A 239,601-nucleotide genomic window follows, 5' to 3' on the forward strand; every position below is an offset into this window, starting at 1 on the left:
CAAAAATAAGTAAACGTTAAAAAAGAAAGAAAGAAAGAAAAAACCTTGTTAAATAAATAAATAAATGAAACTGAGGCAGGACTCCAGTGGCTGCTGTTGCCCATCAGCTATGCTGGAGCTGCTGACACCACTGCTGTACTTCGTATGTGGAGCAGGCAGGGTCCAGAGACTCTCTAGACTACCTCCGTCTCTTCACCTGTGGCAACTGTACAGCCTGAATGAGGAAATGAACCTGAAGATGCTTCATATGCATTAAAACACACAAGGCCTGGTGGAGCCCTCCTCTGCCCTTGAGCAGGTCTTGCTGGAACAGGCAGATGAGACTTGCATCCCAAAGACTAATGCACAAGCCACTCTGAGCCTAGGAGAGGGGAAACCTGGCTGGCCCTCTGTGCAGCTCTCTCGACCAGAGACTTCTTTATTGGGAGGTTATTTTAAATTACTTATTTATTTGAGAGAGGGAGAGAGAGAATCTTAAGCAGGCTCCACACTTAGCACAGAGACTGACAGGGGTCTCCATCTCACAATTATGAGATCATGACCTGAATAGAAATCAAGAGTGGGACACTTAACCAACTGAGCCACCCACGCACCCTGGGAGGTTGTTTTAAAATCATTGGGTGGGGATTGCTTAGTCCCTGGGACTGTGAGGGGAGTAGGGAAGGTTCATGCTCTAAGGAGGGGATTAGCCACCTTCCCCTTCCAGCCAGAATGGAAGCGGAGCAAGGAAGAATGGACTAGGAGCAAGGAAGTGTAACTAGGTTTCTGGTGCTACCTGAGGAGTCCTGCTTAGTAAGAAGAAGGAGGGTTGAGATTGAGGCTGATAACCAGAGACCCACAGGGGCAGGGCACATAGCAGAAGCCTGAGCAGGCTCCAGGGACAGGATAAGGCATGGAAGGAATGGCGGGGAGGGAACGCAGGGCTGGGTCCTCTGGGGAGAGAAGAAAGGGCTAGTTCCATGGAAAGCTTTTTCTCTCCTAGGAGAGAAATGGGTCATCTCCGGTAAGTGTGGCAGAGGGATTGGGATTAAAGCCTGGGGTACAGGGAGGCAGGGGGTGAACTTGGAACTGAGGAAGAGTGTAAAAATTGGGGGGCATAGGAGGCTTCAGAATGTGGTGGGTAGGCTGCCCAGCCTGGCTTATCAGGGCTGTGTGGTGGCTATCTCAAAGGAGATTGAATGCCCCCTCGTGGCAGCCTGTGACCTGTCTGCCAGCCTCTGTTTCCTATAAGCCTCATGGGGAAACCCATGCTTTGGGGTCTCCTAATCATGGGGTGAACAGGTAACAGGAACAGGAAAGTGATGAAATCTGTGAGCACCTGATCTAGGAAGGCTCCCTGAAGGAAGAAGTTCCTAGAGGATGAGTAGAAATTGAAGCAACAGAGGATAATGATTTCTAGTGTAGACTCGACCCGGATGTACTGGATCCTCCACTTACTAGCTGTGCCTCGCTTTTCTCAACTGTCAAATGGGGATAATTAGTACTTCTCTCATAGGATTGTGTGAGCGATAAATGAATTTACACATGTAAAGGGCTACACCTGAGCCTGGCACAAAGACGCAGTCTGTAAACGTGAGCTGTTACTAGCTGACCAGCAGAGTATGGGGAGGCATCAGAGGTAGAAGAGGCAGCTGGGCCATTGTGCTGTATATTAAAAGCGTTGCTAAAGGACCTCGAATCCCAGACCCACGAGTTTAATGGAATGTTTGTTGGTGGCGAAGCCCATGAGATGGGGACGTTCTGCGGTGTGAGCCAGACCTCAAGTCCACTCGCATATACATGCCCACACCCACCAGGCGCCCCCAGACACAAGGGCACCAGACCCACACCTATGCATGAGCGCGCGCGCGCGCACACGCACACACACACACACACACACACACACACACGCAAATTCGCTCACACTCACAAATGCACACTTCCGGCCACAGACCCACATGCTCCCTCCTCCTCCCCCAACCTGTCTCAGAAATAAGACTGCACCCAGCCTGGGGAGGTGTTCATACTCCTGCAGACCCCCGAGACCCTCCCAGCCTCAGCACCAGACAGCCAGAAATGTGTCTGTTCCCCCTGTCCAGGCCTGGAGGGTTCTCTGGCCAAGCCTTATTCTTGCCCTACTCCTTCCCCAAACCCTCAAGCTTAGAACCGGTCGATCCTCTAATCGCTTCATTCTCATTTATCACCAGTAGATTTGAGAAGAGATTCATCTGGTTATGGGACTCACAGCCGGAACGGGGGAGGTGGCGCGCGAAAAAGGCGGGGTGGGGGGGGGTACTCGCACTAATGTGGGGGCCGGGGGAGGGGCTAGATCCCCCCAGGTGGGTATCCGCCCACACCCGGGAGGAGAGAGTGCTCAGGCCCTGGGATGGGAACAGTCCGAGTGCCTGGGGCGTGGGGGGGGGCGTGACCTTGCGACAGAAGCGGGGGAGGGGGGTCAAGGTGGAGCTCCAGGGCTCCGCGCTGGGGAAGGAGAGGGCTGGAGGCCCGCGTTCAGCTGGTGTTCAGAGGCCGGGGCGGGGCTCGCCCCCCGAAAGGAGCAGACAAAGGGGCGGCCTCCCCGGAGCCCGGCGCCGCCCGGAGCCGGGGCTCGGCACAAAGCGGGGGGCGGGTGGGGCCGAGCCCGCCCCACGCGCCCGCGCGCCCCGGACTGCTGATCCGCACGACTGGGAGCGACGTTTCCTGCGCCTAATCCCAACAAGCATGAAAACGGCTCGGGCCGGCCCGCCAGCAGGCCCTTTGTCCCGGCTCCTCGCGGGACAGCTGCAGCCGGGGTCCCTCCCCCCCTTTGTGTCTCCTCCCCGCGCCCCACTCCGCCCTCCCCACCTCAGCTGCCCGGACGGCCGTGAGCCTTCCAGGGCTTTCGCCTCGGGCACTTGGGCGCACAAAGGGGGGCAGCGCCCCTAATCTGGGGGAGGGGAGGATTAACCCCGGGGTCTGCAGGGAGGGGCGGGGCCGTGGGGGGCAGAGCAAAAAGGGGCTGCGGGGCGTGCCCCCCGCTTGGAGCGCAGGGGTGTGCAAGTGGGAACACAGGTGTGGGACCGGACCTGTGGGTGCGAGGGAGCAGGCTGGCTCTGCATGCTTCTTAGACTCCCCTAGCCAGCCCCTAGCAGTCAGTATTCAGACTGCTCGCAGGGCAAGAAACTCCCTTGATGCTCCCCTGGGCTGTCCTGGGACCTCTTCTCTTCACTCTCCTCCTGGGATCTCTTCCTCTCTGTGACTTCACTCCCCCCTCTCCCCCATCCTTGGGACTCCTTCCCCAACCTCTGTCTCCAGCTGGGCCTCTGCCTCCCACCCCACCTGCATATTCAGCTACTTACGGGATAGCTCCACCCAGATGCCCCATAGCACTTTAAACTTCCTTGTGTCCAAAACTGAGCCCATCTTCTTCCTACCCATAAACCTGCTCACTCCACTCAGTCATCTGGGGCCCTCCTAGTCAGTCAAGCTGACTGTCACCAAGTGCTGTGCTTGGTTTCCTAAGCAATTTTCCAGGCCACTTCTAGTCAGGCTCCCTCCCTTCCATTCACCACACAGCTCTGGAGTGGGCTTCTATAAGACTCCTCCAACTTAAGACCTTTCGGAGACTCTCCAGTGACTTGACTTACTTAGCTTGGCTTGCAAGGCCTTCTCAGGTTCCTGCATGCCTGCTGGCCTGATCTTTCCCCAGGGTCTGGTGTTCTGCAAATCTAGTCCGCAAAGACCTTCCTCAAGAGCCTTGATGGAGATTTTTCCCTCTCAAGAAAGGGAATGAAATTGCTGGCTTAGCCTTGTTGCTCACAAGAACCATCCTTCAGTGCCCCGAAGTCCAGGGCACTACAGGGCAGTGGATGAGTCAGGGAAGCCAGGCTCTTCAAAGATGATGTATGCTGCTGGCCCAGCCTTACCCACACTGTGCCTGCCACATGGAGGACAACAGAGTTCCTTCCAAGCTGATGAGGTCCTGCTCTTCCTTGGGTTCTCTCTGGCCACTGCAGCTACAGAGGCCACTTCAGATGCTTGGATCCCCAGAGATGCTGGACATCCTCATCTCTGTCCCAGATCCCTCAGGATGGATCATATCCCTGGTAGACCTAGAACGCCACAGTCTGCAAGCATATCTGTGTCACTCTGCTCCTGTCACCATCGTCACCAGACACCTCCTCCCAGGCCCAGCCAGGAGCCTCCAAGGTACTCTTCATGTCCTCATCTTAGTCACAGACAGGAAATTCCTGCATTGAACATTACTGTCTACCATGTGCCAGACTCTCTGCTAGGCACCGGGGACCCGGATGAATCAGAGACAGTCCGAGCCTGCAGGGATTTCACAGTCTGTATCCAGGGAGACAGACTCAGATACGAGGAATCTAGAGTGCAGTGTGGTAAGTGCCAATAGACGTCTGTACACAGTGCTATGGAAGCACTTTCCAGAACATGGTCAATAGACAGGAAGTAAAAGATTACCATGATCGCTCCCTAGGTGGCTCAGTCGGTTAAGCATTTGACTTTGGCTCAGGTCATGATCTCACAGCACGTGTGTTCGGGCTCTGTGCTGACAGCTTGGAGCTTGGAATCTGCTTCAGATTCTCTATCTGCTCCTCCCCCACTCACATTCTGTCTCTGTCTCTCAAAAATAAATAAACATTAAAAAAAAAAAAAAGATTACCATGATCAAAGGGGCTTGGGAAACCCTGGGTTTAACCATGTTAACTGGACTTCTTTACTGCAAGACTCCTCTGGGTCTTTACTGTGCCAGTATGTGTTGTTAGTTCCTGAGAGGAGAACACCGTATGAAAAGGGATTCTCAAACTTGTTTGAGTATGCAACCCTTTTCTCATGGATCATATTATATAGATTGAGTGTTCCAGAGATCATATTTGGGAAGCACATTGCCATGGGAACCTAGAGAATGGAGAGACTAATTCTGTGTCTGATGTGGAAAGAGGAATGAGGGAGGTAAGCGGGGGGGGGGGGGGTCAAGAAAGAGTTCACAGAGGAGCTGGTGTCAATTTGGAGGATGAGTAAAAGTAGGTGAGGAAAAGAGCATCCTAGGAAAAGGGAAGGGGCCTTGCCCTGGGGAGGCAGGAGCCCAGGGCCTCTGAGGGTTCAGAAGCATGGCATTGTACGAGAGACAGAGGAGTCTTTTGGAGGCAGCAACTGCAACATGGGAAGGGGCTTTATCTGTGCAACTGTTATGAATGTTCACTCTCATCAGCTTGGCCTGAGACATCATATCACTTCCTGGGATGCCAGGCAGTATAATAAGGTCAATAAAATATCCCACTTGTCTGTAGGCCAGACATACCTCTGTCTTCAGGTGCACCCAGGACCTTCACAGTTTGGGTGCATAAGGGGTTGTAAGGGATGCAGACTGGGAACCCCAGAAGCCAGTCCTCTTTAAAGAGGAGTTCTGTACCAGGGTCGCTGGGCTTCATCATAGGAGCCTAGCAGACTCCTTCAAAAGGCCCTCCTTTGTGTTACTTGAATTTGGTTCTGCAGGAACCCAACACAGGCTCCCTCCAGAACATGCAGGTGTCTACAGATGGATATGTGTGTGTCCAGACTCCTGGGAAGAAGCCCAGAGCTTCTTTTCTCTGGTTGTTCTGGCAGCGTTCAATGCCATGCTCTCCCCAATTTTATTCTTACTGTCCCCCTGCAGCCAGTGCCTCCTCTGACCATTAACCCCATGGTTTCCACCTCACTTCTCTACTGCAGCCCAAATCATTTCCCTAACAGCTACAAGAGAAAGAAGCAGCTGGAGGAGGAGAAGGGAGAGGAGGGGAAGGGGGAGGAGGAGAGCATGCCCCTAGTGCCCTTACTTTGTGCCAGTGCAGGCACTCTTCTTGGCACTTTACATGTGTTAACTCATCTAATGCTCACAATAACCACAGGAGAAAGATACTATTACCATCCCCATTTTGTGAATGAAGAAATTGAGGCCGAGGGGTGTTGAGCAACTTTCCTAAATTCACACAGTTGGTAGGAGGCAGAGACAGAATTCAAACCCAGACAGTGTGGCTGTAGGATCAGTGCCCTCACCCCCTCAAACTCCACACTGCCCCACCTCCATCCCCCACCTACCTCTGTGAATATCTTCATTTCATCCCTCACATATCCCCACCCTAGTCTCCACACCCAAATGCCATTATTATTCTGTCCTGAGCACATTATTCCTACCCCACTTACTCCATGCCCAGTTTCATTCCATTCATCACCAGCACCCCATCAACCTTCCCATTTCTATTCCCTTTCTCTTCCCTGTACTCCTTAGGAAACTGGCTTTACAGTCTGTTCTCAAGTTCATTAGCCCTGTGACCAAGAGATAAATTCACTTAATCTTTTGGAGACTTAGTTTCCACATCTGTTAGAAGGGGGAAAAGAAAGCAAGTTTCATCTACTTTACAGAATTATTGTTAAGTATTAAATAATGCTCTTGAGAGAGCTTTATAAATTGCAAAATATTTTACAGACCAATATGCTGTTTTTTTGTTAATTTGCCTTGATATTATTTTTCACCCTTTCTGGAAGCAAATGTTTTATTTCAGTAGTTGACCATTTGTTTTCTTTTTTAGTTTTACTTATTAAAAATTTTTAATGTTTATATATATATTTAATTTTTTTAAATATTTTGTTATTTAAAATTTTTTTTACATTTTATTTATTTTTGATAGAGAGAGACAGAGCACAAGTGGGGGAGGGGCAGAGAGAGAGGGAGACATAGAATCCGAAGCAGGCTCCAGGCTCTGAGCTGTCAGCACAGAACCTGATGCGGGGCTTGAACTCACACACTGTGAGATCATGACCTGAGCCAAAGTCGGAGAGTTAACTGATTGAGCCATCTAAGACCTCCCTGCCCCCTGCCCCGTTTTCTTTTTTTAAATGTTTATTTATTTTGAGAAAAAGAGAGAGCACAGGAGAGGCAGAGAGAGAGAGAGGGAGAGAGAGAATCCCAAGCAGGCTCCATGCTGTCAGCACAGAGTCCAAAGTGAGGCTTGATCCCACCACTGTGAGATCATGACCTGAGCTGAAATCCAGATTTGGACCCTTAACTGACTGAGCCACTCAGGCACCCCAGTTGACCATTCGTTTTCTAAACAGTGACATTTTTGTACTGTTTTGAAATTAATTTTAATGTAGGCTACTGAAATGGTAGTCTTTATTGTTTGTGATTAATATTTTTTTTAAAGAAAAGGCTGCTTTTATTCACAAGGTTGGGAATACTTTCTACAGGAGGTTCCACTTTTAGTATTCCTAAAAATAGAATGATTGTGAATGAAGGTGCTATAGAACTGGATGGAAAGGAGGTGAGATGGGAATGGGGAATGAGGACAGGGCAGTGGATGGGAATAGAGATAAAGAGCAGAGAAGGGTTATGGGTGAGAAAAGACTGGCCAACATGTTTCAGGCCATGTGCCATTTCTCTGTTATCCCATTTTGCAGGTGAATAAACAAAAGTTACTTTAGGTGGGTTCCTTTTCTGGCAGGACTGACATACCACTCCACATTCTCACATCCTCCCTCTAACCCAGACCAGGAAAAAACAAGGTGACAGACTCCTTACCTGAGAAACAGGCTCATCTGTACTCAGTAAGGGTTCTTTAAGTTAGGGAGTATCCTCACCAATCCACCTGGGGCTAAGTTCTGTGAAACTGAGCAAGAGGAAAGGGGGGGAACTGCAACTGAAACAGAAGGGGGAGGGAGACGTGAAAGCTGATGTCTCCCTCATGGTACAGCTTTACAGTTAATGCTCTAGATATTTGAAACTTTTCTTCAACTCATTTATTTTATTTTTTTAAATAATCTCTACACCCAACATGAGGCTCAAACTAAGAGTCCATCCAAGAGATCAAGATTCAATTGCTCTTCTGACTGAGCCAGTCAGTCACCCCTAGAGTTAATGCTCTAAATGACTGTTTCCTGCTTCTTATGGGAAAATGGCGGGAAGGGAAGGTGCTACTTATCCTGCTTCCTGTGCCCAGAGTGCCTGGAAACCTCATACAGCCTCCCAGGACTCACAGACCACCTTACCCTTGAATTCCTTCCTATCCCCAAACTCACAGCTAGGAACAGACTCTTTTATTGATTTACTGTCCCCTCCCCCTCAACTCACCTCAGGAGCAATCATCACCTTCATCTCCATAATGAACTTCTTCATTTTTTTTTTAGTGCTAATTCATTCTTGAGAGAGAAAGAGAGGGGGACACAGAATCCAAAGCAGGCTCTAGGCTCTGAGCTGTCAGGACAGAGCCCAACGCGGGGCTTGAACCCACAAACTGCGAGATCATGACATGACCCGAAGTTGGACACTTAACCAACTGAGCCACCCAGGTGATCCTCCATAATGAAACTTCTTTTATATGAGACACTCAGATACTCCCCTGATTCTTTTTAAAATTTTTAAATATTTCTTAAAATTTTATTTGAGAGAGAAAGAGAGCAAGTAGGGGAGAGGGGCAGAGGAAGAGAGAGAGAATCTTAAGCAGGCTTCATGCTCAACACAGGGGCCAATGCGGGGCTCGATGTGGGGCTCAGTGTAGGGCTCAATGTGGGCTCCATCCCATGACACTGGGATCATGACCTGAGCTGAAATCAAGAGTTGGACACTCAACTAACTGAGCCACGCAGGCACCCATCCCCTAATTATTAATAAGATCTAGTTTGTGTGTGTGGGCATGCATGCATGCATATGCATTTTGGGGATGGTGAATCAGTGTATGCACTCATCTAACAGATGAGAAGACTGAGGTGGGGAGAGGAGAAGGCAGATTTTCTATGGCTCATTTGGAAATGACAGATTACCTTATTGAGACTTCCTTATTGAGACTTCTAGTACCTTGCCTCTTCATGATATTTAAGATTTTTCAAACCACTTCCAGTTCTGCTATTTGGCTATAGAGCAGGTGCAGTGTACCCCAGGTGCAGTGTACCCCATTTTTCAGTGGTGGAGCTATAGCCAAGGACAAGCAGTGTTAACTGACTTTGTGACCTAATGAGTTCCTCACTGGTGAGGTGGGAATGGTTATGGTCCGTTCGGCCTTATAAACTCTTCCCACAGAAGCATAACTACCCTCAGGAGTTCCTTACATTCTCTAAAGGGCGATCAGAATTCTGTAGTTTAGGGATGCCTGGGTGGCTCAGTTGGTTGAGCCTCCGATTTTGGCTCAGGTTGTGATCTGGTGGCTTGTGAGTTTGAGCCCCAAGACAGTCTCTCTACCGACAGCTTAGAGCCTGGAGCCTGCTTCGGATTCTGTGTCTCTCTCTTTCTCTGCCCCTCCCCCGCTCATGTTCTCTCTCGCTCTCTCTCAAAACCATTAAAAAATTTTGTAGTTTATAGAACCCTTTCCCTCTATTTTCCCATTGTTTTCCCACGACTACACAGAGAAGTAGGCATTATGCTTTTTTATAGAAGAGGAAATACTCTGAGAGGTTAAGTGATTTGCGTAAAATCGGACACCTTGCGTTGAAGCAAGGACCCTGCTCATTCAACTAATTACTCAAGCGCAGGTCTTGGTTGAATCCCACACAACAGCAGGGCAGGACTTACAGGAAAGGCTTGCGCATGCGTGCAGGGAGGGTTGCCAGCTCAGTGGGAGTGCCTTTGGCATTTGGATAATTCTTTGAGTGCACTGTTCTAGGCAATGCAGTGTCACACTTTAGCATCCCCGTCCCCAGAAATGAAATATGAATACGACTGCCTATACAATGATCGAGACGACAAAGACATCTGTCTCATATTTTTAAAAGCCTCCTAAAAGTGTGGTATTCCCCTTCCACCCCACCCCATCCGACCCCCACCCCTACCCCAGCCACTTAAAACCGCTTAGACACAGGACTAGTGTCTCAGTTTTGGACCTCTCCCGTGGGCTTGCTCAGCAAGAAAGTGTCAAGAGTTACTGAGGCTTGAGTCCCAACCAGCCTCAGAAGCCTAAGGAGGCTGTTCCTTTAAGGAGGCTGGTTCCCAGGACTAGGGTGGAGGTAGTGGAGATTGGGGGGTGGGGGGGGGTGGGATGGGGTGGTAGGAGGAGGGGAGGGAAAGGACCCCACCCCCAGTCCCTGCAGGCCTTACCTAATCGCCACACTCTGCATTATTACCCGCCTATCGCAGCGTGCTTTTAAATAAAATATGCAAAGATTTCCCTCTCAAATTATCTCCCCAGGCGAGCTAGCTCAACTCCAGCTTGTTAATGGAAAAAATGCAAATAGGGCCTCCCACCTCTCTCCTCCAACCCTTAGGCTCTGGACAGCTAATGTAATTTCCTTCTTTTTGGGAATTTCTGTTTCCATTGAAACCATTTTTTAGGGGGGCAGGAGGGTTTTTCCCAGGTGCCATCCAAAGAGAGAGTCTAGAAGGGAGAGAACAGGTCAGGTAGAAGTTTGAGGAAGTCACTCTGCTAGGGAGCCAGGCTCTTTCGAAGCCTCATTTTTTTCATCTGAGGTCTCAATTAGTCCCTCCTAAGGCTGCTCTGAGGCTGAAGGGCTGCAAAAGGCTGGGGCCTAGGGTAGGTGCAACTTTCCTGTTTAAACCTGCTTTGCGTGCTGGATACAGAGATGGAGAAAATAGATAGGGCTTCTGCCCTCATGAAGCTCACAGTCTAGCAGGAAAAAGCAAAAAGCAAAAACCAAACCAAAGCAACAACAAAAAACAACCAAACAACCAAAAACAAACAAACCCAGATCATTTAAAATTTTAAAAGCCGTTATAATACACCTTAATCAAGCAACCAAAATCGGTATCATCATAGTGAGGCAAATGACCTCCACCTCCTGGTACGAAGCCTGGAGGACACACTGTCATCTAGGTAGCATTCCTGCCAAAAGATGCGAACCTGAGGGATGCAGAACCAGGAGCGAAACCATCAGACAAACCCCAACTCAGGCTAGGAAACATCGACATCATGAAAGAGAATTAACTTCCGGATTAAATGCAGTGCATGATTCTGGATCAGATACTAGATAGGAAAAAAATTCTGTGAAGGACAGCATTGGGGCATTTGGCAAAATGTGAATATGGATTGTATTATACATATTTTATCCTGTGTATCTTAAATTTCTTGAATATGATCAGTGTATTATGGTTACATAGAAGAGTCTCCTTGTTTGGGTGAAATAAATGTGGAAATGTATAGGAATGGAAGATCATGGTTTTCACAAATTAGTCTCAGATGGCTCAGAGAACAAATGTGGCAAAATGCTAAAACTTGGTGAATTGGGTGAGAATTTTAGTGTTGCTCGTTGAATTACTCTTGCAATTTTTAGGTAGGTTTGAAAATTTTCAAAATAAAAGGTTGAAAAAAGAAAATTATAATAGGTTTAAAAAAAATATGATGATGATACCATAACTTTGATTTTTAAAATCCTTATCTTTTTTTTTTTTAATTTTTTTTTCAACGTTTATTTATTTTTGGGACAGAGAGAGACAGAGCATGAACGGGGGAGGGGCAGAGAGAGAGGGAGACACAGAATCGGAAACAGGCTCCAGGCTCCGAGCCATCAGCCCAGAGCCCGACGCGGGGCTCGAACTCACGGACCGCGAGATCGTGACCTGGCTGAAGTCGGACGCTTAACCGACTGCGCCACCCAGGCGCCCCTAAAATCCTTATCTTTTATTCACTTAAAAAAATTAAAAAAAAATTTTAATGTTTATTTATTTTTGAGAGAGACAGAAACAGAATGCGAGTGGGTTAGAGGCAGAGAGAGAGGGAAACACAATCCCAAGCAGGCTCCAGGCTCTGAGCTGTCAGCACAGAGCCCGATGTGGGGCTTGAACTCACAAGCTGTGAGATCATGACCTGATCCGAAGTCAGACGCTCAAATGACTGAGCCACCCAGACGCCCCTAAATCCTTATCTTTTAGAAGACACTTGCTAAATCATTTTCAGATGAAATGAAATAATCTATATTACTTGCTTAAAAATAATTACAGGAGGAGGGAAGTAGTTGGGAGCTCAGGGGAAACCAGACGATGTGAATTGATAACTGAAGTTGTGTGGTGAGCATATCCTCTTTTGTTTTTCTTACATTTGAAATTTCTATCATAAAAATATATTGTTGGGGCACCTGGGTGGCTCAGTCGCTTAAGCATCTGACTTCAGCTTGGGTCATGATTTCGTGTTTCATGAGTTCAAGCCCCGCATCGGGCTCTGTGCTGACAGCTCGGAGCCTGGAGCCTGCTTTGGATTCTGGGTCTCCCCTTCTCTCTGCCCCTCCCCTGCTTGTGCTCTCTCTCTGTCCCTCAAACAATGAATAAATGTTAAAACCACACTCAGATACCACCTCACGCCAGTCAGAGTGGCTAAAGTGAACAAATCAGCAGACTATAGATGCTGACGAGGATGTGGAGAAACGGGAACCCTCTTGCACTGTTGGTGGGAATGCAAACTGGTGCAGCCGCTCTGGAAAACAGTGTGGAGGTTCCTCAAAAAATTAAAAATAGATCTACCCTATAACCCAGCAATAGCACTGCTAGGAATTTACCCAAGGGATACAGGAGGCACTTGTACCCCCATGTTTATAGCAGCACTTTCAACAATAGTCAAATTATGGAAAGAGCCTAAATGTCCATCAACTGATGAATGGATAAAAAAATTGTGGTTTATATACACAATGGAATACTACGTGGCAATGAGAAAGAATGAAATATGGCCTTTTGTAGCAACGTGGATGGAATTGGAGAGTGTTATGCTAAGTGAAATAAGTCATACAGAGAAAGACAGATACCATATGTTTTCACTCTTATGTGGATCCTGAGAAACTTAACAGAAGACCATGGGGGAGGGGAAGGAAAAAAAAAAAGAAAGGTTAGAGAGGGAGGGAGCCAAAACATAAGAGACTCTTAAAACCTGAGAACAAACTGAGGGTTGATGGGGGGTGGGAGGGAGGGGAGTGTGGGGGATGGGTATTGAGGTGGGCACCTGTTGGGATGAGCACTGAGTGTTGTATGGAAACCAATTTGACAATAAATTTCATATTTTAAAAAAATGAATAAATGTTAAAAAAAACGTATTGTTGGGGTGCCTGGGTGGCTCAGTCAGTTAAGTATCCAACTCTTGATTTTGGCTCAGGTCATGATCTCAAAGTTCAAGGGTTCAAGCCCCACATCGGGCTCTGCTTGGGATTCTGTCTCCCTCTCTCTCTGTCCTTCCCCTACTTGCTCTCTATTTCTCAAAATAAATAAAAATAAACATAAAAAAGTCTTAAAAATGTTTAATGTTTATTTTTGAGAGAAAGACAGAATGTGAGTAGGGGAGGGGCAGAGAGAGAGGGACACACAGAATCTGAAGCAGGCTCCAGGTTCTGAGCTGTCAGCCCAGAGCCTGAGGCAGGGATCAAACTTGTGAACTGCAAGATCATGACCTGAGTCGAAGTTGGACGCTTAACTGACTGAGCCACCCAGGCGCTCCTGTATTGTTTTTAAGAAAAGCAATTACAAGAAATATGATGAGTGTCAGTAGAGAAGTACAGCTCTAGTAGGGGGACACAATCCAATCAATGGATTTGGAGCACGCTTTTTAGAAGGGGGAGTGGTTAAGCAGATTTTGAGGGCAGCCAACATAAGCAGGGGCAAGGTAGGAAAGAGCTGTCCAGGGCACTGGTACAAAAGGTAGAAGAGTGAGACCCAGTGTGGTGGGGTTTGTAGGATGTGAGGATAAGGCAAAGAGGAGGAGAAGCCAGGTGGAGAGAGGAGACAGATGAAGCTAGAGAGAACCAGGCATGCCAAGTATGGGCTTGGGTATTTATCCTGAGGGCAGTAGAGAGCTTTAAGCAGGGAAGTGACAAGATGGGATTTGAAGCCAAGAAAGACCACTCCAGTGCTTTGTGGGCTGATGAGAAAGGTGTGAGGCTGGAGACAGTTGGAAGTTGCTGTCCCGTAAGTTGGATCTGAATCACTTCCCTCCACCAAGACTTCCTGATCTTCCCAATTAAGGGATGAAGCTTGGGTGCCAGGTTTCAAACATGAAACCAACCTATCCCCGAAGCCCAGATGACTGTCTCCCATTACCAGTTCCCTTTGCCTCCACCATCACAGGGAAGCAGTATGGCTGATGGTTACGAGTTCAGACTCTGGAACCAGGCTGCCTGGATTCAAATTCCACTTCTGTCCTTTACTAGCTGATAACCTTGGGAAAATTTCTTTACCTCAACTTCCTCGTGTGTGAAGTAGGGATAATAATAATATTACTTAGTCATGGGGAAGTTGTGAGGATTAAATGCACTGATGTGTGTCAATTACTTAGAAGAGTTCCTGTCCTGCAGTGAAGACTCACTAAGCCCTCTGTACCCAGGACTGTCCCAGGAGGATGCCAATGCATGGAAAGGGAAGAGAAAACAGGTTCTTTGTCCTCAAAGATCTCAGCTTTACTGGACAGATGGAACACAGATCGAAAAGCAGTATCAAATCACTGTACTATTGCTTTATTTACAATATTTTATACAGCTGGAAATGACCGAGGTCCATCAGTATGGGAATGGCTAAAGAAATTGTTACATCCAGTAATGGGAAAATTCCCATTTTATCACATTAGGTGAAATGCCAGAGGCAAAACTGCAAATGTCATGTGACTTTAGGCATATTTTAGAAAGAGCAGAGAGGAAAAAAAATCGAACCACACTGACATATTTACAGTGATCACCTCTAGATGGTGCTATTTGGGTGTGGTTGAATTTTTAAAAAAGACGTTTCCAAAATATCTAATAATATGCATGAATTACTTTTATAATGGGAACATTTCAACTTTATTTTGTCAAAAAATTCCTTTTGGTTACAAATGAATAATGGTGAACATCATTAGCTGTCAGGAAAATGCAAATCAAACCACAGTGAGATGTCACTTCACACCCACCAAGCATGGCTATAACCAAAACAACAGATAATAGCAAGTGTTGGTGAGGAGTGGAGAAATGGGACCCTTTGTGACCTGCTGCAGGGGATGTAATATGATGCAGCTGCTTGGAAAACAATCTGGCAATTCCTCAAAAGGTTCAAATGGAGTTACTGTAATTCCACAACCAACTAATTTCACTCTTAGTACATATATTCCCAAGAGAATTGAAAACATACAGTCTCTGTCTGTCTGTCTCTCTCTCTCTCTCTCTCTCTCTCTCTCTCTCTCACACACACACACACACACACACACACACACACACAACATGTACAGGAATGTTCACAGCAGCATTTCCCATAATAGTCCAGAGTGGAAACAACCTTTAAAAAAAATCTGACTGAATAAATTTAAAGATCTAATTGGCTTTATTTAATGATTCATGAATTGGGCAGCATCTCATCTCAGCAGATAGAAAGGAGCTCCAAGGAGCTGTACAAAATGGAAAATTTTATAGGCAGAAGGAGGTGGGGTAAGAAGAAATTCTAGCTGAAACTGAAGTTAGGTTAGGTATTAAGTCTTGGTTGCTAATGCAGGCTTAGCACCAGTGATGCCATTTTGAGCTTACTGTTTCTTTTTTAACAAACCCAAGTATCCTTCAACAGATGAATGGATAAACAAAATGTGGTATAACTATACAATGGAATATTACCTAGCAATAAAAAGAACTAAAGCGCTGATACATTTTTATTTATTATAGTTATATTACATTATATGTTACATTATATCATATCATATCATATCATATCATATCATATCATATCATAATGCCATCAACTACAAAGTTGTAAACTAAGGTTGTGGGATTATCCATAGCTGGTGGTGACTCCATAATTATTGTGTAAGAGGGGTTTCAGGTAGCATTGTGGTGGAAGGCAGTGAATCTTGGAATTGCATTTCCATAGCACTTTATATACTAAGAAAATAATGTTGTCAATACCAAAGATGAGGAGGAGATTATGGTGAAAGAAGAGTAGCTAAAGATATCAGGAATGACTCTCTTTTCTCTAATACAATGACTCTTAGCATGTTGGTGTATTTCCTTTCAGATTGTTTCCCCAATCACATTTTCTACATCATAGCAACGATAATGTGTAAGTATGATAAATCCCAATTTTGTTTACTCAACTTTGCAGTAATCATTTTCCATGCTGTTACACTATTTGACCATCATTTTTTTTAATTTTTTAAAAAAATGTTTATTTTATTTTTTTTAATTTTCTTTTTTCAACGTTTTTTATTTTTGGGACAGAGAGAGACAGAGCATGAACGGGGGAGGGGCAGAGAGAGAGGGAGACACAGAATCGGAAACAGGCTCCAGGCTCCGAGCCATCAGCCCAGAGCCCGACGCGGGGCTCGAACTCACCGACCGCGAGATCGTGACCTGGCTGAAGTCGGACGCTTAACCGACTGCGCCACCCAGGCGCCCCTGTTTGTTTATTTTTGAGAGAGGGAGAGAGAGTGTGCATGCGGGGGAAGGGCAGAGAGAGGGAGACAGAGGATCCTGAAGCAGGCTCGATGCTGACAGTGGAGAGCCTTATGTGGGGCATGAACTCACAGAACTGTGAGATCAAGACCTGAGCTGAAGTCGGAGGCTTAACCAACTGAGCCACCCAGGTGCCCCTATGACCGTTATTTTTAATAATTTTATAATGTTACATAGAACAAACCACAACATACTTAACTCATACCCTATTGTTAATTAAGATGCTTCCAATTTTTTTACTATAATGAATAATGCTATAATTAACATCTTTGTTCATATTTTCCCTCATAATTCAAACTAACAGTTAGGATTCCTAGAACAAAAGGTCTTTATTGCTCTTGAGAAATGAAGACATCTTTGCAAATTTAATAAATTCAAAACCACTCATTATTAGATATAATTGTATATGTAACTAACAAAATATACTCTATATTGGTATATATAATGCAGTTAACAATATGTTATTAGAACTGTTATTTTAATTTTCCTCCTTTTCTCTTCCTTCCTTCCTAATTTCTGAGGAGGTTGAGTATCACTCTCTTTTTTTTTAACAGTATCCCAGTAAAGCTTTCATGCAGCACCTATTCTGTGGTAAGTGGCTCTTTCCCCTGAGTCTGTTGGAAGGAGATTGAAGTACAGTGCTATAACAAGGTTGTGAGGGCTTGGTGAGGGCTTGAGGCAGGTCCATGGGGGTGGGGAAGGAGGTGATGGGGATGAATTCAAGAGACTTTAGGCCAATCTAATATCCTTTATGAGGTATGTCAGTTGGATGTAGGGCAAAGGAGAGGGGAGATAACTGACTCAGACTTGACAAGCCTAAGAATTTGGTAATAACATGAGAAAGAACCCAGAAAAGGAGCAGGGGCAGTTCAGTCTGGGGCATATCAAGTTTGAGATACCCAAGGACGTCCAAGTGGGGGCTGGTGTAGCAGATACTGTGGTATGTCACCCAGATCCCTCTTTCAAGTCCAAAGCACTCATTCCCCCATCCTGGAAGTGTTGGTGACTGAGGGCTCTCAACTGAGTCCCAGTCTGTATTTGTACCTGTCCTCAGCTGATGAGGCCCAAGGTCACACTGCCTTTCTAGGCAATCAACATCAATGACTAACCAAAGTGGAGATATAAAGGTCAGGCCCCCTTGCTCAAAGCAGGACAAATATGAAGGCTGTCCAGATTCCCAAGCTCATTACGGGATTGGTGGTGGCTTTTGTTTTGACCATTCAGTTCCTTCATCTGCCCAATTATACTTCCTCTCCTCCCCCATTGATGCTGATACCGAGAGTACTCCCCCCAAAACTTCCTGCCTACAGATCTCCATTTTGGAGTCTGTTTTCAGGGAACCAATTCTACACAGTTGGAAATACATATTTGGGCTTGGGAGGAAAGTTTGTTTGTGTGAGAGAGATTTGGGGACCATTTGTCATAGGAAAGATGGTGGACATGGGGCTGTGGGGCGAGATAATGGAAGATGAGGGGCCCCATGAGTCTTAGGGAATGAAGGCTTACACAGAGGGGCTGGGAAAAGGAAGAATAGATAGACAAGAGAACAGAGGCACAACAATGTAAGGTGAAAACTGGTGTTTTCAGGAAGGGCAGCCAGTCAGGGCCTCTCGGAGTTTGACAGAGTCCAGGCTACTTTTATTTATTTGAGTATATAGGTGCACTAAACATGTCTAATACCAAAACAATGTGCTTTAAATGTAGTATAATTTAGATGCTTCCATTAATAAATTCATTATTTTAATTGTAGTATAAAAATATAACATCTGTGTATAATCTCATTGGAAATAAAATTTTAAATACAAAATTCAGGCTCCTCATGCATATTAAGCCTGGGCCAAAAGTCTCTTGTGGCTACTGATTGTGCCACATTCCTCTGCACTAAGCCCTGCAGTCAACAGAGGCTGGCTTGGTCAGAAATTAGAAAACAAAAACAGAAAATAGCACATGTTTATGAGGATGTGGAGAAATTGTACTCTTTGTGCATTGCTGGTTAGAATGTAAAATGGTGAAGATGCTGTGGAAAACGGTATGACAATTCCTAAAAAATTAAACGTAAAATTACTATATGATCCAAAAATTTCATTTCTGGGTAAATGCCCAAAAGAACTGAAAGCAAGGATTCAAACATGTTCATAGCAATATTATTTTTTAAATTTCTTTTAATGTTTATTTATTTATTTTGAGGGAGTGGGGAAGGATATAGAGAGCAAGAGACAGAATTCCAGGCAGGCTCTTTGCTGTCAGTGCAGAGCCTGATGTAGGGCTCGATCTCACAGTTCATGAGACCTGAGCTGAAATCAAGAGTCCGATGCTTAACCAACTGAGCCACCCAGGCGCCCCATAGCAACATTATTCACAGCTGCCAAAGGTGGAAGCAACTCAAGTGTCATCAATGATGAATTGATAAGCAAAATGTGATACATACATATAATGGAATATTAATCAACCTTAAAAAGGAAGGAAATCCTGACACATGCTGTAGCATGGATGAACCTTGAGGACATCATGCTAGGTGAGAAAAGCCAGTCAACAAAGAACAAAAGCTGAATGATTCCCCTTATATAAAGTACTTAGGATAATCAAATTCAGAGGCAGAACGTAGAATGATGGTTGCCAGAGACTGGGGGAGAGAGAGAAATGGGGAGTTATTATTTAATGAGTATAGGGTTTTATTTTGCAAGATGAAAAGAGAGTTCTAGAGATGGATGGTGGTGATGGTTGCACAACAGAGGGAATGTACTTAATGCCACAGAACTGTACCCTTAAAAATAGTTACGATGGTAAATTTTTTGTTATGTATATTTTACCATACACGCAAAAGTGAACAAACAAACAAAAGTGATTGCCATGAGCTCCATTCTTGTGCATCTGTCGCTGACCACTGCCAGGGGTTCATCGGAGCCAAATGACCTCATGCAATCCATAATCAGCAGCATCACAAGCAAGTGGCATAAGTTACGACCATCAGAGCTTAGGAGTGAAACTAACTCTGTAGGTGATGCGCTTTACAAGTCATCATTGAAAAATGAATTACTTGTGGTTGGTGACCAATAAAATAATGATCTTATACCCACTGCAAAAAAAATCTACAAGCAAAAATGCGGACAGCTTAAATCAGGTGTTGCAGGTGTGTGGACAGGGGCAAAGCCCAGGGGAGAAAGCAACCCCATTCCTTCTCAGGACTCTCTTTATCCCTCTTTACAACCTGTTTCCTGGGGGTCTTTTGTGTAAATGGAGTGAGAGCCAGCACAGAGCAAGCCTCTGGCTCTTTATTAAAGTTGTGTGTGTGTGTGTGTGTGTGTGTGTGTGTGTGTGTGTGTGTGTAAGGAGAGAGACCTGTGCTGAAAAATGAACGTGTCCTTTTTCCAATTTTCCCACAGCTCCCACCTCCCAGCCCTTCTCGTCTGTGCAGGTGGACCCCGGGGTTGTCATTAAATCTCCGTCTCTGACACCTCTGCAGCTTCCATGCCTGGGGCACCTCTGCATCCCCTCTCCCTGCCCCTCCCCCCTCAGCTTCAGTTGCAAACCACCCCCCCACCACATCCCCAAAGCTGCCCCCTCCAGCCCCAGTGCCCCACCCTAGTGCCAGCCCTCAGAAGCAGCCCTTTACAAAGTAACTCCCCAGCTCCCTCCAACCTTGGCACTGAACCCCAAGATAACAGCAGGATGAGAGAGAGGAAGAAAAAAGAGAAGAAATACAGAGAACATAACCCAGCCTAGAAAGGTTGAGTTTAGGGAGGAGAATGAACCTGTCAGTCCAGCTATTTTATTTGTTTGTTTGTTTGTTTGTTTATTTATTTATTTAATGTTTCTTTTTTTAATGTTTATTTATTTTAGAGAGAGAGAAACAGAAAGAGAGGGAGACACAATCCGAAGCAGGTTCCAGGCTCTGAGCTGTCAGCACAGAGCCTGATGCTGGGCTCAAACTCACGAATTGTGAGATCATGACCTGAGCCGAAGTTGGATGCTTAACCTACCGAGCCACCTGGGCACCCAGTCCAGCTATTTTATACTCATCTAGTCACCTAGCTGTCTGCCCCCTGCCTGTCTCTCTCTCCAACTTCTCTCTCTTTCTGTTTTCCTTTGATCTATTAGTTGTCATTCACTCATTCATCTATGCATTCATTCATTCTTCATCTACTGATCAAGCCCCAAAGAGAATGACAAAACAATTTACATATATGAAAAATTTCCAAGCTGCACTTTTGGAAATGTTTACTTTCACACAGTTCTTGCACTCTTGCTTCCACTCTCTGCCCAAGGATGGTTTACCTACCCACTTCTTTTTTTTTTTTTAATTTTAAAAATTTATTTATTTATTCTGAGAGAGACAGAGACCATGTGAGTAGGGGAGGGATAGAGAGAGAGGGAGAGAATCCCAAGCAGACTCCGTGCTGCCAGCGCAGAGCCTGATGTGGGACTCAAACCCACAAAACCATGAGTCAGACTGAGCCAGCCAGGCGCCCCTGTACCTACCCACTTCTCTTTCTCTCTCTCTGAACCCTTCCTCCACCCAGCCCCACCTGTGCCGGCCCTACCTTCTCACCAGCACCCAAATTCCCTTACCCTTGGCCTTCTGCAGCATCTGCCTGACTAATACCCACTGCAGGCTGGCCTGCTGAGGGTTGTGATAGGGGGATCGCAGGGCCTTTCTGCCCTTGAGGGGCATTCAGTGATGCTGCCTCTCTTATCCCCACCTCATCCCACATGCTCAGACTTGTTCCAGCCCTACCTATTCTGCTTCTGCTTCAACCAGGGCCAAGCTACTGACTCCACTTAGCTGTGGATATGAACCCCCTCAACCTGCCCCTCCACCCCCAACTCAAATGATCTCTGCTCTCCCATCTTTCTCTCTCAATTCTGATTTCGCCTTCTGGGAAAGGCCAACAACTACTTTGCTTTCATTATTATTGTTATTATTATAATTGAGGTATAATTGACATATAGTATTATATTGGTTACAAGAGTACAGCGTAATAACTCGGTATTTGTATATACTGCAAAATTATGACCATAATAAGACTAGTTACTATCTGTCAGCATACATAAATTACAGATTTTTTTCTTGTGATGAGAACTGTTAAGACTTACTCTCTTAGTAATTTCAAATATGCAATATGGTATTGTTAACTATAGTCACCATGTTGTACATTACATTTCCATTACTTGTTTATTTTATAACTAGAAGTTTGTACCATTTGTTCCCTTTCATCCAGTTTTCTTTTTAAGTGTTTATTTATTTATTTTGAGAGAGAGAGAAAGAGTGTGTGCAAGGAGCAGAGAGAGAGGGTGAGAGAGAGAATTCCAAGCAGGCTCCACACTGTCAGCACAGAGCTGAATGCAGGGCTCAATCTCACAAATTGTAAGATCATGACCTGAGCTGAAATTCATCAAGAGTTGGATGCTTTTAACCGACTGAGCCACTAAGTCATCCCTGTGTTCCCCTTTATCCATTTCACCTCTACTCCATTCCTCCACTCCTCTGGCAACCACCAGTCCATTCCTGTATTTGTGAGCTTGGTTTTGTTTTTGTTTTGTTTGTGTGTGTGTTTTGTTTTTTAGATTCCACATATAAGTGAAGTCACATGGTATTTGTCTTTCTCCATCTGACTCATTTTACTTAGTATAATGTCCTCAAGGTCAATCCCTGCTATCGCAAATAGTGAGGCCCATTCTTTTTTGTGGCTGAGTAGTATTTCATTGTGTGTGTGTGTGTGTGTGTGTGTGTGTGTGTGTGTGTGTGTGTGTGTATACCACAACATCTTTATCCATTTGTCAATCAAAGGACACTTAGGTTATTTCCATGTTTTGGCTACGGTAAATGATGCTGCAATGAACATGGAGGAGTATACATCTTTTTGAATTAGGTTTTTGTTTTCTTTAGATAAAATACCCCAAAGTGGAATTGCTGGATCATACGGCAACTCTATTTTTAATTGTTTGAGGAAAATTCATGATGTTTTCCATAGTGACTGCACCAATTTACTTTCCTGACAACAGTACACAAGTGTTCCCTTTTTCCCTATCCTCACCTACACTTACTGTTTCTTGTTTTGATGATAGTCATTGTCAATAGCCATTATCACCAACAGGTGTGAAGTGATATGTCATTGTGGATGACTGTGAGTTTGAACCCTGCCTTTTTTAGCCTTTGTGGAACATCTTTTCTTTCCTACGTCTTCTTGCTCTTCTGCCTTCACTGTTTCCTTCCCTTAGCCCACAAATACCTAACTCCAACCCCTTGTCCCACTATCACCAGCCCAGTCTCCTCTCTGCAAAGCCCCACTTCAGAAGGAGAACCTCCTATCTCCTCTATTTTCCCCCTTTTACTCTTTAGTTCACTACAATTAGTCTTCTGTTTCCCACTGCCCCATGAAACACTCTCAGAGGGTAGTCAATAGCCTCCATGCTTCACATTTAATGGTATCCATTCCATTCTTATTTCACTTGCCCACATACAATATTTGGTATGATACACTTGATTCCCTTTCTTCAAACTTTTTTCTCTGTTGTCTTCTGAGACATAATTGTCTTCATGTTATTGTCAAACCTTTGTTATAATTTCTTCATAGAATTTCAGCATTTCTATTTGAGATGTCAGACTGAGCTAGAATTTTGATCCAAATACATAGAAATGAGAGATAGAAAGTTCTAGGTTTTTTCCTTCCAATTAAAAAAAAAGTGTATCTGAGCTTGAAAGCAACGAAGGGAAAATTCCAAATGTCAAAACAACACTATGGATTTCTTTAGTGTGAGTGGGAGCTAAGGCCATGTAGCCCATGATGGGGTTGAGATCTAAACTTTGGGGCTGGGCTTTTAAATTTTTTTTTTTTTCAACGTTTATTTATTTTTGGGACAGAGAGAGACAGAGCATGAACGGGGGAGGGGCAGAGAGAGAGGGAGACACAGAATCAGAAACAGGCTCCAGGCTCTGAGCCATCAGCCCAGAGCCCGACGCGGGGCTCGAACTCCCGGACCGCGAGATCGTGACCTGGCTGAAGTCGGACGCTTAACCGACTGCGCCACCCAGGCGCCCCAAGGGGGGGGCTGGGCTTTTAATACTAGATGCCAGCTGGAGTTAAGACTACAGGATAAAATTAGGCTCCTAGCATAAAGATGGAGGTAGGAAAGGGCTGTATTGTCTGTTAATTTAGATCTATGGAACTCTTCCCTGGTTCATTTCCTGGAGAATACGGACAGAAGTGGAAATAGGCCACTTAGTCTAGACCAGAAGTGCTTATGTCAACCCTGAGAAATCTGACCCTCTGGCCTGATCAATATGTGAGTAGAAGGCTGTGATTCTGCACTACCTTTCTTTTTATGCACTACCTTTCTATTTATGATATAGAAATCTCAACCTCAAAGCAGCCCCCACCTAAGATAAAAATTGATCCTGAGCCAGCAAATTGCGTTGGCCAGAGGCAATCCACAATCTACTGCACAACCCAGGGCACTGATAGAATCCTATGAATGAAAATTTCCCAGAAGATATGTTCACAAATAAAAATTACAAAACAAATAAGGAAATCAAATAGCAGAAGAGATAACCTGCAAAGAATAGATGATAATCTAGTGGAGTATAAAATGGCCAAGGAGAGAAAGAAAATAACAAGGTACATAAGGCATAAATAAGGTACCATTAAAAATTACTAGGTGAATTTGAAATACAATTCTTTAAAAAATTTTTTAATGTTTATTTTTGAGAGAGAGAGAGAGAGAGAGCGCACAAGCCAAGGAGGGGCAGAGAGAGAGAGGGAGACACAGAATCCGAAGCAGACTCCAGGCTCTGAGCTGTCAGCACAGAGTGCGATGTGGGGCTTGAAATCCAGGACTGTGAGATCATGACCTGAGCTGAAGTCTGACACCTAACTGACTGAGCTACCCAGGCACCCCGAAATACAATTCTAAACATAAAAATTGTAGTCTTTGAAAAAAATAATTCAGTGGAGGGGGTGCCTGGCTTACTCAGTTGGTAGAGCATGTGACTCTTGATCTCTGGGTTGTGAGTTTGAACCCCACGCTGGGCACAGAGCTTACTTAAAAAATTTAAAAATTAAAAAAATAATTCAGTGGATGAGTTAAACAGTTAATTAGACATAACTGAAGAGAAATTTGTTGAATTTTAATATATAGATCATTGGAAATAACCTGGGATCTATTACAACATAAAGATCTGGGGGGAGGGACACCTGCATGGCTCAGTTGGTTAAGCAGCCAGCTGTTGATTTTGGCTCAGGTCATGATCTTATGGTTTGTGAGATCGAGCCCCATGTTGGGCTCTGTGCTGATATCGTGGAGCCTGCTTGAGATTCTCTCTCTCTGCCCCTCCCCTGCTCCTGCTCTCTCCCTCTCCCTCAAAATAAATAAACTAAAAAAAAAAAAAAGATCCGGGGGGAAAAACGCAGACTCAAATAGTGGTATTGTAAGCTTCAAAATACATCTCATAGGAATTCCAGAAGGAGAGAGCTGTGAGAATGAGGGAAAGACAATATTAGGAGAGATATTGGATAATAATTCTCTAGAACTGATGAACGATATGAATTCTCAGATTGAAAATAAACATAGTGTCCCAAACAGCATAAATTAATATAGAGTCACAGCTTGTACATAACAGTGAAACTACAGAACATTAAGGAAAAATAGAAAATCTTAAAAACTACCTAAAAGAGAAGATATATTACATAAAAAGGAATTGCAATCAGACCAGTAGTCTCTATTGAGACTTCTCAGTAGCAACAATAGATGCTAGAAGGCAATAGAATAATATCATCAAAGTATGAGAAAAAAATAACTATCTAGAGTTCTATACCTGACTGACTTATCACAGAAAGTTGATGGCAAAACAAATTGATTTCAGTCACATAAAGGCAAAAACAGTTTTTGCTAAAAGGATTATTAAAGGTTGTATATCACTAAGAAAGACATTAAATCCAGAGGAGGTGTAGGATGTAAGAGACAGTAATGTTCTAAATGTTAAAATGTTTCTAAATGCTAAAAAAAAGATTCCATTTCCTGTACAGATTTCTCCTTCTCTATTCACCCCTTAAATATTGTTGTTACCTTGAATTCTGTCCTTTTTTTTTTTTGACTCTACTTGGGCAATTATATCTACACAAATGCTTTCAACTATCATCTATTAACAGATGCTTCAGAAGATTCTATTTCTGTTCTTGACTTTGAGCCCGTATATGCAACGGATGGGCATCTCCATTTAAATGTTCCAAAGACTCCTTCAATGCATCATGCTCAAACTAAATTCACCACCTTCTCCAAACCTGTTCCTCCTCCAGTTCCCCTCTCACAATGAATGTCACTAGTACCTACTCAGTCTCCCCAAATCCAGTTGTTTACTGACTTCTAAAATGTTTCTTTAATCATGTCTTCTCCAAGTCATTGCCTTGATTCAGGCCACCATCATCCCTAGCTTTGACTGTAAAGGCAAGGAAACTTTTACTTGTAAGCCTTGACTTAAACAAGGCGAAACAACTGGCACGGTGCCTGTCAGATAGTGACAGACTTAATAAGTGACAGGTTTGTTTTTTTTTTTAATTAGTTGATCATGAACACTTTATAATGTAGGTTCTACTCTTATCCTTATTGTAGAATTCAGACAACTGATGTTCATGGAAACTAATGTCACCCACAGTGATTGAAGACCTCAAGCTCTTAACTACTGTGTACTTACCACATGATGTTTTAATCATGGACAGAAGTGTCTATTTTCCTCAAAATACCAGGAGCTGCCCAAGTTCAGGGGCTGGACTGGATTTGTTTCTGCACTGTTAATAGATACTTGCTGAATTGAATCTGATTGAGAGCTTTGAGGATGAAGTTGGCACTGGATGGATACCCACAAGGACTAATGGCAGAGTTAGTGAAGAGATTAGCAAGGAGAGGGTGTTTGTGAGCAAAAGGTAACTTTGGAAGCTAATGGAAAGAGGGGCTTGATGTGTGGGGCACCTGAAGGACACTGCCTGGGAGTTTGGGCCTCTGGTCCTATAGCTGTACTTCCTTGGTGGTTCTTTTGGCTTTCTTTGAGGGGAGCAAGGTAGAGGTGCAGGGGAGCGACACTAGAATCGAAGGGGTCACATTGTGAGTATCTACACTCTCGACCTGTGGATGGATGAGAGAGAAATTTATGGCTCCTCTCTCAGGGAGAAAAAAATGCCTGCTTCAAAGCTAGGTATACAATGTAAGTTTCTTAGTTTTGACAAATAGGCCTTGGCAATATAACATGTTAGCAATGGGGAAGTTGAGTGAGGTGTGTACAGGAATTCTCTGTAGCATCTTTGTAACATGTGTGTAAATCTAAAGTCATTTAAAAATAAAAAGTTTATTTATTTATTTGTTTATTTATTTTAATATTTATTTTTTGAGAGAGACAGAGACAGAGCGTGAGCGGGAGAGGGTCAGAGAGAGAGAGAGACACAGAATCCAAAGCAGGCTCCAGGCTCCAAGCTGTCAGCACAGAGCCCAACACGGTGCTCAAACCCACAAGCTGTGAGATCATGACCTGAGCCAAAGTCAGACGCCCAACTGACTGAGCCACCCAGGGGCCCCTATAAAAAGTTTATTAAAAACCGAGAATGCCGGGGCGCCTGGGTGGCGCAGTCGGTTAAGCGTCCGACTTCAGCCAGGTCACGATCTCGCGGTCCGTGAGTTCGAGCCCCGCATCAGGCTCTGGGCTGATGGCTCGGAGCCTGGAGCCTGTTTCCGATTCTGTGTCTCCCTCTCTCTCTGCCCCTCCCCCGTTCATGGTCTGTCTCTCTCTGTCCCAAAAATAAATAAAAACGTTGAAAAAAAAAAAACCGAGAATGCCTTCCTGTGAACAGAGAAAGGAAAGCTTCTCTTGTCCTTGGACAAGCTACTTTGCTGCTCTGAACTTCAGTTTGTTCATTTGTACAACGGAGAAATACACTTTTGCGGTATACCTGCTGGAGATACGATGATAATGAAATGAGTGAAAGACCAGGAAGGAGGTCAGGATCCAGCAGAGCCATGAGATTGAGGACCAGGCACTAGGTCCATCAAGGAAGCAAGCTCAAGCCCTAGGCAGAGGCCATGGTGGCATCAGGTTCAGTTCATCCCAATACACCAGATACTGAGGTGGGATAATTCGAGGCCCCTGCCTTGAGAGATAAGGCAGTGGTCCGCTTGATGGAACAGGGGCAGGCAGACACTAACTCTTTCTTAGAGATGATGTCCCAAAGCCCTGGGCTATGGATGGCATATCTCTGATTCATCCTGTCCTCCTGGATCCCTGGGAGAGATGAACAGTTCAGAGGAGGTTGAGAGGGCCAGGACCCTGTAAGAATAGTAGCCCAGGTTCTGGCCCAGGGGACAGGTCCTCCACCCCCATCAATGGAGTAGGAGGCAGGTAGCAGCTTGTGGCCAGAGGAACAAAGTGGCAACTTTGAGCTGGGGGCAATGAGTGAAGCTGGGCTCTGTCAGGTAGAGGCTGAGCATTTCTGCACTCTTGGGCCCTCCTTTGCATTAATTACCCACTGACATGGTTTGTGCGCCGCTCTCCCTTTGCGCTATTTTAATTAACAGAGATCTCCTCCGAGCAAACCAGCTGCTGTGTAAGTTGTCAAACTGTCAGCACACATAGGATGGGTGTCATGGGGGCATTAAATGTGGAAACTACCAATGGGCTCCCCATCTCCTTGGTGTATTTGAACCTCCCTTGAAACCTACTCCCTGGGCAGGAGAATGCCAAGACCGACAATTGGCTTTGGGTTCAGATAGACTTAGGAGGTCTGACTGTGACTCTGCCATGAATTTGCTGTGAGACTTTGGACAAATAACCCAACTATTCTGGATCTTATTTTCCTCATCTGCAAAATGGGAATCATAATACTTATCTTGTCACAAGGATTGTGGTAGATTATCTAGTGCCCGTAGTGCCCAATAAATATGATATGTTATGAAATTGGTTCTCCTGGTCATATAGAGTTCCCTCTCTGTCCCTTTGTAAGTTCATTATGCTCAGAGAGGAAACTTTAACTGAAACATACGTGGGAGAAATCTCATAGTTCTCAATATTGACTTTTATTTTTCTATGTATTGCCATTCTGTGCTCAGTGAACCCTCTTTCTCAGTAGTTTTGCCTCCCATCAAGTAGTTAGGACCCTACAGTCCTCTTCCCTCATTTTCTTTTTCCTAGCAGGTCCATGGGTGGAATGGGAATTCTCCTTGAGGGTCTTAAAGTTTACATACAGGTACTCTCGCTTAATAAATGAACAGATGAATGAAAGGGTGGATGGAGTCGGGAGGGTTTTAAGGTGGAGCCAATGGTGGAGTTGAGCCCTGAAGGACAAGTTATTTAGGAAAAGGGAGGGAGTGAAGGTAGGGAAGTGTTCTAGACAGAGATAATACCATGTTCAAATTCCTAAAGGCAAAAGATAGCATCCTGTATTTGAGGATCTTAAAAGGGCTTAGCCAAATAGAAAAGGCATGTAGAGGGCAAGGGGGTAGGTGTGAGAGGTGAGGCTACAGGAGAAGGTGAGAGTGGGATCTGAACATAGGCCTTGTTAAGACTTCTTTCAGTGTTTGGATTTTTATCGTATAGGCAATGAGAGGCCAATGAGGGATATTATGTAGTAGAATGATATAATCATATTTGTATTTTAAAAGGATAACTCAGATGAGGTGTACATAGTAAGTTAAGAAAGGCAAGAATGGATCCAGGGAATCTAGTTAGGAGGGTGTTGTTTGAATCAAGATTAAAGCTGAAAGCTTCACTTGGCGAAAAGAGAAGTAGACTTCTCTTCCTTTAGAGATCTTTAGGGGGTAGAAGTTACAGAATTAATATTGATTGGACATGGAAAGTTGAAGAATAAGACAGAGGAGGAAGAAGCCAATGAGAAGTGGCCAGAGAGGTGAGAGGAAGATGAAAGAGTCAAAACTTGCCAAGAGAGAAGACAACCGGGGGAGAGAGTCCCAAGGAAGGACTGGTCAATAACATCCAAGGCTGCCAAAAGCTTCCAACTATAGTGACTGGGAAGTCAGTTCAAAAGACATGGCTGGTACCCTTGGTGGGCAGCTGTGTGTGGGTGGAGTGGGGGTGGGTGGAGTATAGAAGATATTGTAGTGATTTGGGAAATGCAGGGCCATAAGAAGAGGATAGAGTGAGAGGACACAACTTTTCAAAGAAAACTGGCAATGAATTGAGGGAGACAGAATGGCAGATAGAAGGAAATGTTTTATAGAAGAATAACTTGTTTTTAAGATGGGAGGGATATGAGCATATTTAAATGCAAGGGGAAGGATCTAGTGGAGAACAAGAGACTGAAGATATAGGAGGTAGGGAATAGGTGATGGAGAAAGGTTCTAGAAAAGATGGGAGGGGTGGGATGCAGAGCATCAGTGAGCAGTTAGTTGTGGACCTGTCGTAAGAATGAGAACAAATTTGAGGAGGTTTCTATTGGGGAATGTTCAGGAAGCTAAAAGTGTCTGCTTCTGATGGTCTCTAAACTATGTATGTTCTCTGTAAAGAAAGGGGCGAAATTATGTGCTGAGAGTGAAGCCAGGAGGTGGTGGAAATGTGGGTTTGACAAGAGGGATTAAAGCAGCTGTTTAAGGAAAGGCTGGGAACTAGTTGGAGGTTTGTGAAAAGGCCTATGTGCCAGGCTGAGGCCCTGATGAAACAAACATGTACCACTTCCTGGATAGAGTTCCTCCTTTCTCTCACTCCATTTTTTCATCACCCAAGTGGAGGTCCATCTGCATGCACACTGCTCACCTGCTGGGGATGCAGTAGTGAAACCAGGAGAGAAGAGGCTTGGGGCAACTGAGTTTGTGCAGACATCCTATGAGATGTATCTGATGACTGTGGCATTGGTATGGGGGACGGGGGCTCTCCAAGGACAGGAACTGTGGCTCTGAGGATCCCCAGCTTCTGCCCAGAAGTATCGGAGTTGGGACCCTTGGGCATCTAAAAAGAGGCAGACAAAGAGAGAGAGGGAAGAGTTCTGTTCTTCCAAACCTTCTCTCTCTCTCTCTCTCTCTCTCTCTCTCTCTCTGCTTCCCTGCCTTGGCACAAGACAGATAGATTCATCATCTCTGATGATACAAATGTCTTGGCACAAATCTACAGGTTGGCAAAATCACGTCCTCCCTGGCTCATTGATGTCGAGTCAACTCTCCTCAGGCTGGAAGACTTTCAGCTTAATTTTGTGCAGCCATGTGGTCCTCTGTGAGTGTGTGTGCACAAATTTACCTGCACGTATGTGAGCCTAAATGGGAGTACATGAGTGTCTTTTTCAGTGAAAGTGTGCTTATGAACTTGGACATGTGTAGATTTATATGGTAATGTAGTAGACTGTGCGTGTGTTTTAACCCATACATATTTGTGTAGGTCTACAGAGGAGTGTGTGAGTGTGTCTTAGTGGACTCGTGGGCCAGTGTGAAGAGATAGGCACCATTCAAACAATGTGAGCTTGTGTGTGAATCTGTGTGTGCAAGGTTGATGTATGAAAGCCTCTGCATTTGGGGCTTATGTGTAGGTGTATTTGTATGAACCTGTTTATCAAAAATTATAGTAACAATACCTAATACAGTAAAGCCTTGGATTGTGAGTAACTTGTTCTGTGAGTGTTCTGCAAGATGAGCAAACGTTTCTGATAAATTTCAACTTGATAAACGAGCGTTGTCTTGCAATATGAGTAATATATGACGTCGAATGTCACATGATCACAACTAAGCCAATGGTTCTTGAAATTCACTTTGATATATGAGTGCTTTGGATTACAAGCATGTTTCTGGAACAAATTATGCTCGCAAACCAAGGTTTTTCTGTATTTGTGTTATTCATATTTTACAGAGCATTTAGATATATGCTTTTCATTTCATTATGCTTTTCACAACCTTGTGAAGAACATAAGATGGAATATTCTATAAAAGTTGTGCTTAAATTAACAATGTGTTCTATGTGTCCAGTGTGTTGGAAAGGGTATATTGAGTCTGAGGATGGGAATGAGAGTATGTGTGGTTAATCTCAGTGTCAGCATACCCACATCTGCCCATGTGAAAGGGCAAAGGGGTCCCCTTTGTCAGCACAGGTAGAGCCTGAGTCGGTCTGGGCTCTCTGACTGCACACAGGACAGGGACAGGGGATGCTCAGAGGGAGCCTAGACATAATGAGCTCTTAGTCACCCCTTCACTCTTCTGTATCTTCAATTTGCATCTTCATTGTCTCCTAATCTACTGGCTCCTTCTTTTGCCTATAAACTTGCTTAGGTCTTCTCCCTTCCAAAATGGGCTTACCTCAAACCATCATTCAAATATTCTCCTTCCATTCACTTCCAAAATTCTTGGAAGAATAGTTGTGATCAGTGGATATACTTCCTTCCCTTCCATTATCTTTCAAAACACTGCAGTCTGGCTTCTGCCCCACCACTCTTGATAGAGCTACCAATAAATATGAATGCCAATCCCAGTGGCCTTTCTCACCACCCATCTAAAACATTTGACACTGTGGACCTTGCCTTTCTTCTGAGACCATCTCCTCCTCCCTTGTGTTGTGATGACACTCTATGCTTGGGGAGGCTGAGTGGCTCAGTGGGTTAAGCATCTGACTCTTGAACTCAAGGTTGTGAGTTCAGGTCCTGTGTTGGGCTCCATGTTGCATGTGAAACTACTTTTAAGGAAAAGTGAAAAACAACACTCTATGTTCATCTTCTTTCCTCCTTTGTGATACTTCATGCTTGGTCCTTTGCTTCTCTTTCTCCACTCCCCCTTTATTTATTTTACTTTATGTATGTATGTATGTATATAGGCTCCATGCCCATCATGGGGCTTGGACCCACAACCCTGAGATCGAGAGTTGCATGTTCTACCAACTGACCCATCCAGGTGCCCCTCCACCCACCCTTTAAATGCTAGGGTGGGGAAACTTGGTGGCTCAGTCGGTTGAACTGCCAACTCTTGATTTCAGCTCAGGTCATGATCTCGAGATCATGATCTCACAGTTGTGAGATTGAGCTCCGTGTCAGGCTCTGTGCTAGGCATGGAGCCTGCTTGCAATTCTCTCTCTTCCTCCCCGTCTCTCCCCTGCTTGTGCACATGCTCTCACTCTCTGTCTCTAAAATAAAAAAATTAAAATTAAAATTAAAATTAAATTAAAAACAGGGGCACCTGGGTGGCTTAGTCGGTTAAGCATCCGACTTCGGCTCAGGTCATGATCTCATGGTTCATGAGTTCGAGCCCTGTGTCGGGCTCTGTGCTGACAGCTCGCGGAGCCTGGAGCCTGCTTCGGAATCTGTGACTCCCCCTCTCTCTCTGTCCCCTCCCCAGCTCATGCTCTGTGTCTGTCTCTCAAAAAATAAATAAATGTTAAAATGTTTTTAAAAATTTAAATTAAAAACAATAAATGCTGGAGTGGACTCCAATGTGCTTTTCCTATCTATAAATCTCATCTCTATCCAAGTCATGTTCTTCCAACTCCCTGGTCTCTGTCTCCCGCCTGGATATCTCTCACTTGGAATCTGGAAACATCTGTCCCATTCCTATTCAATGTCCACCCCCAACCCTTCGACCCTTCTCACGTTCACTTTGTTGAGCACATTCATGTTAGGTACATTCACATTGTTGTGTAGCTGTTACTACCCTCCAGCTCCAGAATTCTTCACTTTGCAGACACACCTCTGTGCCCATGAAATAACTCCTGTTCCCCTCTCCTCACAGCCTCTGACAGCCACCATTCTACATTCTGTCTGTACGGACTTGACTACTCTAGGACCTCATATGAGTAGAATCATGCAGTATTTGTCCTTTCTTGACTTGTTTATTTCATTTATCCTTATGTCCTCAAGGTTCATTCATGTTGTAACATGTGTCAAAGTTTCCTTCCTTTTTAGGGCTGTATGCTTATACCACATGCAGTTTACATCTTATATCCTTACTTAACCTGCATAATTATGTACAGTAGAGATTACTGTCCCCATTTTTCAGATGAGGAAACAGACTTAGAAAAAGAGTGGCTTGTGGCTTGTCCTAAAGGCAGAACCAGGGCTAGAGCCCAGGTCCCATCCTGTTTCTCTCCTTGCTCCTTACTTCATTATAAGCCCCCCAGGCACAGGTCTTATGCTCATCTGTGACTGAGATTCACCTATGATTGAGATTATCAGATAGATAATGGTGGGAGATCCACTCCATGTCCTGTCAGCACGCAACTCACCATAAGCTAGTTAGTCATAGGAGATACAGACTGAGACAGGGACCCAGGCTCCACATGAGCTTCCAGGGACAGGTTAGGGAGAGCCCTTGGTTATAGGTGAGGAGGGGCTTGTTAGGCAATCTTTGGCTCTGGGAGAGGCAGTAAGACCTGACTCTGACCTTAGGGATGGGACCCTTGGATGGAGGTGGGATGAGAGGTTGGGGGGGGGGGTAGGTAGGTTATTCCCATGAAATAACAGGGAAAGAAGGTTTTGTAGGATTTGGGCAGAAGTTTCTCTATGCATTTGCCAGACAGACTAGCCAGATGCCCAATTGCATTACCGTGATGCAAACTGTTCCAGATGGAACATCAAGGGTGGGAGTGAGTGGGAGAAGGGAAACACAGAGAGCAGAGCGCCTTTGCTGAAGCTGGCCGTTATGTGCAGGCATGTGTGAGGGTGTGTTCAGGTATGCACTGTGTGTTAGAAAGTATGATGCCACGTACAGAATCACACCCGAGTCTGGGGCGGGCTGGGGGGGTGGGGAGTCTCATGCCATCTTGGTCACTGCACAAAGACTCTCTGTGTCCACCCCCATCCCCAACCCAGGCATAAAGAGGACAGATCACATCACATCAGAGTCTGCCATGGCCAGGCTCATGGCATCCTTCAGCTTGTCTTGCCCTGGTGGAGGCCGTCACAGAAGCCCCCTGGATGTTGCCTGGTCCTCATTAATGGCATTACTGAGCTCATTAAACTGATCTTTCTCTTCTCCTTAGTCTCTTAGCTCTGAGCTGTCGCCTAAGTCCTCCCAGACCAGGGCTGGGTTAACCCTTGGTGGCTCCAGCAGAGAAGATCCTGTAGAGGTTGCTCTTGGTCCCATGACACAGATTCAGAAAGACCAACCAGAGCTCTCTTTGGGGCTGGATTAGTTTGCTAGGGCTACCATAGCAAAGTACAACAAAGTGGCTTCAAGAGCAGAATTTGTTGCACAGACCTGGAGGCCAGAAGTCTGAGATCAGGATGTCTACAGGGTTGATTCCTTCTGAGGGATGTGAAGAAGAGTCTGTTCCAGGCCTTTCTCCCAACTTCTGGTGGATTGTTAGCCATCTTTGGTATTTCTTGACTTGTACAAATATCACCCCCATCTATACCTTCATCTTCACAGGGGGATGTCGATGTGTGTGTCTGTGTTTGAATTTCCCCCTTTTATGAGGACAGTAGTCATATCAGATTAGGACCCACCTTAATGACCTCATTTAAACTGGATTACTTCTGTAAAGACCTTACCTCAGATAAGGTCACATTACCAGGTACTGGGGGCTAGGATTCTAACATGTCTTTTTTGGAGAATGGAATCCAACCCATCCAATCTGTAACAGGGGACACAATCTTTTGTGCTTCACAATCCCCCTCTGACAACCATGTCTCATTGAGAAACACCTAACCTTTGCATCCAGAATGGCATAGACTGATGCTCAGAAATAACTTTCTAATAGGACATGGTGATAAATGTGTCTATGGGCAGGGGGGAGAGAAGAGAAGAGAGAGGGGCAGGAAGAGAAGACAGAAGAGGAAGTAGAGAAGAAGAGGGAATGAAGGAGAAAAATAATAACCAAACTCACTTTCGGGACAATGCTAATAAGAAATGAAGCCATGGCCAAGTCTCTCTAAAGACTTGGGTTAAATATCTCTCCTGGACCCAAACCAAAGCCTTGGGCAGGAACTATGATTTATACTAAAGAACCTTCCACACAAAATGCATAGTGAAAGAAGTCATACGTAAAAGAGGACTTACCATATAATTTCATTTATATGACAGTGAAGACAAGACAAAATGAATCTATTGTGATAGAAGTTAGAAGTGATTACCTTTGGGAGGTATTGATCTGGAGGGGCATAGAGGGGTTTCTGGGGTACATGGATCTAGGTGGTGGTGTACACATATGTGACATCACAGAGCTTTATATTTTAGGTGACCTCACTTGACTGTAAGTAAATTATTCCATAGACGAATAAAATAAGCTCATTCCTTATGTTTCTCCTCACCACTGATCACCCTAGGCCACTCTGTTCAGTTCTCAGGCTGTTTCCATGCTCTTTGTGTTTATGTACTCACAAGCATGAAATAATATCGATAAATATGTAGCATGATGTCCAGCACATAATAGGTACTCACAAAATGCAAATTCATATCATGCTCCAATGCATACCATGGAGGCGGAGAAGAGGCAATGTCCAGAGCAGATCTGGGCTCTCTCTTCATCTCCAATCCACAGAGCACGATGCTGGGCGCTGGGAGTAGAAGGGTGTTCAGGCCTTGGTGGAAGACTAGTAAAAAATAATATCCCTTATCCCCAGGAACAGAACACAGCCCAGCAGAAACCCCAAATCATAATTAAAAGATGCCCTGCAACTCTCTTGGCAGCATAAATTTTGAAGATGAAAGTAAATGATTAAAATAATTAAACACTTCAAGCTGACAAGCTGGAGCAGAATCTTGCCAGCGGACGTTTGTCAGTAATTAGCTAATTAATCCTGGCGCAGATTATAAGCCATAACAAACCAGTCAGGCTGAACAGAGCCGGCTGCTCAGAATTAGACTTTTAAAAAAGAGAAGAACTGGTGGGGGGAGGAAAGGGCGGATAAGAAGGAAGGAGGAAAAAATAAGAAAAAGATATAGTGTTTGTGGCCACTTGGCCTTCTCCTGGCAGATGGTGTGAGCCCAGCGTGTCAGGGACTTCCTGGGTCTAGCCAGAGACCCAGCATGTGCTCAGACTTCAGGCAGAATGGACACTGGGGAGGAGGAGAGGGCATGCTCTTGCTAGAAGGAACAGTGGGGAGGAGTCCAGGCGGGGGGTGATGTCCACGTCAGGTGCATACAGCATTATTCCATTTGTTAGTCCATTCAGCAAGGGACCCCCACAGTGACAAAGGTCCCATTTCTGTGGAAAGGAATTATAAGATCCAAGTAGTGGATCAGGGCCCAGCCAAGCAGTCTGGGATCAGGACAGGCAGCAGGTTAGTGCTGTCCAACATAAATATAATGCAAACTACAAATGTAATTAAATAAAGTAAAAAGGAACAGATGGAATTAATTTTAATGTATTTTATTTAACCCAGTAGCATATTCAAAAGGCTATCTTTTCAGCATATAATTCATATAAAAACATTTTTCCCATGATAATTCATATAAAAAGATTTTTCCCATGAGATATTTTACATTCTTAATTTTTTTCTACTGTCTTTAAATTCTGATATGTGTTTTATACTTAAACAGCTCATATCGATTCAGACTAGCCACATATCAAGCTCCAGACAGAAAAGAAGTGGGGAATTGGGATCCTGAGCCCTGGGACAGGAAGAACACCCTTCTACTCCCAGGGTTACAGGTCTGTAGCAGGGTGGAGGCAGACCACAGTGACATGACCTCCTTATTATCTTTCTCTTCTTGGCCATTCTCCCACCTAGCTGCTCCTGCTGGCTATTTCCAGCCAAATCCATCTCTGCTTCAAGGGTCTCCAAGATGAAGGGTCTGGGTAGGACAGGGAACAATGCAGAGGGATTGGATTTCTGCCCTAGTACACACACACAGGTTAGGTAGTGCTGCTCTTACACACAGAGTTGTGCCAGGCAATCTGGGAATGTGTGTGTGTGTGTGTGTGTGTGTGTGTGTGCACCTGTGTATTTCCAAGGCACTCCAGGACAGAAATAGTGACCCTGAGAGAGTTCCTTGCAGCTGCAGTCCTCAGGGAAAGCTCAGGTTCCTTCATAATAATCACACCAGTCAGGGAACACAAGATGGTATATTTCACTCCAATGGAATGTTCCATAAAGACTCAGACAGAATCTGTTTCTTGGAAAATAATCAGGATCTCTTCTTTTGCCATTTTTATTCTATTTTGGTAAAATACATGTAACATAAAATTTACAATTTTAACCATTTTGAGTGTACAGTTCAGTGGCATGGAGTTCATTCACATTGTTGTACAACCATTACTACCATCCATCTCCATAACTTTTTCATCTTGTAAAACTGAAACTCTGTATTCATTAAACAATAACTTCCCATTTGTCCCTCCCCCAACCTCCTGCCAACCACCATTCCACTTTTTGTCTCTGAATGTGACTAATTTAGGCACTTCATATGAGTGGCATCAGACAGTATTTGTCTTTCTATGGCTGGCTTATTTCACTAAGCGTGTCTTCAAGATTCATCCAGGTTGTAGCATGTCAGAATTTCCTCTTTTAAGGCTGAATAATATTCAGGTATACAACACATTTTACTAATCACATTTTAGCTATTGTGAACAATGCTGCTGGTCAGGATATTTTTGAGGTCAAGACCAACTATTTCTGGCCAGAGACCAGTCCCTTTTCCACCACCACCCTGGCCTAAGCTCTCTGCGGATATAAACTGAAGCTCTCAGAACCCACATCAAAGCTCTGGTGAGAGGGAAGGAGTGAAAGGGCATGGCCTCTGGACCAGTGGCATACACTTGTTGGTGCAGCCACTGCCCCCTCTGCCTGGAGGAGACATCTAGAGAGAGGAGAAGAGGCAAGAGGGAGGAGGTAGACCTGGAGGACTGTGGCCACAGCTCAGATTGCAGGCAATGGAAGCTACTTTGACTCCTAAACTCAATATCAAAGAAACAAAACACTTCTCCCCTGCCCCAAACCTCATCCTTGTTTGGCCATGCCTGTGTCTCTTGCCTGGAAGGAGGAGGAAAGCTCTTTTGTTGTACACTGAAAGATCCACATTTTACTATGCATCTTGGCCACTAGCTCTGTGCGCACAGTGGAATAAAGTAGCATTGCTTAGGGGAGGTGCACAGAGAATCCTGTAGTGGCTCAGGGCCCAAGGCTCAGGGCCATCTTGTTAGCTGGGTTGGTCAGGGAAGGCCCCAAGGAGGAGATAAGCTTGAGCTGTACCTTGGAGATGAGGAGGAATCAGAGAGCAGAGAGAAGGAAGGAGGGAACTTTGGTAGGGGAATTTAACATAGACTGGCTCATTCACAGAGCTCTTTAGAGCTTACAAAGTATGTTCACATGTGTAACCTCATTTCATCCTCATTGGGCTGTAGGATCCCAGAGGTACTGTCTCATTTGAGAGGCAATATAGCATGGTAATTAAGAGTGAAGTCTTTGGATTTCTGGTTAAGTGTGGCAGATGGAAGACATGCATTTATATCTGCTCCCTCAACAAGCCTCACTAAAATAAAAGTAAAGGAATATAAAAGAGGCAATGGTGGACCACAGATGTCAACACATTTTTGGAAGATTAGCAAGTGGATGGAAGAGTTGGCAGAGCTGGGATAGCTGCATAGCAGGTGCTACCACAAAGGATGCCAAAGAGGAGTCATCCAATTGAAGACCCAGGGCCAGGGAAAGAACAGATATCAGAGGTAGCAATTACAGCAGAAGATGGGAGTGAGGCATCATACTAGGAACATGAGAATGGGAACAAGGGAACATAAGAAACAGACCCCTTCCTCATTACATACAGATACCTGACTACATCTTCCATAACCTGGCAGGGACTGGATGCTTTTTCTGTTTAAAAAGTGAACCAGAGGGGCGCCTGGATGGATTAGTCAGTTGAACTTCTGACTCTTGATGTTGGCTCAGGTCATGATCCTAGGGTTGTGGGATCCAGCCCTGCATCAGGCTCCATGCTGTGAGATCATGACCTGAGCTGAAATCAAGAGTTGGATGCTTAAGTGGCTGAGTCACCCAGTGCCTTGCATGTGGAAAATAGCATTCAGAAGATTCTTTTTACATTCTGTTGAAAAGTTTAGGGAGAACTCATAAGGATGTGGAAAACTAAGAAAATGGGAGAAAGGAGATAAAACAAGGCTGTTAATACAAAGGAAGATTTAAAAAATTGTACAGGAAAAGTAATACAACTTTAGCGTCAGCAGTGAACCATGTGTGCAAAATCAATAAGGCAAACTCTGAATATTGATTTAACCAAAAATTGTGATATAATTATATTAGAAGGATGCAAGAGGGAGAGGTATAAGGTTGGAGTGCTACAGGATTGAATTATCTTTCATAATATATTACTAGATTAAAAACTAACATAAAAGCATATTATTTAGATATTCAGAGGTAGTAGTACTAGCTGACTTTTAAAAATCATGTACATGTATTGATTTGCCTTCAAAAAAGAAATGTACAGTGGTATATTATTCAGCCTTAATAAAAAAGGAAATTCTGACATATGCTACAACATGGATGAAATTTGAGGACATTATGCTAAGTGAAATAAGCCAGTTACAAAAAAGACTATGTGATTCCATTTATATGAAGTACCTAGATTAGTCAAATTCAGAGACAGAAAGTAGAATGGTGGTTGGCAGGGGCTGGGGGACAGGGAGAATATTTAGTGGGTACAGAGTTGCAGTGTTGGAAAATGAAAAGAGTTCTACAGATGGTTATATATATATCCATCTATAATGGTTAAAATGGTAAATTTTATGTTATGTATATTTTACCACAATTACAGTTTTGTAATTAAAAATGAAAAGAATACAGCCTACCATCCAGATTTCCAGAAGATTAAATGTAGGATTAGAATGTAAGGATTAAATGTAAACTCCCAGAGGGCAGGAAGTTTGGTCTGTCTGCTTACTGCCATAGCCCTGGAGCCTAATACAGTAGTCACTCAGCCAACAAATACAGTTGACTACTGAACAACACAGGTTTAGACTGCACAGGTTCACTTATGTGGATTTTTAAAATATAATGCAGTATTATAAATGTATTTTCTTCATGCTTTTATTCATAGTTTCTTTAAATTGCTTTTTTCTGTAAGAATACAGTATATAATACACATAACATACAAAAATATGTGTTGATGGCTTGTTCATACTGTCAGTAAGGCTTCTGGTCAACAGTAGGCTATTGGTAGTTAATTCTTTTGGGAGTCAAATTTATGTGTGGGTTTTTGATTGTGCAAGAGGTCAGCATCCTTAATACCCTGTTGTTCAAGGGTTAACTGTATAGTGAACACTCAGTAAATGCTATCTATTATTATTCTTTGTATTTGTCTTCAGGACATATCCTTTTGTGCTGAACAGCAGCATTGCTTTCCATGCAAGTACAATTATGTGCATACATGCACGCAGGTATGCAGGTAAACCTCAGGGCATATTCCTTCAACAAGTACTTGCTGTATGAATTAAGAATAACTCCACAAGTAAGCATTAGTATCCTATATTTCAGATGAAAAATGGGCCATATAGCCCATAATGGGATAATTCTCATTTCCAGTCTTGGTCTTCAGACTCTGAGTCTGGTGTTTGTCCCGCATCAACCGGAGTTGAGGAGTTATAGAAGCACATTGCTGAGAAATCACCTAAATTTAATGACAATGACAAATGTGAGGAGGATTCGTGCAGGGGAGGAGTGGGTGATGACTGGAAATGTGAATATTTGTCAGATGGTGGGGAGAGCCTTGGGTGTCAAGTGCAAGGGTCTGGAAATTATTCAAAAGTGATGTAGATCCAGTGAAAGTCCCAGATGAAAGAGACCTTTGAGGAAGCATCATTTGGCAGCAGTTGGCAGAGCGTACTGGAGTGGGAGGCCAGGGTATGAAGGCCTCTTAGGAGGCTGCCACAATAAAATGATAATGTTCTAAATTGGCACGGTGGAGGTTGTGGAAAGAATAATGAAAAATCAATGAAGTTTATAAGTCTCTAGTCAGACTCATCAGGAAAAATGGAAAGATACAAATTACCAATATTAATATAAGGAGGCAGAAGGGGTTTATTGCTACAGATCCTACAAAAATCAAAAGGTTAATCAGGTGATGCTATGAACAAATTTTCACCAATAAAAATTGGATAAAAATATAATTTCCTCAAATTATTTGAGAATAAATAGATAACCTGAATAGCCCTGAGTCTGTTAAAGCCACTCAGTATAGAGGTTCCTCAAAAAATTAAAAATAGAACTACCTTGCTATCCCCAGCAATTGCACTACTAGGTATTTTTCCAAAGGGTACAAAAATGCTGATTTGAAGGAGCACACACCCCCTAATATTTATAGCAGCACTATCAACAATAACCAAATTATGGAAAGAGCCCAAATGTCCATTGACTGATGCATGGATAAAGAAGATGTGGTAAATATATACAATGGAATATTATTTGGCAATCAAAAAGAATGAAATCTTGCCATTTGCAACAATGTGGATAGAATGTGGAATTTAAGAAACAAAATATGGAATTTAAGAAACAAAACAGATGCACATAGGAGAAGGGAAGGAAAAATAAGATAAAAACAGAGAGGGAGGCAAACCATGGAGATTCATAAAAACACAACAAACTGAAGATTGCTGGAGGGGAGCTGGGTGGGGGGAGGGGCTAAATGGATGATGGGCATTAAGGAGGGCACTTGTTGGGATGAGCACTGGGTGTTATATGCAAGTGACGAATCACTAAATTCGCCTGAAACCAATACACACTATATGTTAACTAACTTGGATTTAAATTTGAAAAAAGGAAGAAAAAGAAAATTATATGTGAAAAAAAAAAGAAGAAAGAAATCACATCTTACTTTGAGGTGAAGGGGGATGTGCCTATAACTTTCCACTATTCATTGCAACAAGTCTTGGCATTCACTGCCACCATACAGCCCACCTCACTCATCCAGCTCAACCAAACACTAGCTTAGGCTGGTTTAAAGTAGGTTTCCATTTCTTATAATCAGAAGAATCTTGAATAGTCCAGGATCTTAAAGACAGCTCTTTCAGCGTAACACAGTCTGTGACATCTGTCCATGGTTCTGACTTTGTGCCTCTAGTGGCTGCTACAGCCAGGAGTCGCGGCTGCTGAACTCATCCTCAACACCAGGCACCCCAAACCCTGTTGCTTCTATCCATGGTTCTGACCAAAATTCTCTCATTTACCACTATAGCCTGAGGGTTAATATGAGTTTATAACTCTAAGTCACACTCTCCAAATTTGGGGGTTTAAGAAGATGCTCCCCTCTGGCTGTAGCATAGAGACCTTCAGTGGTCCCACAGTGGCCAACTAAGGCAAGGGGGAGGCCAAGCTCTTGTGAAAGAAGACCAGCCACTAGCAGGTAAGTCCACACCCCTGGGACAAGTTCAAGGCAGGAAATCAAGGCTACAACCAAGTGGGAAGAGCTCCAGCCTTGGAGGGACAGGAGAGAAAACTAGTGAAGGAAGCCTGCCATGTGGACTAGGTACAATTGGGGGTAATGGGAGAGGTCATTGCCTGACAGGCACAAGAGTGCTCAGGGCACCCCTATATACCATGTAACAAGCTTGGGCTAGAACCTCTAAGCCCAGATGAAATTTGGGGAATCTGATGAATCTGAGCCTACCTTCCCTTGCTGGAATTTGGCAATTCGTTCCCCCAAAGGCAACCCAATACTATGGGCCGAGCTTCCTTAGAGACAGAACTTCTCCAGGTCACAGAAAACACTGAGGTTCTTGCTGTGACTTGCACATGACACTCAAAAGATGAAAAGAAAGAGAGAACTGGGATTAACTAGAGAAGGCTTACCAGAATGGGTGCCTCTTGAGGAGAATGGAGAATCAATTCCAAGTAATTACTATGTGCCAGGGACTGCAAAGTACTTTTATATACACTTCCTTATTTAATCCAAACAATCCAGTGAGAAAAGTTATTTTTAATGCCATACTGTATTATTCAGGGTTCTCCAGAGAAACAGAACCAATAGGATATATATTTAGACATATATATGTGTATATGTATATATATATATATACATATATATATATATATATATGGAAATTTATTATAGGAATTGGCTCACATTGTTATGGAGGCTGAGAAGTCCCACGACATACCATCTACAAGCTGGAGAACCAAAAAAGCGGGTGGTATAATTCAGCCTGAGTCTGAAGGCCTGAGAACCAGAAGCTCTGATGTCTGCAGGCAGGGAAGAGGGATATCTCAGCTCAAGAAGAGAAAAAGAGAACTCACCCTTCCTCAGCCATTGTGTTCTATTTGGGCCCATCAACAGATTGGATGATGCTTGCCTATGTGGGTGAGGGTGGATCTTCTTTACTCAGTCTACTGATTTAAATCCTAATCTCTTCCAGAAACACCTTTACAGACACACGAATAAATAACGTTTTACCAGCTAACTGGGCATCTCTTAGCCTAGTTGAGTTGATATGTAAAATCAACCATCACACATACACATGGAGAACTGGGGCCCAGAGGGGCAAATGACTTGCCCAAGGTCACATTGTCAATATGTGGCACAGCCCTTGCTTTTTCCATGGAGTGTTATAAGCTCCAAGTTAAACCCTGCACCCACTCACTACACTGACCCCTCCAAGCAGGCAGTGCCTTTTATAAAGGCCACATGTCCTTCTACCAGCTGCACCTAGCATGGCTGAATTATGTGAGTACCAGCCATGCCCTCCTCTGAGCACCATTTGGGTCTAGGAGTTGGAGAATGACTTGAGACTTCAGGTGGCAGAAAGGGGAGGAAACCTCTGTGGAGGGAGAGGCTGGTAGGGATGACAGTGGGATAGGACTGACTCCCTGCTGGTCCCAGAACGATTCTCACCTGCCAATCGATGGCTAGAGACTCACACAAGTGCTAATCAGCTCCATTGACACACACAGGCTGGGGCTACAATCCATTTTCACATGGGATGGCAGATCGATTCCTCATTCTCTACAGTCCTCAACCAGCCTCATCAGGCCATTTGTCCTTGAGGGGCTGAGAAGCTAGTTAACTCTGCACCTCTGGCCTCCTGCAAACCTTAGCCTTCTATATATTCTCCCCAGATTACAATCTTGCTCCCCAAACCATTGTCAGCCAGAGCAATACAGTGGAATTCTGGCTGGGAGTCCAATAAGCCTAGGTTCCAGTCTCAGATCAACAGCTAACGGTGTGACCTTGGACAAGTCACTTCACCTCATCTAAACTCAATTTTCTTAGCTGGGTAATGGGGACAAAAATTTCAGCTCTGCAGGATCTCTGTGAACATCTAGTGAATGCAAAGTTGGGGAACACTGCAAAGTGTAGCTAATACAAAGGATGGACGGCTGCTTCTAGAAGAATAGGTTCTTTCTCCAAGCCTGGCCCTTAGGTTCTTTCTCCAAGCCTGGTTCTTTCTCTTCACCTTAGGCCCTGTCTGTGAGGTCGGACAATTCTGGGAGGGAGTTCTGGTGACATAGGCCTAGGAGAGGTTTTCTCCTGTCTTGGGTTATGTTAAATAGCCAGAAACAGTTCCTGGAGCCCTCTTTCTCCCAACATGATCAGATCTTCTGGGGGACCTCTGGGTTTTGGAAAATGAGCTTAGAAACAGTGGAAACCAGGCAAGCAGGGGCTGGGCTCAGGCAAGCCACCAGGGAAAAGGGTGTTTCTAGGGCTCCAGGTAAATTTCTAGGTTTATCTTCTACATTCAAATATTAAATCCCACCAATGTTGACAAATATTTTTTCAGTAATCATCAGTTTTATTTAATTTCAGGAAAGAGGACAATTTTCTAGAGATGCCTTTCACATTCTTCCCATGCATATTTTCTTCCAGAGGAGGATGCCTCTGTATCCCTCAATCCTATCTACTGGTCATGGAGATTAGGTGGGAGTAGGAAAGGAATGTATGTCTACTCCCTAGGCCAATCAGATTTTTTCTTACTTTGCATGTATTGGGAGATAGCCATTATCGTGTATGTGGAAACAGAGAAAGCTGGTTTCCTTAGAGAAGAGTGGAGCAGATATGCAGAAAAATGTAGAGGCAAGAAATCATGAGGCCCCATGAGAGAACAATGTGGGGAGTTGTTGTCTGATGATTTTCTAGTTCTGTAGCATATCGACTTTACTTGCTGGAATGAGGTTCAGCGAGTTTCCCCTATGCCCTTCCAATATAAGCAACCATTTATTAAGTTGGCTTGGGTGCATTTCTGTTTCTTGCTGCCAAACAGCTCTCTACCTAGAGCGAACCTTGTGTGCAACTGTTGCTTTAACTTTTTTTTTTAACCACTTAGTGTAAATATTGACATATTAGGTGGGACAATTACCAAATACAGAAGCTGTTTGGTCACGGAGAGGGTTTTTCAAAGTTCTTCTGAATTAGTATCTGCTCATACTAATGGAAAAATGGAAATAATAGCAGTATTATTAATCATTAATTGAAACATTTAAACATATTAATCAAACAAATTAAATCTATAAGACCTAATATATCCTATGAGCTGTTATATACTCTTGTCATATATTAATTATCTCATTTAATTCTTACATCATCCTTATGAGGCAGATACTATTATTTTCTCTGTCTTACAGATTGGAAAATTGAGGCATAGAGAAGTTAAATAACCTGCCTAAGGTTATGCAGTTGGTAAGTGGTAAAGATGGGATTTGAACCCAATCCACTTGGTGCCATGATCCGTGTACTTAACGATCATCTCATACTCGGTACAAATTAATAACATCCTAGGTTTGGGATGACTCTGCATCAATTGCTCTCATCTCATCTGGGTCCATTTCCTTGAATGAGGCCAGGAAGCTGAGCAGATCTAACCTGTCACTAAGAATAAATAGCCCTATCAGCCACCTCTTGAGCTAGAACAGTGGACAGAACTTGAGCCCAGGGTAGTGGGAAGGAGTTCTGGCCACTGCCTGTCCTCCCTGGGCTTTGCATGTACATCTGAACCCCCCCAGACCTGCCAGCCTGTTGAGCTCTCCATGGAGATTCCTGGTGAGAGATGCTAGTCCAATAACATGGAAAGCTTCTTGGCAAATGCCTCAGACAGAGGGGTGCCCAGTCCAGGCCCTGCAGCTCCTGACTGTGCTCTTGGTTTTTCCTCTTCTAGAGCATTCAAAGAAATGTTCTCACATCCATGCCCTCCTTATCACACTTTGTCCTGACTGCATGACAACCCACTGGATGGCTCTAACATCCCCCTCATTGGTCTGCTGGCCCCAAATTTCTCTCCCTCCAATTCCTCCTCCTCACAACCGCTACAGCAACTTTTCTAAAATGTGTGTCTGACCTTGTTATACTCTTGCTTTAGCAACTGTGGGTCCCTTGAAGATATTACCATTAGGGGAAACTGAGTAAAGGATATTCTGGTACTCTCAGTACTACCTTGCAACTTTTCTGTAAATCTAGAATTATTCTAAAATGAGAAGTTTATTTTAAAAAGTCATGGCTCAGGGCAACTGAGTGGCTCAGTTGGTTAAGCATCCAATTTTGGCTCAGGTCATAATCTCACATGAGATCGAGACCCACATCGGGCTCTGTGCTGACAGCTCGGAGTCTGGAGCCTGCTTCAGATTCTGTGTCTCCTTCTCTCTCTGCCCCTCCCTCCCTCTCTCAAAAATAAATAAACATTATAAAATAAAATAAAGTAAAATAAAATAAAATAAAATAAAAAGTCGTGGCTCACCACACCCCTTACCCTGATATTTAAGATCTTCTGGCAAACCCCTGCCCCCCACAGCCTTCCCACCATTTCTTAAGGATGACATTCTTTTGGAAACCTCAATACCATTACACTGTCTGGAATGTTCTTCTTCACACCCTTAACTTTCCACCCTGTCAGTCTGATGAACTCCTAGCCAAGTGTTTTTATTTACCAAACTCTTGAGTAGTACTATGTGCTACTTATGGTTATAGTCTGAGTGTTGTACAAATACTAACTCACGTAATCCTTACAACAACCTCATAAAGGAAGTACTATCATAAGGGAAGTACTATTATTAATGCATTTTATAGATGGGAAAACTCAGACACAGAGAAGTTAAGTAACATGCCCCAAAACATGGAGTTGGTGTTCAAACCCAGGCATTCTAGATCCAGACTTCATGCTCTTGACCAGTATACTTTATTGCCTTTTCAGCTTTCAGAGTTCAGCTCAAGTCACCTCCTCTGGAATCTTTCCTTGACTTCTTTCCAACAAAGTTACTCTTTCTCCACTCTCATATCCTGTAGCCCTTAACATGCTCATTCATTTGTCCACTCACTTCTTCATTCAATATTCATTGAAACATATTTATTGAGCACTCACGATGGTCTAATATTCTTCTAAGCACTGGGAATATATCCATATACGACAGTCTGTATAATCCTATATTGGAATTCTTTTTGATCTTTCCCACTCCCTGTGGACTTCTTCTCCAAGATGTTGATCTTTGTAACTCCTTGAGCATCTTGCACAGTACCTGGCATGCAGTTTGTCCTCAGTAAATGTATTTTTCAGGAATAAATTAATAGTTATCAAGAATGGTGATGACAGTAATGATAATGTCAACCATTCGGATAAATCTGGTGTGCAATTGCGACAGTGTGGGCCAGGGGCCAAGCACAGTGTCACAAATGAGCCCCAGGCCAGGAGGCTCCTGAGGAGATGACAAGTACCTTCTGCATGTATACCAAGCCGTTGTTGTCACTATGATTATTTCAGCCATTAGTGTTGGTGTTATGCTACAGCGTGGCAGGTGCCAGCAGCAAACTGGCCTGCTAAACTTCCTCATGGCAGGAGAAGCATCAGGGAAGCAAATGCTCTTAGAGAATAAGCAGCCAGGAGGACCAGGTTCAGGATGGGCTTTCAGCCCAGAGTCTTAGCAATGCAAACATCAGTTTTGGGTGGCTGGGGGTCAGGGCACATTCTCATCTTACTTGAGTCTTCACAGTCCCAAGCCCTAGATCTATTAGGAAGTAGGTGTGTAGAGGAGGGGTGCTATGGAGCAGAAAGCATCAGATTAAAAGGCCCTAAGTAAGAGGGCTCATCAACTTTCATTGTATCATGGGTGGGTGTTGGGGTAGTTAGTGGTGAGCTCCACATGAAGGTTGGATTTGGGGTGAGAATGGGTCCAAGGGAGGAGTGTCTGGGTGGCTCAGTCGGTTGAGCGTCCGACTTCAGCTCAGGTCATGATCTCGCGCTCTGTGAGTTCAAGCCCTGTGTCGGGCCCTGTGCTGACAGCTCAGAGCCTGGAGCCTGCTTCGGATTCTGTGTCTCCCTCTCTCTCTGCCCCTACCCCACTCATGCTCTGTCTCTCTCACTCTCAAAAATGAATAAATGTTAAAAAAAAAAAAAAAAGAATGGGGGCAAGGGACAGGTAAGGCAGGGCTTAACATGGTCCTAATTCCTTACAGTTCCAAGTCCTGGAAAGAGGCTCACTGAGCTTCCTGGTTCTGTAGAATCTCCTTGGGGATCAGAAGTTCAATGGCACACATAATGTTTGTGCAGAGTCCTCGAAAGTCCTCTATAACTTTTCTTATGGGATCCCAGAATCACTGCATTGAATATTATAGGCGTCTTGGGCCACTGGGATTCTCTAAATGACATTAGATCCATTCCTGTGCCTCTGGGCAAGAGTTTGAAACAATTATAGGTGGTGAATAACAACTGTTTACCAGTGATGTGCATGGTGCTGTCAGATTCAGATGGTACAAGGCAGCAGCAGGTCTCTGATTGTGGACCACTTAAAATCTACTGAGGCTGTGTCAGCTTCTGTGGGACCTACAGGAAGAGTTGTGTTTTGGGCCATCAGCAGGTGTGACCATCCTGGTCCCTGGGGGTAATGAGAGGGGAGCAGGAAAGTGTCATTTGTCTGACAGTCTCTGAGATGCTGCATCCTGCTGCTGAAAACCCCAGCCAGCCCTGATGTTTGTGTTTTAGACCAATCACACACCCCAGGGATGATAGGGGACAACTGGGGCATTTTCCAGGGAGAAGTTTTCCTTTTCAGGTGGAGAAACTAAGGCCCGGAGTGTGAGACCCTGTCACAGTGTTTGCCGATCTCTAGGTCCCTGATTTTCAATTTAGCCTCTTCCTCAGGACTGGCTTCATTCCAAAGTCTTCTAACTGAAAGCCAGACTTCTTTTTTCCCAGGTCTGTAGTCAGGAAGCAGGAGAGGAAATTTGAAATTTAGAAGGTCCTTATATGTCTTGGCTCTTTTCCTCTGCTCTGCTTCTATTACCTCAGGGTGTCTTGGGCCAGGGAGGGTATTGCCTTTCAGGGTATTCATTCCCAATCTGCACAGTTCACCCATTTGTATTTTAACCTTCCTCTGTGTACCCCAAATACACCCTCATCCACCCCTGGCCTTTTCCCCTGCCCTCTCCGGTTGAGGCTTTGATGGGCAGATTTCCCCCCCTTTTCTCTTTGGTTTGGTGCCTTGTGTTCCATCTGGCCTGGCTCCCCTCTGGCCCAATCTCTTCTGTAATGAACTTATGGTGCAGTGCTGGTACATCCACCTCCCACAGTGGTGATGGCTCTGATGGACAGTTCATACTGGGCATTGCTTAGCCCTTTGCATAACTGCCAAACAGCTCTGGGATTGAACAGCTGCTCTTGAAGATGGTGAATAAATAACAACAATAATATCATTTATGAAATGAAATGCTTACTGCACACTAGGCTCTAGGATAAGCACTTGGATCTCATTTCATCTTCACAACAACTCTATGAGGTAAGTACTATCATGTTCATTGCCCATTTTCTAGAAAATGAGACAGACTCAAAAAAGTTGAGCATCTTCGTCAAGGCCTCCTGGCTCCTGAGTGGTAGAGCCAGGATTCAAACTCAGGCTTGTTTTATTTCAAAATACAAGCTCTTAACCATCATGTTGCACTGCCTATCCAAGTTGGAGGAATGGGGTTTTCTGGAACATGATAAACATCATTGGCAAGCACAGAGACCATTTTCTAGACATTTAAGAAATATGTGTTTGGAAGGAATCTTCCTGAACTGATGCAGAAAATGCTACATAGAAATGTGATGAGGAAAGATGAAAATCCAGACTAAAATAAAAGTAGATACCATGAAGGCCAACGATATGATATAGAAAGATACTTTGTAGAAAAATAAGAGGCTGGTAATACACATACAAAAATATTAAAGATGATTTAGAAATGCTGCTTATGACTTCAGGTGTCTGATACCCAATAGAAAAGGATGACAAAAAAGTGAACTTGAAATATTTACCCAGTCGGGGTGGATAACCTCAGAGGTACCACCAAGGCTGAGTAGAATGAGACATCTGACTTGCCTATAGAAGAGGGTGTTTTATACAAAGAGGGTCTAAGAAGACCCAAAACCTTGGGAGTATCAGGACCTGTTCCAGAGGGGCAGCTGGCATATGTCAGATGCAATCAAGAAAGCAAAGGTAGGGGCACCTGGGTGGCGCAGTCGGTTAAGCGTCCGACTTCAGCCAGGTCACGATCTCGCGGTCCATGAGTTCGAGCCCCGCGTCAGGCTCTGGGCTGATGGCTCAGAGCCTGGAGCCTGTTTCCGATTCTGTGTCTCCCTCTCTCTCTGCCCCTCCCCCGTTCATGCTCTGTCTCTCTCTGTCCCAAAAATAAATAAACGTTAAAAAAAAATTTAAAAAAAGAAAGCAAAGGTAGCATTGAGAGGTGAAGCCAAGAACAACTGATGAATGTAAGTGGTTGGCCATCGTGACTAGTCTATGAGGCAAAGGTAGAATCAAAGGTGAAGTTATCATCACTGATGGTTCAGTCAGAATGTGCCAACTGAATGCCTACGACTGGCAGAAGTAAATGAAACAGGAGACCTAGAATCTTGAGTCAGCGAATCGTCATTCAATTAACCATGGTTCCAGAAAATGGTGCCTTGCTAGCATGAGACTACTTCCTGTCAAATTGTGGACTGTTCTAAAAGTGTAATGCTAAGCCGAATAAGTCAGTCAGAAAAAGACAAATGCCATATGATTTCACTCATAAGTTTTGTTTCACTTTAAGAAACAAAAGAAATGAGCAAAGGGAAAAAAAGAGAGACAAACCAAGAAACAGACTCTTAGCTATAGAGAACAAACGGATGGTTACCAGAGGGGAGGTCAGTGGAGTGATGGGGGAAATAGGTGATAGGAATTAAGGAGTGCACTTGTGATAAGCGCTGGGTGATGTATGGAATTGTTGAATCACTATATTATGCATATGAAACTAATATAACTCTGTATGTTAACTATACTAGAATTTTTTTAAAAAGTGAGATAAAGAATGCTGTAAAAAATGTTGACTTTCATCTGGCAATGGAAGAAGCACCTTTTTCAAAGTAAATCCACTTACTGGAAGAAGTGTGGTACAAACCATATGACAATAAGATATACACTCATAATGGGTGTGAATTTTACAACATTCACATGTAAGATGTGGAACATTTTCCTACATTAGATAAACATTATTTAAGCACTGGCTTACTCTGGTTAACAAATTCTATTTCAGAAATGTTTTGGGGACTCTCCTTCTCCCTAAGGTTGCATAAAAGTTCTGGGTTCCTGAGAAGCAGAGTCTGAGACAGGGATTCTTGTTCAAGTGGTTTATTGGGGGAGTCATTTCTGGAGGAAGGGTGAGAGAAGCAGGATGAGACAGGGAGTAAAAAGTTGGCAAGGATGTGATTTCAGCTGATTTTGCAAGAAAGCTCTAGAGCATAAATTGGATCTCAGAATTAGTTCCCTACTGAAGCAAGAGACAGTCCTTTGTATCCCTGTGTCAATTAGTTATTACTCAGGTGGAGTGCTGCCTCCCACTTGAGGGATATGACAGTTCTCCAGAAGAAAGGGTAGCGTTTACAGAATGAATGCTTGTGTCCCCCCAAATTAATCTATTCAAACCCTACCCCCCCAAATCGATGGTATTTAGAGATGGGGTTTTGGAAATGTAATTAGGATTTAATTAGGTCATGAGGGTTTGGCCCTCAGGATGGAATGAGTGGCCTTATATGAATAGGAAGAGATATAAGATAAATAAGTCCTGGGGATATAATGTACAACATGGTGACTGTGGTTGATAATACCATATTGTATATTTGACAATTGCTAAGAGAGTAGATCTTAACACTTCTCATCACAAGAAAAAAATTATAATTTATGTGTGGTGATGGATGTTAACTAAACTTATTATGGCAATAATTTTACAATGTATACATATATCAAACCATTATGTTGTACACCTAAAACAAATGCAATGGTATGTGTCAATTATATCTCAAGTTTTAAAAAGGAAGAAAGCTCTTGTGCTCTCTCTCTCAGTGCGCATGCACTGAAGAAAGGCCATATGAGGACATAGTGAGAAGTCAGCCATCTGGAAGCCTGGAATAAAGCTTTTACTAGGAACTGAATCTCGCTGGTCCCTTGATCTTGGACTTTCTAATCAGCAGAATTGAGAGAAGATAAATTTCTGTTGTTTAAGCCATCCAGTCTATGGCATCTTTTTTTTTTTTTTTTGTGGTAGCCCAAGATGACAAATACAGCAGGTGTGAGTTGTTGTCAACCAACTTGACTGGGGTGTGTGTGCACTGATAGTTTCTCTGCAGTCCATCCCTTTTACCAATAATCTCCACTTAACTGCTGTCATTAAATTCACTCCATCTAGGCATGGCTGCTCCAGGATCATGACTGGTCATACTTTCGGAGAAAACTAACCCTGAGAAGGGTTAGTGGAGTGAACTTTGGCCTCTGTTGTTATATTTGGCTTATGACCTGTGACTCACACTCATCATCTTCCTCTGGCACAACCCATTTTAGATCTCTTTCCCCTTTGGAAAGTTGATCCTCTTTGGTGAGTTGATCCATACCTTCATTTCTTTTTTTCCCCAGATTTACTGAGATATGATCAACATATAGCATTGTGTAAGTTTAAGGTCTACAATGTGATTATTTGATATATATTTATACTCTTGTCTCTAAGGAGTAAGTTCTCCTGGTCACCAGACACTTTTCAGGCTACGGTGGCTATAACTGCACATTTATAATTCAACTGAGCATAGGTTTACCAAAAGATGCCCCAGTGGGTCATCTGAGTGCCAAACACATTCCTCTATGTCCTCATTATGTAGCAGTAGTCCTCTCTCCTTGTGATGGTTAGGATTTACTACCTCTGACAGACTGTGCAGTTTAGTTGTACTCTCTGGACTTGCTCAAACTTGATCCCAAATGTACCGCTTCTATTTTATGATGTATTACTGCTGACCTTATAACCTGGTGGGTTTGACAGAACCTAGCTCATAACGGGAAGTTCAAGTTACATCGTCATTTGATATCCTATGGTCAGACACTCAGTTTTTACCAAGATGGTATGCCCCTATTCTAGATTTCTAGAAGTCTGAGTTACAACTCTCCCATTGTGGATGACCAGATCCATATGGCATGTTCCTTTATCAAAGATCCCTCTAGTAGCATGCAGTCAGCTGGGTCAAATGGCCCATGTGGCAGGGATGCATATATTGTAGCCTAATGCTGTTTCAGAGTCCATTCAAAACTTCCATATGTCAATAGATGAGACCACCACTCAATATCTAAAACAAAAACTACAAAACTTAATTAACTGCTTACTTAAACATAGGCTGACCAGGCACAATTTCTCTAAGGGTGGACTGCTGATTTTAGAGTTTTGGAAAAGCATAGAATTCAGAGACTGGTGGATGTTCAGAAGTGTGGTTATTTGGGTGTAACTGTTCATTGGTTGGCATTCAGAAGTATGTTCATTGGAATGAATCCAATCTTGGCTCATTTTTGTCTTATTTTATTTTTTATTTTTACTTAATTTTTTTTTTATTTGAGAGAGGGAGAGAGAGAGCGAGCATGCAAGAGGGCACGGGGGAGAGGAGGCAGAGGGAGAGACAGAGACTCTCAAGCAGGCTCCATGCTCAGTATGGAGCCCAATGTAGGGCTTGATCTCACAAACTGTGAGATCATGACCTGAGCCGAAATCAAGAGTCAGATGCTCAACTGACTGAGCCACCCAGGCGCCCCAAAAATACAATCTTTAAAAAAAAATTTTAAGTGGGTATTTTGTAGATAGCATATAGTTGGGTCTTGCTTTTTTATCTAATCTGAAAATTTCTAGCTTTGAATTAGAATGTTTGGATCATTATATTTATTTGATAATTTATATCATTGGATTTAAATCTACCATCTTGCTATTTATTTTCTATTTATCCCATGTGTTTTTGTTTCTTTTTTCTTATCCTATTTTGTCTCCTTTATTCACTGAGTATTTTATGTTTTTTGTTGGCTTATTAACTATAACCCTGTGTTATTTTAGTGTTTGTTTCTGGTTTATTGCATACATCTTTTGCTTATTGTCTATACTTGTGTATAATATAAGAATCTTAGAGCAATACATTCCAGCTTCTTCCCTCCTGGCCTTGGTGCTTTTTTGCCCTACATTTTACTTCTAAATATGTTACAAACCCCATAATACATTGCTATTATTCTCCCTTTAAAACATTTCCTTTAAAGACATTTAAATCATAAGAAACAAAGCCTTTTTATTTGTCCACAAAGTTACCATTTCCAGAGCTCTTCATTCCTTTGTGTAGATCTAGGCTTTCCTCTGGTGTAATTTCATTTCCAGTTGAAGGACTTCCTTTGATATTTCTTGTAGTGCAGGTCTTCTAGTGATGGATTTTTTCAGCTTGTCTATGACTGAAAATGTCTTTGACATAGCCCATCCCAGTTCAACACAGGTGAAAGTCTTAGGAATTGCAGTGTTACAGCAGGTCTGGGACTGTGAATATTCCTTCTACTGCCGGCGTTGGTGGCCTCATTGTCATCTACCTGGTGAGTGTTCTCACTCCAGAACCCCTTGGAGACTGCTTTCTGGGATCACTTTTGGTACCAAATATTTTAGCTTGAATTCCTAGAAGCAGAGTCAGAATGAGGATTTTTTTTCAAGTCATTTATTGGGGGAACTGCTGTCAGGAGAAAGGGAGTAACAGAAGCAAGCTAGGGCTGGGGTAGAGGGGTGGGGAACCTAAAGCAAGAATGTGGTCTTGGCTGGAGACTGGCTTTAGACTGATCCATGGGGGAAACTCTGGAGAACAAATCATATCCCATTTTAAGTTATGAAAATTGACCTTTTATCCTTGTGTCCATCAGTCATTGGCTAGGGGGTGGGTATGTGTGCCTACCCTCCCAGGCAAGGATGCCTCCCATATGGTTGAGGGAAATTCTCTGAAGATAGGGACAGTTGTGAGTTGTTATCAACCAACATTTATAGCAGCTAGGGGGTAGCAACTACCATAGGTAGGTAAAAGGGGATATTGACAGGGCATCAACAGTATCAAATATACTAACATTCCTGAATATTTAGAAGTAGTCCTCTACTATCCCCTCTATCATTGTCCCCACTCTACTGTCTAAGCTCATAGGGTCTTCTGATTGTGGGCTTCCATGTCAAGCTTGGACTTGGGAGTCTTGCAAAACTGGTAGCTTCCCATATTATGGTCATGTTCTCTAGGTACACTGCAGTCATTCTTCTTTAAGATCCTGCCAGACTCCTCAGGGTTCACAAAGGAGCTAGATCTAGATATGGTTCCTTATACTCAGAGAACCAACCAAACCTGCATCTCCTTCCCATCTCAAGAGAAATACAAAGCAAATCTCTCTTCTAAATGTCCCTCTTGTAAATAGGGAAATTGAGGCTTAATAAATTTTGCACCAAGGTTGGAAGAGGTAGAGCTGGGACCAGAGTTAGGTGTTGATTTACAGGCCTCCCACTATATGAGGGTTCTGCAAACTATAGCCCATGGGCCAAATTCACCTCTCCTCTTCCCCCTCACCTTTTATTTTTGTGAATAAAGTTTTATTGGATTATAGCCATGTTTGCTCATTTATGTATTGGCTATGGCGGCTTTCACACTACAATACCATCATTGAGTACTTGTGACAGATACTATTTCACCTACATATTTGAAATTATTTACTGAAAAAGTTGGCTACATCATGCTGTTTCTGGAACCTCTACAGACACTTTCTCTAATTTTGAGACTCAGTTATTCTAAGGCTTTAAGTGAAGAAAGTTTCCTCCCTGATTCTTGGTGAGATAGCACAAGTTGGGTCTTGAAAATCTATTTTCTTCCATACCAACAAGAAGTTAGAGAATCTCTAGTGTGACTTAACCAGAGGAGATGTCCTGGGAGGAAGAATGAAGATACAACTTAAAATATCCTTGGAGCTTTTTGCGAGGAGGGGGTCCATTTTAAAAATTGGATTTTCAGGGGCACCTGGGTGGCGCAGTCGGTTAAGCGTCCGACTTCAGCCAGGTCACGATCTCGCGGTCCATGAGTTCGAGCCCCGCGTCAGGCTCTGGGCTGATGGCTCAGAGCCTGGAGCCTGCTTCTGATTCTGTGTCTCCCTCTCTCTCTGCCCCTCCCCCGTTCATGCTCTGTCTCTCTCTGTCTTAAAAATAAATAAACGTTGGAAAAAAAAATTGGATTTTCCAATTCAGAATGCTGCAGTTTTTGTGAATGAATGAATGAATATTGGTATGTGCAAAGGAAAAAAGGTCTGGAAGGATACAGACATCTAGTGGGTAGTTATCCCTGGTGGGAAGAGAGATATTTAACTCTTCATTTCTTGTGTGATTTGTGTATATAGTACAACTGTGTACTCTTTGCAGTTAAAAAACACACAAACACACAAAGAGAGAGGGGGTTGGGAGGGAGACTCCCCACAGTGGTGTTTAAGAAAAGAATCTTTCTAGGATGATGGATGCATCTGTGTTCTCAGCAGTACAGTTGACTTATGACCTCACTTGCCCCTGGCATCCATCTCATGATAGATGGGCTGCCCCTAACTCCTCAGGCTTTATATTCCTTCACAGGCAGAGAGCTGGAAGAAACATTCTGAAGAGAGTAAGGACTACAGATTTCTGCAGAAGCAAATGAATTGCACAGTTGTCTTGGAAATAGAATTGGAGTTGTTTTGTCATTTCTTGGGAAGCTAGTAGGGCTGGCATGAAGACCAAATTGTGAATGTCAGAAACTAATCATAAAATATTTCAGCTTTTCCCAGAATGACTTCAAGATATAAAGACATGGCCATTGTTCCATATTCAAAAGAAATGGATAATACATGAGCAGTGCAAAACATTCAAACAATACAGATGTGATTAAAATTAAAAGTGAAATTCCTCCCTTCAAGCCGCTGTTGCCAGAAGTAACAATTGCATGTAATTTGAAGTTGGAATATCTGTAAATAGATCTTTGATAATTACTCTTCATGCTTAGAGCTTTAACTCAACCATATTTTATTTTTGTAAAACACATAAATAGGGGTCTCGTCAAGTTCATTTTTCTGTAACCTGACTTTCACAGAAAGGAGTTTCTGGAGATATTTTACCGAGCGAAGGGAAAGAGCCATCGAGGGATGCATGCCATTTCAGCCCCCACACGTGCTCCGAGCTTTACATATAGCGCATGATCTCATTCCCAAGCGAGTTTTAAACTCAGTTTATAAATAAAGAAACTGGACGTTACATAAAGCAAGCAGCCCGTACACCAGATTTGCGTGAGACCCAGGCCAAAAGCGAACGCAGTAAGACGCCCAAAGCCTCGCCCACTTTACAACCTCTCGCGACAATTGGGCGTCATCCGAACGCGCCGGAGGCCCGGGCGGTCGCGCGGTTAGTGTCACGCGAAATCTTCGCTCGGCCGTGCTGTCTCACCGGTGAGGCCGGGAAGCCGGCGAGTCCCACGCTCTGTCCTCTCGGCCTCCCGCCACTATGGAGTACCTCATCGGTATCCAGGGCCCCGACTATGTCCTTGTCGCTTCCGACCAAGTGGCCGCTAGCAGCATTGTCCAGATGAAGGACGGTGAGAAGAAACAGGGGAGGCCCGGCCGGCCTGGGTTTGGGGGCAGTCGGACGGAGTTCGTAGGGGGTTGGGTGAGCACCAGGGAGGACTGGGAGGTGGAATCCCGCGTGCCCTGCTCTGCACTTGCTTAGTTTTTGGAACGAGGAGACGGGCAGACTGGCCTAGGGCCTTGGCATTCGCTCCTCCTAAGGCTCCTAGGTCAGTGCTCTGCTCTGGCCTTCGTTAGATGTTTGCTGGTTGAGTTGCCTGTGGGAATTCAGTTTTTATGTGTTCAAGCACCTGCCGGGCACCAGGGTCCCTAGACCCCCGAATCTTTGATAAAGTTTTCCTGTTGTCGCTACTAATGAGGTTAGTTTCCTGGTGGTATAAGGTGAGATCCTGGGGAGACTGAGACTGTGTGTGGGACTAGAAACTTGGCATTTCCCTCCCGCTGCCTGTTTCTTCCCATTTCTCAGCCCTGATCCTCCTTTTCCGGTTTTCCAGGGCACTGGCGGCCAAGTTTTCTTTGTATTTAAGTATTAAGTAGTTAGTGGAGTTCGGGGTTTGGAGCCTTTTGACTTAATTTGCTCTGTGACCTTGTACAAGTTATTTCGCAGTGCCCAGATTTCTTCATCTGTTCAGTCAGGTTAGTAATACCAACCTCACAAGCTTGTTGGGAGAATTGAGTGAAAAAGTTTGGTGCAAATGCTTAGTGCAATGACAAATAGGTAGTAGTGATAATACTAAGTACTTAAGTAATGATTTACATGAATTCATTTAAACTTTTAAGATAGACATTAGTATATCGTCATTTAACAGCTGTTTGTGCTGAGGCCTAGAGGTTAATTAACTTGCCTAAGGCCACAAGAGGCAGAACCCGGGTTCAAACCAGTGCAGTTTGACTCAGATCTTTTGCCCACAAGTATTGTACTATACTGTCTCCCCATAGTCGGTACTTAATTTTTGAAAGATTTGGGTTGTTGATCTGCTGAATCTAAGGGTGTCTTTTCATGACTGATCATAGACATGCTACTGTTGAAAGAGTATTATGCTTCGGCTCAGATGGCTTAATGTTTATTTGACAAATAGGTTTTGGGTACCTGTGTTGCCCATTACAGTGCTGGGTGTTGAAGGGATGTGAAGAAGAATAAAATGTGGCCTGTATCTTAAAAGAAGTTACAATTTAATAAGGGACTCAGATGTGTGTACAAATAATTCTAGTATAAGCTAGAAAGTTATGCTGTGTATATAAAAATGCAAACTTGTCCTGTAGTGCAGAGGACGAAGAAATTGTTTTTAGGTAGTTCAGAAGAAGAGATTCTTTCAGGTTGTGGAGATTAGGTAAAGCTTTGAAGGCAGGCTATAGTTAATCTTTGGTTTAAGGAAAGAAAAATGATTAAATCGGGAAGTATGTGCCCATCACTGCTTTTAGAGGTGACAGGCTTCTGATTGTCAGGCTGTCACCACTTGGGGAGATGGAAAAAACTCTGAGGGACTTTGCTTGAATTCTGTTCTTTTTGAAGAAGAGAGACCTACAAGTGACTTGTTAGACATCTATGGTATGAATTGGATTATTCCTCAAGTCAGATGACTTGAAATTCCATGATCAGTTTATAGAAGTTTTATTTGTAAATCATGCTTTCCAAAAGAGTCAGCTTGTTTTGAGAGTAAATCTGTCCATTATTTTGAATACTAAGACCTTTGATATACAGGTGATTTTAGTAGGAAGTATTGTCTAGGTAGAACAGTAATGAAGTCAGTACCTTTACAGGTATTCTGTATAATCCTCACAGGGGTCTAAGACATTAAGAAAATAAGAAAATAGGTACTACAAGATGATTTTGTATGATAAGGATAGGTAGTCAATATTAGGTTAGTTTTTAATGATTTCAGGAGTGAAGCCTGAGGGTATTCAGAAAAAAGAAAGGTCACTGTGGCATGGAGGAAAGATGAGTTTGAGTTAGTTCTTGAAAAATAGTTGGAAATAATTGCACTTAATTCTAATTTTCCTATAGTCTTTTCTAGGTATAAAATGTTTTATGATAGGAGCTTTGGAATTCTATGAGGACTTTTCCCTATCTTTCATGAAGGAACTTATGTAGAGTAAGCAAGAATGCTGAAAATGAGTAACCTTTTGGGACTTATTTTCTCCAAGTATAAAGTAAGAATGATACTTCCAATCAGTTATTTGTTTTTGTTTTTGTTTTTTTGGTTTGTCACTTTGTGATATTTTGATAGAAGATGTTTCCCAGAGATTGCTTGCTTATGAAAATGCCCCAAGTCTTCAGTTTGGTTATATGCCACATTTCATGTCTCTTGTCTCCTGGTCTGTATAGAATTACTTTTAAATTACTCAGAGCACTTCAGCCCACACAGAGTGCTTTTTTCCCCTGAATTCATAAAGCATGTGTAATCTGAACTACATTGTCTAATACTGAGTATAATAATATTGTGCATGTACAGTTTTCCCTACCTATGAGTTAGGTAGGGGTAAGTGATAGTATAACCATTTTGTACACTTGAAAACTAGGGCCCAAGTTCAGAGTGCTGAGCCCAGATTATAACCAGGGTCTACTGGGGCACCTGGCTGGCTCAGTTGGGGGAGCATGCGACTCTTGATCTCTGGGTCACGAGTCATGAATTCACGCCCCACGTTGGGCATGGAGCCTACTTAAAATAAACAAACAAACAAACAAATAAATAAATCAGTCAGTCAGTCAGTCATGAGTTCAAGCCCCATGTTGGGCATGGAGCCTACTTAAAATCAATCAATCAATCAATCAACCCAAGATTTTGGGTTCTAGTACAGTTGGCTTTTCTCAGTATTGTATACTGGTATTCTTCATTTTGTTGTCTCATTTGTTTCATGTATGTGGATCTTGTAAGTTCTTTGTCAAGGATTAGAAATTCCCTAGTGCTACATAGGCTGTTTCCTCAGGGAGCTATTAGCATCTATAACATCTCCCTTTGCTGTTCACTGGACACACAATAGATGCTTAAAAAACACTTTTGGCCTTATATTAAATTAAGTTCATTTAAAAGTTGAAAAGTTTACTGCCCAGAATTTTAGCATTTCTCCTAAATGTGACATTAATTCTTTGTAAACAAGCTTTTTTCTCTTTCCAAAATAAGAACACCTTTTTTTCTCATTGTGAAAATAATGCAAACTTATTAATGTTTTCTTATAAAAATGATGCAGGTTTAGTATAGGCATTTTATTTCATTTTTAGTATTTATTTTTTTATTTTTTATTTTTATTTTTTTAATATTTATTTATTTTTTAAGAGAGAGAGACAGAGTGTGAGCAGGGGAGGGGCAGAGAGAGACAGGGAGACCCAGAATCCAAAGCAGGCTCCAAGCTGTCAGCACAGAGCCTGACGTGGGGCTCGAACTCACAAACTGAGAGATCATGATCTGAGCCGCAGTTGGACACTTAACCTACTGAGCCACCCAGGCGCCCCAGTATAGGCATTTTAAGAAATGGTAACAAGCACGAAGAAAGAAATAAAAATTGTGCATACTCTTGCCACTGGCAAGAACCTAGATGCCAGTGGCATCTAATACTCTTCTGGTCTTTTTTCTTTGGAAAGGTAATATATCCATATATGTTTGTTTTTTGTTTTTATGACCAAGTTTGCAAACTAACAGTCTTTGAGTCTTCTGTAGCCTATAATAAATGAATAAAAGTGTTTGTATAGGAGTTTCAAGGCAGTTTGATACTATCTGCAGGTACAGTTTGTGTGATTTTTTTTTCAGTCTAAGAAGTCTTATGGTTCTACAACTCAAACATTTGTAAAATAACTTGACTGTAGCATTTTGTTCATTAAATCTCATTAAGGTATTTTGGCATTTCAGAAGCTTTCAAATAGCTTTCAAACCTGACTCCCAGGGAAGATTATTCAGCACTATTTGAAAAATGGAAAGTGAAAGTGAGAGTGGGATAGGGACATTTGGGCCTTTTCTGAAGCTACATGCCGAACATGGGGTTTTCTTCCTCAGGCACTAATTGCTATATGAGTATTTGTTTATCTGTGTAATCTGAATGGATGTGGTTCAACTAGGTAAGATTAGACTTTGGGGATTTTTGAGGTTATTTTTAAATAGCTTAGTGTTAAAATATTCATTAGTATTTTTGCTCTGGCAGTCATTTTAATTTTCTCTTTGCTTTGGAAATGGTGTTGATTTACTTTTTAAGGTGATTTATATTCTCAGTTGTTTTTTGTTCTTTCTCAAGAGGGCTCCTTAATTTTCATTGTAGCACTGGTTCTTCATCTGTGCTTTTGTGTGTGTATAAACAAAATAACTAACATTTGTATTTGTAGAGACATTGCAGGGCTTTGTAATCATGAACCTAAAGATAATGGCCATTGGCTTCGTTCCTTCAATTTCTTTGAAGGTTCTGTTTTTTTGCATTTCAAATGCCTTTAAATGTATTTAACTGTATTTTCAATGGTCGGCCTTCAAATATATTCTTCAACTGAGATTGACCTTAATAAAATACACCAATGGGTTTAACATGGAGAGTGAAAGAGAGTAATTAATATAGTTGCCCATTAAAGTCTTTTAAAAACAGAGCTGCCTGGGTGGCTCAGTCGGTTGCATGTCTGCTCTTGATTTTGGCTCATGATCTTGCAGTTCATGGTCCCGTGTCTGGCTCTGCTTGGGATTCTCTTTCTCCCTCTCTCTGCCTCTCCCCTGCTCACACGTACTTTTTCTATCAAAATAAATAAATAAACTTTAAAAATGTTTAAAGTCTTCTAAAAACAGTGATTAGCAAAATTATTCAGTATAGTGATTGATAAACTATATTTATGGCTTCCTGTGTGATAGCAGTAAATTTCTGATGAGGTAATTTTTAACACTATTTTTTTTCTTTGAGCAGATCATGACAAGATGTTTAAGATGAGTGAAAAAATCTTACTTCTGTGTGTTGGAGAGGCTGGAGACACTGTACAGTTTGCAGAATATATTCAGAAAAATGTGCAACTTTATAAGATGAGAAATGGTGGGTAATACTTGGAATGTAACTTTGGTTGATTTGTCTTTAAATCTGAACTAAAAACAAATACTCTCTACTGGCAATTCTACATATGAGCAGACCAATGTGGCCATATTTTTATTTGAATCTTCCTACTTTTAAAACCTTAACTAGACTCTCCTTCTGATCCTGAAGATTTTCTGTAAAAATCCTGGAGCAGAAAAGAGAACCATTATAACACTGATACTCGAGGGCCACCTTGGAGATGAACATGGTAGTATCAGTCTTTTTAAGTGTTAGGTATTTCAGAGGATGTTATTTGAGCTAAGGTATGGCTGAACCTCAAAGCTAAAAGACCTCAGTTGAACTTGGTTTTACTATTCTTTTTTTTAATGTGACAAGTTACTTATCCTCTCTGGGCCTTTATTTTCCTCATCTCTAAAATGGGATGATAATAATAATAATAATAATAATAATAATAATAATAATAAATAATATGTAAAATGCTTGTGAACTTAAAGCTCTGTGTAATTGTGGGAGATTTACCATCAAAAAGAGTTCTGCCTTGCCTTTCTGGTAGATTCGTGTCTAGGAAGATAATTAGGATTTTTGTGAGTTTCCTCTGGGACTAATGAGCTCTAATCCTTGTTAGAGGATTCCTCAGTAGGATTTCCTCATTAGGCAAAGCATTATTATGAAATAATACTGCCACTAGCCCTATTATCCAGGAAAGTTCATAGTGTCACTAGCAGGAAAGACCTTCAGTTACTTTACAGTTTAATACACTTAGACACAGCACTGGTATAATATGGAGCTGTGAAAGAACTTAATTTGAATATCATTGTATAAAATGGCTGCATATGACCCAATTATGTAGTTTTTTAGGTAGTAAATTTAGCATCATACATTCAGTTCCATGAATATTTTTGAGGGCCTCCTCTGTCTTAAGCACTCTGGCTAGTACCACAGAGAATTCAAAGATGAAAAAGGAACCTGAAGCACATGGCACTTAGGTTTAGGCAAGTTGAGAGTATTTCAAGAATTTTTTTTTTTCTAGTGGCTCTACTTTCTGCCTACATGGCAGGCGAGGGAAGCCAATAATGTCTCTCAAGTACGGTAGCTGCAGCAATATTTCATGATTGGAGGGGGAGGAAGAGTAAACCAGTTGAGAGAGTTGCTTGTTACATGGGTTTTGGAGTTGAAAGTCAGTGCAGAAAACAAAAGTCGTGTATGGTTAAAATTGCCTTTAAAATCTTAAATTACCTGTCAGATGTAGTTTTGTGTATATAACCCTGCACAGTAATTCTTAATGCATATTAAAGTTTGAGAACTGAGATAAAATAAGGGAAAGGAAGAAAAATCCATATATAAATAGGAATCAGACCTTTCTGCCTTTAAAATAACTGTAAAATCCTTAGTGGTGTTTAGGGGATTAGGTGGAGAATTGCAAAGTAATCCTGCTTGTTCAGAGTGCTCCCCTTATAATTTAATAGGTACTGATAGGCTTGTTGTGAGCATGAAATTCAATAACATATGAAAGCACGTAGCATAGACCTTGAAACATAATTGCTGTTCAATAAATATTTGTTAGAATTTCAATCTAAATCTTACCTGCTGTAACACTGGTGTTTGAATTGTTGTAGGGAATAATTTAACCACATGCTGTCTGTCTTTCCAAACTGGCATTTCCTGCATGGGGCTGCTCAGTTTTGGGTCATTCTTGGGTTTTGGCACTAGTCCCTTTTTATTGGGGGGTTAAGTTCCAAAGTGAGTGCATTATTAAACACATACCTGATGGCATTTCTCTGGGCTGTAGTTTTGTTGTCATTACGACTTTCTTTTTAGAGGTTTTATGCTTGAGATACTCTGTTTTTTAAAAATGTTGTAGATAGTGATGGAAATGTGTTTTTCTGTGGCCTGTACTTTTGAAAATCATTTAATAAAGTTACTTACTTTTTTTTAAAAGAAAATCTTGTGAAATATGACTGAGGCAGTCCTAACTTCCAGCCTCTCTTTTCCCAATATCCTTTTTAAATAAACTTTAAAAATCAGCATCTTGAAACCTCGTTCTTTTCTTTCCTAATACTTGTGTATTTGTACCCCTCTCTATAGAGGAAACCACAGTCTATTGATGAATGATCAGCTTAAGCAAGGCTGTGCATTTGATCTCACCATAGAATAGTTGCCTTGGTTCTGTGTTGTGGCCAGGAATCACTGTCAGTACTAACCAGCTATTTCACAACTGTTGTGTGGGGAAACGGACAAGAAGTAGGATTATACTCTTCGTTCTGTGTACTTTACTCTGGGTGTACAGAGGGTGGAAGGATGTAAGAACAGGAGTAGTGGGATGATTTAGGGTGCTGTTATTTCTTCTGCTTATGACTGTTTATCTCTTGGACCAGGTTATGAATTGTCTCCCACAGCAGCAGCTAATTTCACACGCCGAAACCTGGCTGACTGTCTTCGGAGTCGGGTAAGCAGTATAGCAAGTAGGCTTACATGAGAGCAGAAAAATCTTCTGTGCTTCTTCTATATTCCTATTATATAGTAGTAATTTTGCCCTTTTTTGGACCTCCTGAGCCTTTCTCATTATTGGTACTTACTCACTCTTCAGGCTGTTTGGATTTGTTTTCTTTTTCTGCATATTCGCTAATTAAAGCCTGAGGGGAAAATACATTCACAGAGAATTTGGATGGGTCACACCAACATGAAGGCCTGAGATAGCCTTTAAAAATTTTCGTCAGTGTTTTCATAGCAAACCATGATTCTTAATTCCTACAGCTAAAAGTTCTTATGTGGTAGTGGAGGTGAGATCTTGAAAATAACAATGCACATTTCACCTTGAGATTATCTGTCTTTCTGTGATTATTCTTGCCATAGCACACAGAATTATTCATCTTCACTTACTTTGGCCTTGTTGCTATCTTATAGCTGTTTTGGTTCTAGCAACAGCATGTTAAAAGATGGCAACATTAAGTTAAGGATTGAATGTATTAAAGATTGTGTAGGATGTGCCAAGAAAGTTCATGTGATTGCTAAAGGTGTGTATTATTCCCTTCCCACGGGGACTAAGTAAATGGAGACTTATCATGTGACCTTACCCCCTGTGCCTGTGTACTCATCTATGAAATCAAGATAACTTCCTAACCCCACAGGAGTGCTAGGAAAATGAATGCTTGTAAATCATAATATTTAACATTCATATGACTTTTGCCTGAAGCATTTTGCTTAATAATTTAATCTACTCACTATTCCACTGAGATACATAGTAGTTAATTCTCTGTCACTGATACAGAATGAATGGCATAAAGTGGCAAAGGGACTAGTTACAGGTCACCCAGCAGGTCAGCAGAGCTATGCTAATGGTGCCATAATTACTTGACTGTTCTGCCTTACATCAGCTCCTTGGTTTTTTGGTAGTGTTTCTAGAACATCAGCACTATTCATGTTTTTATTATGGTTTTAGTTTCATTGGCACTTGCTTAAGCTGAGTTATGACAGGAGTCTAAACAATACAGGTGTTATTTTTTTTTTTTAAGTTACTTATTACAGGTCTTTAAAGGAGTTTATTTTCTAGTGCCTAATAACCCTGGATTGAGAACTTCTTAATAAATAGAGCCTCTTTGGGGCGCCTGGGTGGCGCAGTCGGTTAAGCGTCTGACTTCAGCCAGGTCACGATCTCGCGGTCCATGAGTTCCAGCCCCGCGTCAGGCTCTGGGCTGATGGCTCGGAGCCTGGAGCCTGTTTCCGATTCTGTGTCTCCCTCTCTCTTTGCCCCTTCCCCGTTCATGCTCTGTCTCTCTCTGTCCCAAAAATAAATAAAAACGTTGAAAAAATAAATAAATAGAGCCTCTTTTTCTCAGTGTTACCTTTGGCCTAGGGGCTTGTGCGATACAAGGATTGTGAGATTTGAAGAGAAGCTAGAGATACGATGGTGGGAAGGAGACAGATTTACCTACATTGTTTTGATCGGGGTAAAAGGTCATTGGCCTTTTCTTGCTCACTGCTCTGTGAGAGAGGAAAATGGGTCAGATACGAGCTTTCCCGCCACTCAGAAATTCCTGTGGTATATGGTAATACCACAGCATACTGTGGCTTGCTGTGTGAAATATTCCTGTGACTTGTCAGGCAGAACTGGGATAAGAATTCCAGCTTTGGGCACAATAAATACTTTGTCATAAGTATAGCAGACATTAAGTAAATTAAGCTCCTTTTAGAACTGAGATAAGAGTGGCAATGCGCTTCATGCAAATGCATTGGATCTGGTTAATCTCCTAGCAGACACATTTGATGTCTTAACAAATAAATATCCCTTGTAGACAGTGGTATAGGGCTCTAGTAAGTATTGACAGACTCTGCCTGTGGTTCTGAGTCCAGTCTCTGCTCACCACCCTTCTATCAAGTTAGGTTGTTCCAAAATACAAGTTTATGTTTTAGTCATTTTATTCTGGGGAGAAAGATGATATTTTTTTTAGTCTTCCTAATAAGTGCAAAGTCACTAGATTTAGTACATGTGTACACTCACACATGAGACTTATTTTGGGTCAGCCAGTTACCATGTGTATAACTTTGTGTCTGTAGCTCAGATTGTTTGATTTCTAAGTTGCTCCGTGTGTGTGTGTGTGTGTGTGTGTGTGTGTGTGTGTGTGTGTGTGTCTGGGGGTGGTATTTGGTTGGGAGGACATTTATTTATTGCAGAGTACATAATGAATTTTAAATAAACTTGTTCTTCAAGATGCAGGCAGGTTTAGCATTGTGGTTAAGCACCATCTCTGGAATTAGACTGCTTCAGTTTAAATCTGTGCTCACTGACTTACTACTAGCTGTGTCTTTGGACAGATTCTAAGCTTAATTTCTCTGTTTACAGATAATAGCACCTACTTCACAGAATTATTATAAAGATTAAATGAAGTAATCATGCAAAGCTGTTAGCACAGTGTGTGGCGCGTATGACTAATAAATCACTTGTTTCTATGCTGCTATTGCTGCTTGGTTGAAGAAGCAATTTAATAGGTATAAATTTCTTATGAGATTCTTTGTTGTGCTTTTTTAGTTGAACTGATTTGCTGGTAAAGAGGAGGATATAAAAAATTATTGATATGGATAGGAAAAATAGCAATAAACCAACATTGATCATTTAATATGTGTAGGGCTTTGGTCTAGATCAACACAGTCCAGTTTGGTAGCTACTAGTCATATATGGCAATTACAATTATAAATAATTAAATAAAATTTAAAATTTAGTTCCTAGGTGAGAGTTTCTTGGACTTTGAATGAGAAATAAACTTTTGTTTCTATAAAAAGAATTTGATTCCTCAGTCACAGTCGCCACTTTTTTTTTTTATGTTTTAATTCTTTTTTTATTTATTTATTTTTTTCTTTTTTTTTATATGAAGTTTATTGACAAATTGGTTTCCATACAACACCCAGTGCTCATCCCAAAAGGTGCCCTCCTCAATACCCATCACCCACCCGCCCCTCCCTCCCACCCCCCATCAACCCTCAGTTTGTTCTCAGTTTTTAACAGTCTCTTATGCTTTGGCTCTCTCCCACTCTAACGTCCTTTTTTTTTTTTTTTTTTCTCCTTCCCCTCCCCCATGGGTTCCTGTTAAGTTTCTCAGGATCCACATAAGAGTGAAACCATATGGTATCTGTCTTTCTCTGTATGGCTTATTTCACTTAGCATCACACTCTCCAGTTCCATCCACGTTGCTACAAAAGGCCATATTTCATTTTTTCTCATTGCCACGTAGTATTCCATTGTGTATATAAACCACAATTTCTTTATCCATTCATCAGTTGATGGACATTTAGGCTCTTTCCATAATTTGGCTATTGTTGAGAGTGCTGCTATGAACATTGGGGTACAAGTGCCCCTATGCATCAGTACTCCTGTATCCCTTGGGTAGATTCCTAGCAGTGCTATTGCTGGGTCATAGGGTAGGTCTATTTTTAATTTTCTGAGGAACCTCCACACTGCTTTCCAGAGCCAGTCGCCACTTTTCAAGTGCTCAATAGCCACATGTGGCTAGTGGCTACCATATTGGACATTGCCAATATAGAACATGTGCGTCATCATAGGAGGTTCTCTTGGACAGCGCTATTCTAGATATATACGTGACCTTATTTAATGCTTACTATGACACCATAAAGATGAATGTTATCCCCATTTTACTTACAAGGCTATTAAGACTGGTTAATTAAGAGTTTAAAGAGTCTGTTATGTGTCCAGGTATACCAAAGACACATATATAGCCTGTAAAATGCTGAGGTAAGATTCTAACTCCAAATACCATGCTCTTTCATACTGTCTCCCTTATTAGTTACTGCACTAACATATAAGTATGTTTGTACATTTGGGGAAGCATAAAATTTCCAGTTCTATTAAATGTGTCAGGATATCTGTATAGGATTATATAGATAACGTATAAATATGTGCCCATTGTAGGTGTTCAGTAAGTATTTGCTGAATAAATGTCATCCAGTTGATCCACAGATAACACTGAAAATGTTATTATACATTTATATACTGGAAGGGAATTGCATTAAAATATTTTTCATGAGGAGCGCCTGGGTAGTTCAGTTGATTAAGTGTCTGACTCTTGATTTCAGCTCAGGTCATGATCTCACACTTTGAGATCAAGCCCCATGTCAGGCTCTGTGCTGACCATGCAAATGCTGCTTAGGATTTTCTCTCCTTCTCTTTCTGCCCTTCCCCCTTCTCTCTCTCTCTCTCTCTCTCTCTCTAAAAAAAATAAATAATAAACTTTAAAAAATATTTTTATTGAATGGATATTACTTCACCATGTAAGAATTAAAGATGAGGTTAGCAGGAAAAGATGGAAAAAAAACTCCACACAGATGGGGAGAGGGGAATCTAGAGGATTCATTCTAGCTTTTTATTTAAATACATGTGTACATTTAAGTTGCTCTCCTCCATATACACCAGGGAGCAGGAAAAAGGCTTATTAGGTTTTTTGCTATGGGTTTGACTCCCCACTTTCAAATACTTAAGAGGCTTCTTTGAGCATAGGTTTTGGAATCACAGAGTTCTGATGTGTTCTCTGGTATGTACTAGTTTGTGTGATCTTGACTAAGTCCCTTATGTTTGCTGAGTCTCACTTTCATCTCTTTAGAAGGAAGGAACAATCAAATGTGGCAGATTACAAGAACTGAGTCTTCGCCATTAGTTTAATAAAATATATTTTGAATGAGTGAATGATATCTTCTGGAAAATAGTATTTAATAACTGACGTCTTCATTAAGAAAATGCTATTTGGAGGGGTGCCTGGGTAGTTCGGTTGGTTAAGCGTCCGACTTCAGCTCAGGTCATGATCTCACAGTGTGTGAGTTCGAGCCTCGCATTGGGCTCTGTGCTGATAGCTCAGAGCCTGGAGTCTGCTTCAGATTCTGTGTCTCCCTCTTTCTCTCTATAACACTCTGTGTGTGTGTGTGTCTCTCTCTCAAAAATAACATAAACATTAAAAAATAAAAGAAAATGCTATTTGGATTTTAATAGGATTATTTTGAAAATTTTGTAATGACTTTTAGGCATAGTTTGCACAATGCTTATTTAAATTCTCCTTATGATTTGATTAATGGGCTATAGAAGGGAGAGTGATAAGTAATGGGGCTATTTCTTGCTTGAAATGGCACATTTGGTGTAGCCTATTTGAATGCCCTAAAATTATCTGTTATTATCCACCCTGATCTCCATTTTACATATGGGGAGGCCTAGGTATGAACCAGCCAAATCTGATATCCTTGGGGAATGTGGAGTTTCATGGCAAGATTTAGAGTAGAATGCTGCCCTTCATGGTATGTAGTCTTCAGGGCTTTTCTACTGCTACTCACTGGCCAGAGTGTTTTCATAGAACCTTTCTGCCAAGTACTTGGTGAGCTTTTGGTAATTTATTTTTTTATAGGACTATACACCTAAAAAATGGAAATAATGAGTTGGGAAAATATCAGCCAGCCTGGTGTAGTGGTTTTCTTTTTTTTTTTTTTAATTTTTTTTTCAACGTTTATTTATTTTTGGGACAGAGAGAGACAGAGCATGAACGGGGGAGGAGCAGAGAGAGAGGGAGACACAGAATCGGAAACAGGCTCCAGGCTCTGAGCCATCAGCCCAGAGCCTGGCACGGGGCTCGAACTCCCGGACCGCGAGATCGTGACCTGGCTGAAGTGGGACGCTTAACCGACTGCGCCACCCAGGCGCCCCAGTGTAGTGGTTTCCAAACTATTTCTTGAAGTTGCCTTAGAAAAGTCACAAAGAAGAGCAGTATAGTGAAATGTTAGCTGTGTTTCATATAGGTCAACGTAACTTTCATCTATTTTATATATTGGGATTCCATGTACAATTTTATTTGAAAACAAACAAACAAAAAGGTTTCACTGTCCCCTTCCCACCAAAGTTTGAAAACCAGTGGTATAACTGAAAGAGCCCTGCCTCAGGAGGTTTAGCACTAGCTCTCTTGTGAGCTAGTTAAAATACCTTGGGAGAAAGAGGGAATTTGGATAATTTTGTATGGTTTCTTCTAGCCCCCAAATAGTGTAATTTAAAGATCTAATGTCAAGACCATAAGCAGACTTGAATTTATTTTTTCAGGGAAAGGTAAAGAGTATGTAGGAAAGAATTTCAGATATTAGTCATTTCTAAAAGTGACCGTGACTTGTCCCAGTACTTGGCCTCAATTTGAGTGTGTTTAGTCTGCTTTATAGTAGGCACGTATAGTGTGGTCTTGTCCTAGAAGAATCCTGTTGCTTTGAGCCTCTGTCTGACCACTAGAGTTATTGTCATCTTGCCTTTGGTGGCTGGCACAAAGATGTCATGTGTTTATTGGTATCAGTGAGGTCATGTGACCTGGAGAGCAGATGGCCTTGGTGAAACCTTGACTTTACAGGTCTTGTCCTGTAACACAACCAACCATTTGCTGCATATGATTAAAATGTCACTAACAAGGGTAATTTCGTATGCTTTTTGGCGAATGTGGTTAGCAGGATGTGACATGACACAGCACTACCTTCTTCCTCCAAGTGCCATCTCCCTGGAGGCCTTGCCTCCTCTGCTCACCCCTGTCTCACCATGCCCAGGCTTGCCTTCCAGCTCACCTGCTCCAGATGGGCGGCACAGTGGGAGGACACTGGCAAAGGCAGATGTGTTTATTTTCCGGAGACAAAATGTTTTACTGCTGCAGATGGCAGTGCCTTCAAGCAAATGGCAGCCTTTGACACCGCTGCCACACAGCCTGGGCATCTTGACAGACAGAGCTGGCTTACTTTTGGTGAGGGGGAAACTGAAAAAAAAAATCAAGATGTTCATCATGAAACTCATGGAATTTCGGTGCAAGCAGCAGTTCTTTTAGACCTGGAGAACAGTTCTTTCCCACCAGACCTCAGTCAGCTAGGCAGTTAACTGGATTTTCAAGATGAGCTGAGCCAAGAGTTATAGGTCTGTTAGTTATTTTGTTTCCTAGGCTGAATAGGACATACAGAAAAACTGAAAACATATGGCTACATTTAAAACAATTTTTTTTTTTTCAACGTTTATTTATTTTTGGGACAGAGAGAGACAGAGCATGAACGGGGGAGGGGCAGAGAGAGAGGGAGACACAGAATCGGAAACAGGCTCCAGGCTCTGAGCCATCAGCCCAGAGCCCGACGCGGGGCTCGAACCCACGGACCGCGAGATCGTGACCTGGCTGAAGTCGGACGCTTAACCGACTGCGCCACCCAGGCGCCCCAATATGGCTACATTTAGATGGATATTCAGTGGTACTGCAAAACACATGTGCATCCCAGCTCACATCTCACAGGAGTCTCTTAGGATTGGGCGTGGCTCATGTCTGCCCCATTTGAGATGCCACTGTTCTATTTTTAGTGGTCATATTGATTATCTAAAGGCCCAGGGACAGATACTTGAAGTTGAGATGCCTTAATTAATATGACATATATTTTGTGCATATAGTGTTTTTCTACCAAGAAGAATAAGAGTTCTGACAGCTGCACTTTGAAGCAGTTTGCTTATAGTCATTAGGGCTTGACTAAAGTCCATGAGAAAGACAAAGACTTGGATGTTGAATCATTAAACTTACTCATCTTCTAAGAAAAAATGGCTTAAGAATATCCTTTTTCGAAAATTACTGGCTTTATCAGGAATCCTTCCCACCCCTCCCACCCCCTTTTTTAATATGTGCTGTTTTTCCCAGCCCTAGTGCTGATAGAGTTAGGAGTTTGCAGGTGTAAAGTCCTCCCCTCTCCCCCTTCCCATCTCTCTCCAGGGGGTTGTATGTGAGAAGGTGTTGCTTTCTCACTCAGAGAGCATATATGTGCTACCCTGTTGGATGCCTGCTGTGAGCAGAGAGAACCCCTGTTCTGGTTGAATGGAATGAGCTTATTGGGTGGCTGGGATTGTGCAACCCCATAATGCCAATTTTTCACTGAGAGCATCTTTCCTACCCACAATGGGGTTGATGGTAACTGGTCTAAATTCATACTGTTTTGAAACTTATGTCCTGAAAATTATGTGGTTTCCTATTAAGGTTTGGTGTAAGCCAGGAGCAGCAAAGTACTGTGTCTGCTTAGTAAAAACATGCTTTTACTTTGAAAATGTTTACCATTAGAAGTGCGGGTTTACCCTGCCTTTTAGGATTGTTTTAAACCAGTGCCCTGACCTGTGTGAGCATTCCCTCACACTCACAGATACAAATACACATACACTCTGACATCTTGATGCCTCTTTTATTCCCCCCCCCCACACAGCCCCTAATGTCTTTATTTTAACTTATTTTTTTAATTTTAATTCCAGTATAGTTAACATACAGTGTTATATTAGTTTCAAGTGTACAACATAGTGATTCAACTTGATGCCTCTTTTTTGCCCTGGCCCACGATCATCCAGGGATATTAATTCAGGGGCTGATCCCAAAAACTCTGTGAGGTTTTCCTGTACTCTCCCCAATAACAGTCATCTAAAATGAAGGAGAGTGGGAAGGAAGTCTTTGAAGGGAGGAGTTGACTGTTCTGTTTCTCGACCTGGGAGCTAGTTACACATGTATTCATTTTATTCATTAAGCTGTATGTGTGTATTTTGTGTACCTTTATATATATGTGTTATTTTACCAAAAAAAGCTTAAGGAAATAAGAAGGGTAAAAGGGCAAGAAAGTATAACACATTTTTTTAAAAGCTGAAGAGAGTAAGTTCAGATTTATCATTGCTTTTGAGTGGGGACAGCAGAGTAAATAGGATTAATTAGATTGAAAAGAAGAAAGGAGGGGCGCCTGGGTGGCGCAGTCGGTTAAGCGTCCGACTTCAGCCAGGTCACGATCTCGCGGTCCGTGAGTTCGAGCCCCGCGTCAGGCTCCGGGCTGATGGCTCGGAGCCTGGAGCCTGTTTCCGATTCTGTGTCTCCCTCTCTCTCTGCCCCTCCCCCGTTCATGCTCTGTCTCTCTCTGTCCCAAAAATAAATAAACATTGAAAAAAAAAATTTAAAAAAAAAAAAAAGAAGAAAGGAAGGGAGAGGAAATAATCTCTGAATCTTTATAAAGTAACTTGCCAAAACTCTACGCTGCCTTTTTGATGCCTCCTAAAGTGTGCATTCTGTAGCTGAGAAGTTCCATAAGTGCTGATAGTCATTCAGCACATCTGCAGCCTGCATTGTCCTTGGGGCCAGGGAAACGGACGCAAAGCTCGGTGTGTGCCTTTAGATGGAGAACTTGCACTGCAGGGTGACAAGTGCCACAGTCGCCATACAGATAGGTGCTCTGGGAACAGAACCTAACCCGAGCCTGAAAGGACTGGCTGTCATTAAAGGCAAAGGTGAAGCCAAAAGGAAAACCAGAAGCACAAACCAAAAGACAAGTGTGAGAGAATGTGTTAAGTCAGGGGTTTTCTAATGATTTTTAGACTCTGAGCCTCCTACTCCTAATTTTTTACCTGTTTTAACTAGTGGAATACTATATACAAATTAGGGCTCTATTGATTGAAAAGATATATAAATAAATACCTTTATATAGTTTTTACTACATATGTACATATATTATAAAATCTGTAATCTAAATAGTTTGTTAAATATGGCTGAGGTTTTTAGGGGAATGGTAAAAGATTGAAACCAGAGAGTCCCTGTTATGAAGATTTTGATGAAAAAGCTTTATGCTAAAAGCACTGGGGCTCTCTGGAAGCTTGTTGGCTAAGAGAGGGTTAGCACAAACAGATGAGATTTGGTTAAACCATTGGCTCCTGTTTGTGGAAAGAAGAGAGAAGCAGGGAGACCAGTGAGGATCTTCCCTGTCAGTTGAAGAGATAAGAGTAACTTACATTGAACCTAGGCTGTTCTAATAGAAGGGCTCTGAAACACCATTTTCCCCAGGATTTCCTTAGTGTCCTGTATCTGGTGGCTGTGGACATCCAGAAACATACACAGTCGTATATAGTCCTAAATAGTCTTTTCCAACGGATTGGTTTATTAACTCAGGAAGGTGAATCACCTATGATGTTCAACATTCATAGATATTCATGGGCATGCTTAGCATGTCCACCTTAATATTTGCCTAGTAGTATACAAAGCCTGGCTTCTGCACTTAAATTTTTGAGAACTGACTTAAAGGTATATGGAATCTTCAGTTTTCCCTGCGAACTGCCAGCTCATGAAAAACAGTTCAAGTGGCCTTGTTGCAGATGTGGTGGCGTTGGTTTTCCCATTGCACAATCAGCAATTTTATTTTGATGTTATTTGGGAGAAAGCAGTATTTTTGATTAGCAAGTAAAATTAATGTAGAAAACAAATACTGTGTTAACTAGTTGGTATAATAAGGCATCTGTGCCATGCTGCATTTCAACTCATTAAATTTCTAAACTTCTAATTACGATAAGATTACAACTTTAATAGGAGAATGGTTCAAACTTGGGGTTAATAATGGCTTTAGGGAAGTAAAATGTACAGAAATATTGGAATTATTGAAGGGGAACTTTAAAATCTAGTTTTGCTAAAAATTGAAATATGCACAATATTTAACTTTTTTTGCTCCTAGAATTCAGATTCAGTTGACATTTATTGAGCACCTACTACTTACTAGGCTTTTTTAAAACAATGTTCATTTATTTATTTTGAGAGAGTGTACATGCACATGGGTAGGGGAAGGGGCAGAGAGAGAGGGAAAGAGGGAATCCTAAGCAGGCTCCGCACTGACAGCATGCAGCCCAACACGTTACCGGATCTCACAAACTGTGTGATCATGTCCTGAGCCAACATCAAGAGTCACGCTTAACCGACTGAGCTGTCCAGGTGCCCCACTAGGTCTTCTTTCAGGAACTTTAACACAGATGAGCACTTTTCATTCCTGACATCTGTTGGGTGAACAGTACTATCCCCATATTCAGATGGGGCACTTGGAGCTCCAGGGCCAAAGGACTGTCTTGGGTCTTCATTGCTTGGGATCTAAATTGAGTTTTTTACATCTGCTCTATCATCTTTCCCCTTATTGACAGCCTTCTTAACTCCTCTTTCTCCTACCTTTTATTCCACTAGTTATTCCTGTCATTTCTCCTTTCTAAATATATTTCATGTTGCATACCTCTCTCTCCATCCCTACTGCTTCTGCAGTGTCCTGTGACATGAAAAAGGCTTGGAGCAGCAGAGGAACAGGAGTGGTTTTCACTGGCTCCTCTTTGGTTTACAGGCTAAAGTTTGTATTCTTTTTTTTTTTATTATTTTTTTTAATTTTTTTTTTCAACGTTTATTTATGTTTGGGACAGAGAGAGACAGAGCATGAACGGGGGAGGGGCGGAGAGAGGGGGAGACAGAATCGGAAACAGGCTCCAGGCTCTGCGCCATCAGCCCAGAGCCCGATGCGGGGCTCGAACTCACGGACCGCGAGATCGTGACCTGGCTGAAGTCGGACGCTTAACCGACTGCGCCACCCAGGCGCCCCTAAAGTTTGTATTCTTTAGGAAGCCAGTGACAGTATCATTCCAGTTCCTCTGCTTCCTGCTGAAATGACCTAATTCATTAGGTATACATGTCCCATATTCACCAGTACCCAAATATTCCACATTCCTCCATGTTTCTTTACCTTCACATATGCTGTTTCCTCAATCTGGAATCCTCCTACTCATCTATCTTGTGAGCTCCTTCCAGACCTAGGCTTCCATCTTCATCACCTGGCATAAAGCTTCTCACACAGTAAATGCTGAGTAACTTTGGAGTTAAAGTAGGGACACCTGGGTGACTCAGTCCGTTAAGTGTCGATTTTGGCTCAGGCCACGATCTCGCAGTGTATGGGTTTGAGCGCCACATCGGGCTTGGGGCTCACAGTGCAGAGCCTGCTTGGGATTCTCTCTCTCTCTCCCTCCCTCAAAAATAAATAAATGAAACTTTAAAAATAAATAAATAAAGTCACATGTCAAATGCAAAAGTGAAGTTGGTTGGGGTATCTGCCCATTTCATAACTATCCTATGTGTCTAGTCTAGTTCTTGCAGGATTTGGTTGAAGCCTTTTATAAATTGTGTACATTTATACTTCAGGTATAATCACCATTGTTATTAGAAAGAGAGATTGATGGGTTTCCTTAAGAAGGACTGTATTGGAGAGGATTAAAACCAGAGTACAGATGTCCTATATTGTTTAGGTGCTAGGGATAGATATTCTTCTCCAGCCCTATCCATAGAGTCACAATCTTCTAGAGCTAGAAAAGTTACATAGGTTGTGAAGACTATTGGAAGTTGTTGAAATCTTAGAGGTTTTTTCTGAAGTGTTCAATATAGCAAACATTGCAATTCCAATATAGGTACAAAGTCCTTCTTCTTCCTCTTCTTCTTTTTTAAATTTTAATGTTTGTTTTATTTTTGAGAGACAGAGTGGGGGAGGGGCAGAGAGAGAGAAGGAGACAGAATCCAAAGCAGGCTCCAGGCTCTGAGCTGTCAGCACAGAGCCCGACGCAGGGCTCAAACCCATGAACTGAGAGATCATGACCTGAGCCGAAGTCGGACGCTCAATGAACTGGGCCACCCAGGTTCCCCTACCAAGTCCTTCTTTAATTAAAATGGCAAAAGTGACATTGAAATTTTAAAATTATACCATCAAACCATGCAAAGCAGGTAGCTAGTGAATTCTGTTGATTATTGGAAATAAACTTCTGATTCAGTGTTCAGAGTACCAATATAAGAAAATAATAAACTGATCCATTGTGTTTATTAATGAATTTGCAAAATTGGGCATTGGCAAAGCAGTTATGATATTGGTATGTGTTTGTCAGATAAACAGATACCAATACCATAAGTGCTATTTATTGAGTACTTACCACATGTTTTATATATTTGTAGATGGTTTAGAGGAGTCATATGGTCTGACATTGAATTTGCCCTTTTAAAACTTAAAGTATTATAGGTTATGTAAGATGTGATACATGAAATAGAGAACAATAGATACTGGTATGCAAAATAGTATAATCTGAAATATTTGAGTGTGAAACTGACATTTACATATTGAATTATATTTTCACACTAATTTCCATTTTGTGGAGGCAGCATGGTTTCCTAGAAAAACACACAATGGAATCAGAAGTCTAAATTCTGGTCCTGACACTAATTAGCCATGTGACTTAGGGGCACATCACTGTCCCTTCTTTGAACTTGAGTCCCCACATTTGTAAAAGGGATGTTAGACAAGCTAGTTGAACTTTTCTTCTAAGTCTATAAACTGTACTCTCAGTGCCAAAGATGGGATTTTAGGGAGCTTTGACAATCAACTGGGCTAAAAGAAATAGCATGCACTGTCCCTTCAAAGCCCAGTCTCTGTTTAGTGTATTTAGAAGTCTATTTATTAAAACACTGTCATCACTAAACAGACTCCTTTGTCCCATTGGTAGTTCTATATCTCCTTCCAGATTAATCCAGGAATGGAAGTATGCTTCACACACTGCTTAAAGTTCCAAGGTACAGCACAACGCGAAAGAAACCCCACCTCCAAAGCACCTCACTCCTATCGACATCGTCCTATTCAATTAGAGGTGGCAAAGGCTGGCCTGGCTCCAAAGGAAGACTGTCAATTCCTCTCTTTTTCTGTGTCCACGCTCGGCAGGATGCTTCCTCACGCCCACCTCTCTCCCCCTTGCTGTGACTTTGGTTTCCGCCAGATGTCACACCGCTGCTTGTCACCGCCCAGACTCTTCGTCGCTGATTTTGTTGTTTCAGTGTATTTATCACAACTGTTCTCTTTAGCTGTAAAATTTATGGAATTTCACACTCTTCGTAATCACTACAGTGTTTCTTTTTCATGAGAGAGAGAATATACAAGGAGTTGTATGCACAAGAGTTGGAGGGAGGGAAATATTCCACCTAACTTGAGGAAAGTTTGCCTGTGTGTACCATGCACACCCCCCACTCCCAAATGCACAAAGTGAAACAGCTCAGTTCTGCAGGGCTCAGGTACTTAGGAAGTCCATTTCAATCTCAGGGAGAAGTGTATAAGAGGTGTGGTTATTGGCTAATTTCCTTGCTTAAATTTTATCCCTTTTGACTATAAAAAAAAAAAAAGAGGGATGATTTGATTGGCTCTTTGTGAGACATCTTGATATTATTATCTGGTCAGATCTGTTAATGCGGTCAGATCATAAAAGTGACAGTGGTGGTGGTGATGATAATAACTAATCTGTATTACTATTATTAACAGGTATTTGCATTAAGCACTTTACATTTATTTATTTAAACCTTCTATAACCCTGTAATGATGGATGCTGTTATTATCCCTGTTGTATAGATGAAGAAATTTCAAAATGACTGAGAGCTTTCCACTTTATTTTTAAAGTTTATTTATTTATTTTGAGAGAGAGAGTGAGTGAGCATGAACAGGGGAGCAGCAGAGAGAGTGAGAGAGAATCCCAAGCAGGCCCCACGCTGCCAGCACAGAGCCTGACTTGAGGCTCTATCCCACAAATCATGATCATGACCTGGGCTGAAGTCTAGAGTCAGACGCTCCATGGGCTGAGCCACCCAGACACTCCTAAAGCTCTCCATTTTTTTTTTTCCTCCACTTTAAAATAAACTTATAGGGGCACCTGGGTGGCTCAGTCGGTTGAGTGTCTGACTGCAGCTCAGGTCATGATCTCACAGTCCGTGAGTTTGAGCCCCGCGTCAGGCTCTGTGCTGACAGCTCAGAGCCTGGAGCCTGCTTTGGATTCTGTGTCTCCCTTTCTCTCTGCCCCTCCCTTGTTCATGCTCTGTCTCTCTCTGTGTCAAAAATAAATAAAAACATTAAAAAAATTTTTTTAAATAAACTTATATCCGGGCATCTGGGTGGCTCAGTCAGTTAAGTGTCTGACTTTGGCTCAGGTCATGATCTCGTGGTTCATGGGTTCAAGCCCTGCATCAGGCTCTGCGCTGACAGTGTGGAGCCTGGAGCCTGCTTAGGATTCTGTGTCTTTCTTGTTCTCTGCCCCTCCCCTGCTCATATTCTCTCTCTCTCTCTCTCTCTCTCTCTCTCTCTCTGTCTCTGTCTCTGTCTCTCTCTCAGAAGTAAGTAAACATTAAAAAATAAAATAAGCTTGTATCACGTATTTTTAAGGGAAGAAAAGATACCACATTTGTGTGGTGGTGTTTTTTTTCCCACTTGTAAAAAGAGGCAAAATTTTGGTGGTACCTTTTTTTAGTTAAAAAAAATTTTTTTTATTAACATTTATTTATTTTTGAGAGAGAGAGACAGAGTGTGAGCTGGGGAGGGGTAGAGACAGAGGGAGACAGAATCAGAAGCAGGCTCCAGGCTCTGAGCTGTCAGCACAGAGCCAGATGTGGGTCTCGAACCCACAAACCATGAGATCATGACCCAAGCCGAAGTCTGATGCTTAAAAGACTAAGCCACCCAGGCGCCCCAGTGGTACCTTTTTTTAGAAGCTAAAATTCATTTTGAGTTCCCAGGATGGTTCACTTAAAATTTTTTCTTTGTCTATCAATTGAATACAACTTTAAAGTATTTTGGTGTTTGTACTGTAAACCGTTGATGGTGATCCTCAAGGCTATTATTGTGCAGGGAATGTCTCATCTAAATGTTTGGATCATTTATTGGTCATCTGGATGTTTAGGTTCAAAATGTATATAATATTCAATCCTATCCTTTGTTGTGAAGGATGCCAGTTCCTTGGGGACCTCATAACTTTGTTTTATTACCTAGATTTGCTATCTAAATAATTAGAATAGTGGAGACAACCAAAGACTAGATTATATCATGCATAGAACAAGGATTACTTTGTAAAGCATAGAGGTTTCCTGGCAAATCTGTCATGATTGATTAGTGTTCCCATTTCCCTGGAATAATTGACAGATCCTCACATGTAATGCTGCTCATAGGATAGAAGGGAACTGATGAAAAAGTAGCTAGAAAGTGAGACTTGGCACTCAAGTGGACATATCTGTAGTGGCAGAAACAACACGAAAGTACTTAATAAATTATTAAATGGTACTTACTCTTCAAGAGTGGATGTAGGGTTTGTTTTTGTTTTTGTTTTTTCAGGCTTCCAGAAAATCTATATATGTCTATGTCTCCAGGCCTGTGTCAGTCTCAAGATAGGTGAGGGTAGGTTGAATGCGAAGTGGATATGCTTGAAGTGAAGATGCTTATGAATGTCTTTGAGAGTGAATACAATCACTATCACCTTCTGACTTGGGGCTTCTGAAAGAGTCTGGGAAGGGGAGAGGAGGAAACTGTCATTTACTGCATTTCTGTGTGTCAGCCAGTGTGCTAGGCACTTTTTATTAACATCCTTCCATGTCCCTTTATGAAGACATTATGAGGACTTGTATTTCAGTGCTAGGAGTAGGTGGGCTTCTCCTGAGTACTTGCAGTGTCTATTTCATAGGCACTGTGAACTTCATAGATGATTGTGTGTCTCTAGTAGTAATTTTATTTATTTATTTATTTATTTATTTATGTATTAAAAAAATTTTTTTTAACGTTTTATTTATTTTTGAGACAGGGAGAGACAGAGCATGAACGGGGGAGGGTCAGAGAGAGGGAGACACAGAATCTGAAAGAGGCTCCAGGCTCTGAGCTGTCAGCACAGAGCCCGACGCAGGGCTCGAACTCACGGACCGCGAGATCATGACCTGAGCCGAAGTCGGATGCTCAACCGACTGAGCCACCCAGGCGCCCCTCCAGTAGTAATTTTAGTATTTATCGAGGCTTTACTGTGTTTTAGGCATTCTGCTTATTGTTCATATGCATTGTCTCTTTGAATCTTCACCGTATCCCTTTTGTGTAGGTATTAGCCCGTGTTTTCAATAAGAACACTAAAATTCAGAGAAGTTAAGTGACTAACTTTTCTAAAGCCACACATTGATAAGACAGGTTTTGAACTCAGGTCTAACTGTACAGTTTACCAGAGCTATTTCTTTCTTTTAAGTTTTTATTTAAATTCTGATTAGTTAACATATATGACAAAATTAGTTTCTACAAATTTTTGTACAATATACAAACATATATGACAAAATTAATTCTACAAAATTGGTAGAATTTAGTGATTCGTCACTTACATATAACACCCAGTGCTCATCCCAGCAACTACCCTCCTTAATACCCATCACCCGGGGTGCCTGGGTGGCGCAGTCGGTTAAGCGTCCGACTTCAGCCAGGTCACGATCTCGCGGTCCGTGAGTTCGAGCCCCGCGTCGGGCTCCGGGCTGATGGCTCAGAGCCTGGAGCCTGCTTCCGATTCTGTGTCTCCCTCTCTCTCTGCCCCTCCCCCATTCATGCTCTGTCTCTCTCTGTCCCAAAAATAAATAAACGTCGAAAAAAAAAAAAATTTAAAAAAAAAAAAAAATACCCATCACCCATTTAGCCCATCCCCCACCTACTCCCTCCATGAATCCTCAGTTTGTTCTCTATAGTTAAGAATCTCTTATGGTTTTCTTCCGTCTCTTTTTTTTCCTTCCCCTATGTTCATTTGTTTTGTTTCTTAAATTCCACATATGAGTGAAATCATATATTTGTCTTTCTCTGATTTATTTCACTTAGCATAATACATTCTAGCTCCATCCACGTGGTTGCAAACGACAAGATTTCATTCTTTTTGATGGCTGAGTAATATTCCATTTTATGTATGTGTATACACACACACACACCACATCCTCTTTATCCACTCATCAGTTCTTTTTTTTTTTTTTTTAATTTAATCTTTTTAGGTTTTTTTTTTAATGTTTATTTATTTTTGAGAGGGAGAGCAAGCAGGGGAGTGGGAGAGAGAAAGAGAATGAGAATCTGAAGCAGGCTTCAGGCTCTGAGCTGTCAGCACAGAGCCTGATGTGGGGCTCAAACCCACAAACTGTGAGATAATGACCTGAGCTGAAGTCAGATGCTTAACCAACTGAGCCACCCAGGCGCCCCATATCCATTCATCAGTTTGGACATTTGGGCTCTTTCCATAGTTTGGCTATTGTTGATAATGCTGCTATAAACACGCCCCTTTGAATCTGTATATTTTTGTATCCTTTGGGTAAATACCTAGTAGTGCAAATACTGGGTTGTGGCAATGTTCTGTTTTTTCGTTTTTTCTTTTTTCTTTAAATTAATGTTTATTTATTTTTGAAAGAGAGAGAGACAGAGCAAGAGTGGGGGAGGGGCAGAGAGAGAGGGAAACACAGAATCTGAAGCAGGCTCCAGGCTCTGACCTGTCAGCACAGAGCCCAACACGGGGCTCGAACCCATGAATCGTGAGATCATGACCTGAGCCAAAGTCAGACACTTAACCAACTGAACCACCCAGGCGCTCCAAGGGTAGTTCTGTTTTTAACTTTTGAGCAACCTCCATACTGTTTTCCAGAGTGGCTACACCAGTTTGTATTCCCACCAACATCGTAAGAGGGATCCCTTTTCTCCACATCCTGGCCAACATCTATTGTTTCCTATGTTAATTTTAGCCATTCTGATAGGAATGAGGTGGTATCTCCTTGTGATTTTGATTTGTATTTCCCTGATGATGAGTGATGTTGAGCATCTTTTCATGTGTCTGTTAGTCATCTGTATGTCGGAGAAGATATTTGCAAATGACATATCTGATAAAAGGTTAGTATCCAAAATCTATAAAGAATTTATCAAACTAAACACCCCCCAGAATAATCCAGTTAAGAAATGGGCAGAAGACACGAACAGACATTTTTCCAGACATTTCTTCCTAAAATACTTATTTGTGCTGTTGTTCTCCCCTGTGTTCAATTCTAGATGCATGACCTGTACCCTAAATTTTCCTTTACTTAGCAACCTATGTCTAAAGGGGGTTAGAGGGGTGCCTGGGTGGCTCGGTTGAGCGTCTGACTTTGGCTCAGGTCATGATCTCACAGTTCTTGAATTTAAGCCCCACATCAGGCTCACTGCAGTCAGTGTGGAGCCCACCTCAGATCCTCTGTCCCTCTCTCTCTACCCCTCCCCTGCTTGTGCTCTCTCAGAAATAAACATTGAGAAATATAATACAGGGGAATGGAAAGAAGGACCCAGGAGTCTAGTAAAAGGCAACAATATATGTGCATTCAGAGAGATGCTGCCAGTTGATTTAAACTTGAGTGAATTCTTGGAAGTAGGACCTATCGCTTTCTGACATTTGTTTAGTCATTTTCCTCATCTCCTTGTCATACTAGGCATTAGCCACATATAAATTAAAACATATAATGCCTTCTGGTATGATTACTACTCATTCAGCACATATTTATTGAGCATATACTATATGCTTGTATATCATTGAACAAACCAGACATAATCCTGCCTTCATGGAGCTTATAATTGGCATAAATATTTGAATAGGTAGGCTGTAGCTTACACATAAGTATTTTTCTAAGCATACTACCAGCAGTCACACGTGTGTATACTGTCAGAATAACACAAAATTGAGGGGCTTGGAATTTGTCTCATTTCAGGAATACAGTAAGGAATCAAGAATATGAGGGACAATAACAGTCAAGAAACTCATAACTATGGCTTTGTCACTTTGAATTGAATACTGTGATTCTTAGAGGCACAAGAGTGACAATAAATAAGACTTAATTTGAAATTTTAAAACACTAGTGTAAGGGGCATCTGGGTGGCTCAGTCGGTTAAGCTTCTGACTCTTGGTTTCGACTCAGGTCATGATCTCACAGTTCGTGGGTTTGAGCTTCGTGTTTGGCTCTGAGCTGACAGTGGAGGGCCTACTTGGGATTCTCTCTCCTTCTCTCTCTCTCTCTCTCTCTCTCTGCCTCTCCCTCTCTCCCTCTCTCCCTCCCCTCCCCACCCCCATTTGTTCTCTCTTTCTCTGTCTCTCTCAAAATAAATAAATAAACTTAAAAAAACAAAACAAAAAAAAGACTAGTGTAAGCCAGAGATCTTTGATGGAGTATTGTAGGAAGAATTTCAGAAACTGCAAGTTGTTACACAGATGTATTGATTTAATTAGTCTAGCTAACACCATTTATTTATGCTTAAGCATCTCACACTTGCAGAAGTTGGTAATTCGAAGTCACACAATAATTTGTGAGTTATCTTCTCTACCACGTGTTGTAGCTTCTGAATACCAACTTTGATGAGTGTGTGTATCAGATGCTTAAGCATGAATAAATGATATTATATAGACCAATTAAGCAATACCATTTGCTTTTGAAGTTCTGTTGACATAGTTTCATGTAAAATCTTTTGGTGGTGGCTTTTAAAATCACATTGTTTTAAACACAGTGTAATCTCATAGTATAGCAAGATCCTCATTAGAGACAGAACATATCTAGGTTCTATTGCTTAGACCTCTTTGGGTATCTGAGTGGATCCTTAATTTGCCATTACAACTTGATAACATTGTTCTGATTAACCATACAGTGGTTGTTTTAGCTAGTGAACGAAGAATTGTAGAGTTGTCCTCTTAGCAAAAGGGTGAATTTTTTTTTGTGATATATAAGAGACTATATTGTGAAATCTCTTAGGGGAGGAAAACCAGTGAGAATTCCCTTGCCATCTCTCTGTTTCTCTCCTCTCTCCCCCATTCTTCTCTCTGCTTCCTCTTTTTTTTTTTTTTTAATATTTTTATTTATTTTTGAGACAGAGAGAGACAGAGCATGAGCAGGGGAGGGGCAGAGAGAGAGGGAGACAAAGAATTTGAAGCAGGCTCCAGGCTCTGAGCTGTCAGCACAGAGGCCGACGTGGTGCTCGAACTCACGGACTGTGAGATCATGACCTGAGCTGAAGTCAGACGCTTAACCGACTGAGCCACCCACGCGCCCCTCTGCTTCCTCTTTGAGATTCTAATTCTAACCATAAGAACATGAAGGTATTCTGTGTCTGCCTGATTTTACAGTATGTTTTTCACACTTAAAAAATTTTTTACTAGAAAAAATCTATTAGATATATATACATATTTTATCTTTAGCTAATTTAAACAGTTTAGTTTTTGTTGTTTAAAGTGGCATGCTATTGAAAGAAGATTGGGGTATAGCTAATATGCTACGAAATGTAGGCAGCATCTTTTCTTCCAGAGTTTGGGATGCCTCACCTCTATTATTTTTTCTCACCATACTCCCCAGAAGATAGAAAAGGGAAGGATTAGTTGACCCAGTTGACCCAGTTTTACACATAAGGAAACAGAAACTCATAGGGGTTAAGTGTCTTGCCTAAGGTCAGACTTACTAAGAATGTAGTTGCAGAATGTGGCAGAGAGTTCCAGAGCCTGGCAGAGTGTAGCACACTACCCACTGGGAAATGTGGCAAGCACGTAATTATTTTCTCAGAAGACTTGACTACTGCTGGTCAGTTCTTACTCCTCTCAGACTATCCACCATCCACCCAAGGCAGAAACTTGTTTGCAGTTTAGGGCTACACTGTAATCTTTAGGAAATGTTACTTAGGACAACTGGCTTAGAATTCTAAGTTAGTATATAATATTTTCATGTGTTCTTCTAACATGAACTTCTTAGGGGCGCCTGGGTGGCGCAGTCGGTTAAGCGTCCGACTTCAGCCAGGTCACAATCTCGCGGTCCGTGAGTTCGAGCCCCGCGTCAGGCTCTGGACTGATGGCTCGGAGCCTGGAGCCTGTTTCCGATTCTGTGTCTCCCTCTCTCTCTGTCCCTCCCCCGTTCATGCTCTGTCTCTCTCTGTCCCAAAAATAAATAAAAAAACGTTGAAAAAAAAAATTAAAAAATAACATGAACTTCTTCAAGCTTCCCGGTGTCCATGTTAATCATTGTCCAAAGAATGTAAGGTGTCACTTTTAGGACCACTAGCTGTTATTACTTTATGCTTTATACACTCGCTTTATTACTTTAAAAGGGTGCATAAATGTATTCAGTTTCATTTAATGTGCATTTAATTGAATATGTAAATTTAAGGATGGGCACATAACCTGAGCAAGGCCTGCTCACTACCCACTGAGGCCAATGCAAGGTGGAAAACACATTTTCCGGAGAAAAAGGAAGCCATGTAAAATGGGAGTCTCACCACTGATGCCTAGGGCTGTGCACAGGCTGAATTTAACATGGTAAATGGCCCAGCTAGTGTAGAAAAAAATAACCTTCCATTTGGAGATGAAGATCAAGGCCGACTTACTAAAGGTTCTTTGTAGAAACTTGCATGTTTAGATTTGCCAGTAATACAAAGAAAGAACACCAGTTAATTACTTTTTGTTTGTTTCATTGATAAAAATTACTTTTTAGTTACCTTAGGAGAGCCTTCTTATATGAGAAAAAATGTTAGCGTTTCACCTAAATCTATAGTTCTTCCAGTGTTGCTATGTTTCCACAGTTCTTCTAGAGCATTTATGGACTTCATTATTACTGTCTGCATTAAAGTTTAGTGATTTGAGGGGCACCTGGCTGGCTTAGTCAGTAGAGCATGTAACTCTTTTTTTTTTTTAATTTTTTTAACATTTATTTTATTTTTGAGAGACAGACACAGTGAAAGAGGGAGATGGGCACAGAGAGAGGGAGATACAGAATCCGAAGCAGGCTCCGGGCTCTGAGCTGTCAGCACAGAGCCCGATGCGGGGCTCAAACTCATGAACAGTGAGATCATGAACCAAGCTCAAGTCGGCTGCTTAACCAACTGAGCCACCCAGGCGCCCCTAGAGCATGTAACTCTTGAGTTTGAGCCCCATGGTGGGTGTGGAGCCTACTTAAAATTTAAAAAATTTTTAAATGTTTAGTGGTTTGACTTAAATTTTTGGGACCTACTATCCTTTTGCACCCCAAGTTGTTTCTTTAATACTATGGCATATAGTCTACCATCTGAAATTTTGGTCCAGGTGCCCAGATGGAATCTGTTTATTTTGGAAGATGTGGTTGGAGCTGCCGCTTTCTTTAGTCTGTGGCCTGACACTCTCAGAACTGTGTTTTTTGGTTTCAGCAGTTAGAAAAGACGTAAGAACACCTATGTTTTGCTTTTGTAACAAGTTCTTGTCCACAGGCTTTACGAAGAAAGCAGCTTTTTTGAATACCGATAAGTGCTCCCAATGCCCTTACATTCAAACAAGCTAACTTCCCTTTACAAACTCTTACCACACTCTTAGGCCTTTAGATTTCTCTCAGTTTTTAGTTTCATCATGATTTACTTAGCTGCTGTTATTTTCTTATTCATCAGGAATTGGAATGATCCCATTTGTCATGGAAAGAGATGTTGGTGCTACTGCTTTGACCATGTCTTTCTTCTGCAGACCCCGTATCATGTCAACCTCCTCCTGGCTGGCTATGACGAGCATGAGGGTCCAGCGCTTTACTACATGGACTACCTGGCAGCCTTGGCCAAGGCCCCTTTTGCAGCCCATGGCTATGGTGCCTTCCTGACTCTTAGTATCCTGGATCGATACTACACTCCAAGTAAGTTCTAGCACTCTAGGTAGGGAATACAGTCCCGTCCTGAGCTGCCTTCTGGTTTTGTACACTACTCCTGGAGTTGGGTGGTCGGGGCTTGAATAGAGGATGGATCCTAGGAAGCACATCCAGGTACCTTCTGGAAGCTGCTCTCCCCTCCAGGTCAGTAGGGTTCTTGAAAAGCTAATAAAAGTCCTTCTTTTACCAGACAGAAGGAGATACTGCATATGTCCAGAGCTGGGTTTTGTTTTGTTTAAAAGGGTGCTACAGTAGTGAGTAAAATTAATTTTTCAGTTACAAAAGTTCCGTTTTTTAATTCATTTTGCCCAGCCTAGATGCTTATTAGCATCTCAGCTATAAAGAATGAGCAAATAAGCGAAGTGGTTTGCATGTTTGAGTTTGTGAGGATGAACAGGTCCCCAGAATGACAATGGAAGATTTCTTTGCTTAAACATCAAAGCTTTTGGGGCGCCTGGGTGGCGCAGTCGGTTAAGTGTCCGACTTCAGTCAGGTCACGATCTCGCGGTCCGTGAGTTCGAGCCCCACGTCAGGCTCTGGGCTGATGGCTCGGAGCCTGGAGCCTGTTTCCGATTCTGTGTCTCCCTCTCTCTCTGCCCCTCCCCTGTTCATGCTCTGTCTCTCTCTGTCCCAAAAATAAATAAACGTTGAAAAAAAAAAAATTAAAAAAAAAAAAAAAAAAACAACATCAAAGCTTTTAAGGCCACAAGCCTTGGCCCTTCGCTTGGTTCTTTATCAGCTGCTGGCTGCCCCTCCTGTGAGAAAGAGCTGGCTCTCTACTTGTCAGTAAACTGTTAGCTTGGCAAAGCTTCCAGCACAGGGATGCTTTTGTGCTACATCCTATCTTCTGACTCCAATCCCAACCTTGACTTTAGCCACTGTGAGCAATAGGTACTTGGGATTCTTCACTTTTCTAGGCTATAGATGCAGCCCAGATAGCCATTCCTCTCCTTAAATTCCATTCTTCCCTATCAGTACAGTAAAAATCTGGCTTCTTTACTCTGTTTTTTGGTGCTGCCCTCTCACTCAACCTTAGCCATGCCAGAGCTCCAGGCCACATCCTGAAAAGCATTAGCCTGGCCTCCTAATGACTGTTTCTTGATTTGGCATCTGTCAGTAATACAGCTGACTTGCCCACCAAAATCACCACTAACCACCCTTGAAGCCTAACTGCATAATATGTCATCCCAGTTTGCCATGCCTGTGGACAGTTCCTTTGGCTCCTGTTTTATGAGAGTCTCAGCCCTATCCCATGAATTCTCTTTCCATTGTTAAACTGAGACCCAGCTGGGAAAGTGAGGCTAAAACTCTGGCCTGTCCTCCCTTGCCCTGATTTGCAGCTGGCTAGGGCAGATGGAACCGATTTAAGCCCTAGTCTAAAAGGGTGGGGTGGGTAGGGGTGAGGGGGATGGGCGATAAAAAGAGGCAAGCCGCTGGACTTCTCTAGAGGCAGGCCCTGGCCATGGGAGGCAGAATTCCGTCATGCTTACCCTTCTCTGTAGCAAATCAATTTGCAATGGCTTGTGGCTGCTGGAGCACTGGGTCTGGGGCATCCTCCACTGCATATGGAATAAGTTTGTTGCAAGCTAGAAGGCTAGGTATTTTTTTGCCTTTTCCGTTTGTGTGGCATGCTGACCTGAAGAAATTTGAAACTTAAAAGTTGTGACAGAGAGTTGGACTTGATGGCAACTCCTTGAATACGTGGCCTCTGTGTTCTCTTTCAGCTATCTCTCGTGAGAGGGCAGTGGAGCTTCTTAGGAAATGTCTAGAGGAGGTGAGTAGTTCCCACAGGACCCTGAAAGGAATGTTTATCTCTGTTTGCCAATATTCATTCCTTGGTTGCAGTTTTTCCCTGATCTTTGCCAGAAGGTGTAATAAATACACACTAACCAGATGTGAAGTTGCTACCAGGGATAGAGTTTGGTGGGTAACAAACTCTCATGGGTTACCTCCCATCAATGTCAATTTTACAATTTAGTTATCTTTTTTTGGCTCATCCAACCTAGTGATTCTCAGAATTTGGCATGTATAAGAATCATCTTGGGAACTGTTTTTTTTATTGTTTTGTTTTTATTTTTGTTTTTAAGCAGATTCGTGACTACCCTACTCCCATTCCCACCACTGATTCTGATTCAGTTGTCCTGGTGTAGAGTCTGAGTATTTGATTAGCAGTCCCAGGTGATTTTGCTGCAGGCGGTAACTGGGTCATATTTTAAGAACTACTACCTTAGGGACGCTTCAGTTGGTTAAGTGTCCGACTTCAGCTCAGATCATGATCTCACAGTTCGTGGGTTCGAGCTCTGTGTTGGGCTCTGTCCTGACAGCTCAGAGCCTGGAGCCTGCTTTGGATTCTGTGTGTGTCTCTCTGTGCCCCTCCCCTGCTCCTGCTGTGTCTGTTTCTCTCTCTCTCAAAGATAAATAATAAAAATTTAAAAAAATAAAAGAACTATCTTAGACTTAATGCCTGCTGTATTTGTGTCACCTGGGGTTGCCATACCCCAGGTGTCTGCTTTCTTTTTAAAAAATTTTTTATTTTTAATGTTTATTTTTGAGACAGTGCCAAGTGGGGGAGGGGCAGAGAGAGAGGGAGACACAGAATCTGAAACAGGCTCCAGGCTCTGAGCTGTCAGTACAGAACCCGATGTGGGGCTCTAACCCACAAACCGTGAGATCATGACCTGAGCCGAAGTCAGACACTTAAGCAACTGAGCCACCCAGGTGCCCTGTGTCTGCTCTCTTAACAGTCCATTAGTCCTGGAGAGAAAGGCTTCCCTGAGAATTCAGGAGGCCATAGAAAGCAACTGGGAAGCTTTAAGCAGAAGAGGAGAGTAGCCTTTAGTTTATGAGGCCAGGAAAGTGGACCCCGCCCATTAATACTGCTGCTAAGAGTCTAAGGCTTCGGGTTATGTATGGAGGATGAGGAGGAAGAGAAAGCAGCTCCCTTAGGCTTTTAAATTTTTACTGTTCTTGTGGCCTAAGGATGAACTTGAATTTGTGGTCTAGGAGAGAGCAGGTGGGTGAGAGCAGGTGGGAGCACTGAGCATAATGTCAATTTGCCTCTTATACAACCCTGTCTTCTTCAGTCCACAGTGTCCCCCTTCTTCCTCATGTTTGCAAATCCCCTTTACAAAGCAGAAACTGAGGACAAACTCATGTACTTTGCATAGCCATCCAGCTAAGAGACCATATTAGTCCAGCAGTCCTAAGTGTTACAGGGGGTGTCAGGGAGAAGCCACTGGCATATCAAGGGCTTTGAGACTTCATTCACTATGGACCCTAAACACGATCATTTTAGAAACCCATATTTCTTGTCACCTTTTCTTGATTTTAGAGCTTGTTTTTGGATGTAGGAGTCATCAGCCAGAGGAGACTCTGGAAATGGAATGGGTTTTTGATGCCCAGTCCTCAGCTGTAAAGGAGATGGGAAATATCACAGGAGGGAGGACTTGGGCCTGGGGAGGTGGACATTTCTGGGATATGCTTCTAAGGGAGCAAGTAGAGAGCTTTGTGCCTTCCCTCTGGAGACTAAGTGAGGTATCCGGGAAGGGTGGCCACAGAAGCCAAGATTTCCTCCAGCCGTCTTCCTCTATAATCACCAGCCAGGTTAGTGGGGCTGTCTGCTTCCATGCACAATAGAGCACTGCTTGTTTGGAACAGCCTCTCAAGCAGAGAGTCTTAATGAGAGTGCGGAGGTGTTATTTTAATCACAGATCAGCTTGGACTGCAGGAGTTGGAAGTAGGGGTTGTTCCAAGAGCAGTTCTTCCAACACCCTTCCACCATTCCTGTGGCCACACACAGACACACACACAGACACACAGACACAGACACACACACACACACACACAGATGGAGTCACACAGTCAGTCCTTATAATGTCAGTGGGTGGGGCTATGGTGACTGGAGTAAATTCTTGGGACATAGGAATACATTGCTTTGGTCCAAAGCTTATTCCTAGAGCAATCACTCTTTGTAGGCTGATTACCTTGAGACATTTTTAGAAAGAAGTCTGTGTTTACCAAACTGATTGGTAGCAGACTGTGGGGAATAGAGCTTTGGATTTTCTTACTCTTTCATCAGCTGACTGACCAGAGACAAGCTCCCAGCTGCATCTCCCAGTCCTCCCTCACCACCTTCCAGCCTCCAGCTGCAGTTTGGGGTTTCTTCAGTGTCTGAGTACTGACTGCCCCAGTACAATATAAGCTCTACAAAAGCAAGGATTTTTTATCTGCTTGTATGCCCAGTGCCCTCGTAGAGAGCCTGGCCCATAGTTAGTGCTCAGTAAATACTTTTTGACTGATTTTCTTCATCTCTGTCTGCAGCTCCAGAAACGCTTCATCCTGAATCTGCCAACCTTCAGTGTTCGAATCATTGACAAAAATGGCATCCATGACCTGGACAACATTTCCTTCCCTAAACAGGGCTCCTAACCTCATGCCTTCCCTCCAACTTGCCAGGGAACTTTTTTTGATGGGCTCCTTCGTCTTTTTCTACTCTTTTGACGTGCATCCTTGATAGATGGTTAATTCAGAATAAAGCTGAATCTGGATACATTGAGCTGTCTGTTTTGAGTCTCCATTTACCTATCATCACTTCAGGACAGAAATGGAGAAAGGATTATCTGCATTGGACTTTTTGCTGGGACTGTCTTTCCTTCTGCCCCTTTCCCTTCATTAATGCTCTAATTGTCCTTTTAGCTGATAGCCCCGCATTCTGTTTCACTGCCTAGCTTCCGAAGTCTAGCTCTTTCATATATCTTGCTTGCTAATGTCTCATTTCCCTAAAGCAGTGGTTCTTTTTACCCCTAAGCTTAACGTTTTAAAAATTAGTTTGAGGGGCGACTGGGTGGCTCAGTTGGTTGAGCATCCGACTTCAACTCAGGTCATGATCTCACTGTTTGTGGGTTTGAGCCCCGCATTGGGCTATGTGCTGACTGCTCAGAGCCTGGAGCCTGTTTCAGATTCTATGTCTTCTCCGCTCACACTCTGTCTCTCTCTCTCAAAAATAAATAAACATTAAAAAATAAAAATTGGTTTGAATACATAATACGTACACTTAGTAAAAAATGCAAGTGATACAAAGACACAGTAAAAAATGTTTCTGCTGTCCCTATAATTTGATCACCTGCTTCCCTTCCCAGAGGAAACTTCAGATACTAATTTCTTACCTAGCCTTTAAGATAGAAGTTGTTCCTGTATAAAGCACGAACACACATGTATGCACGCGCACGCATACACACATAACCCCTCTTAAAAGTATTTGTAAATGGTCTGCATACTGCTTTTTAATTAATTAATTTTTTAACGTTTATTTATTTTTGAGACAGAGAGAGACAGAGCATGAACGGGGGAGGGACAGAGAGAGAGGGAGACACAGAATCGGAAGCAGGCTCCAGGCTCTGAGCCATCAGCCCAGAGCCCGACGTGGGGCTCGAACTCACAGACTGAGATTGTGACCTGAGCTGAAGTCGGACGCCTAACCGACTGAGCCACCCAGGCACCCCACTGCTTTTTAATTTAACATATACTAGATTGTTCTATATCAGTATACATATACCTATTTTATTCTTGTTGACAGTTGGGCAATGTTCTATTAAATTGATGTGCTGTAGTTAATTAACCAAATACCTGTATTACTTCCTAATCTAGCTTTTTGGGAATGAATAATGTAAATGTTTTTTGATTAGTGCCACTAAAATGATGGTTCTTAACTGGATGTATGTATCAGAATCATCCCGGGGAGTTTTCTTTTTTATACATGATTAGGCTGCACTCACTCCCAGATTCTAACTAAGCAGGTTTGGGGCCTAGACATAGGAATATTTTCAAAGCTTCCTAAGTAATTTGTGTCTTCAACCGTGATAGAGAATGGTTGGATGGAAGTTTCTTTAGAGCGTGGTCCTCAAGCTTAAGCATGAATCTCAATTCCCTGGAGGGCTTATTGATACACAGCTTGCTGGGTGTTATCCCTGTAGCTTCTACATGTTTGGGGTATGGCCTGAGATTCTGCATTCTAACATTTCCAATTGATGCTGCTGCTGCTGGTCCAGTTAACACACTTAGTCTTTTTTGTTTTTTTTTTAATGTCTCGTTTTACTTTTGAGAGAGAGAGACAGAGTGCGAGTGGGGCAGGGGCAGAGAGAGAGAGGGAGACACAGAATCCAAAGCAGTCTCCAGGCTCTGAGCTGTCAGCACAGAACCTGACACAGGGCTCGAACTCACAAACCGGGAGATCATGACCTGAGCCGGTGGGATGCTTAACCAACTGAGCCACCCAGGTACCCCTAAACCCCACTTGGTCTTAAACTAAGATGAGCCCTACTTTATCCAGTTCTGTGCTACTCTTAATACCATATACAGATAATTTTTTTGTTTATCTGAAGTAAAATACCATCTCTCTAAGATACTACCTACATTCAGAACCTTTGTACTAACTATTGTGTTAACATCAGATTAGAATGTCATATACTTTGTGAGACACCTGTGGTGGATGTTTAAACCATAAGAAGAAATTTAATCATTGGGTAAATGGGGGAGAAGAGATTCATATCACCACAGCTAGTTCAACCTCTACTACCACTATGAATATGCATAGGTTTTGGCTTTTGGCTGGATTTCTGGGTCTTTTTCTAAGGCATCTATTTTTAGAGCTCCACAGGTGATTCTGATGCTTGCCCCAGTTGAGTATCCGTACTAAAATTTAGGAGTCCTTCATGGTTTTCCCATCTGTGAAATGGTCAAAATTGTACCTATTCCATGGGGGATAGTTAGGAGGATTCCATGAGGTAATGTGAAGCGTTTTGAACAGGGCCTGGTATTCGGTAAGTATATAATCATTGTGATACTGCATCCACTGCTCACCAGGAATAAACTTGTTATTCTGCATCCATGCGTCACCAGGAATGAAATGGTTCTCTGTCTTTGAAGTGTCCCCAGGGCAAGCTGGGTAAGTCCACCAGCCTACCCTAACTCCCAGTCTCCTTTCTCCAATCCATATCTCTTTTCTGAGCCCCAGATCAACTTATTCCTAAGCATCTCACCTCCAGCATCAGATGCTCTACCGACTGAGCCAGCCAGGCACCCTGGCATCATTTATTTTTAAGAAACTTAATTTAGAATAAATTTGGTGTTATACAAAATTGCACAAGATAATGCAATGTTTCCTTATACCTCTCCCCTGGCTCCCCCTTAGGTTAACATCTTACATAGCCACTGTGCATTTGTCAAAAACTAAAACCAATATTGATTAGTACATTAGTATTAGCTCTGACTTTTATTCAGATTTTATCCATTTTCCCATGAATGTCCTTTTTCTGTTCTGGAATACAGTTCAGGATGCCACATTGCACTTAGCTAGGCACCATTTTTGGTGCCTTTTTCTCCTTCCTTCACATAGTCACTGAGTTGTAGCAGTTTTACTTCCTAAATCTCTTTTAGTAAAACTCCCAAGTATTCTGGTTTATCATTCACCTTCTTTCCTGAACTATTTTAACAGCCTCCTACTTCTCTACTTTTAATCTTTTTTCCTCTCTAGTTCTTTCTCTGTACTCTACAAATTTGACCATCCATACATCTTTTCACTTAAAACTTTGATGGTTTTCCACTGTTTCTAGAATAAAACCCAGTTCTTTAGTTTGACATGCGAGGCATTTCATAATCCTCTCCCATGCTAGCTCCCCAGTTTCTTTTCCCTCTTTCATACTTCATAAAGCCCGTGATCCAACTGAATTTCCATGGCCTCAACATACATTTATGACTTCACACCTGTATATGCCCACTGGAAGGGTAAGCATTGCTTCTTGAAATTTTTCTTACAGATAATGTATATGTGTGTGATTGAGTCATAATGCAATACGCTGTTTTCTCATCTGTTTTCTTCCACCAGAGTTAATTTTTTTAATGCCAGCTGTATCCCTCTAAATTGATTTCCTGGAGTTTGAAAAAATTCACTGATTGTTTAACACTCATGCCCGAACTGCTCAGAATGGTCTTCCGATTGGTTCCCATCTGCTTTCAGGTGATTAATACACAGAAAGCAATCTATTCCTTCGTGGGGTAGAGGAGATAGGTTGGAGAAGAGAACAGCTGGTTTGCCTCAGGGTAGGGAAGCTGAGCCCTGACTAGTAAAGAGTTTGGAGAAGCGGACAAGGAACCTCTGAGTGGTGGAGGAGGGTGCTGAGAGAGCTTGAGAAATGCTTGGCTTCCCAGCTCAGCAACAATGGCTGAGCCCGCTCTGCCTGAAGCCCAGAGTCCTTTCACTGTTCTTTGTCTGGGCCCTTTGCTCGACGCAGGCAAAAGTTCTCAGTATCCTAATTGTCTGCTGCTCACTTAGCTCCTCTGTGTGTTAGGAGGTTGTGTTTGACAGGAGAAAGGCCTGCTGCTCAGCCTCACTCACCTAACTTCATGAGGTTTGAAAGAGGGAAGGTGGTCAAAGGCTACTCATTCCTTCAGGAGCACCGTGATCCTTTAAGACAAATGAATATGGGGCACTTAGGGTGGCTCAGTTGGTTGAGCATCTGACTTTGGCTCAGGTCATGATCTCGCAGTTCACTGAGTTCAAGCCCCATATTGGGCTCACTGCTATCAGTGTGGAGCCCGCTTCGGATCTTCTGTCCTTCTGTCTCTCTGCCCCTCCCCCACTTGTGCTCTCTCAAAAATAAATAAAACATTTTTAAAAAGGTTTAAAGAAATGAATATGAACTCAAAACATTGATGCTTACCTAGTCTAAATACTCCATTTAATTCACAGCTACTTGCTTTGTGAGAAAGAAGTCATGTAATCTGTATATACTTTTTCTTTAATCATCATCTACTTTTCCTTAGGGGTAGACCCAGTTTGTCAGGGGATAAAACACAATTTATTTTGCTATGGAATCACCAACAAACAGAAGTTAACTGGGAAGAGTCAAATTCTGAGACCTCGTTAGAAGCTTCTTATGCCACTTATGTTCTCCACAGTATACTCCTGCCTCTGTACTGTTACCATCTTGACCATATACTGGAGGACAAGAGCCTTAGGGCCCGTAGGGCTGGAGAACCTACTTTTGTTTGACTCAGACCTGAGAGCACCTTTGCAGAGGGCATGTGGAGCAGTGGGAATGGAGGGGTGGAAGAGACAGACCTGTATGAGTCCCTCTTACTTGCTCTCTGACCTTGGTCAAGTTGCTCAGAGCTAGAATTTTATCTCTAAAATAGAACTTGGTGAGGACTACATGGTTAACTTAGGGAGAGTTGTCCAGCACTGAATGGTTGATGATAAACTGGTTCCCTCTATGTTCACCGTAGAGATATTTACAGCCTTTTATTGATTTATTACCACGTGCTGAGCATTGTTTAAGTGCTATATGTCTGTTATTTCATTTAATCCCCTCAACTTCCTGTAGTCTCAAACAGCTTTAGTGGTTGAGTATCTCTTGCCAGGCCCAGGGCTTTGGTTAAAGCAGAGCATTCCAGCCTTTCTTCCTCCTTTCATATGGGTGGGATGAAGCAGTGAACCTTCTTGGGAAAAGAAATCACATCTTTGGACCTTTCCCTAGGAGATGCTTCCTGGACTTCATGTTCCCTTAACTCCCAGCATCTTTGATGACACACCTGCAAAGAACTGGGGAAGAGCATTCCAGGCAAAGAGAACAGTGAGTGCAATGACCCTGAGGCACAAAACTAAGTGGTAATTGCAGCAACAAAAAGGAAATTAGTGTGGCTAGAGCAAAGGGAATGATGAAGAGAATAGTTGAAGGTTGGAGGTAGACAAAGTCCAGGTCATTGCAGGGCTTAGTATGAAGGTGTACCAGTAAAAATAGACCAGTTGAAAGTTACTTCAGTAGTCCTGAGGACGAGGGTAGTGGCAGAGGAGATAAAAGAGGATGGACCTTCTGATGCATTGGGTGTAGGGAAAGAAATAGGACTCCTCCATTTCCAGCTTGAGCAGCTGGGTGGGGAGTGGTACCATTTACTGAGAGGGAAACTGTGGAGGAGGTCAAGATTTGAGAACCTGGTCACGTGCTCCATTTTGGACATAAATTTGAGATGCCTGGTAGACAATCCAGTGGAGACATCAGACATCCTGATTCACCTGCAAGCCTTGAGTTCAGGCAGAAGTCCCCAGGGAACACCAACAGAGGTCAAGTAGAGAACGAGCCAGAGTTGGAACCATGGAAGTCGGAGAAAACCAGAATTTGGGAGGCACAGAGAAGAGTGTTTCAAAAAAGAGAAAGTGGTCAGCCTATCAAGTGCTGCTAAGTCCAGAGAAAAAGGCCTTTGGATTTGACATTGTGGCTGTTGATCACCTTGCTGAGTGGATTTCGATAGACTGGTGGGGGTAAAAGCCAGATTAAAGTGGGTTAAAGAGTGAATTGGGGGTGAGGAAGTGGAGGTAGAGGTATAGCAATCTTTCAAAAACTTTTAACTGCAAGGGAAATAAATGGGGCAGAGACCCTAGAACGTGAGTGCTTTGGGGAGTGATGTAGTAGATGATTGTGTAGATGGAGAGACTGATGGATACAGGAAAGAAAAGATGCCTAGCGAATGAAATCCTCAAAAAGAGCCGAATTAGCATCGGGGACACACACACACACACACACACACACACACACACAGACACAGGTAGTCATGAGCATTCATGCTGACACATACAGACCCACCACCAATGGTCATGGTAACATATCACACAGACCTAACAGCCAGACTGACACATTTACACACAGGCCCACGAAGTTACAAAAGTACATGTACGGCCCTGGGATTCACACACACACACACACACACACACACAGAAGTAACAGACGCTGACACAGCAAACAGACCCACTCTCTATACCCCCTCACACAGAGGTGCCCACAGCCCCTTCCAGTGATTCCTCCTTAGAGGCTCCTTGCTCTCTTGAGAGGCAATCCAGGCCTGGGCTGAAGAAGGACAGGGAGGTTTCATACCCAATGAATAGGTTTTATTAAGAATGAGAAAGGGGCGCCTGGGTGGCACAGTCAGTTAAGCGTCCGACTTCAGCCAGGTCACGATCTCGCGGTCCGTGAGTTCCAGCCCCGAGTCAGGCTCTGGGCTGATGGCTCAGAGCCTGGAGCCTGTTTCCGATTCTGTGTCTCCCTCTCTCTCTGCCCCTCCCCCGTTCATGCTCTGTCTCTCTCTGTCCCAAAAATAAATAAACGTTGAAAAAAAAAATTAAAAAAAAAAAAAAGAATGAGAAAGCCATCGGAGAGTCAAAGAGGTACATGGACTGCAGGGTCAAGAGAAACAACAGCAAGTACAAAATCCCCATGACAACCTCAGGGTCCCTGATACAATCTTTCTTCCTTCCCGGCCCACCCACAGCCCTTTGCCAGCAAAAACTCCCTCTCCATCCTGGTCCAGCCGGACGTCTGGGTGCGTAAGCAGAAAACAGTGAAATGAGTCCTCCACTCATTGGGATAAATAAGTTGCACTCGACATTTTTAAACTTTCAAATTTAATTACAACATACATAAATAAATAGGACAAACAGCAACAGGACTGTGAAGTGCAGCCTCGATTCAAGTTCTGTAATTTGTGCTTTATCTTTGCTCCTTGGGGTTTCCTCCTGCCCACTTCTTTCCAAGAGTGGGATGGTTCCAAGAAACCCACGGGGGCCCCCTGCCAGCACCCCTTTTCTGGGGGTAGGAGATTCTGGGATGAGGGCACCAACTCCTCAGCACCTCTGGTTTGTTAACAATTTCCCTCCTGCCATCAGTAAAAACAGCAAGGTTTTGGCCTCTAGGAGAATCCACCGCTGCCCAGGTGCCCTGAGGCACAGGGCTCAGCCACAAAACCAGGCTTCTCCATGCCAATTCCCTGTCCAAGCACTTCTCAGCAATCAAGGGTCAGAAAATTGCACCCATGAGACAGACATCTGGGCCCTTAACTTACCAACAAACCATCACAGAGAGGCCACCTCCCCTTCTCCCTCTCACCCATGGTCTCTGGATGAATGTTCTCTTTCTGGCCTGACTCAAGCTCCACCTTTTAATCCTTTCGGGCCCACCCCCAGGAACTAAGGCCTCATTTCAGGCCTTGGGAAACGCTCTGGGATGAGGCAGTGGAAGAAGCATTTATTTCCGGTGCTTGGCATCCTTCTCTGAAGCCTTGGTGTCACCATGCCCACTGCCCGCACCACTTAGAAACATCTTGTCCAGCCCCTTGAGTGACTCCAGCAAGTAGTTCTGGAAGGCAGAAAGGGCAGCACAGATGGCGGGCCCACCAAAGCCATGGGTGATAAGGCTAAAGTGTGTCAGGCAACTCTGTACTCCGGGCTCCAGGATGAGCGCTGGGCGGCTGTTGCCCAGTGGTGAGCGGTCCTGAGCCATCAAATCTGCAAACTCCTTGCAGATCTGCCTGGTGGAGGGAGGAAGCAGGGGTGGAGGTTAGAGGACAAAGGTCTGAGCTGAGAGAAGGACCTACTGTGTGCAGGGCAATTTTTATATATTTATGATTGCTGACACTGTCAATAGTCTGCAAGTGATGGTCATACCCATTTTACAGAAAAGGAAACTGGTTTGGAGACATTAACTGACTTGCCCAATGTCACACAGCTAGTAAATGGCATATGCCAATACCCTACAATCTCTGCCTGTGGATGTCCTGCCCACATTCACAGTCCAGCTCTACTACCTTATCCAGGAAGCTTTCCTTGATCCCTTCCCCACTCCCATCCCAAACACCCAGTGCTTCACAGAGCTTTTTCTTTGAAATAATTAGGGAACAATCCAGAATCTGCCTTGAAGAACTAAAATAATAGTTAGTGGTGAATATGAATTGAGGCCTAAATGCTGTGCCAAGAACACTGTATGCGTCATCTCACTTAATCCTCGCAACAGATACATACTGTTATTAACCATTCTCACCACGTAAGAAAACTGGTTTCAGATAGGTTTGGTGACCTGCCCAAGTGACTAAGCTGGGATTTGAGTCTAGCTGCAGTTCATGGCCACTATTCATTTCTTTGCATCCTGCATGTGGCTCAGGAAGGAGAACATAACTCCTGTCTCACCTCTGCATCACCATGGAAGCCAGTCAGCATTTTACACATGACCAGGCCCCAGAGTTGATGAGTTCATTGATGAATGAGCGAGGAGAGCCCTGTCCTGGATATGTTTCTCCAGCTACAATATGAACTCAAACGTCCCAGGAGACACAGCAGTTCCTTGAGTCTGTGACTCCATTTCTGCCTTAGAAGCCCTGAAGGAGGGAGAGTGGAGGTGGGGGACTGGATGTTGTTCTAAGCAGCAGGTGTGAGGGCAGGATACAGCCAGAAAGTCAGTTGCGGTGGGTGGGGTTTGGGCTGGCCAGATTGTAGAGTCCTCAAAGGAGTCTGGACTTAACCCTTCTTACCTCTTTCTGCCTCTTCTTGCAATGGGACCCTTCTAAAAATGAAATCTGAATGGAATGCCAGTTCATTAAATAGGCCCTAAGGCATCGCACAGAACCTAGTTTGAAAATCAATGCAGTAGCTGGCGGGGGCGGGGGGGGGGGCATTGAAGGTTCTCGGGCAGAGGAGCAGTGCACATGCAGGAAATCTGAGGGAATGGTTGGGCACTGGGATGAGGTCTAGGAGTGAGATTAGGAGACCAGAGTTGAGGTTGTAGCATGTGAGTGGTGGTGAGGGAGCCACCAAGGGGATTTGCAGAGGGGTCAGGTGTGAAGCAAGGACAAGAGAGGGTCAACTTGCAGCTCGGTATGTCTTGGTGCCCTGAGGGAAGTCACTGGAGCAAAAGGGCCTATGGGCAAGGCTCAGGCAGGGGAAGCAAGACCACCATGTTGGGACTGGGGCTGGTGATGCCATGGGGCAGTGTATGGACGTGTGGGATGCACACATGGGCCTATGTAAGCCTGTCTGTGACACCATTTTTGCTGATGCATAGAACCCAGAAATGTTCACGTGTCCACGTGTGTCCCTGTGGGGCCACTTGCACATCATGTGTACATGTGAGTGGTGTCCAGTGCACCCATGCTTGGTGTTTGTGTCTGCATTGCACCTACACGTGCCTATGCATGGCACCCATGACAGCCTGTGCATGGTGCCCCAAAGCACCCATGTGTGGCGCCCTCACTCACTTGGCGGCCAGCAGCATGCTCTTGCGGCTGTGCAGTTCCCCGGGGTCAGCGTGCTGTCGGCACAGGTACTCGGCAGCTGCCTTGGCTGGGAACTCAGTCTCACAGACGTAGCCAAAGTCTCGGGCCAGGTGCACGGCCTCTCCTGCGGGGAGGAGAGGCAGAGCAATGAGCTGTCACTACAGCCAGGTGTACCTCTGAGCCTGGAGCACAGCCTTGGACCTCAGACCTCCTGGCCAGGGGCTATTCTGCCCCATCCTGCTTCTACAGATACTTCCTATGGTTTCCCTCCCAGAGCAGCCTCAGACCTAATCCCGTTGCTCTTGGGGCCGCGGAGGATGGGCTCTGAGCTCAGGGGTGGCAGCTGAGGCCACCATGTATCCCAGAGCCTGGGCTCGAGATGATCGAGCCCAGAGTTGTCAACGTCCAGGGAAGGGACTCTTACCCCCTCATCCCTTTACCACCTCCAAACACTGGCCACGCCTCTCCTACCCCCACCTCACCCCCATGCACCTGCATGTATATGCATGCCCATGCACATAAAGACTATACACATGTATCACACACACCCCTTACTCATACATGACACACCCTCTTGTCTCAGGGACAGCCACACGCTGTCACACTGGGTGACATAGTTCCCCTCATGCTCACACTGACACCCATCCTCAGGCCTCACTCACCCTCCACCAGTGAAGTCAGAAGTGTCACATTGGCGGCCTTGCGACGGCCAGCTGGCAAATTGAGCCCAATCTTCTCTAGCCGTTCACGCAGGCAGCGGCCCCCATTCTTGGACTTGGCCCTTGACATGCACAGAGGAGAGAGACAAACAGACACTATGAAGACAAGAAAGAAGCGTATGTCTAAGTGATCCCAACAGGCCCTTTCTGCCTCCAACAGCCTGTGCCAAGTCTTGGGTCTGGCCCTGGGGATGTTCAGGGGCCTCTCTCAGCCTCTTCCCAATATCTTCCTAACTTCACTGGCTTTGCAGCCAAGATGGGGTGGGGGGTCTAGCACCCTGCTGTAAGAGCCACTCATATCTCTCCAATCCTCTCAACAGCAGGGATGGCCTGGGGCGGGGAAGGGTAGGCCAGAATCTTGGGGTCCTTTTTCCCCACTTCAGCATACAAGCTGAGCCATACACAGATACCCAGGGACACACAGACCCATGTGCAGAACATGCACACAGAGAGACATAGGGACACACAGTCACCCAGGGACACATATATAAACACACACAAATGAACACACACCCAGGGCAATAATGACACACACACATACCCACAGAGTCAGGCATATGCAGACACACGCAGACTTAGACACTCAGGGACACAGAAACACATGTTCACACCAAGCCAGGATCCCAGGGACATATGTACTGACAGTCATGGACTCATACAAGCCTCTCTGGGGTGCTCAAAGAGACCAAGAATAGAGATACGCCCACATGTGCACAAATGCAGCCTCCACACAGAGCTACAGACCTGTAAACACACATATGTCTACCTCCAGAAGCACGTGCAATCACACACAGAGCAGGACACACTCCAGCCAACACACCCCACTAGAAGTAACACAGGAAACCCACACTCATGAGAACATATACTTCTGGCTGTCCCCCATACACACACACACACACACACACACACACACACACACACACACAAACACACTGTCCTCAGACACATCAAAACTCCCAGCCCTGAAGCACAAATACTCTACCCAGGCACAAGGATGTGCACAGAGAGGGACAGACACCAAACTATGAAGACAGACCATGGACTTCAAAACACAAACACACCAGAGAGGTCCATGCTCCACAGGGAATGGGGCGTCCCTTCCTTGGGGCAGGGGATGAAGACGGCATTTTCTCTTCTCCAGACCCAGCCTTGTCCGTTCTGCCCAAAATGGTTAAGCCCTCCATCCCTTCTCTGTGACCAGGCATCTTTCCCCACCTCCACCCCCAAGCCCACAGACCTGTAGGAGCTGCTGGGGACCTGGGCCTGCCCTCCAGAACAGGCACAATTCCCCAAGGAGGCATAAATGGAGATGAGGCTGTGGCCTGGGGTGAGACTGGCCCCTCTGTGCTCCCCTAAGGAGGTGTGAAATGACCTCGGATTTGGGCAGGCAACTGTGGGCTGACTGTCCTACCTGCGAAGGACACCGCCCAGGAGGGAGGCATTGAGGCACTCGGGAGGTGAGAGTCGCCGCTGGACCTCCCCCACCGTCACCTTGTACTTGGACGTCGAGCTGAGCAGAGAGAGCCGGCCTGGCACGGAGCAGAAGACCTCACTGGGGTTCGTGATGCCACCAACCAGGCTGTCTTTGGCCAGTGAGAGGGCCGAGAGGCTGCTGGCTTTGGAGGGGATGGGAACTGCAGAACAGAAGCAAGAGCAAGGGAGAGAGAAACGCTGAGCCAGGGACCACAGGGCACCGGCTCTAGCCAGCTGTGCAGTGGGAGAGTGGAGGAAGCACTGATTGTGTGCTGGGCACCATGCCACATGCAGGCACACAGCTGAGTCTAAACATCGCAGCGCTTGAGGGCTATCCTACTGTCCCTGCTTCCCAAAAGAAGAGACTGGGGCACGCTGAGGTTAACGTGATTCACTCGAGTCCACTCAGCTAATGGGTGGTGGAAACTGAACCTGGAATTGCCTGGGTCCTGGACCTGCGTTCCTTTGCTGAGCGAGGCTGGTTCCTTATTAAAACTCAAAAAGCTTCTGCAGAGTCCTGGAGTCTGGGCAGGTGCAACCAAAGAGAAGGTTGGAAATACAGAGACAGGCTCCCTGAGTCACTGCAGCAGGGCCCAGCTAGGTCTGCACAAACGAAAGGAGTCCCCAGCTTCCCCTGCCTGCTTGTGATCCTCACATTCCACCCTCAGACCAGTGAAGGCCTGGAGACTTTGGACTCCCACATGCCAGGGGCAGGAAGGTTATGCCCCCATTAGGCCTCTGACCCTGTCCCCCTCCCTACCAAGTCACTATGGGATGCTCAAGGAGACAAGAATAAAGAGATACACTCCACAGCCCCTTTCCCAAAAACTATCTACTAATCTATGTAGGACAGAGAAGGGACTCTTTTCTCAAACCCACTTAGATGCTCTTGGCTCAGAAAGAAAGTTCTTCCCATGGTCTAACCTCCATGCTCTTGCTTAGTAGCCTCAAGTGGAAGAGAAAATAATCGAAGTACTTGCTTCCACTTGGGCTTCTCTTCCTCCAAAGAAGTGAGAGCCTTGGGAGAGACGGTGGTCCTTGTGTGTGGGTTTGGGGTGTGTGTGGATTAGTGGGAAGCCTGGGGCCAACAGTAAACTGAACACTCACTATGCTATGTGCTCACATGGATAACTTCACTGAATCCTCAGAACAATCCATGAGGAGGCTATGTTTACTATTCCCATTTTATAGATGAGGAGACTGGAGCCCAGAGAGGTGAAGCAGTATGCCTGAGATCACACAGCTGCTAGACTGAGAACCAGTAGCAAGACCTGGACTGTGGTCTCAAAGGCAGCACTCTTAGCCCTCAGCCGTTCAGCAAATATTTGCCGAGCACTGTGTGCCAGGGAACCCAGAGGTAAGCAAGGCTGACCAGTTCCCGGCCTGGCAGAGCCCCTCCAGCTTTTCTGTCTCTGGATGTGCATTCCCACCTTCCACCAGGCCCCCCAGCCAGAAGCCTCAGTGGTGCCCTCCACACTGCCCTCTCCCACCACATTCTGTCCGTCACTTTGCCCTGAGGCTCTCATTTTCCCACTGGGCCCTGGATGCAGTCACTTCTCCACAGGTGCACAGACGCTCCCTCGCTTCCTGCCCCAAATTTGGCACAGCTCTGTTCTGGTCTCCCTGCCCTGCTTCAGAGGGATCTTTCCGAAACACATTGACCTCCAGACTAAAACCCATCAGTGCCCATCACTTCCCTGTGAATCAAATGCCAGCGTCATAGGCAGAATGATGTCGCCTATCATGAATGCCAACTGTATACCAAGTGGACAGCTCTGTGAGATAGATACTATTACCCATCCCCATTCCAAACTGAAGAAACTAAGAGTTCAGGAGGTTCGAATAAATGGTACAGCAAGCAGGGAGCAGAAATGGGTCTTGAACTCTGATCACAGACTCCAAAGTTCACATCCTTAATCATAGTGCCTTCCATATAACACCCTCTTTGTGTTCTGGCTGCTGCCTGCCCCTCTTGCCTGGTTCCACAGTTGTCCTCTAGGCTCTTAACCCACACTGATCAACAGAAATATACTGTGAGCCACATATATAAATTCAAGTTTCCTAGTACCCATTTTAAAAAAAGTGAAAAGAGAGGTGCCTGGGTGGCTCAGTCAGTTAGGCTCTGACTTCAGCTCAGGTCATGATCTCACAGTTCGTGGGTTCGAGCCCCGTGTGGGCTCTGTGCTGACAGCTCAGAGCCTGGAGCTGCTTTGGATTCTGTGTCTCCTTCTCTCTTTGCCCCTCCCCCGCTCACACTCTTATCTCTAAAAAATGTTTTTAAGTAAAAAGAAAACATGTGAGGTCAATTTTAATATATTTTATTTTCCCCCATGTGTCAAAAATACTAGCACGGAAACACGTAATCACTATTTGAAAATTATCAATGAGCCATTTTACCTTCTTTCCTTGTACTTAGTCTTCAAAATTCAATGCGTGTTTTGCATTTATAGACCATCTTAATTTGGACTAGCCACATTTCAGGTGCCCAATAGCCACATGAGCCTGGTGGCTCCCACAGTGGACAGCGCAGCTCTAGACTTCAAAGAGGGAGCACAACAGGTAACAAGGAAGCAAGGTGTGGGGGACCGGGGGCGCCCTGTGGAAAGCCGCTACTTGGCTGAGGGTTACCCCTCAGGACACACCAACAGTGCCAGAACTCCGGGTTGGTTTGTTTGCTGATGAAACCAGGATTCTGGATTTCTATGTGGAATCTCTGGGCCTTTGGACCCTGATGACCAATTCAAAAATTTAAAAACCCAGCACAAGCTGCATGGAACACAGTGAAGTGCCACCTGGGATGGGGGACCATCAGCATGTGAGCTCTTTGAGCCCCACAGAACTGCTCACTGTCCATCCCCACCCCCACCCCCACCCCCACCCCCACCCCCACCCCCAGCAGGCCTCCTCCTTCCCAAGTGTCAGTGCGGGCACCATCCCCAGGGCATAGCTTCCTGGCCCCACGACCCCAGCCCCCTGTCTCCCTCCAGCCCTGACCTTACCACACTGAACCTTTGTGTCTGCTTCCACAGCTGTCTTCCCTCCCAGCCAGCAGTGCCTTGAGGGCAGGGTCTTGGCATAAATGGGCATCAGTGAATGTGGGATAAATGAGTGGAGCAAGGGCCCTTGAAACCTGAAATGGGAAAAAGAGTGATGGCCCACAGCCCAGATTGGGGGAGAGGGTGGGCGCTGGGAGAGCCTCATCCCTTTGTTAGTGATTGGTAGTAAAAGTGCCCTTCCTCCTGGGGTCCCCACTCAGGCACCAAAGAGGGGCCAAGAGATGAGGGAGAGGTGGAAAAGGGCGGAGGTTGGGGTGGTGGTGGTGGTGGTGGTGGATGTAGGGAGAATGAACAGCACACACTCTACCCCAGGCAAGTTCCCTGTCCCCAGAGCAGGACCAACTAGGGTGAGGCAAGTAAGGCACTCGCCTTGGGAGCAAAATTTAAGGGGGCACCAAAAACTCAGCAAGCGTGATAAACGGTACTTTAATCCAATCTTTTAAAAAATATGAATTAATGTAAAAAAGCCCTGGTGACAAAATATCAACATTTTAATTAGAAACAGGCTCTGATCCTGCCTCGCTGACCTTTTCCTAATCCCAGTCCCCTCTCAGAGTGCGGAGCAAAGATGTCCTAACTCAACAGACACATGGACACGGGACAGGCAACCAGAGCCATCCTCACCTCCCGCCCCAGTGTCTCCCAGGCCTGTGCACAGGCTCCCTCTTCACCTCTGTCCCTCTGCCTTGAGGGGACTTTTTGGGGGTGATGGAACTATCCTATATCGTATTGTGGTAGTTATATGAGTATATGTTTATATTTGTCGAAATTCAGAGAAATGTACACATAAGGTTACTTATACCTCAAGCTTGACTTAAAAAAAAAATTAATTAATAAGTTAAATTAATAAGTTAAAAATAAAAAGAAGGGCAGAATGACTATCCTCCCTCCCATGACCCCTAGCCAGAGGGAGTAGTCAGAAGGAACAGAAAATTCTCTCCTCCAGCAACCTCCTCCATCCCAACTTCTATTCAAACGAGGGGCTCCCTGAGGCCAGGCCCCATAAGACAGGAGGGAGACCGAGGCCCTGTGGGGCTGTTTGTGCATGTGCAAACAGGGACATGTGAGCATACGTGTGTCATAAATGACTCTACACAAACCATGATGCCTGTCACGGACAGAGCAAGGAGCAAGATTGTGCATGTGTGCACCTACTCACTGAAGGAGCGCTGATCCCCAGCTGTACACACAGACATAGTTTCTGCCCTCCTGAGTGTTGTAGGAATGTGGCAGCATGCATATGGATATCTGCGAGTGCTTTTGCTCCTGTTGATACAGTTAAACAGAGTGTATGCTGGATTTATGCAAATACAGGTGCTGCTAAGTGTAGGTGCATGACAGGTGGGCGTGTGTTTGTGTATGTGAATGACAGACTTTGCTGCTTCCCCCCACTTGTCCTCAGAGCTTCTTCCCTCAAAAATGGCAAGAAGGACAGAACCCAAGGTTAGGAAGGGGATGGCATGAGAAAGGGACAGTCATGGAGGTAAGAATTAAACTAGCACAGACTGCAAAGCAGGGACACGGGTGTTCGCCTCCCACACCGCAGTGACTCCCGAGGCTGAAGTGGTATATTCATGGTGTCCCACCCCACACCCACCCCCATCACACAAGCAGAAGCCATTTACACACACACACTCCTACTACAGACACAAGAGCACCTAGTTGTTCAACGTGTCAGACAAGACTCACACCTGTCTACACACTCCATCCACAGGTGGTAGATACTGTCTGACCACTGAATGTGGGGAGTGTGCAACAGATTCTCCCAGAAGGCTGGTTAAAATTTCAATTCCGTCTAGAAGAAAACATAGGAGAAAAATCTTTTTGCTGGGAAACGAGTTCCTGGATACAGCCCTAAAAAGCATGATCCATAAAAGAAAATAAAGTGGACTCAGTAAAATTAAAAATTTTTGCACCTCAAAAGACATTATTAAGGGAGCTTAATAACTGGGTGGCTCAGTTGGTTAAGTGTCCAACTTCAGCACAGGTCATGATCTCGCAGCTCGTGGGTTCAAGCCCCATGTCAGGCTCTGTGCTGACAGCTCAGAGCCTGGAGCCTGCTTTGGATTCTGTGTCTCTCTCTCTCTCTGCCCACCCCCAACTTGGACTCTGTTTCTCTCACTCAAAAATTAATAAAACATTTTTTAAAAATTAAAAAAAAGACACTATTAGGAAAATTAAAAGACAAGCCATTAACTTGAAGAAAATATTTGCAAATCACATATCTGATCAAGGATGACAATCCAAAATATGTAAAGAAGCCTTGTAACTCCATAATAAGATAAACAACCCAACTGGAAAATGGTCACAATATGTGAATAGATATCACTAAAAATGATACATAAATGGCTAGTAAGCACTGAAAAAGTGCTCAACATCATTAGTCATTAGGGAAATGCAAATTAAAACTATACTGAAGTACACTAGGATGGCTATTATAAATCAATCAGGTGTAGGTGAAGATGTGGAGAAACTGGAACCCTCCCACGTTGCTAGTGGAAATGTAGAACAGAAGAGCCCCCTTAGAAAATGGCATGCCAGTCTCTTAGAAAATGAAATACAAACTTACCATAACATCCGGCAATTTCATTCCTAGGAATTTACCTAAGAGGGATGAAAACATATGTCCACACAAAGACATGCATATGAATGATCACAGCAGCATTATTCATAGTAGCCAAAAAGTGGAAACAATCCAAGTGTCAACTGATGAATGGATACATGAAATGTGTTTCCTCGGTGCAATGGAGTACAGCTCAGCAACGCCAGAAGAAACCAACTACTCTCACCTGCTATGACACGGATGAACCTCAAAAACATTATGTTTAGTAAAAGAAGCTTGATGCACCGTTTGCATATTTATATATTCCTTTGATATAACATGTCCAGGATAGGCAAATTTATAGAAAGAAAGATCAGTGGTTGCCTAAGGCTTGAGGTGAGAATAAGAATTAACTACAGGGGCGCCTGGGTGGCGCAGTCGGTTAAGCGTCCGACTTCAGCCAGGTCACGATCTCGCGGTCCGTGAGTTCGAGCCCCGCGTCGGGCTCTGGGCTGATGGCTCAGAGCCTGGAGCCTGTTTCCGATTCTGTGTCTCCCTCTCTCTGCCCCTCCCCCGTTCATGCTCTGTCTCTCTCTCTGTCCCAAAAATAAATAAATGTTGAAAAAAAATTAAAAAAAAAAAAAAAAGAATTAACTACAAACGGGAATGAGGGAATTTTGGGGAGGGTGATGGAAATGTGTTAAGATGGATTGTGGGGCCACCTGGGTAGCTAAGTTTGTTGAGCCTCTGACTCTTGACTTGGGCTCAAGTCAAGATGATCTTACAGTTTGGATGGTGAGTTCAAGCCCCACATCAGGCTCCTTGCTGTCAGTGCAGAGTCCACTTCAGATCTTCTCTGTCCCCCTCTCTCTGCCCCTTCCCCACTAGCATTCTCTCTCTCTCTCTCTCTCTCTCTCTCTCTCTCAAAAATAAATGAACTTAAAAAAAAAGGCAGATTGTGATAATGGCTACACAAGTCCATAAATTTACTAAAAATCATCAAATTTTACTCTTAAATGGGTGAATTTTAGGTATGTAAGTTTTACTTCAACAAATCTGTTAAAAAATGCAAGTTCCAGGGCCACACTTCCACAGACTCTCACTCAATAGGTGTGGAGTGGTGCCCAGGAAATCTGCATTTAAAAGTTTTTTTTAATGTTTGTTTATTTTTGAGAGAGACAGACTGCCAGCGGGGGAGGGGCAGGGAGAGAGGGAGACACAGAATCTGAAACAGGCTGCAGGCTCCGAGCTGTCGGCACAGAGCCCCATGCGGGGGCTTGAACTCACAAACTGTGAGATCATGACCTGAGCCAAAGATGGATGCTTAACTGCTTAACCCACGGAGCCACCCAGCCGCCCCGGAAATCTGCATTTTTATTTTTATTTATTTATTTTTTTTTAAATTTTTTTTTTCAACGTTTATTTATTTTTGGGACAGAGAGAGACAGAGCATGAACGGGGGAGGGGCAGAGAGAGAGGGAGACACAGAATCGGAAACAGGCTCCGAGCCATCAGCCCAGAGCCCGACGCGGGGCTCGAACTCACGGACCGCGAGATCGTGACCTGGCTGAAGTCGGACGCTTAACCGACTGCGCCACCCAGGCGCCCCTGGAAATCTGCATTTTTAAATAAGCATCTCCAAGAGATTCTGATGTATGTGGCTCCTTAGCCCACACTTAGGGTACACTGGTCCCCATGGCAGTGGGGTGCAGCTGGAGAAAGGTAGACAGGAGGGGTATCGACACCCCTCCCAGCCCACTGGAGCCTCCTCATCTCCCCTGGGTGGCTGTTTCCTTCGGGCTAACCTTCACTCCCCTGTCCCATGTGGCCCTCAGCTACCATCCAAAGTCTGTCTGCATGGGCACTGGTTTTTCAGTCTCTTTCTGGGGCAGAGGCCTGGAAGGCGAGTGAGGCAGGAATGCAGAAGTGCCAGATCAGATCCTGTCTTTATGCAAAACTCGGATTTTTGTTTATCATGGATTTTTGGCAATACCTCTTATTTTAAATTATTGCATTGAGATATATTATTTATCTAAACCTTGCCTCAGAGGTGAGTAGTTCACTTACCTCACCCTAGGCCTGGCCCTGTAGAGATGCACTTGGAAGTCCAGACCCTCCCCCTCCCTTTCCTTCCCAAGAGCCAAGGAGAGCAGAGGAGAGGGTGGCTATTTACCTCAGCCCCTGCCCTGGAGACCCTGAGAGAGATTGGTCCACAGAGCCCACCCTCAACTAGGCAACCACCCACTCTCCTGGTGGGGAGGAGGTATTTATCTTAATTCTCATTTTAACCACTCCCCTCCAGCTGTGGCTGTAGAAACCCCGCAGATTTCAACCTTTTTAACCTGTCTGGCTTTTTCCACAGTGGAGGGCATTTGCACATGCTGTGCCTAGTGTGGTGAAAATATCGTAGCCCTTTGTACACCCTCTCTCCCAGTGCACTCAGACTTCAAAACCCATCGTTCATTCATTCAACAAACACGCATGCAACTAGGGAGACCCATCCTAACCTCTCCTGTAGGAAGCCCCCCAGCCTTAGACACTCAGTGCTCCTCCTCTAAGCTCCCAAGCCACCAGTAGAGATCCCCCTCACTACCTTTCTCCACTAGAGAATGTTCCCATCCAGGTCTGTCTCCCCCACCAGTCCCGCCTGCTTTCTGTGCCCCTAGGAAAGATTGCAAAACTGTAGGTGACAAACATGGGCAGAAAATGGAGGGCTCTTCGCTTCTCCTTGGGTCGGCCTCGGCTCCGTCTGCCACCCCCGGACCCACACCCTGGCTGCAAGGGGCAGCAGACCGGGAAGTGTGTGATGGGGGCGGAGGCTTCGCTTCCTTCCCCTCCAGGACAAGTGCCTAGAGTAGCGAAAGTTTTACAACCGGGGTCTGGGCTCTCGGGAGCTTCTAGGCTCCCCTCCCCGGCGATACCCTGTGGTTGAAGGCTGCTTCTGGGGTAGGGCTGGGGTTGCCTCCGTTTCGCACCCAGGATCTCAACTGCCCGCGACACAGCTGCCGCTCCCTCCAGGGCCGGGAGGAGCTGGAGGAATCTGATGCGTCAGCCAGCCAAGAATGACTTTCTGTAATTCCAGGGCCCAGGCAGGCCGGTGGGGCCCCCACCACCCGCGGCGGGTGTCAGAGGTCTTCAAGATATTACAGGGGCTCCCGATGTCATCGGTAGGGCCTGAGGGCGAAGAAGGGCGCAAATCCACGCCCCCCCCCCCACCCCGGAGTCCCGCAGCGACAGCGGAAGTCCCTGGCGAAAAGTGCCCGCTGCGCGCAGGGCTCTAAGCCCGGCCGCCTGCTTAGCCACAGGGGCTCCGCGCCGTCACCTGCCTAGGCAGCCGCTTAGGTCAGGACCTCCGGGACCAGCTCTGCCTCAGCTTTTGCAAAGCTCGAAAGCGCCGGCACTGACCCTCTCTCCTCCCCAAAGGCGCGGCGCGCGGGCCCAAGGCCAAGCTCGCGGCTACGGAACCGGGCCCTCCCCTCCGCAGGGGTCCCCGGCTCTCACCCCTCTCCCTATGCTGCAGCGCTCCCGGCCGTGTGACCCGTCGTCCGGAGTGGGGCGCTCAGGTCGCCGCACTCCACCTCGCTGCGCTCTCCCACCGACAGGCTGGCACTGCGGTGCGGCGGGTGTGCGCGCCCCGGCCCCGACGTCTGGCGCGGCACCAGCGCCCACATCTTCCCCGCGAGGCCCAGCGGGCAGCCCCTCTGGACAATCCGGCCGCACTCACTGCGGTCTTAGGACCGCCGTCGGGGATTCCGGCGCACACCAAGGACCCGCAATTTATGGCAGCTGATGTCCTTTGAGAGAAACCAACTCGGGGCAATTCCAGTTCCTCCTTGCAGCCAGTTTCCTTGACCTGCTTGTGGATTGGGGTTTAAGGTACTCAGAGCCCCAGCTGATCCTTCTACCCTTCCCCAGGGCAGAGGATCCCGAGTTCCTTCCCAAAACGCGGGGGGGGGGGGGGGGAGGCTGGCCTCCTCGAGGGAGTCAGTGTGCCTAGCCCCATCCCCCCAGGCTCTCCAGCCTGGGCAGAAGTCGGGAACTGGGGGCCCAGCGACAGGCTCTTCTTGCCAACTGCAGACCGAGCTCTTACTTCCGACGGGTTCCAAAAAGTCCACTAAACCAACGCAGCGCCTGCGACCTCAGCTCCTGCTCCAGGAAGCAGGGGTTCCCGGCGTCCTCTCCACCTAAGTTCCAGGAAGCCTGTCCCTTCATCTTCCCTCCCCCACCTCCCCACCCTCCATACTCTAGGTTGTCCAACTAACTCCCAGCCCCTGGTAACCCAGCCCCAACTCCTGGAAGTCCAGCCCCCAGCCCCCAATCCCACTCCAGCCCCCAACACGGGAGGGCAAACAAAGCCTGGGCTTGAATTCTTTCTTTTGAAAAACAACTGGAGCCAAATCCCACAGGAGCAGCACCTGCCCCAGGCACTGCAGGCTTCATAGAATTCCTCCCAGGACACCCACCCCAAATCTAAGGAGCCCACCCAAAGCCTGTACCCCTCTGACTCTCTGTCTCTTTCTCTCTCTTTCTCACCTTTTCCTGGCACATCCAGAACCCGGTCCCCCAAGCCGGAAAATCCACTGGAGCCATGTCTCAAACCCCTGACTTTTACCAGTGCAGAGACACAAACACCCACCAAAACACACAGGGAGTGATCCTCACATGCTTAGAGATCCTCAGCTCCAAAAACAAACAAACAAACAAACAAACAAACAAATTCCAGGACACAACAAAGACCTTGATACACACATAGAGACCCCCAAACACTCAGAAATATACACTAACCTAGTAGGCACACATCACACACTTAGCAACAGACACACTTACACACCAAGAAATACCAGAAAGACACCTAGGAAAGAAACATATAGACATGTACAGGACCCTGAACTCACATCCAGGAGCAGGCAGGCCTTGGCCCTCCTGCACTCAGGCTAACTGACGATATTCACACACCAACTCATATAACTCTAAATGTGTAAAGAGGCTCCTGAAAGAAGAGAAGACTCTTCAGGGAAACTCGAGTTTCTCCCACCCCCTAATTGACCCCAAGGCCCTGCTGGACAGGAAAGCTTGCCAGGCTAGGAAATGGTAAGACTCTGTAATGAGGAAATAATTTAATGAAATCCATGGGAATGGCATTCCCATTCCCACCTCTTAGGAAACAGGAAAGTAGTTTAACTTGTTCTGCAAATTAACTCCAGATCCAAAGTGCCCTCCCCTTCATAGGAAGAGGCCAAGCCCCTTTGTGGGGCATGGGTGGCCCAGGGAGCAGAGTGAGCAAGATAGGCCCAGCCTACCCCAGGCTGCAGGCTCTGGGGCCAACATGCCAACCTGCCCAGCTGCCCAGGCTCTGGCCAGAACCCCAGCCTTTGCTGCCCCCCTAATGGACTAGTAAGAGGGTCCGCTGGCCATTGAACCCAGCGACACATAGGAGGCAAACTCCACGGGGAAGGAAATGGGTCTCCACCCCGGGGGAATGGGGTGGGGGGCCCAGTTCTGCCCTGGCAGATGCATGCTGTTCCTTACCTTTCTTGATCACAGACTGGTCCAGAAGGCTCATTCCCGGCTCATCCATGGCCTGCAAATAGGAGAGGCAGTGGTAAGGGTGCTTGTGGACCTAGTCCCCTGTCACTTCCCAAGCTCCTGCAGTCCCTGGTCCTGGTCCTGTCTGCTCTGCCCTCTGCTCACCACCTACGCTTGGGGTGACCCGCAGGACCAGGACTGCCGTGCAGCTGGAGCCCTGGATACCTCGCCATGCCATGTGAAAGGGGAATTTTGAACCTTGGACAGGCAAATCCTCTGCTTCTCTCTGGGGGCACAGGCTGCCCCAGCGGGGGTTCAGATGCCCCACGCCGCCCAGCGGAGAGCTAGAGGAGTGGTCGGAACCCCTGCCCATTTACTCCACCGAGGGTTGCCGCCATCCCAGCACCGTGCAGTGAGTCGGTGCCAGGACGCCTTAATGGCCAGGCAGCATGTAACCCAGACGTGGGACTCATCCTCGGAGTGAGAAGTCGCAGGCTGAGAGAAAAGTCGGGCGCCCGCCTTCATCACCGTGCCTCCAGCCAAAGTCCTAAATCACCGCGGCCGGTCCTGGCCCATCCCGGACCGTTCGGGCCTCACCTGCAGGTCCTCTAGGCCGGGCGGCGCCGCCAGCCCTGGGAGGCCGAGGGGCGCGTCAGCCAGGCCGTGCGCCCCGTCGGCCAGGCCTTGCAGGAGCCGGGGCACGGCGGTGGCGTAGTCGCGGCGCGGGTCGAGGCCCAGAGCGCGGGCGGGCGGCGCCAGCAGGCCGGGCGGCTCTTCGTGGGCGCGGGCGGCGGCGCGGGGCGCGGCCCAGGCGGCCTGGGGAGGCTGCGGCTGTGCCAGGGGTGCCAGGCCGCCGTACGGGTCCCCGGCCAGGTGGGGAAAGGCGGCAGCGGCGTCGGGCGCCTGGCCGTAGGGCAGTGGCGGCTGCGGGTAGGGCGGCGGGAAGTAGGGCGGCTGGAAGTCAACGGCGGCGGCGGCCGGCGTGTGGCAGAGTGGCGGCGCCGGCCCGTAGGCCGCCTGGGGCAGGGACGACAGGCGGGCCCCGCCAGTCGCTGCGCCCAGCCCGTCGGGGCGCTCCTGGGGAAGGAGAGGGGCGCGTTAGGCGGCCCGCTGGCAGCTGAAAGGACCTCGGCCCTAGAGGACCCTCCTCAGCTCGCGGGGATCCGGCTGCCGTCCTGCCCGCGTCCGGGGGCCTGAGGTCTGTCCCAGGGTGGCCCGCGGGCGCCGGAGCCTCGGGCTGGGACAGCGGTCTCTCGCGCGCACCCGCACGGTCCGCCGCTGGCCGAATCCCTGTGGCCCCCTCCCTCCGAGGTTTCGTTGGAGGTGGAGGTCCGGCAGGTCCAGCACTCGAGGTCCCGGATCCCGGGCCCCGAGACTACTCACCATGGCGGGGTAAGTGTGCACCAGCATGGGGGTGGGCAGCGCGGGGCACGAGGCGTGGCGGCGGCGGAGCCCTCGCCCGACGGCGAGCGCTGCGGTAAGAGGCGCGGGGAGCCTGCACAGCCCGCGGGGGTCCCTTTGGGGCGGCGGGGTGCCACTCGGTCGAGAGCCGGGCGGGCGGGCGTCGGGTCCTCAGCTGTGGGCGCCCCCGGGCGGATCCATGGAGGCGGGACGTGGGCCGGACGGGCGCTGATCACACTTGGAAAAGTCGGTCAACGGGTGCCCAGCGCCCGCCCTTCTTCCTCTGAGCGCAGCCCGCTCCATGCACTCCAGTTATAGTGGCGGGGGCGCGCTGGGCCTCCGGGGCGCGCATTAAAGAGACACGCTGTGGCCGCTTTCTCCCTTCTCCCCAGCGACCGTTCAAGGGGAGGCGGGGCTTTGGGGCGACCCCATGGGGTGGGTAGCGGGGCGTGAATTCAATCCCCCCCCCACCTCCCGCTTGCTCTGAGACGCCTTCTGGGCTCAAATCCCAGCTGTGGTGAAACAGAGAAGGATTGGAAGCTAGGATGTAGGGGTTCTGGGTTTGAATTTCAGCTCTATCGCCTTTATTTGCTTCTGAGCAAATCGCTGCTCTTCCTGGGCCTCAGCTTCCTAGTCTGTAAAGTGGGTATCCGTCCTTTCGCTAACCACCTCACTGGACTATGGATGTGGCCATCGTCAATGTGGAAGAAATTTGTGGGCTGAAGACTCAAGCCCACTGGCTCATGTGCACCCCTGTGTCAGCGTGCATGCACGTGCGTGCGTGTGTGTGTGTGTATAGAGGACCATCACAATCTTTCTGAATGTTTCTGGATCAAAGACCCTCAAAGAGTGCCCTCTTCACTCAGCCTTCTGGTGGCTGATAACTCCCAGTGCCAAGCCAGGGTCTGAGGAACCTGGACACACAAACTGAGAGAGAGTTGTCCAGCGGGGTTCAGCATGAGTTCCACCTGAGAAGGGCTCCAGGTGTTTCTGAAGCCACTAGAGCCTGGGCTGATTGAATATGTGTGTAACTTCCCCACGTGATGGTGTGCAGCCATCACACTTAGGAGGGCAGGCTGTGTGGCAGGCACTGGCTGGCTCTCAAGACCATTTTGGTCTCTGCAGTCTCTCCACCTTTCTTCCTCCCCAAACCCAACCCTCTCCTCCTGAGAAGCAGGGGCAAGGATGAAAGAAAGGGAAATGAGAGGAATACTAAGAAGAATAGGAATTTTAAAAAGCAGAAAGATGGGTAAAAAAAAAAAAAAAAGCAAGAAGATGCTCAGGCCAAGGCATAGAGGAAATAACCACAGCAAGCCCTTATGACAGAGTGTGCTGTTACTTCGCCAAGTACCTGATGAATACCGAGTTGTATCAGTCTCACATTCTCTGGTGAGGAAGAAGAGGCACAGACAGGTGAACTGGACTTGCCCAAGGTCAAGCAGCCAGGTGAGTGGCAGCACCAGGGTGGCCTGCCTCCAGCCTCTCTATATAGTGCTGGAATTACTATCCTGTATTGCCTCCCTCTCAGGCACCTAAGAATTTAGTTCTCACTTGCACCTACCTGTGCTCTTGAACAAGTTCCTCTTCCTCTCTGACCTCAGTTCCTGTAACTTCAACAGCAGCGGCCACAAAGTAGGGGAGTGCAGAGAAGATTAGATGTTTTCTGAGGCCCCTTTCCAGTGAAGCAGATGATGAGAAAGGAAAGGTGAAAACATGGAGGTAGATTACAGAGCACAGGCAGATGGACCCGTGGAATGTGTGTGGAGGAGACTTGTACTATTCCAGGGGTACGTGGCAGGTGTAGTGCTCAGGTCTGGGTCATCTCAGCCTGGGGGGCTGTGAGGGAGGAGGCTGAAAGCAGCATCCCTAAGAACCTTCTGGAAGCTGGAACCACCAGCTAGGGTGGTGGGTGAAGCAGAGCTGGACGGCACTGCTACCTCCATGCCCAGGCCAGACCAGAGGACTGGGGTATGTTTGCGTGTGTCTGTATATGTGGGTGTGTGAATCTGTGATGAAAGGCCTTCTCCCCCACCCTCAAATTCAGCCAGAGGACATCAGAAGTGAGGCTCCAGGACAGGTGTATGTGGGTTAGTGCATGGCATGCAGGTTGGTGGACCCCTATGGGGGAGGTCCAGGAGCAGCAAGGCTGGTAATGCCCGTGCCCAGGTCTGGGGATCCTTCACTCTCTCCAGCAGACTTGGGAAAGCCAGGATGACAGGACAGGCTGCCTGTCCAGTGGCTTCCTTGGGTTTCTCACCCTACTTTGCTGTAGCTTAAGACACCCCCTTCTTGTCTCATTCTCTTCCTTTCTACTCTGACCACTCCCCAGCCTCCATTTCTATCTCATCATTCGCCCACATCCTTCATGTCAGTTATTCATTCTCAGTGTTGAGGCTTCCACATTTTCTTCCTGTCTACACTCTTCATGAGGGAGTGAGTGAGTTCCTTCTCAAGACTTTAGTGACTGTTAGTTGGCTGTTCTCTTTCAACTTTATCTCTAGTCTGTATCTCTTACTAGATAGACCCACAGATGCAATTTCCAGGTGGATATTTCTTCCAGACATCTTGTTGCAGCCATCTTAAACTTTCCAAGTCCTCGAGTGATCAACATCCCCTCCACCCCTGCTACCCACCCCATCAACATCATGATCAACATCCCCTCCACCCCTGCTACCCCCCCCAACCTGCTTCTTCTTCTGTGTTCTACAGCTCTGTACACGGCACCACCATCCTTCAAATTAAAAACAGTCATCCCAGACTCTGACTTTCCCTTCACCCTCATAAGCCAATCCTCATAGAGTGTCGTCATTTCTAACCCTTAAACATGTATTTCCACCCCTCTGTCAGCCCTTTAAGCTCCCATACTCTTTCTCATAGACCAGTAGTGTTCTCAAAGTGTGCTTCCTGGGCCAGCATCACCTACAACGTCTACAAACTTGTTACAAGTGCTACTTCCTGGAACTCACCCCAGACCTACTGAGGCAATAAACCTGAGTGTGGGGACTGGAAATCTGTGTTTTGATAAACTCATAAGGTGACTCAGAAGCTCAGTAAGGTTTGAGAACCACTGCCTAGACCATTACAACAACCCCCTAACTGGTCTCCTGCCTTCTTCATTCATTACTCTTCTGGCGCACCTCCAATTCCACTTAGCAATACGAATGACTGGACCAAAGGGGCGCCTGGGTGGTTCAGTCAGTTAAGCATCTGACTCTGGCTCAGGTCATGATCTCATGGTTTGTGAGTTCAAGCCCTGCAAGAGCCTACTTCGGATCCTCTGTCTCCCTCCCTTCATGCCCCTGCTCTGCTCATGTGCGCATGCTTTCTCTCGCTGTCAAAAAAAAGAAAAAAAAAAGAGTGACTGGACCATGTAACCTTCCTGTTGAAAACTCTCCTGGGGCTTCCCATGGCCCATCTTCAGGGAAAAAAAGTTTAAACACCCTAACCAGCATTCCAGGCTCTTCACAGCTGCAACTGATTTTTCTTTTCTGCCACATGAACTACCTCACAAAAAGATGAAAGGAGAAACAGAAATTGTGTCCTGCACTAGCTTTGGTGCATGGCAGGTGCTCGGTGAATGCTTATTAAATAAATAAATGGTGAGTGGATGAGTTTATCAATTCCTCAGCTGGTTGAGGGATCTTTTTAGGAAGCCTCCATGACCCTCAGTAGCTAGACATAGAAACCAGGTACAATCTGAGGAGATCATCTGACAAATGATTTTGCTTTATGGCTACTGGGGAGACAGATGTTCATGATCTGCTACAAGCTACCAGGTTTTGTGACTGTAGACTCTGTCACTCTTCTCTTTCTGGGCTAAGGGACTCCTTGCTTGCTGAGTCATGGAGGAGGGCATTGCTGTTTGCCCACTCTCTGGGACAGATGTGCATATATGGAGGCCTGGGATGTGCACAGGGGTACATATGCAGACTCTCCTGGGCACATGGGGACACACAACATAAATAGAGACACTCTTGGGGAACAATCCTACGCATGGAACACAGGACATGTATTGACACATAGGTGCTCATGTTCAGATATCACAGGCTCCCATTTGGCATACTTGGCATATTGCTCTTCTCCCAGGCTCAAATATTTCCCTCTCATTTCAGAAAGAGAGCTTGCATTTGGATTTGATGTTAAGAAAAAACTCAGGCCTGTCTCCTTTATTGATTGACACAGCCGCCTTACTCCCAGCCTTTGGCAATCTCTCCTGCCCCCTGGGTCTGGCTGGTTGTTGGCAGAGCGGGGAAAATCTGGCACAAGGAGATGCTGAGGCGCCACCTGGTGGTTATATCTCACAACTGCAGCTCAGGTCCCCTTTTCTCCCTCGAAGCTAAATTGCCAAGAGAGAGCTTGGTCTTAAATTAGCCTAGCACCTTCCCCATTCAGGAGCCCAGAACTCTCTGACCATTCCTCACTAAAGTACAGAGCCCAGTCTTTCTGGTGTTATAAGCCTTTCTGCAGGGTTTCACTCCACCTCAGGAGGGCAAGTACTTTGAGAGCAGGGACCCTAGGTGGTTGCCACTTGCTTTGGGCCCTTCCCTTCTCAGCCACTCCTATGGACTTTAAGACTCTACACCCACAACTCCCAAATCTGTCACTCTGCCCAGACCTCTCTGAGCTCCAGACTGCAGAAAGCAACTTCCCCCTGGATATTCCACAAGCAGCACAAACTCACCATTTACCAAAACAAGCTTGTATTTTACATTAACCTGTTTCCCAGTGTTCCTGGTGCCAGCGAATGGCCCCATTATCCACTCAGTGGCCCAGATCAGGTATCCGGGAGGGCTCTTTATCCCTCCTCACTTCCAGTTAATCACCAAGCCTTATTAACTAACTCCTACCTATATATTTTTCCCATCTTCACGGCCGCTGACTTAGTTCAGACTTAGTACCTCCTCTCTGAGCTCCTTGCCTCAGTTGTCCCCCTTGTGCAGCCAGTCATCTTTAAAAAATGCAAACTGGATCACATTGTCTGCTAAAAAAAAAATCTCAGCATGATCCCACCTCTAATCTTCTGAGCATGGCATACCACGACTTGTGAGATCTGGTTTATGCCCATTGGTCCAACCTCATCCCACTTTACACTCTGTGTAGCAGTAATGAGCTACGTGCAATTCCTAAGCTCACATGCCGTTATACCTGCTGTTCTTCTGTTTGTCTATCTGGGAAGCCTCTCCTCACCCCCATGTCTCAGAGCAAATACTTCTTGAGCTTTCCCAGACGTATTCAGCCAGGCTGAGAGGCTCTCATGCTCCAGCCATACTTCGTTCAGACCCCTGTATGAGCAGCTGATTATACCTCTAGGGGATGTTGCCTTGTCTGTTTCCTCTCTAGATTTTAAGTTGCTTGAGGGCAGGGTCTGTCTTTTCATACTACCCCCCACCCCGCTGCCCCGGGACTCCATGCTAAGAACATGACTTTCAGTACATCTAATAAATGAATGTTCTTCTGTCCATGCATGGCCAACCACAGACAGGCTCATGGGACATACTCAGTGAATGCTTGTTGGCTTAGTGGCCTCAGTGGAGACGTCTGCGGTGTGTGGGCTGGGGGCAGGTCTGGCTTCAGGATTAGGGGCTGGGGGCAGGTCTGGCTCCAGGATGAGAGCCTGGGCTCAGGCCTGGTGAAGCAGTGGGGGCTTGACTTCAGTCTTGGGCTGAAGCTCTTAGGCCCCTTGTCTTTCTCACTGGCATAGAACAGAGGTGAACAGCTGGTTGCCTAAAATGTTTTCCTGTACAAAACATTTGGCCTGGAGATGTTGTTGGGGCAGTAATGGTTTCACGGGGGAAAAAAATGAGCAACATTCAAAAATCAGGATTTTGCATAAAAATTAGGGTTTCTGACTTATCTTTAGAGATTGGAGGATGTGACAGTACTACTTGGAACCCCTCCAGGTCAGCACTTCATTTGTACACAGGAGCACCTAGGCCTGGCCACCATAGCATCTGAATTTGCAATCCTGCTCTGGCAATACAGGGTGTGGACTGAGGGGTCAACAGCCTGCTCAGTCTTGGCTCTGACACCTTACTAGCGCGTCACCTTGAGCAAACCACCTACCCATGCCCAGGTTTCTTCACCTGTAAAATCGGAATAATGCCTGTGTCACAGGGTTCTCTGGCAGGCTAAATAACACTTGAAACGTGCTTGGCAGGGTGTGTGTTCAGCAAATGGTAGTTGTGAGCTCCTCGAGTTTGGAAGGGAGAAGGTGCAGGACAGACCACACAGGAACCATCTTGTCACCAATGAACATTTATTGAGTGTCCGCATGTGCACAGCTTTGAACTTGGCGATCACAGAACGCACTGGGGGAAGGAAGGGGGAAATGGAAGCAAGGGATCAGGTTGTGTGTGGGGGGTCCCCCGGGATCATAAGAAAAGTAGTCCCTGCTGGAGTCGCCAGTCGCGTCTCTCTGCAGAGAGGGATCCTAAGCAGGGGTGGGGATTAAAGCCAGGCACCACGATGGTGATGGGGTGCAATCACTAGGGAAACATGCGGATTCTGGAGAAGTGTCCCTCCTGTTCCTAGCTCCAGTCAAGCCAGATGGCACTAGGAGGACAGGGATCAGATGCTCAGGTGTCCAAGCAGGGATAAGGACAGGCAAAATAAATAACCCCCCGACCCCCATCGTCACTCTGCTGCAACATGACACAAAAGCTTAGAGGCCAGGGCCTAAGGACTCCTGGGTCCCCTCAAGGAAGCTCAGGTGGAAGGAGGTTTCCCCACCCACACACCAGGCCTGTCTGCCCCAGGTCTCCCTGGAAGGATGAGGCAGTTCAGACCCTGGGTCACTGAAGTTGATAGGAAGAACTGCGATGTCAATGGCCTGAGTCTGCTCTCTGCCAAGGGGCTAAGGGCAAGGGCCAAATGGCCAATTGGAAGGACGTGGACTGGGAGGCTAGAGGGGGCACCACAGCCTAGGGGAGCCCACGCCCTGGCCGGCAGGGCACATGGGCTGAGGCAGCCAGCTCCTGCCAGCCCTATCCCATCCTGGGGCCTCCCTCCCGTGGGGGAGTCTGACACAGGGCACAACGACACCTAGTGCCCCCCTCCCTGGGGGCTGCTCCAACATTCCCCGGCCTGGCAGCGATAGCTATGTTGATTTTCAAGCCAATCCCTGCCCCAATGGGGGCCCGGGGGGCGGGACGCAGTTCCTTACACTTGAGGGATGGGCACTGTGCCCTTGCCCTCGGAAAAGCCAGAAAGCTGGGATGTTGTGTGTGTGTGGGGGGGGAGTCTAGGGAGGGGGGTCCAGTTTGGGAGCTTCAGGGAAGATGCCTCCTCCCTCCTTCCCTCGCTGCCCGCCCCTGGGTCTGTCCCCAGTGGACACCTGCTCAGGGCTCTGACAGGCACTGCTCCAGGGCAGCCATGCGGTAGTGGCTGGCTGTCTCCTCACCCGCCTGTAGCCTCATGGCCTCCCGGCACAGCCGGTTGGCCCGTGCCAGCTCCACCAGGACGCCCTGATAGGCGGCGACCATCTCGGGCTTGACAGAGTTGGGGCTGACGCTGCCCAGCAGCTGGAGCAGCTCCTGTGGCCAGCGGGAGCGCAGGGCGGCTGGGGCCAGCCAGGGCAGCAGGGGCACACAGCCTGTGAAGGCCTGCATACCCAGGAACCAGAGCTCCTGCAGGTCGGCCCAGACGCCCTCGTAGTCGGGGGACAGGGCCAGCACCGCCTGGTCTGAGCCAGGTGTGGCCCGCGCCACATGGGACTGTGATAGGAAGAGGATGGCAGCTGCGAAGAAACCTCGGGACGCTGGTGTTCCCTGAAGAGCTGGAAGGCAAGCAGGGAGTGGGCGCGTGAACTTGGTGGGCCAGCTGCTTTCCCAGACCCTCACTTTACCCTCCTGTGCGGACACACTCTGGGAGCCGAAGCAGAGCCTAGAACCAGCCTGCCTGGGCTCAAACCCTACCTTCAACTTCACTTGAAGTTGGGTGACCTTGGGTAATCCACTTTTCTGGGTCTCGTTTCCTTACTTGTAAAACGGGGCCAATAGTGCTAATCTTAGAAATCGGTTGTGAGAATTAAATGTGATAATCTTGGTACACTCAACCTCATGGTCAGCCCTTTTTGCAGTGGGACGGGAGCAGGATGGGAGCCGCTGCTGGGACTAGAGACCTACAGGCGAAGGCGGTCTCAACAATTTGATTCTTGGGCCAGAAGGGGGCGCCAGAGCGGGGGCGGGGGACCAGGAGCTGGTGATGGGGCTTGGCTTACCTGCCAGGCAGGGGCTCACCCCTGTACTGCGGACCCTCTCAGGGAGGCTGTTAGTCCAGCCTGGTGGCATCTGTGGGTTAACAGCACTGGGGCTCTACTCAGGCTGAGGTGATGCAGCCTGGGACTGAGGGAGCATGGGGTTAGAGCACAGGGGTGGCTCCTGGATCACTAGGACATGCTCCCTTCCCATTGCCGGAGGACCCTACTGGGATCTCTGCACAGGGAACACATAGGCAGCTGAGGGTACAGGCTCATTACACACTGTTCCCGGGCATCTGCTCAGCTCCTCCAACCTGACAGATGGGGCACAGGGAACAGGCGGGGACAGAGGGACCCAAGCAGACACCCACGGCCAAAGTGGAAGACACAAAGGGCTGGCAGGGGCTGGAGGGGACGTCCCTCCTCCTTCACACAGCCAGAGTGAGGCAGAGTTGCGGAGAAGGTATGTGCAGAGGGGGCACCAAAGCACTGAAGCCTGTCACGAGGGAGGTGAGGTGTTAAGCAGAGAAAAACCTCAATGGGGAGGAAGAAGGTTCCTGACTCAAGCCCTGGGTGGGGGCGGCTCCACCTTGAAAACACTGGATTCAGACTCGGGCTGCTGGGAATTTCAGGTGCCTATGCCTGTGCCTCTGAGCAGGCCTGTACTTACACCCACCAGACCTTGCCTTAAAAGTCTTCAGAAGGAAAAGAATGCTATCATTTGGGGAAGAAGGGTGGGGTAGGGTGGGGGATGGAGACACACTTCACAGATTTCCTCTCAGTTGGAAAATTCTATAAAACCATTTCCTGAAAATGGGGACTTATGCCCAGAATATAACAGGTCCACCCAGATCTTTTGTCTGTATCCATTAGGACTGGGTCCCCGGAGCTTACCTGGAGAGGTACTGAGGAGCCGGGCCATGAGAAGGCCCAGGGTGGCCACATTGGCAGCCAGAAGCAGCCTCCCTTGCTGCTGCACTAGTGAGGGCAGCGACGTCATCAGGGTGTTCATAAGAGATGTGAAGCAGGCGTCTCGCCTGGGAGAAAGGGTGGGGGGTGGAGATGGGAGAAGGGGTTATTTGAGCTAGACCAAGGCCTGGGAAAACCTGGGATTCTGGGCTCCCAGCTTCACCAGGCAGGGTTTGGCAAGAAATGAGACAGCAGGGTTAAGAGTTAACTTTGGGCCCATTCGTGGCATCTGGGGAACAGAGACTGGGTTATAGCAGGAGCAGGCAGACAGGCCCAGAGGAGTTCTAGACATGCCAAAACCTCGTGTGGGGTGGCTCTGTCTATTCTGAGAGCCTGTCACTCTAACACTAACAGGAACCCATGGGCACAGGGAAGCAAAGTAGCAGACTGAGATCTGAGGCAAGTCTGAGCAGCCCCCACCCCTTGCTTCCTCCAACCTCCTTCCCGGCCTCACTTGATCAGCCCTGGTGCGGTGACCACAAGGTTGAGGAAGATATGACAGCAGGTCTGCAGGCCGATCTCCACACTGTCAGGCAGCACTGAGGTGTCATGGCCTGGGGATGTGAGTTCCCACTGCTGCAAGAAATACTTGCACAGAAGTGAGGGGGCTCCCTCCTTGATCAGGATCTCCCGGGGCCCATCTTCAACGGTCAGGTGGCACCAGCCGGGCAGAAGGAGCCTGGGGGTGGAAGGAACAGGTGTGTAAGGGGTGGGGAGAGATGAAGGCACAAGGATTCCCTTTCTTGGGGCATCCCACCTAAGAGAAATGAAAGCAGGGGGAAAGGACACATCCTTCCTTGTAGGTCCCACAGGAAAAGCACATGCTTTGGTGCTGCACAGGCCTAGGCTTGAACTTGGGCTCTGCCACATGGTGTATGTGCGGGCAAGTTACTTTAACCCTGAGTCTCAGTTTGCTCATCCTGAAGATGTGGATGAGACTTATGTCATAGATTTGCTGTGTGAACTAAATGAGACTGTTTTGGTAAAGGGTAGAGCAAAGTGCTTGGTGTGTCGTAGATGCTCAATAAGCATGAGTTCTCTCTTTACAGAGAAATCTGGGGTTGGCAAAGAAGACTTGGCTGACCAGGAGTCCTGTGTGAACAAGCCCCCCAAAACAAACAGAAATAATCCTAAAGGAAATCTCATGCCCCAATCAGGAAGCCCAGCACAGACCAGTTTGGGGGTGAGGGAGTGTCCCTCTGTTATGCTTTTCTTTAGAACAGTCTGGCTGGACAGACTCTAACTACAAACTCACCGGAGAGCATCCCCTGGCCAGGTGGGCCCTGGGGTGGTGGGGGAGATGGCCAGGGTGGCCACCTGCTGGGAGAGGTCATTCGCCTCCTCGGCCTCCTCGTAGAGGGTCTTGGCATAGCGCACAAGGAAGGGCAGCAGCTGGCAGACCTCCTTGCGCAGGGATGAGGTCTCCTCGGCCAGCCAGGCCCCCAGGATCCGCACCGAAGCAAACACAAAGGGCTCCTTCTGCTTCTCTGGCCCCACCTGTTGCCATGGGACCCCTGTGAGATGGAGTAGGACCAGAGACCCTCCCCGGCCGGGACAGCATGCCAGCCAGCCTAGGAATAACACAACTAGAAGGGAATTCTGGCCTGTGAGCCCTTCAAAGGCAGGCCCTGTGTACCCAGCACCTAACACATGGGAAGGATGCGCTCAACAGGGGCCTGGCACAGAGCAGGCCCTCAGGGCATGTCTGCCGAGCGAACTGGACTTTGGACAACATGTCCCCACACTCACTGCATCCCCTTTCCCCCCACCTCTGAAGTATCACAAGGCTCGAAGGAAACTCACAGGTCCAAAGCTAACTAAACACTCCCTCTACGGCAGCTGTGACCGGGGAGGAGTTAGCTGAATCTCTCCAGAGGCCAGGAACCAGGCAGCCCCGCTCCTTTGCCCAGCTCCGTGCCAAGTTTGTATGTGCAGGTGTATGGAACAATGCAAGAGGCTGAGCAGAACAGACTGCTTCGATTTGGAGTGTGTGTGTACTGGGGGGGAGGGTTGTGAGTGGGAAGTCACTGTGTTGTGTGCGTGTGTGTGTGTGTGTGTGTGTGTGTACTGTGATGTGAGTGCACATATGGTGTGTGGTATGGTGCTTGTGTGGAGGCTCAGGGAGGGAGGGAGAGGGAGGCTCGGCCACTCTACTCCCGGGAGTGCTGCAGCATCAGCCCTCAGAGTGGGTATCTTGCGCTCTTCCTATTACACTGAGGTGCAATTCACTTCCCCCTTTGCCTGGCCTTCTGGCTCTCCCCACACCAGACTCCCTCCGTGGGCCGCTATACCTCACCTGCTGCAGATAGTGGATGACAGCCCCGATGGCCTCCTTCATGATGCTCACGAGCTGCACCTTCTGTGGCTCCTTGAGCAGTGACTGCTCACAGCGGGTGCATTCCTGGATCCCCAACTCCATGAGGGCGTAGCAGGCGGTCACCACATCCTCTTTTACTTCTGTGCCTGTCTCCTCCAGTGCCAGCCGTACCTCCACACATGCCAGATTCACCAGCAGGGCCAGGAACTTGCTCCCGGAGCTGCCCGCTGGGATCCAGTCGGAGCCGCAGGCGTGCGCCAGGCGGGCTGCCAGCTTTAGTGCAGGGTTGCGCTGCCAGGAGCTCAGCTTGCTGCCCAGGATGCGTGCCAGCCCGGCCTGCAGATCCCGGAGGCATTCAGAGGGCACGGTTGTCGGGGGCAGAAAGAGGGGCAGCAGCTGGCAGAGCTCAAACTTGCTGGCATCCTCAGCTTTCTGGAAATCTTCACTGAGGCCCCGCAACACAGCCAGGAGGTCGGGCTCCGCCTCCTTCCAGCACTGGGTCTCAGCAGCAGCCAGCAGCCCCACTAGGAGTGCCAGGGCCTGGTCAAAGCCATAGCCATGCCCCAGGTATGCCTGACACAGGGCAGACACGGTGCCACCAGCAATGAGGTGCCGGGGGCCACGGGGTGTGCCTGCCACAGCTGTCAGGCACTGGTAGGTGTCGTCAATCATGGAACGGCGAGCAGCGTCATCCGGGTCCCCCCGGGCAGTGAGGAAGGTGCTAAGGATGGGGATCTTGTTCAGGACCTGGGGATGGGAGGCCAGTTCAGGGTCACTGCAGAAGCAGGCCAGCAGGGCCACACCCAGGGCTCGGAGAACATGGTCGGGGCAGCCATCTGGTGCCTCCTTGGTGGTCAGGAGACGATTGGGGAAGGTGAAGCCTACGGCATCGAAGATCCGCCGCCGAGTTTTGGCATCGATGTCACCTGCTTTGACTGCCTTGGTCACCTAAGGGGGGGGGGGTATGTGCTATCAGCAGGATGAAAGGAAGACTGCCCCCTGCACCCTTGGGCGCTGACCATTACCAGGATGTGGTTATGGAAGGTGATTTTCTCTGGGGTCAGGAAGCCTCCAGAGGTCATTTTGTCCAGCTCCTTCCCTCCCCACCCGGGGAGACAGATGGTTGTGACCTCTGAGATCCCTCATTTATGATTACGTATACAGAAGGGAGGTCCAATCCTCAACTACTCGTTCTGCCATTTCATCACTCAGTCATTCGGGAAGTTCTTTCTGATGTCTAATCTAGAAGCTGGCAACCTGATTTGGGCTTAGAGCTCAGTTTAAAATCCCCCAAGGATTTAGGGTCTCGCCCTAATTGCTCTCACCCCCCTCCCCAGAGAAGCCTCTGATCCATTCCCGCCACCTTCTCAGGGGAAATGGCTCCTGTGTCTCGCCACTCTGCCTGTCAAAACATTTCCCCTTACATTTCACCTCAACACCTCCTCTGCTGCAGTGTGAGCCCTTGACTCTGGAGCCTTCTCCCTGTTGCCATGGCAAACAAGCAGAGACTGTACTCCCTCCTCCCTTCACCCCCCACACATCAACCCCCCCTTCCCAGCACTGCAGCTCTTGCTCTGCTGGCCCCAGCCTGGTTCTTCCAACAGGGCTAAGCCCCAAACCAGCTCCTTCACCCTCAACCTACCTACTGCCATCCTGGCCATCCCCTGGGACCCCTTCCCAGTTACTTCTAGTTCTGCTACTCTCTCCACCCCCAGAGCAATCATCCCCAGCCCTCAAGTACTCTGCACTAGTTACTACCTGCTGCTGTCACCCTATGAGTCAGCTCCCATCTGCTCCGGGACGCCCCAAAGAGCAGACCCAGGCAGCCTCCTCCAAGGCTTCTAAGGCCCTACGCCTTATTCACCCCCATTCTCCCCTTTGCTCCCACACTTAGGGAAGCAATGAAGAGTCCAAAGGCAGGCATCTTGGTGCCTCCGGGAATGCCAGGACCACCTATATATCCTCTGGGACTTTTTGACCCCATTCCTAGGGGACCCAACCACCCAGCCCTTCCCACCTCCCAATTTTCAGTCAGGTCCTTACTAGCAGCAGGGCTGCAAACTGCTCACTGTCATTCTTGGCCTCACGGAGGGCTCCCAGGTAGCGCTCCAGGGTGGGGTTTCGGCTCTCTGCCTGGTTCAGAGCTGGCTCACAATCCGAGGCCATGATGCCCGCCTTGCCCAACTGTGAACACAAGAGGGACTGAGCATCCCTCTGCAGAGGAGGGGTGGGGGTGGGAGTGGAGGATGGAGGGAGGGATTAGCACAGAGGGAGGGGAGGATCAGGAGGGATGGGTTCCTCAAGACTGACCTCCCTTGTGGGAGCCCCTTAAAGGCGCTGGACCCTCAAGTCCTTAGGAATGAAGAAGGGACCCTGGCCAAGGTCACCTCCGGAAAGCGGGAAAGAAGGACCATGCATCCCGCTGCTCAGCTGGACAGCTCTCCTTACCAATCTCCCAGGAGTGGGAGGGGGGCTGGCCCCACTGCTCAGCTGCCCCCTGGCACCAGAGGCCTGGTTTTATCTCCTTCCACCCAGGCACACCAGGAGGGAGTGGTGAGGACAGACAGGAAGGAATGGAGACATACATGGGTGAAGTTCGATTATCCGGACTCAGGCTGATATGAGGGAAAAGGGCATCCTAGGTTCCCTTTCCCCTCCCTTCTCCAGAACAGGCAGGAGACAAGCTTCAGCACAAGTGAGGATGCAGGGTACTGACCAGGGAAGGCTTGGAGGCCCCTTTGCGGACCCCACCCCTCCAGCCAGGGCTCTCAAACGCCCCCGCAGGCTCCTTGCCTCCTCTCCTTTCCCTCCCTCGGGCAGAAGCTGCAGCAGCAGCAGCAGCAGCAGCAGCAGCAGCAGCAGCAGCAGCAGAATTAACCCTTTGCATTCCCTCTCCTCGCCCTCCCCGCTCGCTACCAGTCAGTGGATGCCGGCAGGGGCTGGAGAAGCAAGAAGGGGTCCGGGGTAGCTCCCAGGACAACGGAGAATCCAAAAGCCGGATAATCGAAGCGGGGCTGCTGAGATGGGGAGATGAGAAGGGGAAGAGGGTTCCTGGCGGTCACCACCTGTCCCGCCGCAGCCAGGTCACAACACGACATTGATGAAGTCACGACAGGGCGGCGATGAGATCACACTTCACGATGGCGCGGTGATGTCACGGAGAGATCACGGCAAAATCACGACATGGACAGCCCCCAAAGATGACAGGGCAAATTAAAAAAAATATATATAGCTATATATTGAAAAGGGCTGTGACAAAATGGAGTCTCGACAGGGCACGATGATGTCGCGATATGGCGCGATGGAGTCGCGATAGGGTCCCCGGGGTGTGTCGGCATCGATCAGCGCCGGCTCGGCGAGGCCCTGGTTGGGATGCAGGGGAGGGCCTGAAGGGGGCTGAGCTCACCAGGCTGCGGCCCCGAGCGGCGAAATCTTCTCCGAGCGCGATGCTCCTGGAGCCTGGGGCCGCTGCTCACGCCGCTTTGCCCACTCCCGGCTCCAGGCGGCTGCAGCTCCACCCCCACCCCCGCAGAGCTCTCGGCCAATCCGCGGCGGCTTCACTCCGAGCTCTGGCCAATGGCACACCTGGGCGCTAAGCCGTAGGGGGTGCCACCGTTGCCGCCATCTTGCTTATGGGTATTGCCCGAGTCTGGGGCCTGGGGCTCGCGCAGGGCAAGCGAAGGAGCAGACTGCGGAGAGCAGGAGGCGACAGCCTGGCGGCCCAGGCTCCTTCGCTCGTGCGTAGTTCTGTCCCTCAGCACTGCCTCACCTCCCCCTCTGGCTCGCGGCTGGAATTGAGCTTCCGGGGGTGGGGGTGGGGGCAGGAGGGCTGGTTAGCAAGAAGAGTGTGTTTCCGGGTTGAGCCCAGGGAGGTGGGAGGAGGCGGCGTTTCCGGCCGCCGTCGCTGTCCTGGGAGGCTGAGGCGAGAGGGAGCTGTCCGGGTGGGGAGCCCACACTACCTTCTTCTTTTTCCTCCTCCTCCGGGTGAGGGGAGCGAAGGTTGGGGCCCCGACCCCATGGACCGGGAGGAGGCGGAGGCCGCCGAGAGCCGGGGCCCCGCTGTGTGGCCCTGAGCCCCGGTAGGTGGCCGGGGGCGGCTGGCTGCCAGGCCGAGGACCTCGAGCTCAGGGGAGGGGCAAGCGGGACGGGCTATTTCTGAGGGTGCGCTGGCCTGGTGTTGGGACCCGGAGGTGGCGCTCCTGGCCCGGCTAGGGCAGCCAGCTTCTTCTGGCTTTGTAGGTGCGGGGCTCGAGTCCCAGACCCTGCTTCTTTCAGGCCCACGCCTGGTCATGTAGCATCCTCCATCCCCTGACAGACCGGGCTCGGGGCGCTGCTATCCTTCTTCCCTCGACTTCTGCAGCCTCGTCTTTAGCTGCTGTCTCTGGTGTTCGGTCTCCCAACCAAGATAGAAAGTTGATGCAGAACAAGGGGGGCGGGGTTGAGCACGACGTGTAAATTATCATGCGAAACCTGCCTTATTCCGGACTTTAGAAAATTATTCCCCACAGAGGGGTTCTGTGGTGTCTGCGGTGGGCACAAAGGTGAAATGAAGGAAGTCAAAAGAACACCTCAGGCGGTTCCAAAAACGCTTTTCCTTCTCTCACCTCCTGATGCTTGTGCCCAACCGACAATAGATGCAGTTAGTGAAGAGCATTAGCTGAGTCTCCTTGTGCTTTCTTCTGTGATTAACAGACTGGGAGCTAAGAACAAATTGGAAAGACGACCTCCCAGAACAATCTGTTCATTTTTCCAGCTATTTGGAAAACAATGCCTGCAAATATAAGCAAAGTTATTCATGGCAGTCTGTTCTGTAACTTTCCCAAATATCTGAGATTTTTTTAAAAAGAGCTTTATTCTTGATTACTCATACCAGCTGAATAGGCTGTTTCAGACTTGCTCTGTCGTTGTTCAAACATATCTTATCGCTGTGTACATAAATGGAGTTCCACGTATGTAGCTGACAGACTGAACTATGATACATCCCCCATCAACCTGAAGGATTAAGTAAACATTACCCCCTTCTCTGTCTGAACAGCTGCTGCAACAGAGAGTGCTTTTATTTCGGGTGTACTTGTAACGCCCTAAATGCCAAAACTATTGCAAGCTTTTCTAGATTTTCATTTGTCAAGTATTGTGGGGGTGTGTGTTCTCTCTCTGGGTTTTTACCCTTTGATTCTGTAACAAACCATTTGGATCTTGGTGATTGTATTGTTCTTGCCTCTGGTCAGCAAGGCTTTGAATGGACCCTAGCAGTGATTTGCACCCTTAGGCAGTTGTAGATTTCAGAGGCTTGGCTGGTTGGGAGTTCATTTGAAAAGAGCTCTGCCTCTTAATGCATGGTTCGTAAGACATTGCACTTCTGATGAGCTTGCTAATCCAATGGTGTTTGTTACTCCCATTTTCAAAACCTATTCATTTCTTTTATGCTTCTGTCGCCCACCTGTCACGCTATTGATGACAGGTGTTGAGTCACTTTGAATTTAAAATCCTTTTGTGGTAGGCAGAAATGTGTTGGGTAAGATCCATACACACACACGTACACGTGCACACTCACTGTTCCATCTTGAGAGGCTAGAGAAGTTGCTGGATATACTTTCTAACTTGGGCTCCATTTTATAATCTCTTGAACATGTCACTGGCCCGCACATCTTTCAGCCCCCTGCTCCCTAACATACAACTTCAAAACTGCTAGAAATCAGAATGGATGGAAGTGAATGAGGAAGAAGTACTTCAGTTGCTTAAGGCTCAGAGAAAGCCTTTTCTTGGGTGGGCTGTGCCTCAGTTTTGCAGCTGTGTGTGTGCATGTGTCTATTTCCTGGTATTAGTCAATATTGACTTCATGTGATGCCCGTTTCCCTGTATGCTGGCTGGGGGTGGAGGGCGGAGTCTACCATTTGCCACATGTGGGTGACAGGTGCACATTTAGGACAGAAGAATTTGAATTGCTTCCTCAGAACTCAACCAACTCTCATGATATTGCCAAGATTTATATAATAATTTATACAATGTAGGGAAGTTGTATAAGAGAAGAAACAGATGAAAATCATTTTTTCTCTGGAAGGGACCTAAATTATCCAGCTCCTAGATTCTAGAGTAGCCAGCACAATGCCTAGCACATAATAGGAACTGTGTAAATATTTGAGTGTCTATATGAATTCAAGTCAGGAATTGCAGATGATTCTAGGGATCAGGGATGTGACATTGAAGTGTAATTTGGATAGATTTTTAAGGTCATAGTGGTGGGGCAGTAATAAACTGGAGAGTGCATGTACTTCCTAAAGATAGTCACAGTATTTTTTATTTATTTATTTTTTTAAAGCACAGCTAGACAAAACTCTCAGCTTAGTTTACCTCTGATAGTCGAAACTCTTCATAAATAAGAAGGTGTGTTTGGTCAAAGTCACAAAGCTGTTACTTGCAGAATTGGAACTGAAGCTCAGATCTTTTTTTTTCTTCAGGCAAGTGCTCTTTCCATTCTTCCACATAGATGATTTACTGTTAGCTTAGAAAATAATAGAACATAAAATGTTTCACTTTTACAGTGGATTCATTTCATACCCCTTGCTATGTTTTTATCCTGATAATTATAGGCTTTGTCAAAGCTCAGGTTTAAAATTTACAGGCAGGTATGAGCAGTGAAAGATAAACTTGAAATTTCTCTTCCCTCTAGGCTGTCACATTCTCTAGAATTCTACATTTCCAGGAATCAATTATTAATTACTTGGCATATAATTTCTTCCCTTTCTATCTTTATAGTGAACGGGTTCCGTCTGTCTGGAAGGCCATGGAGAAGAGGCTGGGAGTCAAGCCAAGCCCTGCTTCCTGGATTTTATCAGGATTTTGTTGGCAGCTATCTGTGAAATGGTTGAGAAGCCTGTACCTGTTTTTTACTTGCTTCTGCTTCAGTGCTCTGTGGTTGTCAACAGGTACCATTTTCTTTATAGATTTAAACTGTATGAGTCTTTCAGTTCATATTAAAGACTAGGAGGAGGTAGAAAAGCAATCTTCTAATTGAGAGAAACGGTCATCCTTTTGGTGGACACTTAGTTTGTTGGGTTTATTTGTTTTGGAACCACAATTAAAATTGGATTCTTTCTTATAAAAGGGAATTGGCATGATAATTTTAAGATTTGGTGAAGATGTCATGAAAAGAAAAACATTTGAGGGATGCCCGGATGGCTTAGTCAGTTAAACATCTGACTCTTGATCTCAGCTCAGGTCTTGATCAGAGAGGCATAGGTTCTGGCCCCGAGTTGGGCTCCACCCTGGGCATGAAGCCTGCTTAAAAAAGAAATAAAAATATTTGGAAGTTGGGAAGACCTGGGTCCTGGTTCTGGATGTTTCTACGTAATAACTGTAAAACCTTGAGCAAGTTACCTATTGTCTGTAAAGAAGGATAAGATTTCACCTTGTAGCTTGATAGGAGTGATACCATAATTAAAGTGTGTAGTACAGCACTGTGAACATAGATGCTTCATAAAGATACTTTGCTTCTTTTTCTTTTCTAAACGAATCTTCACTTACAGGGACAATGTGTTCCTTGCTTTTTCTGTAGAAAAGGGTTATGCTGATAGATTTCATAAAGTATGCTTTCTTCCTAGAGATTATCTCACCAGGCTGGAACCTCTTGCCAGGAAAAAGTGCGAAGGTTACATTTCAAGGGATACTGTTTCTTGAAATCATTTTTTCTTTTAGTTCTTTTGTTGACATTGTCCTTTTCAGAGTATGGAATGTGAGAGAACAGCCATCTCGGAGAGGCTTTGGAGTATGCTGCCATTCTGGGCAGTGACCAAAAAGCCTTGTGTTATAGAGACCACTGTCTGGGATAAGGAATCAGCCTTTTGCTCCTATAATTCCAAAGATTTCTGTTGTTTTCCTAAAGGAGTTGGTGGTCATGATCTAGAGAATCAAGTAATTACTGTATTTAGCAATTTCAGTGACATCAGCTTTAGAGTTTTTGTTGTTCTGCAGTGGTGGTTGATGATTGCATAATTAGAGCAGTTGAAATTGCAGTTGACAGAAAGCTGACCTAAATGTTTTTTTACCCAGATGATGCTTTGCTGGGACAGCTAACTATTTCAGGCCAACATTTTATGTAAGTCATTTGAGTTAAATAAGTAAGTGATTTAGCACCATCAGAGTAGGAAAATTGCATTTTTTTGAAGAGCACCTACCACATACCAGACCCTTGGTTATAAACATTCCATATCTTATCTCACTTAATCCCTATGATAATCCTAAAACAGATAGTTTTAGTCTCATTTTATACATAAGGAAATTGAGGCCCAGAGAGGCGGAATGACTCGCCTAGGGTCATACAGCAAGAAGTCACGACAGAGCCAGGAGTTAAACTCTGGTTTGTTCACTCAATAACCTGTGCTCCTTTTCTTCTGTTACTCTCTGTCTTCCAACCACAGATAGTCTTTCAGAGGACCAAAGATAGTTTTTTTACCCTGAACCATGATGAGCAGCTTGTTATTTGAGGGATTCCATGTACAGGGGGAGGAAGCATTTCTACTTCTGTTTCTGTATTTCCAATCTAGCACTTGGTTAAACAGAGTACTGTGGGCTACTGTGCTAGTCTTTAGTATCCCCTCAGCTTGCTGCTTAAAAACAACAACAGTGAGCAGATTGAGTATAGAGGTGCAAAGGTGGTATTGTTAGGAGTGGTTCTGGTGCAGATTAGATTTTACTAGTTTTATTTTAGAAAAGTTTGGAGCTTTTACTGTGGAAGAACCAAGAACCATGTGTGTTCAAACTGAGGTCACATGCAGGTAACACATGACAGATTTGTTATATATTTTAACTTACCAGAGCTTTTTCACATCAATATTTTATTTTATTTATTTAAGTTTGTTTATTTATTTTGAGAGAGAGAACATGTGCACGAGCAGGGGAGGGGCAGAGAGAGAGGAAGAGAGAGAGAATCCTAAGCAGGCTCTGCACTGATCGCGGAGCCTGATGCAGGGCTCAAACTTGTGAATGCTGAGATCATGACCTGAGCCGAAACCAAGGCACTTAACCAACTGAGCCATCTGGATGCCCCACACATCAATGTTTTAAAAAACATAATATATTTTTTAAATACTTTTTTAAATGTTTTATTTATTTTTGAGAGAGAGAGAGAAAGAATGAGAATAAGCGGGGGAGGGGCAGAGAGAGAGGGAGATATAGAATCTGAAGCAGGCTCCAGGCTCTGAGCTGTCAGCACAGAGCCCAATGTGGGGCTCAAACTCGTGAACCACGAGGTCATGACCTAAGCTGAAGTTGGTCGCTTAACTGACTGAGCCACCCAGGTGCCCCAAAAAAACATAATGTCTTAATAGGAAAAATGAATAAATGATGTACCCAGAGGAAAGAAAAGAGACAGTACCATAAATAAGAAAGTAAAATGATTTATTAGCATTTTTAAAAATGTACTTTCTTGTTAGTAACCAGAGAACTGCAGATTAGATTTTTTTTTTTAACTGAGTAATCTTTACTCCCAACGTGGGGCTTGAACTCACAACTCCAAGATCAAGAGTTGCACACTCCACCGACTGAGCCAGCCATGTACCCCCAAAGAACAGATTAAAGTGAGATATCTTTTTTTAGCCTATCATACTGATGAAGATCAAAGTAAAAATATTTAGTGCTCCCGAAGGGTGATGTGGTTGCCCTCATACTATCCTGGGAAATTTGAACAGAGAACTTTTTGGCATAAATATCAAGATCCTTAAAAAGTTCATATCTTTTGGCCTGGTAATTCCCCTTGTGGGAATTTATCTCAAGGATATATTTAGATGGTTGTGAATGAGGACATTCATCAACACTCGTTTATTGTATGTTGCAAAGCATTGCTACAACCTGCCCAACAGTAGGAGTGTGATGAAATTATAGCATGTCCACATGTGGCATATTATCCAGCTTCAGAGTTCACAGTTCAGGAGAGTAAGTACATGGGAAATGCTCCTCATGTTAAGTGATAAGAGCAGGATAAGGGCACCTGGGTGGCTCGCATCTGACTTTGGCTCAGGTCATGATCTCACAGTTTGTGAGTTTGAGCCCCGCATCAGGCTCTGTGCTGACAGCTCAGAGCCTGGAGCCTGCTTCGGATTCTGTGTCTCCCTCTCTGTCTGCTCTTCCCCTGCTCATGCTCTGTCTCTCTCTCCTTCAAAAATAAATAAAAACGTTAAAAAAAAAATTAAAAAAAAAAGAGCAGAATATACAACTGCATGTCCACTATGGTGCCAATTTTGTGCAAAGAGAAAAGTACTTTTATATAATAGGAAGCTTGAAACAAGATACATAATTGTGTATGTATATATGTGTATATAATATATATATATATGATATATGTATATATTTAAAGTTTATTTATTTGGGAGAGCGCGATCACATGCTTGCAAATGGGAAAGGAGCAGAGAGAATCCCAAGCAGGTTCTGCACTGTCATCACAGAGCCCAACATGGGGCTTGATCTCATGGTTCCTGAGATCATGACCTGAGCAGAAATCAAGAGTTAGATGCTTAACCAACTGAGCCACCCAGGCATCCCCTGTTTGTATATTTTTTGAGTAGTGGGATTATTATCTCTGTACAATTTCTGCGTTTTCCATCTTTTTTTCAGTGTACGTGTATAACCTTTTTTTTTTTAATAAGGGTAAAAAAAACCTACCTGACAAAGCAACAACAAAATAATAGCAGCGAAAACCTGCTGTTGGTAGCCTGAGTCAGTATTTATCTACTAGTGAGTTCAGTTTTTATCTGAGCCCTTAAGTGTTCCCTGAAAAAATACATTCTTGATTCTTTGCTGTTGTCATTTAGCTTATGGATTATATGTTTATTTATTTTTGAGAGAGAGAGAGAGGGAGGGAGGGAGGGAGGGAGGTGGGGGGAGCAGAGAGAGAGGGAGACACAGAAATCGGAGCAGGCTTCAGGCTCCAAGCTGTCAGCACAGCCAGGTACCCCTGGATTATATGGATTAATCCTGAAAAACTGACCAAAATAAGGCAGGTCTCCTGTTATCCCCATTCCTGTTTACCACTTGGCAGTTTACTCCATCTCTAGTAGCACCCCAGGTACCTGCTGACTTATGTAGGTTTCTTTTTTGTTTCAGTTTCTGGGTTCAGTGCTGAAGCCCACTGCTAGAAAGTAGTGATTATAGTTTGTCTGATAAAATATACTCTGTGTTTTCCTTGTAGGCCATTGAATCACTATTTCTCTGTTTAGTGTCATTGTTAAATGGCTTAAAAATAGCATTTTGGGGGGCGCCTGGCTGACTCAATTGGTGGAGCATATGACTCTTAATCTCAGGGTTGTAGGTTTGAGCCCCATGTTGGGTATAGAGATTACTTAAAAAGAAGTAAAATCCTTTAAAAAATACCATTTTGGACCTGGGGACTGTCAGTATCGGGAGACAAAAATGAGGTGATTCCAAGAATTTGGAAATTTCTGCAATAGATGTCAGCTTCTTAAGGGCAGAAGTTTTGCCTGTTTTACTTCTACTAGGTATTCCTAGCAGGTGCCGAGTGCTTGGTATATAGTAGGTGCACCATAAAAATATCTGTTGACTGAATAAATTAATAAATTAGAAATAAGGGAATTGTCCTTTGAGAATTAAACTTTAAAATTAACATAATCTATCGCTTGAGAGTTAAAACTTAAAATTAGCACAATCAGATCAGAGGTATATGAGGGCACTTTAAGGAGACACAATGCCTTTGAGAGAAATGAGATCTGATTAAAATATTCACAAATATATTAACATATCTAAAGAAAGAATATGTACATCTGAAGAGCTATGCCTGTGTGTGTATGTGTGTGTGTGGTGAGAGGGCCTGAACCAGCATTGGAAACCTAAACTATGGAGTCACCAAGGCTCATGTAGGCCTAAAGCTAACAGTTGGCTGTGAAAACTTCTACTGACATTCCCCCGCTTCTGAGAAGTAGATCACCCAATTAGTTAGTAAGTATTAGTTAATAAACAAGAGAAAACATTCAATTCAGAACTGTTTTTTTTTTTTAATTTTTTAACATTTATTTATTATTGAGAGACAGAGACAGAGTGTGAGCAGGGGAGGGGCTGAGAGAGGGAGACACAGAATCTGAAGCAGGTTCCAGGCTCTGAGCTGTCAGCATAGAGCCTGACGCGGGGCTCGAACTCACAAACTGCGAGATCATGACCTGAGCCGAAGTCGGACACTTAACCGACTGAGCCACCCAGGCGCCCCTCATAACTGGTTTTTGAGAACTTACTGGCAGTTTGGTCCTAGGCTAGGAACAAGGGTGATAAAGATGAGTACAACACAGTTCCTGCCCTGGAAGAACTCCCAGTTTGACGAGGGAGTGACCATATGAATACCGTGCCATGGTAAGTGAAAAGGTACAGGGGTGCAGTGCTGTTCTTTGTTCCCCTTCCAGCCCGTTCACTGAACTTTCTAATTATTCTTCCCTCACTCCCTTGTCAGCTTGTTTATTCAGTGTTTTGTTCTTCAGGGTTCTTTTTCTACCCTTTCTTATCTAACTCTTGTGTGTGCCCCCTGGGTAGCCTCATTTTTTCCCATAATTGTTAAGATGTGTGTCGTCTACTCCCAAATCCATAGCTGTTCATTCACTCCTTTCCAGAGCACATACCCACCTGCATGTCATACGTTTCCAACTGGATGGCTCACAGCTGCCTCCGACTTAATGTATCAAGACCAAACCCATGGTCCTTTGTCCTTCTTCCTCCTGTGTTCCCTATAACAGTGAAAAGACCACCTCCTCTTGCGTTCTGAGGTAGAAATCCCTGAGTCATTCCACACTCTTTTCTTTCCTCCACATTCACATCACTGTAGAGTCCTGTCTCATGCAGAGTGCCGTTAGTCTTCTCACTGAGGTTGTCTGATTCAGGTAAACATAAGCTCCTTTCTGATATATTCTGAAACCTCTAGTTTGAACTTATTCTTTAATGTTCTTGTAGTGTCTTACAGCTCTCTGTTATTATATCATGCTGTACTGTGTGTGTTAGGCTTTGTGAGGAGAGATTCAGAGTGGGTCTTGCTCTAGAGTGTGGTCCTTAGTCCTGAGGTGAGGTCTTTCTGGTGTGTGCTCGTCTGTGGTGTTAATGTGATTTCTTTGCTCTGGCAGAGCCAAATTCCAAAGTGCTCCTGTTCTTACCCCCAGCGCTGCTTGACCTCTAGTGATTCTATTTCCCTCTCTGCCCTGTAGCGTCTGCTATCTCATAAACCTCGAGTCTTGCCCTGTGCCTTTACATTCCAGCTCTCAGCCTGGCAGGGGACCCTCCCTAAGGACTTCTGGGGCTCCCTCTTTTCACAGCTCCTTCCTCTCCAGTGTCTCACCACTCAGATTTTAGCCAAATTCATATCTCTGCTTCCTGGGCTCAGCAAGCCCCCTCTGTTCTGTTTGGGTTCCAGCTTTCGGTGCTGTGGTTGGGAAGTTGGCCCTGGAGACCTGGGCAGTGGTAGGGCTCACTTCAAGTTTCCTCTCTTCTGCAATCTCTCTCGGGGATTGCAGCCTTGTACTGGCTGTTATCTCCTGACTAAGAACAGTTGTTTTGTATATTCTGTCCAGTTTTATAGTTATTTATTGTAGATGGTGAGTCTGGTACCAGGTATGCCAGGGAGTAACCTGTGTTCTAAGTAAGTAACCTAAGTAATCATAGCAGATGTGGCTGGGAGCAGATGGCTACTATGGTTACTCACTTATGTGTCTGCTTCAAAAAACTGTCTTAATCACAGTTACACACCAAGAATCTAGCACATAGTAGGTAGCAATAACAGTTTGTTGGAGTAACCGAAAAATAATGCTGGAAATGACACCACGTTGGAATATACATGTTGAGGAGAATCGTTCTTTTCTACCCTATTTTTCATTCTTGGCTCATTAAGTGGGCCCTTCACTTCCCAGGAGGGAGCAATATTTGGAAGGTGATTTTAGCTCTTTTTTCTGCCTTTTTTCTGGCTCTCTCTCTGAATGGATGAGTGACTTTTTTTCTGATTGGTGAGTTTGAAAAAGACTCCTATTGTATGGAATGGCCTGTCTTCAGGATTTGCATACGTTCTGCCGTGCTCTAACTGGTCTGCCCATTCCAGGATAGCCTGCCTGTGTCCAACTGGGTAAGTTTAATTAAGTACAGGAAAGTATTAGAAAGCCAGTATGTGGTTGTACATCTAAGCTATGTTCCCCAGTGACCTTATCGCTTATTATAAAGATGATATTTTGATCTCCATTTACCTCTAACTGCCATATTTGTTTAGTTAAAAAAAAAAAATTAAGTAGTCTCTACACCCAACGTAGGGCTTAAACTCACAACCCTGAAATCAAAGTCACATGCTCTACTGACTGAGGCAGCCAGGCACCCCTGCCATATTTATTTTTTAATTCGTCCCAAACTCTGGGTGGGACCCTCAACCTCCCGTAGAGACTACAGTTGGGACAAAGGCAACTTCTGGCTTAGCAAGATGTCTTTTCCCCACTTGTTGCTATTTTCTTTTTGTTCTCATAACTACCTGCATTTGCCCCTGACAGACAGAAGGCACCTGCACTCACTTTCCTCCTTTGCCCCTATCGTTTGATTGTACTTTGAGGGCTGTAGCCCCTGTTGTACCAGACAGACCAAGTGGTATCTTTTTCTTTTAAGAGAGTAATATATCTTGATCATGCATTGGTCTTATCCTTAGGAGAAAAGCATTTTCAGGACTTTTTAAAGGGCATTATATCCCTGCTCTTCTTGTATCTGTTGGGCATCTAATTTAAGGTGGATGACTAATGGAATAAATCTCATAGTGATGAGCCTTCAGCAAGAACTTTCTCCTGCCAAACTGTCCTATATTCTTAACTACATTGCAGTACAGGAAGGTGATAAATTATTAATCCTACATCTGTCTCCTCAGATTGTAGGATAATGACTTGAGTATATGGCAGCTGGGGGAAGGTAGAGTTTTCTGGCTGTTAACACAAATCATGCGAGCTTTTTGATTCTAAAGTTCAGCTAGCATTGAGCAGGTCTTTGGGATCTTGTTATATCACAATTTAATTGACCTAAGTTAGACCAACCAAAATCCTCTAAAATTAGCCTCTCTCCCAATGAAATGAAGCAATTGTGTTTTGCTTAAACACTCTTCAATAAAAGATGATCATCTTAAGTCTTGCTCTGTATTTTGGAGCATAATTTTGGTGGGTTCTTTTTGCCCTTCAGAAACATAATGCAAACACAAATGTACTTCCTAACTTGTGTGACAAAGTGAAGAGGGATAAGACAATGGTATAACTGGGCAGTAAATCCAATATGATTTAAAAGCTGTCTGAAATGGACTTGCCTTAGGAATTCTTCAAGGGAGGAAATAATACAGTGGAGGAATTTATAAAAACAAAATAACAATTGCAGGGCCAAAGTAAGCCTTTTGGCTTGTTTTGGAGATTGCATAAAAATCTTACTAATTGAAACAGCTTTCAGTTCAAGTCATTGTGTGGAACCAGGAGGAACATGATTAAGAACTGTGTGTGTGGTTAGTGTTTGGACATTTATTCTCAGATGAGTTGTACTGAAAAGTTTGGGCCAAAATGCATAGCTCTTGGTTTGAGGGACTGCCTTTTGAACTTCCTTTCCGATCCTTCATCTAAGAGCTTCCTTAAGAAAAGTCAGTCTATGTGGTTAAGTTCCTTTAACCACTTTTGATTTCAGGCAATAATGGGTAAGTTTTAGAAGCTGCAAGAATTGGTCTTGATACCTACCTATTCATCGACCCAGCAAGAGACAGGAGGAGGCAGAGTAGCAAGAGCTTGGAACATGGACTCAGGAGTCAGACAGGCCTGGCTCTGAGTCCTGGTTCTCTTACATACTGGGTGGTATTACCGAAACCCACATTTCATCAGGTTTTTTATCTTCAAAGTGAGAATGACAGTGCCTCTCATAGGATTGTTGTAAGGATTAAGTAAAATGTTTATGCAAAGTATTTAGCCTACTCCCAGGTACATAAGTGACAGTTCAGCAAGTGTTAACAGTAGTCATTGTAACATGATAACATAATATCCTGTTTGGTTAAACTCTTGTCTAACTGCAAGATGACGCAGTGGGCATTAGGTTTGCAGTCTCTCCTAGCTTCTTAAACCTCCACCCAGTGGGATCTCAGTTCCCACATTTTTAGAAGTAGAATGAAGGCAGGCAGCTGGTCTTTCTGCATTGTCGGGAAAAGGAGACCTCCATTCACATGGCTTTATAGGCCTGAGGTTGGTGGAAGCCGTGGTAGGATGAACTACATTGTGTGTTTTCCATGATTATAAAATTCCACTAAGGAGCATCACTGACTACTTGTTTCCTCTTTCAGCCAAGGATACTTTTCCTCTGGAAGAGGACTCTGTTCTGCTATCATGACACCACCTGACCCTGAGCCCTGGTTCGCTTTCCCCAAAACCGTTGATGTGCCCATGCTTGGCAAGGCCGTGTGATAGGCCAGGTTATTGCATTGACTGTGGCTGGTTCAATAGCACTTTCAGATTTTGTGTCAGAAGTAGCTTGCCAGAGTTAGTCCCTTTCTTCAAAACGTTTTTTTGGGGTACCTACAATCCTGGGCATTAGAGATGCAGTGGTGAGTCAGAGAAACATGGTCTCTGCCCTCATGGAGCGTGCAGTATGTTGATTCCTTTGCCATTCCTAAGGAACGGAAAATCTCTTTGAAAGGATGATGTTACTGGCATCAAGATTCCCTTCAGAGAGGCTGAGGCCTCCCTAGGGTCCCAGGGTAATTCAATGACAGTGGAGACCCAGTTCTTGCAAAATCCTAGAAATGTAGGAGACTAGGTGATTTGATGTCTGGTCTCAGTAGAGTAACCTTCTGCTCATAATTGTGTGGGTGAAGCCCCTGTCTACAATGTTTCCATCTTTCCTTTCAGTCCAGCTGACTTGCTCCACCATTAATAACCCATGGCCACAGATAAGTGGTGAAGGTGGTTATCTCGAGATTTGGGGACAGTGTGACAGCTGCAGCCTTTGCCCCTAACTTGGAAGTGTTTGTCCTCTGGTGACTTCATAAGTATTACGTATACCCAACCAGTGAGCTCTGGAAACTCTTTTCTGCATCAGTGTGCTCCTGCCTTTTCGGCATCAGGTTGGTTACTCAGGCCCTCTGGTGAACAGTTCCAGGGCTTAGTATCAGACAAGCACCAGATTATACAAATTCTGAATTTCTCTGGTCAATCACAAAAGGAAACTGTAAAATACCTTAAGATAAGCAGGAGTTAAGAATATCCTGAATGGCGCATTAACCATCACAGACACTGTTCTAGGAGAAACAAAAGCAGACAGGAATGCTGGCCAAGGCCTATCTGAAACTCCATCAACTTCAGACTCTGCCGCTAAGGTGAGTGCCCATGTAGCTCACCTCAATTCCCCTTTTTAAACCCTTCCACTAAATGACAGAATTTTTAGGAATGCTGTCTTTCTTCCAACTGGCTTAACATTATGCTTTGATTCTAATCCAGCAGCACATTTGCGTTTGAAATAAATGTCTGCTCGTGGATTCTCTCACTTGTAGGTAATAGGAGAATGTCTAGTATTATCAGACCTGGGAGGTGGGGAATTTATATTGATTTGGTTTTACTTCTCTACTCTAATTTCAGATTCAGGCTTAAAAGTTTGACAGGACTGGCTTTTAAAAGAAATGACTCCTCTGGTGTGCGTGCGAACGCGCGTGTGAATGTGAATACAGCTCAGTGTTTATTGTCCTTAACTGGGGGCAACCTGAGTCAGCTGGAGGCTTATGGAAGTAGGCCAGGTAAAATGAGTGAGTCTTAATCAGAATAAATGAAGGGACCTTGTGGAGAGAAGCTGAAGAGCCAGATTCCATTTCAGAAAGTTGAGTAATCTGCATCCTGCTGGGTCAGTCTGTGGCTTTTAGCCTGAAGCAACACAGCCCCCAAGTGCTGAAGCAGTGCTGAGCTTCTCTTCTACCTGTGCCTTCTATTTCATCAGTCCCGAACTGCTTATTTTCAACATGCCTGTCAGCTGTGCTCTCCGGAGTATGCTCACGAGCTGCACCCTGACATTTCTCACAATGCACTTTTCAAATACTGGGGTGAATTTTCATGTTACCTGTTCTATGAAAGGTTAAAGGGAGGGCTTGGCCTTTAAGCTCAGGTAAGCAGACCTTGAATAGGGCTATGTGCCTAGGATGGTCAAGGCAGAAGCAAAACTTGTCTGGCCTTTCCACGGAGACTTTCACTGACACGCATACCCTCCTTTCCTCTCCAGGCTGTTTTGATTGAGCTGTTTCGCCTCCACTCTCATACTTCACGTGGGGGTTGCTGCCTTGGCAGCATGGCTGCCTGTGTCAGTGGGAAGGAAGAGGTAAAGAGTGAAGGCCCTGTGTATGATGTGTTTTCAAGGAGTTTCCTGTGTGCCTATGGGGAATGTGTGTGTGTGTGTGTGTGTGTGTGTGTGTGTGTGAGAGAGAGAGAGAGAGACACACACACACACACACACACACACACACACACATACTTGGATATCCTTATTGCCCCACCTAGAATTAATGTCACTTTTGAAGCAGCGGAATAATATTGCTATTTTAGGTGATGATAAGGAAAGGTCAGTTTCTCTGTGGCTAGAGGGAGTCTGTACTGGATAATTGGGTAGTGGGAGGTGTTGACCATTTGGCCCCAATTTTTATTTCTGTCAGTAGAATGTGTATTACAATGAATTTGAAAATGGAGGTATAAGAGAAAGATACATGTAAGTACATGTCATCAAAATGAAATCTATTAAAAGCCACATGACTACAATAAATAAACCAAACAATACCAAATTATCTGAATGTTGGTGCTGCGTTGTATAGATGACTTTAACTAGATGGCACTTTCCTAATATTTGCGATCCCTAGTTCTTCATATGTGTTGTCTTATAGTCAGTGCCTTATATGCTTACTGCCTTTTTAATACCTTCTCTAGGATGTTTAATTGAAGTCACTTGATGATAAAATCTGGGTGTTATGTACATACTGTAGAAACATACAATTCAGGTCAACAGACACTGTCTCTAGCTAAATAAAACCCAGTTCCTGTCATCAGGGAGTTCACACTATGGAAGCAGAGATAGATATAGAAACATAAAGAAACATGATAAATTCCAAGATGTGCTATGGGAACACAAAGAACCGGGCAGGGAAGAGTTGAACCCTGTTCTATAATGGGCTGCTAAGACGAATGATACTCTGATCCCTTTGAACTTCCTTCTCCCAGATTCATGTGAAGTGGTTTTGGACCTGGAGAGCTCTTTTCACTTCTTGATCTCAGAGGGAGAGGTAGAGAGAAGAGTATGTACAGCTCTATAAAGTCTAGAGAACAAGAGCCCTGAGAAAATTATTTCTGTACAGATACAGATTGGCTTTGATTTAATTTAAATAAACTGGCTCTCAAAAATTCTAAGAATACTAACTACTCACACAGTTTTGCTTTCATTTACACACAGATGAGGAAGCATCTGCAGCTCTGCATTTTATTTGCTATAAGCAAAAAGTGGTTTAAGATATTTAAGTATTTGAAGCTTGGTTGTATTGAGTCCTCACATGGCCCAGTTCAGCCCACTGCAGTTTTTTTTTTTTTTTATGACACTTACATAATACTCCAAAAGGAGAGATTTTTAATGGATAAATTGACACAAACTTTTCCTCTATTGGCCATATCTGCTGAAAGAGCACTTCATGGCTTGCTCCCTTATTTCCTTATTTCCTCCCAAGCTCACTGCTATTTTATATAATTTACATCCCTCTGCCACAGTCCTCCAAATGACCTTCTCTTTAGAAAACCAAATCAACCAGCAAAAAAAATTTTAAAACCTTCCTGAAAAACAAAGCAGGGCTCTGATTCAAGGTTCATTGTGTGGGTTTCCAGAGAAGGTTGGTATGATTGTGATGAATGCAAATAATTTATCAGCCCTGCAGTCAGAGACAGCAGTCAGCTGCAGGTTTTTAACAATAACCTCTACAAGTGGGCCATGTAGGGAATTGCTAGATTCGTGACACCATACCTGGGGGCTTTCTCTATAAAAAAACGTTTCTTTTTAGAACCACTTTTATGTATAGGCTGAAGTTTATCTGTTATCATTTGATACCTGTGCTTTTTGAAGTACAAAGCCCGTGTTACTTGGAGAGGTGTGGGTTCGTTCTTTCATGCTGTGGCTTGGAGGCGTGCGTTTCTTGCTGACAGCATTCTCCAGAGTCTTTTAGTCATAGGTGGTGGGAGAAAAAGCGAAGCAGGAGATTCTGAGTATATTATATGCAGCAATGTAACCCCCTAGTTACAGGTGTTTTTTGTTTTGTTTTTAAGTATATGGTTTAATCATTTGCCTTCAATCTTCCTTTAAATATTATAAAGCCTTGATGACTGGATCATTTTTGAACAGGTAACTTTATGGCAGGAGAGCTATTTTCAGCTATACCACTATTTTGATTAATATTCTCACTTATAGCTTGGTTGTAAAAATGGCTTTGGACTAAACCTTAACAGAAAGGTCTTTGAAATTAATAGCAATTGCATCTAGTTAATGCAAACTTCTGATTTTTATTTTTTCAAAAAAAATTTTTTAATGTTTATTTTTGAGAGAGAGAGAGACCATGAGTGAGGTAAAGGCAGAGAGAGAGGGAGACACAGAATCCAAAACAGGCTCCAGGCTCCATGCTGTCAGCACAGAGCCTGATGTGGGGCTCGAACTCATGAACTGCGAGATCATGACCTGAGCTGAAGTTGCACACTTAACCGACTGAGCCACTCAGGCACCCCAAACTTCTGATTTTTAAAATAAATATCAGGTAAAAGCTATAGGCATTAGAATTGTTATAGACTGGTTTCTGTCTTTCCACCTAGGTGACCAGAACTTGAGCTTTTTTTTCTTTTCCTTCCCATTATTGCTTGGGAGAAGGAAAATTGAATGGATCTAGATGTCATCTGTGATGGATGGCTGTTTGTCTAGGTGAACTGGAAACTATTTTCCACTGCCACTTTGTTCAGAAAGTTCTATGGTGAAAGCCTGTCCTTCCTTTGGCGTGTTCTGAAATAGATAACTTGGGGAACTGAAATGTGGTTGGTCCTTTCACGAGGAAAGATTGCTTTGTGGTTTGAAAGGATGTTTCAGTGTAGGCAGGAAAGGCTGTTTTCTAGCTGGTTACTTTAGACGCAAAGATCTCTTAATCCATTTCGCTTTTCTTCAGTTTCTTTTTGTACATCTCCTCATACCTCCCATTCAGTGCTCTCTCCAATTTAACCCGGAAAGCCAGTTCTCGTTTCTTAGTGAGCTGAGAACTTTGCTTTTCTCTCCTGTCCCTGCCTTCTTTTAGTCAAGGAAATTTAATTACGATTAAGGAGCTGATTCGAATGACTACAATTCAAGTAGTCAAGTAGTGGAGCTGACATCTTTTGCTAGATTTTGTTCGTTTAAAAAATAGCATAAATTTATTTCAATATTGGGTAAATGTTTAAAATTAAACAATTCTTTGAACACCTTCTACATGCCAAGCATTTTACTGTGCCTACAAATACAGAGTTACAACATACAACTCCAGCACTTCAACAGGGCAGAGTGTGTGAGGTAAGCAAAGGGATATGATCAGTGGGAGAAATACTGTGATAGAGGATATGCAGAGAGGAATCTGGGGGTAAAGGTTTCATCAAAGAAGGCTTTCTGGAAGGAGTGGTACCTGTGCTGAAATGCACTGTTGGAACAACAGAAGTAATGGCAGCTAATATATACTGAGCTTTAACTACATACCAGGCATTGTGTTAAGTGCTTTGCATAGATTACCTTCTTTTATATCTATAATAACCCTGTGAGTTTAGGTACTGTTACCATCATTCCATCATTCCTGTTTTTACTTATGAAGAAACCAAGAAATGGGACCCAGGATGACACAGCTAGTAAGTTGACTGTATAGAGATTCAGACTCTGGCAGTCTTTATTTCAGGGGCCAAAGCCTCAACCCATGGGGTGAGGGACAGAAGATGGGGTGAGATGGAGTAAGGGTATTGATCTTGATATGGGATTTTCTTTTGGAAATAATGTTTTTTTAACTCAGTTTTCCAGACGGTTCTGTATGAACCTCACCTTGGAGATTGGATGTATTTTTTCATCAAACCAAGATTAAATGAGGGGGGGTTTTCATAGGTCCTTTAAAGTGTCCATATTCTGCCTTAAATAAGAGATTAAAAGAACCTTTTCCCCCTCTTTTGCATGTAAATATTGCCATCTTCTAAGGAGATGTTATGATTTTTCTCTTCAGCAGTTTGCCACAATCCAGTACTTTCAAGGCTTCTTTAGCGAAAGTCTTACAGGAGGCGACTTACTCTTCCAAGTACGCTTAATCAGAGAAGTGCTATAGGACTCAGGTTTTGTGATTGAGTCGCTGGAAGCTTGTTTTCCATCTAGCAGGCAATCAGGAGTTAATGTGAACAGTGGCTGTGAGACATCTGTTGGGCAGCTGGTTCCATGGGGAGTTTGTCTTTGATCAGAATGGTCTTTGGGAAAAATGGAAATATTACATGTTGTCAAGGAAAAGGAGTCAGAATATGGACACAAAGCCTATTGATTCTTGTGTAGCAGTTAGTTTAGTTTCAGCAAATCACCTACACCACAACATTTAACAAACTGTGCTCTTAACAAAGCTAGGCACACAGCAAAGGCAATGAATGGTAATTATTTTCTTTTCAAAGGGCTGCTTTGTGAGGCTGCTGCCACCTTTCATTCTAACCTGTGTGTAGTTGAGGAAAAAAGTGTTGGCCCTTTTGAAGAGGAGAGAGGGCACCAGTTATTACCCTGGCTTTTTCCAAACTTCATAATATCTGATTGTGCCCTTCAGAGGATTTAGTTACCACCTCTGCTTTGCTTTCTGAATATGCTACCCCACTGTGGGAGAGAACTGGTGTGGAGAGTCACTGGAACCATTTTTGTGTTTGTTTGTTAGTGGGTGTGCAGGTGATAGACATGCTGACAGTCAAAAGGAAGGTGGAGGGTGCCCCCTGAGGTGGTTTGTATTTGAACGGTTCCTGTCAGTTGTTTTGAGGATTGATAATATCCCTGCTGTCTGCTTTTCATATGGCAGCCATCTTGGCTAAGACCTATTGCTTCTAAAAGAATGCATGCTTTTGATTGTAGCTGCAGGAAGACAGTTGGTGTGGAGCCATAGTTCAATCACTGACTTCACCAAATTTAGGGCTTCTGCTTTACTGCTTGATAATAGTTCATTACAGGTATAATAATCAAAGGAAAGCTTTGAATGGATTCTTGACCATATTATAAAATTCTGAAATTTTAGTTTGAATGAATATTAAAAGTAAGTGCAAATTTTGCTTATATAATGTTCTTACCATGCCTTATTATCCACAGAAACTTGGTTTCCCTTTGTCCCCCAAGAGAAGAATTTACCAACTGTTCTTTTTTTTTTTTTAATAACACTGACGGGGCGTTCTCTCTACTCTCATTTCTACCATGTCAGTCCTTCCATTGGGATTCAGTTTGATGAATTTGGTTAAAGTATGAATTCCCAATGACCATAACAGTATGGTTCCTAAAGTAGTGGGTGTTCTGTATCTGCTTCCTTCTTGGTTGCCAGCTCTGTCTTGGAAACTCTGAAGTTTCCAAGTTAGCTGGAAGAGTCAGGCTTGTTACCTGAGAATTACAAATGCCAGAGGTAACAGCATTGTCTAAGTATTTCTAGAGTTGTTCACAGCTTCCTAAAGTATTTGATGAATTTCCATTGGTAATAATTTTTTTTTTCTATAGACTTCTCTACTCTGCTGCTGGGGATTATGAAACCTGGTCTAGATTTTGTGCTAGATTTATTAGAATTTTGTATTTTGAGAGGCGGTAATAATAAGTAAGTATTGCTAGTTCCAGAGCTTCCTGTTTTGGAGATTCTCCAAATAATACATATGGGAGCCCTGTATTCTCTGCTTTGCCATGGCTTTAGAAGGAAAGGGATTGGCTCTGTCCTCCTGTTCTCCACTGGGTAAGCTTTCTACATGCTTCTACCAGGAGTGAGTTCCAGACTTTCCCAAAGGGTTTTCAGTCTAAGGTTCTATGTAAGCCCTCTTTTGTAAGGATTTAATATTGCTTTTGCTTAGGCCCTGGGAGCGGAGCCAGGCTATGACGGCGTGGGCAGGAGAGGAACTGATCTAAAATTGGAGCTTATTTTCATCTTACCTTTTATCCAAGTTACTTCTAGAATCCAATATTGACTCTACCAGGGCTCCCCTGCTTCCTCCTCTGATGAACTCTTTTTCTCAAGAGTAACAACAATGAAAACAATGAAAATTGAATCTTAGGTTAAATTACTTTCCAAAGGTTAAATTGTAGTAAATGATTGATCTAGAGCTGAATCTGGATCCCATGTCTTTTAGCCCTCTAAGAGGGCTAAATTATGAATTATGATCTACTGAATAGATGGAAAAGAACTGGTTTTCCCCCATATTTTTATTATTAAACACATAATGGAGCAACATTAAATAACATTTAATAAAAAAAAAAACTCAGTCAAAATCCTGCTAAGTAAACATGTGAACTGAGAGATCAGAGTACCTCCACTCCTGACTGAGATTAATTTTCTTAGCAATGCCATAGACAGTTAACCTGCCCCAGACCTCACATTTGTTTTTACTCTTGGTCACTGTCAAAGACTTAAGTGCTTCTGACCATTTGTCCTTTCCCAGGCTCTCTATTCCCTTGACAAAGGATCAAATTGTCAGTTAAGATTCAGATGAATCAGAGATCTTAGCCGTCATTACTAAGCTTTAGTAATAATTGTAAGAATATGTCAATCAAAAGGTACGAGTGAGGTAGAGAGAGTCTGAAATATCCTGTGTGAACCCCCAGGTTGTTTCTTCCCTCACTGAACGGGTTCTCTCCAGCCCAGAGTAATGGTAAGATCTCTAACTGAGGCTTCCAGGTCACCTCACAAAGCAGGGGAAGTGTTTGGGTTATGAAACGTTTCTCTTTTATGCTGCCGCATAGTTGTGTAGCTTATGTGACATTCTTCAGGGAGCCATGGAAGCAAAAGAAGACCTTTGCAGGTCAGACCAGTCTTATAGCTCCCTCCCCCCACCCCCACTTTTATCTCCTCTTCTTTCAAAGATCTGGATTTGACCAGAGCTGCTAGCAACAACCAGATAATTAGAATTTTTTGCTGCTTTCCCTTCAACCTTGTAATTCCCATAAATTGCCTTAACCATTTCTCCTGAGTCTAAATCTGTTCCCCCAGATTCCACAGTACCTCTGTGATTTGCCTCACAACTTTCACCATTTGTACCGAGGATGGATAGGCAGCAACCCTGTCATCAGTTCATCATCATAATTTTCCATCCTCTCCTTTTTTCTTGCTAGAAAGTACCTAACCGTTGTGATTTGTGTGAGTCTGACATGACATTCCTGAATAACTCTGTGTTTTTCAACTCACTCACATTTACCACCCTCCCTTCCCAACTTTTTAACTGTGATAAGAATCCATTGCATTATTAAATCCTCTCATACTGAAACTTGTGAGTTAAGATATTAGATAGATCTGGCTTTCTCTTGGAGGAAGACATGGTTTTCCCTCTAGCCTGCAGGCGATGGTTGCTCATTCTTCCATATCCCATGTACCTCTGAATTTGGAGGTGGAACTGATGTCCTCATCATTCGTCACTGTCACTTCTTGAACAGTACTCCTCCAGTGTCATGGAAAAAGTTCTGCTCTTTGAGGTTTATACCACTTCCTACCCTTCCCTAATCATTATTCATCTACCAACCATCATTCACCCCCCTCATTTATTGTGGCATATGGGCCTCATCTCTTTTTGAAGTCTTGTTATCAGCCTGGATGTCTTCAGTATGACCCACCTGATATCAGGCCACCTGGTTTCCTGACAGTTTACTCATGGATTCTTTCAATACTTCATGCATGCACATGTGCATTTATTTGTGCATTTATTCAAAAAGATATTTTGGGGGGTGCCTGGGTGACTCAGTTGGTTAAACATCCAACTTTGGCTCAGATCATGATCTCATGGTTTGTGAGTTTGAGCTCTGCATCGTGCTCTGTGCTGATAGCTCAGAGCCTGGAACCTGTTTCAGATTCTATGTCTCCCTTTCTCTCTGCCCCTCCCCCACTCACGTGTGTGTGTGTGCGTGTGTGTGTGTGTGTGTGTGTGTGTACGCGCACGCGCTCTCTCTCAAAAATAAATAAACATTAAAAAAAAAGGTTTGAAAAAGATATTTTGGGGCACCTGCAGTGTAATGTGCCAATCTCATGCTAGAGTTGGAGGTACAGTGGTGAGAGAAAAAAAAACAAAACAGACATGGTCCTGTCATCCTAGGACTTACAGTGTGGGGTGGGGTGGGGAAGACATTGAGCAGATGATCGCACAAAGAAATGTAATTTTATGTGTTATAATTGTTTTGAAGGAAAGGGGCAACAGGGCCCAAAGAGTGTGTAAGCGGAGAGACCTGACCTGGCATAGAGGCTTCTCTGAAGAAATGATGGCTGTACTGAAATCTCATAAGAGGAGTTAACTGGGTAAAGAAGGGAGACAAGAGAGTTCCCACTAGAGAGTGCAGCATGCGCAAAGCCCAGTTAGGAGAGGGAGCATAGTCCATTTGAGGAATGAAAGAAGCCTGGTGAGTTGGAGCACGACAGAGGGAGAGCAATGATACAAGTTGGGGCCAGAAAGGTAGGCATGGTCTAGATCATACAGGATCTTCTTAGGTTATGTCAAGAATTCTGGTTATCAGAGCACCTGGGTGGCTCAGTTGGTTGAGCATCCAACTCTAAATTTCAGTTCACGTCACGATCTCATGGTTTGTGGGTTCAAGCCCTGCATCCGGCTCTGCATTGATGGTGTCGAGCTTGGGATTCTCTCTCGCCCTCTCTCTCTGCTCCTGCCCTGCTGACACTCTCTCTTAAAATTAATAAACGTTAAAAAAATTTTTTTTGGTTATCATTCTAAGAGCCTTGGAAAGCCATTGAAATTTCTGTTTATTTAAATTTTTAAAATTTATCTTTCAGAAGATATTACATGTACATTGTACAAATTCAGAAGGTAAAAAAGGGTATTTAGTGAACCGACAAGTCTCTCACTTCAGTCTTTTGAGCTACCTCATTTCCCTACTAAAAGCAACCGTGCCAACTTCTTGACTATTCTTCCAAAAATAGTCTATGCAAATATATGCATAAACATTATATTCTTTCTCTCCCTACACCAATTGTAGCATACTATGCACACTGCTCTGAACTTTTCTTTTTCTACATAACGTACCCTAGATATCACTGCATATTAGTACTGTATAAAGTAGCTTTATTCATCCCCATAACTGCATGGATCATCTTTAATTTAGTTAACCAGTTCTTATTGAGAAGCTTATAAGTTATTTCCAATATTTTTTTCATTTCAAACAACACACAGTGAATATTTTTGATAGCATGTCACATGTGCGATAGTATACCTGTTCAGTTAATTCCAGGTTTAGCTACCTTTATTCTATAAAGGCTGAATTTCTTTCCTTCAGAGCACTTATGCTGGTTTGCAATCCTGTATTCATTATTATGTCTATTTAATCTAATTTAATCCTACATTCGTTATTGTCTGTTTAATTGTGTCTTCCCCATCTAAATTATAATCTCCATCAAAACAGTCCTAGCATGAGACAGATGCATTGTAATATTTGTTGAATGGATGAATGAATAAAGAAATAAAGATAATAGGTAGGTGGGAAGAAAACGTGCCTTCTTAATTAAACCTGTGAGCTTATCTTTTACTAGACAGGAACAATTTGCATCTCTGTAAAAATCAAAATCATTTGTAACTTATCAGTCTTCTATAAATTAACATCTAAATTTAGGCTGTACTCATTAGTTAATAGTTCAAACAAAAGTACATTCTTTGGACCAGGGGTTGGCAAACTTTCTTAAAGGGCCAGATAGTAAACATTGTAGGCTTTGTGAGTCTTAAGAAAAAACTCTATTGCAGCTAGTTAACTCTGCCATTGTGGAGCAAAAATAGCCATAGACATTTTATACGTAAATGAGTGTGACTATGTTCCAGTAAAACTTTATTTACAATAAATAGGCAGCAGCCAGAGTTACCCTTTGGGCCATAGTTTGCTGCCCCTGGTTTATTGAATCAGTAGTGATACCCCTTCTTTCATTCCTGATATTGTTAATTTGTGACTGCTGTCTTTTTTTTTTCTTTTTTTTTCCTGTCATCAGTCTGACTAGAGCTTTATCAGTTTTGTTGATCTTCCAAACAACCAGATTTTGGTCTCATTGATTTTTTTTTTTCTGTTTTTTATTTGTTTTCGTTTCATTGGTTATTCTTATCTTTAGCTTTTCTCTTCTCAGTTTATTTTGAGTATAATTTACCCTTCTAGCTTTTATGATGAAAGCGTAGATCATTGATTAAAAAAATTTCTTTTTTTTGTTTAAAGTTTGGCCTTTTTTTCTCTAGATCATTTGGAATGTGTATAATACATATGTACAAACAAAAAAGCTTCATTTAAAAAAATATATAAGCCCATCAGACATAGATTTCTGCAACTTTTAAAATTTAAAGTATCATGGGACTCTTTCTGTTGCTGTATATAGATTCTACCTCATTGTTTTCAGTTGCTGCATAGCATTCTAGAGTAACTGTATCTGTGTTGATAGACATGTAGATTTTTCATATATTTCACCTGTACAAACTATGCTGTAATGAAATTGTCACATGTGAGAAGTTCTTCAGGATAGACGTGCACAGAGTATTTTTGTTACATGTGTAATTTATTGAATGTCTCCCCTTTGATGCTCAGAAGGAATTAACTCGATGTGAATTACCACACTAACTACAATTGGTGGCTCTGTCTTTGTTATGAATTTTCTTATGTTGTTTAAGGGCTGAACTTTGGGGAAAAGTCTTCCTACTTTCATTACATTCCTGAGGTTTTCCTCCATATAGATTCTCTGATGTTCAGCAAGGCCTGAGCTGTGTCTGAAAGCTTTCCCATATTTCTTGCAGTAATAGGCTTTTTGTTCAGTATGAATTCTCATATCCAATAAGTTCTTCATAAAGACTTTCATACAGTCATTACACCAGTAGACTTTCTTTTCACTGTGAGTTTTCTGATGTCCAGCAAAGGATATATACCTGAAAGATTTTCCCCATTTATTTCAGTGATAGGGTTTCTGTCTTGTATGTATTCGTTGATGACTAATAAGGGTTGAGCTCTTCCTAAAGGCTTCTCCACATTCATTACAGCAATGTGGTTTCTTACCAGTATGGATTTTCTGATGTGCCACACAGTGAAGTTATCCCTGAAAGCTTTTCATCACATTTAAAAGGCTCTTCTCCACTATGCATTCTCATGATGAGTAAGGCCTGGGTTCTAAGCAAAGGCTTTTTCCACAGTCTTTTCATGTGTAGGGTTTCTGACTGGTATGAATTCTCTGATGACTTTAAAAGGATAAAGTTCATTTTGAAAGCTTTTCTACATTCATTGCATTTATGGGGTTTCTCTCTAGAATGGATTCTCTAACAATTGATAATTGTTGAGTCCTTCTTGAGGATCAGGTTACTTGTTCATGTGAATTTTATGATGATTTAAAGGAAATGAGCTGGGGCACCTGATTCAGTCGGTTGAGTGTCCGACTTTTGATTTTGGCTCAGATCATGATCTCATGGTTCATGAGATCAAGCCCTGCCTCGGGCTCTATACTGACAGTGCAGAGCATGCTTCGGATTCTCTCTCACCCTCTCTCTCGGCTCCTTCCCCACTTGTGCACCCTCTCTGTCTCAAGATAAATAAATAAACTTTAAAACAAAATCTTTTTTTTTTTTTTTTTTAAATTTTTTTTTTTCAACGTTTATTTATTTTTGGGACAGAGAGAGACAGAGCATGAACGGGGGAGGGGCAGAGAGAGAGGGAGACACAGAATCGGAAACAGGCTCCAGGCTCTGAGCCATCAGCCCAGAGCCCGACGCGGGGCTCGAACTCACGGACCGCGAGATCGTGACCTGGCTGAAGTCGGACGCTTAACCGACTGCGCCACCCAGGCGCCCCTAAAACAAAATCTTAAAGGAAATGAGATGAGTTGTTCATAAAGGCTATCCCATATTCTTTTTTTAAACTTTATTTATTTATTTTGAGAGAGAGAGAGAACGTGAGTGGGGGAGGAGCAAAGAGGGGAGAGAGAGAATCCCAAGCAGGCTCTGCACCGCCGACAGCGCAGAGCCCAATGTGGGTCTCAAACTCATGAACCACAAGATCATGACCTGAGCCGAAATCAAGAGTCGGACACTTAATCAGACTGAGCCACCCAGGTGCCCCACTATCCCACATTCTTTACATTAACGGGTTATCTCACCTGTGTAACTTTTCTGGTGACTGGTAACGGAAGAATTATATTTAAAGGCTTTCCCACATTACCGTGCCACATCTCTTTGGAGCTTCTGTGCTCCCATTCCAGGCCTTTATCAATCATGACACTGTATGTTCACTCTTCTAGAGACGATCCTTCAGAAACGTTTTGCTTTAGGACTGATATCTTTGTTTCAAATCAGTACTCCTGGACTGTACAGGCACCTGGCAGAATTTTTCACCCCTCCATCCAGGGCTCTACCCCTTGCTCCAGTGGGTGATTAATTTTGATTTGAAAAAGAGAAGCCCCTTGGACACCAGATTCCCATAGTTTTCCAGCATCACATACCTGTACATATCCACTGAATGGCATCCAGGTGTCTCTGTTCAGTGTGGGTAAAGGTCACAGCCACATGTGTAAATGTAGCTTGGGAGCCCTTTGTCTCCTTAGCTGCTCTTCAGAAAATCCTGATAAACCAATGGTTCTGGAGTCTAGAAGTCTAAAATCAAGGGTTGGTTCCTTTTGAGTCTCTGCATAGAGCCCTTCCTCAACTCTTCTTAGCTTCTAGTGGTCACTGCCAGTCATTGGTGTTCCTTGGTTTGTAGCTGTATCTCTCCAGTCTCTGCCTCTGTCATCACATGGCCTTCTCCTTGTGTGTCTCTCTAGATTATTAATTTTAGACTTTTCTTATTTTCTAAATAAGCATCTAAAACTGTAAATGCTCCCTCTAAATGCTACATTAACTGCATCCCATGAATTTTTATATGTTATGTTTTCATTTTCATTCAGTTCAAAATATATTCTAATTTCCCTCATGTGATCTCAACCTACACTTGGGGTAAATTAGTGGTCAGTCAAAGATGAAAAGGGACCATTATCCAGTTGTCGGGAGCTCTTTATCTGTGTAGCTTCCTCCTTTCTGGTTGTTTGTTCCAAAATTCTTGCTATCACAGTCACCTCAAACTCTGTTTCCTCAGTGCAGCAAGTCTGCCCTAGTCTGCTTGGGCTCTCTCCTTCCCTGTGCCACCATCTGGAGCATGATGCTGTACGGAAAGCCCTGGTGGTCACGGGGCTCACCTTGTTTGTTTCCTTTCTCTCTGGGATCACATACCTGTTGTTCATGGTCTAAAAACAATTGTTCCATGTATTTTGTCTAGCGTTCTAGCTACTCATGGTGGGAGGGCAAGTCCTATGGCAGTTTCTCCTGCAGGAGCAAAAGTGGAGGTCACGGTACATATTAAAAATTAAATGAAATAGTGGCTTATAGAAAAGTGCAGGTTATTTCATCTGTGTGGACCTCTTCACTATGTTAAATATGAGAGAATTACTCTGGGAAGAATGAGGGAAAGTTGATATAAAGGTGACTGACAGTGGTTACTGAGGTAACAATTTATTGATTTCAACACAGTCTGTGTACTTAGCTGTTAACCAAGATTCATACCATTGGTTACTGTGTGGGAAGGTGGATGAGGATATGAGGGGTATTTCTGTAGCTCTTGGTAGCTTCATTTTTTTCATAGTTGCTATTTCTTCATTTTTCTTAAGGAAGTTCTATTTTTTCTAGGTTTCTAAATTGCCTTGTCTGATGTTAGGTTCGTGCCAATGTCTGTCTCTTTTCTTTTAATGAACAATGGCAGATTGGCTTCCATAGCGCCTGCTCAGTCATCCAGAAGCTTGCCTTTATTTTCCTTATATCTCTCAGTTGACTGGTGTTCACATTTAGTCTGCTGGACGTTTTGTAAGTATTTCCTGGGAGTCAAGTTGGCTTTGGCTGATTCTTCTTCTTTTTTTTTTTTTTTAAGTTTATTTATTTATTTTGAGAGAGACAGAGACAAGCAGGGGAAGTGCAGAGAGGGAGAGGGAGAGAAAGAATCCCAAGCAGGCCCCGCACCTTCAGCGCGGAGCCCAGCATGGGGCTCGAACCCACGAACCGTAAAATCATGACCTGAGCTGAAACCAAGAGTCGGCTGCCTAACCAACTGAGCCACCCAGGTGCCCTGACTTTGGCTGATTATTCCATGGTTGCTCTGGTTAGTCATAGCCCTTTTTCAGTTATGTGTATGTGCAGACATGATTATCCATCTCTTCAGTGTTTTGGTTCTACTGCATATTTTCTGTGTGTAATTTCAAGATATTTTGTGTTCTAACCCCAGGGCCAGAGCTAGGGTGAAGAAAGAGACACATAAGGCACAAAATTGAAGGAGTTGCTCACTCTCAAGGTTGGGTAAGCCAACTCTGTACTTACATGACTCTGAGAATATATTCCTTCTTAAGTTTTGTGCCTGAGGCATCGATCTTGCCTCACCCTGGTTCTGGCCCTGTATAACCCTGACCATAGTTGGGTACAGATACCTATATAACTAAGACCTTAAAATGAGCTCTGTATAATAGCTTTCATTTAGAACATGCTTTGACTTTACTTCATCTAATAAAACAGAAGTGAGGTAATATTTCAGGAGAATTAATGCCATGCCTAAGGTAATTCAGTAGCCCAAAAGTTTATCCATAAGCAACAGTAACCAGAATTTTGAACCATGTTATTTATGTTAACCACACTAGGTCACTGTTGTACTTCTGTTCCTTTGTTTCTTATCATGACATGGCTTGTCAGTAGGAAGTTCATTCTAGCAGAATACCTCTCATGATTAAACTTTTTGGTAATCTGACTACTGATCAGCTCTGGTTGATACCATGATATGCAAAACCACCTGACTCTGGCAAACAGTTGGTTAGAAAATGGATGAACCTGTAACCTGTTGGAGGTGAAGAATACTCCGTTTGTGTTGCTGCCAGTTCAGTGGGTGGGGGTGGGGGTGGGGGGACTATTCCATCCTGTTCCACTACCTGTTCTTCTGGTCCCATAGTGCTTGCACTGTCCCTGAGAAAGGCCAGGACATGAGTGGAAGGTCAAGTGGTGGGACTCTGCCCCTTCCACCCCTCCATACACTTCCACCAGAATAGCTATTTTGTTTGTCTTGCTTTTTTCATGAACTGGAATTCTGTATGAAAGGTCTATGTGGAAGGGACTCATTGAGAAGGGGAACCACCGATGAATGTGGAACAGTACTTCTATAAGCTAAAGTATCCTGAGCCAAAAAACACTCTATTTTGCTTCTTCTGTTCCACTTACTAGACAGCTTTCCCACCTTCTTAAAAACCAGTATTCAAAATAGCCTTAAATGTTGGTGTTCGGGGCACTTTACAGATCAGTAGTGTGTTTTTATTACCTCTTAAAATGTTTTCATTCCTTGTTTTTAGATGCCAGTGAGAGCAGGTGCCAGCATGAGAAGACAGAATTTGGAGTTGGCCTGAGATCTGGGGGAGAAAATCACCTCCGGCTTCTTGAAGGAACCCCCTCTCTCCAGTTGTGTTGGGCTGCTTGCTGCCAGGATTCTGCCTGCCATGCCTTTTGGTGGTTAGAAGGGATGTGCATTCAGGCAGACTGCAGCAGGCCCCGGAGCTGCCAGACTTTCAGGACAGACTCTTCCAATTCCATGCTGGTGTTTTTTAAAAAATTCCAAACTGCAGATGGTTTGGGCTATCCACCTGAAGAAGATGAACCACATATTCTGGGGCTAGGTTGGAGCAGGGTATCTTGGAGGAGACAGAATCCACCCAGAGCTCCACTCAGACCCACTGTATCTTCTAGTGACCAGCAGAGCTTAATCAGGAAGCTTCGGAAGAGAGATAGTCCCAGTGAAGAAGTAGCTACACATACAGTGACACAGCATTCTGAAATGAATGACTCCAAGGAAGTAGGTGATCTGAATACCAGTGGTTCTGCAGAGGTAAGCATATTATGAATAAGGAGCAGAGAAACTGTTAAATCTGCTTTCACATTTGGCACACATGAGCAGTGAAGCTGGTGCTTGTGGGAAGCACTCTATGCTGAGGAATATATGTATAAAGCTGCTTGGTGTCATCTTTGTGGGTGCAGCCCAGATGTTACAAGCATAGTTGGACCTTAGAGATGTTCACTGCATTACAAGTCTGACCATTGTTTTGGTAGCAGCAGAAATCTGCTCATTATCTAGTCTAAGCTGGTTCTTGGCTACAGGTAAGTGCAGTTGTGTGGTGTCCGTTTTCACCAACAATTCTGCAGTATTTTCTGCCAGGTTGCAAAACACTTGATTGACATGGTTGCATTCAAGCTGTCCTCCCTCTTCCCCATCTCCCACGTACAAATACATTTCCTTATGGGGTAGTTTCTATTCCAGTCTGAAGTGCCATTCCTGGCACCACAGACTAAGACCCGACTTACTGAGCTGGGGAGCCAGAGCTGGCCATTAGCCAAGAGGTTTCTGGGGTGACTTCTTACCAAGCTTTGTATGCCAAGGGAGATACCACCAGTAGAGTTTATTCTGCTTGTTATGTTTCTTCATTGTTGATCTTCCTGGGCAAATGATTAAAAGGAATGACTCACTCTGTGCTCAGCCTCCCTTGATTGCTGTGACTTATTTTTGTATTTGTTTTGTCCTAGTTGTTTCTACCAAGTTGAAGCCAGAGTGGGGAAGCTACTACATGCCAGGCACTATGTGTGCTAATCGTCGTACAATGTCATTTTGTTTGATTTTCATAGCAATATTCCCAAATTGGTATTATTAGCCCTGTTTTACCAGTGAGGAAACTGGGGCCCAAAGAGGTTAAACAGTTTGATTGTGTAGCTAATGAATAACAAACCTAGGATTGGAATGCAGATTTAATATTAGGAAAAAACCTTTCAGTGCAATATTAGAGATACAGTCTTAGGTTTAATATGCCCCGTAAACATTAGACATCTGTTGTTAATGTCAGATACTTTACTAAGCACTAGAGATAGAAAGTGAGCAAGATGTGGTCCATGCCCTCAGGGAGTTTACAGTGTAGTGGAGACTCAGACACAAAGGTTGGGTATTTATAATAGTGTGTAACTATTGCATTAGTAGAGTTATATATACAATACAGTAGGAACAGAAAAGAGGAAGTGATTCATTTGAACAGGCAGGTGGTATGTATATGCAGGGAAGACTTCACAGAAATGTTTAATTTATTATTATTTTTAATTAAAAACATTTTTTGTTATTTTTGAGAGAGAGAGCACGCGCGCGTGCACATGAGTTGGGGAGGGGCAGAGAGAGAGGGAGACACAGAATCTGAAGCAGGCCCCAGGCTCTGAGCTGTCTGTACAAAGCCCGACTTGGGGCTTAAACCCATGAACTGTGAGATCATTTCCTGAGCTGAAGTTGGACGCTTAACTGACTGAGCCACTCAGGTGCCCCAGAAATGTTTATTTTATTTCTTTTTTCTCTTTAAGCATTTATTACCTACACTAGATTATAATCCTCTTTTTAAAAATGTTAATTCCGGTGTGGTTAACATACAGTGTTATAGTAGTTTCAGGTGTACAATATAGTGATTCAACAGTTCCATATATTATCCAGTGCTCATCAAGATAAGTATACTCTTAATCCTGCTCACCTATTTCACCTATGCCCCCCACCCACCTCCCCTCTGGTAACCATCTTTAGTATATTTCTTGAAGGATGTGTAGGATTTCACTGGGGACAGAGGCACAGTGCATGCAAAGGCTCAGTCATTTGGCAAATACTTTTTGCACATTTCCTGTGTGCAAGGTATTATACTAAGCTAGGCACTGGGGATATTATAGTAAGTGAGATAGACAGGATTTCTCCCCCAACAGAGCTTATGCTCTGGCAAGGAAAACAGACATTATGTTTATAATACTTAAATAATTATAAGCTTAATATGGGTTTAAGAGGATAAGTGCAGAGTGCTGGAAGAGCATCTAACAGGGACCTAATTGAGACTAAGGGATATGGTTAGGTACTTTAAGTAAAGAAAGTTTAAGTTGAGACTTGATGTAGAAGGAGTTTGGAAAAGAAGTAAAGTATTTCAGGCAGAGAGCTAACAATTTCAGTTTGTTAGGTGCCCTAGAGCGTGGCAAGATCAAGAAGTTGAGAGAGGCTGGTCTTGTTCAACGTAGAAAGCCAAAGGTGAAAAAGGAGGGTTGTGAGCTGTGGAGAGCCTTAAGGCCTTCTTAAGATTTTGGTCTTTATCTTCAGGTCAGTGAGAAGTCATTAAAGAATTTTAAGTAGGGGAGGGGCGCCTGGGTGGCTCAGTCGGTTAAGCGGCCAACTTAGGCTTACGTCATGATCTCACAGTTCGTGAGTTCAGGCCCCTCATTGGGCTCTGTGCTGACAGCTCAGAGCCTAGAGCCTGCTTCGGATTCTGTGTCTCCCTCTCTCTCTGCTCCTCTTCTGCTCATGCTCTCTCTCTCTCTCTCTCAAAAATAAATAAACATTTAAAAAAAATTTAAGGAATTTTAAGTAGGGGATAACTTGATCAGATGTGTTGCTGTGTGGTGAATAGATTGGAGAGAGGCAAGAATGTACTTGGAGCAAGCAATCTCATAGGCTCTTCAAGGCAAGGGAACCATTGTACTAGAGAAAGGTTGAAAATACAGGAAAGGGAATAAACAACAAATAATTCCATAAACGGTGGTTCACAAACCTTAGCATACATCAGAATCACCTGGAGGCCTTGTTGAAAACAGTTTGGCCCTAATTCCAGAGTTTCTGATTTAGTAGGTCTAGAGTGAGGCCTGAGAATTTGCATTTGTGACAAGTTCTGGAGAGGCCAGTGCTGCTGGTCTGAGAAACGCACATTGAGAACTAGTGTCTTACAGGGTGAGTGCGTTTGAATCCTGAGCACAGAGGACCAAGATTAGCCTTAAGCAGGAGGAGATATCTCCTTCATGATGATAGGAAGGAAGAAATAGGTGAATATAGGTGTAGCAAAGGTGGGTTTGTAGGTTCAGTAGAAGGAAATTGTGGTAGTTCTAAGCTCATGCCTGTTTTTCTGAAGTGGGGTAGATTATTTGCTGAGAGTAGAAGCAGAGGTAGGTGGAATGGGCATAGGTAGGTAGTAGGCAGGAAAATCAGAGGTTTGGAGAGAGTGGTAAAGGTCTGAAACAGCCATTAGGAAGGCTGGGAGAAGGCCAAGCAGTAAGGAAATAGACTGCTGGTAGCACTGAACATGGAGACTACGAATTTATAACAGTGGTACTGACGTCTGCAGGTGTGTGAGTCTCCTCAGCAGCTCTCAGCAACCCTGTCAAGAAAAGGCAGTTTGATAGGTTGATTTACCCAAGATTGGAACTTTGCCAATCTTGCATAGAAGGAAATAGAGATGTGGAAGTCGAGGTTATTGTCAAGAGAGTGGATTAGGAAGATAGAAAAAGAGGCAAATAAATATAAGAGGGGCTAACTGACAGAGATATGATAGAGGAGTTTGGCATTTACAGTTTTCCATGATGAGAGACAGACACAGGAGGCACAACTAAGTGTGTGTCCTGTAAAACTGGAGGTAGTCATCAGAGGATGGCATATATTTGTAAGATTATTTATTTTGATGGGGGGGGGGAGGGAATAAGCAGGAGATGGACAGAGAGGGAGAGAAAATCCGAAGCAGGTGCCATGCTCATCGCAGAGCCCAATGCAGGGCTTGATCCCAACTCGGGGCTTGATCCCATGACTATGAGATCATGACCTGTGCCGAAATTGAGTTGGCCATTTAACTGACTGAGCCACCCAAGTACCCCAAGGATGGGATATTTGAATCTAAGTTAGTGGAGGTGGAGAAGTTCTGGCAACTACTATATCTAGGGTATAGTTGTGGAAGAGAGTTGCTGGGGTAGAGTAGACAAGGAGCTCAAAGAACTCAGGAAGCTCAAAATACATGTTACATGAGTTATCCATATAGACACTGAGATAGACTTTTATGATGATGATGATGATGATGATAGCAATAGCTACTGTTTCCTGAGTGAGCACTTACTGTGTACCAGATACCATTCTGAACCCTTGATGTATTTTTAACTCTTTTAATCCATACAACAACTCCTATGAAGTACTGTTAACCATCTCTATTTTATAAACGAGGAAACTCAGGAAGAGAGAGGTTAAGGAACATGGTCAAGGCAATATAGCTTGTATATGGTAGTACCAGGATTTGAACCCAGGCACTCTGATTCTATCCAGAGTCTGTCCTCTTAACCCTGTTACTGTTTAGGCAGTAAAGAGGAATTTCGAGAGCCAGACGTCAAAGCCCTCAGAAAAACAGAAGGAGTAGTGAGGCATTTGGGAGAGGACAGTATGGTAAGGGTTGAATTGCAGCAAGATGGCAGAGGAGAGAGGTTTTACAAAAAAGATAGAAGAGTAATGGTCTGCAAAGGGCATTGGGAAGGGGAGCAAATGAAATACTAACCTGCCTTCAGTTGTGACATATGGGAGAGTAAGGAGCCCTTGTATTGCAGAGATACCTGGGAAATAGTATCCTTAGGGAAGGGCATGCTCACAGTTAAGAATAGGTGCTCAAGGACCCTTTTATGGGCATGTGACCTGTGCAGTTGTACAAGTCCACACACTTAGGCCCTGTTCTCAGTTTGATGCATTGCTGTCATTGTCTTGAAATTCTTAATAGTTTTTCAATAAGGGACCCCACATTTTCATTTTGCACTGTATCCTGCGTATTATGTAGTATATCCTGCAGGAGGTATAGGGAATAACACATGAAATGATGAGCTTCTAGGTGATTTTTGATCATGGAATAGAAATTCTAGGTGATTACGTGGAATTTTTGGTAGAAAGAAAAGGAAGTTAGGTCTCACAGGAGAGGAAGTGTAGGTAATTTAGGGAAAACAGTTGTGGTATAGTAAATGTTTAACAACTGGGTCCCTCCCTCCCCTCAAAGCCCCCAAAACAAGCCCTGAGTTGTAGATGTTGTCAGTTTCCATGGTGTAAATACAGCCACCATGACCATTTTGGAACTTCTAACATGAGTTGGGAGAGATGTGCACAGTCAGGTCAGATGAGCCAGCTCCAGCACACTTCCGATAACTGTGATCAGTAAAATGAGAAGTAGACCAATGAAACAAGAAATACGGTAGATGTAGGCCTGGCAGTGTCCTGGAAGAGGGTAAAAACTCAAATTTGGGCCTTAGAGAATTCAGGTGTACCTTGGAAGGAAGATCCTGGGGTTGTGTTGCTGGGGAGTACTTTTTCTTCTTGTTTGCCTGCAGTGGACAGTAGCAATAAGTTGCTGCTTAGGAATGGGATCTGGAGCTTTAGGGTCTAAAACAGAGAGTGGGTGGACATGGGGGGGAGGAATATTGAACTTGAACTATGAGCCACAAGAGTAGGAGGGGGCCTTTGTGCAGTGTTGCACAGAGGCATTTATATAGGTTGGCATCACTTGCTGAGAACTGTAAGCATTGTAAAATAATAGGGCAAAGTGAAGTCTTCAGTTCCAGACATTATGTTTGACCTTATATGCCATTCATAGGAGCTTGAGGCCTTGGATAGTTCTGGAAGGGTGGTAGAATCACCTTGCGCATTCAGAATGGTTAACTGGTAGGCATTTCTTTTAGGAGAGTACTTGCAGCTCAAACTTGTGCTTAATGCACTGGGGAAAGGGAAGGAAGTGTATACGCTGCAGATCTTCTCCTTCTAATTAGGGATGGTTGGCTAGCAGTACTAGTTTCTAGTTTGTACTGTTGGCATTAAGGTAGGTCAAGCAACTCTGCATCCAAAGTGGTAAGAAATTGTATCATAAATTGCTCTCGTCTTGCCTGAAATGCCTGCAGAGCTGTGAAGGCATTGGGTTGTTAGTAGCATTCTTCATTCTTTTGGAGACATACAAATATTGTATCTAAGAGCTGGTATTGTGGGCCTTTTGCAATTCCAAAAATGGAAAGGAATGTCACCAATTTATTCCCCTTTATCACCTTAAAGAAGGAGAGGCTTGTACTGCTTGGTTTAAGTGCTGTGTCCTTTCTGTGCGGTGAATTGTCTCTGAATTGTCAGCAGGAGGAGAATGAAGGCTTATTGCAGTTCAGCCACTGGCAGTTAATTGCTGCCAGGCCTGCTTTGTGAAACGAGGAGAGGAATGTTCTCTGAGCCCAGGAAATGAAGGTACAGTTAGGTATCCCCACATGGAAGGTTTGGCTGTAGGAAAACTGAGGCGCCCCTTTCTCTGCCACCACCATCATTTCATCCCCTGTAAGCCAGTGCCTTTCTGTGGGACAAATATTTGAGAGGATAAATGAGTCAAGCCTTTGGGCACCTCTCTGCTGCCTTTTTTACTGAGGAAAATTCTTGTGCTGACTCTACATCTTACCAGCAGATAGAGGTGTGGGGTGTGGGCAGCGACACAGAAGAGCCTTGCATAACCGAGTACGAAACCCGGCAGTTCTGTCTCCCTTTGTCCCATGTTTTGGTTTGGTTTGGTTTGGTTTTCAGGGTTTTTTGCTTGATCACTTTGTTTTGATTTTTATTTACTTTTTATTTTTTTGTTAAATTTTTTTTAATGTTTACTTATTTTTGAGAGAGAGAGAGAGAGAAAGAGACCAAGTGTGAGCAGGGGGAGGGACAGAGAGAGAGAGGGAACACAGAATCTGAAACAGGCTCCAGGTTCTGAGCTGTCAGCACAGAGCCCAGTGTGGGGCTTGAGCTCACTATCTGTGAAATTGTGACCTGAGCCAAAGTCAGACATTTAACCAACTGAGCCAACAAAGTGCCCCAACTTCGTTATGATTTAAAAAAAATCTCTCCTGGGGTGCCTGGGTGGCTCAGTGGGTTGGGTGGCCAACTTCGGCTCAGGTCATGATCTCACAGTCTGTGAGTCCGTGAGTTTGAGCCCCGCGTCAGGCTCTGTGCTGACAGCTCAGAGCCTGGAGCCTGCTTCGAGTTCTGTATCTCCCTCTCTGCACCTCCCCACTCGCACTCTGTCTCTCTCTCTCTCAAAAATAAATAAACATTAAAAAAATAAAAACTAAAAAATCTTCCCTATAATCCTTTAGGGTTGTGAAATTTTTGCCAAGGGTTCATTTATTCTTCTGGCTATTATTTCCTGACATATTTGGAATTCCTAAGGGCCAGGCCTAGTTTCCCTCAGATTCTCATTCTCTGTTATCTGGGCAGCGGACAGGCCAATAACTTTTACCAAAAATTGTTTAGCCTCAGGCCCCCTTCCAGCCCCCTGGCCTGGATAAGTTGTATGACTTTGCTACCCCTCAGTGACCAAGGCCCTTCTAGTACTGTCTGGGTACACACATATGCACTAAATGCCCCCTTCCCCACCACCATTCTAACCTTACATTACTGGCTTATTGCATTGAAAGAAAAACTGGGTAGCCTGTGCCCTTGTTGTGTGTGGGTGTGCAGAAATCCCTGCAACTGTACTGTTCTTTTCTCAAAAGTATTAGTGCCTGAACTAGAATACCCTTTCCTTTTTCCTCCCCTCCCCCCTTAACTGCTCCCTTTCTCCTCTCATCTCCTAAATTTTCTGGTTCTTTCATCAGCTTATCTTTTTTTTTTTTTTTAATCTATTTCACTATATGAAGTGAATTTAAAAATGTGTTTGTTGGCTACTTGGTTTAAGGTTTTTTTTAATTTTTAAGTCTCTATACCCAACATGAGGCTTGAACCTACAACCCTGAGATCAAGAGTCACATGCTCCACTGACTGATCCAGCCAGGTACCCCTGTTGGCTACTTTGCTAAGTTAACTTAGGATGCAGGCAGTGGTGAAGGTTTTGGTGTGGATGGGTTAATAGAGCGTTGCTAATTGGCACACCTTGAGCCTTGGGAAGAAAGTCTCAAAACCAGCCATCTCTTAGCCAACACCCTTATCATCCCTCTCCCTTTCTCTCTTCATGGTGGTCTTAGTTTCTCCAAGGAGACTATGAGAAGACATAACTTTGTAACTAACTGCTGCAAAAGTAAACCCTGCCCTGTTCTCCAGCCTCAGCTTTAGTTGCTGAGAACTGGGTTGGTATGTCTTTAAACCCCACTGGCTTTGCTATTGTAGGAAGACTGTCTTCTAGTAGGATTTTTTGTTAATGACAATGATAGTTTTTGTTTTATTTTAATACAGTTGTGTCTCAAATCAAAATGTGTTGAAAGTTCAATTTCTATGAACCATTCGTTCTTTTTTACTAAGTAGTCACCAGGGTGGCATGCGTATTACCAAGGAGGGCCCCCTACTTGGACTGTGATGATATGGCCTGGATAAGTGTGAACATCCTGTGTGGGTCCTGCAGGCTCCTGATACTCAAAACCGAACAGCTCATGGTGGAAGTTTTTCGGGTCGTCTGGAATTATGATATTAATCACTGGGCTGGCTTGTTTGATGAGGGGAAGGCAGTCCCAACTAGGCCTGGGGAGAAAGCAGAAGGAAGAAGTGGGAGAAGGAGTGAGAGAGAAATGGCGGAAGAGAATGTGAATAGAAGCCTCTCATCATTCTGAATAAAGCTTCTTTGAAGATGAAATAGGTGTATGCACCTGGGGCATGATTATATGACTTACGGTTAGTTCAGAATTAGGTTGGTTTTTATTTCTGTCAAGTGCCAGAAAAAAATTGCGTAAGGAAATTTCACCCAAATCTCAACCCTATATCATCCTCTACACATTTTTAGTATTACTTCATAGTTTCTGAAGTAAAATGATTTGCTTTATATCTCCTCTTCCTGCTTTTTAAAAATTTAATAATAATAAATAATAAACAAATTCTTTAAAAATAAAAATCTGCCTGCCTTGCTTAAAAGGATTTATACTCTTCTATTTCTGGGAATCTGTTCTAAAGCAGCAATTCCTAAATAAAGAAAGAGCTTCATACACAATGATAAGATGCTATTTAATTAAAAAATGGGAGCAGTCTGTCTAATAAGGGGAAAGTTGAAGTTGTTCAGCCATTAAAAATATATTTTTGATTAGGGGTGCCTGGGTGGCTCAGTTGGTTAAGCGTCCGACTTCGGCTCAGGTCATGATCTCACAGTTTGTGAGTTCGAGCCCTGCGTCGGGCTCTGTGCTGACAGCTCAGAGCCTGGAGCCTGCCTCAGATTCTGTGTCTCCCTCTCTCTCTGCCCCTCCCCTGCTCATGCTCTGTCTCTCTCTGTCTCAAAAATAAATAAAAACATTAAAAAAATTAAAATATATATATATTTTTGGTTATATGAATGGCTTTTCTGAACTTCCTCTGCTTTCCACTTCAGCCACACAGAATGCTTGCTCTTCTGTGGATACCATACTTTTTTTTTTAAGGAATTTTTATTTATTTTAACTTTTTATTTATTTATTTTTTTGTTTTTATTTATTTATTTATTTATTTATTTATTTATTTATTTATTTATTTTTTAAATATATGAAATTTATTGTCAAATTGGTTTCCATACAACACCCAGTGCTCATCCCAAAAGGTGCCCTCCTCAATACCATCACCCACCCTCCCCTCCCTCCCACCCATCTTTTTATTTTTTTTATATATTTTTTAATTTTATTTTTTTAATTTACATCCAAATTAGCATATAGTGTAACAGTGATTTCAGGAGTAGATTCCTTATCTGCCCCTTACCCATTTAGCCCATCCCCCATCCCACAATTCCTCCAGTAACCCTCTGTTTGTTCTCCATATTTAAAAGTCTCTTATGTTTTGTCCCCCTCCCTGGTTTTATATTATTTTTGCTTCCCTTCCCTTATATTCATCTGTTCTGTGTCTTAAAGTCCTCATATGAGTGAAGTCATGATATTTGTCTTTCTCTGATTAATTTCACTTATCCTAATACCCTCTAGTTCCATCCATGTAGTTGCAAATGGCAAGATTTCACTGTTTTTGATTGCTGAGTAATACTCCATTGTATATATATATACCACATCTTCCTTATCCATTCATCCATCGATGGACATTTGGGCTCTTTTCATACTTTGGCTATTGTCTATAGTGCTGCTATAAACTTTGGGGTGCGTGTGCCCCTTCGAAACAGCACTCCTGTGTCCTTAGGATAAATACCTAGCAGTGCAATTGCTGCGTCATAGGATAGTTCTATTTTTAATTTTTTGAGGAACCTCCATACTGTTTTCCAGAGTGGCTGCACCAGTTTGCATTCCCACCAGAAGTGCAAAAGAGTTCCCCTTTCTCCACATCCTCACCAACATCTGTTGTTGCCTGAGTTGTTAATGTTAGCCGTTCTGACAGGTGTGAGGTGGTATCTCATTGTGGTTTTGATTTGTATTTCCCTGATGATGAGTGATGTTGAGCATTTTTTCATGTGTTGGTTGGCCATCTGGATGTCTGCTTTGGAGAAGTGTCTATTCATGTCTTTGCCCATTTCTTCACTGGATTATTTGTTTTTTGGGTGTTGAGCTTGATAAGTTCTTTATAGATTTTGGATACTAACCCTTTATCTGATATGTCGTTTGCAAATATCTTCTCCCATTCTGTTGGTTGCCTTTTAGCTTTGCTGATTGTTTCCTTTGCTGTGCAGAAGCTTTTTATTTTGATGAGGTAGGTCCCAATAGTTCATTTTTGCTTTTGTTTCCCTTGCCTCCGGAGACATGTTGAGTAAGAAGTTGCTGCGGCCAAGGTCAAAGAGGTTTTTGCCTGCTTTCTCCTTGAGGATTTTGATGGCTTCCTGTCTTACATTTAGGTCTTTCCTCCATTTTGAGTTTATTTTTGTGTATTGTGTAAGAAAGTGGTCCAGGTTCATTTTTCTGCATGCCGCTGTCCAGTTTTCCCAGCCCCACTTGCTGAAGAGACTGTCTTTATTCCATTGGCTCTTCTTTCTTGCTTAGTCAAAGATTAGTTGGCCGTACGTTTGTGAGTCCATTTCTATTCTGTTCCATTGATCTGAGTGTCTGTTTTTGTTCCATGTGAATACCATACTTTTAAAAAACAGCTTTCTTGAAGTGTAATTGACATAAACTGTATGTACATGTTTAAAGTGTATAATTTGTTTTAACAAAAATATACCTATAAAACCATCCCCACAAAAAAGGTAATGAACATATCCATTACGTCCCAAAGTTTCCTCCTGTCCCTTTATAATCTGTCCTTCCTTCTCCCTCCCTTACCCCAGGGCAACCACTGATCTGCTTTAGGTTATTATAGATTTTCCAGAATTTTTATATAAATGGAATCATACATTATGTACTCTTTTTAACGACTTTATTGAGGATGCCATAAAATTCACTCCTTGTAAGCATACAGTTTTGTGATTTTATTAAGCATAGAGTTGTGCATTATCACCACCATCCAGTTTAACATTTCTGTCACCCCAAAAACTTCCCTTGTGCCATCCCCACTCTCACTCTTAGCCCCAGGCATCCACTAATCTCTTTAAATTTGCCTTGTCTGGACTTTTCATATAAATGAGCCATGCAATATGTAGTCTTTTGAGTCTGGCTTCTTTCACTTAGCATCATGTTTTGATGTTCATCCTTGTTGTAGTATGTGTCACATCCTACATAGTGTGTAGTTGGTTCCCTTTAATTGCTAAATAGTGTTCCACTGTATGGATACATCATTTGTTTATCTGTTCACCTGTTGATGGACATTTGAATTGTTTCTAGATTTTTGGGTGCAGATAAGGCTGTTAGGAAATTTGTGTAAAAGTCTTTGTATGGGGATATACTTTGATTTCTCTTGGATAAATACCTGGGCGTGGAATAGCTGCATCATATCATAGGTATATATTTAATATTATAAGAAACCGCCAAACTTTTTCCAAGCAGTTGTACCATTTTACATTCCCATTTGTAATGTATGAAAGTTCTAGGTGTTCCACCTTCTCACTAAACTTTGTATGGTTTTAGACATTGTAATAGGTGTGTTAATAGTATCTCATTGTGGCTTTTCTTTGCATTTTCTTCATGACTGATGATGTTGAACATCTTTTCATGTACTTATTTGCCATTTATATATTTTTTGGTAACGTGTTTATAGTTTTCCCCATTTTAAAAATTGGGTTGTCCTCTTACATACATATTCTGCATATATGTTGTTTATTAGAAATTTGATTTGTAAATAGTCTCTCAATCTGTGGCTTGTATTTTCATTCTCTTAGCAGTGTCTTTTGAAGAGCAGATATTAATTTTGATGATGTCTAGTTTATCAGTTTTTTAAATTTATGGATCATGCTTTTGGTATTGTGTTTTAGAAAGATTTTATCCTAACTTCAGAAAGTTTTATAGTTTTAAGTTTTTTTTTTTTTTAAACATTTTTTTTCCAACGTTTATTTATTTTTTGGGGGACAGAGAGAGACAGAGCATGAACGGGGGAGGGGCAGAGAGAGAGAGGGAGACACAGAATCGGAAACAGGCTCCAGGCTCTGAGCCATCAGCCCAGAGCCTGACGCGGGGCTCAAACTCACGGACCGCGAGATCGTGACCTGGCTGAAGTCGGACGCTTAACCGACTGCGCCACCCAGGCGCCCCTAGTTTTAAGTTTTTAAGTTCAGGTCTAGAATGTTTTTGTGCATGGTAGGAGCTGTGGATGGAAGGGTTTTGTTTTGTTTTGTTTTTTAGCATATGAATATCCAGTTGTGGTAGCACCATATTTTTTGCATCCTTTCTCCACTGAATTGCTTTTCACTTTATTGAAAATCAGTTAACTATATACTTATGAATCTATTTCTGGACTCTTTTTGGTTCCATCATTTTATTTGTTTATATTGATACATTGTCTATATCAACACCACCCTGTCTTTTTTTTAAGTAAGTTCTTTGCCCAATGTGGGGCTTGAATTCATGACCCTGAGATCAAGAGTCGCCTGCTCTACCGACTGAGCCAGCCAGGCACTTCAACACCACACTGTCTTGATAATGATAGTTTTGTAGTAAGTCTTTTATTCAGATTATGTAAATCTTACAGCTTTGTTCTTTGTTATCAGAAATTTTTTGGCTAGGGGAAGCCTGGGTGGCTCGGTTGAGCGTCGGACTTTGGCTCAGGTCATGATTTCAGGGTTTGTGGGTTTGAGCCCCATGTTGGGCTAAGCTGATGGCATGGAGCCTGCTTTGGATTTTCTGTCTCCCTCTCTCTGCTCCTCCCCCACTCACATGCTCTCTTTCTCTCTCTCTCCCTCAAAAATAAATAAACATATACAAAATTTAAAAAAGAAATTTTTGGCTATTCTGGGTCCATTGTTTCCATATAAATTTTAGAATCATTTTGTCAAAAAAATCATCTTGTCAATTTATTTTTAAAAAGCCTTCTGGTATTTTTATTGGGACTATCTTGGGGCTATAGATCAATTTGGAGAGAATTGATAGCCTAATAATAATAGTGATCTAGTGATCCATGAACACAGTGTATCTTTCTTTTTATTTACATCATCGTTAATTTCTCTCAGCAATGTGTTGTTTTCAGGGTACAGATCTTGCACATATTTTGTCACTTACTTCTAAGTATTTTATTACTTTTGGTGTTATTATAATTGGCATTTAAAAAATTGAGTTTCGAAAATGCTCCGTGAAAGAAACTATAAAAAAAATTCAGTTTCTGTTTGTTGCTAGTGTGTAGAAATATAATTACTTTTTGTAGATTGATCTTGTATCCTGAAACCTTGCTAAGCTCACTTAATCATACCAGTAACTTTTTTGTAGATTCCATTGGATTTTCTCTATTTATAATCATGTTGTCTGTGAATAAAGACCATTTTACTTCTTTTCTGATGTGGATGCCTGTTATTTCTTTTTCTTGCCTTATTGCACTGCCTAGAACCTTTACTACAATGTTGAATAAAAGTGGTGAAAGTGTTGATGTGAATTTGTATCAGGAATAAATGTTGGGTTTTGTCAAATGCTTTTTTTTTTTTTACATGTATTGATATGATCATATGGGTTTTTGTTTTCAGTGTGTTAACATGGTGAATACCTTGATTGATTTTGAGTATTAAATTACCCTGTGTTGCTGAGATAAAACCTACTTAGTCATAATATATTATCCTTTCTGTATATTGTTATATTTGGTTTACTAAAATTTCGTTATGAATTTTGAATTTGTATTCACGAGGGATATTAGCCTGTGATTTTTAACATCAAAGAAATACTGGCCTTATAAAATGAGCTGAAAGTTTTAACTCTTTTCGTTTCTTGGAAAAGTTAGTGTCGAACCGGTACTATTTATTCCTTAAATGTTCAATATAATTCCCCAGTGAAGCTATCTTGACCTGGAGTTCTTTGCAGGAAAATCTTAAACTATAAATTCATCTATATAATAGATACATAGCAATTTAGGTTATCTATAATAGTTCTTCATGAGTGAACTTGGGCAGATTGTGTCTTTCAGGTAATTTGTGCATTTTGTCCCAATAGTCAAACTTATTGGCATAAAGTTGCTCATAATATTCCCTTATTGCCCTTCTAATAACTGTAGAACCTGTAGTGATTATATTGGTAATTTGTGTTCCCTTCCCCTTTCTCCCCCCCTCTCCCCGCATCAGACTGACTAGATTTTCTTAATGAATCTTTGGTTTTATTCATTTTTCTCTATTGCTTTTCTATTTTATTGATTTCTGCTCTAATCTATTATTTTATTTCTTCTTCATAATTTGGATTTCATTTGCTCTTTTTCTAGTTTCTTAAGATATAATCTCAATTGTTAATTCAGATTTTTTTCTAACATAGGCGTTTTAGTGCTATAAATTTCCCTCCAAGTACTGCTTTAGCTGAATCCTACAAGTTTTGATATTTTGTTTTTACAGTTTCATTCAGTTCAGGATACTTTTAAATTTCCTTTTTGACTATTTCTTTGACTCTTGGGTTATTTAGAAGTATGTAATGTGGTATCCAAATATTGGGGGGGAGGGCCTTCCAGATATTGTTGTCTTATTGATTGGTAATTTAATATAATTTTAATGCATTGCTGTCTGTGAATGTTGTATGACTTAAATCCTTTTAAATGCATTGAGACCTGTTTTATGGTTCAGAAAATGGTCTGTCTTGGTAAATGTTCATTGTGTATTTGAAAAGAATATGTATCCTACTATTATTGTTGGGTGAGTGTTCTATAAATGTCAAATAGGTCAAATTGGTTACTGTTGTTCAGATCTTCTATATCCTTATTTTCTGTTAGTTTCTATCAGTTATTTAGAAAGGTGATGAAATACCACACTATATTTGTGGATATATCTGTTTCTCCTCACTGTTAGATTAGCTTTTGCTTCATGTACTTTGAAAATTTTATTAGCTGTGTAAATGTTTAGGATTGTTACATACTCTTGGTGAATTGGCCCTTTTATCATTATAAAATCATCTTCTTTATCTTTGATAATATTCTTTGCTCTGAAATCTGTTTTGTCTGATATTGATATATCCAGTCAGGTTTTCTTTTGGTTAGTATTAGCATAATGTATCTTTTTTCATGTTTTTACCTTTAACTTACTTGTGTTTTTATATTTAAAATGTATTTTTTATAGGCTACATATAGCTGGATATTGCTTTTTTTCCAGTCTGAGAATCTCTGGTGATTAACTGAGATATGTAGACTATTTAATGTGACTACTGATGTGATTGGAGTCAAATTCTACTACCTAGTATTTATTTAGTGTTTGTCCCACGTGTCTTTTGTTCATTTTATCCCTATTTTTATGCTCTCCCTGAAATTATTTTTTATTCCATTTTACATGCTTTTCTTGATTTATTAGTGGTGATAGGCAGAACAGGAGGCCAATGTCCAACTCTCAGGAACCTGTGACTATGTTATGTTACATAGCAAAGAGGAAGTAGGGTTGCAGATGGAATTAATGTTATTAAACAGCTGACCTTAAAATAGGGAGATTATCTTGCATTTTTTGGTAGGCCCAATTTATACACAAGAGTCCTTAAATGTGGAAGAGGATAATATAACTATAGAAGAAAGACATAGAGAGATGTAACATTGCTTGCTTTGAAAATGGAGAGAGGGGACCATGAGCCAAAGAAAGTAGATGGCTTCTAGAAAATGGGAAAAGCAAGGAAACAGATTCTTTCCTAAAGCCTCCAAAAAGGAATAAAGCCCTGTGAACACCTTAATCTTACCCCAGTGAGATCTGTGCTGGATTATTATCCTGCAGAACTGTAAGATAATAAGTTTTTATGGTTTAGGCTGCTAATATAATTTTTTACAGCAGCAGTAAAAAGATTAATAGTTATAATAGTTATGTAGTTTTACTGGTTGCTATAGAGTTTATAGTTCACATCATTAGCTTATCAAGAACTACATTCAAATGATATTTTACTAGTTCATATATAATGTAAGGGCCTTACGACACTTCTATTTTCTCTTTCCATCCTTTGCTCTATTGTTGTCATACATTTTACTTCCACATGTTATAAACCATAGCATCTATTACTACTATTTTTGTTTTAAACAGCCAGTTACCTTTTAAAGAGATTTGAATAATAAGAAGAAATATATAACCAATTAGTTACTATTTTCAGTGCTCTTTATTACTTTATGTAGATCTAGGTTTCCATTTGGTATCATCTTCTTTGTCTTGAAGGATTTTCTTTATCATTTCTTGTGGTATAGGTTTGTAGTGATGAATTCTTTCAGCTTTTGTATGTCTGAAAAGTCTTTATTTCACCTTCATCTTTGAAAAATACCTTTGTTGTTTAAGTAAATCTAAGTTGGCAGGGTTGTTTTTGTTTTTTTGCTTATAGTACCTTTTTTATTTTTTTAACGTTTATTTATTTTTGAGACAGAGAGAGACAGAGCATGAACGGGGGGAGGGGCAGAGAGAGAGGGAGACACAGAATCGGAAACAGGCTCCAGGCTCTGAGCCATCAGCCCAGAGCCTGACGCGGGGCTCGAACTCACGGACCACGAGATCGTGACCTGGCTGAAGTCGGACGCTTAACCGACTGCGCCACCCAGGCGCCCCTATAGTACCTTTTTTATTAAAAAAATTTTTTTTAATGTTTATTTTTATTTTTGAGGGAGACAGAGACAGCGTGTCAGCAGGGGTGGGACAGGGAGAGAGGGAGACACAGAATCTGAAGCAGGCTCTGGCATGGCTGGAGCTGTCAGCACAGAGCCTGATGCGGGCCTTGAACTCACGAACCATGAGATCATGACCTGAGGCAAAATTGGATACTTAATCGGCTGAGCCACCCAGGTACCCTATAATACCTTTTTTAAAAAAAGGTTTATTTGAGGGAGAAAGAGCAGGGCAGGGCCAGAGAGAGAGAGAACCCTAAGCAGGCTCTGCCATGTCAGCGCAGAGCCCTACATGGAGCTTGATCCTGCGAACCATGAGATCATGACCTGAGCCAAAATTGAGAGTTGAACACCTAACTGACCGAGCCACCCAGGTGCCCCTGCTTACAGTACTTTAAAGATACTGTGGCAATATCTTCTAGCTTGTGTTATTTCATTGAAAAGTCGGCTGTAATTTTTATATATTTCTTTCCTTTATACATAATGTGTCTTTTTTCTCTGGCTGCTTTTACGATTTTATCGCTGTTTTAAGTAATTCCATTGTTATTCCTTGGTGTAGTTTTCTTTCTGTTTCTTATCCTTGGAGCATAAACTCAAATTTATATTCAAGTGTGGGTTTATAGTTTTCATCAGATTTGGACATTATTGACTATTATTTTTTTCAAATATTTTACTGTCCCCCCTTCCTTTGAGAACTCCAAAGTGTTTTTGGTCACTTGAATTTGTTTTACAAGTTGCTGCTACTTTGTTCATTTCTTTTCAGTCTTTTCTCTGCGTGTTTCATTTCAAATCATTTCTGTTAGTATGTCTTTAAGTTTACTTATCTTTTCTTCTGCATTGTCTACTGTGCCATTTAATCTTTGCAATGTATTTTATGTATGTGTCTGTACATAAGCCAGGATAACAATACCTTAATCACAGCAGTGGCTCACACAAACACAAAATTCTCCACAGTGTATTTTTCATCTTACACATTATAATCTTCATCTCTAGAAGCTTGATTTGGATCTTTTAAAAAAAATATCATCCTGGGGCTCCTGGGTGGCTTAGTTGGTTAAGCATCTGACTCTGGCTCAGGTCATGATCTCATAGTTTGTGAGTTTGAGCCCCACATCGGGCTCTCTGCTGACAGCACAGAGCCTGCTTTGAATTCTCTGTCCCCCTCTTCTTGTGCCTCTCCCCTACTCACTCTCTTTCTCTCTGTCTCTAAAATAAATAAACATTAAAAAAACTAAAAAAAAAAAATCTTCCGTGTCACTACTTAATATATGAAGTCACGCACTTTTTCCTATAGCTTCTTGAATATATGGAATATAATGATTATTATTTTAATACCTTTGTCTACCAGTTCTGTTCTCTCTGTTATTTCTGGGTCAGTTTTAATTAATTGATATTTTTCCTCATTACAGGAGCATTGTTATTCCCAAGTATTCTATTTTTAAGCCTCGTTTCCTTTCCTTACTTGCTCTTCTTGGGTAAGCTTATGTATTCCCATGGCTTCAGTTGCTATCTTTGGGATCTTGATTCCAACTCTGGGTCGCTTTGAATTTCCCAGCTGTACCTCAGGTTTAGTATGTCTAAAACATAACTTGCCTGTTATTCTCTTAAAGTTGCTCCTTTGTAGTCTATCTTAGTTTTTGATACCACTATAGTTAGTTCCTCCACTCAAGCTAGAAACATGGGATTCATCTTAGATTCTTTCCCCCAAGCCCCTGATGCATTTCAGCTTCACAAGTATTAGATTCTTAATATTTTAAAATTCATCCCACAGGAGGAATTTCCAGTAATGGTGGCAGTGTAAAGTGGTCTCCTGAATCCTCCCACAGATAATAATTATAAAATATGTAAAAAAAAATGTATTTAAGGAAATTGGAAAGGATCCCAAAGCAGACAGAAGCTAAAGGAGAGCTTATTCTTGAAAAAACAGCAACTGGAAGTGATAAGAATTGTGAGTTTGCAGCTTTTTAAAATTTTTGCCTGAAGGCATTAGCTAACCCCCACAGCAGAGGAGAGTGGCAGTGGAAAACTTTAGTTTTATTTCCTTATGGTGGCAAAGAACAGATTTCAGGATGGAAAAATTCCCTGAAAATTTATGGGGAAAATAAGAAAAGCACAGAAGATGGTGAAATCCATAACCTGACAATAAACTCTACTAAAATCCCTGGCTGAACCTCTAAACTACACCTACATAGGAAGATTCCAGAGGGCATGGTAATAAAGCAGGCAGAGATCAGAGAGGCAGAGTTCTGTCTTTGAAAGACAGAATGTAATGCAAAGTGAGTTCTGTGAGTTTAACTGAGTGCATTCCTCAACGATATATAGCTCAGGTGGCAGAAATCTGAAGTCTTACTGACTTAGGGAGTCCACGTACAGAGTCTAAGGCTGAAAAAATTTACGGAATAATCTCATGAAGTTAAGAAAGCACAGAGCAGGCCCCAATTCTGGGTACAATCTATGGCAAAATTGTTTTGCTTATCACCAGATTAAACGAGAACACCTGCAGGGGACCAGGTAGAAAAAGCAGCTGTGGGAATTACACAAAGATATCAGTTGCTGCATATTGCAGAGGAAGCAAAGTCTACAGTTCTAAGTCCAGATAAGTTACTTGCCCTCTAGAAAAAAAATACTGTAAATAATCCCAGTGAAATACAGTAGAATCCAGAGTCACTGCATATATTAGATGTCCAGTATTCAAACAGAAACTGTTAGACATGCAAAGAGAGGAGAAAGTGACCCACACTCAGGAGGTAAAAGCAGTCAGTGGAAACAGACTCTAGTTTGATTCAGATATTGGAGTTAGTAGTCAAAGGCTTCAAAGTATGTTCAAAAAACTAAAGGAAGTTAAAGGAAGATGGTTTTAGTGAGTGAACAGTTAAAGAATTTCAAAAGAAATGTAAATGATTTTAAAAATGGGAAAATAGAGATTAGAGAACTTCCACTTATGGCATCATGAGAGGGTCCCTAATTTTCTCATTGAAAAAATACGTATAAAATTGAACAGAATTGTCAAAAATATTTCAGGCTACTAAAAATATAATAGAGGCAGAAGCAAATTGAGAAGCATTTCAGCTGATAATGCTTTGAGCAAGTACAGTGGGTGTCTGTAGTCTTCTTCCTGGGGCTTCCCCCATCAGTGTCTACCTCCATCACTCCAGCTCAGGTGACAAGAAATGTAGTTTTACGTGTGTGGTTGGACATGAAAACTAGCCACTTTTCTAGAGGTTCGACATGGCTTGGGGCAAAGGGTGAAAACTCATAGCTTTGACAACTGAACGTGGCAAACTTAGCTGGGAATGAATGGAGAGAATCCACAGCTTTGCTAGCCTGAGATTGCAGTGCCTGCTGGGATGAGTGGTGGGCCTGCCGGAAACTTAATGGGAAGATCTTAAAAATAAGAGAGCCATAAAAGGGCTAAGATAAGCTCTCCACATATCCCTGGTCAACGGAGAAACCCAAAGATACCCAAGAGAACCTGGTAAAAGGTAAAAATCAAAGGAGACTTGAGAATTGGCTGCAACTTTCAGTGCATTCCCCAAGGAACACACAGATGGATTGGCAGAGGGTGAAGGTTTATGGGCTTAATGTGTTTGAGTAACCTCTGCCCAAATCATTGACTGACTGCTAAACTGTGCAGATACAGGAGCGACATCTAGGAAGCCAGGCTAAAATAAAAATAAGAATAAAATTTTTTTTTTTCAACGTTTATTTATTTTTAGGACAGAGAGAGACAGAGCATGAACGGGGGAGGGGCAGAGAGAGAGGGAGACACAGAATCGGAAACAGGCTCCAGGCTCCGAGCCATCAGCCCAGAGCCTGACGCGGGGCTCGAACTCACGGACCGCGAGATCGTGACCTGGCTGAAGTCGGACGCTTAACCGACTGCGCCACCCAGGCGCCCCATAAATAAGAATAAAAAACAAAACAAAACTGAGCAAAGGTATCACTTGCAACATTCTGTGGAGGGAGTCTGATCCTTCAGTTTAAGCACACAGAAGTTACTAAAAATAATCAACAGCCCATCAGAAAAATAAAATAGAATCCCGAATTGCTGCAGTATATGATCTAAAATTTCCAGTTTCCAACCAGGTGTCATGAGACATGTAAAAAAAGAATCAGGAAAGTATGACCCATATTTAGGGAAAGAAAAGTAATCAGTAGAAGTGAATTCTGAGAGGACTCAGCTGTCAGATTTAGCAAGACTTCAGTGCTGTTAAAAACATGCTTAAAAAGTTAAAGGAACCCGTGTTCAAAGATACAAAGGAAAACAAGATGAACATTGCCCAGCAAATTGTGGCTCTAGCCACTTTTACTCAGCATTGTACTGGAGTCCTAGCTAATGTAATAATGCAAGAAAAAGAAATTAAAGGAATACAGATTGGAGATAAAGAAGGAAAACTGCCTTTATTCACAGATGATAGAATCATGTACCCCCCAAATTCCAAGGAATCTACACAAAAACTACTGGAACTATTTAAGGGAATTCAGAACGGCTTCAGGATATAAGACCAATATACAAAAATCAATTGTGTTTATATATTAGTGATGAATACTTGGAAGTTGAAGTTTTTAAAAATGTATAGCATCCAGGGTGCCTGGACGGCTTGGTTGGTTAAGCATCTGACTTTTTTTTTTTTTTAATTTTTTTTTTAACGTTTATTTATTTTTGAGACAGAGAGAGACAGAGCATGAACGGGGGAGGGGCAGAAAGAGAGGGAGACACAGAACTGGAAGCAGGCTCCAGTCTCTCAGCCATCAGCCCAGAGCCTGACGCGGGGCTCGAACTCACGGAGCGTGAGATTGTGACCTGAGCTGAAGTCGGACGCTTAACCGACTGAGCCACCCAGGCGCCCCAAGCATCTGACTCTTGATTTCATCTCAGGCCATGATCTCATGGTTCGTGAGATAGAGCCTCGTGTTGGGCTCTGGGCTGCCAGTGTGGAGCCTGCTTGGGATTCTCTCTCCTTCTCTCTCTGCCCGTCTTCCACTTGTGTGCATGCTCTGTCTCTCTCTCTAAATAAATAAACATTAAGAAAAATAAAAATAAAAAATGTATGGCATACAAAAACATAAAATACTTAAGGATGGATTTAACAAAATATGTGCAAGAGCTACGTACCAAAAACTGTAAGACATCGCTGAAAGTAAAGAACTAAATAAATGGAGAAATAATACCGCATTGTAAGAGTGTTCCCTTCAAAATAATGTCCTCCTGGGACCTCAGTATTTGCCCTTATTTGGAAATAGGATATTTGTAGATGTAGTTAGTTAAGGATCTTAAGTTGAAATCATTCTTTATTTATTTAGGGTGGACTCTAAATCGAATGCCTGGTGTCTTTTCATGAGGAAGCAAAGGTAGATTTGGACCCAGAGAGACACAAGGAAGACAGTCATGTGAAGATGAAGATAGCGATTGAAGTTATGTTGCCACAAGCCAAGAAATGCTAAGAGCCTCTGGGAGTTGGAAGAGGCAAAGAAGGTCTCCCCAAAGGCCTTCAGTAGGATTGTGGCCCTGCAAATGTCTTGATTTCAAACTTTGGGCTTCTAGAACTGTGAGAGAATAAGTTTCTGTTGTTTTAGGCCACTAAGTTTGTGGTAATTTGTTATGGCAGCCCTAGAAAACTGGTGCAATCATGTTCATGGATTGGGACTTAGAATGTCAAAACGACCTTGAAAATAAACAACAGAGTTGGAAGATTTAAACTCTGTAGCTTTAAGACTTAGTGTAAAGCTGCAGTCATCAAAGCAGTAGTATTGGTGTAAAGATAGACTAAATTAGTGAAACAGAATAACATCTAGAAATAGACCCACGCAAATATGGTTAGTTGATGTGCCAAGGCAAGTCCATGGGGAGAGGATAATCTTTTCAATAAATAAATGCTGGAACAATTGGATAGTGATATGAAAAAACATGAACATTGACCCTTACCTCCTACTGTACAGAAAAATTATCTCATATGGATCATAGACCTAAATGTAAGAGCTCAAATTATAAAACTTATAGAAGAAAACACAGGAGAACCCTTTTGTGATCTTGTCATTAAATAAATAAATAAACATATCACTAAAAGCATGAACCATAAAAGAAAAAAAATGATAAATTAGAATAAAAAATTATAGACTTTTGCTATTTAAAAGACACCAGTAACAAAAATGAAAAGGCAAGCTACAGACTGGGAAACCATATTTGCAAATTAAATACCCAACAAAGCTCTTATTCTAGAATACATAACGAGCTGTTGAACTTAATCAGAAAACTAATAATAAAGCAAAGGATTTGAACAGATAGTCCATCAAAGAATTCATACAATCCAATACAGTGTTGGGACAAAAATGTCCAATAAGTGCATGAAAAGATACTTATTAATCATTGGGAAAATGGATATTAAAACAACAATAAGATGCCATTACACACCTCCATAATGTCTAAACTTAAAAAGACTTAAAAAGACAAAAAAAACAATTTCTGTCAAGGTTGTAGAACAACTGGAATTCTCATACCAGTGGTGGGACTATATAATGATACAACTTTGGAAAATAGTTTGGTAGTTTTTTTAAAGTTAAAGGCGTATCTCCCTTATGACCAGGCATTCTACTTGCAGATATTTACACAAGAGAAATGAAAGGATATATGGTTCATACAAAGACTTATAGAGGAATATTTATAGCAAGTCAATTTGTAATAGGCAAAAACTGGAACCAGCCCATATGTCCATCTATTGGTGAATGAATAAACAAATTGTGGTATATTAATATATGCGTTGCTCAGCAATCATAAAGGAAAAGGTACTGATACAGACAGCAATGTGGACAAATAGCAAAATAATTTCGCTGGGTGAAAGAAGCTGACAAAAAGAGTACATAGAATGTGATTCTGTTTCTATAAAATACTAGAAGATGCAAACTAATCTGTAGTGACAGAAGCAGAGCAGTGGTTGCTTGGGGCTGGGAGTTGGGACAAGGGATTACAAAGGAGCATGAGGAATCTTTGGAAGTGATGGATATGCTCATTATCTTGATTGTGGTGATGGCTTCAAAGTATGCATATAGTAAAATTTGTCAAATTGTACACTTTAAATATGTTCTGTTTATTGTATGTCAGTTATGTCTTAATAAAGTAAAAAAAAAGTGGACAAAGATTTGAATGTCACTAAAGAAAACATATGACTGGCCAGTAAACACATAAACAAATATTCAGCCTCATTAGTCATCAAAAAAATGCAAATTAAATCACAGTGAGATACTACTAGAATGATGAAAAATAAAAAGACCAAGAATACCAAGTGTGGTGAAGTTGTGGAGCACCTGGAACTCTCATACATTGCTGGTAGAAATGCAAAATGGTGTAGCCACTTTAGATAACAGTTCATAAACTTAAATATACACTTATATGTAACCCGCAATAAAGACTTCTGAGTATTTACCCCAAATTAACTAAAACACATGTTAACAGAAACTTTGGTATTCAAACATTTATAGCAGATTTATTTACAAGAGCTGAGAACTGAAAACCGCTTCAATCTCTATCAATAGATGAATGGGTAAATGAATTTTAGTATATCTCTAGAATGGTATATTACTCAGTAATAAAAAGGAAGGAATTACTGATATACACAATAACATGAATGAATCTTTAAAATATGTTGAGTGAGGGGCGCCTGGGTGGCTCAGTCGGTTGAGCGTCCGACTTTGGCTCAGGTCATGATCTCGCAGTTGGTGGGTTCGAGCCCCACGTCGGGCTCTGTGCTGACAGCTTGGAGCCTGGAGCCTGCTTCGGGTTCTGTGTCTCCCTCTCTCTGCTCCTCCCCTGCTCATGCTCTGTCTCTCTCTCCTTCAAAAATAAATAAAAACATTAAAAAAATTTTTTTTTTAAATATGTTGAATGAAAGCAGCCAGAAACAAAAATAGTACGTGACCAGAAATAGATTCATTTTATATGGAATATAAGAAAGCCCAAACTAACCAATGGAGACAGAAAACAAATCAGTGGTTGCGTGAGCCTGAGGGTGGAGGCAGGAATTTACTGCAAAGGGAATGAGCCAACTTCTGGGGCTGACGGAAATGGTTTCTCTCTTGATTGTGGTTACCTGGGTATATACCCTTGTCAAAACTCATAGTCCTATACACTTTAAAAGCATGCAGTTTACTTTCTGTAAAATACACTTCAATTCAGTTGATTAAAAAAAATCCATACCACCAGTCTTGTGTAGCCGTTCATCATTTCTCATTTGGATGAATGCAGTACCTTCCTAAGTGGTATTTCTGCTGTTGTCTTAGTTCTTCAAACCCTTACATGATGCAGCAACCTGAATGATCCATTTAAGACAAAAACCTGACCTTGTCATTTCCCTGTCTACAACACTGTAATTGCTCAACACTACCTGGCACCTTAAAATAGTATGTGTCTTCTTTAGTCTGGCTCTTGACAGTCTTTCCAGCTCATCCTCCATTACTTCCTGCCTCTCACTTTGCTTATGACTCTTAGCTCCCGACACAAGCCATGCTAATCTCATTTCCTGTACCTATATTCTCTTTCCCCTCAGCTTTTTTCTAGTAAAAACCTGTTTACCTTTTTAAACTCAGCTTAGGACTGTCCTCTAGAAAAAGCCTTTATTTATTTATTGAAACTGTCCTTCACATGCTCCCTCTTCAAGAGAGGAGATAAGTTCTCTTCAGACCATGCTTTTTGGGCTCAGTGTAACCTTTATAGGTGTATTTATCATTTTGGCTTGTTAGGTTTTTTGTTCTCTCTCCCACTAGACGGTGCACTTGTTGAGCACAGCTATTCTGTCTTATTTATATTTTGGATCCACAGCCCTGTTCCATAAGTGCTTAAGAAGGATTTGTAGAAAGGTTTAATGTAAATGTTGAGAAAAGAAGGTAAAAGAGTATGCATAGAATGGTTATGACTATTTTGTTTTAAGCAAACCTCTTTGCATAGTAGAAAAGACTAGGAAGACTGACAACAACATTTGAACACCACTTTGGGTGGCGAGATTAGTTTCTTTAATATTTTTGACAGTTTTGCATTTTTCATAAAAACATTTAACATGTAATTATTTTATGAGACATAACCTAAAAACTGGCTGTATAACTTTTGCCTATTCAAGCGAATGTTTGCATTTCTTTAGGTCCACAAGGCCGTTGTAATTTCCAGTCCCTTAACCACAGTCCTGACTGCGGAGACTCCTGGTTGGTCAAAGAATGTGTCAGTCCAGCCTGAGACACCAGAGGATCCTGGTGCTACGCCTAGCACTCAGCACATAAAAAGCCCTGGGAGAATCCAGATTGTTACCCCTCTGCCAGTGGCTCCCTCCTACAGTTATGCTACTCCTACCCCCCAGGCCTCTTTCCAGAGCACTTCAGCACCATACCCAGGTGAGGCCCTTTGCTTCTGTCCTTGGAGATAAGATATGAAAAGTAGAGCGTTTGATCACAGTGTCCCCTTTACTGCAAGAAAAGGAGGGAGGCATGACTTTTAAGTGCTGTGGATTAGGGGGAAAAAATAATAATCCTGTCATTGTATCTGTAATCATAGGACTTGGGGCTCTCCATCCTTTTTCTCAGCAGGCCCCAGCCTATGAGAATTTATGAGGCTCTTTTGCCCAGAGCCAGATTCCACTGTGTTGGGGACTAAAAGGCACAAGATTCAATTAAGTAATGTTCAAGGAACCAAACAAACAGAAGCCAGTGGGAAGACCGTTGGATCTACGTACCTATTTGCCTTCTGAATGTCTGATTGTACGTCAGTTCTTAGTCTCTCTGATTTCAGCAGCATCTTTATTTTTAAGCAACCCATAGGAAGGAAATTTATAAGGAGTGTTGCCTTAACAAGTCTGTGCTTCATGAGTGCTGTTCTAAGGTATTAGGAGGAAGTGGTTGATCAAGGAAACTAATTCTTTATCCCCTGAAAAGGCAACAGGGTGAAGCCAAGCCAATGAAAATGAATTTTTGCTGATTTTTGATTTCCTAGGGTCTTCTTTCATGGTGGTATAACGTGAAATTTTGGGGTTTCAATCCTGAGGTATTAAAGTAATTTTTGTGTTCAGGCAGAATGCCTGTAATTTTTGGTGTAATTGTGAAGGGTTTGAGCAATGCTATATTTTTGTCCATTACACTCTTTATGAGTATAGTGGTTTCTCTTTTCTTTCTTTCTTTCTTTCTTTCTTTCTTTCTTTCTTTCTTTCTTTCTTTCTTTCTTTCTTTCTCTTTCTGAAAGTCACTTCAGAGAATTCTTATTCAACCTCTTAGGGTGTCTAAATGCTGAAATTTCCATAAGGAAGATTTCCTTTCTCCCCAAGTGCAGTGTTCTCAAGCAGATAAATCTCAAATTTCATGTTTTCTAAGAAATATGGATGGACCAGCCATTTGTTTCAAGACCCCCAGTGTTGAAATATGGATGGACCAGCCATTTGTTTGCTTTAAGCTCTCTAATTCCTAGGTATCATGCCAAATGACAATTATTGTCAGAGAAATAAGATTTATATAATAGTAGTTCTCGATAACCTGCAAATATTTTTGGTTGTTACAATTATGGAGGAGGGTTGCTACTGACACCTAGTGGGTGGGGGCCTGGGATACTGCTAACCATCTTACAGTGTGTAGGACAGTTCCTCCCACCCCCTACAACAAAGAGTTATCTGGTCCAAAATGTCAGTAATGTCAAAGTTGAGAAACCTAGACATGTATGAGATAGTTATTGAATAGTATGAAGAGCGTATGTATATAGCTATTAGCTGATATGGGTATTCCAGAAATGCTGAAGTAGTTCAGGAAATAGGTAAGTTTGAACTGAAATGGTCTGAGAAGATTTCTTGGAGAGAAGACTGGCTTTAAGCTAGAAACAAAGTACTGATTTATAATAAAACATATAGCCCAGTTGAAGGAAGTAACATTAGCAAAGTCCCCAAGAGTAGACCATGTCTTGTATGGAGCACAAGAGGGAAAATGAATACAGCTGAGGCAGAATTGGGTAGGAAAGGTGAGATGGTGTGATCAGATGATAATGGTTCTCTAATGCCAGATTAGGAGTTGGCCTCGAACATGGTGTGGGAGTGGGGGGTCTTAAGTAGGAGAGTAACAGGGTGGGGGTAGTATTTGAAGAAGACAGAATAGATTACAGTGGGGAGTGTTAGCAGAGGGAAGACCAGTTAAGATTCTTGGAATAACCTAAGTCTATGGTTGTAGCAATTGGAATAGAAAGAAATTATTAAGGTTAGCTTCATGATCAATATTTGGCATTTCTTCCAGGAATGTTACAGATGTATTTTATTAGAAGGTTATTTATTAGCATAAAGATGATCCTTGAGACACTGTAGAACTTTAATTATTGAACTCTATGGAAAGTACTATATAAAGAGGGCTTAGGGACAGACTAGTTAAAATACAGTGAAGAAAAACTCAGAGAACAAGGAATAAAAGTAGAACAATATGGTGTCATGATAACTGAGAGTTTTAATAACGAGGCAGTCAGCATTATTAGATGCCACAGAAGTAAAGTATGTGAGTTGAGAAAGAACTATTGGATTTGCTAAGGATCAATTTGTTGATGACCTCAAAAGATCTTTGTCAGGAGAAAAGTGGGGGCAGAATCAAATTTCAGGGGATTAGAAAGTAGATAAATAATGAGGAAATAAAGGAAATAGCAGAATATTATTTATAAAACAAATTGGGCCCCAAAGGAGGGAGAGAAATGAGATAGTCTGGATCTAATTTCTTATGTCCTGTATATTTTCTTTGTTTCTAGTTATAAAGGAGCTGGTGGTATCCGCTGGAAAGAGTGTCCAGATCACCCTGCCTAAAAATGAAGTTCAGTTAAATGCATTTGTTCTGCAAGAACCACTTGAAGGTAAAACATCCCCTTACATTTGGATAATGTTTTAATTTATAATGATATTTACATACCTTAACTCATTTACTCATTGCAAGAGACCTGTGAGAACAGGATATAGTGTGCACATGCACAAATATTTATCTGATGCGAGAGGCAGTGTAATGTAGTGTTTGAGATCATGGGCTTTGATGTCAAGCCTGATTCAGATCCCAGCTCAGCCAGTCATTATCTGAGTGGTTTTAAGCAAATTATTTCTAAGTTTCCATTTATTTCTTAGTAAAATGAGGATAATTTCTACTTTATGAGGTTATTTTAAGGGCAAAATGAGATGGCATACAAGGGACTTGCTTCAGTCTGTGCCTAGCATATAGCTGATGCTCATTAAACTGAGGTTGTGTTGTACCCACTGAAAGAGGAAGAAACTTAGGCTAGGTTAACCTATTTATTTTGTCCAAACAACTAGTAAATAGTAGATATAGCAGTTGTAGAAAAGTTATTTAAGACTACTGCTAATATAGATTTGACATTAAAAAAAAGACAAGCCCAATGTGATACATAAAATTCAGATTTATAAAATATATAAATTAGGGAACGATTCATTCAGTATTTAAGAAAACTTTTATACTATGAGTATCCCTTTCACCTTTGAAGTATATGTTGATAGACCAGAATTTGACTTAGAAACATATATGCGCTTCTTAAAACTTCCTTTGACAGTAGTGAAGCATACTTTGATGGAAAATGGTTGCATTGGGTTTATGTTCCCCTCATTAAAGGTGAGTCAAGAAGAATGTCCTACTCTAGGATTCAGGTTGGAGTCCTCCCATTTTAGGTACATGTACTCTCGTCCTGTATAGTAGTCCTGCTTTCTAATAGGCCTAATACCAAATAGCATATTTATGCAAAAGTACTTTTCCAGAACCTAAATGCCCTCTCTGTTCTATATGTCTGCCCTCAAATTATCAGTTCATTCCAACTTCCTCCAGAGAAGCTTTTTCCTTCCCCGCTCTGGTGGTAAGTTAAGGTGAATGAATTGGGTGGCCTTTGAAGATGGAGGTGAGGAGAGAACAGCCTTGAGCTGTGGTTGCCTCCACTGTTTTGTAAAAGCAGCTGAGTTCTGCCTTATCTTCTTGTCTAACCCCTGTTTGCATGTTCATGTCTGTGTGGTGCTGTCACCTTGTAGATCAGTATTCCAAACCACATAGGTTGAGAAACAGATTCTTTTCTTTTAAAAAAAATTTTTTTTTTAATGTTTTTATTTATTTTTGAAAGAGAGAGAGAGACAGAGCATGAGCGGAGGAGGAGCCGAGAGAGAGGGAGACACAGAATCTGAAGCAGGCTCCAGGCTCTGAGCTGTCAGCACAGAGCCCGATGCGGGGCTCGAACTCACGAACCGTGAGATCGTGACCTGAGCTGAAGTCAGACGCTTAACTGACTGAGCCACCCAGACGCCCCAAGAAACAGATTCTTTTCAACTCTCCTCTCCATGAGTTGCTCAGCCTTTATCAGATACATGAGATGAATGGTTTCAGATTTTCAAAGGTTGAGGACAGATGAACAGGACCAGCTCTGCCTACTCTTCCTCCCCCTCATCTCCTGTGACAGTCCCTGAAGCGCCTCTCAGGATCTCTCTGGGGTTCGGAGGCATGGTTTGAAAACCACTGCCCTGAATCATTTAAACCAGCATTCTGTCTAGCAGACCTATCCTCAGTTGTTCCTACCCTTGGGCAAATTTTAGGCTGTAAGGCATAATGCATCCCCCAAGCTCTTCTGTCCTAGGAATATTGTCCTTTCTTGAAATTGCATTGCCAGCCTTAGATATTATAAAATTGTCAGTTCCCAAACTGGTGTGAGTCTGTTTTCTGTGTGGAAAAAAATTTCCAATTACAGTTGGAAGAAATGTCATCTCTTAGCACCAGTCCCACTGCTGCAGTTTCTTTCCTGCTTCTCACCTAACCTGACTTCTGCATAATACATTTGTGAGAGCTGCGCAGGGCTGACGGCTGGCCAACACAAAACTAGTATTTTGGGGAGGAAGGAAGAGTAATAGATCTCATATCTTAGGCTTATAAAATAAAATCTGGTCTTCAGATGAAGGCTATCTTGGAATTAGGTTTGGCCATTCTCTGTTATGCTTTTGAGGTTTTTTTTTTTTTCTTTTTTCCTTTTGAGTAGTAATGTAAACTAAGCCTTCGTTCCCTAGCCAGACATGAACTTAGTTCCTCCCTCCCCCAAATTTAAGACCACTTTCACGAAGGAGGGATTCCATTTAGATAATAGGATTCTGTCCTTGCCCTACTCAGTCATATAGTCTGAGCTACAAATGAGGACCATTTAATGCTTCATTTGATCTTAATTAATTTCAGTGGGGCCTGTTTTAAATGGGCCATCCCCTACCATCTTCTGCAGTGTGTTATTTAGCTCAGCAGGAATGAAGTAGCTCTTTTAACTCACCGGGGTGTGATGACCTCAGTGAGACAAGCATTGTTAGCACTCTGTAAAAAAGCTATTTTTGAACCATGTTATTTAGAAGTCATTGCTGTTCTTTGTTGCAAAAGAAGTTTTGCAAGAAAATGGCCTTTGTTCCCAGTAAGTTCATCTATAGTGGTTGGTAGGGCATGTACTTTCAGTGTGACACCACACCATGAGCAACCCAGTATTTGGAGGGAGGATTGGCCTCTCTCAATGGGAGGGTGGATATGGGGCAGGAAAGAGCACTGCTGGGAGAAAGTAGAAGAAGCCCTGACTGTAGCTGAGTCAGCAGAATCTCTTTTTTCAACAAAACGTTTGGTTTTCCCTATAGGCTTTGGGGTGGAATCTTAAAAACTAAATCCTTGTCAAGATTTAAAAGAGATTTGTTATTGGCAGGATGTGTGGCTGCCCTCCTTGTGTGTAGGTGTGTGTTTTCATGATTTTTGTAACTGCCCTTCTATAGGAGAAACCTACACCTACGACTGGCAGCTGATTACTCATCCCGAAGACTACAGTGGCGAGATGGAAGGGAAACATTCCCAGATCCTCAAACTATCCAAGGTGAATTTGCCTCCTCTCATTTGTGGGGCCAGGGAAGAGGTGCTGACCATTTTCTAAAATGTGTAATGTAAAATTTTCTGCTCACACTTAAATCAGGAAGTCTTTCAGAAGTGAATCCTCCAAAAGTCTGGCTGGCATCCAGTATTTGTTAGTGTATGACTCTCAAATGTTCATTTATGGTGAGAAGACTGTATAAGCATGGTGGTGATAGCTGAAAATATACACTAAACAGCTTTTAAGGGTAACATAAGGATTTTAGAATTTGGGAGATAAGCTAAGTTTTTTGCGGCCACAAGACTGTGTAAATTGGCTCAGTCTTTTTTGAGATTCAGTGTAGTTATTAAGAGCCATAAAAATGTTCATATTCTTTGGCCGAGCATGCTCATTCATTCATTCATTCTTTCTTTCTTTCTCTTCTTTCTGTTGTTCATTGTATACTAGTTATGTGTCAGGCATTGGAGATTTACCAGTGAATTGATCAAAATCTTCACATTCAAGGACAATAGAGTCTCATGGGTGATACTGAGCAGAAGCAGGCAGTTATAACAGGGGATGCACTAGGTTGGTGCAGGGGGTATTGAAGCCCCGGGGAGTTTGATTTCTTAGAGTTTGCCTGGCTTGGTCATGATGGAGTGCTGGGTAAAGGATGGAGTGCAGATACCCCATGCAGGAGAAGCAATATATCCATTGGGCCAAATATTAGAGGGAAAATGTGGGAAAAAGGGAATTCCATGTGGTTCAGTGTGACTGGACCCTCTAGCATGAGAAGAACAGTGGCACAAAGAAGTCAGAGAGATGCAGGGATCAGATCACACAGAGTCTTATACCAACCTGAGGACTTAGAAGCTTATCCATAGGGACTAGGGAGCTTTTGAAAGGTTTTAAACAGCAGAAAGACTTATTTAGATTTTCAGTTTAGAAAGATCACCCCGCCTGCAGATTAGAGGAGGTAAGACTCAAACCAGGGAAACCAATGGAGAATCTGTTGACAAATGTAGGTGTGAGATGGTAATAGCCTGAGTAAAAAAAAAAAAAAAAAAAAAACTAAATAAATAAAGTTTTATTTTAAAAATTGTTTTCATTTGAGAGAGAAAGAGTGAGCATAAGTTGGGGAAAGGGATAGAGGGACAGAAAGAAAGAGAATCCCAAGCAGGCTCCACGCTCAGTGCAGAGCCTGATGTGGGGCTTGATCCCATGACCCTGGGATCATGACCTGAGTTCAAAATCAAAAGTCAGATGCTCAACCAACTGAGCCACCCAGGCACTTCAAAAGACTAAATAAATAAAATAAAACTTAAAGATCACCTGTTGAGTTCCTACCATGTGCCAGACATAGTGCTAATTGTTTTATGCACTTGTTTCATTTTATCTTCATAACAACCCCAACATGTAGGTATTAATATCTGTTTTACAAATGACAGAACTAAAAATTAGAAAAATTAAGTGACTTAGCCAAAGTTCATGCTGTTATTAATTGGTAGATTTGAACTGGAACTTTCCATTCCTGAAGCTCTTGCTTTTAACAGCTGTGCTGTGATCGTTGAAATCTAAGGTGATGGCAATGTGAACAGAGAGAAGTGAGTGGATGTGAGAAATATTATATGGAGGTCGACTCAATTAGACCTGGTGATCAATTAATTGGGTGGTGGTGTTGAGAAAGAAAAGTCTAGGATAATTCTAGCCTTTTGGCTTAGGCACCTGGGTAGATGTCAGTGCGACGGTGGTGATATTCACTGAAATGAGGAACACAGAAAGAGAGGCAAGTTTGGGTGAGGTTTACAGATGATTAAGTCATTTTTGGACAGAGTGAGTTTGAGGTACCTGTGAAACATTTGAGTGGAGGTGTCCAGGAAGTAGCTGGGATCAGGGACTAGAGATCAGGACACAGATCTGGGCTAGAGAGATAAATCTTCACAGCAACCTCAAAGAAATGACACTGACACCATGGTAATAGATGAGATCATCCAGAGACAGTGCGTACAGTGAAGAAATAAACAGGTTGCAATTAGAATCCTGGGGAATGTTGTCCTTAAAGGTGTGGAAGGAAGAAGAAACTGAAGGAAATGGGAGTGGACAGAGAAGTGAAAGCCAAGAAATAAAAGCGTTACAAGAAGAAAAACGTCAGAAATGTTAGTCAGTTAGCATGTTCTCAAAGAGCATAATTCAGAAGAAAGGAAAAACCTCATTTGTCTGAATGATGTTCATCACAGCATAAAGATCTGGAAACAACCCAAATACTCAACAATGTGGAATGCCTGTGTGATATGACACAGTCACTCATGTACTATTCTGTAGCTTTAAAATGACCATTAAAAAGACTGTTATACTGAGGAAAGTGTTCATGTTACATGAACAGAAGAAAGAATAATAAAAAGCTTGATGCGGGTTTCTCTTTCCGATCCACCATCTGCAGTGGAACCACCGCCAAGTTGCAGATTTTCATGAAAACCCATATGAGGAAGATCGTCACTCTCGAGGTTGAACCCTTGGATACAATAGAAAATGTAAAGGCCAAGATTCAGGATAAGAAAGGAACTCCTCCTGATCAGCACAGACTGATCTTCTCTTGCAAGCAACTGGAAGATGGACATACTTTATCTGACTGTAGCATTCAAAAGGAGTCCACTCTTCATCTTCTGTTGCGACTTTGTGGTGGTGCTAAGAAAAGGAAGAAGAGAGAAGCCTGGGTGACTCAGTCGGTTAAGCATCTGACTCTTGATTTCAGCTCAGGTCATGATCTCCGGTTTGTGGGATCAAGCCCCGCATCAGGCTCTGTGCTGACAGTGCAGAGCCTGCTTAGGATTCTCTGTCTCCCTTTCTGTCTCTGCCCTTCCCCTGCTCGTGCTCTCTCTTTCTTTCTCTCAAAAGTAAACATTAAAAAAAAAAAAAAAAAGAGGAAGGAAGGAAAGGAAGAAGTCTTACACCACTCCCGAGAAGAATAAGCATAAGAGAAAGAAGGTTCAGCTGTCTGTCTTGAAATACCATAAGGTGGATGAGAATGGCCAAATCAATCACCTTCATCTGGAGTGCCTTTCAGATGAATGTGGTGCTGGAGTTTTTATTACTAGCCACTTTGGCACTATTTGGTAAGTGTTTTCTGACCTGTTGCTTCAATAATCTGGAAGACAAGGAATTCTATATGGGTTAATAAAAGACATGAAATAACAAGAACAACAAAAAAGCTTGATGCACACCTTGATTTTAACTGGACCCTGAAAGTCCAGTTCTTTGACGGTAGTAATCTTATCTTATTCATCTCTAAACCCCAAGCCTAGGATAATGTCCAGTACATGATTGGTTCTCAGTAAATGTTTGCTGAATGAATGAACTACTTAAAAACTATTTTTTTATATGTGGTCAAGGATTGGAAGGAGAAGAAATACAGTTACCTGATGTGTTAAGACAGTGGGATTGTGGGTGATTTTCTTTATATTATGTTTATACCGTTAGTGGAAATCAGGAGGGAAAAATATTCAGATATTTGGGAGCTATTTGGTAGTTTTACAAAATGGTTTTCTTTGCACAGATGATTATTTTAATTTCATAACTCTGTGAAATAGGATGGTTGGGCCCTTAATGTTCTTCTGAAAAGAAAATGGGAGTATAGAGATATTGAATTCCCTTTTGTTGTTCTAGAGTCAGCTGGTAATAAGATTCACATTAAAAGCTATGGTTTTTTAGTTTATAATTCATTGTTTCATCTCCTTAGCTAGTTTACTTTCTCCATTTTGGAAACAGTGCAAAAAAGAGAGTTCAGTATCAGCATGGCAAGTTCAGATATACGTGTTATTTTACATAGAATTGCTGTTCTTTGTGGTTGTCTTCTTTCACTCCCACAGCTTACTCCAGGCCTGTATGAATTCAGAGTGATTGTAGATGGTCAAAATACCCATGGGGAAGGCTATGTAAACGTGACAGTAAAACCAGGTATGTGTTTCCAAGCTGTGGCTGAGTCTCCATTGCTCCCTCTGCAGGATTCCCAAAGAGGGGGAGATTTGACTTGAGGGGTTTTTGTTTCCCATTCTTTTTTTTTTTTTTTTTTTTTTTTTTAAATATGTTCACTGGGCAATTCCTAGTTCAATGTAGTAAAAGATTAAGGTGGCAGAGTATATACTTTGGTTCTAGTTGGAACATTTGGCTGGGTGGAGAAACAGTAGTCACATGGCCCCCAGTGCAGTATGGCCTGAACGATAGCCTGTCTGTCTGAGAATTACTTCTCCAAGTAGGTCATGCTGAGAGAGGACCATGTGTTGTGATTAAGAGACACAAGAAAGCCAGGAGCTTAGGAGAAGTATGTAGAAGGAGAATCAGCCAAATGGCTGGCTCTTTCTGATCTCTTTCCAGATACGGGTTTTGCACACAAAATTCCTCATTTAAACCTTGCCAGTCTTCTTTCACTTTGGAAACCAAATCCCATCATTCTTTTTTAACTGATCCACCATTGGTAAATTACAGTGCAGTAGCAAAGTATCTTGTTTTGCATTTTCAGGGAAATTTGGGGGAAGTTGGAAAATGGTATTTTCTGCCTTTGTTGGTAATAGATTTTATTTTCTCTTTGTTCCTTGAACTTTGTAACCAAGGTAGTCCTTTCACTTTATTAAAAATGTGTTTAACATCAAGACCATTGGATTATTTCTCAAAAGGCCATTGGGTTTTTAGCTCACAGTCACTTGAGTAGACAGTGTGGTTTGTGACCCTCCCATCACTCAGGCCTAGTCACCTCACACACAATCAGCTCAGGGATGGTTGAGAAATCTCCCATTGTCTTTTTAGCACAGTCCGTGCCAAGGAATAGTTTGCTTGCCAAGGCCTTTATTGCACAAAGCTTGTTTGTTATCCACCTCTACTCAGCTTGTGCTGCTGTAGTACTTTTCATGAACAAGACAGCACCAGAGCCTATCTTCAGGCCTGGAAGAGGGTTTAACACTTCCAGGTATCTTATGGTAGAATGGCAGCCTGGTCTTGTGACTTTCTAATTTGGTGATGCTGCAACCAATAAATCAATTATGTAATGGAAGCAGATTTATAATCCATTCACATAGGCCTGCTCCTCCTCTAATTTAGAAAGCCCCTCTTCCAATTTCTTCTGGGTCATTTTCCTGCAGAGCCTCGTAAGAATCGGCCTCCCGTTGCCATTGTGTCACCACAGTTCCAGGAGATCTCTTTGCCAACCACTTCTACAGTCATTGATGGCAGCCGTGAGTATTTGTCTAGACGTGATGTTTTAGAAGAGCATTCACTATGAACTATGATAGAAAAGTCTGGTAGAAGATTCAGGGCCAACTGTGTCCACATTCTGTATAGGCCCATCTTCTTGACCATGTTATGGGAGGACTACCCATCTCAAGCAAATGATTAGGAAGTAAAAAAACAAGACAGACCCCATTTAAAATCCCCATGTGGCTTGTTTGAAGTAATACTTCTGCTCTCTTGAGATGGTAAGAAAGTGGAATTGAGCATATACTTAGCATTATTTTAGTATGAAACTTCCTGGTTTTCAAATTTGCTTAGATAGAGTCACCATTTTTAGCTATGGAAACAAAGCTCCCTCCTCTCATAGCAAGGTAAGTAACTGAGGGTCTTGACTGAGGAGCTCTCCCCAAGCCCTCACTGCCTAACAAGTCTCTTGTCAGCCTCCTCCTGGAGAGACTCGCAGAATGTGCTCCATGCCCCGGCCGGGCTCGTTAACATTGTACCCTTCAGAGTAGTGTCCCCTGGTGGATGACATGAGAAGACTCTGGGATCTCTGCCACTTGTCCTGGCTGCATGTGAAAGACGTTTCAGGCCTGTCATCTCACCAGAGTTTGCTTGGTTTCCTTAGAGACCTCTTAAGGCCCCATTATACTGATTGTCTTGGCACCAATAGCGGCTTTTGGCGGATGCAGTCAGAGCACGAGCAGAAGAATCTCTAGCAAGGTTAAACATTTCATTATGTTACTGGTGAGAAGAGGAGGGTAGAAGAATAGCAGGCAAAGAGAGAAGGGAGAACAAGAAGCAGCACTTATGAGAGAAGTACAGAGGGTTCACATACTACCATTTTACTTTATATTTTTTAATAGGTCAGTGTTAAATTGTAAGTAAAAGCATAAAGAGAAGAGTCACTACCATCCTTGTCTCCCAACTGTCCAGTTTTCCTCCAGACTATCAACGGTATTATTTTATGGTCTTTCTAGAGGCATTCTATGCATATGTATGAAAATACATATACAGTCTTTACGATAGCACATAATACACAGTTTTATGTACAATGTTTGTTTCTGTAGGTTGGAGATTTTTTTGAGTCAGTACATGAAATAGTGTTTCATTTTTTTTTTTTCTCTTAATGATTACATAGCCTTCCATTACATGGCTGTATAATGTCGTCGTATGGCTATATACTTGTTTTCATTCAATCTCTGTTGATGACCATTAGGTTATTTTTGGTCTTTTGTTATTACAAAGAACGTTGCCATAAATAGTCTTGTAAGCGTGACATTTAACACATGTGCAAATATACCTGTAGGATAGATTCCTCAAAGAGGAACTGTAAGGGCAAAGATAAATTGTGCTAAATTACTCTTTATGGAGAGGGTGTATCTCATAAGTCCACCATGACTTGCGAGAGGGCCTTGCCCCACACCTTTACCCATAATATGTGTTATGAAACTTTGGTCTTTACCAGTCGGGTAGGTAAAAAAATATAGTACTTGAAGTGTAATTTAAATGTGCATTTCTCTTATTTTAAGTGAGGCTGAGTATCTTTTCACGCGTTTGAGAATTTTTGATTTTCCTTTTTTCATACAGTAGCATTTTAACCAGAGATTGCCTGTGTTGGAGACCTTGGATAACTACGCAGTGGAATATTCATAGAGAGGCAGACTGACCCAATACTCCTAGGGAAGAAACACTCTGGAGAGATAGTTTGTAATTTCATGAAGCTTTCCTAGCCTCACATCTCTGGGTAGTTGCCCTAGTTTGTGTAAGCTGGATAAGTGCTGAGACCCAGTGCTTTCATGTTGTAACTGATGTTTCTTTATGGTCAAGAAAGCACTGATGATGATAAAATCGTCCAATACCATTGGGAAGAACTTAAGGGACCTCTGAGAGAAGAGAAGATTTCTGAAGATACGGCCATATTAAAACTAAGTAAGCTCGTCCCTGGGAACTACACTTTCAGGTAAATTAGGATCCTTCAAGTTTACCTTAGGCTGTGTTTTTCCCTTGTGGGTTTTATGTTCCTCTAGGAGTAACTCTGACAGATATCAAAGTCATTGTAGATTTAGTTGATGATACAGCCTTCGGCTCGATTAGTTCTCTGAGTCCTGTGGTGATTGTGGTCACACCAATGATAAGTTTTTAGGGCAGATGTTCTTGCATAGTAGATCAGGACCCACCACAGTTAACTCTTCTCAAAGCTGCATCTGGCACATCTCCAAACATTTTTTTTTTTTTAGGATTTCTGTCATTAAGTGAAACGGCTCACCTTCCTTTGCCTTTTCTCAGGAAAAATCTAGAAGGAAACTACCTACTCCTATCTTGTCCCTTCCCTTTGGTAAATGTTCCCTCAGCTTATGAGATCTCAAAATCTTTACTTTTGACTAGTGTTTTATTTCAATATGATTTCTAGGATCTTTATCTTTTGGGGCGTTTTGAGAGAATTTGATTCAAAGATAGTCCTGGGAACTAGTGTCGACTTTATAGGATGTTATTAATAAGAGTGTGAGGCTGACTCTAGAGTCATCCTCTTTATGTTTGCAAGACTTCTTGTATGTTACAGAGCACTTGTGAGTATCATACAAACATTGTATGTACATGATACCATCCTCATTTTACATCTGAGAAAAATGAGGCTCAGTGTATTTACTAACTTCTCTAGGGTCACACGTTTCAGCTAGGTTCTCTAACCCTCAAGTCAGGGCTCATTCTGTTCCACTCCTTGACTTGACCTGTACATATTTTGTTTATGGTTCATTGAATGCTCTACTCAATCTGTTGGAGTTCTGCCCATCCTTAGCGACCTGCTCAGTTTTCTACGAGTCCTGAGACTCCTCCAAGAGGAGAGAATATGTCTCTCCCCGGAACTGTTGCACTTGGTGCCTCTATGTGGCACCTACCGTGGTGCAATAGTTCATTCATGGGTGTCTGTCTTCCCCACTGGATCTGCGATGAGTCAAGTTTTAGACACTACCAGGGGCACAGTGATAAATGTCCTAGCACAACACCTGCCATGTAAATAAATAGGACTTAGCACTCTCATTGACTCAAGACCAGATGATTGAAAGGCAGCTGCCATTCAACAGGGTTGGAACCTTCTCATGGGCTTAAAATGAAAATGTGAGTTGGTTTTTTACCTTAGATTTCTAATATAGGAGCTTTAGCATTTATGAAATTTAGCTTGGGCCAGGTTGATCTTTTTAAAAAAGTAACAATAATAGCTACTATTTCTTGAACAATTATTGTGAGTACTGTTCTGAGCTCTTCCCATGCAGTAGCTCATTTAATCCTATTATTTTGTAGATTAAGAAATTTAGGCACAGAGAAGTTAAGTAACTTGCCCAGGGTCACACAGGCAGTAGGACTCGGGTCTGCACTTTTAACCACAGTATTTGGGTGGATGCAGTATTGGGGGTGATTCTTTTTTTCCTAACCTTCAATCTGTGAAATGATGAGGGTTTGATTAGTATTAAGATCCAGTCTGTTTGGTTCCACTCACCTTTCGTTCTCCCCTATGTTCATATGGCAGTGGCCTCTTTCCCCGGCCCTGTAGTCAGCTGCTAATTGGGTCCAGTATCCTTGCATGGAAGCCCGGGACTGTTTGAGGTGAAAGAATAACGGGTAGCTGCCTTTTGCCATTTGTCTGTAACTTACTTTTGCTCTGAAATAGGAGACAAATAGGATATGTTTAAAACAAAACAAAAGAAAACAAAAAAATGTGAAAACAACAAGGAAACTGGAAAAAGAGGAAAGATTCTGTGGATTTTTCTTTTTTGAAATGTTTGTTGATTTGCACATGTCTGTTTGTCTGATGTTTTTGTGCTCTTCTTCTAAAAGCCTCTAATACCAAAACTCCCCTTCAGGCCATGGGTAGAAGGTGAGGCTGTGGGGCATAGCCCCACAGGTGTCTGGCCCTGTCTGTGGCTGGCAGTGAGATTTAAACAAACGACATGTCTTTTCGATGCTTTTCCTCTTTCTGTCAGCAAAATGGAAGGAACCCAAACCTCCTTGCTTGCTTATGCTCACATTTGGAGGTGGCAAGAGAAGCTTTAGGCTGTTCAGCTGGAAGGCATCATTTAGGTAAAAGCCTGCTCTTATAAATGAACATTTTTTTTTTTCTCTTGCAAATCCTATTTCACACTGGCACAAACTGTGGGGCTGTCGCGTAGGAGAATTCATTTGCATCTCGGGCGCCTGTCTTGCCAGAGCCAGCCCTCCTGGTCCATCCTCAAGGTTGTCCGCCCGGGGCACCCCTTCTTGTAATGTGTGCACAGAGGAGGGCCTGCTGCAGTCAGCTTGCTCTACTTACTGGGATGCCTCTAAGCCCCACAGCTTCAGGGGCCAGGGATTATCTGTTCTTTTTATTTATTTATTTTTATTTATTTTTTATTTATTTATTTATTTTTTATTTTATTTTTTAAAATTTACATCCAAATTAGTTAGCATATAGTGCAACAATGATTTCAGGAGTAGATTCCTTAATGCCCCTTACCCATTTAGCCCATCCCCCCTCTTCCACCCCTCTAGTAACCCTCTGTTTGTTCTCCATATTTGAAGTCTCTTATGTTTTGTCCCCCTCCCTGCTTTTATATTATTTTTGTTTCCCTTCCCTATGTTCATCTGTTTTGTCTCTTAAAGTCCTCATATGAGTGAAGTCATGATTTTTGTCTTTCTCTGACTAATTTCACTTAGCATAATACCCTCCAGTTACATTCATGTAGTTGCAAAGGCAAGATTTCATTCTTTTTGATTGCCGAGTAGTACTTCTTGTGTATATATACCACATCTTCTTTATCCATTCATCCATCGATGGACATTTGGGCTCTTTCCATACTTTGGCTATTGTTGATAGTGCTGCTGTAAACATGGGGGTGCATGTGTCCCTTCAAAACAGCACACCTGTAAGGGATTATCTGTTCTTAAAGCTTGGTTTCTGGGCTTTGCAGTCACAGAACTGGGCTTGCACCTTGGCCCACTGTATAGCCCTGGGGAGATGACTCAGCCTCTCTCAGCTTCCCGTAAAGTGAGATTAAGGATGCCTGCTCTTTACGGTTGTTGTGTGGGCCAGACCAGACAATGCTCGTGAAGGCCCGAGCACACAGAACACACAGTGTGGGCAGTGGGCCAGAACAGTGCTGGTGACATACTGCCTGGATTCAGGTCCTGACTCTCTCTGCCTCAGTCTCCTTGTCTATGTGAGGAGTAAAATGAGGATAGTACTTCATAGAGCTGTTGTGAGGATTTAGTGAGATAGAAAGCACCTGGAACAGTGCCTGGGACTCAGTCAGTGTTAGCATTTAGTATTATTCTGTCTTTGCAAGAAGAATGGGTAAAGATTTGGTTACCATTTGGTACCCCTGCTGCCTTGGTATTTCTTAGCCTCAATTTTCAGTCTTCTCAGATACATTCCTCTTCCTTAAGCCCATCCCTGACTGCACTGCTTTCTCTGCCCTGATAGCTTGACTGTAGTAGACTCTGATGGAGCAACCAGCTCTACCACTGCGAGCCTGACAGTGAACAAAGCCGTGGATTATCCCCCTGTGGCCAATGCGGGCCCCAACCAAGTGATCACCCTGCCCCAAAACTCCATCATCCTCTTTGGGAACCAGAGCACCGATGATCATGGCATCACCAGCTATGAGTGGTCACTCAGCCCAAGCAGCAAGGGGAAAGTGGTGGAGATGCAGGTAGGAGGGAGCGGCTTCTGCCTTCTCTTGTGCAGGGGAGTCAGAGCTCCTAGGCTGGCTGCCCTACGGAGGCTTCTTTTTGCCCCATTGTAATTACCAAAGTCAGATTTATATAGAACATTGAAGGTTAGAATTAAAAAAAAAAAAAAAAAAACTTAGAAAATTTAAGGGGCCTTTAATGAACACATTAGCAAAATCTTTGTCTTCAGTGTTTAGTATTAGAGAAAAAGATGAGATGAAAAAGGGGAGCTGTTTTAGAACAGTTCCAGAGAGTCAGTCTACTCTGATGCTACAAGGGTGCAGATCTTAATGAGCTCTGCCACAGATTGGAGTAGCCTGCCTGGCTAGATGGTGAGCATCTTCTCTCAGGAGATATTTAAGAAGAGACTAGATCTGTCACCAGGCAGGTAACGTAAGTAAAACTGAATAGGGCCTTTGGCTAATCATACAACATAACCCCTGACTGAGGTGGCCATCTGTGCCTCAGGTCCAGCTGGTTGTTGCCACATGGAAATATGCTCTCATATATTCCTAGATAGACCAGCTTTTCAAGAGAAAATGGAATTCTAGACATTTATGTGAAAATTTCCAACTTTCGGGGTGCTTGGCTGGCTGCTGTCACTGAAGCATGGGACTCTTGGCCTTGGGGTTGTGAGTTTGAGCCCCACATTCAGTGTACAGATTGCTTAAAAATAAAATCTTAAAAAAATTAAAAAAAAAGAAAATTTCCAACTTCTAAGACACTGCAGGCCAAACACAATGCCTGCAAGCTAGATTCAGCCCAGAGGCTGCCAGGGTTTGCTCACTCTTCTAGAGGAAGTTCCTGCATTGCCCTAAATTGGGTATAATGTTCCTTCTGACACTGTGTTTCCAAATCGGAGGCATGACTTAAAGCTCACATTTCACCTGGCTTTTGTTTAGATATGATGTTCGGTTTCTCTGCTGCTGCAGCATCTGCACGAACCTGCAAGGGGACAGCATGGCATTGCATAACCTCTTGAGTTGCCATGTTTTACTGAGGCAGCTTTGTTCTGATGACTGAGTGGCCTCAGCAGGAAGAACATGGTTTTAAAAGCATGTTGTTTTATTATATGCTCATGGCCTTCTTTCTGGCTTGGGTCATAAAGACTGATGATCTTGGTTATCTGTGCACAGTTTCCTGTACTCCTTTCCCTGGGGAGAGCTCTGACGTTATTTGAAAGTGCTGCTGTCAGGGAAGGTTGTTCCCTTGAAACGGGAACCTTTTACTTTCAACAGGATGTCCCACAGTGTTTGATGCTGCACTCACTAGCTTTAGAGAACTGGGTGCATCATTTAGACCAGAGTAGGACTTACTGTATGATGTTGTGATTCTGGGAGTCTGCTTTTCCACTTGTCTGTATTTATACATCCAGGGTGTTAGAACACCAACCCTGCAGCTCTCTGCCATGCAAGAAGGAGACTACACTTACCAGCTCACAGTGACTGACACGATAGGACAGCAGGCCACTGCTCAAGTGACTGTTATTGTGCAGCCTGGTAAGTTCCAACCTTGTAGCGCAGACTCTTCTGTTGGCTGGTCCTTTGAACCATAGGGGAGAAGAGGGTTTGGGTTCTGAGCTACACAGCGGTAGTGGGAGGCACCAGTCCACGGGGACCCTGGCAACTTCACTTGTCCGTTCCAAGTGCTTTCTTCAGAGCTAGAGAGAAAGAGTACTTCACAGCCTCAGCTTGTGCCCTTGCCTTTGGCTAGTCATCGTGCCTGCCAGGGGACCTAGCAGATAGAGTCTCTGTTATCCCAAAACCTACCATGTCCTATAAGGGATAGCTTAAAGCCCACTTCCTCAAGAAAGCCCTATCTTATCACTCAGACTCTTTCATTTGAACTCCCATAGTATTACATTTCAAATTTAGCATGGCATTACAACTTTGTTATGTTCTGCCATGTTCTTTCAGAATAGTTTTATATCTTTCAGTCTTACATTCATCATGAGCTCCCTGACCCACAATATCTGATTGTTCTCTGGGCAGAGAGGCAGAGTCCTGATGGCTTCCAGAACATATGTCCCGGTGGCTCCTCTCTTTTCCCAGCCAAACTACCTTCTTTTGACCTCTGTGTCTCTGTCTTCTAGAAAACAACAAGCCTCCACAAGCAGATGCAGGCCCGGATAAGGAGCTGATCCTTCCTGTGGACAGCACAACCCTGGATGGCAGCAAAAGCTCAGATGATCAGAAAATTATCTCCTATCTCTGGGAGAAAACACAGTGAGTATTGACACAAAACCCTTATTTATGCAGCCTCCAGACCTTTGAAGAACAAAATGTCACTTGCTTTTAAGAGTTCACTTGTTCTTACTGGCTTATCCAAGGGGGCAACGGGGGTGGCTTGGTGACTGAGAAAGAAACGTTAGCAATCTAAACTAACTCTTAAGAAAATGATATAACATAATTTTTGTAAGAAAAAAGTATGCTTATCATCAGCTAGTCCCCAGTTAGTACTTTGTGGTCCTGGTGCTTTTACAGGTACAATCCATCTGCCGAAATGCATAGTTTAATTACACTTGAGAGGCGGGATGGAAGGGGTAATGGAGCAGAAAAATACTGTTGCTCAAAATTAACTGGGTAAGGCTGGCAGTGTGGATAGGGCAGAGCAGCTATTAAAGAGAACTGAAAATTCATCTGCGCAATGAAAGCATTACTCTGTTATTGTTTCCTTAAAGACATCATTTACCAATTATGTTAGTGAGAGGCCAAAGGCACTAACCAAAATAATACTAATTAAGCTGGAATTACCTAATCGAACCATTTCTGGTTCTCACAGTTTCTTTCAGCTCCTTTAAACCATAACAAATGGAACTCAGATTGTATGCAGGATCCCACAGAAAGCAAAGGAATTCCAAGGAAGAGTTAAAAAGCATTCTTAGTTTCTAAAGGTAGCAACTAAGGACAGACTGAGTTTTTTTTTTTGTTTTTGTTGGTGACTAGGGCATTCAAAATGGGTGGGAAGGGGCTATAATTTGACTATAGAAACCACTGGGCTTTACAGTTGGTGAGTTGGATTCTAGAAACTCGTTTCCTCAGCTCTTGACTATTGTGGAGAACCTAATCCTCCTCAGCCCAGTGTGTTTGCGTCGTAACTGTTAAAGACAGCTGATAAACCTTCATTTGAGTAGAAATCGTATAGCAGAAATAGTGCTTAGAGTAGCTTCTTGGAGGAGAGTCTGTTTCAGGAGGGATGACTAGGGCCAGAGATTATATGTTTAAACAGCAAAATAAAGCAAAAACCTGGAAGACTGCAGATTTCTCTGGTCATCTCTTAATTTTAAACAAAGCTCTCTGGGGCGTTCTGCTCCTTGAACAGAAGGGCTCTCTGGTATGTGCAGAGTTGTGCCTGGATGTTAGCACAGAGCTCACTCTCTGGCTGCAGGCTGCTATGTGAGGCCACAGGGGAGAAAGAAGGATGCAGGGTGTCCTGGGGCCTCTGTGGCCCCTGTCTGGGAGCTCGGCTTCAGAGCTGCTAAGAAGAGGATGGTTTTGCTGAGAGTTCCTCTGCAGCTTTGGCCCATTTCCTTTCCTTGACTTTTCAGTGGGAGGGAGTTTGGCATATGATTAAGAAACGCATTTTGCTTCTTTGCTGGCAAGAGCTGAACCAACTACTGGGCCAGAAATGCTTTTCAGAAACATCACTCTGAAATCGTTCTTTTGATCAGGGACCTGCTCAGAGCGCTTTCTTCCTTTTACAAACTGGAACAGCAGAGTTTGAATGTTCTAGAAACTCATAAAAAGGATAAGGCTAGATGTGTTTGAAAGCTGGTGAATGGAATTTTCTGATCAGCAGGTAGCTGTATTTTGGTGCCAAATGACACTCTGTCCAGATGTAATATTTTTAAACATGTCCTCGCAAGGTCTGGGAAACAATAGTTTGTGCATCAGCTGAGGCAGTAATTGTCTGCTCCTGCTGAGTCAAGGATGGAAGAACAGCAGACAGGTACAACTCTACCCTTTGGTTTCCATCTTTGTCCAGGGGACCCGATGGGGTGCAGCTCGAGAATGCTAACAGCAGTGTCGCCACTGTGACAGGGCTACAAGTAGGAACCTACGTGTTCACCTTGACCGTCAAAGATGAGAGGAACCTGCAAAGCCAAAGTTCTGTGAATGTCATTGTCAAAGAAGGTACCTCCCTGTCTTGGGTTGGTGCAGCCTCTGGGTGAGATAACTGAGGAATCAGGCATCTCTTTTTTGGCTGCAGAAATTGATGAGAGACAAGGGGTGGGGGATAAGTTGGGGGAAAGGGCAGCTGTTATGAACTTTTTTTCTTTTTAATGTTTATTTTTGAGAGATAGGCGAGGAGGGGCAGAGAGAGAGGGGGAGACAGAGGATCCGAAGCAGGCTCTGTGCTGACAGCAGAGAGCCCGATGTAGGGCTCGAACTCACAAATCATGAGATCATGACCTGAGCCGATGTTGGAAGCTTAACTGACCGAGCCACCCAGGGGCTCCTGTTATGTGCTTTTCTAAAACAACCTTTAATTGGGAGTGCCTATAAGGTGACTTTTAATTTCTTGTCACCCTTCCCCTGCCTTCCTTCTCAATTGAATAGGGAAAGAATTAGGTTTTTTTCCTTTGCATTTTTATTTTGCCTCTGCTGCTGAGACCTGGGGTTTCTGTGACTCTCCTGCTAGCTGCAGTGACACCTGCTGTCAGACCTTAGAATGACTGGCCTGCACTGTAGTTTGCTCTGCTCCTCCTGTGAGCCAGCTGAGGCCAACTTGAGGCGAGCATTGATTGGCTTGCTCTGGTTTACAGGCACGTGACCCGTGATGGCCTTGGGAGAGGGCTGTAAGCTGATGGGAGATGCACAGGTGGCCTCCAGCTACAATATCTTGAGCTCAGTAGAGAATACACACCTGAGTAAACAAAGCTGCGGGGGTGGGGGGGTGGGGGGGGTGGGGGGGCAGGGGGCAGGGGGGTGGCGCAGGAGAAGAGAGGTCTTTTTTTCCTTTTTCTCTATTAGAGTATTAAGGAAAGAATAAAAGAAGATGTTCAGAAAATAACATTTTAGGCCATACTGTAAAGAGAATTTGTGGTATCAGCAGCATGAAACCTAACCTCCAGGTCTTTAAACCAGTTTGGGCCTTTGTTTCCAATCATCATGCGCTTCCCTAGCGAAGAGATGGAATCCTTCCAGGGGAAGCTGCTAGGAGGACACAGAAGAAAACTATGCTTGTTCCCTCTGCTGTATGGTGTCAGAAGAATGTCACTCTGGGCGGGACTGGAGTCTCAGGACCTGTGACACTGGTGGCTTCAAATTTATACTATTAATCATGAGCTCTCTGGCTCTGCCTGGGTTTTATTTAGCATGGAGAGAGGGGAACTGAAGCCTGGTCTTCACTGGGTCCTAACCCCCAACTAACTAAAAGTTGGTTTATTGTCAAAAAATTCTACTACACTGTTAGTTGCTGGCATGGATAGGCAATTAAAACAGTTCTCCATTTAAGATGCTTTTTTTTTTTTTAAGTTTATTTATCTTGAGAGAGAGAGAGCATGAGTGGGGAGGGACAGAGAAAGAGAGAGAATCCCAAGCAGACTCCATGACAGGCTCGATGTGGGGCTCAATCTCACGAACCGTGAAATCATTACCTGAGCTGAAACCATGAGTCGGATGCTTAACCAAGTAAGCTACCCAGGTGCCCCTTAAAATGCTTTTGATGTTAATTTCCCCATTAGCATCATGAAGAAGCATTCTTTCTTTTCCAGAATGTTATGTCATTTCATTGATGTCTCTTTGGTTAGAAATGAACAAACCACCTGTAGCCAAGATAACTGGGAGTGTGGTGATTACCTTGCCCACGGACACAGCAGAACTGGATGGCTCCAAGTCCTCAGATGATAAGGCAATAGTCAGCTACCTCTGGACCCGAGATGAGGGGAGCCCAGCGGCAGGCGTAAGTGCCAGGAACTAGAGAGCTATATGGGGTCAAGGTGGTGAGATGGGGAGAGGAGGCTGAGCCAAACATCCCAGTATCTGTTTTAACCAAGGGGTCTTGTGTCAAACCTGGATTGCCCTCTGAAATCCAAGGATCCTGAATGACTTTCCTAGGGCCACTCTGCAAGTTAGTATGGCACAGAATATGTTCCTCTGCCCTGATCTTGGCAGCTGTGGGCTTCAGAGCTGTTACAAAAGCAGTAGCTTCCCAGAGGGGGCCTAGTCCTAACAGAAGCAGTACCTGACCCCAAGAAAGGAGTGTGGTCTTGCTCTGCAACGTAGCCATGTTGTTCAACTCCATAGGAGGTGCTGAATCACTCTGACCACCACCCGATCCTCTTTCTTTCCAACCTGGTTGAGGGCACCTACACATTTCACCTGCATGTGACTGATGCGAAGGGGGAAAGTGACACAGACCGGACCACCGTGGAGGTGAAGCCTGGTGAGTTCATCTGGCGCTGGGACTGGGTGGGACTGCCGGCTCAGCCCAGCAGGACCTCAGTCCTGGGACCCCTTCTGCCCAGCAAGAACAGAGCCAAGTGGCAAAGCCAGCTTCTAAACACTCTAGAAACCCCAAGCTGAAAAATCCTTGGAGACTCTGTTCCAGCAGTATCCCTCCTACCCATACAGGAGTGAGTGTGGATCCCTGCTCCCCAACTCATCTCAGATGGAGAAACTGAAACTCAGAGAGGGCAGGGCTTGCTCAGCGTCACACAGCAGTTGTGTCAGAGCCAGGCCTTTGTGCCCCTAGTCCAGCACTGCCTACTCACCACGTGACAGATGAGAGAGGGCTCTGGGTGCTTCGGGAATCTGAGCAGAGAAATAACTTGAGTCATGATGCCTCATCAGCACACAGCTGCAGAAAACAATTTATTTTTATAAGTTCAGCCTCAGGCTTTATCTGATAATCCAAGGAAGGTAAAGTAACTGATGTCCTTTACATTTTTCAGATTTATAGAGATAAAATTTCTTTCTTCCATAGAACTATATTTTTATTTTGCTTTGAGGCTAGATTAGTATTAGGGAGGAAATGAGTATGGGGTGGGGTAGAGCTTTATAAATTCCTGAGCATCTGATACGAAGGTATTAACTTTAAATCTACTCTTGTTTATATAGGCCAAGCTCATGTACAGGTATCTTAGATGGGAAAGGATCTTGGCAGGTCTTCCAGTCCTTGTCCTACCTCTATGAAGGACAACAGCCAAGACACTGTAAAGTCTCTTCTGTGTTTAAAATCAGATCACAGATAGTCTACTAATTATGTAAATGATACATCAGAACAGGCAAATGGTGCATCCAATTATGGGAATAAGGTATTGTGATTAATCACTTAACTTCCAAGTGTAGCACAGCCTCTAGGACACAGAAATGAAGGACAGTGGTCTCACAGTTCTAGAGCCGTAAAAATATTGTGCAGCTGTGATATTGCTCTAAGGCGAAGTCCTTGTTTCTTGGCTGCCTGGAAATTTTTTGTTTACTGTTTTCAAACCTGTAGGGCTGATGCATTTCCAGGATCAATAAGATTGTTGAGATGGACATTTTCCCTCCCATTGTTGTAGACAGAGCACAGCAAGGCACTGAAAGTCAGACACAGATCAGGAGAGATTGTACATATCCCCCACTTGGCCTGGAGAGCTCAGCAAAGCCAGCTGGGCAGAAGCTTTGAGAACAGACCTCGAAGTGTTCTTCTTTCCCACTCCCTTCACCAAACCCCTAGCCTCCCTGTTATGGCCTGATCCCCAGCACACGTGTGGTAATTGTCAGGTTGGTATAGAGCTCTCCACACCAGCCCCAGACTGCATTAGTAGCAATTCAGTATGGTCCCTTTCCATTTGCAGGAGGTCAGTTGCATTCCTGAATGCTCTCACTACTTTTTCTCCTGTGCCAGAACAGACACACAATGGCAGGTCTGTGTTAACTCTCCTACTTCCAAAGCCATGACTGATCCACATGCTTTCCAGATCCCAGGAAAAACAACCTGGTGGAGATCATCTTGGATGTCAACGTCAGTCAGCTAACTGAGAGGCTGAAGGGGATGTTCATCCGCCAGATTGGGGTCCTCCTGGGGGTGCTGGATTCCGACATCATTGTGCAAAAGATTCAGCCGTACACGGAGCAGAGGTAGCTGGGCAATGAATGGGGGGGAGAAAAGGAAAGACCAGGGGCCCCCTGGGCTTGTTGATTGAGCTAAGAAATAGTGTGGGTAGATAGAGAAGGGTGGGCTCTCTGACCAAGAACCACTCATGGTGTCTATTTCTTTAATGAAATTTTCTCTTCTAGTACAGGTCACATAGTCTGTACTAGATACTGCAGCAGGGTACCAGGGTACAAGGTCAGAAGAGGTCCGTTATCTTGAAGGCCATAGTCTCATAGGGAAAATAATCAAGATGAGTATGTAACATCAGTACAGGGTGAATTTGACAGAATGTGTGGGTGTCATGGAGACACACAGAGGCAAGGCCAATGAATTCTTCCAGAGGAGTTGGGGCAGGGTGTGATCCAAAGATCTTCCAGAAGAAGTAAAACTTACATTGAGCAAGCATAGAAGGACTAGGAGGAAATTCATAATAGCTGAAAAGTATGAGCCATGATCCTGTGGTATGAAAGTACAGAGTTCTCTCTGGAGGAAGTCATATGGTTCAGAGCACTTACCAGGCCCAGGACATGGTGGAAGATAAGACTGGCTGTGTAGATGGAGAATAGTCATAAGCAAGTCAGGGAGTTTAGTTTTAATAGTTTGGGAAGGGGGGGATTCAAGTTAGATTCCTTTATGTGTGTGAAGTTTTTGTTTGTTTTGTTTTTGGAGCAAGGAAATTAGAAATTGTTTTTGTTTTTTTTTGTTTGTTTGTTTTTTTAAGGAAGACCCCCTAGTGTGGAGGCTAGACCAAAATAGAGAGATGCAGAGAGAGAGACAGACAGACACTAAAGGCTGGGGAACCAACCAGGAAGCTTTTGAACTAGTCTTAGTAAAAAAGTGATAAACCTAAGTTAAGGTAGTGGCAATGGAATGACAGAAGAGAGAAATGAAAAGAAAATAGAGGCAGATCAGCAGGACTTAGTAATTCTTTGGAATGAAGGGGAATGAGGCATCAAACATGAGGCTTTAGGTTTTGATGCCTGGATAGATGGTGAATGCCATTAACTGAGATTACGGATACAGAAGGAACCAGTTTCAAAGAAAAGAGAACAGTTTTGACTGTTGAATTTAGGGTGTCTCATGGGTTACATGGAGAGAGATTTCATCAGACAGTGGCAAATACGGGCTGGAACTTGGGGCAGAAGGAAAAGCCGAAGATAGGGAATCACTGCATACAGGCAGGAATCAAAGCTGGAAGGACAGATGAGTCCCACTGGGGGTAATGTCCAGCACTCTGGAGAACCCCAGTATTTAAGGATGAGGCAAGGAGAAAAGAGCCAGCAAAGGAAACTAGGAAGCAATAGTAGAGAAGTGAGTGAAAAAGCAGGTGGGAGTGGTCTGCTAGAAGTTAAGAGGCGGCTGGCAGCTAGGGGCTGCCAGGGGATTCAGATGCCACAGAGGAAGAGTATGGTGAGGACACAGGTTTTGGCTTTATGATTAGATCGTCAGGACTACAGTGAGAGCATTTTACTTAGATGTTGGGGACAGAGGGCAAATTCTGTCATGGTTGGAGGATACAGAGATGGTAAATAAAACACTCTTTGAAGAGGTTGGTGCTGAAAATAAGATGGGAGGTAGATCAAAAGAACACCTTTTAAAGACAGGAAATACTTGAGCACTTTTATAGACTCAGGGAAGGTGCAGAGGAAAAGTAGAAGGTGGAGACTGGGGAGGTGGGTTCCAAATAGAGGCAGGTCTCGGGGACTGGCTGTGGGCAGAGCAGGTGTGCCACTTTCTCTGGAGATGGGAGGAAGAGCAGGAAAATGTGCTGTTAAGGATGGATTTTAGAGACAGGATGGCATTCGAGAGCATTGATACTAGCGTTCTGGGTTTTGTCTCTGAAAGTGGAGGCCAGGCCATCTGCTTTGAGAAGGTGGGAAGGAGGTGGGCAGCATGAAGAAAATGGTAAAGGTTAGGTACAGCAGTTCCAGCAAAAGGATGCTGGCTTTGAACAGCATTGAGATCTCATCCAAGGTTAGAGACATGAGGTTAGAGTGGTGGCTCCCAATTCTAGCTACTTGATAGCACCACCTGGAGCTTTTATGAAGGTGCCATTACCTGAGCCTCACCCCCAGGGATTATGATTCAGTTGGTCTGGAGTGAGGTCTGGGCGCCTGAAATTTCCATGCTCTCCAGGTGAATCTAACACTGAAGTTTCACCGGGTCAGAGCATGATAATAAGACCTTTTTTTTTTTTTTTTTGGGGTGGTTTTATTTATTTTTGAGAGAGGGAGAGAGACAGAGTGCTAGCAGGGGAGGGGCAAAAGAGACAGTGGGAGACACAGAATCCAAAGCAGGCTCCAAGCTCTGAGCTGTCAGCACAGAGCCAGACATGGGGCTCGAATTCATGAACCATGAGATCATGACCTGAGCTGAAGTCGGATGCTTCACCCACCAGGCCACCTGGGCACCCCAGGGATTTTCTTTGTAATCTCTGCTGGCAGCCTGTGAATAGGAACAGGGCAAGTGGCTGCCTGGATTGACCCAAGCTGGTGGGGATTGGCTGGGCAGAAGTAGTGCTAAGACATTAGCAAGAGTGCTGCTGGACGTGTCACAGAAGGGTTTGCCAGCACACTTGCTCTCCCTGCATCTGGAAGATGATGCATGAGGAAGAGAAGCAGCACGGTGGCTCTGGGTTTCTGACTTGGACTGATTGGCCAAGTTGAGGAATTCAAGAGGATAGGCTTGCAGGCAGGGAGTCTATGATAGCAGGAAAGAGCATGGGGCAGACACCAGACAGACCTGGCTTTTGAGCCCTGCTCCATTAGTGTCTGCTCTGGGATGATGGGCAAGGTACTGCCCCTCTCCAAGCCTAGCCTGCCACTTGTACACTTTTGTAGGATTGTTACTGAGAGTTAAATAAGAGAATGTTCGTATCCCTACCACACAGAGAGTGCTCGGTTGCTGGTTATTGTAAGTTTATTTTGAGACCTGTTGGGTTAGAGGTACCTATGAGAGATACGGATGGGGTGGATGTCCCAGCAAGCTTCTGCAGATGTAGATGTGGTCATTCTGGAAAGACTAGGGGAGAGGAAATAAATATTTGAGGGTTATTGGTATATATAGAGAAATTGAAACTGTTCGCATGGATTAGGTAACTGGGAGAAAATGAGAAATGGACCACACATTTTTATGACAAAGGTCTGTGTCTTGATTCTGAAATTTATAATACCCCACCCTTAGTCTCACTGTGCAGAGGACTTTATGAAGTCTTTTATGACAGTGCTTCCCAAACTTTTATGTCATGATACACATAGGCAGTGATGCTATGTGTATGGCACTTTGGGATAAATAGACAAGGCTGGTTATACTGGAAGCAACTGGTCTGGGGCCTCCGGGTCCCAGCCAGCCACTCTGTGTGCTGAGGGGATCAATATCTTGGGCACACCTACAACCCAGCGTGACCCACTGATTGAGAAGGTTCATTTGTGAGACTAACATGGAGTCAAGGGGGCTCTCCAAAAGGCCTCTTAAGGCCAAGGCATAGACAGCAGACTTTGTGCCCATATAGAGGTGAGATCAAACATGGCCTGCCCTGGACAGAAGTTGACAGAAAGCAAACAGATTCTGGACATGGGGTAGTATAATCTTGCACCAGCCACACCACTGTGTGGGGTCTTTCTTGTTGCCGTCACAGTAATGATCATTTGGCTGTTTGACCCATGGATAATGCTTTGATGCTGTCCAACAACATACATTTTTCAGAGCATTATGGTTTGTCCTATAGGTAACCTAGGCACAGACCCAACAGCACCACACCACAGTCTTAGCTGTTAAAAGGCTGACAGCAGAGATGTAGTTGTAACCAAATCTCCATTTTCCTGACCTCCAGTTACTTGTTTGGAATGGGTCGTCTTGTTAGCTAGGACAGCTTAGGGCATTTCTAAAAGCATAGGTGTTGCAGTCAGACATACCAGGGTTGGAATTTGGCTCTGCCATAATTAACTGTGTGACCTTGGGCAAGTTACTTAACCCCTCTGAGCCCTAGTGTTGTCCTCTGTAAAATGGAGAGGACGCTGATAACACCTTTCTCACTGGCTTGCTGTGAGAGAATGTGTCTAATGCTTCGCACAGTGTCTGGCATAAAGTGCTTAGCAAATGGCAGCTACTGCTATTATTGCTGACGGCTTTAGCTCATTCATACTGTTGCATGTCTCTGCAGCACCAAGATGGTATTTTTTGTTCAAAACGAGCCTCCCCACCAGATCTTCAAAGGCCATGAGGTGGCAGCGATGCTCAAGAATGAGCTGCGGAAGCAAAAAGCAGACTTTCTGATATTCAGAGCCCTGGAAATCAATACTGTCAGTGAGTAATTCTGGGAAGCTGGGAATACAAGCCTGCCCAGTGCCCACAGTTCACCACAGTCCTGCTGTCCTCAGGCTTCATCACCTGTTCTTGAGGAACATGGATATAATCGCTTAGCTCCACTACCAGGGACATGGAAGAGTCCTGACTTGTTGCAGAGGTTTTAACCTGGGGTCCATGGGTCCATGAGCTAGTGTTCAGAGGGGCAAGGAGTTTGAATGGGAAGAAAATGACATCTTTATTTTCACTCACCTTTAACTGAAGTTCATTATTTCCCTCTGTTGTGAAGGTGGGCGACAAACTCCAGTAATATTAACAGAACCTGTGACTTTAAGGCAATAGGAATCACAAATAACGTCATAGCACACTACGTGATGAAGTATCACTACTCATCACTACTTCAAAATCATGACAGTTGTTAGACTTGCTTCTGAATCTTGTTACTTGATGTTTTCATAAAGACACATGTATATGTATAATTAGCTTAGAATTTTATATTCTTTAATATTTAAAAAACATATGCAATATAATTGCTTTCCTTTGTAATACCATGTATTTTATTTTGGCAATTAAACGATGCAAAGAAGGGGGGGTCTGTGGGCCATGAAAGATGACGTACTGCTGGCAGAGAGTAACAATAAGTAAAAGCAGCCGGAACTGTCTTCAGTGGCCTGACTGCTCCAGTTTCATCTGACCGTGGCAATGATCATGGGCAATATGCCCGAGCTGTAAAAGCCCTCGGGGTGGGTATCCCCACGGGCCACAGCAGGGGCGCTGGCAGCTGCCAGTCTGGCTCTGACTCCTGTTGACCTTTTCCCTTTCCTACTACTTTCAGCATGCCAGTTGAACTGTTCTGACCATGGCCACTGTGATTCATTCACCAAACGCTGTATTTGTGACCCTTTTTGGATGGAGAATTTCATCAAGGTGCAGTTGAGGGACGGAGACAGCAACTGTGGTGAGTTTTCTGCCTGGTGCTGTGCCAGCCGGTTTGGCACTGACTGTAGTTCTGAGTTGAGCAGGTGGGTGTTGGTGTTTCCGAGGCAGATGAGCAAGCGAGGAGAAGAACTCTGTGTATTTTCTGTTTGCAGAGGACTTTTACTTCCTTCCTCCATGCTGCTCAGGGTTACAGCAGAGCTCTGAAGCAGTGTTGTACAAAGAACCAAGCTTAAATCAGACCAACTGCAAATTGCAGCCTAGATCAGACTGGCTGCAAGGCCTCCTGTCTTTTGTGGGGTGTCTCTGTGCCATAGCCTAGTGGAAGTCTGCAAGTGTCTGTTCCCCCTTTCCTTCTGGGAAAGCTCTTTACAACCTGCTACACTGCCTCAGGGTCTCAGCAGGGATGGTTTAGAAAGGTGAAAGCTTCAGCTGCCTACAACTGCAAGGTCTCACCTTCCCTGAGCAGCCTTCCTGTCTGCAGAGTGAAGCCACCTGCCCGAGGCCGAGGCAGCCCAGACTGTCCTGCTGGCCCCTCTCTCTTCACAGCCCTCACCATTTTGTTTCTCTTGGCAGAATGGAGCGTGTTGTATGTTATCATTGCTTCCTTTGTCATCGTTGTTGCCCTGGGAATCCTGTCCTGGACTGTGATCTGTTGTTGTAAGAGGTAAGATGGATTCTCCTTGAAAATTCATTAGAGCTTCTAGTTGCGTCTTCATTCATTAGGGAGGTATCTGGCATTTTCCACGTGGAAGGTGCTAAGTCTTGGGGGGTCCCTCCCTTCCTGTCACTGTTAAAGTCGTTTGGCCCACCTAAGGCATGCATAGAAAGGCTTTCCTTACCCTCTGCCACTCCTGAGGGCAGGAACACACCCCTCAGCCAAGTGGCTGTCACTGCACTGATGCACAACCTGGGAAGTGTGGCCATAGCCATGATGGGCCTGGAATGTGGACCTGAGTCACATCTGTCTAGGATATGTGTTCTGTATTACTCCACTCCACCTGTCTCACCACTTGACACATGAGTTCTCAATTTTTATGCCTTCCTTTCTAGTTGGGATTCACGTGTCTATGTACTTTCACGTAACTGTAGACTTAGATTAGTCATGATTAAGTGTTCTAGGTTTTTTTGTTTGAGTCTTCCTCTCAAATGATATTTAATGGGAATATTTATTGTATGCTTTTCATTATTAATAATAAGTATGATTTCTACACTGCTGTGTGCCAGGCACCATGATAACATTTTGTAGGTAATACTTTTTAAATTATAATTTTTTTTTAAATATTTGTTTATTTTTGAGAGAGACAGAGACAGAATGTGAGTGGGTTGGGGCAGAGAGAGGGAGGCACAGAATATGAAGCAGGCTTTAGGCTCCGAGCTGTCAGCACAGAGCCTGACGCAGGGCTCGAACTCACGAGCTGTGAGATCATGACCTGAGCTGAAGTCAGACGCTCAACCAACTGAGCCACCCAGGCACCCCTGTAATACCTTTTTTTTTAATGTATATGAGAACCTTTGCTCATCTTACAGCTAAGGAAATGGAGGCCCAGGAAAACAACCCCACCTGTCCACGGACACACAGTTGATACGTGACAGAGCTGAGATAGAGCCTGCAATATTGAGCCTAGGTTTCACATGAAACCTAGAAAGTGAAAATAATTTTTGATAATTTCCACCAGCCTGAGACAACCACCATTAGTAGATGCTTTCTTTCACCCCCCCACCCCTCAAGCACAGGGTTTTTGTTCTCTTAATGTAATAGGGAGAAACTGTGCCTGACTCCACGTTGCCTCTTTCTCTTGCTGCTGTGACCTACAGCTTAGAAACTTCTGCTGGGCCCTGTACGTAGGCATGTTAATCATCGAAGGAATTTTGCTTATAGCTGAGATGAACAAAAAACTGTTGTTTTAACCTGAGACCTACCTCACTCAAGGAGATAAGCAAGTACCTTCAGATATGCCTGTGCTATGTTTGAGATTCACAGAAACATGATCAGATTCCTACAGATATCAACCAACCTAGGACAGAGAAGTTACACAGCCTTCCTTGGATGTCTGCAGACATCAGTCACCTTTCGACTCCAGCTTCCTCCCACTTCCTCCACCCTAACAGAAAAGCTCAAATATCATGCTGGGGGAGATGGTTCTTTGGGACAGGAGTCCGCCATCTCCTCGGTTTGCTGATTTTCTGAGTGAATTCGTTTTTCTCACCCCATTCATCTTTCCCCTTGACTTACTGGCCTGTGTGTGGCGAGAAGGACAAGCTTGTACCCCATTACGTTTGTGTTGTTAACCAGTCTCTCCTTCCTTGCTGCTGTGGAGCGGTGGCTCCATGGTAAGATAGTCAGAGTCGCCTTCCTTTCCCAGAATTGGTGAGGCATTACTTGAAGAACAAATCACAGTCGCCACCTTCCTGCTGCTGCGAAAGCAAGGGAAAACAGTCCTCCCATTAAGCAGCTCTCACCAGGACGGGGCCCTCTATGTAGTCTGGCCGTCACCCTGTGGTGAGCTCCCTAATCTCACACAGAACCCCCTTCTTGAGCAGCTGTGGGGATTGTGTTTTTCAGGCAGAAAGGAAAACCCAAGAGGAAAAGCAAGTATAAGATCCTAGATGCCACGGATCAGGAGAGCCTGGAACTGAAGCCAACCTCCCGAGCAGGTAGTGGCCCTGGGGGTTGGGGATGGAGGCCTCTCGATTTGTGTACTCTCCCTGTGAAGAGCTACTGTCACTATAGTCCCCTCCTAAATGTGTTGCTAACAGCTGTTTGTTCTAGAAAAGCATTTTGACTCTTGCTTGTTAAACGCTGAGGGCTGACCTTGCCCTGCATGGCAGAAGCTGCCTGCTGGGTGAGCTCTGATCTGGGGCTCACTTCTCAGTATTGCTTCTCTTTGCAGAAGGACTAAGCCTCTTGCTTTCCTTGGCATGCTCATTCCCCTCAGGGATTCCTCCTGGCTTTCAGCTGTTCATGCTGCCCCCTGTTAGTCATGCTCAGGGACCTTGGTCTCTTAGGCCTGACAAGTCTGTCCTTTCTGGGCAGACAACAAGGTGTGGCAGCAGTGGGATTGAAATCAGTGTCTCCAGCTGGCTTCTTCCTCAGCTGGCCTTCCTCTTCCGTCTTCCTCTACCTTGTATTTGGCAGATAGATCCATGGGCTCCGCTGGTGGCTTAGAACAGGCAGGAGGGCAGCTTCCCTGCTGGTCCCAGTGCACAGGACTCGTCTTTCAGGTGCCTCCCACCAAGGAATCACCAACTGCACAAGCACTGAGATGGCCTGGGTGATGGGGCTGGAGGTCAGGGTGCGCAGGGGCTCCCTTCCTTGGCTGGGTGTCGTCATGGGTGAGGTTTCCATTCATCTTGAGGCCACAGGACCTGCATCGCCTGTTTATGGGACTCTAGGTGGGGCTATTCCTAAACACTCTGCCAACAGAACTATTTTTATACAAAGCATTTATCAAACATGTTCATACTTAAAGCTTTGTATTAGGAGAGGCTGGAGGGGAAAACAGAGAGTTCTGACACCCTGGCTCTGCCCTCAGAATTCAGTCTACTGAGGGAGCACAGACACATTAGAGGCAAAAAAAAAAAACTCTCAGGCGGCCTGGGCTCTGCACCCATGCACCTTGGTTAGAGAACATCTTGGGGTGGTACCTGGAGGTGGTGGGGCTTGTAAAACCAGAGAAGTAGAAACACTGAAATGGAGCCTGGAGGTAAAAACGTGCACAGTCCACCCCCCAGCTGGTGGCCAAGGTTGTTTTCATGTTACTCTGAAAGTTTTCCCACCCCTCGAAATCCTTTGGTGACTGACTTTGGGTCTGGCTAACGTGGCCTTGGGTGAGCTCTCATCTGTTGGCTTCTCTGAGATCTATCGCCTTGTTGACTTGGTTCATATTTCTGTCCAGAAAGCTCTTTGTTATCTTTGTCATCCCTCCCTTAACCTGTAAATGTCATGCTCATCTGTCACATGACTGTTTTGGAATTTCTGTCCCTATATTCTGTATCTGTCCCCTTACCAGTCAGTGACATTGGTGAGGGCAGAGATTGTGTCTTATTCCTCTGTGCATATGGATTGAGACCACTGTTTGCCAGGCCCTCTGTCAGATACCAGTTACATACGGTGAGCCAGACAGACTCTGCTGCTCTGGAGCTTCTATGAGACAGACATGAAATATGCAAACTCCCAGATACACAGCATGTGATAATGAAAGGTCTTTGTAAAGAAGAACACTTGAACTGAGACCCAAGGGACGAGTAGGAGTTAGCCACATAAGGACTCTGTGAAAGCGCATTCCAGGCAAAGGAGCAAAGTCGGTAAAGGGCCAGCTGCTGGAAGCAGCAGAGGGCGTTTGAGGAAATAGAGGAAGGTGACATACTGGACATGGTGAGCACGGGGCCAGTGGCATGAGGCTGCACAAGTGAGCAGGGACCTAGCTGTGGGCTCCTTCTGAGAGTAGTGGGCAGCCACAGGCAGCTTTTTAAGGAGGTGAATGGGCTGATTTGGTTTACATTTTAAAAAGAGACAACCCTGGCTGCTATGTAGGAATCAGAGGGGCAAGAGCAGGTAAAAGAGGAGTCGGTGGAATGTCCTAATGGTGGAGAGATGGTAAGATAGAGAGAGGCACGTAGATTCCAGGTACCTTTGCAGGGAAGACTTGATGCAGTTTGTGGCATGTTAGCTGAGAGGTGTGGGAGAAAAGGAGACGTGCAAGCTGGTCCTGGAGCTTCTGCTCTGAGCAGGTGTGGGTTGGGTGGTACTGGAGAGGAAATGCCGGAGAAGAGAAGTGTTTGCTTCAGGACGCTTGCGAATGGTGTTGAGGAAATGAGGCTGGAAGATTGGTGAGGACAAAAGTGCGGAAGGTTTTGAACATCAGCCAGAGTTAAGCATTAATTCTGATGGTGACAGGAAGTGTCATCTTGAAAGTGCTGGCTTAGGAAAATTAGTCTCTAATGACACCTGTAATTGACTGAAGGGGAGATATCCCATGTGGAGGCCAGCAAGGAGAATTTTGCAATGGTCCGAGAGGGAGGTGACGATGACTCAACCAACATGGGGTCAACAGGATGGAGGACGGGAAAGGTCAGGGCTGACTTCTGACCTGAGGGACAGAGAATGATTCTGTAGACACAATTAAGACATCAGTGCAGTGCCGGCTGGGGTAAGAAAAGATGAATTCAGTTGAACCCAGTAGATCAGTTGGACTACAAGTGTCAGTGTAAGAATCTTCTAGATGCTGGTGAGGGCCAAAACAAAAGTGGGTCACATCCCTTCTGGGGAAAATGTTGAGGGACCAAAGAGTCCAGAGCTGAGGAGCCCATGAAGGGCCGTCAGTGAGGGAAGAGGTGCACCGTTAGGGAGCGGTCAGCAGTATTAGCTGTTGCAGACAGGGATAAGAATTGTCCATGAAGATGACACTGGGGAAGTTTCTGGTCACCTAAAGAGCTAGAGTAGAATGGTGAATGGTAGCAGAAGTGAAAATGTAGGTTGTTCCAGCAGTAAGTATGCAGTGAGGAAATGGAAGCCCTAAATATTGAAAAAAAGTCCTTTAGAAGTGAAGCAGGGTGAGGCAGAAGACAGAGGTAAGGCTCCTGAGGAGAGAGGGAATGGGGCTCAAGAAAGGAGAGGGTCGGGGACACAGGGCTGGGTGATAGCACCAGGAAGTGCTGCGTTGAAGAGGCAAAATGGGCAGGAGGGGCAGACATCCAGTGAAGGGGGGGCAGCAAGGGAGAGCCCAGTTGCATCTGGGTCACCAGGAGGAGAAAGAGGAGAGTCAGGAGGCCCTTCTCTGTGGGCAGTGTGTAGCTGAGGGACAGGTGAGAGCCCCCTTGCGCTTGGTCTTCTGGCTCTGGCCAGCAGATCAGTTGTGGACTCAGCAGATTAGTGGGTGCACCGCAGAGCAGAGCCACTAGCAGGTGGGGGAGAAGGGGATTCAAGCCTGTCAACATAAGGCACGGAAGCTGATAGGTTGAAGCGTGGATTTAACAGGCCCCTTGCGAAGAAAGGTAATGCACGTGGAAGCGCGCTGACAGAGACCCTGTTTGCTGGGAACCGGGCTGAGCTCTGATGAGGGCTGCCTGGGGAGCCGGTGCACCCGCCTGGGTGAGCTCCCAAGTCAAGCCTCAGGAGACCTGCTTTCCGTTCAGTGACTGTGGTTTTGGGTTTGTTTTTGCTATTCTATTGATTTTCCAAAGCTTTCTTTTGAAGCATATTAGATTGAACCATACGAAATTAATAGTGTGTGACTTTTTTGAACCCATAAAAATGGTAGTTTTTTGTGGTTCAGCCCAACGGACAGCTGGATGGGTTTCCTGCAAGTGAACGTGCCCATACAATCAGCTCCCTTTCTTTCCCGTCATCCTCTTCCTCCTGCCAACGTACTTCTGATATTTTAGTTTATATAAAGGGAATCACTGTATTTGGCCCTTTCCATTCACCATTACACTTATGACTTCCCGATGTGCTGTCAGGCAGAGCAGTAGTTTGTCCATTTCCTGCTGTGTAATTTCCACTGTATTAATACATCTGGCAGGTGTACTGTTGACAGGCAGTTGAATTCTTTCCAGTTGTGGCTGTTCTGAGGAGTGTGGCTGCAGAAGCTCCTGTCCAGGCCCAGCTTGTACTGTTTAGTGGGTGAGATCGCTCAGTTCTCCGGGCAGAGCAGGAGTGAGTGTGGGAAGGTCCTGGGTGAGTGCTGTCTGGTGTGGTGCTGGGTGCATGTCTCCCTCTCCCGCTCCTGTCCTCTGTAGCTGTGGAGGAAGGAGGGCTTTGGGGAAGAAGGGAAGCTTCATGTGTGCATGGGAGGGAAGGCTTCACAGGCACAGAGGGGAAGGGGTTGAGCCTCCCCTGGGCTTCGTTCTTATGTTGGCCCACTGTTCCCACCACACTGGAGAAGCCTGGGACACTGGTATCAGCTTTCCTGGCCAAGAAGGGGCAGAATGGCTGAGAAGGCATCTCAGGACATTACTTCAGTGTTTTGGGGGATCTGGGTGGGACCAGGGGGAAGGGAGAGTGACTATTGGATATGGGGTTTCAAACATACCTCACCTGTCTGGTCACCTTTTTCAAAAAGGAGGTAGGTCAGCTCCAGGGTGGGTGGTGTAGGGCCCAGAACACTACCACGTGGGGTTTTCTGTTGGCACTTCCCACGCCTCATCCTGTGGCTTTTTGTTTTTTTGGTGTGGTTTCTGCAGCCACAGCGATAGGTAGTGAAGGTGACTGCAATGGCTTGCAGAATCTCAGGCATCCTTTCTGAACTTAGGTGCTTCTTATGGGTCCTTGTTTGTGTGTTCTGATGCGCTGATGGCCTGGGACTGTCTCTGGGAGTCCCTGGTACTCCAGTCAGGCTCTCTGCTTCTAGCACCCACGCAGTGGAACCAGAGCAAGCATCTGTGGGGAGCGAGGTTGCGTACTCACTCGATGTCAGGAACTCGGGCAAAGCCCTTTACCATCCATGCTGAGCCGGGGTATGGTGAAAAGTTTGTCCTCTAGAGCTGAGTTCTCATTTGTCGTGCTTTCCTGCCTCCTGTGGGAGCTCCATCCTGTTCATAAAGGGAGGTGATAAAACATTGCACATTTCAACAAGAGGAGAATGGGTCATTAGGTGGCACTGTTAACCAAAGCTAATAGACACTGGAGACAAGGAATCCACATTGCAACCCAGTTCTGTTATTTCTCCTGTCCCTCTGTTCCTCTTCAGGCTGGGAGAAGGGTACAGGGTGTGGCTGAGGCCGAGGAAGGTTTTGTGCTCCTGAGCCTGGATTCTCCTCTCTCTCGCAGGCATCAAACAGAAAGGCCCAATGCTGAGCAGCAGCCTGATGCGCTCTGAGTCGGAGCTGGACAGTGATGATGCCATCTTCACGTGGCCAGACCGAGAGAAGGGCAAACTCCTGCATGGTCAGAATGGCTCCGTGCCCAACGGGCAGACCCCACTTAAGGCCAGGAGCCCACGAGAGGAGATCTTGTAGCTACTTGGTCTGTTTCCTCAGGGTAGGGGTGGGCAGTGCGAGTCCAGAGCATTGCCAGGCTGGTTCTCATACCTCCCATGTCCGTGGGCAGCTGTTCTCCCAGCATCTGCTGGTCATTCCACCCTAATACCCTCAACCAGAGCTGCTGGCACCTGAATCCAGAGACTCTCTCCGGGAACCCTGAATGAAGCTGTGAACGAAGAGGTTTCCTCTTTAAAACCCTTCTGGTAGCCGCCTCCCCTCCCCCCAAATGTCCTCACCTCAGGGCCTCCTTTTTCGCAAACCCCTCCTCTGCTCCAAGGGCCGTCCAGCCAGCTCCCAGCTGCCTCTCCAGTTCCCTGTTGGCAGTGTTGCTGCTCCCAGGGCATCCACACAGCAGGTCCTGGCTGTAGAACAAGCACCACCAGCCTCCTGCTCCAAGAGCCTGCCTGTGGGCACATTCTTTGTTTTCTTCTTTGGGACAGAGCCGTTATCTTTTCGCTAGGTCCAGAGAAAGTGGAACCCCCTGTCCTCACCACTGATGCCCATGTCCAGCCTGAGATTAGGGGAGGACTGGCTGTTTCCGGAATGGAGGGGCCCCTCTGGCTGCTGGGCCATCTGTCAGACAGCTGGGCTGGCCACAGACCCTTTCCTTCCTCCTGACCTGCTGCTTCAGGACTCAGGCCCCCATGCCCTGCCCGCAGGAGACAGTCACACGCTGACTGGAATGTGATGGCATGAGCGCATGTGTGCGACTGCCCCATGGCGGTCTCCTCTGTGTCTGTCTTGTGTGTCCCTTGCATGTGTGTGTGTGTGTGTGTGTGTGTGTGTCAGAATGTGCGCACATCAACTCCTCATAGGGCTCTTGGCTACTTGTGAGGCTACCTGGACAGACTTTTAGCTCCTTGGAGCAGAGACTTCCTGAATCCCTCTGGCCCTGTCACTGGTTCCTCAGCCATGGTCATCCTGGGTGTTGGGGAATGGGAGCTTTGGGGGAGTGACTTTTTGAAAAGAAACTTAGTTTACACTACTGCACTACTGTCTGTTGTGAGATGATTAAACATGCTATTTAATTGTATGTGTACCTGCTGGGTGTGCTGCTTTGTGCTACACTGCTGACCTGTACCATGGGTCCAGCCACCTATGCATCCCTGGGATGCGATAGCCTCCAGTAAGGAAGTTGTGGGCCTTGGCATCAGTGTGTGTGGCTGATGGTGCTGAGATTCTGCCTCAGCCGCTGCCTGGCCACTGGTGCAGGCTCCCGGCCTCTGCTGGCCAGCTGCTCCCCTCCTGGCTTTCAGGGAGGGGGTTTTCTGTCCTCTTCTCCAACCTTCTGTTAACACAAAAATGACTCATTCCTCCACCTTCACCCCACCCTCTGAACCAAGCAAGGAATTCAGAGTGTCCTAATGCCCAGGGTGTGGACTTTAGATTTCTGGGCCCCTGTGCTTCCCTTTTGGATTTTCAAAGCAATAGGGGTGGCCTCATGCCCCAGAACACAGTGCAGTGTTCATGAGCAGCTTGCACAGCACGTAGGGTAGGAGGAGGGCTGGTGTACAGTCTCTCTCCCAGGAAGGGGAGGGGAGAGGACAATGGAGCTCATACTCTACCCAAGGCCCTGCGCACAAAAACCCCCTGGGCATGAGCAGAATTGGCTGTTTTCACAGATACAGAAACTGAGGCATAGCAAGAAATAACTCGGTCCACATACAATAAATGACAGAATTAGAACTCGGGCCTCGCAGAAGTCTGTGGGCTGGATCAAAAGCCTGGGAGGCCTGATGCCAGACTGTGGGGGATCGACTGTGGACTTTCTGATGGAGGTCTGGCACAGGAGGATGTACCTTTCTACTAAGTTCCCAGGAGACACTACGCTGCAGATCCGGGGGCACACTGTGAGCACCACTGGTCTGGAAGTGCGTATCTAGTGCAACGCTGAAGAGGAGCGGCAGCTGTCCCATCCTGAAGGTTGGAGGTAATCACAGAAGCAAAAGCTTGAATCGCTTCAGGCCAGGGATACAGGTTTCCTCAGGGCTGCAGGTCAGGCTACACAGGAGGAGAAAGTGGGCAGGAGACCAGGACTTGATCACTTACTGGCCTTCTGGACTTGTCCTGTTTTGGGGTGTGGGGCTCATTTCTACATCTTACCTCAGCCACAGCTCACTGAAGGATATGCTTTTATCTCCGAGATGATGAATTTTTCATCCCCTACTCTTCCCACTGAAAAAAGGACAAAACCCAGAAACCAATGCTGCTGTCCTGTTAGGCATATTTCCAGTTGAGTACAGGAAATATTCAGCATTACCAAAGCACCGGTGTCCCCTTACTCATCGTCTTGTCTCTACTCCTTAGCACAGTGGCTGATACGCACTTCAGAGCGTGCCTGTGGTGAGCACAGTCTAAAAGGGTGATCCATCCTAGAGATGTGGGAGATGTGGCTTCTCAAAGGAAAATGTCAGCTGAACAAGGGAAAAGATGGCAGATCTTGTCACTGCTGAACTGAGCTGACACTCCAGGGAAACATGGCCTACTAAGCTCCCAGAGGTATTACTTAGGAGAATAAAGAGAAGGAGTTAAAATATGAACAACAAAATAAGATTGGGGTGGGGGGTGGGGGGGTCAAATGATGATTGAAATTAAAGTAAGCTGAGGTCCTTCCAGTAAGCTAAGGTCCTGGATTCAAGTCAAGTATTCATGTTATAAATATTGAGGACACCATTAACAATTAGTAACTGGCATATGTAACATCTGCACCAGACAAGGGAAGAAAAAAATACTTCAATCAGTGAAACCGTACAGGAATGAAGGGGGAGAAAGCAGTTTCTTAAAAATGTGACCACTTAATGGGCAAAAGTTGTCAGATTAGACATTAAAACCACCACTGCCGTCACCACCACCACCACTTCCAAACTGAAGTTAACAGATTGGATATATTTGTAAAACTGTGTAAGAGAGACACGTAAAATACAACACTGAAACACTGAAAAAGCAAACAGTAAAGATATAGTAGGGGCTTTGGTCCTTATTAAGATGATAAAGTGGCATAGGCTACTGGCTCCTCTCCCCCCAAAATAATACACCTTAGGAGATGGCATAAATCTGAGGAACCACCACCAAACCCAGCAACAAACCACCCCCAAATCCTGTAAGTATGCCTAGGAGACTGAAGGTCATCATAAACTGGGAGGTAGGCCATAAGTGAGAAGTCTACCCTTTGCTGCACATGGAATAATCAGTCAATTCACTGGTGTCAGCGGGACACTGTCAGGGCAGGGCCGTAAGCTCTGCTGAGATGAAAAGGGCTTGGCTGGGCTGCTCTTGAGATTAAAAAACCCTTCCCTCTCCAATGCCCCAAGACTGGAAGATGACAACTAGGAAGTTGCTGCTGCTTCCTAAGGATCTGAAGCAACTACTGGTAAAGCAGTTAATAGAGCCTTTGAGGTGTCTGGAGGTTATTACCTTCCCCTTCTTAATCTCACTGGGATGGACAGCATAGAGCCTAGCCTTGGCCTTTCATCAATAAATGTTACTAGACAGGAGCTGGTGCTCTTTAGAAACATGAGCTCATTGGCCAAAATAACCAGATGCTGCCTGGGGTGTACAACCCTCAGCCCCAAAGACAGCAAACTAAATACACACATTAGTCGAGAACTAAAAATAAAGCAAAATAAATGTACAGGGAAACATTAGCAGTGTGAAACAGGAACAGGAAGTACAGGGAAATACCCAGGATGAAAAATATAATGAATGGGATAGAGTGACAGATACAGGTCAAAACAAATCAGCATCCTGAGGATCTTTACCACCAGAAAGCAGGAAAGGAAAAAGACAGCAGTCCAGGGGCAGAACAGAAGTGCCGACATGTGAGTAACTGGGAGTCCTAGAAGGAAATAGAAGAGGTAGAAAAGGAAATATTTGATGTAGTAAGACCAGAATTAAAGAAAGATCAAAGAACTCCTGGATAAGTAGGGGAAACGTACTGAAACCAGAAACACTGTAGCAAGACAGCGAGAGATGGTTTTAAAGACCATCTAAGAAAAGCAAAAATTCTGAAAGCTCCCAGAAGAGAAATAGATCGATTACAAAGGGAGAAGAATCAGACTGACATCAGGTTTCTTAACAGTATCCTTATGTGAGAGACAAAGAATCACATTTCCAAAATGCTGAAGAAAAAGAACTTTGAGCTCAAAATCTGTATCAAGGAAAACTCATTTGAGAATGTAATAAAAAATATTCTCGGCTGGGACACTTGGGTGGCTCAGTTGGTTAAGCGTCTGGCTTCAGCTCAGGTCATGGTCTCGCGGTTTGTGAGTTCGAGTCCCACGTCGGGCTCTGTGCGGACAGTTCAGAGCCTGGAGCCTGCTTCGGATTCTGTGTCTCCCTCCTTCTCTGCCCCTCCCCTGCTCATGGGCTCGCTCTCTCTCAAAAATAAATAAACATTTAAAGAAAAAAAAATATTCTCGGAGCACATGGCTCACTCAGTTGGTGGAGCATGTGACTCTTGATCTTGGGGTTGTTGAGGCTGAGCCCCACGTTGGGGGTAGAGTTTACAAAAATTCTCAGGAATATAAACCTTCAAAATTATTTTCACAAAAGATCCATTTAAAAAATATTCTTGGAAGTGGTCAAATACAAAAAATAAATTTAGACATGAGAAGAGATATAGGAAGTAGTGGCGAGCAAATAAAATATTCTGGCAAAGTTTGTAATCTGAAACAGCTAGGGCCAGTGGAAAACAAAATGAAGTATATCAACAATACAAAACCAAAATTCCAAAGAATACCAACATGGTATGGTTAGGAAGACCAAGAACATAAGAGTATAATGTCTTATCAGGAAGACTTAGATGGCAGTTAAACCAACTGGGGTAAACAAATGATTACTATTGAGTAAAATTGAAAAAAAAAACTGGAATGTATTACCACTTTTTATTTTTTAGTAACCTCTACACCCAACACGTGGGGCTTGAACTCACAATCTGACATCAAGAGTCGCATGCTCCCTCAACAAAGCCAGCCAGGTGCCCGTGGCATGTATTATTACTTTTAAGCAGGTAGAAGAAAAATTTCCATTGCTACTCAATGAAAAGCAAGAGGGAAAAAATACAGTAAGTAGAAACTGAAATAATAGCAGAACTAGCTTGGCTGGGAAGATGACAGAGTAGGAGGACTCTAAGCTTACCTTGTCTCACAGATACATAATACATCAACATAAATAACCCAGAAAACGATCTGCAGATTGGCAGAACAAATTCCACTAAAGGTAAAGAAGAGACCACACCCGAAGAAGGTAGGAAGGGTCAAGATGTGGTCCACAGTGGGAACGGAGCCGGTGGTGTGGAGAAGGGCAAAAAGCAGACTTTCACACCTGGGAGCCCATGAACAGGGAAGATGTATACCTCGTAATACCTGCCTTTGAAAGCAAAGGGGGCAGAATTTTGTGAGTAACAACTCACAAACCAGCTGGATTTAAAGCCTGGAATTTTTAAATTCTGCAGGCTCTGCTCTAGGAGAACCTGGAGGGCATTAGGAAGCAGAATTCACCCCCCTAACCCCCATCCCCAAGAAACCACACAGCCAGTGCAGATACAGCAAGGAATCGGTAGTTTGAAAAGCACCAGAGGCAGCTGAGAGATGAATAATTTGCTCATCCTAGAGCATGACCTGGAAAGACAGGGACAACCAGGAAGATGGCTCTAGGAACAAAGTTGCTGACAGGTACCATTTCCCTACTCCACCCCCAAGTATAAAAAACCCAAACAGCAGGGTTCTGGCTCTGACACTTGTTACCTAAATCGCCTGCACCAACACCCTCCACCCCTCCTCACTTCTGTGGACTCATCCTTCCCACTCATCCGCTTTAAGTCGTGGAGTTGTGGGCCGCACCCCAAAAGGTCAGTGTAAACCCTGCCAACACATCTCTTGACTCATGTTTTGCGGGACCTCAGTTCTGGAGGTGGCAGTTGAGGCGGGGGGAAGGTCAGGTCTCACTTCCCAAGCAGACCACTACACACACTGTTAAAATGTGTTCCATCTCTACTGGGGACCAAACACTGCCCACAATAGGCAAAGAAAGCCTCTGCAGACAGCTGGACTAAAGAAAGAAGAGGCTAAGACAAAACCAGAGAAGATACAACACACATAGAAGATACTCCTTGAAGTGCCAGGCCCTGGGGAACAGGGGACACGGCACTGCAGGGCACTGAAGGACCCCTTCTTCATAAGGCTATTCTTGTTAAAAGGAAGAGAAGTAGCTGACTTTCCTAACAGAAACAGACACAGAAAGTTAGACAAAATGTGGAGACAGAAAAATATGCCCCAAATGATAGAACAGGACCAAACCACAGCAAGAGACCTAAGCAAAATGGATGTAAGTAATATGCCTGATGGAGAATTTAAAGTAATGATCATAAAGATACTCATTTAACAAGAGTGAATGACATCAATGAAACCCTTAACACAGAGATAAAAAAGAACCATGCAGGGGGCACCTGGTGGCTCAGTCGGTTAACCATCTGACTTTAGTTCACGTCATGATCTCACGGTCTGTGGGTTCGAGCCCCGCGTTGGGCTCTGTGCTGACAGCTCAGAGCCTGGAGCCTGCTTCGGAATCTGTGTATCCCTCCCTCTCTGCCCCTCCCCTGCTCATGCTCTGTCTCTCAAAAAATAAAGGTAGAAAAAAAAAAAAAAAGAACCATGCAGAGATCAAGAACACAATAAATGAAACTTAAAATACACTTGATGGAATAAATAGCAGGATAGATGAAGCAGAGGAATGAATTAACAACCTGGAAAACAGAGTAATGGAAAGTAACCAAGCTGAGCAAAGGAAATAAAATTATGCAAATTGAAAACAGCCTAAGGGAATTCAGTGATACCATCAAGTGTAGTAACATTCACATTATAGGGATCTCAGAAGAAGACAGAGAAAAGGGGGCAGAAAATTTATTTGAAAAAGTAATAGCTGAAAACATCCCTAATCTGAGGAAGGAAACATCCAGATCCAGGAGGCACAGAGATCCCCCCACAAATTCAACCTAAGGAGGTCCACACCAAGAAACATAGTAATTAAAAATAGAAAAAAAAAAGTTCTAAAGAAACTTTCAAAGCAGCAAAAGAAGGCAGTTACATACAAGGGAAACCACAGAAGACACTCAGCAGATCTTTCAGAAAAAACTTTGCAGGCCAGAAGGGAGTGTTATAACATATTCAAAGTTCTGAAAGGGAAAAATCTGCAGCCAATAATACTCTATCCAGCAAGGTTATCATTCAAAATAGAAGGAGAGAGAAAGAGTTTCTCAGACAAAAACTAAAGGGGACTCTGAGTGCAAAGGAAATACCCCGAGGGACAGTATGAAAAGTAAAAAAATCAGAGAAACAGTAAAAACAAGTATTTCTGTAAAAATCACTCAAGGGATTCATAAAAAGATGTAAAATATAGCAACATATACATAAAAAACGGGGAGGAGAGGAATAAAGACTAGGTTCAAACCTAAGTGACCATCAACTTAATACAGATTGTTTTTTTTTTTTTTTTTTTTTCAACGTTTATTTATTTTTGGGACAGAGAGAGACAGAGCATGAACGGGGGAGGAGCAGAGAGAGAGGGAGACACAGAATCGGAAACAGGCTCCAGGCTCTGAGCCATCAGCCCAGAGCCTGACGCGGGGCTCGAACTCCCGGACCGCGGGATCGTGACCTGGCTGAAGTCGGACGCTTAACCGACTGCGCCACCCAGGCGCCCCAATACAGATTGTTTTACGCAGAAGATGTTTTATACAAACCTAATGGTAACCACAAATAAAAAAATCAGTAATAGATATGCAAAGAATCAAAGAAATCCAAATGTATCATTAAAGAAAGCCAACAAACCAAGACAGAAAGAGAAGGTTCAGAAAAAATCTCTAGAAACAACCACAAAACAAGTGACAAAATGGCAATAAATACATATCAATAATTACTGATTATAAATGGACTAAATGCTTCAATCAAAAGACACAGGATAGGGGTGCCTGGGTGGCTCCGTTAGTTGAGTGACCGACTTCGGCTCAGGTCATGATCTCATGGCTCATGAGTTCAAGCCCTGCATCAGGCTCTGTGCTGACAGCTCAGAGCTTGGAGCCTGCTTTGAATTCTGTGTGTCTCCATCTGTCTCTGCCCCTTCCCTGCTTGTTGTTTCTCTCTCTCCCTTAAAAATAAATGAACATTAAAAAAAATTTTTTAAAAGACACAGGGTAACAGAGTGGATCAAGAAACAAGACCCATCTATATGCTGCCTACAAGACACTCATTTCCAACTGAAAGACATCTACAGATTGAAAGTGAGAAGACGGGAGAAATATTTATCATACAAATGGATGTCAAAAGAAAGCTGAAGTAGCAGTATTTATATTGGACAAAACAGACTTTAAAACAAAGACTGTGGAGCACCTGGGTGGTTCAGTAGGTTAGACTCTTGATTTCAGCTCAGGTCATGACCTCATGGTTTGTGAGTTCGATTTCCATACTGGATTCTGCTGACAGTGTGGAGCCTGCCTGGGATTCTCGCTCCCTCTTTCTCTGCTCCTCCCGTGTGTTCTCTTTCTCTCAAAATAAACAAACAAAGACTGTAACAAGAGACAAACAAGGACACTATATAACAATAAAGGAGACAATCCAACAAGAGGATATAATAATTGTAAATATTTACGTACCCAACATGGGAGAACCCACATACATGAAAGAGTTAATAACAAACATAAAGGAAATAATTGATAGAAATAATAGTAGGGGACTTTACCACCAAACTACATTGATGGACACAACATCCAAACAGAAAATCAACTTAGAAGAAATGGATAAATTCCTAGAAACATATAACCAACCAAAACTGAACAGCAGGAGGAAACAGAAATTTTGAATAGATCAATTACCAGCAGCAAAACTGAATCGGTAATCAAAACACTCCCCGAAACAAAAGTCCAGGACCATATGGCTTCAGAGGCAAATTCTACCAAACACATAAAGAGTTAATACCTATTCTTCTCAAATTATTCCAAAAAAATAGAAGAGGAAAGAAAACAAATTCATTCTTTGAGGCCAGTATCACCCTGATACCAAAACCAGATGAAGACACCACAAAAAGAGAACTATAGGCCAAACTATCTCATGAATATAAATGCAAAACTCCTCAACAAAATATTAGCAAACTGAATCCAATAACACATGAAAAACAAAACACACCACAATCCGGTGGGATTTATTCCCAGAATGCAAGGGTGTTTCAATATTTGCAAATCAATCAACATAACTTTATCAATAAGAGAGAGGGTAAAAACTCTGATTTCAACACCTGCAGAAAAAGCATTCAACAAAGTACAACATCCATTCATGATTAAAACAACCTCTGCAAAGTATGTCTAGAGGGAACGTACTTCAACATAATAAAAGCCTTTGTATGAAAAACACACAGCCAACATTATATACTCAATGGTGAAATACTGAGAGGTTTTCTCCTAAGGTCAGGAACAAGAGAAAGATGTCCACTTTTATTAAACAGTAATGGATGTCCCAGCCATAGCAATTCAACAACATAAAAAAATAAAAGGCATCTAAATTGGTAAGGAAGAAGTAAAACTATATTTGCAGATGACAAGATACTATATATAGAAAAACCTAAAGACTCCACCAAAAAACTAATCATGAAGCAGCAAAAGGAGAAATTAAAAAAGCTATCCCATTTAAAAAAAATCTTTTTTAATGTTTATTTATATTTGAGAGAAAGACAGTGTGTGAGCAGAGGAGGGGCAGAGAGACAGAGACAGATTCCGAAGTAGGCTCCAGGCTCCGAGCTGTCAGCACAGGGTCTGATGTGGGGGCTCGAACTCACAAGCCATGATGATCATGACCTGAGTCGAAGTCAGAAGCTTAACTGACTGAGCCACCCAGGTGCCCCAAAACCATCCCATTTTCAACTGCACCAGAAACAATATAGTATCTTAGAATAAACTTAACCAAAGAGGGGAAAGGCCTGTACTCTGAAAACTATAAAATACTGATGAAAGAAATTTAAGACGACGCAAAGAAATGGAAAGAAATTCCATGTTCATGGAATGGAAGAACAAATATTGTTAAAATTTCTACACTACCCAAAGCTATCTACAGATTTAATGTGATCCATATCAAAAATACCAACAGCATTTTTCACAGAACTAGAAGAAACAGTACTAAAATTTGTATGGAACCATGATATCTCGAATAGCCAAAGCAATGTTGAAAAGAAAAAGAAAGACAAAACTGTCGGTATCACAATTCCAGATTTCAAGTTATATTACAAAGTGGTACTAATTAAAACAGTATTGGGGCACCTGGGTGGCGCAGTCGGTTGAGCGTCCGACTTCAGCCAGGTCACGATCTCGCGCTCCGTGAGTTCGAGCCCCGCGTCGGGCTCTGGGCTGATGGCTCAGAGCCTGGAGCCTGTTTCCAATTCTGTGTCTCCCTCTCTCTCTGCCCCTCCCCCGTTCATGCTCTGTCTCTCTCTGTCCCAAAAATAAATAAAAAACGTTGAAAAAAAAAACAACAAAACAGTATTGTACTGATTAAAAATAAACACACATATCGACTGAGTAGAAACCCCAGAAATGAACCCACAATTATATAGTGAATTCATCCTCGACAAATGAAGAATGAATATTCAATGAGAAAGACAGTCTCTTCAACAAATGGTGTTAGGAAAACTAGACAGAAACATGCAAAAGAATGAAACTGGACCACTTTTATCATACACAAAAATACCCAAAAATGGATCAAAGACCTAAATGTGAGATCTGAAACCATAAAAATCCTTGAACAGAGCACAGGTAGTAATTTCTCTGACACTGTCTGTAGCAACATTTTTCTAGATATATGTCTCCTGAGGCAAGGGAAATAAAAACAAAAATTAACTATTAGGATTACATAAAAAGTTTGTGCACAGTGAAGTAAACAAAACTAAAAGGTAACCTACTAAGTGGGAGAAGACATTTGCAAATGATGTATGCAATAAAGGGTTAGTATCCAAAATCTATAAACAATTGACACAACACCACCCCAAACACAAATAATCCAATTAAAAACTAGGCAGAAGACACGAACAGACATTTCTCAAAAAAAGACATACAGGTGGCCAACAGACACCTGAAAAGATGCTCAATACCATTCATCATCAGAGAAATGCAAATCAAAACTATAATAAGGTATCACCTCACACCTGTTAGAATGGTTAAAATCAAAAACACAAGAAACAACAAGTGTTGGATGTAGAGAAAAAGGAACCCTCGTGCACTGCACTGTTGGTAGGAATGCAAACTGGGCAGCCAGTGTGGAAAACAGTATGGAGGTTCCTCAAATTAAAAATACAACTACCCTACAATCCCGTGATAGCACTACTGGGTAATTATCTAAAAAATACAAAAGCACTAATTCCAAGGGATGCACATACTCCTATGCTTATTACAGTATTTACAATAGCCAAACTACAGAAGCAGCCCAAGTATCCACTAATAGAAGAATAGAATATTATTCAGCCATAAAAAGGAATAAAATCTTGCCACTGGCAACAACATGGATAGATGCAGAGAGTATAATGCTAAGCAAAATAAGTCAAAGAAAGACAAATATCATATGATCTGATATGTGGAACTTAAGAAACAAACAAGCAAAGGAAATAAAGAGACAAATCAAGAAACAGGCTCTCGACTATAGAGAACAAACTGATGGTTATCAGAGGTGAGGTTGGTGGGGGATGAGTGAAATATGGGATGAGGATTCAAGAGTACACTTATCATGATGAAAGGAAAAGCAACATCAGAAATAAGTTCTAAAAGCAGTAGTTAAAATGAATATAAACATTTTAAACTTAACTGAAGACAGACTCCCACCCCTCTTTGCCATCTTCACCTGCTCCCCCTGCAGACACATCAGCATTTGAGAAAGTAAACGCATGGAGTAATTGGTGTGCCTGGAGCCCAGGTACAATGGTGAGGGGTGCCACCGTGAAGCAGCCCTACTGCAGAGCAAATGAGGTGGTGACTGGCTGGAATGGTAACGAGACTGATTACATTGTACAAATAAGTGATTCAGAAATTAAGTACATATACTGAGAATAATGGGAACCAGATTTTTCACTGTTCTGTAAAAGGGTTTATGAATATTTAAAGGGAAAAGGCTAGAAAGAACCCCAATGTTTTGAATTGAAATTGGAAGAATTGGTAAGAACTCACAGGCTAAACAGGTAGATGGATAGTTGTACGTAGTTATATGTATTTGTTTATGGATTGACTGATTCATAGGAAAAGAAAATTTTCCTTAGTAGCAATGAGCACCAAGTGCTAAG

At 43.9% G+C, this 239,601-nt stretch overlaps 4 protein-coding genes across 6 annotated transcripts; 2 read left to right on the plus strand and 2 right to left on the minus strand.

Annotated features, from left to right (window-relative positions):
* The first annotated feature begins 57,897 nt into the window (after window positions 1–57,897).
* PSMB2 (proteasome 20S subunit beta 2) lies at window positions 57,898–93,410 on the plus strand. The gene is made up of 6 exons (XM_047085534.1): window positions 57,898–58,081; window positions 62,943–63,065; window positions 65,441–65,511; window positions 88,681–88,843; window positions 90,580–90,629; window positions 93,176–93,410. The coding sequence occupies exons 1-6, from the start codon at window positions 57,991–57,993 to the stop codon at window positions 93,281–93,283; spliced, it is 606 nt and encodes a 201-aa protein (XP_046941490.1). The 5' UTR covers window positions 57,898–57,990; the 3' UTR covers window positions 93,284–93,410.
* A 7,443-nt stretch (window positions 93,411–100,853) lies between these two features.
* On the minus strand, window positions 100,854–117,672 carry TFAP2E (transcription factor AP-2 epsilon). Its single transcript, XM_047085235.1, has 7 exons — window positions 117,646–117,672; window positions 116,860–117,339; window positions 116,266–116,317; window positions 105,077–105,299; window positions 103,609–103,727; window positions 102,929–103,070; window positions 100,854–101,209 (listed from the first exon to the last, which is right to left on the minus strand). The coding sequence occupies exons 1-7, from the start codon at window positions 117,670–117,672 to the stop codon at window positions 100,927–100,929; spliced, it is 1,326 nt and encodes a 441-aa protein (XP_046941191.1). The 3' UTR covers window positions 100,854–100,926.
* Window positions 117,673–123,902: 6,230 nt separating this feature from the next.
* NCDN (neurochondrin) lies at window positions 123,903–132,797 on the minus strand. Its single transcript, XM_047082476.1, has 8 exons — window positions 132,553–132,797; window positions 132,212–132,279; window positions 131,190–131,330; window positions 129,126–130,094; window positions 128,085–128,326; window positions 127,284–127,508; window positions 126,755–126,897; window positions 123,903–125,437 (listed from the first exon to the last, which is right to left on the minus strand). Exons 2-8 carry the CDS (start codon window positions 132,242–132,244, stop codon window positions 125,001–125,003), a joined length of 2,190 nt encoding a protein of 729 aa, XP_046938432.1. The 5' UTR covers window positions 132,245–132,279; window positions 132,553–132,797; the 3' UTR covers window positions 123,903–125,000.
* Window positions 132,797–228,328, plus strand: KIAA0319L (KIAA0319 like). Of its 3 annotated transcripts, none has more exons than XM_047082474.1 (21): window positions 132,809–132,883; window positions 135,903–136,072; window positions 162,736–163,265; window positions 189,356–189,602; window positions 191,971–192,072; window positions 194,993–195,090; window positions 198,930–199,017; window positions 200,196–200,288; window positions 202,114–202,246; window positions 205,742–205,970; window positions 207,365–207,488; window positions 208,082–208,214; window positions 209,974–210,122; window positions 211,742–211,893; window positions 212,238–212,376; window positions 213,896–214,055; window positions 218,234–218,376; window positions 219,212–219,334; window positions 219,889–219,979; window positions 221,879–221,970; window positions 227,084–228,328. In XM_047082474.1, exons 2-21 carry the CDS (start codon window positions 135,931–135,933, stop codon window positions 227,269–227,271), a joined length of 3,156 nt encoding a protein of 1,051 aa, XP_046938430.1. In that variant the 5' UTR covers window positions 132,809–132,883; window positions 135,903–135,930; the 3' UTR covers window positions 227,272–228,328. The 3 variants fall into 3 exon arrangements, with proteins under 3 accessions (XP_046938431.1, XP_046938430.1, XP_046938429.1); XM_047082473.1 differs by lacking the exon at window positions 132,809–132,883 and adding an exon at window positions 133,052–133,225; XM_047082475.1 differs by lacking the exon at window positions 135,903–136,072 and having other exon boundaries at window positions 132,797–132,883.
* The last annotated feature ends 11,273 nt before the right edge of the window (window positions 228,329–239,601 follow it).

This window comes from Lynx rufus, unplaced genomic scaffold (assembly GCF_022079265.1).
Source record: "Lynx rufus isolate CCGP_SWC_20201006 ecotype Redwood Valley unplaced genomic scaffold, mLynRuf1.p SCAF_2, whole genome shotgun sequence".
Lineage (NCBI taxonomy): Eukaryota > Metazoa > Chordata > Mammalia > Carnivora > Felidae > Lynx > Lynx rufus.

Bases quoted from the DNA above. Each gene is read 5' to 3' on its own strand.
- PSMB2 (XM_047085534.1), top strand. From the start codon at position 57,991: ATGGAGTACCTCATCGGTATCCAGGGCCCCGACTATGTCCTTGTCGCT. The intron at 58,082-62,942 runs GTGAGAAGAAAC...TTCTTTGAGCAG, and splicing joins CATTGTCCAGATGAAGGACG to ATCATGACAAGATGTTTAAG. The intron at 65,512-88,680 runs GTAAGCAGTATA...TTTCTTCTGCAG, and splicing joins CTGACTGTCTTCGGAGTCGG to ACCCCGTATCATGTCAACCT.
- KIAA0319L (XM_047082474.1), top strand. From the start codon at position 135,931: ATGGAGAAGAGGCTGGGAGTCAAGCCAAGCCCTGCTTCCTGGATTTTA. The intron at 195,091-198,929 runs GTGAATTTGCCT...TCACTCCCACAG, and splicing joins AGATCCTCAAACTATCCAAG to CTTACTCCAGGCCTGTATGA. The intron at 219,335-219,888 runs GTGAGTTTTCTG...TTCTCTTGGCAG, and splicing joins GGACGGAGACAGCAACTGTG to AATGGAGCGTGTTGTATGTT.
- NCDN (XM_047082476.1), bottom strand. From the start codon at position 132,244: ATGTCGTGTTGTGACCTGGCTGCGGCGGGACAG. The intron at 131,331-132,211 runs GTGGTGACCGCC...TTGTGTTCACAG, and splicing joins ACCTGGCTGCGGCGGGACAG to TTGGGCAAGGCGGGCATCAT. The intron at 125,438-126,754 runs GTAAGCTCCGGG...CTTGCCTTCCAG, and splicing joins GCTCCTCAGTACCTCTCCAG to CTCTTCAGGGAACACCAGCG.
- TFAP2E (XM_047085235.1), bottom strand. From the start codon at position 117,672: ATGCTGGTGCACACTTACCCCGCCATG. The intron at 117,340-117,645 runs GTGAGTAGTCTC...CTCCTTCCCCAG, and splicing joins TGCACACTTACCCCGCCATG to GAGCGCCCCGACGGGCTGGG. The intron at 116,318-116,859 runs GTGAGGCCCGAA...TCCTATTTGCAG, and splicing joins CCGGCCTAGAGGACCTGCAG to GCCATGGATGAGCCGGGAAT.